At 44.1% G+C, this 265,758-nt stretch overlaps 21 protein-coding genes across 29 annotated transcripts; 15 read left to right on the forward strand and 6 right to left on the reverse strand.

The window, feature by feature from the left end:
- Nucleotides 1–7,201: 7,201 nt before the first annotated feature.
- LOC128310820 (26S proteasome complex subunit SEM1) lies at nucleotides 7,202–7,650 on the forward strand. Its single transcript, XM_053047542.1, has 2 exons — nucleotides 7,202–7,365; nucleotides 7,467–7,650. Exons 1-2 carry the CDS (start codon nucleotides 7,278–7,280, stop codon nucleotides 7,586–7,588), a joined length of 210 nt encoding a protein of 69 aa, XP_052903502.1. The 5' UTR covers nucleotides 7,202–7,277; the 3' UTR covers nucleotides 7,589–7,650.
- Nucleotides 7,651–7,656: 6 nt separating this feature from the next.
- Nucleotides 7,657–9,179, reverse strand: LOC128310819 (snRNA-activating protein complex subunit 3). The gene is made up of 3 exons (XM_053047541.1): nucleotides 9,040–9,179; nucleotides 8,061–8,900; nucleotides 7,657–8,000 (listed from the first exon to the last, which is right to left on the reverse strand). Exons 2-3 carry the CDS (start codon nucleotides 8,883–8,885, stop codon nucleotides 7,665–7,667), a joined length of 1,161 nt encoding a protein of 386 aa, XP_052903501.1. The 5' UTR covers nucleotides 8,886–8,900; nucleotides 9,040–9,179; the 3' UTR covers nucleotides 7,657–7,664.
- A 656-nt stretch (nucleotides 9,180–9,835) lies between these two features.
- LOC128307015 (ubiquitin thioesterase trabid) lies at nucleotides 9,836–14,480 on the forward strand. The gene is made up of 5 exons (XM_053044723.1): nucleotides 9,836–10,270; nucleotides 10,386–11,861; nucleotides 11,927–12,383; nucleotides 12,452–12,600; nucleotides 12,683–14,480. The coding sequence occupies exons 1-5, from the start codon at nucleotides 10,038–10,040 to the stop codon at nucleotides 12,699–12,701; spliced, it is 2,334 nt and encodes a 777-aa protein (XP_052900683.1). The 5' UTR covers nucleotides 9,836–10,037; the 3' UTR covers nucleotides 12,702–14,480.
- A 4,567-nt stretch (nucleotides 14,481–19,047) lies between these two features.
- LOC128304851 (uncharacterized) lies at nucleotides 19,048–46,469 on the reverse strand. The gene is made up of 17 exons (XM_053042126.1): nucleotides 46,399–46,469; nucleotides 45,643–45,953; nucleotides 41,293–44,171; nucleotides 38,570–40,962; nucleotides 37,848–38,493; nucleotides 27,547–27,624; nucleotides 27,284–27,466; nucleotides 26,987–27,177; nucleotides 26,547–26,897; nucleotides 26,395–26,486; nucleotides 22,943–23,165; nucleotides 22,511–22,858; nucleotides 21,909–22,441; nucleotides 21,701–21,840; nucleotides 21,497–21,618; nucleotides 21,208–21,422; nucleotides 19,048–21,126 (listed from the first exon to the last, which is right to left on the reverse strand). Exons 1-17 carry the CDS (start codon nucleotides 46,467–46,469, stop codon nucleotides 20,855–20,857), a joined length of 9,048 nt encoding a protein of 3,015 aa, XP_052898086.1. The 3' UTR covers nucleotides 19,048–20,854.
- Nucleotides 24,190–26,297, forward strand: LOC128304950 (uncharacterized). The gene is made up of 4 exons (XM_053042239.1): nucleotides 24,190–24,454; nucleotides 24,528–24,719; nucleotides 25,319–25,778; nucleotides 25,845–26,297. Exons 1-4 carry the CDS (start codon nucleotides 24,285–24,287, stop codon nucleotides 26,295–26,297), a joined length of 1,275 nt encoding a protein of 424 aa, XP_052898199.1. The 5' UTR covers nucleotides 24,190–24,284.
- On the forward strand, nucleotides 33,089–33,547 carry LOC128305042 (uncharacterized). The gene has a single exon (XM_053042360.1). It carries the CDS (start codon nucleotides 33,089–33,091, stop codon nucleotides 33,545–33,547), a length of 459 nt encoding a protein of 152 aa, XP_052898320.1.
- Nucleotides 46,470–94,822: 48,353 nt separating the features above from the next.
- On the forward strand, nucleotides 94,823–96,245 carry LOC128297995 (uncharacterized). Its single transcript, XM_053033718.1, has 5 exons — nucleotides 94,823–94,965; nucleotides 95,102–95,228; nucleotides 95,303–95,563; nucleotides 95,636–95,686; nucleotides 95,758–96,245. Exons 2-5 carry the CDS (start codon nucleotides 95,115–95,117, stop codon nucleotides 95,839–95,841), a joined length of 510 nt encoding a protein of 169 aa, XP_052889678.1. The 5' UTR covers nucleotides 94,823–94,965; nucleotides 95,102–95,114; the 3' UTR covers nucleotides 95,842–96,245.
- A 410-nt stretch (nucleotides 96,246–96,655) lies between these two features.
- Nucleotides 96,656–102,133, forward strand: LOC128297554 (ubiquitin-conjugating enzyme E2-17 kDa). The gene is made up of 3 exons (XM_053033223.1): nucleotides 96,656–97,612; nucleotides 99,533–99,818; nucleotides 99,900–102,133. The coding sequence occupies exons 1-3, from the start codon at nucleotides 97,569–97,571 to the stop codon at nucleotides 100,023–100,025; spliced, it is 456 nt and encodes a 151-aa protein (XP_052889183.1). The 5' UTR covers nucleotides 96,656–97,568; the 3' UTR covers nucleotides 100,026–102,133.
- A 451-nt stretch (nucleotides 102,134–102,584) lies between these two features.
- LOC128299374 (beclin-1-like protein) lies at nucleotides 102,585–104,192 on the forward strand. Its single transcript, XM_053035321.1, has 2 exons — nucleotides 102,585–103,844; nucleotides 103,915–104,192. Exons 1-2 carry the CDS (start codon nucleotides 102,685–102,687, stop codon nucleotides 104,024–104,026), a joined length of 1,272 nt encoding a protein of 423 aa, XP_052891281.1. The 5' UTR covers nucleotides 102,585–102,684; the 3' UTR covers nucleotides 104,027–104,192.
- A 798-nt stretch (nucleotides 104,193–104,990) lies between these two features.
- On the forward strand, nucleotides 104,991–120,025 carry LOC128299373 (proline dehydrogenase 1, mitochondrial). 2 transcript variants are annotated; one of them, XM_053035319.1, is made up of 12 exons: nucleotides 104,991–105,106; nucleotides 105,954–107,039; nucleotides 113,112–113,233; nucleotides 114,842–114,928; nucleotides 115,001–115,191; nucleotides 117,162–117,226; nucleotides 117,311–117,489; nucleotides 117,571–117,745; nucleotides 117,816–117,977; nucleotides 118,054–118,245; nucleotides 118,314–118,491; nucleotides 118,581–120,025. In XM_053035319.1, exons 2-12 carry the CDS (start codon nucleotides 106,596–106,598, stop codon nucleotides 118,784–118,786), a joined length of 2,001 nt encoding a protein of 666 aa, XP_052891279.1. In that variant the 5' UTR covers nucleotides 104,991–105,106; nucleotides 105,954–106,595; the 3' UTR covers nucleotides 118,787–120,025. The 2 variants fall into 2 exon arrangements, with proteins under 2 accessions (XP_052891279.1, XP_052891280.1); XM_053035320.1 differs by lacking the exon at nucleotides 113,112–113,233 and adding an exon at nucleotides 113,753–113,874.
- Nucleotides 120,026–122,032: 2,007 nt separating this feature from the next.
- LOC128297884 (peptide deformylase, mitochondrial-like) lies at nucleotides 122,033–122,984 on the forward strand. The gene is made up of 2 exons (XM_053033598.1): nucleotides 122,033–122,577; nucleotides 122,646–122,984. The coding sequence occupies exons 1-2, from the start codon at nucleotides 122,185–122,187 to the stop codon at nucleotides 122,958–122,960; spliced, it is 708 nt and encodes a 235-aa protein (XP_052889558.1). The 5' UTR covers nucleotides 122,033–122,184; the 3' UTR covers nucleotides 122,961–122,984.
- A 117-nt stretch (nucleotides 122,985–123,101) lies between these two features.
- On the reverse strand, nucleotides 123,102–133,626 carry LOC128297140 (SH2B adapter protein 2). The gene is made up of 5 exons (XM_053032710.1): nucleotides 132,421–133,626; nucleotides 126,701–126,832; nucleotides 126,395–126,628; nucleotides 125,066–126,289; nucleotides 123,102–123,656 (listed from the first exon to the last, which is right to left on the reverse strand). The coding sequence occupies exons 1-5, from the start codon at nucleotides 132,922–132,924 to the stop codon at nucleotides 123,384–123,386; spliced, it is 2,367 nt and encodes a 788-aa protein (XP_052888670.1). The 5' UTR covers nucleotides 132,925–133,626; the 3' UTR covers nucleotides 123,102–123,383.
- Nucleotides 133,627–134,421: 795 nt separating this feature from the next.
- On the reverse strand, nucleotides 134,422–134,886 carry LOC128298028 (uncharacterized). Of its 2 annotated transcripts, none has more exons than XM_053033756.1 (2): nucleotides 134,819–134,886; nucleotides 134,422–134,737 (listed from the first exon to the last, which is right to left on the reverse strand). In XM_053033756.1, the coding sequence occupies exon 2, from the start codon at nucleotides 134,708–134,710 to the stop codon at nucleotides 134,480–134,482; it is 231 nt and encodes a 76-aa protein (XP_052889716.1). In that variant the 5' UTR covers nucleotides 134,711–134,737; nucleotides 134,819–134,886; the 3' UTR covers nucleotides 134,422–134,479. The 2 variants fall into 2 exon arrangements, with proteins under 2 accessions (XP_052889716.1, XP_052889717.1); XM_053033757.1 differs by having other exon boundaries at nucleotides 134,422–134,765; nucleotides 134,819–134,880.
- Nucleotides 134,887–143,124: 8,238 nt separating this feature from the next.
- LOC128298719 (gamma-tubulin complex component 3) lies at nucleotides 143,125–146,380 on the reverse strand. The gene is made up of 3 exons (XM_053034491.1): nucleotides 146,252–146,380; nucleotides 145,905–146,089; nucleotides 143,125–145,843 (listed from the first exon to the last, which is right to left on the reverse strand). Exons 1-3 carry the CDS (start codon nucleotides 146,334–146,336, stop codon nucleotides 143,552–143,554), a joined length of 2,562 nt encoding a protein of 853 aa, XP_052890451.1. The 5' UTR covers nucleotides 146,337–146,380; the 3' UTR covers nucleotides 143,125–143,551.
- Nucleotides 146,381–146,673: 293 nt separating this feature from the next.
- On the forward strand, nucleotides 146,674–147,613 carry LOC128298723 (alpha-ketoglutarate-dependent dioxygenase alkB homolog 6). Its single transcript, XM_053034497.1, has 2 exons — nucleotides 146,674–146,811; nucleotides 146,881–147,613. The coding sequence occupies exons 1-2, from the start codon at nucleotides 146,782–146,784 to the stop codon at nucleotides 147,529–147,531; spliced, it is 681 nt and encodes a 226-aa protein (XP_052890457.1). The 5' UTR covers nucleotides 146,674–146,781; the 3' UTR covers nucleotides 147,532–147,613.
- Nucleotides 147,614–148,178: 565 nt separating this feature from the next.
- On the forward strand, nucleotides 148,179–158,306 carry LOC128298721 (cytosol aminopeptidase-like). 4 transcript variants are annotated; one of them, XM_053034496.1, is made up of 6 exons: nucleotides 148,222–148,241; nucleotides 148,365–148,423; nucleotides 148,714–148,826; nucleotides 156,452–156,835; nucleotides 156,909–157,433; nucleotides 157,507–158,306. In XM_053034496.1, exons 2-6 carry the CDS (start codon nucleotides 148,412–148,414, stop codon nucleotides 157,925–157,927), a joined length of 1,455 nt encoding a protein of 484 aa, XP_052890456.1. In that variant the 5' UTR covers nucleotides 148,222–148,241; nucleotides 148,365–148,411; the 3' UTR covers nucleotides 157,928–158,306. The 4 variants fall into 4 exon arrangements, with proteins under 4 accessions (XP_052890453.1, XP_052890454.1, XP_052890456.1 ...); XM_053034495.1 differs by having other exon boundaries at nucleotides 148,230–148,241; nucleotides 148,711–148,826; XM_053034493.1 differs by having other exon boundaries at nucleotides 148,179–148,423; nucleotides 148,711–148,826.
- LOC128298720 (E3 ubiquitin-protein ligase COP1-like) lies at nucleotides 152,292–156,440 on the forward strand. Its single transcript, XM_053034492.1, has one exon. It carries the CDS (start codon nucleotides 152,718–152,720, stop codon nucleotides 155,118–155,120), a length of 2,403 nt encoding a protein of 800 aa, XP_052890452.1. The 5' UTR covers nucleotides 152,292–152,717; the 3' UTR covers nucleotides 155,121–156,440.
- Nucleotides 158,307–158,613: 307 nt separating the features above from the next.
- LOC128297865 (uncharacterized) lies at nucleotides 158,614–160,629 on the forward strand. Of its 2 annotated transcripts, XM_053033579.1 has the most exons (3): nucleotides 158,614–158,731; nucleotides 158,800–158,941; nucleotides 159,017–160,629. In XM_053033579.1, exons 1-3 carry the CDS (start codon nucleotides 158,672–158,674, stop codon nucleotides 160,585–160,587), a joined length of 1,773 nt encoding a protein of 590 aa, XP_052889539.1. In that variant the 5' UTR covers nucleotides 158,614–158,671; the 3' UTR covers nucleotides 160,588–160,629. The 2 variants fall into 2 exon arrangements, with proteins under 2 accessions (XP_052889539.1, XP_052889538.1); XM_053033578.1 differs by having other exon boundaries at nucleotides 158,800–160,629.
- Nucleotides 160,630–160,963: 334 nt separating this feature from the next.
- On the reverse strand, nucleotides 160,964–163,063 carry LOC128310454 (mediator of RNA polymerase II transcription subunit 28). Of its 2 annotated transcripts, none has more exons than XM_053047100.1 (4): nucleotides 162,964–163,063; nucleotides 162,496–162,894; nucleotides 162,190–162,421; nucleotides 160,964–162,088 (listed from the first exon to the last, which is right to left on the reverse strand). In XM_053047100.1, the coding sequence occupies exons 1-4, from the start codon at nucleotides 163,021–163,023 to the stop codon at nucleotides 162,057–162,059; spliced, it is 723 nt and encodes a 240-aa protein (XP_052903060.1). In that variant the 5' UTR covers nucleotides 163,024–163,063; the 3' UTR covers nucleotides 160,964–162,056. The 2 variants fall into 2 exon arrangements, with proteins under 2 accessions (XP_052903060.1, XP_052903059.1); XM_053047099.1 differs by having other exon boundaries at nucleotides 162,484–162,894.
- Nucleotides 163,064–163,476: 413 nt separating this feature from the next.
- LOC128307606 (THO complex subunit 7 homolog) lies at nucleotides 163,477–164,490 on the forward strand. The gene is made up of 3 exons (XM_053045413.1): nucleotides 163,477–163,558; nucleotides 163,625–163,745; nucleotides 163,811–164,490. Exons 1-3 carry the CDS (start codon nucleotides 163,549–163,551, stop codon nucleotides 164,397–164,399), a joined length of 720 nt encoding a protein of 239 aa, XP_052901373.1. The 5' UTR covers nucleotides 163,477–163,548; the 3' UTR covers nucleotides 164,400–164,490.
- Nucleotides 164,294–224,999, forward strand: LOC128307581 (protein Optix). Of its 2 annotated transcripts, none has more exons than XM_053045412.1 (5): nucleotides 164,294–164,423; nucleotides 173,296–173,414; nucleotides 174,369–174,618; nucleotides 222,605–222,888; nucleotides 223,027–224,999. In XM_053045412.1, the coding sequence occupies exons 2-5, from the start codon at nucleotides 173,360–173,362 to the stop codon at nucleotides 223,884–223,886; spliced, it is 1,449 nt and encodes a 482-aa protein (XP_052901372.1). In that variant the 5' UTR covers nucleotides 164,294–164,423; nucleotides 173,296–173,359; the 3' UTR covers nucleotides 223,887–224,999. The 2 variants fall into 2 exon arrangements, with proteins under 2 accessions (XP_052901372.1, XP_052901371.1); XM_053045411.1 differs by lacking the exon at nucleotides 164,294–164,423 and adding an exon at nucleotides 170,394–170,686.
- The last annotated feature ends 40,759 nt before the right edge of the window (nucleotides 225,000–265,758 follow it).

The following is a 265,758-nucleotide window of genomic DNA, read 5'->3' on the forward strand; positions in this document are numbered from 1 at the left end:
TCCTATTTTGCAGTTATCCTATTGAGCTCAAACACATTTTGATTTCGTTACCTGAACTGGTAACGTACAGTAGGCTCTGGAAACAGAGAGATGAAATGTTGCAAAAGATGCTTCATGTCCGTATATAAGCCATTTAGCATGTACACTATCTGAGAGCTTAGAGCTCTTGAGTTTAAAAAACGATTTATTGACGATTTTCCTAAACTTATAAACAAATATCCTGTAGCTCGATCGTGGCCAGCAATTGATTTTTTTATCGTAACCAAGTTTTTCAGGCTGTAGGAATACATTATTTTGACCAAATGTTCTCCTTTCATATTTATTTTACATTAAAAATTAGCCCGGTAATTAGCACACATGAGAACCACAATTTCATAATTGTAATAGGCCGCCCACGGTGGGATGCTTTCGTGGATAATAAATATCTGCCGGTGGTTTCCGAGAGAACCTGTCCCATTTATAGTGCAATTTCCAGTGCAGTCGACTTAACCCGGGCGGGCCATAAATCTATTTTACCCAGCCATAATTTGTCAACCGGCGAAGCGTGAAAAACAATCGCCCAGACCTCGCCTTAAACGGAATGTGATATTAAAGCTATCACATTAAAACCGGGTGTTCAAGTTAGCCGAGCTTAAGTGCTCCTTTCTTTATGTAGAACCCAAGCGAACCCAAGTCCACACGAGCGTTTGTAGTTCCCACCGATGCAGTAAAACATTCGGCCAAGTTATGCTCAATGAACAACATTAGCCTTCACAAGCGGTAGACAAAGAAGCAACTCAGAAAGGAGGAATAATAAAAAAAAACCTCCACAAGCCATGCGGTGCATATATGGTGGGGAAAATATGTTTTCTCTCCCCATCTTTCTCCTCCCGCTATAAACAAACATATTATTTTTCCCGATGGACACATTTACCGTTGCGCAGCAGAGAACGGCCCGGACGTATCGTGTGCCGTACGGAACGGAAAGTGTGAGAACTTTACAATCCGGTTCCATCTTGGCGCTTCAACCATCGACCTTTTGCTAGTTTTTTTTTTTTCGTTTTAGGAAAATATGTTTACCAAACGATCACAATGTGTGAATTTATTTGCAATGCAAAATTAGTTCCACCTCCCGTTCGTTTGTTTTAGTCGAACGATCATAAACTTACGTTGCCAAAGTGGGACGAACAGGGCAGCTTTAATTTATTGACCGTAATAAGTGACGTTGCTTCTGCTTTGGTTACGGACCGAACGCAAACACACGAAATAAAACTCTAATGTTGGACCATATATAAAGCCAAGAACAAAAACATTTCTCCTCTACTTAACCGCAATTTAGTGCCAATAAAATCTGTTCAAATAGCTCAATTGCTGCTTAGCGGACGGGAATCCGACACTTAAGCTGTGCCACCAGTGCTGTAATCGAACGGTGAACGGTAACCATCCTTTTTTTATTTCTGCCAGTTGACAGATCTACCCTGCAGTGGTCATTCATCAACAAGCGGCATGGAGATGGGCGTATAAAAGTCGAAAAAAACACCGACCGGACACACAGAACCATGCATGGTGAAGAGAAACAAAAGTGTGTTCAAAATAAAAATCCTACAAAGTACAATCACCGCCCGAGCTCTCGATGCGTTCGCATGGATCTCCTGTAAAAAGTGTCCGGACGAACCGGTTGAACGTTCACAATCAAACATGGTACGCTCGTTGCCCAGTTCCTTTAGGTCGGTTCAGCTACCGCCTTTTGAATAATCTGTCAACAGACAGGCACTACGGATCTACGGATCCGAATGTCTAATCTACCCGCATCGCACAACCCGAAGAATGTGTTTGTTTAAATGCGAAAGGGATGCATTCTGTACGGGGAATCGGATCGTCCGCACACGAAATCGATTGATTACAGTAGCAAAATGTTTACGTTTGTATTCAGCACTCGGATCACGTGAACGTTCACAGCAACGAGATGCATGAAGAGTGCAAAAAAAGGTGAAGATTAAATAGGAGTTGCTGTTTTTTTTATCTATTCTCACATCAGTTTCCAACGATTTCGGAACCTAATCTGCTAGTTCCATGAGTTTCTAATTCTGATTTTATTCATTGTGATACATTTCTAATCAAAGTGGTACGTAGTAGAAGTTTTTTTCATAGCTTTTGTTTATAATGTATTGTAATATGAATAATCAATTAGTAGACTTAATCCACAATTAATAACGCTCCATTCTACACAAATATGGCCTCAGACCGTGGGTTTGAATGTCAACAAAACAAAGATCGCTCTAATCAAGTAATTGTATTAACCATCAATTAACCAATCAATTAAGTTATTTATCGTGATCTAACCATCAATCAACTGCATCAAATGTCGTAAAAGTGAAGCTTTTTTAGCTGGCCTTCATTTCTGGAAATGGATTAAAAAAAATGGTTCGATAAATAACGATATGGTGGAGACGCATGGTCTTTCTGGGAAGTACACTCAGAGGATCGAGAGAAAGAAAAAAGAAACAATGTGTCAACGAGTTGCTAAAAATTCAGGGTTTTAAAACAAATTAAAAAATATTTTCTTTTTTTGTACACAAACGGCTACGTTTTTGATTATCAGACATAAAGATTCAGCCATAACGATATGGTGGAGACGCATGGTATTTCTTGGAAGTATACTAAGGGGATCGATAGAAAGAAAAAAGAAACAATGTGTCAACGAGTTGCTAAAAATTATACGGCTACGTTTTTTCATAACAGACATAAAGAAACAATTATAATATACCAAAAATCCTTTATATTTAAATTAATTAATTAATTAATCAATAAACGGCAAACAAATGAACAAAAACTTTAATGAATGAAAATAAAATAATAATTAAGCATTAATTACTGACTACATCATCGTCAGAATGATGAATACTTCGGACAACCACAATGCACAAAGAACTAACATAACATATGGAAGTATTTTCTGAAAGTGAACAAGTATTAAAAATTTCACACAAAAACACCATGTGCTATGTGCATCCATTTAGCTTATCCTCCAAGCTCTATATGGAACAGTGTAGGGCCTTGACCTTTCTAGTCGCAACGTGGTGAACAAGCATAACGAACAGAAAAAGCTCACCCTCGCACACATTTTCAATCAGTGTAAATAGAGCTTCCGTTGAGTTTTTTGCCAGCCGACCATCGATGCCGCTCGTGGGGCACTGTGCAAATTTGCACTCCATTTGTCGTACCGTACAGAAGGACGCGAAAAATTCCAATACAACTACGCCAAACGATCCGTTTTGGAGGAGCTTCTCCTCGGACAGTGCGCACTCCCGAAGCCATTTGGTTAATTAAGTCCTTCTGCTTTTTCCGTTTCCGAATTCACTCTAATCTACTTTTTTATGGGGGCGAGAGTGGGGTGGTATATTGTGTACTTTCTCTCCTTCATTCTAGTACCTTTTCGGTGTTCACCCACTCACCTCCGCACGTACCACACTCAATTCTTATCGGTTGATGATCACACGTGGGCGCGATCGGTATCTCGACGATAAGGAGCACATGCTTCCCGGCCATTCCTTCGTGAACCCAATCCAAACAGTGTTGAGCTTTCAACTGTCCGATTGTGTTTGACCAACATTCGAGTTGCTTTTTTCCACGGTCTCGGTCTTCCTGTACACAGTGCAGATTTATGTTTTCTTTTATTTTTCCACCGTTGCACACGTTTTGTACGTTGCCGTTGCGATTTTTCTAGCGGATCTTCCGCCCCAGCTTATGCACCGGCACGTCCAGCTGCAGGCGTCGACTAATGCACACCTTGCATACGCTATACGCTGGCGAGCACCTGCCAACCGCACCGAGCGCCGGCTGACCGAAAGACTCGTCACCCGGTTTTATAGGGCGACCGAGGTTTTAAGTGCGCCAGCGTGCTCGCCCCGGGGACGCCAGCCGGAATAGCAATTTTCATTTCCGCTCCAGAACAAACAAATCCATTAAAATCCGACACCATATTTTGCATTGCCGAGGATTTTGCCACCTTCCGTCGTTGGGTTTTGGGGGTATTTTCTGCTTCTGTGGATTGTGTGCACTGCTTGCTACCCGCGTTCCCTGTGTGCTGATATTGTCCGGCACCCTTTAAAGGGAGCTTATCCATGGTCTCTTTCATTCCCTCCCTGCCATGCTACCTTTTCCAACTACTTTTCCACTAACAACAGCTCACCATTTCTTTCAATCGAGAAAATGCTTTAGCCGTTTTTTACTTGACCAAGAAAAAAAACGCGAGATTTCGAATATTGCTCGATTGAAGAAAGACGCTCGCGGTTTACACTTGGCCGCGAAAACTTACGCCTTGCAGGTGGAACCAAACCTTACTATTTCCCACTACACCGCGGATTAGGAACGAAGATGAAAGTGCACCGAGTGGAGTGTAGAAACTGTTACGAATCAACTTTTCCCAACCAGCCCGGAAGCCCGGAAGCGAGCCAGTTGTGCGATCGGTGTGACGGTACGAAAGGAACTCAAGGAAGTTTCAAGTCGAAACGTGCACGGCAGAGTTCGCTACTTCTGCTCGGCAAGCGACGGAACCAGACGGTCCTCAAGCATACAAACAAGCAGGTAGCGCTGGTAGTCGATGGGCAGAAACCCTCAACCCGCTTGGAAAAGAGCAAAGCCAGCGCCAACGATGCGGATATGAAAGGTAGTAAAGATGTCCGAAGTCACACAATCTCGGGACGGTGGTGAAAAGTAATGGTAAGTGGGTTTCATAAATTTGACCAAAAATATTGTTTCTCAGATCTTTAAGCAGGGCACTGGTTGCAGCCACGGAAATCGGATGTGATCGTACTCATAGAAGTAAAAACTGTCATCTGAAAGGTGAGGATATGTAAGAGAAAGGGATTTGTAAGACTTTGAATATCTCTAGAATATCTCTTTCATACATTATTTAACAATTCTATAATAGAAACTTCAAAAACGCTTCTTTTCTTTTTATCTTTTTTTCTTTTTTTCTCTCTTCTTTAAGCTTTTTCTTTCTAAAAACCATTTTTTTTTAAACCATGAGATTTTACAGAATATCTTGATATAATCTTTTAATAACACCTTTATAAAGGCGCAGACCGAGGCAAAATCCGACCTGGACAAAACCCCCGTAGCAACGATTGACTATCCGGCTAAGTGGTAAAAATAAGTCGATACGCTCAGGCCGTTCTAACGAAACAAAAATCTTTTAAAAATAGTAGTCTGAAAAGATCTATACAGTACTAAGTACTTAACCACCCCCAAGACAGCATTTTGCATCCTTTTCAACAATAATTTGAAAAAGGATGTGTTGTTAGATAAGATGACAAGTTTTATTTCACTTCTTCCAATATGACGGCTTTTGCAAGCTGACAAGTTTTACTATAACAATTTTTCGTATCTTTTATATTATTGTTTAAAAGACAATCTCTGGACATGATTTGAATTCGCATTTAGTTTCCATTGAAAGAAGATTTTTCAGCTACGTAATTGGATCATTGTCCATCATTGAGTTTTTGTACTCTGAATGCGTTCTAATTATTCTTTACAGCAGCCAGCAGCAGCAGATACAACTATAGAAAAGGACCTTAAAACTGGAACAAAATAATGCTACTAAATCTACCGATGATACTATCTACATAGAGATGCTAAAACACGTATTGTCATGTGGGATCGTTTTTCCAGTTTCTATCAGTCGATACATTTTTTGTGTCTTTTGCTGTTTGTTTCACTCTTCGGATATGACAAGAACGGATCGTTGAGTCCCTTTTTTGTTTTGCTTTTGCCTCTGTCTAGTCGACAGCATAGTTGTCCACTGTTTGGAAGATAATTGATTAATGTTCGGTGAACCGTTCGAACCTTTTTCTTGGTTGTCACCTTCGCTTGTACACACATACACAGATACTTTCTTTCATCCCCTCTCCCTCCCCCTCTCCATCTTCTCTCTCCTCCACCACTATCTTCGTACATATGCACCAAACTTGCTATCCAATCAGGGAAAAGCGTTAGTGCCCATGAGCGTCTACAACTTCATCTTCGGACGCGTAATGTTGCGGATCATTGCGGATCAGCTCCATAAAACTAATTAATTGCTATGGGTGGACAATGTGAGCGGTGTCAGCAACTGGCGTTCACCGCCGCTTACCAACCAATTAGGTTGTAGTAGTAGGATAGAAGCGCTTAACGTGCAAGGCTGTTCAATTCGCTAAATTCGATTAGTTCGGTATACATGTTAGTGCAACACCCACAAATAGTCGATTTGGTTATACATTTGCTATGGTATATTAACGCAGAAAATGGCCTAAGTTTATCAAACTTGCTATTTATGTACAGAAAAGTGTAACGTGCATTTGGATAAAAGCCAATGAAAACAAATTTGAGATAATTCTAATGTTAACATTGCATAAAATTACTCATGCATTTTCATTTCCTTCATCATTTTGGGAATCGCTACAACAACAGTCATGTATGAAGATTACGGCAAAATTTCCATGTGTAGTTTTCATCATTTTGAGAATCGTTTCAACAGCAGCCTTTCCAAGGACACAGGATAATTTTGCACTCTGAATGCGTATGAGCCTTTTCCAACTAATGCTATAAAGGCAAGGATATTAAGTTTGCTATAATGAAAAATAATACCTAATAACCTATCAAATTCAAAGGAAGAAAAAGGATATTAAACCATAAGGACTTTTAAAGATTATTGTAGATTATACCACGAAAGTAAACCATAAAATTTACGAGGATATTTTAGTATAATTTAGTTTGCTTCAATTAACGGATACCATAAAATTTTCAAAACACGACCAACGATAATCTTGTAATAATGAAATTGATGAGTTATGAGTTGATGAATAAAACAATTAAAAATTAAAATGTTAGCTTGTCCGGACAATTTATGAACAGAAAAACATTACATGTTCAAAAAGCACCCCAAAAATGAGTTCAAATTTTCGGTGCGTATTTATATTTTTTCTTTTTTTTTCGTTCATGATTCGTGTGTGAGTCATGGTCGTTCTTACAATAAATTTTTTCAAGAGTTGAAAACCAAACGTAAAAAGAGTGAATTTAAAAATATAAAACCTTCATGACCGGAAAATTAGCATGGATCACCACATTGCACATTTCAACGAACGGCATTTGCTTCGTTCAAATCAAGATATAGAGAAAATATATTCGAAGTGATTCCTTAACAACCTTGGCGAGTGGAATGTCATTGTTTGTCAAAATTGTGTACGCCGAAATCAGCAACTTCATCGCGCTGCGAGACTCATTTTCTTATTTTCATAAAATATCCACGAACTAGAATCATGTCGGACAAGGAAAACAAGGAAAAGCCCAAGCTTGATCTAGGTCTTCTGGAGGAAGATGATGAATTTGAAGAGTTTCCCGCCGAAGGTATGATATAGTAATGTGTTCGATATAGACAAAGGCTAAAGCTGCATCCTTTGCCTGGTGCTTGATTAACTAATGTTTCTTCTCCATGTTCTCTTCCACAGACTGGACCGGAAACAAGGAGGATGAGGAAGAACTGAGCGTTTGGGAAGACAATTGGGACGATGATAATGTGGAAGATGATTTCAATCAGCAGCTGCGTGCACAGCTCGAGAAGCACAAGTGATTGTCGTACATTTATTTCTCAAGGGAACAAACAGGTTAAATAAATGTTAAACTAAACGTCCAGTGCGCTGCTTGGTTTATTGTGAGGTGGATGCTTCCTCATCCTCATTGGCACGAATCATCATGAGGGAAAATTTGAACAGATCAAACTCCCCTATCTTTTGCCCGTCCTTGTAATGGTACGTATCTAGACAATTCTCACAGATGTAGGCAGGATCGAATATGTGCCGATTACTGTTTTGTACTATGTATTGTGCCTGACAATGGCCACATATATTGCATGGAACATCACGAGCCAAACCGTACGAATTAAGCCACGGGTAGCGTGCCCTCGTTAGAATATCCGAAGTTGCCAACAGTCGGCAATCACTTACCACGAATAAATGTTCGCAGTTTCCCTGATGTTGGTACAGCTGAAACGAAAGATTCTTCATAAGCACGCACTACATCATGTGCCAGCGGGATCGCCTTACCTGAGGGTACCCTAGACGAAATTTTAAATCTCCAAAGCGCGTTTCTTCCATTCGTTTCGTTTTCAGCTCTCCGATTAGGGATTGCCGCTCGGCCCATTTCCGAATTTCCGCCGAATAGTCATGATTCGCCTCATCCCTGAAGTCATTGTAGAACGTATCGTGGATGAAAAAGAACCCTGGTTTCGGGAGCGATTCAGTTGATTCCGTCGTTCTGTTTTCACTAATTTCGTAATACGGTCCCGAATCGCAATGGCAAAAGATTGCATCCTTCAGTTCGGTTAGGTACTGTGAGCTGAGTACGTAATACTCTTGACTAAACTTTGGGTGCCCTAACCGTCGCCCTGCTTTGTACTTGAAGGGCTCATAAAAGCGCACCACCAGTAGCATTTCGTGAAACGGGACCAAATCCTTCACGAGTTCCAGATCCTGCTTCCTTTCCATGTATTTGTGACGATTGTACCGTAGCTTTACGTCTATATTTCGTTGATCCTTGGCATTCCGACGTTCGAATACCCGTTGCACACAGTTGAATCGTGCTGCCTTGCTGGGCATCTCTCCCATCTTTGGTCTGACGGTGGTCGGACGATGTGGTTGAAACGGTCGCACCGGTATATCCTTTGCGCTGGACAGATGGCCAACATCGACCGTCTCAAGCAACTTATCGAATTCGGCATTGTTGCCCCCGAGACCCATCGCTTCCATGATATCGTGATCGGAATCAATGATCTTATTCAATCGGTCCGGAACCAGTTCCTGCTGAAACTCGGCCAACGCATCCCACACGGACACAATTTTCTCCGTCCTTGGGTAGTATATGTTTTCCATCGTTGATTATTGTTTCTGTAAAATGATAAATTTATCACAATGTGCCACCAAGCGCCCAACGAACTGAAGCAGCTTTTGTCTTTTGCTTTTCACTTTTTTTAACCAACACAACAATCACGAACAGCTGTCAAAATCAAAACATTTGATTGTTTACCTTCCATTGCACTGCATCTTCACATGCATTTAGAACCAATAGGAATATTAAATACACGCTCTGCAAACTCTGTTTCAACACCAGTTCCCGTAACAAGTGCGAACTTCTGATTTCATCCAGGAAATTCATCTAAAACTGCATCACACAATAAAGCTTTGACCGAAGTAGTGAACACATTTTGAACGCAATGCAACCCGCGAGCTGTTCAACGGAGTAACGCAGTGTTTTCACCGGGCAAAATTACGTAAACTGTCAGGCCAAAACTTCAACATACAGGAAAAAGTCCCAAATCAAGATGAGAATACGATGATTTCGTAAATAAATCATCGGAATCGAAATACTACATGGATTGGAAGCGTTCGTAAAGTTTCCTTCCTGCCGTACCGTAGTTCTAGTAAGCGCAGAACGTGTGCTGGATGGTTTGTTTTCTTTTCTGTAGCTGTGAATCCGCGAAATTGTGGTTGGCGCAAGTTGGTGTGGATGGGCACAATAGTTGGAAAAAGTGTTGGCTAATATCGCTCGATATTTAAGGGGGCAGCAGTGCTTTTGCTGCATACGTGCTGGTGCTATTTTTGTTCGCTGCGAGAAGGTCAGTTTGGCTTTAACGAACGATAAATCCGTGGCTAGCTAAATTTCGCAGTTATTACAATTAGCTGCCTGCTGTCTCGTTTAGTCGTACTGTTTACTTGACGAGCTAGTAGTATGTTTTGCGATTACGCGTTGTCAAGCCTCAGCGCCTGTGTTCTTTCATCATAAACAAGCACACAAACTACACAAATGCACACCTAAACACACAGCAGCCACTCGTTCTTCTCAAGCAGCTGATTGACCCAAATCGTCTCAGTAAACAAATTGTGTGTGAAAACTTTGCAATAACATCTTATCCGTGGGGTTTCTCGTTGCAGCAGCATCATCTGACGATACACGAACGAGACCATCTAATACTAAACAATCGTCCATTCGATTTGGGTGTTTGGAGTGGTGTGCTGACCGCTAGTATGTCGGGTTCGTCGTCTACGAACAAGCCAGACCAGCAACAGCATCAAGAACGGGAAACTGAACCGCAGCAACAACCACAACAACCGCTGGATGAAACAGCTCAGGAACAGCATTGCTCCCAGCAGCAACCGAAATGGGTGTGCGAATATTGTACATACGAAAACTATCCATTGTCTCTTAAATGTATCATGTGCAAAGGGTCGAAGCCACTTCTTAAGGAGGATATCTTTCGGTAAGTATCGTTCAATGCCGTGCTGAGTACGTAAAGTGCGTGATCATAGTGAATAACAAACTTTCACTCTCTGTTTCTTCCGTTCGCTTTCGCTTCGATTGTGCGTGATGTGCAGCCTAAGTCCAACGCAGCAGCTCAGTGCGACGAATAGATCGAACCCAAATCTGGCGAGTGGTGCTGTAAAATCGACAACAGTCGCAGAGCTTGATACCAATCAGCGATGGCCATGCACGGCATGTACCTATCTGAATCTTCCCCACACCAGACGGTGTCTGCAGTGCGACACCGTGCGCAAGGAGGACGTGATCCCGATGCAGCAACAGCTCCAACAACAAAAACCATCTCCCCCAAAAGTGATAAGCGAGTACGATAGCATTAGCGATCAGTTGAATGCAATGAACATTTGCCGTAGTGCCAGCCCCGGGGACGATGGAACTGTGTGCACAAGCGATACTGGAAGTGGTAAGCGGAATCGCAACAATTCACCAGCATCGGGTGCATCGTACGGTACCAGCTCACGATTAGCAACGTCCGCACCCGACAGTGAACCGGTCGGAAAGGGCTGTGCGAGCGACTCCAAACACTCACCGTCTCCCGTGTCCTCTTCGCCCGTCAGTACGATGGGCCGGGCCGTGGCCAGCTCACCGGTCAACACAGGAAAATGGTTCTGTTCTGTTTGTACGTACGAAAATTGGCCGAAATCGCTCAAGTGTTCAATGTGCTTGCATCCGCGTGACTCCCCGAGCAGTAACGTAGGAAACAAAAGTACTCAAGCGACCGCTAAAGCGTCCCCGGAACACGACGAGAACAGTATCAACGTGGCGAGCAACATCATGGTAAACAACAAGCGTAATCAACAGTTTGTCGGCCACGCCGACTCCATAAACAATATGGATGCCTGCAAGCAGGAACGTTACCTGCAGCTGTTGCGTCGACAACCGGACTGGGACTGGTTGAATGCATGCGTCGGTATAGCGGAAAATAATATTGGCGCTGTGGAAGCGTACCTGGAGTGTGGTGGCGATCCAAGCCGGGCCCTTACATCGGCCGAAGCGTTTCTAATTAGCCGGAACAATTGTGCATTTGATGTGGGCCACACGCTGATTCATTTAGCGATACGGTTTCATCGCGACGAGATGTTGCCGCTGCTGTTGGCACAAATTTCCGGCTCGGGCCCAGGTATCAAGCGAGTGCCAGCGTACGTAGCGCCGGATCTTGCCAGCGACATACGCCGCCACTTTGCCCAATCGCTACGTATACGCAAAGCTTCGTTCAACTGCCAGTTCGTGAATGAACATGCCACCTTTTCGCTGCCGGCCGACATCGAGGAGCTTCCGCTGGTGCTGCAGGAGCAGCTGTACGAGGAGTTGCTGGACAAGGATGCGCAAAAGCAGCTGGAAATGCCACCGCCCGCACTAAACTGGTCGCTGGAAATTACGGAACGGCTCGGTTCCCGGCTGATGGTGCTTTGGAATCGTAGCGCTGGCGACTGTTTGCTCGATTCCGTCTTACAGGCTACGTGGGGCGTATTTGATCGTGACAATACGCTCCGACGAGCGTTGGCTGACAGCTTGCACCAGTGCAGCCATATGTAAGTAGCCAAAAACTGGGCTTGAAAGTAATTCTTTACTCTCTAACCGTTGCGATTTTCTGCAGCTTTTACCCACGCTGGAAGGAGAACGAACTATTCCAGGCGGCGTTGCTTCAGTACACCGTCGGTGAGATGCAGCTAGAGAAAGACTGGAACACGCTACTCTCGTTGGCTAGTCATCCCGGTTCGTCCCTAGAGCAACTACACATCTTTGCCCTGGCACACATCATGCGCCGACCGATCATTGTGTACGGTGTGAAGTACGTGAAAAGTTTTCGCGGCGAAGACATTGGATTGGCCCGGTTCGAGGGTGTCTATCTACCGCTACTGTGGGAACAGAGCTTCTGTATCACATCGCCGATCGCGCTTGGCTACACACGTGGTCACTTTAGTGCACTTGTACCGACCGATCCGTACTCCCGAATCGATGCAACTCGGGACGACCGGGAAGACATAACCTTTTTGCCTCTAATGGACTGTGAGATGAAGCTGTTGCCGATTCATTTTCTGACCAAAAATGAGGTAATGTCACTGCTGTCGATACAATTATGTGTAATTTGTTTAAACTATTTATCTCCGTCTCTCCCAAGATTGGTCGCGAAGAAATGCTGATTCGCCAATGGCTAGAAGTATGCGAAACCGAAGGAGGATTGCTTGTCGCACAGCAGAAGCTTCACAAACGTCCATTATTAGTCGCTCAACTGCTTGAGGAATGGCTTAACCACTATCGTAGGATAGCGTACGTACAGCATTATTTGATTTGATGGTTACAAAGTACCTTCCTAACCCGTTTCCCTTTTTTATTTTACCTCTCTTTGCAGGATCTCGAGGCTGTTTTAAAATAGAAATCGTTCTACTTCGTGCTAGCGTGTAGTACAGTATTGCGGAAGATCCTGTACATGTCCGGCTGGTGCAGACAGATCAGCCAGGCTTTAAATTTACAACGCTTCCAAGCTAATCGTTCCCCTAGTCCTGTTGCACGGGTCATTACGGAAATGCTTAAAATTCGTGATTTTGTCCACTACGGTAGGTTACGTAGCCTGGTTTAGATAGTAGCGCATCGTTTCCTTTCTACGAGCACACACACAGACACGTGCGTGTCAACCGATGGCATAATTTTCTCCTTGGCGAAATATATCGCATTTTTTTTAAGCATTATCCCATTGTGCCGTGGATGTTGACGCATATGGGATGGCGCAAACAGCCAGCGTACAACCAGTTTTTACCTTTTGCTGCGAATGTGAAAAATCAACCTAAAGCTGTGAAAAATTAAATGCAAAACAATTCTAAGCCGTTCCTCTTCCTTCGCGGGAGGTTCGCGATATCATTTTAACTAAAAAGAAGGCATTACGGTATGGGTGCTACTTACTCTATTTGTATCGAAATCTTATCAAGAGAGTATATTTTTGTATCCGTTTTTCTCCACCCAATAGTATATTCCTTCCTATTGTGTATCATGGCGAGACATAGCCGGAGTTTGTTTTATGAAATAGAAAACCAGTGTTTAATGTCCCTGTTAACAAGTTTATTCCAAGTAAGATTCAAACTATCCTCCCCATTGAATGCGTCCGGCCGTTTGATGAAACGGGGGACATTTTAATCCTTTCATCTACTAGCACACCTATATATGCTTTTCATGAATATATTCCTCCAAATTGCTTACCTATCAAACAGCACTTACTCTCGTTAGGCGCGCATTGTGCCTTTTTGTAAAAGTAACGCGAATTAAACGAATTAATATCTCAAATCCATAGGCATGCAATGGTTTGCAGAGCATTTGCAAAGATGAATTTAATAGTGCCCGTTCTCGCATGAAAGTCAATTTCAATCCAGATTGAATCAAAAGTTGTTTGTTTGTTTTTTCTAAACAAAACTATACGAAATAGTTTGCGTGATAGCGTTGGAGGTTGAACTGGGAAAGGGATTGCACTTAGTGAAGAAAAGGTGTTACGTTGGAAATTGTGGATAAAATTACACCACTCATGTACGCACTATGGTAGGCAAGCGTGAGAAAAGCAGCGCCATCGTTTGGCGGCCTTTGCGATAAGACAAGGAATCTAGTAGAAAGCAGTAACATGGATTGCAGCTTGAAGGATACAGTTGGGAACAGATATGAAACTACCATAGTTATTTTCCGTACGTGTGTGTGTGTATCTGTGCGTGTGCGTGTGTGTGTGTGTCAAACACAGCATAACAATAGTAGATAAGCTAAAACGCAGTGCGCTCAGAGGCCGAACAATAATATAATGAACCTTATTCTAACAGTCATGCGCAATGGTGAATATAAAGATTGCGTGGAAGGCGCATAGTTTCGCTTAGCAATGAGTTTCAATTACAAGCAGTTGCGAATGTAGTGCAAGGAGAAAATAGATCTAATCTATGTTGAGGCGGCAGTTTCTTTCGTACTACTACTATTAATACTACCTTACCGATACCACAAAAACACATTGTTGAATATTGTTAAGTTTCAAAGTGAAGTTCGTTTACTTTTTCTGGGTTCAAAACTGGTAGCATGTATATAGTTACGTTCAGCATAACCACACGCGAAAGCTGTATGAAGCATTATGCATATATATATGTTTTAAAATAAATTATTTTTTTGCTCACAATGTAAACAATACCGTACGCAGCAAAGACCAATTGTAGTTGGAAATAGCGTGAAAGAAAAACAAATCTAATGAACAATCAATATGCGAAACTTGCGTGTCATTTAGACGGAGCCTACTAAATTCACTACGAAGTGGCATTATTTACTACCATCGCAACCGTATCATCACTGCTCGCCACGGATTTGCACATTTTGCTGCTGGGATTTAAACCGAACCGGTCGTACCGTTAAGAAAACAACAAGTTCAAACTTTCATGCGATCATGCCCTAAACGAGAAAAGTGGTTCCATGGTCGATCCGTGTCTAGCTCTCTCATCAGCGAACTCCATTAGTGCACGGTCGACCTTGGCCGACAAAATCAGCGTCGAACACGTTGTACGCCCACACATCAAGAGCAAATTTTAAAGAAACCCGTTACGGTGAACCCTCGCTATATGGGTAAACGCTTCGATTGAAAAGAGATTAGCAGAAGTTTGGTTTTGAACGGTAGTTTATTTCAATTCGGGTGAGAAATTCAAACAAGCTACGGTAAAAGAACGGAGTTTATCACATTTTAAACGCAAACGAAATTAACACTAGACAGATTTAGCATCTAACTGGTACCCTACGAGCCAGGATCGTCTATCGGTAGTATGGTCTGAACCCTCCGTAGCCCCCATAGCCGCTACCGTACCCGCCGTACCCTCCATACCCGCCATAGCCTCCGTATCCTCCATAACCTCCGTATCCACCATAACCACCGTAGCCACCATATTTGCCAGGATATCCTGCAAGGAGTTTGAAAGTCATTGATTAAATCAAACAAAGCTTAACTGCTGCTGCTCCTCTGTAATTTACCATATCCACCGTAGCCATATGGTTGATATCCTCCTCCGTAACCGCCATAGTTTCCGTACCCATTGTATCCGCTCCAGCCTCCACCATAGCCGCCATTATATCCTTGTAATAGCAAAGGAAATATTTAAAAGTTAATGCTGCCTTTCAATCCAACGGAGTAATTTAACACGTAAAGTCTGTATTGCTGGTTGTTTGGTTAAAGGTATTTTTGAAATGGTCGTTAAATTAACATCTTTTTAAATTTCAAAACATACTAGTTTTGGTTTAAATTAGTTAATAAAAATAACTCACGCAACGGTAATCATCCTGCGGAAAAGAAATCGTCGGAAAAAACTACTTTTAGCCTATTTTTTATGGTTTATAGATATTTTGAGCACACTATGTAAAATACTACAACAGAATAACGTGCACGTGTAACCAAAAAAAACATTCACCAGTATAGCAAACACAGCGTGGGAAATTGGCTTTCCGGCAAGCGTCACAAAAACGTCAGCAATCCGGACAGAGCAATACGAATTCAGCATTTCGAATCAATAAAACCTTACCTGTCCCTCCTAGCAAACCGTATCCAAAGGTCGCTGCCGCACCGGACACAATCGCAATCAAAACGAACAACGCAACCTGCAACACAATCAAGAGCGAAAATTGAACAAATAAGCAACACACATGCTCTGCTCTATAATGTAGCCTCTGTTTGGTGAAGATCGAGTCTCGGGACAGGGAAAAACATTCCCCCTTGATGCAGTTAATAGTCCATTGTTGTATTCTGGTGTAATGTTTCTTCTTTTTTTGGGATTTACTTGTTTAGTAATACACAAACATTCATTTTCCTTTTACAGTCGAGTTTTAAAAGAAAGTTTTGCAAAAATTTTAATTTCGTTTAAACAATGTATGTTTGAGTTGTATATTTTTAATTATTTATTTGTTCAGGCCTTCGCTCATTTATAAGCATGCTTCAACGAGATTTACACTTAATCTTTATGTAATTAAATCTTAGATATTAATTAACTATTTTTAAAACAAGTTTACACATCTCCTGTTGATCTTCGACTGTTTATTCTGTTCTTTTGTTAGTTATCGGAAAATATTGAAGAAAATGCTGGCAAAAACGGAGCGATGCAATGCAAAACTAGTGCAAAATTTTTCATTCGGTATGACAATTTACAAAAAAAAAAACGTTTAACGAAATCACCATAACTAATAGTACACTTACGGAACCGCGCAGCATTTTAGTCGTTTAAATTATTTCTTCACACTTTTCGCTAACTACTAGGAGACACTAGCAGGCAAAGTAGGCACACTGATTCGCACACTCGCGCCGTTCCAACGATTCTTTCACAGATCACAGCCGGACACTCGATCTCGACTAAGCACCGTCTGCTTGGATGCTTTCGCTTTTTATACACCACCCATCGAAAGCTCCCCACATCGCTTGTGCAGAACGCCGGCTACCGAGGAGAGCTGTTTCAGAGCCCTTCCATGGTTGTAGTGGGATGGTAGTGAAAGACGGTACAGCGCGGTACGGTAACGCGGCGACAGTTCCGCCGCATGGAACGCATGGAACCGCAAACATCTCACACATTCTCCCAAGAAGCAAAACGAACAGTCCACTTCCACCTAAATTGACACCACATGGACAGCGTTCGTGTGGCTTTGGTGCCACTCCGTTCGGTCCACTGTGCCTTTGAATGGTACCGATTCAAACCATTCCACACACGGTGTGTTGCGTATACGCATCAAGAAGCAGCGCTTCCTGCAGCTATGAATCATGCGCATGGTCATTGTTTTCGGGGGGTGGTGGCGTTGTTCGGCCAGGTGCGCGATACCTGCGCTACGCGAATGTACATGCGTTGTCTACAGGGCTACGGTCATCTCATCATCGGATGGGTCGGGTTTGGCGGAACAATGATCGGCACGGAAAAAAAGAGCACCACAGAAAAACAAATTGGTGCCCAGGGTCAGTTTTTAACCTTCGCCAGATGCCCGTACCATAAACAAGCATGGTCCGATGATTTGTCGCGGCTCCCTGTATTCGGTTTGCCTGTAGATAAAAAAAGCAGGGTGGAGTGCACATAAGGCTTCTTATTTTTGGGGAAGAACCTGGAACGTTTACAGCGATATAATGCCACACCAGCGACGCTAATCACACCTCTGCTCTGTGTACACATTCCGTAAAGGATGGTTTCTTTACTAATTGAAGGATTTTATGCAAATGTGATACCCGCTAGCACGTGAGAAGGCTGCATAATATCACCCATCGGTACGAAATTTCCTAGCAAAGAAATACTGCTTTACCATTAAGGCAAGATGTATTTAAATTTTCTATGAGTTGAGGCGGTAAGCGCACGTGTAAATTATTTTACAGGGTTCTGGAGTTTAAGTGACAAAATCGGAATAATATGTCTGAATTCTGTTTAAATTGAATAGGTCCAGGGCCACGAGAGTTGACCAAATGCTGACAAATTTGTCGAGTGACAAAATCAGCTTGTCAACTGCGAAAAACCACTGTTCTCCTAGTATCGGAAATCTGAAAAGAATTTTGTCAGCTCTCGTGGCCCTGCACCTAATTAGTTCACTACTTACCGATCAAAAGTTTCGTTCACAAATTTAGAAAGCTTTCGATTAGTAATTCATGAAAGCTTTGATCGATTTCCATTTCGAAGATCATCTTGAACGGAATCCAGAAATGGCTCCGATTTTGCCAGTTGAACTCGGAAACCCTGTACTCTGACGTGCCCTCCAAATGAATCTCTGTACGCAACTCATGCCTGATCGTTTGGGTCATAAGCATTACAATGCCCAAAAACGATCTCTTCATCTTCATCAACGTCACTTAATTAAAAACAAATTATCGATTGAATTCAATTGAAAATCCCTTTCACATGCGCATAGAACTCGACGCAAATGAATTTCGAATTAGCACGCTTCAATCTGCTTGTGACCCAGTTCTTTCACCGTACGCCTTTGGAACTTTAGCAAAGTACGACAGACGCCCACGGCTCACGTCCATATCGGAAGCCCCGCCAGCTGCTGGTTGATGTCGCATTGGCAGAGTTGGAACGTTAGAAATGATGTAACAGAATCCGCTTTCGGTTGCGGTTCTTCGTTACGGGCAAGGTCAGGCTAGGTGAATGACACCACATTCCAAATCCACACTCGAACGGAATACATATTTTAGACTTCGGAATGACTTCAAAACTATTCTTTTATGACTGTACTGTAAACATTTTAATTGCATCGCATACCGCATTGCGGATGGAAAGTGTAGCTCCAATCGCAATTGCACATATGCACGAAACCCTCTCATCTGGGGTGACAAATTAGTTGGCTACACGATCGGTAGAACAATTACCATCAAGCTGCATTTTCACACGCTTAAATCTTCACGCCAAGATGAGACCCCGCGGGGGGGAGGGTTTGGGATATATTTATGACAACCTGCGCTCCTTTTTCTAGTTCTAGTAGCGTTTTGACCTCTCGCATGTTCCGAATGATGTCACGGTAAACATGGGCACCGCACCGTGCTAGCTGCATACACTGCGTACCGCTTTGTTGCGCAGCTTGACCGCTAGCTTTAGATGAACTTTATCGTCTGTAAAACAAAGAAAAACAAAGCTGGTTTTATAATACATCACAAAGAGATGCAGATGTTGCCTTTCAACTTAGATAACTCGGGATCAGCGGTTCATTGGTTTGTCATCAAATGGCACTAAATAAATGTCCGCTAGCCCCGAACAGGGATCAATTTCGACAAAAAATGTATTTCGCCGTCCATTTTCTCTTGCTTCCACCGTGCTTCTACTGCTGTTTCGGGGGATAGTTACAGTATTATAAATCGTACTATGGTGCTGCATATTTCACGGTCTATAGTAAGTTTTCCACGCTAGCTTTTGCCTAACCTTGGCGTGTGGAAAAACACAAAGGAAAACTATGTTTCGTATCGTACAGTAAAAACGTAAGACTTTAAGTAAGTACGTTGGCTAATTACTCGGTAACGTCGTGTGTGGGAGTGTTTTTTTTTTCCTTCTTTTTGTCCACGGATCCTATACACTGCCGGCATTTTGTTGTTGTCGAGAAACAAAAAAAAAATGTTTTTCATCAAAACGGATCGGACCAGTTCGCCCACAACCCCCTCCCAATCGCATAAATCCTCTATTGTTGCATTCGGTTTGTGGCGTAGTTTTTTAGAGGGGGTTTTAATATAATATGCCTATATAAATATATGTTTACACAACGCATCTTGTATATACGCGCGCTACACACACACACACACACTGTTTGCTCGGCCGCAATTGCATGAGCACGGCTGTTTATCTGGATGGTTGTGTTTGCACAATGGTGTGATGGGTATGGCTCACGAAATGAATCATTCTGGAATACTTGCGCCTAATTCGTCTGCAGAAGACACCGCGCGAAAGACACCCTGGTGACAAATGCAGCCATGCTGCTGCCCTGATGCGGCCTGGGCTCGTAGCTTCAAAATGTAAGTACGAATGTTCTCTACCTATATTTACCTTTTACTTCGGTTTTGCGAATGTATATAAACTCACCACCGCCAGGCTCAGTGTTTTGTTGTGGTTTCGACTAGCATGCATATTTACACTACTGAGGGTCCGGGCGTTGGTGGCGTTCTGTGCTGTGCGGTCGGAAGGCCGGAAGTACCTGTGCACACCAAACACTTCGAATTTGTTAACTGATTCAATTGGGTTCCATCATGGTTGTTGGGCGGCGGGTCAACAACACTGTTGGGGTAAGTACTCTTCGACGTCATCGTGCTAATACCGCGCCACTTGATCGCGCCAATTTACAATACTACAAACAGTCAAGTTAGGGGGGTTAGGCTAGTAGTTTGATAGTCTTACACACTGCACAGTTGTTAGTATCCGTAGTCGTACTCAGTAAGTTCGATACACATACGATAAAGGAAAGCTTTCAAATTGCTAAGCGGAATCTGCGTGACAGTCAAAGACATTGGCTGCCGGTAACCTTATTATCATTTGTAGTTGACGATAGACATGTGTGTTCTCTTCTTCTCTTTACGGTGCTGAAACGTCACGATTGTGCGTACAGTATTTGTAAGTACCTTGGAATAGTGGCCAAACACGGATTGGCTAACAAACAAACAAACAAAAACAAAACTAAACCACTCGGTCCATCCCATCCCACACTGTTGGGTGGAAAGAGTGAGCGGGTGTTATAAATCTGTCTGCATAACTTGCACAGGTTGCAACTCTTATTGTCTTATCGTGTTAACAGCTTGCTGTATGCACTTCCATACGCATTCAAATAAACTTTCGAACCAAATGTTACCCGCGCACTACAGAGGCAGACAAAACAGAGGCAAAAAATATAGCTTCTTTACTAAAGTTTGCAAGACCAGCTTGCACCTATAACACATCGTACAATTGATGCCAACGCGAGATGCTTTAAGCTTCCGGCGGGTTTTCGTTTTCCAAACAAATACAACAAACGAAAGGGAAAGATGGTCCGTTCTCCTGCCGCGAGTGCAATAAAACATTCGCAGACCCACAAGATGTCCGCAAGAGTTTCACACCTTCCACAGCAGCAGATGGTTGGTGCTGTCCTCGCGACCAGCCACCTCACTCATGGTGTTATTGCCCGCACTGCGGAAATCCTCGTAACCATCGCCACCGGAAATTACCAGCAGATCTTGGAGCGATGGTTTACTCGATTTTCCACCCGGGGGGTTTTGTGCGCCAGCGGACGATACGCCACCATCCTGCACCAGATCCGTTTCGCCGTCCGGTGATTCCACGTATGTTAAAAACCGTACATGCCCCGTATGGCCGTGAGGAAGACCTGTGGTGTAAAGAGAAATTAACGACGGCGAATGTTCAGTGAGTTCAATACCATTTGGCGCTGGACGAATTACGAACATACCCGTTACGGCCGGCAACGATGATCCTTTGGCAACGTTGTGGGCGGCTATTGTTAGCAACACACCGGCACTTGTTCCAACCCAGATCAGATCCTTGCACGCCAGCAAGGATGTGACACGTAGGCAGGCGGCTTTGTGCTGTCGTATGATATCATCACAGTTCGAAAGCATCTTATTTACGGATGGTGCTAAATTTACCTCAAATATTATCTCAAAGCTGGAATGGAAGCGTATAACCATGGGTTAGCGCACACAATCACATCCTCAAACGCTCCGCCGTGCGATCCTTACCTTTCATGATGGCAACACTTGATGTGCGCAGAGTTCTGCACCGAAATCCACACGTAGTCGTTTAATACTGTCATATTAGTGATTGGTTTTGAGTCGTTCGAAATTTGAATTTGGCTGTCGATCTGTGAAGCAAAGTTTATGCCGTCAATAACCTTCTAATCCAAGACATTTGATGGGATTGTTGTTTTCTTTTCTTCGACTTACTTGCAAAGTTTTCGTGTTTAATACTTTTATAGTTCCCTGTATTGCGCACCACAGCTTCCCGTGTACGTTCAGCAGCTTCACTACGGGATTCGTAACGGTGCCAACAGTCACTGTCAGCGGAGAGGATACGTTCCACCCATCTGTGAAGGAGGAAAGAGTTTGTACTTCCCGGGCCCGGTAACTCCTCACAACTGCTCGCCATACTTACTGCGATCCCTGGAGTACACACAAATATCACCATTCGCCAGGGATACGAACACACGATTATCCAAGTACAGTATGGAGTATACCGCACTGACGTGCGGTATCTTGATCTTGTTCTTCTTGATCCTAATGTTATCCGTGCAGTTGTACACGTGTATGCAGCCGTCCTCCGTGCCGAGCCACATGGTCGATTGCTGATTTTCCGACTCGTCTGCCGCGTTCGTACTGGCCGTCGAATCTTGCTGCCGATGATTGGGCGTCAGGGAGGTGGCGCACGGCTGGCCCGTCCCGGCTACCCGGTCCGGTTGGCTTTCGGCGTCGGAATCTTCACTTGAGCTGCCCGAATCAAGCTGAATGTTCGATTCGTTGTTCGACACCGTTCGTTGCGTACTGCCATCGGTTGATTTGAACGATCCCTTACGTTCGGCCGATTTGGAAGGTGAGTGTACCACGGAATTGTTCGCTCTGCTCGGTGCACTGTTCATAGACGCATCCACGATTGATATATTCACACTCATCAGTGACGAGTTTGAAGCTCTGGAGTATGTTACAAAAAATGTATAAACTTATATGTTGCGACTCGCAAACACCTCAAGCTACACTTACCGTTCTTCGTTTGCCGGAACGGAGGAAACGCACAGTATCCGCGCATTGCACACCCCGTTGCAGCTCGTCACGGACGGTTCCGGCACTAGGCTGAGCACACAAACCTGCCCCACGTACCCATCGCTATTGCACACCCATACGTCCTTCTGCACACCGAGCGTCGGCGAGGCACACGTGAATTGAAGACCGGCCCGAGTCTTCCGTATCGGTACGGATACGAAGAAATCCGGTATCTGGCATCGCTCCAAGCTGTTGGCCAGCTTCTGCTTTGCGTCCGCAAATATTTCCTCCCACTGGGTGCGCTTTTCCGGCTTCGAAAACACCACTGTCATATTTTGGATGCCGTTGCTGCAACAAATAAATCACGGAAGAGTTATTACAGTTTCAGCGGGTTCCTAAATGCACCGGGCACCGTTTGGTAGCTGCACTTACGAGGTGTTCCACGTTAACTCCAGCACGTTCAGCTGCGCATCGTTGGTTTGCCGTTCCGCGAGCTGTCGCTGTACTTCGCGCTGTAATTCACGAATTGCTTCCTCCAAGGCTCCGTGCGGACAACGTAAGCTGGCGGCTTTGTCGGATATCTCTATTAGCTTACTGCTATCTTCCGAAAGGTGTTCAATCTCCTTCATGATGCGTCGAACATTTTCGTCTTTAGCTGAAACGATTAAATGAATATAAAAAACGGTGCAAAGTGAGTACAAGTTTGCAGGCAGCTGATGCTATTTAATTGGCAAGGGATTTCTTTGCAGAACATGGTAGAAAGACACATTGATCATCTTTCATAGAGCAATCCAAATCTAGACATTCGCATGTCTATGTACTAAATATTATGTCATGTCTATTTATCAGATGTTGAGGAGTCCTCACAAGATCAGATCTTATGATCAGATGTCCTATTAACAAATGCCAATTTACGATCAAAGATGGCCACACCCCAGGTTTTGGTCCTGGCCAAAAATCAGCAGATACATTAAGAACATTGCTCTTGAGATACCAACTAGTGTCTCAATGAACCTGAGATTTATTTTAGGACATTCCCAAACATCCAGAAAAAATAATGATCCGTGGTCATTAATTTTTGCAACATTCATGGCTTGCTATAACCAAAATCGGTGAGTTATTGTAATGTCTGATAAGTGATCTTCCGTTATATTGAGATTTCAAACCGGCTGTTGGTTTTGCAGCGATCTTTACCCACCAAATATCTCCGGTAACCTCTGCGTTACATACAAGACATGTGAAAACGCACGTCCCTCAAGTTACCACTCACATTGCCCGACCAAAGATAATAAAACACTAAAATAGCCAATAACCAATTTAACCATGCCATACCGAGGCCATAAATCAAGTCTAAGAACATGCGTTTGTGTACGTACATTCGAAACTGCACTTCTATCTGTACAAATACGAATTAACTCATATCGGGATGTGACGATACAGCAGCACTATGCATGCAACGCGTCATGAAACGGGCGCCACGAGCACCGCGAAAATCCGTTATCAAGATCATTGATATGACCACGGTCGGTACGCGTTCGGCCACGCACTGAAGGGGCAGGTTGCGCTCCATCATTGCTTTATCTAAGTTGTTCGATAGTGTGGCTCGATTTGCTCCATTCGGACTCCATTGCAGCTGTAAGCAGTACCGATCCAGCGGCAGTCCGTCTACAGCGCTTCGACCGTTCACCACAGTTGGACCATTCTCATCGTCTGCTGTTTCTGGGAGTTGGGAGAACATTTTCGTTGGGAGCTACGAAAAGTGTAGTGCTGCAAAATGCCGAAAACTGCCGAAACCAAGTTTGTGAATTCGCTCTTCCTGACCAACCTCATCCAATCGCAGTACGGTGAGTCGGAGGTGAAAATTAAGGCGTACGATGTCGAGCCAGCCTCTGCCGATATCAACGATCCCTACGCACGATCGTCGATGAACCGGATCCTTATCAAGTGCGTATACTGTCTTCATCTCTTTAACATTCTCAAAAAAAAACACTGACACACAACACGTTTGTTCCGCCAGATACACCTCGAAGGAACATTCCGATGCCGTCATTACGTTCGTGGCGAAAATCAAACCCACCGAAGGACTGCTGGTGGAACAGTTCAGAAAGGCGGATGTGTTCGATAAGGAGATCCTCATGTACAAGTCCGTACTGCCCAGCATGGTGACCATGATTTCTAAGCTCGGAAGCGTCATTGAGCTGGCGCCGCAGTAAGTATCCGTTCAGTTCCACCAATGTGATCGAGCGGAATGCCTACACGGGTCAGCTGACTCGCGTTCGGGGCAGAAGCCATTATATAACTGGGAAGATTGAATTGAACTGTTAACGATTAGACGAAAGATACGGTCGCGTGAACGCTTGAAATCGTTTAAGCACGACAAACGGTAGGTCATAAACCGTATCGATGTGTCTAGGAAGAAAAGGGCATAAGGGGGTTCTTGCCTTTTTGTTTTGTTTCCGAACCTCACGTATGAAGTGTATCGTTATCTGCAGTAACAGATAGACGACAATTCAAAACTACCTCACCGTGATAATGGCCCAACACCATATCGGGAATCAAAATGAATTGGCGCGTTTTGGGCACACATAATTGACAGCCGATGACTAACACATATTAGGTAGCTAGGATTGATCGTGGATGTATTGATTCCCACTGCATAGAGAAGAGAGGACGCCGCTTGTTTTAAATGATTCATTATGCTAGTCGCCGCACATAATCAATTTGTCTCAATAGGCGTTTGAATTAGCCGCATTAAATGATTCTCAACATTTTGGCGTTACTTTATCTCTTTTCACATTAAATTTACAGGCTAATCTACTCCTCGGAGACACCGTCGGATCTTGTCGTGCTGGAGGATCTCACTGCGCGCGGTTACAGCGTGGAAAATCAAACGCTAGGGCTATCCTACGACCAAAGCAAAATGGCCGTAGAGAAGTTAGCCTTCTTCCATGCTGCCAGCGCTGCCATGCTGGCCGAAAATGGGCAAGTGTTTGACAAGTTCTCCAAGGGTACGTTCCATAACGAATACAAGGATAAGCTTAACTATTTCCCCGATACGATACGCACCGTTGGTGAGATTGCTACCGAGCTGGGCATTAGTCAGCCCGTGACGGAGAAGCTCCAGAAGCTGCCGGCTAAAACACTGCAAAAAGCCATCGAAGCGTACGGGAGCGACTTCAAGGGTTTGAAGGTGCTCAACCATGGTGACTTCTGGACTAACAACATTATGTTCAAGTATCAGGGAACCGAACTGGTGGATGCTATTTTTGTAAGTGCATTTTTGTCAGAAACATTCGTACATGTTGCATTGACAATGTTACGATTTTCCCCCCAGGTTGACTTCCAAAACTGTGTCGTCGGATCACCGATCATCGATCTCGTGTACTTCCTGGCTTCGTCACCCGCACTCGATGTGCTCGATAAGCACCGCGACGAGTTGGTGTACATCTACCACGAAACGCTTGTGCTGCTGTTACAGAAAATGGGCTACATTAAATCTGTTCCTTCCCTGCTCGAGCTGCAGGTGGAGCTGCTGAAGTACGGACCACTGCAGGTCATCTACGCCCTAACCGTGTCACCGTTTATGCGCACCAAGGACGCAAATAATACACCCCCGATGCAGCCGACGCTCCACAATCCCAACCAATCTGCCAACGTTAAGCAAGTTCTTGGGGCTCACGCTCCCAGCATCGTAGCACAGCTTAAGGCATACGAGATGGTGGGATTGCTCGACTGGGGTGCGAATGAGAGCAAAATTAAGGGTCTGATGTCGCGCTTCCAGCGTTAACATCCGAGCGAGTCCGGATGGAATATTGTGAAGTTATTCGCGCGAATAAAGAGGTAACCCTACTACACCATGGGGCATCAGATTGCTGTGTACTTACATTTGACTATTTCCAAATCGTCCAGCGATATCTTCGTGAGATACTTGTACTTGTTCGTATCCAACGTAGACGCAACGCTTCCCGGGCAGGTCCTGCGAATACAGTAGGGAGTATTAGTGTTTCACCTCAACCTCAACGTTAGCAACACCTACATGTTGGTCTTTCGAATGGTTCCGCTCCTTCGCTTAATGCTCGTTATCACCAGAAGGTCGTTGAAGAGGAAAAAGCCTCGCTCCTTGCGCGTCACCTGTCCCGACGGCATCGACACCAGATCGAACAGCAGGAAGGCACGCTCCGGCGTTACCAGATCGTTCATACCCTCGATCACACCCTCCAGCTCGCGCAGTGCCGTCTCGCGTTGTCCATTTTCCAGCGCCTCCTTTTCTTTGCAGTTCAGAAATATCAGTATATCGTGCACTAACTTTAAAGCTTCCTGTAACGGTTTCTGGTCCGGGTGCGTCACGTCCGTGTGCTTAATCAGTCTTGTGAAGATAAGTTCGTAGCTGCGAATGGACAACATCATCAACCAAAGTGTTACCAACCTTTTACCCCAAAATGGTACGCGAAACCCTGCCCCTGGCACGATACATACTTTGGAAACTTTTGTACGGGTTTGATCAGCAGGTTGTCCAGCGATAATTTTCCCTTGTGTTCCCGGGCCATGGCTTCGAGAAACCTTGCAAAAGCGGGACACTTCTGTCTCGCACTCCGGATTGCGTCCTTCGCCCTGTTCCAGTTGTTCACAAACGCTGTGTACGTGTCGAGTATGACCGGTCGGGAGAACTATCGGGAGTTACGCACGATGAAAAGAAACGATAATCAGACGAATTTCATTCGAATTTACACCTTCCATCGACACTGTAGCACTGCTCGCCATCGATGTACTTACAACGTCCACAAACGCATCGCCAATCATCTGCATCTTGTCCCAGGAATCCAATCGACGTCGTAGCTCCTCCAGGAATCGCTCGTGGATGTTCAGTATGGCTGGAACCATGAAGAATATTTCATCCACCGTCTGGACATCTACCAGGCCCGAATTTTCTGGTGACTTTAGCTGATTTAGGTATTTCTACAACGGAAAACAAAGATAAATTAATAACATCTGCATGGAACACCTTCAAACAAATGAGCCGGCCGTGATGCACCTACCAGCACTATCGTTTGCAGTGACTCCACGTATGATTTTTCCGTGTTGAAGAGCTCCACGACCACGTGAGTTCGCGTATCCTGCAAAAAAAGAAACGATAACCATAGCGCAACATATTAGGTCAGACTGTTTTGCTCTTCTTCACAACCTTAGAAGCGATCGTTTATGGTTTGGTGAAAAAGTTCACCGCTCGCTACCATGCACGAGCTACTGATCCCGGTGCCTACGGCTACGCCCGACACGGCACAGCAACGTGTCACCCTGGCCCCAATATGCGGAACGGTAAAATCGGTAACTGAATTAAAATCTCATTCCTGTTAAAAGCTTTTCATGTTGCAGTAATTGAATTTCCTTCACAACTTTTCGCAACGGTTCCACACCGGCCGACCGACCAGCACCGGTTGGAAGCGGACGGACAGATTGTGGTACACCCCGTGTCACGCCGGGTGTGGGAAAACATGGGAGAAGGAAAAAAAACTTCCCCGCCCGGATAACGGAAGCGAACAGAAGTGGTTGAGTGAATTGTTGTACAGATCGATCGATGGATGATGCATTAAAGAATGGATGCATGATTTGGTTTAAAGAAGCACATTCAGCGTATACCATCGACATCATTATGAACGGTGGTGCTGTGTTCCATTATGCAGCGGACACGGTGGAAAAGCAAAAAAAAAACAGAAGGTAGTTCCGCAAAATGGCAACAACAAAGAATGGGAGGGAGATTGTTTTGGGTTGGGTTACGATATTAACACAGTGCTGTATCAACACGGAACGCGGATCGTGCAGTGGCGGATAATGTTTTAATTAATTTATTGATCGGAAACAAAAACACAGACACACACCTGACCGAGGGATAGAATTACATTTATAAAGCTACCATTAATAGAAGTGGAAAATTTTAAAAATCCATTTACTAAACGTTGTATTTTGGGTGGGTTTAAATACATCAGCAATGTTTAATACGGAACGGAAAGTACATTTCTCAGAACACGATCATACTTTGTGTGCAAAACTCGCCCGGATTTTCAAATTAGGTCGTTTTTAGGAACCAAAATACTATGATGACATTTGAAGAGAGTTAGATGAATAATCTTCTAATTGTTTTGAGCACTATAACCTCAACCAAAATGGTGGGCTTTACTTAACAACCTTAAGTAATCTTAAGTCACCATTTTGTTTACTTTTTTCCTATAGTTGTATAGTCTGCCTTGAATGCGGTTAAACGATTCAGGCAGGATGTAGTACTGGTCCTACCGTGTGAAGAATGGATCTTCTTCTCCCAATGGAGTCGCCTGGTGGATTTTGGCGAGTAAAACGAATAACAATCAATCAACCAATTAATTGATCACAAGGACACGAAATGAAGAAAAATGGAATATTCGCATGCCATTTTAGAATTTGTACATTCTAACGCTTGTTTTTAATAATGTTTATCAAATTTAATCACTATTAATTAATATAACGTTTTAATTTTAATTTCTTCGTGTGTTCCTGGCACTGTGTTCCATGTAGAAGATTCAAAGATGATTTAATTGGAATAAAAACGATAATGAGCTCAAAAACCAAAAAAAAAATCAACCAAAATAAAATAAAAACAAGCAAAAATCTGATAAAACACCAACACACTCAAACAACAAAACAAAAGCGGTACCGAAAAAGGAATAAGAGAAACAACTCCCCCCCCCCCCCCCCCCCCCCCCCAGCGTCGGCGTCTCAGCACAACGATGCAAAACAATCCGCTGTCCGTACGACCGATTGCACCTCAACGCATATTCCCATCAGGTACAAGCGTAAACACTTGTTGATAACCGCCATGTGTTACTGCAGCGTTGATAAATCAACGATATCAACGGCGTGTACGCAAGCACGCGTGTTAAGCCCAACCCCCCTCACCCCAATCAGGGTGGCTTTGGCGGAAAATCACAACCTGTTACGGTTTCCTATGGCGACAAAACATTGGCAGGCTGTGCGTTTGTTGTTGTGGTTGTATAAATAGCGCAAATTATGTCAACCCCTTTCGGACGACCTTCACCTGTCGCTTGTCAGGCATTCGACGGCATAAAGTGTACACGCATTCGAGAATGCAATCTTTCGCAAAAGCTGTGCATTATATGTGACGGCGAAAGGCCAGACCATGGATGTCTGATTACTGGAATTCTATAATGGTTCACAGGAATGTGCGCATAAAGTTTTATATCGCGATGTAATGCAAGGGTTCGTAAGAACATCCTTCAACCTTACAGGCAAATTACGAATAATCTCTCTTTTCAACAGTTTCATCATATGCACGGGTCTTCACTTACATTGTAGCAACTGATAACGTTGTGCCACATGGTATTTTCCGACGTAGATTTGGGCGTCCGCTCTGGATCATCCTCCGAATCAGAGCAGAAGTTAAGTGGCATCATTGTAGCTGTTGTTTTAGCGTAAGGTTACAGAACAAAGTAGGTCCTCCAGAGTAGTAGGAAAGCAGGAAGTAGCTAAGACAAAACGCACAGCATCCACTACAACGCACACTTTTCCTTAAAAGGACCTGCACTCATTGAAATCTCATAAGCCCGCACAAAACATTCCACACACACACACACACACGCACATACGAACACGAAGGGATGGATTTGCTGGGCCTGCTGCCGAGTGGTCCCAAACCTCACAACAAAACCGTCATCTTGAATAAACAAAACACCAGCAACATGATGGCGTTAAGTGGAGCACGTTTTGCAGACGTCGTCTGGACGGATGCTGGAAGCACTGGCACAACAACGCACGCACGAGTGTCTAACACCGCTAATGCTTCGGTGTCGGGTTTTGTTTAGTTCCGTCGTCTACAGGTGTATTCTGTCTCGGGCCCACTTCACCCGTAATGCTACGCTAAAACGCTCACCTATGCCTGAACACACTCAATATTCTAATAACAGCTTGAAACCTTGAGCATTCCCGAGTGGCGTGTTTCGCGGCGCTGGGTCCAGTTTCCTTTTTAAGCCAACCACCATCACGGCACGCTTCCGACGCACTTGAAAGGAAAGCAACACGCAGCAGCACGGATTTGCATGAAAATGGTTGTTCCGTGCCAGGTCCATGGGATCTTTCCATCGCACAAAGGGCTAGGCATGCCCGGGTGAAGTGTCATTAAAGCTTCACTATAGCGGCACCAGCAGCTTACGATGGAAGCGTCTGGGCGAGTTGGCGTTTTTTTTCCCACCCGCGTCAAGATGCTCTTGCTACTTCTCAACTCCACACCTATTGCAATTGCTATGGTAACGAATCAATCAGAACAACAAATAAAAGCCACGAACGGAGTGTCTTCCAGACAGTGCGCACTGCATCAGCAGCCGTCCATTTGTGATCGGAGCTATATCCAACGATGGGATGGCCTTGGCCACCCACCCTCTCGGTCTCGTGTTATCGTCGAGTCGATGCGATACGTGGACAGCCAACAGAAGCAACAACAACAACAACGAAAAGGCAAACCGGAGAGATGAACCCCCAGACCGTCCCTGAAATGTGTGGTTATGGAGCAACTGGCTCATCAGTTCACCAATGTCCTAATTCCGGGTTTCTGGGTTCTGGTAGGTTTTTTTTGGGAACGAATTGTTTCACGCCATTTTTTTTTTCTTTTTGCACTACACTACTACTTCCGCCTGGTTACAACCGCAAGGGTAAACACACACGTTCGATCGAAGCAACTCGTGAAAACTGCGTTGTACGGCATACCACCGTACACTCGAAGCCGAGGACTGGTTGGTATGCTGCCGATTTTTTGTTTCTTCTCATCTCTTCCCTTTCCCAGCTTCCTTCATCATTCCGGATGGTTTGCTCTGCTCTGTTCGATCATTTATAATGCTTGTTTTTTCCTCTCCCTCTCTCTTTCTCTCTCTTAGTCTCTCTCTTTCTCTATCTCTCTCTCTCTCTCTCTCTCTCTCTCTCTCTGTCTTACTATGAAACTCGCTGTATCTTGTTTCTCTTTTTTGCGGACCGTCTCGTTTGTTCCTACTGCTGCCATTCATCCATTTTCTCCAACAACTCACTCACACTAGCTCACGCACAACTTCATCCCAACAAGTGCGCGACCTCGCGCGACTATTTTTCTTCAATTTTCCATACCATTTTCCTCTGTGCTAGAAAATCAAACAAAATACAGTCGCAGCGTAGTGTAACCCACGTCCACCCCCGCCCTTCACGCCCTTCCGTCAGCGTCGATATCGAACGGGGGTTGCAACATTCGCTTGTTCAATATTCAACTCCATCCATCAACCGCTTGGCCACACCAAAACCCGCCTGCCACCGAGGCGGCTGTCCGATTGTTTGTAAGAGCATTGCATCCATCGCCCACCCGATATCATTGTGCACTCCCCGCCGTATGGTGTACGGTAAGGATAATTAGGTGAAGCGAAGCGAGTTGGTGAGTTTTTCACAATTATTGAAAATCATCCAACCGATGGCCTCTAGCGGTTGTTTGCCGTAACTGACAGTTGATATTTCTCATGCCCGTGCAGCTGGTGGGGAGCTCTCTGTCTGCTTGTCTGCGTTAAAAAAACCAATACCATTACCCGGTGGGGAACGTTTGGCGTGTGCGTTTGCTTAATATACTCGTTAATGGACCGTCACGTTTCGGAACTGCGAAATATACCGAGCGCGCTCGAAAACTTGTGCACGCAGGACAAGTCCTGCGGTGTGCCCGTTGCTCTCTAGGGGCAGGCCAAAAACCGCCGAAAAAATTCCAACTCCTTCCTTACGTTTCATGCAATTGTTACTTCTGTTCCCACACCGTTGAAAAACACGTTGCAGGTGGCGCAAAAAGGTCCACTAATCAACATTCTTTGCAGATAAAAATATGTTACAACAAACAACCAGCACCAGAAGGAAAATACGCGTACACCAACGCGCGGTGTAGCGAAAGTAGCGTTAAAAATGTAGAGTTAAGAAATTAGTTCATAAGTATAAACTAGGTTAAGATTGTAATTAGTATGTAAGTATTGGTAACGCAGCACACGCATCATACGGTCATCCGCAATGTGCGTACGGGCAGTTGAATAAATGCCACGAACGAGTACACAACAGATTGGCGACGAGGATAAAGTCAAAGAGTACAAAAGTCAAATGGCGAAACAAGTGATCGGAACAGTGCAGCCGTATGTGTTTGGAGAGGAAATAGAAAATTACCTGGAAAGAGTGGATCTTTTTCTGGAAGTGAACGACGTTGAAGACAACAAGAAAACGGGGTTCTTACTAACGATTGGTGGCGCCGAATTGTTCGATGTGGCAAGGAAAGTGTGCTCGCCAAAAAACCCTAAGGAGATAAAGTACGATGTGCTTACAAAAACATTAACATCGCACCTAAAGCGCAGCACAAATGAAGTGGCGGAACGTTACAAATTCCGCTTGGTGTTTCAAAAGGAGCTATCGATAAACGAATACATTATCGAATTGAAGGCGGCCGCACAGTTGTGCAATTTTGAGTCATTCCTTGAAAAGGCGCTACGTGACCAACTAGTAGCCGGGGTCACCGACCAGGAGCTGAGAAAGAGACTTCTCTCAAAAAGCATGCTCACATACGAAAGTGCGTGCAATGTGGCATTGTCCTGGGAAGCAGCAAAGCGACAGAATGATGAGATGAACCCAAATGAAGCACAAAAAGAGATAGCAACAGTGCGAACCAAGGCGACCAGCACACCAGCTAGATCAGCGTCGGAAGAGCAGGACGAATGTAGGCAAGCGGAGATGGCGGCGTTACGACGTACAAAATGGAATAATTATTCGCCTGCCGCACGTGGTGAGCGAAATCGAGTAAGCAGAAATACCAGAAGTGTATTGTGTTATCGGTGCGGTAGACAGCATGATCCAAATCAGTGTCCAGTTAAAGCGTGGAATTGTTATGCGTGTGGTAAAACGGGACACGTCGCATCGTGCTGCAGGAGCAATCGAAAAGGCATGAGAGCCTTCGAGAAGGAACAAGGGGAAGAAGAGGAAGAAGGCGTAGAACATATGGAGATGTACGACTAGAATTTGAGATCGATTGTGGGGCCTGTACCAGTGTGATACCAGAAGAAATTTTTCGTAAAAAATTTCAAAAACACGTTTTAAAAGAAACGTACGTTACGTATGTATCTGCGACCGGACAAATAATACGACCACTAGGGAAGTTTAATGTAAAAGTACGAACGAAAGACGGAAAAATAGGCGTATTGCAAATTACAGTAATTCCAGCACAAAGAAAAGTAAATTGTTTGTTAGGAAGGGACGCCTTGGATTGGATGTTTCCCACCTGGCGAAGAGTATTTCAAATCAATGCGCTAGAATCAAATCAAGAGTACAATATACTAAACGAAATAAGAAAACAATTCCCGAATACGGTGAATAATAATGAAAATAGCATGATAACCGGTTTTGTAGCCAATTTGATTCTTAAACCAGATGCAACACCAATTTTCCATAAGGCTTACACCGTACCGTATTCCTTAATCGATGAAGTTGAAAATGATTTGAATCAGTTAGTTAAAGACGGAATATTAGTTCCTACCAAAACGTCACAATGGGCAAGTCCAGCTGTTATAGTTAAAAAGAAAAATGGTAAAGTTAGAGTTTGCCTCGATGGCAAGGTTACCGTGAATAGAATGTTATCCACAACACACTACCCTTTACCACATGTAGATGACATACTATCCAAAATTTCCAAGTGGAAATATTTTTGCAAATTAGATTTGACTGCCGCGTATTTGCAAGTACCATTATCAAAAGCCTCACAAGAAATATGTACAATCAATACCCACAAGGGATTATATCGTTACACACGCATGCCATTTGGCATCAGTTCGGCTCCAGCTATCTTTCAAGGAATAATAGATCAAATACTGTTGGGGTCACCAGGAATGGCCTACATAGACGACATAGTAGTAGGAGGAGCGACGACAAAAGAATGTAAACGGAATCTTTTTCTGGTGCTAGATAGGCTAAACAAGCACAGAGTAAAGTTGAATTTAGAAAAATCGGAATTTTTTAAATCTAGTATTGATTACCTCGGATACAATATCTCGGCAAGCGGCATAAAACCAAATCAAGATAAGGTTAAGGCGATCGCGGAAGTGGCAAGCCCGAGAAACGTAAATGAACTACAAGCATTTTTGGGATTATTAAATTTCTACCGTAGATTCCTACCCAACTTGTCAGCTCAACTTTATCCGTTACATGCGTTACTAAAAAAGAATACAAAATTTAATTGGGATAATAAATGTGAGGAAGTTTTTCAAGAAACAAAACAAATGTTAATAAATCATAAAGTCTTAGAACCTTATGACCCCAGTAAACCAATAGTTTTAGCTGTGGACGCTAGTCCATATGGAGTGGGAGCGGTGTTGTCTCACGTCATAAACAAAATAGAAAAGCCTATCGCATTTGCCTCAGCTACACTTACCGAAGCGCAAAAAAACTATGCTCACGTACATAAGGAAGCGTTAGCCGTAATGTTCGGGGTAAACAAATTTCATAAATATATATTTGGGTTCAAGTTTAAGTTAGTAACCGATAATAGCGGAGTTAAAGAAATTTTCAACCCAACCAGAGGAACTTCTTCGATCGCAATGGCTCGTTTACAAAGATGGGCCTTGACCCTTTCAAATTACGATTATATTATTGAACAAAGACCAGGTACAATGATGAGCAACGCAGATGCTATGTCAAGGCTTCCGTTAGTGGAAGCACCAAGTGTTGAAAATATTCAGTTAGGAATAAAGGCGGTTCAAGAAAATGGGCTATTAAATGATGTTAGAATACGTTTCAATCAGCAGGAAGACCCTTTGATTAAAACATTATATGAAAGAGTAAAAGGCGGCTGGACGCATGAACCGGACTATAGTTTAAAACCATTCTTTAAACTCAAAACGCATTTTGGATTAGAAGACGGCATTTTATGTTTTAACGATAGGATAGTAGTACCGGAAAGCCTAAAAAGTCTGACGCTAACAAACTTACACCAAAATCATGAGGGTATAGTAAAAATGAAAATGAACGCACGGCAGCACGTGTGGTGGAAAACTATGGACAAGGATTTAACAGAATTTGTAAAATCGTGCAAAGTATGCCAGTTACGTCAAATAGTGCCAAAAGAAGTGGTAGTAACTAAATGGCCAAGCGTAAAAGAGCCTTTCCAAAGGGTACATTTGGATCTCTTTTATATAGAAAGCCGTACCTTACTCATAATAGTAGATGCTTTTTCAAAATATATAGACGTAAAACTATTAAATCTTTCGCGGGCGTCCGATATCATCGAAAACCTAGAAAACTTTTTTGCATGTTTTGGATTGCCTCAGGAAATCGTGACCGATAATGGTCCACCCTTTAATTCGGTTGCTTTTGAAAATTTTCTAAACGTGAGAGGTATAAAGGTATCGAAATCACCCCCATACCATCCACAATCAAATGGGTTAGCTGAAAGAGCTGTTAGAACAGTAAAGGAAGTTATCAAAAAATTTATGATTGATGATAAAGTAAAACATCTATCCCTAACTAGGAAAATCAATAGATTTTTAACAAATTATAGGAACACACCGTGTACTGTAACAAAAGTCACGCCAGCCTCACGAATATTTAGTTATGTACCCATCACTATAATGAATTCAATGAAACCTAAAACGGGAGCGACATCTCTTAAAAAACCACCAATGAAAAGGCAATTTAGTAAACCTAACGTATTTAATACGTCGTATATGACAAAGACGGTAGAATTTAAAGAAGGAGAAAAAGCCCTATATAGAAATCATTTTAAGGAATTATTTAGATGGATTCCGGTTACTATTTACAAAAAACTTAGTATTTTACGATATTTGGTAAACATTAATGGAAATATTAGAATGGTACACATCAACCAATTGAAAAAGAATTCTAATTACGACCCAATAATCTTGGCCCAACCGCAAACAACAAAATATGAAGAAGAAAAGGAAATATCAGATAAAGTAAAAATAGAACCAAAACCGAGTAGAAAGCGAGCCAGAAGCGAATCTTCCTCACCGCCCATTCGAAGATCTGAGCGACTAAAGGGACAACCTAGGAAAAAATATTTCAACAAAAGAACAATAGTTTAGCGGGGAGAATGTAGAGTTAAGAAATTAGTTCATAAGTATAAACTAGGTTAAGATTGTAATTAGTATGTAAGTATTGGTAACGCAGCACACGCATCATACGGTCATCCGCAATGTGCGTACGGGCAGTTGAATAAATGCCACGAACGAGTACACAACAAAAAATACCACCGTACACGCAACGTTCGAAACCATCAATGAAATTTCGACTTCTTTTTTTTCCATTCCTAATGCAGGTGCTTTACCGCATACACTAACGCCATCCTACGCACTTCCAAGGGCGAGAAACCGAGTGCCGGTGAGAAAATCGTCCACAGACAACTTCCTTCACACATTCGGCTAGTTGATGTGTTCGAGCTCATATAGTTTACTCAACGGCACAACCAAAGTCCCGCGCACAAGTACTTGAACGTCCACAGCGGCACAGTGATGCATTAACAAAAAAAGCCTTAACGTACTTGTTGATTGGTGTCTCGGGGTGTTCTTCCATCAACTACGGAACATGAAAACATTGCCTTTGCGCATGTCCCCCCAACATATCTCACACACACACCCCAGCTCCGATGGGTGATGATGATGGTGTGTGCGAAAGTTCCCTCGTCCCATTCACTCACGCGCAGCCAGTGTTTCAGGTGGTTCGAAGTATGCAATGGTAGTTGTGCTATGCAAAGCAATCACATTAACGAACTTGCGCATGAAATACTAACGCGTTGTGGCTTAAAATCCATCATGCACAGCGTTCCATCGCACCACAAGCGAATGGTGCAAGCAATTCGCAACCACTGTTTTACAAACGACCAAGCGTCTCCATCGGTAACGACCGGTCGGTTGTGTGAATGATAGGACCGTGTTGGTAAAATGGGTGGCGATAATGATGATGAGTAAGGGTTCTTCTTGGGTTGCTGGCATTTATTTTTGCGGGTGCGAATATACCGACCAATATTCTGAGATTTCCAGTGGCAATATCCAGTTCTTAGGGAAGGAGAAGATGTTTAAACCATTTGCTTGAGTAGCTGCTAATTATGCAACTACCAACCGAAAACATACAATGTAGTTTAGTCCTTTTCTTAGTATTTTATTACTAAGTAAAAGACAATTATTAAAAATAAACCATTCTTCACAGTCGATTTCAATACTTCCAAACAACCTGCAAGACCCGTTTAAGCTTGCTTTCATTGTTCTCCACGAGTAAATTAACAAAATGTTACTTGCAATCGGTTACTTACCAAACAGTTCAGCACAGCCGACGGTAAGGCATTGCTAGCATTCCCTCCACTGTTACCACCGCTACCCGTCAGCTGTTCCGTGATCAGCTTTTCGCTCGATCCTTTCAACAATTCGGCCAACAGCTCGGGCGAAGCGGCCAAACCCTTCGGCGTTTCCGGCGTGTTCAACAGTGTGAAGCTACGCTCGGACGGCGTACGACTGTTCTGGGACAGCCGCACCTCATCCAAGCTGCGCTTCTGCTGCTTCTCGCTGGCGCTCGATCCGCTGCGCTGCTTGTTCGGCTTCTCGTGAACGTCGGAGCCACCGCGCCGCAAACACTTATCCGTAAGATGGCTGTCGAGCGAAAACTTTTTGCTCTCCAGCTTACCACCACCGCTGGCCATGGATTTTTCCGACTTATCCGAATCCGTGCTGCGCTGCTCAATGTTGCAGAGGTAGCGCTTCGATGGGCTGGCGGAATGTGAACTGGACGAATCGGACAGCTTCGACGGGCTAGAAGCGGTCCGTACGTGCGTCGGGACGGGAAGGTTGGCGCTTGTTTTTCGCGGTTTTGAGCCCGCCTTCGCCGCATGTCGATCGTTCGTTTCGTCCATCGATTGGCTTCCAGCGCCACGGTTTCTCGCTGCACTCGGATTAGTGTTGTGGCTGTTGTGAAGAGCATTAGAGAACGTTTCATTAGACATTGCTTGCCCAACTTTACTACGCAATCAATCTTACTTACCCTTCGTTTCGTGTTAATTCCTCCAAGATTTCGTTGTACTGCACCTTGCTGGTGGGTTTCTTCATTTCCGCTTCCAGCATCTGTCCGTACGGTCCTCGGAGGGGTCGTTTTGAGTAGCGCCGTAGATCCGAATCACCGCCGCCCGGTGCGGGCGAGGCACTGGTGCGATCACGCGACGATGCGCGATCACTTTCGTTGTCCGACACGGAGTCCGACCGTAGCAGCAGTGTTTTCAGCGTCCGAACGGGCAATGCCGGTACGGGCAGTGTGTCATCCTTCTCGTCGGAGCTCTGGTAGGTGAGACTCTGTCGACGGTTACCCTTGGGCCAGATTGGTTTGCCCGGATCGGAGTCCGGCGTGGTCGGATCGAGCAGATACCGGTCGGGCGAGTGTACCGCGTTCTCGCGCTCCTTTCCATACTCCAGCGCATCCTTTCCACTGAGATCGGTAAAGCTATCGCCGCTAAGATCCAGACTGGAATCTTTTTCGTTCACCTGTCCCAGCTGCTGCGGGTTCCAACCCACAGTGCCATCCTCGCCCGCCGTTCCACCGTTCTCGTTGTGGTCCGATTCCAGCTCATTGTTCCCATCAATTGCGGGCCACTGGATGTAGATTCCTTTCCGGCGCGATTTCCGCGACTCCAAGCGCCGCTTTTCGTCCACATCGTTCGACAGCCGACAGTTCTGCGGATCGCCCATATCTTCGTTGTTGCTGTGGCGTTTCCGCACCTCCACTACCTCCACCTCGTTACCGTCACCCAGCACTACGGACACCTTGTGTGTTGCTGCGCTGCCGTCTACGATTGTGGTGTACTCATTGCTTTCCGGCTCGGTGCAAATTATCGAAACGGGCGGTGTGCAGACCATCATACCTTCGTCGGACCCATTGCTACCTTCGTTCGTATCGGCGGCACCATCCGACCCCACACCATCCTCGGAAAGTTCAACGCTTTCCTGCGGTTCAATGATTTGCGGCGGGATTTCCACGGTGATCTTGTCCGATTCTTCTGCAGAAAGCTCGGTGGAAAATACATCAGAACCTGGTCCGGCTGGGTCGCCGATCGCGTTCTCATTAACCTCCTTTATGCTACCCAAACAATCGGTAAATTTGCCATACTCCGTCGTCGAAGCGTCTATCCACTGCTCTGACGGACGGGCCGTACTCCATTCGCTCACGACACAATCGTACACCGGCACCGGAATCAAGCAGGTTGTGGCCTGCTGCAAACATTCATCGTCCTTGGAAAGCGATGTCGGCGTTATTGGAATGCCTTCCTCCACCAACGACTCCAGCACCATTTCCGATGCCTGGATCACACTGATGTTTGCCTGTTGCGACACACACCCTTCGTATTCCACATTCTCGTTGTGCTCCGCCACCGGATCTTCGACGATCGTTTCAATGTCGGAATTGCGGTTCGAGGCAAGATCCTTCCCATCCAGCCGCTCCTCATGATACCGCCCATAATCATCCAACGGTGCCAAATTGATGTTCAGTTCCGTCTTCTTGATCGTCAGCTTCGCCACATCCGTATCGTCCGGCTGTGGCGCCTGCGACTCTTGCGCCGGCTGACTCCCACACAACTCTGTCGGACTGCAGCTACGGGCAGATTCGACCACCTTACAGTACTGCCTGGGTATCGTGTTGCTGTCCACGCTCGACTGTTGCTGATCCTTACTCTTCAAGATACTGTTCTTCAGCGCACCGAGCGCGGACCGGATGTACTTGCCCGACGAGTAGTCCACCTGCGAAAAGGAAGCACTCCGAAATGGAATCGTTTTCTGCGTGTACGAGCCCACTATCGTGCGGGATTCGGGTCGCGCCAGTTTGGTAAACAGCTCGTCGTCATCCTTCAGTGTGCCGGCGTCCGTTTTGCATTCATCCGCCGCAACCGAACTCACCTGCGGTAGCTCATGCAATGCTTCCAAATTGGACGTGCTTACGTTCGCGCGCAGATTGACCGGTCTGTGCTCGGTGAGTGGTGAGCTCGGCGTTGACATCCGCTGTCCGCTACCATCCGCAAATCGGTACGGTATGTCAACCGAGCGTGATTCCTTCGCCTTCCGCAGTTGTGAGTCGGGCAGGGTCGATTCCGCACCGTGCAGGAAGCTGGTATCGATAAGACTAGACGTGGACAGGGCCGTATTGCGTCGATCGAGCGTCCGCTCGACGCTGTGGGCATGTTTGGAACGTCGCGGCGGTGGCACCGGTGGCGCTCTGTTCCCCTTCAACAGTTCCGTCAGTTCGCGCAGTCGTTCCGTTTTGGTTGCAGCTGGCCCAGCCGGGGCACTGTTTGCCGCAGCGCTGGCGTTTTGCTTGTCGGACGAACTGGATGTGGTCTTTTTCACTAATCTTTGCAAGCGATCTAACGTGTTGTTGCGTTTTTCCATTATCTGCAATGAGGTAACATGGCAAATCAATAACACACTCAAGGATAATCCAAATTAAGCTCTTTCTCACAGGAAGGAGCTGCGAATATAGTGAATATTAATATTTGTTTTTAACACACCACCACAAACACTAGCGCGTGTCCCTGAAATCATGTGTGTTCTTACATAATGCCGAGAACATTTCACGCGTCAACACAAACTATCACCATTTTCAAACCGCCCCGTGATCACTAAACGATCTGAAGCACTGCATCGAACACCTAGCCACGTTCATTAATTTAATCGCCACCAGCGGCACTGTGATAGTTACGCGTAAACGCTAAACAAACTTACCGATCGGTCGTTTGTACCGCTACACGCAGCATGGAATTGAGTGGTGCTCCTTCCGAAGCAGTTTAACCCTGCGTGATGGGCGGGAGAGGAGCTGTCCGGCGACGAGCAGGCAGAACCGTAACCCAGCGTTTTGGCTGTAGCATAAGGCGACGATGGTGGCGGGTAGATGTCATCCGTCGCCGCACCGCCCAACGGTGTCTGCTCGCCGATACCACCTGGCCGTCCGGGTTCGCCACCAACACTACCGACACTGACACTTTTCTCAGCGCTATTATTAGACGACACTGTAGTATATTTCTGCTGCTGCTGATGCTGCTTCTGCTGCTGTTGATGCTGTTGATGCTGTTGATGCTGTTGCTGTTCACTGTCACCGATACTACTATTCCGGTGGTAATTGTTATTGCTATCACTGCGTCTACTGTTCGCTACTTCCTGCGGTGCAGCCGCACTATCACTGTGTCCAATGTCACTACTACCCACGCAAAGCGCACTCCCGTTCGCCAACGAAGTAATGAGCGTGCTGATGGTGGATGCCGACTGCCAAGCACCGCCAAAGCGCAACTCAGCACCGTACCGTCCCACCGGATAGTCGTCGTTGGCGTTACTGTCGTTACGGTTGCACTGCGTACGACACTTGACTGCCGACGGTCGCTGTGCTGGTCGCCACCGTTCCTCACTATTGCGTCGGTGCGATTCGGCACCGACACCACTACACACACCGTTCGCGTCGTCCGAGGACGAGTCGATGTAATTGTTTCGATGATTCGCGACACTGGCGGCCGTGCTTGAGGCTAGTGTTTTACCACCGTCCACGGCTGGCAGCGTGCCATCACCCTCCGATCCCCCGGCGATGAGCGATGGGCACTGTTGGCGTGGCGTCCTACACCCGTAATCTTCGCGCTCGATGCCAACGAGCGGGGTGTTGATGTTGATGTCGTCCCCGGCCGACGACAGATCGGACGAGTCAATGAAACTAAGATCCTCCAGTTCATCGATCGGACGCTGTTGCGTTCGACCGTGGGTGCCGCCAACGATCGTCGTCAGGTTGGCGTCGGTACTGGCGGTCGTCCCCGGTCCACCACGGTACGGGGCGTTGATGGCGGTGGCCGTGTGCGTGATCCCGCCCAGCAGCTTGTTGCAGTACTTGTTCAGCGATTGCAGCCGGATTTCGTTGATCGCATCGCTGCACTTGTGATTGCGGCCGTTGCCAGCCGTTGGGCTGTAGTTCGTGCTGCCGCTGCTCAACACCGGCAGGGATGATTTGCGCGTTACGTTAGGACGAAAGTACAACGCTTCACCGCCTATCTCATCCCGAATACATCCATTCTGTTTCTCCGCGCGGAAGGAATCATCCGCATACCCGTACTGCAACCGTCTGGCGTGGTTTGCACTGCGAAACGATCTATTCCTGCCGGCGCTGTTTAGCAAGGGACCATCGAACAGCTGATTGCAGTCACCGTTACCACCGACCGGGGATCTGGAGGATAGCGTCGGCGAGCAGTACCCGATGGCGTCGGATGGAACACGATGGAAGCTGTACGATTTCACCACCGGCAACGATGACGGAGGCTGCAATACTCGGCGACGCTGCGCAAACGGTGTCGCAATCGGGGGTGGATGTGCTTGCAGCGGGTATGGAGACACTGCACCCGGATCGTCTGGCGCGGGATGCGTCAGGATGCAACCGACTGCCGTTTGCGGTAGCGTGGGTGATGTAGGCCGCGGAGACAGAGAGGACGTAGAGGATAGCTCGTCAGCGGCCGGATCCGTGCCTCCCGCACCCGAATGAGGTTTCCTTATATTATTTCTCCCACAACCACCAACACCATCACCGGACCGGGAACCAACAGGCCGGGCGGAGTTCGGTCCACTACCACCGTGCAGTTCAGATGATATTTTCTTTTTCTCGAAATTATTTATGTTCACATCGTTTCTTCCGCCTTGTCCGCCCTGCACCGGCCAACCTTGCTGCGGCCCAAGATGCGGCTGTCGTAGTGCGTTTTTCGAATTTAAATTTAAATCATCACCCCCGTTCCGATAGTCACCGCCACTTGATATTACGCCGCCGCACCCTCTGGCATCGTCCGCAGCGTCGAGTTCACCGTTCGCACCAACAATAACCAGTGCCGAAAGATCATCATCAACATCGGCATCATTCGCATCATCGAACTCGCTGCTTATGGCCGTTCCGCTCGCGGTGCTGTGCTGCCCATTGCTGCCGAGATATTCCGTTCCATCAGGCCGATCTAGCGCGGTGGCGGAATATCCAATCGATCGTGCATGCCGCTGCTGTTTGCGTCTTGCGTTATGGTAATCTGCACTCGGGACGGAAGATGCTGAATGTTCCTGCTTCAGTGGATGGTGGTGCTTTTCCTGCAACCGTGGTTCACTGTTGGCCTGCTGCTTCTTGCTGTTACTGCTTCCCGAGCCGAAGCTGTTGCTGTAGCAGCACACCACCGTCGAACATCTTGGGGAGGATTCTTGTTGCTGCTGCTGCTGCTGAAGCTGCCGTACCGTCTCGTCGAACAGTTGTTGATGGTCCTGACTGTCGCTTCGTTCTGGCCTATTATGGCGACCGTTGGCGTTGTTGATGTTGCTGTAGTTGCTGTGATCACTATCAGCTCTGCTGCTGTTGCTGCTGTTAGTGACGCCGTTCCTGTAGCTCGAGTCGACCAACAGTTCGGCCCCGCAAGTGTAACCGTCACTTCCGCGGTCGTGCGATTGCGCTAACTGACTGAAGCTGGTCCCGTTGTTGTTGCTTCGACCAGGCGCCAACATTGGATACCTCGGCAGCTGCTGCTGCTGCTGCTGCTGATGGCCCTCCACCCCGGACGAACCAACCGATGTCGATGCGAACGGAGATGATTTTCTATTCTTAGCTGGAGTAACAAACCCAAAATGTAGGGAGAGAACGAGAGAGAGAAAGAAAGAGAAAGAGAAAGTATAATGAAAAGTGGAGAAAATTTTACATTTCCAACGTGATTTTCCACTTCTTCCACATCAATACCAGGACAAGTGGGTGGGTGTGGGTGTGTGTGTGTGTACACCGTGCGTTGGATGCGATCGATCGGTACGACTGCTTTGCGCATTAACATGATTGACCGACTGCACTACTGCTGCGAAAGAATGTGCCCATTCTTGGCATAGAGCATCCCAGCGCCGCAGTGCAACTCCAAACTTCACGCTGGAAGAAAAGGTCGTGCATCATTATGGGGACGGTTGCGCCTGGCACTGCATGTGCTATATTTACATCTCAATGCCACCGAATGTGCAGTCGAGGCACGCGGACCCGGGGACCAGACATTGAAACACGGTACGACACGGTGCAGCTGTTTCGCCTGCAATTCACCTGCATTTGAAACAATGTCGCACGCAAATGGACCAACGAGCGGTCCACTTTAACGCGCCATTTCATTCACATTTGATTAGCCAGTTCGGGAGAACGGATGAAGGAAAATGAAGGACGACCAATGTTTCGCGGGAAAAGCACACAATTATAGAACTCTTCAGTGTGGCTTTTACTGAGTTTAAGTTTAACTAGCAAAATTCAAAGTAGACGAAACCGAAATGAAATAATAAACTGTTCAAATACTCCACTAATTTATGTGCTCCTCCAGACTCAGCCATAGTGCGTTTGAACCGTAACCTTTGTCTGGCAACGAGTACAAATTTGAGATTAAAAAAAATTAATAGCCCACCCGGGAACATCAGCACGCTGTTCGCTCTTCAAATTAAAAATAAAGTTAACCCACCCACTGGAATCATCAACATGCGTGAGAATACCTACGGCAATATCCTCCACACACACACACACAAATACTCCCGGTATACTCCCTGCTAGTAGCCAACGTCAACGATCGATGCTGTGGTGTAGTATTTCCCGGGGCTTTAGACGTTTTTTACACTCGCGCTAAGACAATCATTACTGGTTTCCCTCCCTTGATCGAACAAGATAAACATCCTACCGCTTCGGAAAACTCGGATGGAAAAATAAATATAAAAATCAAAACCCACAGGAATGGGTTTGCTGGCAATATTGACGGTGGCGACGGGGGTCGTTGGGGGTCGTAAAATTTAATTTTAGTTTTCCTTCCATCTACTGTGATATGGATTTTCCGTTCGCACCGGCAGAAGCGTGCGAGCGTTTCGCGCCATCAACGGGCGCATCGTTGTTGATGGGCGATTCCTCCATCGCCAGTGGGAATGGTGGGATGAAAACAACTTAAAATACCGTTTCGTTTGATCCGCACACGATCCTACCACCGAATGACTACCTACGCCTCGCGCTAATCAGCGGCTAGCAGTCTGGCAGTGCAGAAGAAATAGAAGGCTTCGATTGCAATATCTTACTTAAGCTACTAGGAACTGGCAGTTTGGTACGGGCGTAGCTGCTATTAGTCCAGGGCATTTCCACACCGCTTGATCCGATGCAGCAGCAATTCGGTTTCTCCCCATTGCTGCTAATGCTGCTCGTGCCCCCGACGCTGTGTACGCTGTTGTCACCGTTCGCGATCTCGTAGGAATTGACAGAAGCGCGGGAGTTTGCCTCGTTCAAATCGGTCACGTGGCCCGGTTTCCCGCCATCCAGCAGTCCAGTATTTGATAGACGCACACCGTAGCGTAGAGTGCCGAGCTGAATGTAGTCATTTTCCGGTATTGCTCTGCCGTGAGAGAGAGAGAGAGAGAGAGAGAGAGTGGGAAAAATAAATGGGAGAGAGATAGAGAGAAATCGATTAGAGCATAACGTACGCAGCCCATTTTCAACGAAGCACCATTTGCCCCGTAAAGTATGCAATACGCATACACATTGCGGGTTCGAGCAGATTTTCATTTCGAGCTCGCTGGTAAAAGTTGTTTTAAAAAATTGTTTTAAAGTACAATATACGTATTTTGTGGAGTGATCAATTTAGAAACTTATTTAAATTTTGTTTAAAGTTTGCTATAAACGTTACTACACAACGTCTATCATCAAAATAGGAAAGTGTTATATTACAGAAACAAAAAGATACATTTTTTATGCGTATGGACTCATTTTAATGTGTGTTTTTAATAAAAAACTTGCAAAAGTTGCAACTACGAGGCTTCCGTCGGGCTGTAAACACTCACCTGTTCCACATAGCCGATGGCAGCGCCTTCATGTTCCTTCCCAATTTGTCTGGTTGCGGTTTGCTGGTCATATTTTAGGCGATGTTGCATTTTGTGTCATTACGGTACGCGGGCCCTCGGTACGATCTCAAGTTCGGCACACTCACTGTTCGATGACTGTTCGGCCTGAACAAGGGAGGAAGAATAATAACAGAGTGTTACAATCGTACCAGGAAACCGGGATTTTCAAATTTATCACCACCCCTTGAGGTGAATTGCAATTAATGTGTCAGTATTCTCTAAAATATGTTAATTACAATGGTGTAACAGAAAAGTGTGACTTTTTAAAAAGCATTTCATTCACTTGAAGAAAAAAAAATAAATGGAAGTGGCAAAACAGTTTCAATCCCAAATGAAATCTTGGACACAGCATAATAACTAAAGAAGCAAACGCTCTCTCTGTGCGTTGAATTCCGATCATAAATTTAAATTTTCGGTAACAAAACGTCAACCCCATCGGTTCGAAATAAAGCAACAAAATAGACACGAATGGACACAGACACAACAAATGAGCCACCACGCACCAAACAACACAAAAACCGACAAATCATCACAATTTTTCTTCAAATTTCAAAACCCTTCGGGCGGTAATTTAACACCACGTGTCCCGTACACGATCACCGCCGCGGAACTGCGTCACACCTATGGCCGGTTGGATATGCTGTGGGCAATGGGAATCCAACTGCTGGCAAGACAAGAAACCTGAATCCGACAGAAACCACCGAACCGCATCCAAAGTGTAGCTGAAACACTGGTCAATATCCTCGCAAACGCAAACATTTGCAAACCGGACCCCGTTGGATTCGGATTTACGCCACCGACCGGACCCGGAGGAGCGTGTTGGTCCTGCAGGTCAGAAGCACTCATTACAATTATTAATTTCATCCCAACCCACCCGCCGTGTCCGGGGTGCGCACAGGGTGTCTACGAAATTGCTCACATTTCGCCGTGCGTACCATTTCCCCCGAGTGAAAGAAATTGCTCCATTTACCGAACGGTGCACGGTTCGGTACTGATGTCCATATTTATATGTCGATCGTGGCCCGTTGCGGACTTCACTCACCATCGCGGCCGGTGGATTACGGCCGGTGGTAAAAAGATGTCCGCCTGTCATGTTGATAATCACACGGTGCGCACATGCATAATGTGGGATGCAAATTTTATGAATTATTGCCTCCCTGCCTATTGCGCGCGCGCGCGCGCTCACCCCGTCATCATCGTTGGCGTCGCCGATCGGTGCGCAAAACCGCGCGGTGCGTGTAGCACCCGCACTCCACGTGCGCCGGGTAGAAATGCTGAGGCTCCGCTCTAGGTACTTGTGCGCGATCGCTCGCTCGCTAGAGGATCACCACCCGGCCCAACGCTACTACTATCCTCAGCCCCGTTCGACAAATATTGAATGTTTGATTTAATTGAAATTAATGGCTACACTAAGCGCCCCTGCTACGATGATGGAATGGTGTTGACTGCTCAATAAAAATGACCTGCCGAGAGTAACGACGACCACGGCGATGTTGTCGGAAATAATCGGTTCATTATGGTGGAGCATTTCTTTCGCACCACCACCACCACAGCTGAGAAGGCCCCACAATTTCTGTGTGTCCCTTTGCCCACTCGGCGCGTAAATGGGAACGTGAAGCAAATCTAGCATCTTTATGCCAGGTGAATCATGAACCACTCTGTTCGACTGCTCTTTTTTGCTCCGCTTTTTTTTTGCTGCAGCGGTCAAACTTCCACATTCAGGATCGGTTTTTTTTTTGTTTGCGTACCGGATTCCGGAACGGAGCACCCAAAGGTGGGACGTCGGTCAGGCCGTCGGTGTGCACGATCAAATCGACCATTAACGGCCACCATTTCCAATCAGTTGCGCTTTCTTCTCAAATGAAGTGCACTGCTTAATGTCCCATTCTGGTTGTGATTTCCATCATATTTTATTCTGTTTTGCTGCTTGGGAAGGAAGTTTGACTTGAACAAGCCGCTTACAGTGGTATTGCACGTTGCACGGGCATGTGTAATTTTTAATGCCAACCTGCCGATCAAACATTCCGCCGAACGTAATTGATAATGTTAATAATAATTGATGGTGGAAATCAAATAAATGTACCATTCTTATTGTGTTCAGGTGTAATGTCTTCAATTTGTTTAAGCGGGAAATATTTTTTAAAAGCATAATCATTTATTATTAAAACTCCCAACAATTTCCAGCAAAGCAGATGAATTATTATTGGGTCTACGCGTGTATTTCAGGAATGTAAGTTCCCAAGCGCAATATTTGTAGGATAGACAACCTTTACCAATAGGATGCCCGAACCAGTCATTCTGGCTGAAACATCATGTACTTCATCAAATAAATTTTTGGGACTAAACAATACTACCATAGTTGATGTATGATTTTACTTATCCATTCTATAGAAACAACTATAAAAAAATACTTAACTACATCCTAGGGCTTTTTTTACAAAGAAAAAGGCTTCACTGAAATTCATTTATAACGCTTGGTCAATCTAGCGTAATTAACAATACATCATAATATCTTTGGGAGTAAGTTCTCAGCCACAGAGCGCAATTTGTAAGAAATTTTTTCGAAAATATCTGGCCCGATTTATTCTTGATCTCAATAGACTTTTCTTGATAGACCATGACTCCTTATATATGGCTCATTTATATATGCCATGAACATGGCTCGTAAATTTATAATTCATGATGAAATTGGGAAGAGTTGTGGACCTGACCAAAAATTATTTAATTTAAAAACTATGTAACAATTGTACTTTAAAATTGGGCCCAATATGTTAAGGAAATTTATGTTATACCCAATATTCAGTAATATAAACATCTTTCTGATTTGATTATCCTCTTTTCATAAAACAAAATTTCTTTAATTATTCTTTCAACATTATTTTTCATATTTGACGCAGGCTCGCCTTTTAATTTTCTTTTTGTATTACAATCTGACATTACATAAAGGATGCTTGAACAGCAATTTGAAATACGTTTAACCGTTTGTAAAGCTTCACAGCCACCTTTATCATGAGACGCGGTCAGCTTGGTTTGTAAGAAAAATCGTTCCAATTTTGGGAAAGATTCACCATTATTTTCAAACAATGCTCTGCATGATTGAGCCATTCGGTTACGCTCTTTTTACCGCAACAGGTTACAATGTGACGGACGCCCTCAGGCTTAACCATCATAACCGATCGTTCGATCGACAAACCTGCCCCGAGAACATTAGCGTAGATGACACCTATCGCCGACGAGTGCGACGAGCGAACTGAATCACATTTTATCCGGATTTTATCGTTCGATCGAGTGCTTCGATCGCTTCCCTCTCGCATGACCTCACGCGATCGAGCGCAACGCAATTGCGCAACGCTTAAGTAACAATGTAGTGAACATTTGGCACTAAGTCGCCGATAAAATTAATCAATCTTGCCCATAAACTATAAATCACCTATCCTGCCCTAGACGCCACTTTTCCGCCACATAAATAATGGGAACGCTGGGAACTGCGGGCCCGGGAAGGCCTCAAGCCCATACTGCTCCCATCCCGCCACACGAGCCCACCGCCGTCGGTTTAAGCGTTGCGAAACTTTAAATCCCCCCAATGTGCCCAACAAAAGGTATGTGTGCATCAATGCACACACACGCTGCTGGTGGAGCATAGGTTTGACCACCTCTAAGTTTTCATGTTGAACCGTCACTAAGCTGCCACCACCGATCGCCGCCAACGAGTCGTCAGCGATAGCTTTTTGTTTACCGTTTCCTTGTGAGATGGTTGTTGCTGTTGTTGTTGCCGTTGTTTGTTGTTATTGTTATTGGTGTGCCTTCGTCCACCCTGCCCGCCGCCGCCGCCGGGCCGACACTTGGCTGCACATGCATGTGCGCCCGGCGCGAAAGGAACGGATTTGTTCGAGCCAACGTTTACAAGTTGTTCGTAAGTTGTTTTATGCTGGCACGAACCTTTTGTTATTGCGTTTTTTTTTCTCCTTTTAGTTTGTTTCTTCGTCGGTCCCTACTGCTTCTGCGTCCCACGTACCGAGTGGGTTATAAAAGTTGCAAAAAAATGCATCTCACGACGAAAAAATAAACCAAAAAGGTAGAGCAGTTCAAGCAATTGGAGTTTTTTTCAGTTGTGGGGAAATATTGGAATTATGGAAACATTATGCGTAGGAGATTGCAAGTGCTACCCAAATATCAAGAAAAACACTTAGAACTATTTGAATTTGAAATCAATTTACCATAACCAATCAATTCTAAATAAAGCAGACTATTGTCTGAGAATTTTACAGAAGCTTCCAAAAATTCCTTTAAGAAACATAGTGTTATTATACTAATTTTTTTACGTATTGACTGGCTCTATTACTTATTAAAAAGAAATCACAACTAATATGAGTTGGGAAAAATTAGTATGAGAATTCAGCTTCATAATCCTTCTCTTACTGATCTTACAATATTGGAGTTGCAACCGTCAAAGACTTCCTAACAGTTTGATTTACTTATTACACACAATGAAGGAAGCACGCACAATAAAACCGAAGGGCACACGTTCGTGCAAAACTGTCTCAGTTTTTGTTTGGTAACCGGTCCGTCCGGCACGGGCGTCCCATCTTGGAAGCAACATCTGACACGAATCTGTCAGCGCAATTGTTGCACTTCAATTAGTTTACGTGCGGTGCAACACACCCACCCATTCTCATCATTGTAACCTTCACCCGGGGCGGTCACTGCACGGACTGCACATACAAACCGTGTCCGCATCAAACATCAAAATTCCGCCTGTGCGTGCACCCAAAGGGACGCGTTGCAACTTTGTCCAATCCAATTGCCGCAAACGCATCCAAGCTGCATCCGATGTTTCATACCAGTTCCATGGCATTTCATCAGTGTTAAAATATTGCTTCTCCTGCTTTGCTGACAACATTCCTCCCATGTAACATATCCGCAGTGACATAGCACGTAACGTTACCGCCCGCTGTTACAAAATGTATTCTTGAGCCCGGGGAACTCCGAGCGGATGTGTGGTCGTGCGGGGAATGTGCGTGTGTTACAGATCTCCAGCATGGGATAGGAATTTTGACAATTACACACCACAAACTATCTCACCTGAAAAGGTGTACATTCTTTCGCTTGAGGGTGCCCGAGCAATGCCAGCTCCAGTACTGGGCCGGATCAAGTTACAACACAACGAACCCATCGCTGCTAAACGGCATTTGGAGAGCATTTCCATTCCATCCATTAGGGCTACATACTGTGATGACGGATGCAGTCCGGGGCTCTCGTGCTTAAAGAGAAGAACTTTTCCGACCTGCGGGTAACTCTTTCTTGGTCCCCGCAAGCGAATGGTGTTGGTGACGGATGGGTTTCGTGGAGTTCGAGCTGGAGTAGGAGTTTCGCAACGCTTTGATTTTGTTCACCGCTGTTTTTTTGTATTTGCATCTCAGTATGTAAGCGACACCACACCGCAAAGTTCGTTCGTGCTGCGAGGGCGTCCGATAGGACCTGAGTGATAAGAATACGCTACCAAGTGTGTGATTCTTCAGCTGTTCATTAGCTGCCGTCGAGCAGGGAAACTCCGTCCGTGGAAATAGGGTGATTCCCTTTCGGTTGACGGCCGGAGGGCTTGGTCACGATTTGGTACGAGCAATTCTGCATGCCAACGTGAGAAAAGCTCTAATGAGCATTAATGAGTTGGAGTTGGGTAAAAAATGGAACTATTACACGAAGCATTCGTGGCTCGATTGAGTGTGCAAGAGTAATGAGAACAATTAAACCCCAAATGTTGTGCCAGCAGTATCGTTTTCATGTGTTTTTTGTTTCTTTACTTCATAGAAGGTACATTTAAATTTGTATTGAATGTACAGTTTATCTAATTTCTTCAAACAAAAAAGTTGCATTTATTACTTAATCCCTCACTATTGAACACTTCACAATACAATCCGCGGAACTACTTCATGGGAGGCACATACTTTACTGAAGAGGTGTGCTAATATCAAACACTTGAACGGTTCTTTTTTTGTTTAAGAAAATGTTCTTTCTTTCGTTATCGCTTCACTGCTAAGTGGCGCCAATGGAGGAAGTTCAATTATTGGCTTTAACTGGAGGGTTTACAAACGAGCTCGACGAACGTTCCTAACGTATGATAACGTCTTGTGCATTACGCACCTCTTGAAAAAAAACGAAGCAAACTAAACAAATCATAAAACGCTTGAATCAATCAACGCAAAAGAATTGATTGCACGATCTTTCTATGGAGGTCTAGGAGAAGGTAGCTGGGCGGACATGATACATAGATTAGTCTCACCTTTAATGTAACCTTGCACATCATTTAAATTCTGAATTATTTAAGTTCATCTTTATTGATGAATTTGGTCGCAATCTAAACTATTAATTGAGTAGTAAACCTTATAATATTATTATTTATCTTAAATAGGTATTTATACATATTTGGTGTTTACTGTACCAATTTAGACTTTCGTCTATTTAAGAACTACCACACCTGAAAACAATATTTTTGAAATTGAGATTGAATTTTTGAAGAGTTTTACAAAAAATTAAGAGTTTTGATAAATTTTGGACATTTTTATAATTGATTAATACGGCAACGTTTCGCCTTATTATCGTTTCTATGAGCTGAAATGATAACAATGTGTTCTAAAGGTCCTTATCCCGGTCATACTCGGTTTAAATATATTAACACTAACTTCAAAACCAATCCTAACTACTGTTTCATTACTCATTACTATATAAACCTTGGGAATAATAGCATGTAAAAGTACACTGCTATCTATATGACACAAAGCATCTGTACAAAACATAACGGCGCCACCAAAAAAAAAATGGCACAAATCGGAATCGATATGAAATCAATTCGAGCCGCGATCGAACGAGCACGAGCCTCCAGCATGGTGTGATGATTTTTATTTTCCCCTCCGGATGTTTTTTTTTCTGTTTCTTCTTCTTCCTTTCTTCTTTCTTTTTCACCGAATAGGAAGAGGAAAAACAACAACACAAACAGACGATTTTCGTTTGGGCACGTCGTCGCTCGTCGTCTTGCTATGCACCAATAAATTACTAAAACTAGCCCGGCGTGCAAAACAACCTTCACACAGCCAGAAGATCGGCCGGTTGAAGCCGATCCGTCAAGCGTGATTCGCTAAACCGGAAAAGCTTTTTACCGAGCTTTAGCATGTTTGATGTTGTTGTGTTTTTTTTCCCTCGCTTCACCATCGCTTATTTTCGTTCGATCGGTCCCCATCCACGCCTTGCCGACGCCATTCTGCGTAAATTCATCGTATCGTGTGGCATCCTTCTCTTTCGCAGCTCCCTTTTCACACAGCCCCGAGATGAAGGGACTTGAGACTTGCGCCTTAACCAGTTTGTCTAGTCTGTTTAGGAGCAATAATAAAAAAAGCGCTACAACCATCCAAACCATCGACCACTAGGCAAAGTGGCGGAAAAGTGCGGCAAACTAACTGGGCGATAAGGGGGAAAAGGTAATAACCACCAGAAGAGCGGTGGAGTCGTTAAAAATTTGCCAAATGAGTTATGTCGAACATCTATATGGGGGGATATTAATTTTTGAACCGTTTCTTTTCACCTGTGGGATCCGCACAGTTCATCATCCGCTGGCCGTCCGAAAGGGTCTGAAGGGCACGGGAAGCAAAGAAGAAACAGCTCCGCGCGTTCCGGCTAAGCCAGACGGCATGGCTGTGCATGGCACTGCTTCGATTTTGGCCATTACGTGAAGCATCCCGATCACTTGTGCAAAGTGCAAACAAACTGTTGCTTACGATTTCACTACTCGCTTCCCGAGACTTTAAAATTCCGAGCCGTGTTGTTGTTGTTGATCTCTCGTCGAGTTCGTCTTTCATTGCCAGAGCTTGTGTGTTTGCCGGTCGAGTTTTATTATCATAACTGACCTCTTCCAGTACTCTTCGTACCAAATTCGTCGCCAATCTCGCCCGACCCGTCCCGGCGCTGATATTCCCCGATTGCCTATAGTACTTCGGCTTGATTGGTTTCCATCTTGTCTGGTAATGAAGATAAAAACGTTGCCCGTATCGAACGGGACCGAATCGTGGAACATCAATTTCGCCATGGTACACAACCGTAATAAAGATGTTCGCTGTTGCGCCAGCACCCTGAACGTTTGCCCTCACGCTCTGCGGTGGATCACCGCGGTCAAAGGGGATCTGCTCAGCTCAGCTCGGCAAAAAGGGACGAATTTCGATTGATTTACTCTCCCAAACCCAAGACCCCAGGTCAGTTGCTTCGCTGCTTTGTGACTAGTTTTCCCAGCTGTGTTTGAGTGTTTTCTTTTAATCGCCAAATACGCGAATCTTAATGAATGGCAAAACGATAAACTCGCCCCAGAACGGATCATGCTCGTAAAATCGCTTGAAATCATGGTAAAGGATCACAAAGATTTAACGACATGTGTGTACCCACCGAGCAAGCTTCAAAGCTTGAAGCGATTCGAGCTTTACAGATTATTAGTCCCCTGTATCTAGTCCCCACATTCTAACCAGTTTTGGGTCTTAAATCATAGCATTTTGATGCCAAGACATTCCCGACCACCTATGAAATGGGTCAATCAGTAAGGTTCCGATTGCGAGAGGACAACAACTACAGCAACAACAAATCCTTCAGTTTTTGCCATATCGCCTACGCTGTGCACGTGATTGATCGCACTCAATGCGGATCGTATTGAGCTATTAAACCGTGGCTGATGGATTCGTCCAAAAGTCGTAAATGTCGGTACGTGATCAAACGAAGGAGAAGCGCTTGGAAGCATAATAATAAAAAAAGCAGCACACACACTTTGGCGGTTGTGTTGGAGTAAATTTCGCCAAGCTTGAAGCTACGATGAATAAAACATCAAAGGCAAAGCTTTATGTGAAATGTTCAGGTAAATTGTATAATTTTGTCCCATTCCAACAGAAAGCAATTTTATTGGTTAGTTTTATTTGATTTGTGCGATTTTTGGATTCATGATTGCAGCCACATAAGAACTGTTTACTGTTGCAATCAAGCTTTATTAGAAAAAAATACAAACAATCGCAAAATAAATATATAATTTTGCGTATTCAAGGAGATGTTTTTGAAGAATTATTATATGTTATTGAAGAAATACAAAATTTTTCATTGCGGTTTTTTTTCCTTCTTCAAATTAAATCACTTTCCAAGCCACTCACAGCGATTGTGCTTCCACCCGCTTAGTTGAGAGCCAAACTGACGTTTAATATATAGTTCAACCTTTCAACGGCATCGGCAAAAATGATCACTTAATCTCGTGCTCGTGCTTTCCGCTACCAGAACGGGAAGAATGGGGATGCATAATAAAAAAAAAGTGTAAGCCAGATATCGGCACTACATTTAACAGTTGTGTAAAGTAGCTTCCAGCAAAACGGTCGCTCCACAAAACACACCAATAGGCACAGAGTCGATTGATTCGACGAAGCGCTTTGAAAATCCACCAACCGTACCGGCATGCTGGCGTGGCGCGCAGCATCCAGCGACACCGCACGGTCGCAATAATAAATCGTTCCATTTACCCGCCAACATTGCCTTAACACCGATAAAAATCGTAAAAAACATGGTACATAAATAAAACCGAAAAATGAATCGCACCCGTCGAGCGCTGTTCGCTCCGGTAGCACATTGGCATATTTACGGCAAAAGTGAAGGCAAAGTGGCGAGCGGTTTCAAGTGCTTCGTACACTTCCAGTATCGTAGGAAGCGCCCTACTACCCCGTCCCTTGACCCCCCCCCCCCCCCCTGCCGACCAACCAACACCCCTTCCCTGTACGAACAATGTCGGGCTACGAATATTTCGGTAACAATGCGTTTCTTTTCGCCACAAACGCCTCCCGACTCGTGCGCAGACAAAATGCGTGCAAAAGGCCAAAGCCAGAAGCCATTAATGATCAAATTCAGGTCTTGTCGGTGAAGGTTGGTTTGGTCTCCCGTCCTGTCCCGGAGTATACACCGATGGACAGGGAACCGCGGTCAATGAATTCGTTGCTTGACTTTACGATCAATCTCCAGGAAAAGACGTATCAGCATGGGTGTGTGTGTGTATGTATATGGAAGAGATTAAAAAAGAGAGCAAATAAATAATAAAAAATGCCACCCAAGACTGGTCACCAACGGTCACTGACAACTCGAAGTGGCCAAGTACTCCGTTCTGAATTATCAACCCCTCCCCGGTGGCACGGCCGCTCTCTGCGTGTGCTTGGCGATTCATTTCGCCAATTCATCCTGCTACCGGCGGGACCAAACTAGACCAATTTCCTTTGGCTTTATTTCCATACCTCCCAGTGCGCCGATGCGAAAGCTTATTGCGCAGCATCCAGCGGCCGATGATTGGCGAGCTTGCGAATGACAAGAAGCGTAATTTTGCGCTCAATTGCCACCGTCGACTACCGAAGATTTTTTAGCTCTCTTGGGGCATTTGGAAAGCAACGATGATGGCTTGTTTTTATCAATGATTTAGTAGAAAAAATATTCCAGTTCCACTTGACAGTAAACAACAGCTCATATTATAAAAAATAGATATTACATTACTGAAATTTCAAAAACTCAAAACACATTAATATGAGTCATTTTATTAGAAAATAGATTATTTAATAATTTAACTTTACAAAGTTGGTTTGAAATTATTTAACAAAAATGCAAATCTCGCAGACCAGGAACGTTTTTGACGCATGTTAATTAATTTTATGTTTGAGGTTAAATAATTCTTCCATAGTGCATGCATGTTTTTTATATGTCTGTTCTGTAAAACGAACCCAAAAAGATATTAAAACGTTCACATCTACATCTACAGTTTTGAATTTTTTTATAAAGTGGGTCTCAATAAAAAATAAAACGCTTAAAACGCGCCCTAGTGTTAAATAATGAGAAGCCTTTAAATTGTGTAACAAGTGAGAAGCCGTTTTAAAAATGTGAATAAACATTTTAAATCAAATTACAAAAGTTCAGCTTATTTTTTTTCCTAAAATATATTTACAAAATGCATGACTATGGTACATGAATTTTATATAATTATCTAGGATACTTTCATATTCATCCTTTACCTACTGGATAATGACAAATCTTTACATTAATAAATTATTAAGGAAAACAAAAGGATCAGATCGCCCTTTTTCTCTCACAAGGAACTTCCTCACTCAACAACAAGGCCCGAACAATCTATAGGTTAAACAAAATATCGCACGGCTCACCCCTTCGGCAGTGTAACGATCGCGACTTCATTGCTTCATTTGAAGCTGCGATCCGGTACTACACTTCCGGTGACCACACGCCGCGCCCAATCGGCAGTGCCATTCTCGGCCACACTATTATTAAAATTAGCATATGTTGCGCGTACCCATTTAGCGTTTCAAGCCGTAATCAAACAAGCATAAAACATAAACATAAACTTCGATAGCATTTTTGCTGTCGTCGCTAGGGACATACACACACACACACACACGCAGGCACATCATCACGGTCCAAAGGGCGGACGTTGGTAAAACCCCGGGAAAATCAGGAATCGAGATGCAGCCACGCTGCGACACGGCGACCAAGCGAGGGCTTACAAGGGCACAGTTCTAAAATGGCACTGCACCGGAGTGAGAAAATCATGGAAAGGGTCAGAAAGGGACCATCATCATCATCACCGTGTACGGGACAGGAACAAGGGGATACCGGTCACATACTTTATGCATTTATAACAATTAATACGCGCGCGGTTTGGTATCGGCCATCCAGCTGCACAGCCAATCACACCACAATTTACTGTCGAACGACGGTGTTCCCAGGTGACGCCGGAGAGATACCGGGGCGGTGGTTCTGGGAGGCGACGGTGCATGTTTCTGCATTTGCAACACGGGGACAGTTTACGAGTTCCGTTCCGTGGTGGAGTCCCGACCAAACCAAACCAACCACCCGTGGATAGCCAAAATTATGTATTCGTTTAAGATTCATATTCATTTCCCTTTGCGCTCCTAACCTCTCCTTTTGCAATTGCACCATGGCAGGCCGCAGAATATGGTCGAGAGATATATACGACTCAACAAACAGCGAAAAGAAGGGAAGAATATAAGTAAATTCCATCCTTTTTACCAACTGCCGCCCGTCCGTCCGTCGGTGCGTTCTTCCCCAATTGTACCACTCATTACACGACTGTGCAATGCACCGCACAACGAGATCATCAATACTGGAGCGAATACACCGTACGCAGTCGTATGTATGCGTGTCAAATCCAGTATTGCAGTTCGGTGCAATAACTCACCGAAACAAACTTGCGCCAAGCAACAGGCCGGAGCTGCAAGCTCCGAAGAACGCTGCAAGCTCAACAACCGAAAACACATCGTGATTACATTTACCGGCCACCCTCTGGACCACCGGACGGACCCGGACGTGCCGTTGATGTATGTGTTGTTCGGGGCCGTTGGATTTCGCCCGTGCGGCGAGATGGCAATGCCCAAAAATAAACACCGAACACCGTCCGAAAGAGGGAACAAGATACGGAGGCCGGTTCGCTTCCACCGATACCCGTGGCATTGTGGCAAAGGACATAAATTATCGTACACCCCAAAATGTCTTACTTTGCGCTTTTCGGTGAAAGACGAACGAGCACTCGTTTTCGCCCGTTCGTCGTCCTTGTTTTGTATTCGTCTGCTTCACATTTTAAGTGGTCCCAGATATTTCATGTACTGTTTTGGGCAATTTTCTGGTGTCGTGTATTTTTTCGTTTTGTTATCATTTTTTTTATTTATTTTGGTTCATTTTTCAGATTGCATTCGATTGTTTTAAAAAACCAACAAAAGAGAACGCAATATAAGTAACGCATTAAATATACAAAGCAAAAGCGCAGACTGAACAAATCAATTTACTATTTTAATCTATTGTACAAGCTAAAAAAATAAAATAAAGTTAAAATAAAAAAATTAAAATAAAATAAAGTTTTCATAAAATTCATAAAGTTTGGGCACCATTCATAAAGTTTGGGCAAATTGCTGCTCAAAACGTGTCAAAAGAAGTAGAAACTGGAATGAATTTGAAGAAAAATTATAAAAAAGTCGTCAAAATACTGGTGGAGAATGAAAATAGAATAGACGAGTATTTAATTGATAGTATAATATCTTAATTTGCATACTAAAAATAAGTATAACGTTGTCAGCAAATAAACCTTTAGTGATAAAATTTTACCGGAACCTTGCGCTGCATGCATCATGGGAAACAAGAATTTCAATTCCAGCTCGACCCTTGCGCTAACGGCTCACATCCAACGTTTAACGATCGTCGTGAATTATCGGTAACATTTATCACCTAAAAAATGCCAGACGAGTCGGTATCAATGAAGGATGGCAAATTGTTTCACCATTCCCACCAAGTGACTGCATAATCGCAGCGCAAACATCGCAAACAACGCATGCAGTCATACCCTTCGAAGACCCATTCACCAAACAGACCACAACCGGGCTATCCCACGACGGCTCATCTTCCCAGTAGAAAGCTTCTCAATGGTCACCATGGCGGCAAAGCGAAGCGAACACCAGCCAACAAAGGGATGATGGCACATTTTTACGCGCACGCAACACATCGATTCATGCCAAACCCCGGTGAGATCGCACCGATAAACCGATACCAAAGTCGCTGGCCCTCGAAGGTCGCGATTGCCACCTTCCCACGCACACCCCCCCCCCCCCCCCTCCCCCTCGTTATTCTCTCACGCTCACGCTTCGAACCCATATTTCGGAAGGCGTCACCGGCAACTAATAGGTTTATGGGATGTTTACACTAAATCCTCTCGCAATCTTTCGTGCGGTTGGTTTTCAAAGCAAGCGTGAGCGAGAAGAACGCCCTTTTGCCACGATCACAATCACGATCGCAATGTAAGCAGAACCGATCCGCACCATAATGTGCGCTCGCGCGATGGATGCGTTCGGTTACACACGAATGTGCTCGAAACATGCACATCGCGAGCAGATGCGCGCATATAGGATTTATGCCATCGGCTCGGCGGAGGGCGGAGGGCCCCACTGCGAAAAGGGGGTAGTTTTATGCGTGTATGCATAACCGTTTTATTGGAGGATTAACCATGACCAAAGTGCGAAACCTGTAATAAAGTAAAATAAAATAAATTAACACAATCGATTTGTCAGGCGACCAGCAAACGGTACGGTGAAGAGGAGATTCCAGAAGTGATAGAAACGCACTACGGTTGCTTCGGATTACTTGCATTCTGCACCACCACCCCCTCCTGAACACTTCATCTCGCGCAACTAACCCAACGCAAGGGGGGTGCAATAATCCGTGAATCTGACGGGGACTTGCCAAGAACGGCAAACCGTTAGTGTGTCAGGTACGGCCAAACACTGCATTAGATTTCATGGGCAACGCGCGATCAACCGCAGGGAAACGGAAGGTGAAGTTGAACCCTTGTTACCCTTCGCTGTGAGAAACACAACCCCCTCCGTTCCGAAAGGGTTTTCCCCACACGATCGAAAAGGTAACTGACATTCAGAAGGATCATAATTTATTAGAATCTCCACCTCCATCTCAATCGTCCATCCACGGTGAAGCGTTTGCATGATCGCTTATAACGAGAGTCCCCTCGCGAGCCCCGGGAAAGATGCTGCAAGATGAAAGTCAGGTGAATTCATTCACCCACTCATAACTCAATCGAGCGCATTCAGTCAAACGGGGAAACCGTTCACCACAGGGCCAAGCGGAAAGAGCAATCCTCAGCAATGTGCCGATCACGTGGGTGCATTTGCAGGTGAAAAACAACCATCACATCGGAATAATCAATTATGATGCTGCATGCGGCACGGTGCATCCGTGGCCAACCATTGCATGTTTTCTTCTGCGCTACTCTGTTCGATGATGCTTGGGCTAAGGTGAAAGATGCGCTAGTGCGATTTCGATCGTATTAAACCGACCGAGAATAGGCCGTCCGACTGCTCTATGGTTGCTGCGATCGTCCCAATGGAAACCCATCGCGATGGAGACAGCAGATTCAACATCCAAGTGGCCCTTTTGTGCTGAGTATTCCTCTTCATTTTTATCAGTAAATGGCACAAAAATAGACTTAAAACACAGCAAAATTATTAACAATAACTTGGCATACTATTCCGGACATGAATCGATTTAAAATTAAAAATAATCTGTTTTATCAATGTGCTGCTAAGAAAAGTTGTATAAAAAAATGTCTATGTAGTTTCTCCAAAATTTGATTGTGGGCTATAGTTATGGTAGTAACGATCCGGTAGAGAACGATTTTTGTTTAATTAATTTTTAATTTGAATATTCATATTTGTTTGTTGCATTTTTATTTGAAGGACTCCCAAACCACCAATCCCCCGTACGCAGGACTAACTATCCAGCATCGGTTAAGTAATGGACAATGGCATGTCGGAAATGGCAGGGCTAGATTTCTTGTGATTGTAGTGAAAATAAAAGAAGGACACAAGAACAGAACTCTGGAACATTTGCAACTACTGGCCAGGAAGCCTACACCCGGATGTAAAGGGATCATTGGGAAGGAATCCACCCGTTGGTGCACTGTTTAATAAAAACAAAAATTTCCTATGGCTCTATCTTAACACAGGTATGTGAACATGCAAACTCCTGCCGTGATGCTTCAATCGAACCCATCGATCCATCAATCAATCAATGCGGCTCTGATTTAATCGTAATCTACGATCTACAACAGCACCCCCGGTCGACAAAACGATCGATCGGTGGAAATGATACGATTTTTCTACCTCATTAAATTCAATTCCACCTGTCCATCGAAACGGTGGCTACCATCGGACGCGAACCCGCTCCCCTTTCGCCGTGCTGCTTCCCAGCTTTGTCCAACGTAGCAGCTACACGATCGGGTTGATTTGAGTTGCAATAAAATTTCAACACTTCCCCGTATGGAAGCACGGGAAGCCTTAAATTGAGATGTAGTTTTAAGGTGCATCCAATCCTGTCAATAAATTTCTCCGAGACCGATTAGGTGGTACTGATGATGATGGTGTGTGTGTGCGTGTTTTTTATTTCCTTCTCAGGTCTTTTTTTATCTTCCGTTGCTTTGTTGTTTTGTGTTGGGTTATAGCTTCTCCGGTTCGTTCTCTTGCGCGATACAAGATAAGCCGTGTTAACCGAAAGTAGCGTTAAATTTATGTGTTAAACATCGGCCACATTCACGGTGGTGACGCACTTTGGGGGCGCGTGGATCCGCTTCTACCGAATCGTTTCCCCGCCTTTACCGCGCAGCTGAAGGTTGCTGAAAGGTGTGCGTACACGCAACAGTATGCGGCCTGTAGCATTTCTTCAACAGATCTCTGGTTGGTTTGTGTTAATTGGATAGGCTTAAATAATTTCTTGCTTTATAGGGTGCTGAAAACGGAACCGCGCTAGTTTTCTTACCCATTTTCAGTGCTTGCGAATGCCACCAGACCAGACCCATAAATAGGCGCATTAGTACCGATCGCATGGAGACGGTTCCAAATATTACGACGGACACGCACACGTTCATACACACACACGCACGTATGGGCCCGTTGTAAATGTAAACAAAAACACGAGAAAGTGCGTTTATGTTTTGTAATTTAATGATTTTTTTATGACCCACCCTATGCGAAGTAGAATACGTCACACGAATAAATAAATACAACCCAGCGGATGATCTTGTAATTGTGTAATTGAGCTCTCTTAGTGCTGTGCTAAAAATTTGCTGGTTGTAAGGATGCAGCTATGTGTTTCTTATCAAGTATAGTGGGTGAATTTCAGATATCTAAAGATAACTTTAATATTGTAGTCTGTTTTGCAGTAAACATAAAATTTGCAAACATTTAGGGCTGTCCATTAATGTAGTTGGTAACGGCACCGATCTTCACACAACACAACAGGCCGTATCTCCGAATACAGCGCCTATATTATTTTGCTATTTATTTAGTGAAAAAAGTTAAAGACTCTCAGAAATTACATACCAAAGAAGACTAAAAAGGTTATGAAGATGTCGCCAACAATAGTTTATCGAGTGTTCAATATACAAAAATAATCTACGAAAAACTGAAATCAGAGATCAACTGCTGCACAGCAAGGTGTTGTGTGGTGCGTTAAAGTCACCTCCAGGCTTTCAAATCGAGATGTGTCCAACTTCCAAGTGCGCGAAGAAGATCGTTAATTTGGCAAGCGATTTGAAGTTGTGACCTGAAAACGAAACCACTCGGAGCGCAACTCCCTAAGACATCTCGTTAACATAGAGAAAGGTCATCTTTTGGTCCGATTTGGCCAGCTGCAATTACTCAAGGTGAATAATTTACTGCTCGATTTTACCCAGTGGTTAATGGCAGTACTAAAACTAAATTAGTATATTTCTAGTATATTGAATTGGTATTTTTTTAGTAAATTACATACTAAATTAGAATAAGTCTAGAATACTTAATTAATTAAGCTAATTTAAATAATTAATAAATGTGGGAAAATAGAAAATTTATGAATAGATGTCATTCGAACTGGCGAGTAGCAACTATTTCATGCTGCAACATTGAAGTTTTAATAAAATTACTGCAAACAAACACTTTGCACTTAATGGTCAATTTAAGTTATAGAATTTGAACAGACCTTTTTGTTGTTATCTACTTCCTTCTTGTCAGAATTTTTCCTATGTTTACATTTACCGTTCAATTAATTGATCAATTGCAATAAAACCAATCAGCATGCATGTAGGATAGGACTACACACACGAATTCGTATGCATGCAATAAAATAAAAACTATCGCAAATTCTCAAACACCATGATTTGTTTCGTTAGGGTGTGAATCAATAAGGATGCATTTGTTACGCGCCGGCAATTATGACCGTGCGCCATTTCCACACCCAGCCCAGCCCAGCTCAGCATTTTCCTCATTGGAACGTCGTCACATGTCCAACGGGCGCATGGCGCCTCCACCAACCCATTCACTTAACCAGTGCCTGATTAATGGAAACGGTGCACACCCCGTGCGCGCCAATTGCGGTCGACAATAAATAGCGTGTTTACTCTGCAATTCATCCACACCGGTACGCGCGCACGCATGCCCAACAACGCGACACAAAGCCGCCAACTCCCGGACACATAAGTCACCCTCTTTCCCCTCTCGAACCAAAAAGGTAACCGCGCCGAGAGTGGGTGGTCAGCTGTGGACCGGAGACAAATGCAACGTGGCCGCATAATGGATTGTCAAGCCCCGTAGCAAATGGTGATTTCACTTTCGGCCAAGCGGGGCGCACGGGGTTCGATTCCACCCGTTGGGTGATGGTTGATTAGGACAACCCTCATCTCGGTGGGTAGGTTCGGGCTGTCGCCGCCGCCGCCGCTGCCGCTCGGCACCAATCAGCACCAAACACCTTCGACGAAATGATGCAGTTTATGCAAATAGTGCCTGACCACCGGAACGATCGCCGCCGAAGTCGTGGCTAATTATTATTAATTCAGTGACAATTATTTAGATCACTGCCAATGGAAATAGAAAGTACATGTATCGACGATCATTTTTCTTCCAAGCCGGCACTACTCTGCATACTTCACATACAACGCTTTCGCTTGTTAGGTCTCTCCATGTCTCTCTCTCTTTCTCTTCGCACTGCGTCTTTTATTTATTTACCTACGTTATCGAAATGCATCCATCTTCGACTCGAGGTTGAACAGTCGATTTACCATGCCAATATAGTGCATATACCTCATCCAACAAACATTGGGCATTCTTCATTGATCTTGTTTTTGCGCGCCGGCGATTGCCTAGAAAGTGGCCGATGCTGTGATCGTGGCGGTTTTTTTTTTTCCACACACACACACACATCTGCATCCCGCCATCCCGACAGTCGTCCCACATCCGTCATCAGCAGACAACGAACAGGGGGAACCCTCTTTCGGCTGATGGTCGCATGCAAAATGGCACGGTAAACGAAAAAGAACGACCACGATGCCACGGATACATGTCAATGGGGGAAGTCGCATAAGTCGCACATGTACGCAAATGATTGAATTATGATTTTATTGGCATGAACGGATCGGAACGCCTCGCCGGGATTGCGGGTGGATTGGTGTCCTGCATTCCATCTGGCTGGCACGGCTCTCCATGGCAGTTCGTTACTGACAGCCCCCGATGGGACCACCTAAACCCCTGTTTGGCCCTATTGAACAACCAACGCCATGCAACGATGGATGTGGATTCTTTCCCCCATCACGAAGTGGTACGGCAACAGCATATCCCGAGATCCGTAACGTCTGCTCTGCACGTTAGTGCCGTACCTTACAGAAAACCCCATAAATTAAATACCCTCAGCGGACCACGGTTCGGCATTGACGCTTTTTGCTACGACTGTGTGCATTCCGTGTGTGGTAAGGGCTAGAGCTCGCAACATATAAACAATCAGATCAACCTGACACTGCGAATGGGACTACAAATCAGGTCAATATGTTGTGCAAGTGCTCGTCAAGTGTTCCCGGTCTGCAGTGAAAACAAAAGTTTGGACGTTACACATTTTTAACATTATGTTACGAACTAGCTGTAATGAACGGAATATTATTTAAAAATACTATTTAACATTTGTCTAAAAGTCATACATTTCATCGAGAGTAGCGTTCTGATTAATGAATCTTTTGAGAAGAGAGATTCATGTGAATCTTCTGTCAATACTTCTTCAAATCATGAGTTGACTCACGAAATACTCATAAAACCTCATAGGTTCTTAAATCCCTAAACGATTTTCATGAATTCACAATGATTCATAAATCCTCAATGATGAAATGATTCATAAATTCTCAATGAGCAAATAAATCAGGATATTTTGAATATTAATCGTGGTTAATTTTACAAAATTCTTGATATCTGAGCGATTCTTCATTTCGCTTCGAAGAATCGTTTTTTTGGGGATTTATGAATCTTCTGAGATTCATGATCCTTTGAGGAATCACGAGTCTTTAGAATAAAGACTCAGGGGCATTTATTCAGTTTAAAGATTCATTCAGATTCATGAATCCGAATCAGATTCATCTATTATTGATCGAGAGTACTTTTATATCCTACTTTTTACACTCAACCTGCAGAAGGAAAAAAAAACTGTGAGAACCTTTAATTGCCCGCGATAGAAATATCCTTTGTTCGATCAATCGTGGTGAAATTGATTACACCACAAACACCACAATATTTATGCTCATCTAAGCCACTAATCTCACTCTGCTCGACTCTATGTCGCACGAACCAACCTGCACCCCGGCCTGGTGATGTTTCGTCAGGAGTGAGCAATTCGTTGTGGTGATTTCCCGTGTGCCGCCTTCACGTACGCCGTAACAGAGTGTTAGAAATCTGAGGAAATAAATTCCCCCCCCCCCCCCCCCCCCCCAGATACGTCCCCCTGTCCGCCACACTTCGATGAAATTCGAGTTCAATGCGAGTGATGGACCCGGACGACGGTCGATGGTGCACTCCGATGCACCAGGCTGCTAGCGTGCAACGGAGTGCTACGAAAGCGAACCGCCGTCCAATGCAGCATCCACCATTTTTAAGCCACCCGGTTCCGGTGCATACATCTCAGCGCGGGGGCTAAACTTATCGAGTGATGATGTCAGTGCACTCTTTCAGTACCGTATTCCTGTTCTATCCGGCTCCCGGTTCCACGTTTTCATTTTTCTTTTCCGTTCCCCCTTTTTTCGTTGGCCACATGCACCCCTGCGCGAAAGAGCGCACGCCACACTACGAAAACCGTATGTTTTCTCAATTTGTAGTAAAATTTATTTTTCACTTTCTTCCGTAATTATTTTCCATTTATTTTATCTTAATAGAGCTATTAATTTTATGGACAGATAAGCAGCACCGGCGAAGCGGGCTGCCAGTCACTCAGCGCAACCCCTGGCTGCGCACTCACGAACGCATGGAGATTGCCCATTCCTTCGTTTCCTGTGTGTTTGTTTTTTAGTTGTTTTGCACATCAACTAACCGGAGTGCAATCGTGCAGGAGAAGCCGATTCGCAAGTGCTGAAATGCTATTGGCAGTCGAATCGAGGTGGTTGGCTAAAAACAACGCGAAAGAGGGCACGATAAACAGGGCGAAACGGGCGAGGCATTGCGATGGAAAAATCAGTACATTTCAATTTTCGAAAACAATCATGGTGGGAGGATCTGCAGCACGTTCGTACTGTGCGATCCTCGATGCGGATATCAAAAGATCACTTGCGAGGCTGCATATAGGCGCAGTATATTAACAATTCTTAAACATAATAGTGGAATTTAGTTGAGATATTTCACAATTTTACTCATTCCTTTAATTCACTTTAATTCCATCACTGTGCTCGGTGCCAGTACATTCTTACAACTGCTCAATTGTGGGATCCTCTCGATCTTGTAAGCTCAATCTTATCAGCCACCTAATAAAATCGCCTCCAACAGCTGTCACCTCAATGCGAAAATCTACATCAAACTTAATCCCCTGCAAGTTGATTCTAATTGAATGTGTCAATCTTAACCAGTGGCCCTCCTTCAACCAGTTAATTCAAGGCAGACTCGGGCTGTCGTGTAGTTGCGGTTTGGGTGTATTTTGCGCTTCTAGACCTTTCCTTCCAGGGTCTGCTTCTTCCTTCCGCCCAAACTGCAGCTGAAATCAATCCATCCCTACAGTGGCGCTGGTGGTAAATGTACCCAACCGACACACCACCCGTACAGTGCAACTTTACGGATGCAGTTGTAAATCATCGCATCGGACATGACGAGACAGTAGAGGAATCCCTCCGGCTGCATCGTGTTCAGCTGCTTCTTCGCCTTACTTTTCCCCCGCACATTGCAGATCATAAAGCAATGCTTAAGGCTGGAAACATGTACAGCATCATGATTTGATTGGATTGGGTGTGAAATTTTACACATTAAGTGCTTGGTGATATTGGGTCGGCTGGCTGGGGTACAGTGGAGGGACCGAACAGATCACCAGATAGCCGGAGCTTATTTTCCCTTTTCCCTAGACGAGTCCTTGAGCGCTTAGATAACATACAGGCACTTTGATTGATTCACAATGGAGCACAGTTAATGAAAAAGCATTCTATTTCCCCGAGGAAATGCCATCAACATTTCCTGTTCGAATATTCTGGACAAAAGTCTCCAAGATGCCACGATAATCCGACAGCCTTATCGCCTACTGGGGGATCTTGGCACACGACTGCACCCGGCTACCTCCCGCCTTTAGTAAAATACCATAAAAGCTTACTAAAAATAGCATAAAACATACCAAAATCGAACTCAGTACTAACCACCAAAAGTGATTAAATTAAATGCTTTGAAAGACGTAAAATTACTGGAATGTTTTTAGTATTATTTGCATCTCTTTGCCAACCCACTGTGCATTGATTTCTTTATCATGTTTTAACCTCCAATACAAACCGCAGGCTGTTATTCCGTCGAGAAGATATGGTTTCATCTAAATATATTCATGTGCAGTATACACGCTTTAACCATCACCACCATCACTGTGGATCGCCCCCTAGCATCGGGTGGTAAAAACTGCATGAAAATAATACCTTTTGTCAGGGTCGTTGCATCGCATGCACGTGTAATAAATACACCTTCCACCGTGCGCGTGTACCCACCAAACCGAGCTAAAAAGGTTAATTCAAATTAAAATCACATCCCATCTACTGGTGGACCTGGGTCGCCCCATCTAGGGCAAGTGCCGTTCATACGCGTTCGTACCGTTTGGTGTTACCGGTTTTTGAGCGAAATAAAACGCGTTGTTCCCGGTCCGATTCGTAACGCATTTGTGTCACTACAGTATGCATTGTCAATCCTACTCGTTCCTCATTTTAGTGAACCATGAAACAAATATGGCCTGTACGGTCTGACTCGAAGCCATTAAACAACATCACTTAAGGTGATAAATGCTGTGTAAAATGTAGTGAATAAGTGTTTTTATTGTCGTATTATGTGGGCATTTAACGTTTATTGCAATCGGATCAAGCAGTTTGTATTTTAACTGCAGCTAAATGTTTAGTTTGTTTTTGTTATTCTTTTAAGTTATTATATTAAAGAATTTTTTATAGAACGGACTATGCTCTATAGTAGACATATTTCATAAACATTGCACTATTGTAAACATTTGCACGTACATTTTATTTAAATCTCATTCAAACGTGTACACAATAACGTCAACTTTTTTGTCCCAGAAAGTGTCTCCCATTGCAAAAGTGACACTTGAGTGTTGTATTCTCAATGCCGCAATGGGAAAGACACGGATGCACGGCACGATGTACGATACTTGTATCACATCACTTTACTTTTACATAACATCTCGCATTATACGCGCAAAGGCACTTGCTTGAAGAAAAAGGAAAGGCTACAAAACCGCGTACGCATCTCGACGCATCTGACGCAGGTACATTAAGATGCGAACATGTCTCTCGTTCCATTACAGCAGAACCGTCGGCATAATGGCACTCAGTCTCAGAGTTTCGGTGCAAAAAGGTTCGAAAAATATACACTAAATAAGAATTACAAAATAAACTAAACGTCATGATTATTTTCTGTACAATGATTAATTTTAAAGTGATTTATGTCAAATATTTCGTCCACCAAACAAGCTCATATTAGCTCACAAAATGAGATACTAGTTTATTTATACTTATACAAATACTTATAGGAAGAACTCAAATAACGTAAACTTAACCTAAACGATATATCATACAATATAACTTCATAGTCGTAGGATAAGGTGACAAACACACTGTTACGCCGGTACTAAAATTACATTACATCTTCATATTACCAACATGCATATCAAAGAGACGGGCAATGAGCAGCATTAATGCATACGAACACAACCGCTCCACTGTCCGCTTCTCATGTTCTCACGGCGAAGCTAACCCGGATTGTTGCTGGCGGATAGGAAGGGGCCGGCGAACTCCGTAACTGTAACTTTAGGCATCGATGGGCTTTGAAGCAAGCTGTCAGTACCATCCGCAAAACGGACGGCGGGAAGTGGCAACTTGGAGGATGCACTGAAATTCACCCAGTACCCAGGCTCTATACCCTTGTACAAGTGTCATTTGGTCGCTGTCACTTATTTCCCTTGGTACGCACCAAGAATTCCTTCCCCCAAGCGAACGAATGATGGTGGAGTTGGGCCAACCAAGCAACCGAACCATCATGTCGTTGTTCCTTGCCTTCGTTCCTTCACCACTTACCACCTTTACCTTTTCCTTTCCACCTTGCTTACGGGATGCAGATTGAGCGGTTTGTAGCTGAAAGCCATTTTGCACTAATTAAAACATTTTAGTACTTTTGCTGATTTATTTCAAACCACGGCCGGAAACGAGGGCGAACACCGGAGGTACGCTGTAAAAGTGTCCGCTTCGGAGGATGTTCGATGATTAAAAACTCTATCGATGTTACCGTTAGTCCAAATGGTGGACTGTCTGGCTGGTGGACCGGCCATGATCGTAAATTCATAACGAAACGAATATTACTTCACTGGTCGTGAACGCACATTTTACTCACATTTTATTTTAAATGGAGTACCAACACTTGCATCTCGTTATTCTCCATTGATCTCTGTTTGGGTGGGTGTAGTTGTTTGGCGTAGCCTGACTCTTACGCAATTTCCCAACCAATGTTCATATTAGATAATCTTTAATAGGACCCTCGCATAAACTGCGAAACATCTAAAACACCGTCATTAATTCTTCAACGATTTTGTCGTGAAATGGAGCACCAAAATGCACGCACTTCCGTATCGTTTCCTCGCGCCAGAGCGCACCCCGGCAAACACGCGGTAATTGAATGCAATAAATAGTAGCAGTATCATGTTTCCGGGCATTAAAAAAAATCGTCCGGCTGGCAGCAAACGGTCAGCATAAATCAATCCGTACCTCGAGTACCTAATGATTACGATGTTACTTCAGCCTGTGAGAAGGCAGAAAGCACGGAAGGGCAGCTGCTCAAATGTTTTTTGCACAGTTTATTGCTACACAACCACCAGCTGAGCTGGGTCAATGCATCTTCTGGTTCATTTGCATGTGCATAGCTTAATTTCACAATCATAATAAGAATACTGCAAAAGTATTTTAATATGATTCAGCTCCATAGTGCGGAAATTCATCACAAGTAAACTATTCTCAAAACGATGACTTATCTGAATAGTAGAAAAAAGGACAGGCAGTCGCCGAGATACGCTATTATAGCAGACCGCTATAACCCGGGAAAAATCCACTTAAGTCGAATCCTGGTGCAATTTCGTTTATACTTCAAAGTCACAGAGTCGACTTCCTTCTCTGCATTTAATTTATTCACCAAATCATTCGATTTTTAGAAACATTACATTAAAATAAGTTAGAATCAAATATATTATATGACAATAATAGAAATTGTGAGTTATTTTAGCAAATTTTTCACCTTTTTGCTTAGATTTTGTACTATAAATTAGCTCATTAATTAAATTTCCAAAAACCGCGTATCTCGGGGACTGTCTGTATATGCACACACCATATATCTTGAGCAAGTAAATGGATTAATGAATCGTTTGGGTAACATTGCATGCTTCTTGGAATTGATACACTTTGACATTTGTTTAATTAGCTGCATTTTTTAAACATTTTAATCACTTCTTCCTGCCATCTCAAGCTTCATATTAAACTCCCATTACCCTTTTTGACAAGCGGTCCACTACCGCCTTGCCCGTTAAGCCACATAACACTTTCTTCCACATGAGTGATTAGAACGATCATGAAACCGGACAGATGGCATTCAATGGCCCACCACACTAATGGCGTACCATTTCACCGGTACAGTTCACCGAACCAGGGAGCATCATGATGCGATGGTCACAAATTCTGCACCCCAAACCTCCACAGCTCAGAGAAGGGGCATTTTTCCGGTGGCTGGTGGCGCACCGCCAGGCACCCAACTACCCAAATCGCCGTAGCGAATTGAATTGGTTTCGCGAATCTTTGCGCACACACTTGTACCCACGGGGACCGGCAAACGGGCCGGTTCATTACGACCGGCACCTTGGGCGGCCCCCGGGACGTGCGGTCAATCAAGAAAGCAACACCGAAACACGCTAGCAGCTCAACATGCGCAATGCACCGCACGAGCGTGTGGATGCACCTTAGATCACCGAGGATTAGGCACACGGCAATAATCCCTCGCCGCCAGATGGAGAGTCAAACGCGCCAGTGCGGTCGAAGGGCGCAGACTGTTTAATCGGATTGGGTCTTCATTCTGCCTACGGGGCACGAGGTCCCGGCGTTGCGGTTTTACAATCGGTGTACCTCCGGGTTCTCCGGATTACCTAGCATCCTCGTGCGGCATGCCACGGCCCAAAACCGGGACCGAGACGGCGAGAGAAAACGGCATCTTCCCTTAATGTCGCAAAGTATCCTCGGGCTTCTACAGACTCGGCCAGATCCTGTACCGGCTCCGGCTTCTCACTCTAATTGGCAAGGAAAGAAGATTAGAGAAAATTGCTTTTGACACGCCATCGAAAACAGCAACGCACGAACGAAACCATTCGGCCGGACATCTTGGGAATGTGGCGGGCGATGTTGCGAAAATTGTTTCGCTTGTTTTTCGGTTGTTCTGCAGTTTTTTTTTCTTTTGGAAAAGGTTATAAAAACCGCCTTACAGTGAGTGCTACACGAATACACACGCGCGCACGCGGGTTTTGCGTAGTTGTGCGTATGTTATGCGACGCGCACGAAATTTTTCGCGTATTTTTAGCATACCTCAGACTGATCGCACACGACATGTTTCGGTGGAGGGTTTTGGATGTGTTTATGTTGTTTTTTCGTTTTGTTTAAATACATTTCCAACCAACATCCGGATATGCTATTGTTGAGTGGTTTATTGGAACTTATTTTTGATTTCTGTCTTTGGTGTTGGTGTTGGAAAAGGCGATGCAGCAAGAGCTTTGATCTATCATCACCTGGTATCACGTGTTGTTCATTTGCCACAACCGCCGTGATCGTGTGCAGTGTTGCTTTTAATCTATAAATACCATAATTTATGCGACGAACGGAAGGTGCTGCTTCTGAACAGCATCCATTTCTCATGCTACTTTTGCTGATGAAATGGTGCGCATTTCTCATTCCGGAGTGCATTAAATTAACCACTAAAAGCCCGAAACACGAGCCCTACAGTTGTTGCCTACTGTTTGCAAAAAATGCATTGGCATTCGGTGCAAATGTCACGATCAATGCATACCACAAACGGACGCGCTGCTGGGCAGTTAATTATGACTCTTGTCGTGGCCATTTTCGGTGTCGAACAAAACTCTCCCTTTTGGCAGTGCATTATCTCGCACATTGGTCCACCTCTGCCCAACGCCAACTGTGTAAGTTGCAATTTGCACCGAAAACAAGGTAAGTCCACTGGGACTCAATTCTGCATCAGGTACGATCATGATCTATGCTTTGCGTTGATTTCCTTATGGAACGTGGTAACAAAACCAACCACAAAACCCATCTCCAACAGGCATTGACATCATCGGCCAAAAAGCAAAACAGGCACCGAGCGTACACCGACGAGGGAGAACGCGGGTCGTGAAGATGAATGTCCCGCGCAATGTCCTACAACTGCACCGAAGGAGACATTCCGGCGCGTACACAACTGGGAGCGCGTTTGTGTGAGGCAGTGGTGAGTTTTCGGTACGACGGACGACGAATACAGCAACCGGATACCAGGGCCCAAAATAGTCATCAGCCGGTTACGTTGTCTCGAATCGCTCGCTCTCCCTCCCTATTGCCGATTATCTACCTGTCAACTCGACGACCGACGTGTAGTCACTCAAGGCCCGCGATAGCGTGGTGAAGTAGGATTTGCCGTGCTCCAAATTAGCATAAAAATATGTCAACTCGCCAACATTACAACCTTCCAATTTGGTACCGGAGTGCCCCGAGTGTTGCAGCGAAATGATAAACAACGAATTGCAGAGGTGGCGCCGTGCCACCAATACGCGAGGTCACTGCTGGCCTCGTAAAGCATTCGGCACATTCGTCAAGGTCTTGCAGAATGCTTCAATGGGAATACTTCACTAAAATTAGCGCCCGATCGTGTTCTTCTTCCCACATACCAGGCCCCGAAGGACGTTTGCGAGATCGTTTCTACTACTGAGCACATGAAGATCAAATTCGCCCCATGCTCTAGACGTGCCGAACTCCTGTGGGCACAATTTGTCAGCGTCTGCAATCGCTCAGTACCTGAGAGCGTACCGGCTGCGGTTATTAAACGATGTCTCAGATGTGTGGTTTGGACACCATGACAGACGCTTCTAAAAATATCCCAACGGCATGTTTTATTTAGCACTCAAATTTATTCCAACCCTCCCCGACCATCATCATCCATCTCACGCAAAGTGCAGTAAACATGCTCTAAATTAACCTCTTAAAGAATGCGTGTGAGCGAGCATGCGATCCGGACGCACCCATCCTTCACATAATGCATCCTAAACCTCGATAACCCTGTCCCAAGTGGGCAGGAATTCTGACGTTAATGAAGAAAGCCAGGCTTACACCAGGCTTGCAATATGGGACCGATCCGTGTGGCACCTTCTTTTTTCCGCGTGCTCGCTCATTTGCCAACTAGCCAACGGACAGCTCACATCCGGAGAAGCCATATAGCGCGCTACGTCGACGTCGACGTGCCCAACCGTCGGTGACGCGTTTTGGGTGCGCTTGCGTGAGCAATTATCATTTTCATCGCCCATCAACCCATTTGCTGCCGTTCCATTTGACCGGGTGTCATAAAAAAAGAGCTGATCGTCAAATGGGACGAAACGATGTCTTAATGACCGAAATGGTTTTTCTTCGCAGGCGTCCTCTCGACACCACCCCCTTGGCACCCTTGGGGGGAGGGAAAAACACTTGATCAACCGGTGGGACAGATGGACAACTGTGGAATCGCTGCTGCTGCTGCAAAAGAGCTGTTCACCGGGCACGGTGCAGGTCTCCCTAGATGTGATCTGGTTGTGAGCATGCAAATAAGCGACACGGGCGGAAGAAGAAAAAAAAACGACAGTCGACAAACGAAAGGCATCTTAAAAGCAGGGCGCCAGAATCCGCCGTGGCTGCGGTGCGGCCGTGTTTCGAGCAGGTTGTCCTCATAAATCATTCGCGTGTTCATCGGTGCTGTCAGATTTGAACATAACTTACACCCCGTTTTAGGTCGCACAACACGGCTGGAATACGGTGAAGCATGCAGCCCGCTGGTCTGGACGCGTTCGGTGGCTGGCGGAATGTAGCCATAAAGTCACCACCTTACCCATGGCTGCGCGCAACCCAGCAGCTTATTAGCTCCCCACGGCGGGTCGACTTCCAGGCCTCGGTCGTTCATCCAGTCGGCCGTTAATTCAATTGCGACGCTCATTCATCAATCAAACGGTCGCTGCGGTTCACCGGTCCTGGACAAAGTATAGCCGTCCACGGCCCATGCGGATGGAAAGGCAAAACCATCGGATTCCGGCCGCTTTGCCAGCCTCGGAAGCGCAACTCCACCCTGGTGTGCACTCCACTATTTCGCGCGAGCTCGTCGAACGGAATTTGAGGACTGCAACGAAATTCTTGTCCCAAATATCACGCCCCTCGCGCGTCAGGTTCTACAATTTATGTGCATGATGCAGACCCTGCCCGGGGTCTCTGTTAGACTGAGATCTGCAACTGAGTCACCACCTAGGGCTAAACCCGTTTGAGACAAATTGCACAAATATTTTGTAGATCTTTCAGACCCGCACCTTTCTCGCTCGCGCTGGTCACGATGCCAGCGAGGCACGTGCGTATGGGAGAATATTAACGTTTGGTCGAGTTATGATCCTCCACCTCAACAACATCATCATCACCATCATCATCATCATCTCGAAAACACAACAAACACACAACCGAACCCGGCCGGGACAAAAACCAACACTGCGAGCGAATTGATTGAACGCATGTTTTGAACATTTCTCTTTCGGATGATTAATAACCAAATACGAGGGTATTGAAGTCATCCGGACAGGATGCTGCTGGCGGGCACCCCAAATGCCGATATGTTGTGATTTGCCGTGTCATTAAAATATTCTTACCGGCCAAAGCATTTTCGGACACGCTCGGTGTCGTTTGGTGGTGTGATTGGGCGCGCGATCTCGAATTGAAAGCTTTGCCTGGTCATCGACACGAACCGATACCTTCGATATCGATAGCGAGTGCAATAAATCATACCCAGCGGTTCGATTAACCTACACCCGAATCGTTGGCTATTGTGTTCGATCGATTACTGCACTAGGCGCTGAATAGAACAAGCCGTAAGCACCCATTGGGCAGGATCGATTTCTTCTATCCCGTTAAATGGTCATTAATGTGCAACTTTCATTAGGTATCAGTCATCCGATCATGATGAACAGCGGGAATCTGTGTCTATACGGTGATAGCATTGCAAGATCGAGCATGAGTCGCCCAAAACCTACCACCTTTCGGTGCCTTTCGTTCCACACGTCGAGAAATTAGAATGAAAAGAACGAAATTGTGATCAAAAAAGGAAGAATTCATGAAGCCCTCCACAACACTTCAATTTATCGCCTTTAACTACACATTCTAACGCAGCTTATCTCGCTACATTGCGCAACTCGCCAACAGAAACACATGATCGAAGTATTCCAAGGCTATATTCCAAGGGTGTAACGTCAACGTCTCCGCAATAGTTTGCCCGCATGATTAGCGTAACAGAAACAAAGAAAGCCACCGAGCAAACAGCGATAAAATGGACAGGACAATGCAGTGCATATCGCACTACCCTTCGGGGTTCGCATGTGTGAAGTAGTTTATTCCTTCAGGTAAACTAGCTTATCAGTTATCACCGTACCGGCAGAGATACCAACTGACACTGAAACACCACTAATCGCCTGTCCGGAGCGAACTTGTGGGTTGCAAATATCCGCAACCTCAATACGATCGGCCAATGGCAAAACAAACACACACCAACGAGATGCGGCAAATCCGTCCGGAGAATAATCACTCTTTTCAATCAGAGTCAAAGAATGAGTTTAAAGATTTTAAACCTTTACTCACTCTTTTGAGATTCATTAGAAAGTATTGCAGTACATTAATGGTTTTACCGTTTGCGTGTATACTCACTCTCAATCTTTGTGCCGACTACAAAACTCACTCAGGAGTGAGTAAAACTGTTTTATCTCTCTTTGGATTATAATCACTCTGTAAGAGTGAGTAAAAGAGTATTATCACTCTTTTGAGATTATAAACACTAATGATGAGTGAGCAGTGAGTGGTTTGTGAATGAAAACACAGTTTTACTCACTCCTGAGTGAGTTTCTAGTCGGCACTGAGAGTGAGAGTAAGTGACGAGTGAGTCGCAAAAGAGTCGTGCTGATTTATATTCGTTCACTATCTCGAAGGTTTCAACCCACTCACTCACTTTTACTCAGCGCGCACATCTCTAGTCCGGATATGCTACCGTCGGCCTTCGATGAACTTCTAGAATTTCTGCCCAGGTTTATGCCGGTGGCTGGCAGAACACACAACGCTGATAAAGAAATGCATTAAGACGTTAAGGTACGAATCAACAACCGGACCGTGGTGTACACCGACTCGCGCTGACAATGCGTCTTATATGGCCCTCTTCTGGAATGCGGCCGGATAGTGTTCCCTTCCCTTACCTTCGGACAAACATTTGCCGCATTCCAAAAACGGCTGTGCGGCCCTTGTCAACGCTTTGAAGGTTTCACGTGCAGATATAAATATGTTTACCGGTGCGAAACAAAGCGTGGCGCACACAACAAGCATAGCAGTCAAGAACTCCTCCATCTGACCATCTGATAGTGTGTGGTAAACGAGCTGTGCCGGAGCTGTCTCTAGAGCAACGCCCGCGCTCAGACTATACTCATGACCGAGGGACAAGATAGTCGAACACCAACACCCAAGTGTGCACGCGAATCTTCCGAATCACGCTAGGGATGCCAGCCTGCGCCTCTATGCTGGAGTCCATATCATTTCAAAGCGTGAATTGCCCAAAGATCAACCGTAACCGACGATCGCCGTTCAAGCAAACTAAAAAAAAAGGGGGAAAAACGATGACAACGGCTACGACTATGTGATGCATTTTCGCTATCAACGGTCACACTTCGCACTCGTTAGCGGTTACATTTTTACCGGGTGCCGTCACCCGTCTCCTAATGCCCATTAAAACGAAAATCCCTGCGCCGAGCTTCGAACCGAGGTGGAATTATTTGCATTAAAATGACCGTCTCCGGGGAATTTGCCAGTGTACCCCGAAACCGCGGACTCATGCGCAGTTCATCGCACAGCCGCTGCCGTCACGTGTTGACGTGCAATTGCACACAGATTTGTTGCGGCACCGTTGACTTTCGGGTAACCGGGCAGTACCCTGGCAAAACCCACGCCAGAACGTGCAGTGGAACGTGTTGTGAATCGTTGTGGCTGTCGCTTTAAAGTGTGCGGTTCGCTGCTAAACGATCGAGGTAAGCGGTAAGACTGAGGACAAGTGCCTTGCAGGCTCGTTCCATTCTTCGGTGGCCTTCACAAAACGATGCCATCGATGGCGTACGGCAGAAATCCGAAGAACTGAGGCCCTTGCGGGAAGGATCCTGCAGCGACACTCGAGCCGTAGCCGACGTTGTTTCCTGGTGTCAAGCTATTCGGCGCGCAAACGTATTCGTCCAAATGTACTAACGAAGTCAAACCCGCGCACGTAGTGCGCAACATCAAAGCTCTGTCACGCGCGATATCGAGGAAAGGTGAGTGTGTACGTTTTTAATGTATTCCTCACAAGATCACTGAGGACCACTTGAAGAACCCTCTATCCGCCCAAAGAAACTCTATCCTCCTACGGGGCCGGCTGCTGGGGCACACGGCCTGGCTGATTAATACATAAAACCCTCCACCACCGATCCGTTTCCCACATACGGCCAGGGGTTCGCATCGGTACTCCACCCCCGATATGGCACACTTTGCATTGGCGCAGTCGTGTGAAAGGCGCCCATCGAGCCCGTTCAATGGCAAACCGAGCTCGGTGTCAATTACTGTTCATTTAAAATGCAATTATTGCCAAACTGCGATGACATCCGGCAGAGGTGCGAAAACCATCCACCCGTCCGGTGTCTCCACACTCTGCTGCCAGCACAACGCATGCCGGAACGGTTCGCTTCGTCAGGGACAGCACACACTCTTACACACTTACGATCCCAAGACAACTGTGGACATCAAGGAGACATGTAAACGGAATTAAACGATCCATGTTATTTAGGTGCAACAAAACGCACCGCCAGCTCAAGTGGTCCGGTGATGCAGCAAACGCGCGTTGCTTTGACCATTTCCGGCACACGAGAGATGGGCGCGACAGACCAGAGCGGTGGTCCTTGGATCTCTCGGAGCGTAAACTTTCGTTTTCACCGAAGAAGGATGCACTTTTGCGCCGCTTTTTTTTCGTCTGATCGTCTCGAAAGTTTGCAAAACCGTTTTGCGGTCAACATTGTCTGCAAGAGCTTCGTCTGGCAGGGACGTTGAAGAAGGCTCTCCAGATTTCCTCCCAGTGCCTTGCGCATTCCAACTCTTCCGTGCGCAACCCTGTCTTTGAAGAACCTTGCATGTAAAAATAAATCTTTCCCATTTTGCCGCGGCAACAATCCGTTCCGATCTACAATCAGTGTGTGTGTTTTTTTTTTCCCACCCAAAACCCACGGGAGATGATCATTGTTAGATTGTTTAATAAACAAATATCAATACTAAATAGACGTGCTTCGGTGCCAGCAGATTTATATGCAATCCCAGGTTGTGGGCCAGAATCGCCCGGCAAGATGCATCTTGACTGTGGCAAGAATCAGCACAGTCGCACAGATAAAAATAATAATGATAGCATACACGGCCACGTCCCACCGCTGCATCGTGATCATATTTCATTCTGGTTGGAGTTTTATTATTATTACTGTTTCCTTCTTCTCGTGTTTTTTTTAAAGCTTCGCTTTCCATTTGCCCTTTTCCTAGCTGCTACGAAAGTGGCCTAAAAGATCGTAACGACAAACATTTACACACGGACTCACCTTCATGTTGGCGTCTTGCTTGCTTGCTTGCAATAGGCTTCTTTGCTCACCCCTTCCCGGATGGCATCCTGGCCATCGCAAAGATTGCCCGAAGGCTACGCTTTGTTTTACCATTCGCTCGCTTCTCGCCTTTTGACTTGCACTTTATTTACTGCGACCATTCCTGCTGTTCCTTCTGTTTTCAATGGGTTTTAGATGGCCTATTACTTACTTGCAGTTATGCTGCTTCATCCTACCGTTACCAGCACCGCCGACACGGGGCATCGAGCCCGCGAAAAGCCGGGTATCTAGTGCGCATCTCCCATGCACAGTGTCGGCCTGTATGCAGATGAATGCGCACAGGACCTGTAGTTGGTATGTATTCAAAATTAATGAAACTCACGCATTTACTGATGCTTCAATGCCAAATACAGCTCTAAAGTAAAAACACAATAGTCATAAAATTGTGCTTGGAAACAGTACAACAACTTCAACCCTTGAAGGTGCTAGAATACCCAGAACCCAAGCAATGTCTAAAGATATTGTCTTTTAATAATTATAACTCTCAAATCTAAATCCACAATACAATTTGTCGCCATATATTCTGACAACTGCAGGTAGAGTGCGTCTGAGTACTGAGCTGTGAAGTATAAAACATGAACTGCACTGTTCACCGAATGCCGATATGGAATCTCTTGCCGCAGCCATCGAAGCCTCCTTACCCAACACTCACTTTTCCTTCCGCGCTCCAGGACAGCAGGTAGCATGAAAGCTGCATGTAAGCAGAGATTACTTCATGGTGGAGTCAAAAGGGGTTGGAGAATAATTTATTTATTTATTTATTCAAATTTACTATTTATGACTTCGTAATGATTGCATCCGATCTAGTGCTGCCGGTGCAACGTTGCAGGCCATTGCAAAGAGCGCACTTTGTCTCATCGAACCTATCGTGTTTGGTTGGTTCGGGGCACCACCGTCGCCGGAACGGTGTGAGGGATTTTCCCGCAGGCTCTTGCGCTTTGTGGGAATACATGTTCGGGTTACATCCTTTTCCGTTTCCCTCCTGCTCCACCGCTTCCCTGTGGCACCGTGGCTCAAACAGCTTCTGCACCATTCCCGGTAAGTGCCCATTGTTGCACCGTGTATTCCCCCGAAAGCTTTTGGTTCCATCTTCCCGAACGATTCTCTAGTCGAACCAGCCGATGCGGTCGGTGTTGGCGCAATATGCAATTTTATGCAACAGGCATATTCACCCTCACATCCCCTCCCCCATTACGGATGAACCCTTTCCTTCCCTTCTGCTAGACCCAACCTGTGCGCCCTACGCTGACCTGATGCTGACAAGCACCGCAGAATGCGCAATGGGCATCGTGCAACGGCATCTGCGTGGGCCACAGAAGGCAAGAAAAACATATACCCGAAGCGGACACCTGAATGTCGCTGACTGTTTGCTCCTGGAAGCCTTACGGGGGCCCGTAAAAGGGCGTTCGTGTAGGCGTGGTACATACACACACTAATGTGGCAAGTGTGGTCCGGTCCCAGGCCGATCTCGTGTTGCATTCGCCCGGCTGCGCAATTGATAGTCGCCGCGAGCAGCAAGATTGCATTCGGTGTGGATCAACAAAAGCCGCGATTAAAATATACAATCACACACGGGTAAGATTGCATGCATCTTCGATGCCCAGTGTGGGCCTTTTTTTTCCGGCATAGCTGCATGGCTTAATAATTTTGTTTATTTTCTTTCAGCTGGCGCCCGCTGTTAGTGAATATGTGTGTTGAGAAAATAGCAGTTCCCGTCCCGCTAGTTCCTGTTTGCAAATTGCTAAAGTTTTGCTTAAGAAAATAATAATATCTTTTTACACTACAATGTAGCCGACGGTGCGGGATGCCTTTTTTTATAACATGAAGCTGGATTTCTGGAACAAACGCTTGCAGCAAGAGGAGACACAACTCGAAGCTGGAATCAGAAGCATATTTATAGAGAAAATAGTTGGTAGTCCGAGTTGGGTTTTATAGAGGAATCCTCCTGTAATGCTTCATTTCCAAGAGTTCTTCATGGAAAGACTAAATAAACTAACAAGTTGATGTTTTCATGGTCAATTCTTGGGACATTGTTGAAAAAACTGGAATAATATCACCGTACTCACTGACTAATTTTTATTAAAGAAGATACTATGATCTTTTATTAGTATGACAGAGACTTGGAAAACTTAGTTCCAGAGAAAGGTCTAAAGAATCCTTCAAAACAATTCAAGACAATCATATCTCAGATATCTCAAAAAATTCTGAGTACAACATTGTTGGATCCATGCAGGAGCATGGATTTATGTTAATGTTCTCCTTTAAAATTTAATGTTCATTTTACTTTAAAGCTTCACTTCCAAGAGTTCTTCATAGAAAGACTAATAAGTTGATGTTTTCATGGTCAATTCTTGGGACATTTTTGAAAAAACTTTAAATACAGCACCGGAACACCGTACTCACTGACTCATTTTTATTAAAGAAGATAATATGATCTTAAATTATAACAACAAAGACTTGGAAAACTTAGACCTTAGACCTTGGAAAGAAAGGTCTAAAGAATACATCAAAATAATTGAAGTCAATCATATTTCATACATCTCAAGAAATTTTGAGTACATTATTGATTCTGCATGTAAAGTATTTGGTGTATTAATTCATCAATTTTACTGGATATTCCTGAGATCTCTTTGCTTAGTAAAATTCCATACATCTCCACCTAAAGAAACAGCGGCACTAGGTCAACTCGTCATCAGGGTTAAGATTTTGATTGTATTCAAACCTCAAAAAAAAGCTGGGAAAATAAACTATACTCAAAGTATTAGGAACATTTCCTCCCCGGGGTACGTGGTTTGGAAATTTCCTACAACAAGTTTACGGTCACACGGATCGGGCTGGGATCGCCACATGGTTGCCCGTATGCTCCCGTGTGCCCCCGTGCTGAACTGCACACAAATCGTCCAGATGACACTGACCGCAATAAATAAGGATATTTACCACATGTCTCAATGCCACCCGCCAATTGCCGCGATCTGGTCGCCCACCCACATGGCTCAACTCACATGGCTCACAAAACCATCCATCGCATTCCACACAAACATACAAACACACACACACTTAGCGCCTCGGAACACGCCTGTTCCCGTGCCGGCAATGCCGGTAGCCGACAGTTCCTTTCTGCTTCCTTCACGAAGCCACACAACAGGGGAGGTCTGTAAATAACGTTCTTAGTTAAAGATTTGTCAGCATTACCACGGTGGAACATGCCGCGCGCGGCAAACATTGCATTCGAACCACGGTCCGTGCAATCAGTGCGCGGCCGCTTCTGGCTTCTGGCTTTGGACGAAATGTTGACGAATGGTGTTCCGGTGCTGCGGACGGCTGCACCCCGAAAAGGTGCAATAATCAACTGATTAAAGTAAGTTTAATGTTCTGCCCCTCTGTCCCAACTCCCAACACCCGGGACCCTTTTCACGTCCTGTCCGATGATGGTGAGTATCGTATACCCGTTCCCTCTGAGACAGATCCTACCAGCAAAGGTTCACACACATTAATTTCATGTAGAAAATTCACCGTTAAACGTACAGCCAAATGGCAAAAAGACCGGACCCTGGTGTTTCGCCAAAGGAACTAAACTGCATTGGTGGAAGCGAATTAAAACCGTTCAACCTCCCGCGACGAGCGCGAACATCTTGTTTTGATCGATATCCATCGGTTTTATTTGCTTACAAGATCTACGCCCGTGCCCTGGGCGAGCTTTCCTTTGATCTGCGTCGGGTGTGACGTTGTTTGATCAACCGGTTATTAATTTCTTTTATGCTTCGGTTGAGTGTGCGCGCACCGTGCGCCTGATGCCCCCTTCGCTGCTTAGCTTAGCCATGCTTTCGAATGTCATTCAAATGGAAATTTCTGTCACTGGATCTGGAGCGCTGAACCCCATCCCCACGTCATGCCGGCTCGCGGCGCGTAAACAAACATCCTGCACGAGGGAGGATGTTTTGGGACAGATCGGTAGAGAAGCGGAACGGAATTAGAAGCATAATCCCTTAAATCATTTCGTTCCGTAGACCACACGAACTAACAAGAGCGTCTCGAATAGACTTAAACGATGTCGCTAAGAGGAAAACAAATGCAACCGAAGGATGTATGAGACAAATTTGAAAACATTCGTTAAAAACCCCTCTTCGTCATGAGGGTCAGTTGGAAGTACTTGAAAATAAAATAAGTTAATTGCAGTATAAGTATATTGTTTATATACATAAGAATACTTTAAAAATCATAAAAGCTTTGATGATGTTGTATTCCTTTCCCGACGGAAGTTTCAATTCATTGTTATCCATTTATGTATTCAGCTTCACGCATTTCTCACCAATTGAAGAACCCTGTTATATAGCTTTATAATCTCATTTAGATATGGTTAAACCCCCCATTAAAAGCCACTTTTCAGCCACATAACAGGTCGGGGCACGGATACAAACATCGAAAGCTACTCAATCAGAGCAGATCAATACTGGAGCCCCGTTCGTCCGCGACACCGCCGTCCGGGTAATCGTCAATCGTAATCTCCCTTCCATTTTGAGTGCATAATGAACTTCCCAAGATGCGATTTAGTACCGCATGCCTGCGCTCCCGGGATCTAACACCGTGAGACGGTTCCGATTGATGGCAAACGTGAATGGGGAACGGAACAACAACAACAAAAATAAGGGTCCCCCTTCAACGCCTGCCGGAGCACACACATGCACACAAAGCCGCGGCCAAGTTGTTTACTTGCCGCCGAAAGAGCGGGGGATTAAGGGACACTGCCTTTTTTTTCCTCTTCGTCTGGCCAAAGCCAAAGTTGGATAAATAATTCAATGAGGGAAGAAAAAATGAATAGTCCACACGGATATCGTCCACACGTGAATGTGAATCTCGCCGATACCTCATCCAAGCCCAGCGAGGTCGTTCGTCCGTTGCGGGCTCAGTCAATTCGAACTCAATCACCAGACCACCGGTCCATTTGTGGACGGGTTCTACACACTCCATGCCAGACAAGCGTGCAGCCCTATGATGCAACTCATCATCATCATCACCATGATCATGATCATCGGCATCATCAACCTAGACGTCGATCCACCCGTAGACGATGCTCATGAAAGTCATCTCGGTCGGGTTTGAATAGCATCGTATGGGGCTTTGGACGCGTTCGCCCAGTGCGTCGCCCAACGGAATACCCGGTACGCAGACACTAAAGTGGTCGGTGCCCGCCAAGAAATGGATCACATAAGCTCACGACGCTCCACGACCACGGACTAAGGTCAGGATTTTTGTGCTGTCTCACGATTAAGCCATTTCGACGGCCGAACGGCAGTAAAGTTTTCGCTCCCTCCCCTCCGCTCACCGTCCGTGCCAGAGCTTAAAGGGTCCGTGGTCCCTGGCCGGCCAGGCCAGACTTTACCCGCTTCGAAACCGTGTTGGACAGATCCGGACGGGCCGATAGTAACGTATCAATTAATATGAATTTTCAATCGTTCCGCCCATAATTGAATATTAAAATTAATTATCCACTTACCGGACACTCTCACCCGTACCAAAGAGGGTGGTGGTAATGGTGAGGTTCCCGTTGCTCTTTCCAATCGCCAGGCTGGTACGTTGCAGAAGATCAAACCGTGGTAAAGGAGCAACGGCAACAAAAAAGCACCAAAACACGCCACCACGTATTCCAGACGGTCGAAGCAGTTGGCATGCACGCGTGCCAGTGCGCCGTTACGTTAAAGATCGCGGCAATGATTCCGATTGCTCCCACAACAATCCGTATATGTCGAACACCACTGACGCACTTCCGCCTTCATAAGGGGACACCCCGAACCGCTCCACGAATCGCGCTTCGTCGCTGACGTGACTTTTGGAGTGCGGTTTTTGCGCCTACTTTGTTTCACCTTTGCACTGGACACACGGCGATTCACGGTGATCGCTCACTTAGTCGCGGCTCACAGGGTGAAAAATTTCATCATTTCTCACGTACATAGACACACTTGGACGATGCTTATGCTCACTTTGCATGCCGCTCAATCATAAAATCATCACCAGAACGGCCCACACACTTCACTGACTTATTACTTGGGTGCTTGGAATTCTTCACTATGCCTCCGGGATGATCCGGGGCCACATTCCAAGGGTCACTACCATTTTGAGGTCACTATTTTTTCCTGCACTCTGCCGATGGCGATTGTAGCGTATCCTGTATGGAACAAACTGTACCACGCAAAGGTTTAACCACATAAAATTGTACAATAATTCTTCAAAAACGTCAAAATATTATGACAAACACACGACCATATTCGTAGTCAATGTGCTAAGAATTGAACTAAACAGTGTCAACAGCATATTCGCACAGTGTCAACAGCACATATCCTTGTTAACAATTTCTTTTCACAAAGTACAATATTTTCAACCATTGATGTGAAGAATATTTCTCTTTCCATTTCTTTGTTATTATGTATAATAAAACCATCATCTCCTGTCTCATTACGCATTCCACAAAAATCCATTCAACTTCCTTACCCCCGGTTTTATTCACGTTTTGCTTCGCATGGAAGCTTTAAACACGTTGGCGAATATTGTCGAAATCGCGCCCTTTCTTACTTAACCCGGATTAAGCACACACTCTTTACATTTCAGCGCCACATTCGGCTCACAATTGGGTGGAAACGATACGTCGTGGACAACAAGTAAGATGGCAGTGCGAAAATCGTCGACCAAAACATGCTGAAGGACACACAACGATGGCTTGCAAGCAGCCTGCAAGGAGTTTAAAGTAATCCCAACACATTGGGCCCGGTCGAACAGGGTCTTTGTGGGTTATACAAATAAAAGCAGCCTATTAATAATGTATGCATTCGTCAGTCAAAAACAGGGTCCCTCGGGTTGCGCGAAACGAAAACCGGAACGTGAGTTCGATGGGCTTCAGTTAAGTGTATTCTGTATCCTTCATCCAACACGGCATGATCCGATCCGGCGATGGGACCAAACTGTAAGGCAAACAGTGTGAGAAATTGGTATAAAGTCGAAGCCGCACCGATGGCACGACTTTCGAACGAGCTGTCCGAACTTCTAGAACCCCCCGATTCGTTGGACAGACAAGTCGGTCTCGGGATATGCGCGGACAGTGGCGGTGAGGACACTTCAGTGGCGAAATTAAATCCGGATCGAACGGGCTAGAGCACTGTCAGGATCCCGGTACACCGTTTTGCCATCAATCGTGCCAATGAGTTTCGCAATCCATCTTTGATCTTGTCGATCGGGTTTCGCCCAGAGTCTCGTTTTTTTTTTTGCTATTTTTGGTAAACTCTTTTCGCACGTCTTTTATCATCCTGCTGCTCGTGAACATACCTCCGCCGTCCATCCCGCTTCATCTGGACGACAAATTCTGGCTGCAGCTTCCGATGGACGTTTGGGGCTTTTGAGATTGGCGATTGAAATTTATATCGCGATCAAGATATCAAACTCCCGCTCCCGTCATTCTTCATCAGCGGAGGGTGTTTGGGTTTGCTGTTTCGCTGGTCAGCAGAATGTCATGAATGTACTTAATCGCTTTAACGCGCACCTTGCTCCCTCTGTCCGACCGCCCCACCCGTCGCTGGTCGATTGATTGGCAGCCGTTAGGTTTCACTGAGCTATTTTTTTTTCTCGCGTTCCCTTCAACTGGTGCTTCTCGTAGATTTTCTCCGTTACTTCGTCTGGTTTTGTCTTCCACAGCGACGTTCGCACCGTGGCTGGGTGCGCTAATGAGTGTGCGGGTGATTATTTGCACCCAATGGGAAAATTAACCACCTCCCGCCCCAAAAAAAAAGTCGGACGGAAGGGCAGGTGACAGAGGCTGAGAAATCGCGCACCCAAGCGCCAGCGCGCCAATTACTTCCGGCTTCCCGAACGCTGAAACGGCTTTGTTGCGGCGTTTGAGGCTAAATTTAGGTTGCAATTGCTCCACATGATGATGGTGGTAATGAGAAGAATTAATGCGCCCAGCGAATGAAGGTACTTACACTAAACGGTTTCACAGTGATTGATTTTTCACAGAGAGCTCAAACCTTTTGCTTTCATCTCGAGTTCATGAACTATCGCCCAGGATGAGTAACGGGGGAAACGATCCAAAAAAACCTTTAAATGTTGCAAAATGTACTTGTACTACGCTCGTACCTTGAAGGTCTTCGCTCGTCATTCCTGGGTTTTCATGAATTTTTATTAAGTTGGTAGCACATTTTGCAAGTTTAGAAAAATTGTTTCAAGGTTTAACCTGTACTTTCATGATTTTTCTTTAGGAGGTAGTGCATTCCTCAACTTTGGACACAAATCGTTGAAGTGTCTACTTTTTTGTAGACTTCACTCGGGGTACATGAGACAATCCAATTGTTCCTAAGTTTAAACTCGATCATCTCAAAACCATAATGGCAAACAAGACTTAGTTGCTTGTTTTTGCCTGAAATAATATGATTCTTAATATAATCAAAGGAATTCTACATACAACATCTATTCTTCTATTTCAACAACAGAATAATCATATGTACTACAATTTTGACAGACATGTAGTATTTTCTTAAAGAAATCTAAACAAACACTATTGTTAGGACAGGAGTTAGGAGTTACGCTCGATACTGCCAAATTACACATCACCTTAGAATTACAAGGTAATAAGTTAAGCGTACCATCTTCCACATCGATAACCATAACGATGGGATCGATTTTAATTAAACTAACTCTCCGGTTCACGAGTCACGGAGTTCACGGATAAGTCTTGTAAAGCATTCGATATTTCTGAGTCGCTTGTTGTGGGAAATCAGTGACGTATGTAGCGCATACCTGTTGGCTTCGCGAACCACCCTAAACGAGATCTTTTCTGTGCGTCAATAAATAAATCTAGACCAAACGCCGTCGAAAGGAAAAACACACTCCCAAATCTTCCATACCACTCGCAACGCATCGTAATTGCGCAAGCACGTGATCTTTCGGTTCTGCTCCGTGGTTCGCATACCACTTGCTTCGTACGAATTTTCACAACTCCACCCAATTTTCCACTAACCACAACCAGCATCCTCCTGGAACCCTCCCTGGTACTCTCTGGGCGCCGTACCTTGGGTATTCACATAATTACCAGGTCCAAGGTTCCACATCCAGGTGGTCAGTAATTACGAGCAATAATCAACCCTGTTTTGTGCCAGAGATTCCTGACCATCCCACAAAACGAACAACCGCACCAAGGCCCTGTCCTAACAGACAGGGAAGAAAAGTTTGAAGTTCGGAAATATTAATTCCACTTCCTTCGCCGATCGCGGGATCTTCGTGCGAACGGTGCGCTCGGAAAGGGTTCCGACCCAGGTGCACCAACGGTAGTACGTCGCTACCGAAAAAAAAAATAACCACAATTGCAAACTCTGAAAGAAAGAAAAAAACCCTCTAGCACCAAAGATATCCGACGTGGAAGATGCTGGAACTGCGGTGCGCCGTTTGGAAGGTGTTTTTTGTGGTATAGGTCTGCTCTTGCTTGCAGAGCGTACAAGATGCGACTAGACGGTGGCAATGGTGGAGGTGGTGATTTGCTTCTGTGTTTCGTCGCTTTTTTTGGTACATTTCACGTAGTTACCCATCAATTCCAAACCGCAACAGCACTGACGGTCACATTGTGCTGACGAATGAGATCAACCCAGATTCGGTTTCGTCTACGTGGAAATTTTCATTCTTTTTTTTTCACTGGTCCGTTTCTCTTTTAGATGTTTGCGTTTTTATGGCTTCTAGCCGCGGAGACCCTGTACAGCTTATGTTTCATACTGATATTATGTTTGAAGTACTTTCGGTACGTATGCACCAAGACGGTCCAGAGAACATTTAAACTCGATTGAATGATAATGAGCAGCACAATAGTAGCAACAGTTTCAAGCTGCTTTAAATTAATAAACGAAATTGATTCTCGCACTTTAAAACGATCCTGTTCTACCTACACGTTGCGCCCAACTCTAGTAAATCCTTGGTGACACCCAACGCTGGTGTCTAAAATGCGCAACACCTCAACACAGTATTTAGCTCGCGTGTGAATCATGCGCAAACTGGTTCATTTGCCTTCACGCAACCACACCGCAAATTGGACGGGCAACAGAATGGATAAGAATGCCCCATCAGTATGGTAACCACGGTAACGATCAGCTTGCAGCCGCAGCCGCAGCAGCATCACCATCAAAGTCACCAGCTTTTCAGCTTCATTTTGCTTCTCAAAGCACGTTTTTGGTCGTGTCGTTTTCCACCCCGGTCTTGCTGTACACCATGGCGGGAATAAATTCGGTACAACACGAAAAACGGCAAGAACTTCCAACCCCGGGCAGCATCATTGGGCTCCCGGGAAGAAACAACATCAACAAACGGGCCCCAAACTGATGCAGTTACCTTTACCCGCGCGGCACACTCGATGTAAACTCTGCGAGAGCAACCTGAGCCAGAGCGCGTACCGGCATCGCGGTGCACTACATAAATCTTAACCGACGGCGAAAGATGCTGCCCGTTGCCGTTTTTTCCCCCGCTCGATTTGCTTCGCGACACGGGCCTCTCGCACTGTAACTCGGTGCAGATTGCCACGGGAAACCACAATAGTGGCAGATGCGACAGTACGGGGGACCTATGGGAGGACCTGGTCGATTGTTTCACTTTTATTTTACGGCACGGGAATCGTTTGAGCTCGTTTTAAACATTTTTTTTTTTTGTTTTGCTTTTTCACTCTGATTTTGACTCGTTTTTTTGTGTGTGCGCTTTGTTTCGTTCGGTTTCGGTTGCTTCATCAGATCTATCCGATTCTTGTCCTCGTTTCTGTCGCGTTTTTTCTCTGTTTCCTTTCCCGGTGTGAAGGAAAAGCGTGGTGGTTTCTCTTTTCCGGCTTGTTTCTGTTGTTTTTTTTTTCGCGTTCGCGATAGTAGATTGCCATGCAGTTTATAATACGCCTTCGAATCGCGAAGAGAGAGGAATGATTTTCCCAGAATTAAATAATGTTACATTTATGCTGTGTGGCTTCAAGCTTGGTTAAAGTATGTTCTCACTCTGCGTGGAGCAACGAACAAGAACACCCCTTTAAAAACACGAATCGTCGTCCACTTCACTATCACTAATCCGACGATAAGATCCTTTTGTCAAAACGGGATACGTTTTATTGCCGCTTCACACCTTCACGCACCGTGAACCCAAAACATTTATATCCACCGCTTGGGACACTTTGCAAATCACCGCACTGCGATCGTACCAAGCACGAAAATAAGTACACGCAAGCATACACACGTGGATAACCGCACTGTACGCACCACATAATTTACAATTAACGATCAACGTGCACATTCCTGCCGATGAGTACACCGCACAGTACGGTGACCCATACAACAGGGAGGGTTGGTTTTTCGTGAAGACGCCCTCATACGTTAACGCTCCCAACCCCCGGTACGACGGTGTCGATCGAAGCCGATTTTAACGTACCTTCACAGCGAAGGCGATATTTTTATTTGTTATGTTTCGATGTTGGTACGCCGCGCGTAAAACCGTGAACCGGGAAACCACAGTGCCAGAACTCAAACCATCCCGGCGAGCTGGGTCGAGGCACAACACTGAACCGATCGATGGAGGTAAAGGTTTCTGAAGAGGGGGCGAAAGAGATGTCCCGGCATCTGACCGGAGACCCGCAACGCGTTTAACCAACCGCGACCAAACGTTCGATAAAACTGAACCACGGTGAGGACGGTTTGATCGTTCGACCGAGCTCGCTGCGCAGCGTTCGTTTGCTCGCGAGTTCACTTTTGTACCGTCGCGAGGTTCGTCGTCTCTCGCGAAGTTGCGTGCGGCAGGGCTCGCTGTGAACTTCATAAGAAACATTAACATGATTTTAAGTTTTAAGTTAACACTTTTTGAATTACTTTTAAACGCATCCTCTTATTCATCACCCTTCTAATAAAATAAATCTCACCCCCTTTCAAGTATCTCTTATCCAGGATTGATCATTTGCGATCAAGATCTTTTGTACTTCAATTCCACCGAAAAACCCTGTCGCGATGCGTGCCAAGAGAGTGAGAAACCGTCCAATTTTGCGATCGGTTTATTTTCCAACCTGCTTAACAAACGCGTTTCAGTTCACACTCTCTTCAGTTCAACCTCCAGCGGAGAATAAAACATAAAATGCATCTCCAAGTGCAGCTGCATCCATCTGCAGCCGCGCGAGTATGCTTAGATTCGTTCTCCAAGATTCTCGTTCTGCTTCGTATGCTCATTTGGCAATGTTTATGGTGGCATTGAAAGTTCTTTAAGATACTGTTTAGAGTAGCATAAATATGTATGCTGCTGAACAAATACTTCTACAGAATAGATCAACTTAAAAACAGAAGTTAATTACCTTACCTGAAAGATTCATTTAACATCACAGTGACGCTACTCGCACACATGTTTGAGCAAGATCTAAACAGTAAATGGATTCATCCCCAGCGTTATCAACGATTCCCTCTATCAGAGTCGTGGGCAGCATGCACTCATCGGCTTAGGATGGTTTAATTTAATCAAATGGATGATATATTCATGTGATTTACTGAGCTGCGATCATTAATATGAAAATGAGATGGATCAAACAAAAACCGATGATGACTTTAACAGTTCCAAAACGAAATAACTGAGTTGGACTGAGTTATAAGTTGGGCAATATAAGATAGCCTGAATAAATGTATCTAGTTCAGAATTTATACCTTTACGTTACTTGGGGTTCGTTATCCACCATTACATCCTAAAAAAACCCACAGAATTAATAGAGATGCTGATGTGTTCTCGTGAGAGTGTACCTCGTTACAACGTAGGAAAACATTCTTTAGTGTTCTTATCTAATGTTAATACAATTTTAAACTATGTTCAAAACAACGCCCTCATGTTCTATTTTTCCTTTCCGACTGTCCCGTGGAAAGATTTGTGCCAAAATCATGCTCAACCCCTAGCATCAGTTAATCTCACCGAATGTTTTCCTACATTGGTGTCCCAGCCTAACCAGAACCCCATGAATGGCAAGTGGACAGAAAGAAATGTGCAAAAAACCCATACTCCAACAACCATATCATTATGAGTTCCATTTTTGGGTTCGAACCCACGGTGAAGATGGAGCCCGCTGGTCATACGCTGCCGTACACACCGTGTGGCTCTCTAAATGGAGGACGGAATTTCGTTTACGATAATGACCGTGCGCTAACCAGTGCTTAAGATCTGTTCGCGCAGACTTCCAATATTTAAATTACTTCCCACTCCGGTCGTCACGTGGATGTCGGGCCGAGGCGACACATGGGACATGCACACCGATTAGTCCGATGGGATGGGTCGAGGTTTCACCTCGAGCGCTTCGGATCGCTTCTAAAATCTATCCCAAATTGATTGTTCAAATCCACTCGCGGTGATGTGTGATAGTTGCCGTTTGTTTTCGTGTACCGTGTGGCTAGCTTTCGGGGGACTCGATGGCGCGTGACTTCGTAGCCGCACATAAGATGTTAATAAAAACAAACCTAGACAGATAAATGTGTTCCATCACACCTTCAAACAGTAGCACGGTATGCAAGCGATGGCATTGGATCGAAACTGAAGTTTTATCTAGTATGAAAGGGGTTCGTTGGGAATGTTGCATCCGCCTACATCCAATACTTGGGACTCCAAAATGCGTTCGAATTAAATATAGCTCACCGTTGGCAGAACTGCAACGGTGCCAGTTTAGAAATAAATGTGACGACATCGTCTTAGTTTCTAAGAACCGAGGAAAGTCATGATGATTTTGAAAATTGAGTTATGCGGTCATTGTGTTATTTCTGCGGCTTAACTCTTTCAGTGGATTACTGATTGGGCGTAAAGATCATATTCTAATGATCACATAAACAAACCATTTTGTTTAGATAATATTACATCATTAGTAGAGTCAATCATAAATTGGTAGAATGAATAATTCTTAATATAATTCGTTCTTTCTATCACCGCGATCACTCAAAATATACATAATAAATTTAAGAAATATACAAAACCTTTGTGTGCTTTGGTAATGACGACATCCAGCGAATAAATCCTTCTTACGAAAATTGCAATTCGTAAATTATTGCTTTCTATGATCCTCTGAGAGAAGAAATAATATAGAAATATGTTTTACATATTTTAAAATTCTGAAGAGTTCATACAAACCGCAGTTTTGAAAAATAAACTTCATATTGTGAAGGCAGTGGGACTCTATTTACGATTTCCTACCCCTTGGGCGTCGATATGCTGAGCTGTCAAATTTCTGACAGCATCGATGCAGTTTGATTGTTTGTTTGCGTCGTGCTTTCTGTTTCTGCAATTACAGTTCGTTTAGTTGCAAAATATCAATTTACAGCACACAATTATCATTTCTGTGCTGAAACAAAACTTTCCCGGTTGACGAGAACGGCACATTATACGGCTTAATAATCCATTCATCGCCTTTTGGTAAGTGTAGTGCATCACCAGTGCGTGCCATGGGCGTGCCTCTTGATTCCCATTATGCGTAATGACGTCTAGCGCTTGTAGAGGGGCGATTATTTTCAAACAAAACGTATAATGCAGTATTTACCGCTTTTTGTAGCCCCAGCAACATCATGGTTTGGCTAGAATCTTGTTGGTCTCCATTTATTTGGACAAACTCCGTCAAATCCGGAAGCTATGCAGTAGCCGCGTACACCGTTGCCATTTCGATCGTGTTGATAACGATGGTAAGCATAACTCAGCGTGTTCCCTTCCTCCCGGTTCATGCCGAAATGCAATCAATTGATTTTAAATTTGGTAGGTAACATACAACCTGCTGGGAGGAGATTCATCTCAGCTATATTCACCGCTGTTTGAGACCGACATTCGAGACTCAATGCAGGTTGTCGGAGGACTATTCATCTTGTACTTTATTCTGCTCATATTATCTGCTGGTGGAATTTGCTATTCGTTAAAAACCACAACCCGTGGTTGGATGTTACCGTGGCTGTCACTGTTCGGAATAGCGATTTTATTCCAGCTGGTGTTCGGCTTGTGGTTAATTGGTGGCTATTACATTTATGTGAGTATTGTTTATCTTTTCTTAAGCATATTTCAATGATACATTTATCCACATGTCGTCTCTTGTTAACAGTTGCAGCAAACTCTATCGAGTCTAATCCTTTGGGTGTGGATGGCCTACAATGTAAGTAAAACAATACGGCTATATGCGTGAATTCGTTGGTATAACAGCTTCTATCCCACTTTTCATTGCAGATCTACTGCTGGATGTGCGTGTACTCGCAGTACCAAATATTTGAAAATCTTCAATCACCAAACATTGAGCTTTTAATGCCTTGAGGAAATCACGCAACTGGTCGTGAATAGAATCTATAGAATGACCTCACTTTTTTACCTTGACTATTATCACTTCAGTAAGAACACGATAGTATTTTGCATGCCGTGTCTTAACATTTACATTCTTTCTAGTTGTAGGTGATTTTCATGAATCTTTCCATATTTTTATGACGTTTTTTATTATTATTCCATTTACGAAGGTACAAACGTATTAGGGAATATTTTTTCCAATGTTAAGCACTTGACACATTATAATATACAACGTAGTTTAGAGCTAGGAGGAAGACTGAGAGAAACACGAACCGTCCGAGCAGCGAAACATACAGAATCTTGCGAAATAAAGAAATTTTTTAGACAGAAGCAGTTTGGTGAACTTAGTTGTTGCGATCATTAATACATTACATAGTTGTGCAATGGGTTTTGTGGTTAACCTATTTCGTTGAATTCTCGTTACAGATTATTTTATTGTAACTTAAACTTAAAACGATGTAATTACACGTTAAAAAATTGTAGAAAATTGTCGACGGAACTTTGAACTACTGATTGATTTGCAGATGATTTTATATGTAGATGGGTAGTATAATATAATCACTCAAATTAATCGCCTAGTTACTTAATAGGTCCACCAAATAAACTATAAATTCGGAAACGCTTTTACGTGAAACAAATTGTTGATCGCATACGTCAAACCTCGCAATGTCAGATTCGATGCCCTCGTGGGGCAGCAAGCTGTCACTCCGTGTTACCCGAGCTTGTCAAAAATGATTGCAATATGGCGTCGCATGAAAAGCGACCAGTGCATCACCTTTCCGCCCCAGCACATTGAGGCTGCAAAAAAACACATCTCACTTGGCAAACAATTTACGCGTTTGGGTTTTACGCGAGAATTGGGTGGCTTGATTGATTATCAGCTCGCATCACCCTTGTGGCGAATGCGTGTACACATTGTGATATTTAGCGTTTAGAAAAGCATCAAGCGTGTAGTTAAATTCGGCACAGCGCAGCTGAGAGCTAAACGAGTTGTGCGTGCAAGTGTGGCATATATGACGACGGGTCAAAAAAATACAAGCTGGTAAGCGCTGCGACTGGGCCTCCCCCTTCTTCAATCGGTTGAACATTTACTCCTGAATGCGTGATTTCGTCTTGTCCGTGTGATCTTTCCCTATTCATAATAGCGTTCATTACGGTAGAAGAAAATCCTCTTCCTTTTTCGTTGCTTTGTGTCGTGCGCGAAAGCCCTTTCCGCGAGTGTCTGTGTTTTTTTCTGCGCTAGTTTTGGTCCGAACACAAAAGCCCCCCAGTGCTTACATAAAACCGTGAAACTCGTGTGTTTCGTCAGCAAGCTAAGCTGCACACAAAAATAAGATTCGCAGGTACACACGGTAGCGGAAGGAACAAAAAAAAGGAACCTGTGGTCCACCTGACTTTTCTCCGACTTTCTCGGCCGTCCACCGACCTGCCTGAAGAAGGTATTCGAACGGAGGCGCCTCACCTAAATAGGAAGAAAACTTCCGAACAGCACAGAGCGATACGGTCAGGCACGTGAGCGAAAGAGACGGGAAGAGACTGTTCGAGAAGCAGCAGCAGAGTAGCGCCGAACCGGAAAAGAAACACCACCATCTAAGCAACAGTTCGATTCGAAGGAGGGTTTCTCCGCCTAAAACAAAGATATATCCAGCTGGATAATCGCTAGGTTGCCCTAGACCCATAGGCCAACCCCGTCCAGGAAAATGTCCACTCCAGCTCGCAGACGTTTGATGAGAGATTTCAAAAGGTAATTAGGCTGCACTGTATGACTCGATTTTCTTTATTTTCTTCTCTCAGCGCTACTGGTTGACGCAATGAACCAGCTCATCAAATGGGGGACACGAAAAAAGGCAGAAATAGGACAAACGTTTAAATAGTGTCAAAAGGAGCTTCGTCGGTGCGTGCACTAAAAGCAAATGTTGTTGCCTTTTCCATCCTTCGATTGGGCGGGGGTGAGAATCGTTGTGCCTCACGAAACAAACTCGGTTTCACCGTTGTCATAGCAGTGTGTCAACGATTAATACCAGACCTTCTGTGATCGCAAAACTTAATCGCGCCTCGCGGATCGAAATGTGCACGGGGAAAATCCTTACCGCCTTAGGAGAGACCACTGGTTTCCAAAGGAAGAAGGATTCGATCCAACACCCGTGTACTTTAGGCGTGATAAAAATATCTACACACACCACTGTCAAGCAGACGCAAACTAGCAACGAATGGTGCGACCTTGTAGTAACAGTTGTGTTTTTTCACCATTGTATGCAATACTAAAAGGATGCCCTTGAGTTGGGCATATGAACGACCGGTAGTGGGACATCGACTGAAAACGGATAAAACAATGCGCTGGTGTGTGTCGATGGTCTCCACACAGTAGCAGCTGTTCGATCACCCCAATGAAGGGATTTTCATTCCATCGTAGCAAAGTATCAAGCTGTAACTGTTTTTGTTTTTTGTCATTTACAACATTTGTTCCATTCCTACGCATGGGACAATGTTCACAGCACTCCCTCACTTCATCAATGAAAGGATCGCTGCTCAAAGTTCCCTTTTCTTTCTAGATACAATTAGCGAAAATGTCTTTGTGAATTCATATGATATTTTCTTTTTCCTCACACAAATATCGTACTCTCGAGGGCTAAACGAGCGGGTGTAATCCATTTTGGCAAAGACACACTGACACCAAAAAAAAGACGAACTTTATTTCGGCACGCTTTGGTGTGATCTTGGCGTGAGACACCACCCTAGAAAGGAGGAGAAGGGGTGCATGGTTTGAGTCAAGGAAATACGATGACGCGGTATACCAACCGTCCGTAGATAAATGACCAAAGCCGAAGGACCGAACATCTTGGCAGATTCACTCTCACCCATGCAAGTGAAGTGAGCTATACTGCTCACTCGGGGACGCTTCGAAAAAGTTTATTTTTGTAGTTTCAACACACAACAGACCCGAGTGAGAACAAAGCGTATGACCAGAAGTAAGAAATTATATGAGGGAAATTTGCATGACGCTAGATGAAAATGCTCTGTACACATGATGTTGATTTTAAAGATCGGTAGACAAATACTAGCGGATGACTTCGCGATGCGTAATTTTTAATGCGTGCTACAACATAGAGTTTTTTTTTCTGACGAATAGTTCGATCCGTTTACGATAACGCTATTTAATCTTATCCGAGGGTGTGAAAAGATTGGAATATTTTTCCTGATTGTTTCATTACGCAATGTATCCTTTGCATTGCTATTTCCACCAGATAATCAAACGACCCTGATTGCGCAGGCACGAGTTGTTTTGTTTACATTCTTGTATACTGTTGATACAATTAGACAGTCTACGTTGCTTATCGGTTCGAGCGCTTGCAACTGAGTTGCTGCTAGTCTAGCCCGCCACGCTGTATTTCCACAGAATTCAAGTTCAATCTCTATCAATGGACCGTGAGCTTGCCTTGATTGTTGTATTGGCTGGAAATGGGTGGCTTCATTGATATTGTGTCAAGGAATAGCTTCATTGACTGACTGACGCCTTCTCTTCTCGTAGGTCTGTATATTCTTGCCTATTACACTATATTCACTTTTACTCCTTTGAGGCAGTTACTTGTATCACCCGCACCGGGAAGAGGAAATATAGTGAAATTTGGTCACAATACATTGAATCTCGTTGTTTTATTTGCAGGCTTCAGGAAGATCCACCAACCGGTGTGTCCGGCGCACCGACCGATAATAATATTATGATCTGGAATGCTGTGATTTTCGGACCGCACGACACACCTTTCGAGGATGGTACGTTTAAGCTCACGATAGAATTCACCGAGGAGTATCCCAACAAACCGCCCACGGTGAGGTTCGTGTCGAAGATGTTTCATCCGAACGTATACGCCGACGGTGGAATTTGTTTGGATATATTGCAAAACAGATGGAGTCCCACATACGATGTGTCAGCTATTTTAACATCAATTCAGGTAAGCGTATCTGTTTTCCTGCCTTCAAGAATGCGTGACACTAACGGCATCCGTGGTTTCTTGTTCCTTTTGTCGTTGCAGTCGTTATTGAGCGATCCAAATCCAAATTCGCCAGCCAATTCGATGGCGGCGCAGCTCTACAAAGAAAACCGCCGCGAATACGAGAAACGAGTGAAAGCCTGCGTCGAGCAGAGTTTTATCGACTAGCCCCGTTCCCGTTGCTGTCTTTGTCCTAACCGTCTTCGCTCTCGCTGTTGTCGCCATCACCAACGCCCTCATCGTGTCACCTTTCGCTTTGAACCGGAAGACAGCGATCATCGCCGTTCTTTGTTCGATGTCACCGTACATGGTACGGTGGCTCCATCACGGGATATCCTTACGCTTCACAATTCCCAGCATTACGGACAGATGATACTGCGGTAACTTTTCTTCCGGCCATGTTCCCTGCTGCTTATCACATAGCGCGCGCCCTCAGCAGCGTTCCAATCTGATCGATGTTTTCAAGTGAGTGTCAATCGTAGTGTCGAACGACCCTCGGGGTAATATCGATCGTGTGACACTTGCGGTACAGTTCACATAAGCGGACAATGTGTAAGTAATGATTGTTCTGCTTACGTACTTTATCTTTAGGTTCTGTTGCGTTTGATTTATTAGGCAAACATTTTTTTGTTCACAATTTTCAATGAAGTAAAAATTTATACCATATACAGTTTATCAAGTCAGCAAATCTGCTAAGGGGACAGGCAAATATAATACTGTCCAGTCAAACAATCTCGGATCGATGTTACTACAATCTAGAACGTTTCCTTCCCTCTACTATTTCGGTTTCTGATTTCACGCCGGCTATAAGCTATGTCCTTTGAAGTGTGATTAACCATAATATTGTGCATCTATTGAATACATGTTAGCGCAATTCTTAAACCATTTAACATACAACAGTAAGAAGTGTAAGTGAAAAAGTGGATAAGCATAAGGAAAAACGGGGAAAAATGTAATTTTTGAACTGTTGTAATAGAAGAATACATTGCATTAAAACAAAGTTGATGTGAAAACAAATTGTTCTATAACGAATCTTGGAATGGAATAAATGGTGTTTACAATGGCTGGTAACACTACCATAGGCTTCTACGAAATTAAAATACTGTACACTTTTATACCATTTGCCAAAAAACAGGTTGCCAACGGCGATGGCGTTAATAGCCATCCGATGGTGTTAGCATGATCCCCTAACTCCCTTCACATTCTTCATTGCTTACACTTATCCGGTCTGCTTCTATCTATCCCATTGGCCGGCTATCGGCGGCTACAATTGACAATGACTTGACCAGTCAACCGATTTCGTATAGAAGGCATGATCCTGTCGATAATTTACCACACCCAGACGTGCGGATGAGTCTGAAGAGGATCACACACACAGCCATCTGCACTACTTCATTACTAGGTCGTTCTTCTTCTTGGCGTAATGGCCTACTACTAGGTACATATACCTGCCATTTCTGGCTTACTAGACTTATTCAACCACGTAGCCGGATAGCCAATCCTTGATAAGGGCGATAGATCAGAATGAAATTTTGGATCGGTAATGTCGAATGAAGATCGACGCCACTACCACTACTTCTTTTTATTTGCCGATTAAATTACCCTCTAAAATACACAATGATGAATCACGGGGAAAAACCAGGTCCCGCAAAGCTGCATAAAATTATTGCACAGATTACACTAACTGGGCTGGGTGTACTACCGCTTCGATGATAGTAGATACGACGTAGCAGAGGTGTGGAGAAGTAAAAGGATTCGCGCAAAATGGGCTGCTGGGAATGGATACGTTATGGTGAAATATTATGGTAATATGTAAGCATATTATATACTGTCGCGAATACACTCGACGAACAAACCAGGGAAAGATAGCAATGAAAGCTCCGAGTGGGTTGATATAAAATTTAATTATTACATTAAAAGAATACACACAAACACACACACACACACAAATGCATAAAAGAACGCGACTCCACAAACTATTGGAACTCACAACATGAACTCGACCTGATAATGTCTAATAATAAATAATAATAATTAATCAAACGAAATTTAAGCAAACAAAAACTCTACTGAGCTAGGGAAACGAGGAGAAAACATGAAGCGCAACGTGTGAATTGCATACAATTAGCTGGTGATGAAATGCGTACAAGAGCACCGTCATGTGAAAATGTGAAGCAAACATAATTCTTAATAGCAATTGTATGAGAAAGCAGTCGCTGGATACCAGAAGCCAGGAAATTATAACGAAACTAAACAAAGAAAAATAAAGCGTATAAAACCTTACAAACTAGTGTGTTTTTTTGTTTTATTGCAATGCTGTTTCATCGAATGGTTAAAGGAGTGGCGGATAAACGTACCTAAAGTGTTCGAGTAGATATTTACTAATAAAAAAGTATTTTAAAAGATAGTATACCGTAGCTGCAGTTCAAATCGGATTCGATGCACGACTATGGAACCGCTTTTTCATTGGTAAATTTATTATCATTATCGTTACTTTTTAACCAAGTTTGCTAAATAACTGGCTTCAATGTTTACCATGGAGGTGCACGAGGCTCGCCTGAGCCCAATAATTATTCCCAGCATTTTGTTTTTCGTGGAAAAATGTGTAGTCCCAAGAAATCAACCGCAAGTTGTAACCGCAGCTTGTCTTTGTTTTGATCTGATGGTGGACGTCAATACGACGCATCCAAAACATTGTCATTTGCAGCACAAATTGCAAGAGAAAATCGTAACATAAAGGCAGAACTGCAAAACAACAAACGAGTGTACAGTTTTAATTAATTTCCCACTTTTAATCAGCACAACAAAGGCAGAGTAACGTTCTAGAATGAACGACGCAAAGGTAAGCGTTAGCTTTTCCTGCCAGCGCTGCCTGCAGCCCATCCATGTCGATGATACGTTTGCCAGCCTTGGGGAGCATACGCTGGCGGAGCTTGCACTACCGATAAATTCCCACCTGGAAGTTGACCTGGAATCGCAATCGGCCAGCTTCGATCACTTTGTGCCCCCATTCCGGGTGACAGAATCGACCAACGATACGAATGGATTCATGCTACTTTCCGACGGTCCGGACAAAGAATCGCTCGGTCACAGTTTGCGCGTTAAGGCGGAACTGTTTGATGCCCTGTCGAACAATTCGGAAATAGATCATCCGCTTTGCGACGAGTGCACCGATACGCTGTTGGAGCTGATGGACAAACAGCTCAAAATTGCCGAAGACGAATGGAACGATTATAACAATTATTTGAAGAAGCTGGAAATGACGGACGATGTGCCAAACATTGAAGAATTGGAGCAGGAATTGGCCGGACTGAAGCTGGACGAGACGCGTCTGCTCGAGGAGTTAAGCAATCTGTCACGCGAAGAGCAATCAATACGGCAAGCGGTGGAGGAACAGGAAAAGGAAAAGCAAAGACTAGAACGTGAAGAGAACAAGTACTGGCGTGAGTATACGAAGCATCGCCGGGACGTAATCACCACGGAGGACGAGTTCCGTTCGCTCGAATGTCAGATGGCGTACGCACAGAGCCAGCTGGAGAAGTTGAAGAAAACGAACGTATTCAACGCCACCTTCCACATTTGGCACTCGGGCCACTTCGGTACGATAAACAACTTTCGCCTCGGACGGCTTCCTTCAGCGCCGGTCGATTGGTCGGAAATAAATGCTGCCTGGGGTCAAACCTGTCTGCTGCTGTCAGCGTTGGCACGCAAGTTGAATTTCAACTTCAAGCAGTATCGTCTGGTTCCGTACGGCAATCATTCCTACGTCGAGGTACTCGGCGAAGGAAAAGAGTTACCACTGTACGGTAACGGAGGTTTCCGTTTTCTGTGGGACTCAAAGTACGATGCGGCAATGGTCGCATTTCTGGACTGCTTACAACAATTTAAGGAAGAAATTGTGCGAAGAGATCCAGACTTCTGTTTACCGTACTTGATGGAGAAAGGGAAAATTGAAGATGCGTCGACAGGCAGCAGCTTTTCGATCAAGTAAGGAAATTTAAAAAAAAATGATTCTATTGTTATTTCTAATTCCCACTGAACGAACTTTTGCTTCTAGGATTCAATTCAATTCGGAGGAGCAATGGACCAAAGCGTTAAAATATTTGTTGACGAATCTGAAATGGGTACTCACGTGGGTATCGTCCCAGTTCACCGAGGACAAGCGGTAGAATTTAAACACAGCTGGACTTGAGCAAATGCTGAGCAAATTGCAGAACTGTCGTGATATTAATGCGTTCGTAAGAAGGTTTAGTGCGCATTGTTAAAGCAGAATACATCCACTATGTATTTTATACCTCTCTGTTGTGGTTGGCATTGAATAAAACAATACTAAAATCACGGTCTTTTTGAAATACTGCTGTGAAACACAATCGACTGTGCATCACAGTTGCTGCACAGTGGACCTCCTTCGTTCGATCATTTGTCACATAAAAATACCGGTATTTTCGGAACAAATCAGTCGTAAAATTACCCCTGTAGGTTGATTTCGTTCGTTAAATTTTCCCATTTTCTTTTCGTACCCGCGTAGGGTTTGAAGCTACCCTAGACACAATTTTGACTAGACAGTATGGGCTGAGCGTAGTCATGGAAGGAAACAAATTTAAAATAAAAACATTTCATAAAACATACACATAATTTAAAAACATAAAAACATTGCTTACTCCTGTGAAGCATAGAGTTTTCTTCAAAATTTCAATATGTACTTTTCATTTATACTAGGATATACTCATCATAAATACGTTAAAAATCATCAAAATATATATTGTTATACATTTTTTCATGCAAGATTTCTATTTAAATATTTAAAACTATTTTATGTTCCTATTTGCATAGTAATCATCATGATGTCACTAATAGTGTAGTAGTTCATCGCTTAAAAATATGTTTTCAAAATAAATTTGCTTCATTTAACACAATTTTCATTTACATAATTGTTTTCAGCTACAAGATCAATGGAAACAAAACTACAATGAAAGCCCTTAAAATTTAAATTGTTCACATTCCTTAACCAATTCGAGCCCATAGTGTAACAAATGTGTCCAGGGCTGCTTTAAACCCTATGAGGAGAGTGGTGGTGGGGGGAACTACAAAAATCTTTTGCCCGGCAAATAAGAAGCGGTGGATAGTATTGTACTTCGTTAAGTCGTAGCGGAAAGAACGCAAGCATACGATCAGTCTGCCGTGTGTAGGAGCGCCCAGCACCGAGTCTGCCCAATCTGGACGGTTTTGTTCTGCTTCCTCAGTGCGTGGTAAATTATCTGCTACTTAGTTAAAAACAAACCAACAGTTATCAGAAATTTCGAACAAACGAGCACGCCGAAATATCGACGGAACCAAGCAACTGGAACAGGTGGCAGTGAATATATATTTAGAACACCCTAAAAATTGCTGTCCTTCTTGCAAATCGGTGTACCGGTTCGTTGGGCTGCATTTGTTGGTCGATAATCGGCGATGGAGATTTGCTTAGTCGTCGATACATTTCTTTTCTAAAGAAACCAATTACTAGATTAGCACGGCGAAAAGTGGACAGTGACATCTTTTGCGAAAATGTCTTTAGCGCGCAAGTAGTGATGCCTTTTCGCTCCTATTTTTACTTAGCATGTTTTACGTACCGAACTCGCTGCCCTTTTGCCGTTCGTAGCATTATGCGACGCAGCAAACGGCTGATGGATTTCCATCGACGGGCCAGAAATGTTGGAAAATTTGTTTCCTTTACGTAATTCGGACGCTCTGTAGTGTGCGTTGTGTATAATTGCGCATGTGTGCACGTGTATCTACCCGTGTGCATGCATGCGAGCGAGTGAATTTGCACGCGATTGTGTAATCCCGGCGGCCTGTGAGAATATTCTTGACCACTCCATTTGCCAATTGAGAGCACATTTTGCTTCCCCATTTTCTGCCGTTGCACATTCCTGCTCGAATTGTTCTTAAAATCATAAACATATCGTAAAATGGCTTCGCCCCCTCCCCACTCAATCGGATTTTTCTCTCGTCGCTACGGCTGGGCACGTGCTTGTTTTCGCAGTTGTGTTGTTTAGCCGTTATTGATTCAGCAAGATTTGTTCAATGCGTCTCTTTTTTTTTCGTCCTGTGCAGAATTCCGCTAACGTCATCAGAAGCAGATTCGGGGCTTGCGAGATCGCTTGCGAAAAGTAGGCGAAGAAAAAACGGGAAGAAAACTCACCCTCTCACCGTGTATGTCCCCCCTCTTCAACTCACCACGGCCAGTATCCTGTTTGCTGCTGAGTGACAGAACAGTGTCAGTGTGGTAGTGTGTATTGTGGAAAAGTGTATTGTGTGTGTACGAGAAGGATTCGTCGCCTACTTCGCCGGTGAAACGCTGTGCGTGTGTGTGCGTGTTTGTGCATATTTGTTGGAGCAAAAGCGTTGTGCTCCGTTTGTGCTCTTGTAGTCGCGAGGTGCCAGTTGTGGCGTGGTTCGTCTTCGACTTCCGTCCTGCTAAACAGGATAATCGGTGTGGAAGTTTGTATTTGTGTGCAAGTGGAGGCACCTGCCTGTTGTGTGAGCGTTTACTGTGAGCCGTGTATCCTTGCATTGTCCCGGGGGCGAAAATAAGCGTGTTAACTGCTAAGAAGCGTGTGCAGTGTTTGTGAGCGCCTACATTCGGAGGATAAAATCTTCCCCAACGTCTGGCAACGCGTGTTCTCCTTGCAAGAAAAACACCGCCAGGCCCTCTTCACTTTTTAACCCGTTCATCCAGTGTCCGCTCCGCTCGGCATGGCCTTCCTGCGTACCGTTTCGCGCTGCAATAGCCTGGTGCCACGCAAGGTAACCTCCCCGGCTGGGTCCGGCAATGGATGTCTGACGTACTCGAAATCCGAACAGTTCCTGCGACAGTATGGTATGCACGCCGGTGGCAACCGGGGCCCACTGCCCAGTGCTATTCTTGCGGCACTCAACCATCGGCTCGCTCTCGAAGGATACTCGCTCGACGGTGCCCGCCGCTGGCGATCGACTACGGTGGCGGCCGCCTCACCGGTGGCCACCGGCGCACGCCAACAGCAGGACAACAATCCTTCCACCCCGCAACGGGATCCGCTTGACGTCAGCTTCAACGATCCGCACGCTGCCTTCAAGAGCAAAACGACGTTCGAGTTGATACGGGCGTACTTTGTGTACGTGCTGTGCTCCTCGGAATTTCTTGTGGAAAACAACATGAAGGTAAGGACGCTCTGGGGACGGTTTTGTGGAGTCCAGTGTTTAGCGTGCCTATTCGGAAGGCTCTCGAGATGGCGAGCAATCGAGCAAGCCTCGTGCAAATAGTGGCCGGCGAAGAGAGTGTTTGCAAGAGGCGACCAGCTGTCTTTCGATTATTCTTCCTCATTTCTATTACCGTTGGCCGTACTAAATAACATCCCCATGAAGTCCACCTTCCCACACATGACACATTCCAAAGCATGCACACGAATTCCATCTATCCTGCCCTGTAAGCTAACAATCGATCAAACAGAAGTTAAAAGTCGTTACGTCAAACACAAAAAAGGATCGTTCGTCGTCTTTATGAAGATTTTTTTTTCCTATTTGTCCTTGTCCTTTACAATGTTTTAGGTGAGTTCGCTTTGAAGGCATTGTCAAACACCCATTTCAAACCCACAGAAACGTGTTTGGCGGATGGTAATTTTACAATTCATCTTCTCGTTGTAGAACGTTGTAGAACAACAGATCAATAGCAGTGACTAATGTTTCCACTGCGCAAAGTGTTCTGGCCTGGCGATAGGATGTCATAACATCCTTAAAATCCGGTTCCGCGCCCACGGTTGTTGTTATGCATGTGATCATCGGTAGCGAAAGGATATTTATGAACTAGCCCTGCCCTCGACGACACATTTAGAACAAGAAGTGCATCGGTTTGGGGCGGCTTTACTGTGTGGTTAGGCAACTGTAGCGATCGTTGCCTACGTTGCCCAGGGCAACAGAAACTGCACAACGCGTATTGCATAATCATCACCGCGATCGTTTACAAAGACGCTATTTTGTGCAGTTATGCAGATACGTTAGAACGTGGCAATGCGTGGAGAAACGTTGCAGTCAAGCAAATTGGATTGAAAAACGTTATACTCGGTAGAGTTACAACTTCCAACAATTTCTTGCAGGAGTAGAAAGAATGTATTATTTTCTCTACTGTAGTACCTGATCGTTACAGCAGTTGAGTTGAGCAGTTGAATGCGTAGGACGAAAACCACCTCCTAATGGTGGTACCATAGCTTAAAAGTGTGTGCTAAATTTATACAACACTGGTTAGATTTTTTCTTAGTTTGAGGTATTTTGCGAACATTCATAACACGCCTCCTTGCCGTGGCCTGTATTCCTTCATTATTCTTTGCAGAAGATGATCTATCTCTCAATTCTATTGCTCACGGGCCCCCACACACGTAACGTGAAAGAGAAAACAGCAATCAATAGGAAGAACAAACCACTCACAAAACATTGCCCCGTGCACAGCTGCGATCTAGGAAAAGTTGGCAACAAGATGATCACCGCCGTGCTCGCGTTTTTCGAAGTCTCGTGCTCATGTTGGGTGATTCGTATAAACAGGTTGACCTTTTTTTTGTATTTGGTGCTTCATTCTAACATTCGTGAAAGAAATCACCCAACACAGTGTGTATTTTTGGCAACACCCGTGGGTTGTTTCCCTGCCCAGAATCGTTGGTATACACACACTTAGGCTTGGTGGGCAGAAACGGCTTGAGATGCTGTGACTAGACGACGTCACGCGATTGCCGAAAGTCACCGAATCATGTGAGACAGTTGGGAAGCTGCAGTAAGTGAGTGCTTGTGACTGAGTCTTTGGTGTAGAACATGTTTTTTTGCAATCGTGAATTAATTTCGCCCATTAGTCGTTGTAAATGTACAATGGTTTACCGCTCTGGTATATGCAATTTATTCTCCGTTGTACCTTCCACAAATTGATCAATTTTCATTCCCATTCATGTGTGCTCCTTCCTTTCGCACACTGCGTCGCGCACGATAAATGGATGGAAAATTGCTAAATGAGCAGTCTCACATGATGAAGTTGCGAATGGTGTACGGTTCTGACGCATGAAGCACCGAACGATGGTCAAACACACCTGTCCCCGAATGCGGCACACCTATCAATGTGCGGCGATGGGACGATTGATAAAAGCTGACGTAGAATTATGTTAAAATTATCCTTTCATACACGCACACACACACACACACATTCCGGGTTTTCTGCCTTCAAAAAGGCGCAGGATGTCTGGCGCCCACTGCTAACGAACGCGCACCGTTACAAAACTGGGACAGACTTCATTTGCATGTGTGTAGATCCCATCCCCAGGAATCATTGGACTGTGTAGCATGTACGCACACTTGGTAAATGCTTTTCCCTAGGGCATAAGCTTGTTGTCAAGTCATACATGCGAACCGGAGGGCACATTTTTGGCAAAAGGATAACGAACCACTGATAAACAACCATCCCCCCCAGAGGGGAATGGGATTGGACCACCAAAGCATCTATTTTTGGGCAACCCAGAGGAGTCAACCATATGGACGAAATGTTTCCCTCGGTGATCACGAGATTCGCGCGTGTTCCGGAAGCCGTACAGTTTACGCACAACTGACTTAATTACTTTTGATAGCAGGATCAATTAAGGATATTCAAGCCTTTATCGCAAACTCTTTCGCTGTACAGCGTGGATCCGCTAACACGACGTGGTCAATATCTTGTATTACATTGAGTTCTCGTCTAGCGTACCTGTGCCAAGAAGGCCAATCCCCTGCTCTGGCACGTTTGCAATAGGGAAATGCAATCAAGTTTTCAAGTGGTTGTGATCTATATTTAAACCGATGCATTGATGAACTGCTGCTCCGAGCAGATCAATTTCGAGCCCTGCCAACAGCTGAGAAGGTTCAGAAGGTTTTGACAGTTTGATCTTACCCTAGGGGACCTTTTAAAGGAAACCGAGATTAAGATTGATCCTATTTTAACATGTTGTTTAACTGCAATTGTTTTAAATGCTCTGCTCGCTACAGAGTTCCGATAGTGTAATGAACCAGAACCACCTGAAACCGGTGGAAATTCGTGTCATTTGGCACCTTCAACCGTCATTTTATCGGTTAGATCTGACACATGATCACCTGATCAGTGGTGATCTGTGTGGTGCAATGATAATTGAGGGTTTAGCTTTCTGCTCATGTGTTTTTTTAACAAACGGCACAAAAAGCTGATAATCAATTCGGCAAACAGAGGTGGAAACGTATTAAGCTGTCGACCGGTTCTGCTGTTTCTCCACCCGAATAACCTCGATCGTTTTTTTTTTGTGTCGCGATCTTGCGACATGTCTTGGCGTTATCATCGTGCTTCTGCCGTGCTCTGTGCCGTGCCCAGCCTGCGGCAGATATATTCCATGACGTCGGATGTGGATAAGGACACAGTGTCCACTCCCGTCCCCTGCGACGTGCACGAACGCATTAATGGCGCTAATTAAACGCGTTTAACGTGTCTAACGTGGTGACGATAAAGGGCAAAGCTTAGCCTGTGCACATCTCACACCTTCACGGTGTGCAGTGGCAAACTTTTGCGAGCAAATCTTGGCAACGTGCAGCGTTTACTTTGTATCGTAACTATTTGCCAAATCTTACCACAAATCCGGCTACGGAAAATCGTATCGGAGATTGTCTAGCAGCGGGTGCACAACGAGAGAGCATGCGTTCAGATCATGATGGTTCAGCTGATAAAGTCGCAACCATAACAACACGATCGTTTGCCGCGCGCAGGTAATGCATGGCGATGTATCATTCATTTCGTGGAGCTGGATTTAGTGGACCATGTGCAGCGCGCAATACAGCAGTGCCCTGACCTTGGCAATGCAGGCGTTCCGGTTAGCGTCAACGATGCGGAACCTTCTGCTAAGACGCTTGCGGTCTCGTACGATTGGGTCGCCCCGGCGCCGATCTACTACTGAGTGCGATGACAGTATTTGTCGAGGGGGTCTGTATTTGTGCGCACACTTCCCTTCGATGCTTCACAACTTGCCGGGCACTACCGCCGCTCTCAATGCGCCGTCCGATGGGTTTAATCCCATCTAGTGTACAACTTAGTTGCATAATGCATCACTGCACGTTGCACATTGCGATATGCGGGTGTGTGATGTGGGAGTTGTTTTTTTGCTGCTGCTGTTTGTTGATTTATCCGCCATCAGCTGGCTCAGCTGACGAGCGGTACGGACACTTACGCACACGTCTCGTTGATATTGATCGCCGGTTGGAAACGTTACTGCCACGCGTGTGGATGTTGCAAAGTGCTTCATAAATTTCGTTTTGCCCAGTTCAACGATTCGTCCACTTGTAGCTGTAACAAGTTGTCCCTTCTTTCCACTGGGGATACAGTTCTAATATTAGTCACAGTGATACAACAAATATCGATATTTAAAAAAAACATTACTTGGCACTTGGATTTGTTTTTGCTAATGGAAAACGGATCGGCTTAGCCAAATTATCATGCAATGTGCTGTGTGCGATCTATCGCTGACAACAATCGCGTGATCGCGAGTTGTTGGCGTTTTAGTTTTCGTTACCGCAACGTACCCAACCAGAGCTGTTCGTTTATTTTACGAGTCTCCAGAATTTGCTTTTACGATCCGCGAATGCGGTGGCAGCCAAATGTCAGCGCGGAAACAGGCCGAATTCACCAAGATGGAATACAAATTGCCCTGAACTTGAGATGACATTGAGCGGCGGCTGCGGTTTGATGAAACGAGACTAGGCGGAATGGGTCAACGAATGGCACATGGAAGGAATTGGAGCATTAATTTTATGTCCTAATGAGCAAGATTGCTCAGATTTCCGTTGCGATGGCACGAGTTGGCCAAAGAGGACTAGTTTTTTTGTTTGTTTAAGAGGATACAGTACACGCTGCAAGTTTCCAAATTTTGGCTTAGTTTTGGATTAGAAAAAATCTTTGGAGTGTCTTCATGAGACCTTCATGAGCAGGAGACACTCCATTCCCATGATGCATGGTGAATAGTGAACCAGTATCCAGCTTATAGCGAGAACTTGCGGATTTGAATCTCGATTGAATGTTCGAACTCTATATAATCTGCTGTCACCGTACGTAGATGTCTGGTTATCTTTAAAAACCATTCTCTAGTGTAGGTTTTAAAGCCTTTTATATAGATTTAAAAAGAACTCGGTCTCCGCCACTCAGGACATTACCAAAGATGGATAAGTCAGAGATGTTGTACTGCACCTGATGTAGTCCAATGATTAAGACCTTGTCCAACATTGGACATCTGTTGGTAAGATCTTTAGATTAGACGTAAAACGACAGAATAAACCTACGTATTCCAAGTTAGTCACGAATCGCCAGAGTGTACTACACCTTCAAGTTTTCTTGGTCGATTGTTTGGTTGCATGCGCATACCTACCTCCATCCTTCAACCCTATACACTCATGCAATAACACGGACAATGTATATATCACACCTTCTGTCTAACAAACCATGCTCAGCTATATATTGTGTAACTAACATCTGACCAATGTATTCTCCTCTCTTTTTCTGTCTCTTTCTCGTTACGTTTCACTGTTGCCGGCTTTTGCCTCCCTTACACTTCATCCTGCTGCACGAAATTGGAACACTACTACCTTTCGGAAACAAAATTGCACCCAATTGGAACATTACGGAAATGTTGCCGAAACAAACACTATTGGCTGGTAATGATTCTGGCTGCATGTCATGGCGACCATCGCGACATGCGGTTACTTATTACCAACTAAACTGATCCGATGTCAAACTGTCCGCATGTCACTATCCACCGTCTTGGATCCTGGAACAAAAAACAAACAAAACAAACAAAACATTGGCTTTCGAACCATATCGAACACCTATGCCATCATAACGCCAAACGTACCTACGTCCTCATGCTGAACGATGATGATATTCAATGAAAATTGGAAAACTCCAAACATTCCACATTCCAAACACATGCATGGATGGGCGTTCCTTATATACGCAACGGAAATTGGAATTGAAAATATCACGCAAATGCGCAAAATTGGCACACGAAACATGACAAAACATCAATGCAACAAAACACAAACATCATCATCACCGTTTGCGTGATGGCAATCGGTTTTCCCATCCTTTTGTGCATGTAATAAATACAAATAAATATCATGATCACCAACTTTGCCTGTGCCTGTACCACAAAACATATCCCGCGGTACATCACCATCATCCGCCTGTGCGCATCATTCGTCCAACCGCGATTGCAGCTGATGAAAGTCGCGCAAACCATACTCGGCGAAAAGCTCTTTACGCTGGCAATGAAGTATACCTTCTACGGCCATTTCGTGGCTGGTGAAGATCAGCTCAAAATAGTCCCAACACTGGAAAGGTACATGTAACCGCTAGCGATTAGTAGTATTTCTAATGGTATTTGTTTTTCTTTTCTTTTCCTCTTTTTTTGTATCTTTTGTATCGTTGTTTCGTTTTCTTTTTCTCTTTCTTTTTTTCCCCTTTCCCATTCCTCATACACATTATATAAATCTTTTTTTTTTGTTTGGTTTTGGAAATAATAAATTGCATAACCTTGTTACATTTTTCGTCCCACCGGTTGGTGGTCGGTGGGTTCGCTTCCTTTTAAATTACCCAAATGTTTCAACTGCGAAAAAACGAACAAAAACATGATAAATGTAACATGTTGGTATAAAAAAAAACAACATCAAATCAAAACCACCCGTGGATCAAATACGTAAATGTAATTCCCAAAATGGCACTGTCGACCATATTGACGCGAAAATTGGATCCGGCGACCGACCTGGCCTGTCTCGGTCATATCGCGGGCTACTGCGTGGATGCGTGGTTCGGACATCTGCGGGATCTCTTCCTTTGCCGACGGTCTTCGATCCGATAGCTAATGAAACTGATGCGTGCCATACTCGGCGACAGGCTGTTTATCTATCTGATGAAGCAGACGTTCTATGGGCATTTTGTGGCTGGCGAGGATCGTATCCGGATCGTGCCAACATTAGAAAGGTGTCTGTTCCTTCTATTCTATACGTTATCCCTGTTTGTGCAAGTCAAGACATACAAACCCAATGCATCCATGCGAAATTCGACCGGGCTGTGGATGTGTTCATTTACACTCACGGCTAACTCTACTGCACGCCTCCGTTCGTGATTTCACACTTCCCCGGGCCCTGGTTACCTTTGGTCCGGAAGAGTACCTATCCCAATGTGTCTAAACTATCCATCCTGTCCGCGTCCGTTCCGTCTTTTCTGTATATCTTGCATACCTTCATCTGGGCCACGGGATGCAAGGTTAATTCCATCGAAGCGATACAGTGTTTGACCAGCACCAGTCATTTCCCTGTGTTTGTTTTTGTCCTTTTGCACCTCTCATCTCTACAATAATCTGTACAGAACATGATCATACATACAAGATCTTAGTCGTAGGAGTGCAGGCACGTCGATATCCTGCGGAGACTAAATATGATCTTACAATACTGGGTCTAATAAACACATTGGCATCAGCGCATTCAAACTGAGCTGTAATGTACAATTAAGTTTGTGAATCATCAAGATAACCAGTTTAAGTGCATGAGCTTTGTTGCAGTTCACTGATTAGCAACGAACAAGTGCAAATATTGTGATTAATACCATTCTTAGGGTATTGGCACTGTGGAGTGGATCAAAACATAAAGAATTGTATTTTTTGTTTATAAATATGTGAAGTTTTGGATTCTTTGGATTCCGCTGCAGCACAGGTCCTGAAACGCAGTTTATTCGACTGTAGACAGAAAGAATCGCAATACGCATTTAGTTTTGGATCACTCATCTTGTGTTAATTGTAAACATTGTTTTTGATTTCCTAAAAGTAGTGTAGTAGTGCAAACTATAATTTTGAAACATTTTTTTTTAACTAACAAACTATTAGAAGCGTTTTTTTTGTTTCCAAATTTTGGACAGAAATTAAATGTTTCATTCTCGGCACACGTTTTAGATTGCGTTCGTTCGGTGTTAAACCAATTCTTGACTACTCGGTAGAGGAAGATCTATCCCAAGAGGAGGCTGAAAAGCGTGAAGTTGAGTAAGTGCAACGAATGTCCAAGTAAATCCAGCAATTGAAATGATAATATTGTTCCATTTTGTGTTTTTTTAGAGCTTCTGTATCTTCGGCGGGCACCAACCTATCGGAAGACAGTGCTGACTCGCTGCCACAGTACAGCGTAGATAAAACGTTCGCCGATCGGCGGTACAAGGTGCAGAGCGCTAGGACTTACTTCTACCTTAATGAGGCAACCTGCGAACGCAACATGGAAACTTTCCTCGAGTGTCTCGACGCGGTCAAAGGTTCGTATGATGGACTGATATGTTGATGTTTGTAATTTTTGTAGAGACTTTAAGCTAGGCATCTTTATGGACTGAAATGCGGTTAGATTGGGGGAATATATGCCCCTTTTAGAAATTTCGTCGCAAAGGAGAGAGGGCGAGCATATGATCGAACAAAGCAATTTGGCTAAAAATAATACTCTTCCCAAGACGGAACGCTAACCTATTAAAGGCAATTGTCCATCAGCGTGCATATCGTACGGTTTTGGCAAAACGTGCTCATGCTAAAAATGAGTTCATGCCAGGTTGAAATGTTTGCTGAACGGCGCAGAATTTGCTACGGTTGCATAATGACCGTGTCTTCTTGAACGATGCACTCGAAACCTCGTACCTGACATATGTACAGCCGCAGTGAGAATTTTCTGGTGCGATTACGTATGGTGACTCGTTCCTCGTGCCATGTTCAGACGTCGCGCGAGGAGGTAACAACAAAAAATATGGCGCATGCAATAAGAGACACCACCCGACATCTACGAATCTACCGCAAACTCTACCACCGGGTTTAAAACCGCAACTTGCACACACTCTAAAAGATGACCACGTTGCAATCGGCAGACCCGCAACCGAGTTTGGAATTTTAGTTTATTGCTGCTCTTCCTGACGGCGATAGAGCGAATCAAGCTGGCGAATGGAGTATAGTTACTTTCAAGTCTTCTCTCGCCATTCTCGTACGCTTGACTTCCTTCCGGTGACTCTGTGGTCTCGATTCCAACAAAGGGAACCAAAAAGCGGAGAGGGTTTGTGATCATGATGTTTAAAAAAAAATGTTATGTATTTTACCACCACTTCGCTCGCTTCACATTCCTGTCCATGGCTCTCCCTTGCTGAGCTTTTGTGCTTGGCCAAGTTTTTATTCGGCACGAAGAAATTGCTAGGTTTGCGTGCGGTAGCCATTTGATCGCAAAATTCAGACGATGCCCTTGGGCGTTGATGGGGCAAACGTATTATTGGCTTGGAGTAGGACAACAGAAGGGTCACAATTTTCTTGTTACATTTTTACACTCTTCCTTCGAAAACAGAAACACGCGTTTTTGTTCGTCTGGGGCTGTGGAGACGTCCGGCCGGTGCACAAAACCTGATTGCCAGATAGTGTTTCTGCCATTGACCTTCTGTCGGCTACCTATGCAATTCCCTTGCTCACGCGTGTTGCTCAAATTATCTTCTCTGGGGAAGTTGTGTAAAGCCCGCAATTTTTGAGGATATATTAAACAACTTTTTTATAAAAACTGTGAACTTTCGGTAATTTCGTGATTTGGTAACATTTAGACACCTTTTAAATAAGGTTTTTACATTGGTACTCTAGAGGGATAAAAGGCTACAATAATCTGTATCCTTAGAAGTTGAAATAATATCCCGTAATGTAATTATCATTCAAAAAGCAACTCTATGTCTATTCAACGTAAGTGGTTACTTGAAGTAGATCACGCGGATCAAACCATAGTTGACCATCCGTACAGAATGGTTTGTGTTTTTCCCCCCAGCAATGCCCTATTTAAAGTTGTAAGAGAGAGATTAGGCAGACCAGCAGCGTGGGAAGTGTGAGAACAGTTAGCGAATAGAAATGCGAACTGGTGCAGGAGGGCAACACTGGGTGGAAAATCGGCGGGAAATTTCTCATCCTGTTTGAGTGTGTTGGTGTGTGGCAAAAAAAATGCGGCCACACTCGAGAGAACCGCTCATTTTCCAAGTTCCAATCCCCGTGAGTTTCATGAGAACTAACAGCTGTAGCTGTACTAAAACCCGTCTATTTAGAACATCTGTGAAGAATGCCCAGAGAGATAAACAAAAGATGTTTCTCTGTGGTGTGCTTGCTGTATTGGGACTATTTTAAATTGCTTTTAATTGTGTAGCAATGTGTATTTAAAAAGTTTATTACAAATAACCTTTAAAAGCGATGTAAACTAACTTGTTGTCCTTCCTTCTCTTCCCAGGTGCAACATTCGGTACAGGTATCACTGCTATTAAACTGACTGCTCTTGGTCGACCACAGCTGCTAGTACGTATTTTGATGTATTTCATTGGTACATTTTATTCGTTAGCCACTTTTAACGATCAATAATGTTTCTGCATGTTTCTGTAGCTTCAAGTGTCGGAAGTAATTATGCAAGCTCGCCGGTACATGATGGATTTGGCCGGTAGTACCGGGAACATTTTAACGCATCACAAAACCATACAAGATCTCGAACGTTATCTCGGCAACGTGTCCGATAAGGCGGAGGTGAAGGAGTTTCTTAAAAAGGTGACTTCGGACAAAGATGGGTATGTATCCAGTAGATCCACCATATGTGTTAATGCAAATGATCACCTAATTAATGTATCCGTTTCTGTTTTATTCTTCAGCATTCTTCATCTTTTCCCATGGACCGGTATCATTAACGAGGACTGTCAGCTGAGCGAAACTTTCCGTGTTCCGGATCCGGTTACCGGCCAAATGCGTCGCTTGATCTCAAAGATTCCACCCAAAGAAGAGGAAATGTTCCGTAACATGATTAGACGATTGAATACTATTGTTAAGGTGAGTTGAACGACGCCAATGTTTGTGGTGCAGTAAGTGGTGTAATTAAATTTCCTATGTTTGTTTATAGACTGCCCAAGACCTTGACGTACGTATTATGATTGACGCCGAGCAGACCTACTTCCAACCTGCCATCTCGCGTATTACTCTCGAAATGATGCGCAAATACAACACCGAAAAGGCAATTGTGTTCAACACCTATCAGTGTTATCTGAAGGACACATACAAAGAGGTAAGCTCGACCCCCACGGACTGCTCTTTTCGTGATGAGCCTAATAGCAATTCGTTACTGACCATGCGTTTTGCAGGTGTGCACGGATCTGGAGCAAGCCAAGCGTCAGAACTTCTATTTCGGTGCGAAGCTTGTGCGCGGAGCGTACATCGAGCAGGAGCGTGCACGTGCGGCCGCCCTCGGCTATGAAGATCCAACCAATCCCTCCTTTGAAGCAACAACCGAAATGTACCACAAAACCTTAACCGAGTGTTTGAGACGCATCAGGGTAAGGCTCGAATCCCCGAAGCGTGCTGCTAGTGCATCTTTTTGATTTCAAACTAATTTTGTTTACAGATTCTCAAGGATGCGAATATTGATCCGAAAAAGATTGCCATCATGGTTGCATCGCACAACGAGGATACAGTCCGGTTTGCTATTAAGAAGATGGAGGAGATTGGTATCCATCCGGAAGATAAAGTGATTTGCTTTGGTCAATTATTGGGCATGTGTGATTACATCACGTTCCCGCTAGGTAAGCACAAATGCCACTCCAGGAGCTGGAGGTGTTGCATTGCACCTTGCAGGCATCCTTATAATCCGTTTCCGTTAATCCCCACGCAGGTCAAGCAGGCTATTCCGCCTACAAATACATCCCGTACGGTCCAGTCAACGAAGTCCTGCCATACCTGTCGCGACGAGCGCAGGAAAATAAGGGTGTGCTGCAAAAGATCAAGAAGGAAAAGCGTCTCCTCCTAACCGAGATCACCAAGCGGCTAGCAAAGGGACAACTGTTTTACAAACCGAAGGGCAAATACGTTCCTATCTAAACATCTGTCGGCATGTTTGTCCTCGATGGACGAGGTGACAACAACCGCAAAAACGGCATACACACAGCTAAACGACCAGGCGATTAGCAGCGACACAGAATTTAACAACCCTCTGAACCTCCTCCACTCATCTTGTCCACGTTTGACGCTTGATTCAACCTGCACAGCTCCTATTGCGGATAACGGAAGCATTGGACCATTGGACAATTTTTATACATTACGGTAGGGTACTAGTTGGCGAACGAATCGTATCCACACATCATCCCCGCCGACAATGTGATTGTAAAACCCCGTTTGATACGGAATACAGAGCGGTGTGTTAGATGGGTTACGTTTGCGTTACATCCCGCGTTACACCTTTCATCCTCAACATGTGACTGCTCGATGGTACGATGGTTGAGGAAATGTTGACCTTTCCGAAGCCCATGTGGCTCTCGACTAACGAAGGGGGGCCTCACCGTGCGGCTAAATGTGTATATAGTTTTGTTGTGTTTGTTTGAACCACGACTCAACACAATGTTTTGCTCTGGGTCAATCTAGCTTTTTCGTGTATCGTTTTCTGCCTAGCCGAAAAAAAGATACTTAAACTTAAACTCGATATATTTATGCGTTCCTTCCTCACTGAAGCAGCAGTTATGTGATGTTTCGCCAATACGATATTGTGTGGTACGGTCCTTGGGTTTGATCCAGTTTTGAGTTACAAGTGACATTAACTAATTGCGTACAGCGCATTTTAATACAAACGATAGCCTCAGTGGGCATTGCTACACGGTGCGCCCTTTCGTGTTGGAGTGGGCGTAATATTAGCTTTATCTGATTTGCATAAATGTTATTGATAGCGTTATAGCTTGCTTGTTTTACCGAATTCAAACATTGCTCATATCCAGGACTGCAAAAATATTGCTTGCGCGTGTGCGTGTGTGTTCCGTTGTTGCGGCAAGACAGACCTCTTCGTAGGTGCAGAGAGTCAAGGCGAGCTTACCTCGCTCACCTGGCCCTGTATTTTGCAAAACATCATCATTGAATGTTAGTATTATATGCTTATTACGAGAAGGAAAGACAAACGCGCAAGGTAGGCAAATTTTAGATACTATTAAGCCACTGATGGGCTACCGAAAGAACGCAGACTCACATTTACAAACACACAAACTACACACTTGCTGAAAAGTGCTGACAATAAAAATAAATATGAAGATTCAACTAAATGTGAACCAAAACCAGTTGCTGCTAGCGGAACGAAACGAAACGAAACGAACGCGCGAATGTATCAGCTGGCAACTCTGTGTATTTACCAGTGAATATCAGGCCCGTTTCGTCGTAAAACCTTCACACTCTCCCGGGCACGGTTTTGCAGTTGGGAGTGAATTAGAAGACAACATGATGTGTTAGGGTGAAAATTTAATCTCATATATTTAAATGTGTGACTCCAACAACCTATTACAACAACAAAAAACAAACATACCAAACACAAACACGAAAAATGCGATACAAATATTTCACAAACAAAAAAGTTCTAAGTAAATGTTTACATGTTCCAATATGTTCCGTCGATGCAGCATACGGAGGGAACTGAAGCCGATTAACAAAAAATATATGATAATTACCGAAGCTAGTGATGAATATGATTAAAAAACAATAAACAAAAACACCGCTGTTCTGGATAACGGATAAGACACTCGCATATTATCACAGGAACGTGCGAAGAAACAGGAAACAACAAACCAAGAGCGAAAATCTAAAGTTAATGTTCTCACAACGTATTGCATATGGGTGTACTTGCGGTGGTGTTTGGAAACATGCAGGAAAAGGATATTGTGCTGCGTTAGTCCAGAGAATGGTGAACTCCATGGAACGCATCATCCCGAAACGTTGATACTCAATTAACATCGATGGAAGCCTTCCTGGGCATGTGTGTAACTGGCAATGTCTGTTAATTAATTGAAAAACTCTGATCGTAAGATGTGTAAAAATTCTGAGACAAACAATAAATATACTGAATCAGAACGCACCGTGTGTTCGCGAATCGAAATATCACAGGAAAAGATCAATATTCAACAAAAGTACCACACCCAATGCAAACGAATAGATCGACAAAAGAACGGTCTTTTTGAATCCTCATAGAACCTTACATCAGTCGCAGTGTGGTTAGATTTGTACTGTTCTGTTTCCATGGCAATGCTTTCAATAGTTTTCTGACGAATCGTTTAAAATTGAATCTGAAACATATGTTTCGTGCACTTCATTCGCTGATTTTGACGAATAAAGGTTGTCCGCTCGATGCAATCTTTGGGAATTACAGGATATCATTTTATGTTGAAAAATAATACGACTAAAACTTTCATTACAGCACTGCCCATAGTGCGTGAAAGAATCAACATTCGTTTGCCGAAACGCCCATACCAGATGAATGATTCCTTTTGTGGTACTGGGGAAGCCTTCATTGAATTGATAATAGAACTTAATCCTAAAGAATACACTTTTATCACGGCTTTAACATTACCAGCAATTAGCGTTGGCGTGTATTTAACGAACATGCGAGCCGTTCGCAGTCTGTTTACAATGGAACGCCTCCATTTGACGTTTGGTTGTATCGATGCAACCACGTGTTTAGGATGGTGTGCGCGTTGAAGGTCGGTTTGAACATCGCTAGCGCAGCACGCACGTGGCATAGACAAAAGGGGGCCGGAAAACCGTGGTCAGGTTGCACATCATCAGTAGGCCGTAAGCTGACGGTTCTACTAAAAAAAGCCAAGTGATGAGCTGTGGGTTATTAGAGAGAGCCATGTGCCCTCTCTCTGATTATGATCCGCTCGTCTTCTCTTACCCAGCCAAGGGAAAAGGGAAGATCCGATTTTCTGATGGCTTTCCAGAGACACCCTTTAAATAACTATACAAATTCAAGACACATCGTAATAGACTGCGTAGTTTCGGTTCCGTCTAGGATTAGTTTCCTCGGCTATAATCCATGCTTATACTATAATACATGTTGGATTAAGGGCTAAGGACTATAACTCATATTGTTTAATATTGTAATGAGTATTATCAGTTACATAGGCGTATTCAATTCCACTTGCCTGGATTACGTACGGTGTACTGTGGCAGTGCGTTTTGATACGTACTGCTCATCGGTTTACTGCAGCCCGTTTTGCTTGTTTCATGCTTGATGCTTTATCCCTTAATTATCTGATGTGTACTTCATTGTTTTATAACTCCACAAATGTGGTACAATAGAGGGAAGAAAGGTAATTCCCGTGCGTGTGCGTTGTATTGTTCGGATGTCAACAAACCAATCGACTGCGCAGAGCGAACAGCTGATTGTGACAGCCGCTGTCAACATTACATAAACAATCGCTTCCTCGCAGTCGCCGGTTGAGCATTGTGCCGTGTGTTATTCAGTGATGCGGTGTAAAATGACCTCAGTGCACATAAAAGCATGCATTCGAACGTTCTGCACCAGCAGCCGGGTGAACAAATCATTCGCCAAGTGGTACCAAAGCCTGTGGCAACCGAAAAGCAACGAACCACCATACGATCATATCGTGCAATTGGGCGATCCCGTACTGCGTATCCCGGCGAACCAAATTCCTGCCAAAGAGCTGAAATCACCCGAAGTACAGTATCTAGTCAAACATCTCGTCAAAGTGATGCGATCCTACAAGTGTGTAGGCCTGGCGGCACCACAGCTCGGGCTTCCTTTAAGAGCATTCGTGATGGAGTTTAAGGACGATCTCCGGGACCAGTACACCAAGGCGGACTATAAACTGCGCGAAATGGAACCCCTACCACTGACAGTAATTTCATCGCTGGTCCTAATGCTTTCATATCATATCATTTGAAAGGATGCTTACATTTATTTTAGGTTTTCATAAACCCCGAGCTGAAAGTGGTCAACTACGAGAAGGTAACACACACGGAAGCGTGCGAAAGTGTTCGCGGCTATCGGGCAGATGTGGCCCGGTATCGCGAGGTGCTGGTAAAAGGTTTCGATGCCAACGGGGAACCGAAGGAACTGCAGCTAAAAGGTTGGAATGCTCGCATAGCCCAGCATGAGCTGGATCACCTGAACGGGATCGTATACACCGACCTGATGAATAGGAAAAGTTTTACCTGCACCTGTTGGCAGGCGGTCAATGCGAACAATGGACGCATAAAGTTAACGTTTGCAAATAAATAATCAGCACTATGCAATAGGAAACATTCGCAGTCGGTCTGTGTGTTTGACCCTTTTTCCAGCATGGCGATGAGATTTTATTAATTTTATTGCACTAACAAAACTGAAACAGTATGTAATATGGTAAATGATCTTAGTGGCGTAGATAGCCGACATTGCCAAACGAGATACACCCTCTTAACAAGCGCGCATTTAATCAATTCCAAAGGATGCGAACCGTTTGGCTGCGAAGTGTGGTTGCGTTTAGCGCGGATAAGAATGCAACGCAAGGCCACGTATATTTTAAGGCTGTAGTTAAACGAAAAACGCACACGTAACTTAAAGTATAGCGTAGCGTTCAAAGAAGGAATTACCTTAAATTAAAATTTGCACAATGAATTGATAGTTCACACTACAGCCTTAAAACTGCACGTGGTCATATTACGTTCAAACGTAGCTGTACTGATTATCAACCGCCCGTTGCACTTCTTCCGCCGTGCCGGTTTGTCCGGAACCGGATGCAGATCCCTGATTTAGGCCACTTGTTCCTGGCTGTTGCTGCTGCTGTGACGAATGTAGATGAATGTGCTGCTGCTGTTGCTGATGATGGGAATGGTGAAGATGCGAACTCATCTGCTCAACCGGGACCGTTTGTAGCGACAGTTCCAGGTCACACGTTTTGATACGCACACTTCCGTTCAGCGTGATCGCTTGCGTTGGCTTGCGTTACGAACGGATATCCGTTATGTTTTCGGTTTATTCCCCAAACGAATATGCGGAATCGTACACACACACACAACATCGTATGGAAAAGACAAAAAGAGAGAGAAAGAGAGAAAAATATATGATCAGATACGATCGCGCGATCGATGTGCCGGCAAATGTAAATCCGGAACGGTTTTTAAAATTCCTGCACGTTTGTATCTGTGCGTGTGTATGTCACGTGTTTGGCCATGTGGAGGCCGCATACATCAATAAGATACAATCATGCATTTTATGTTCAAAATAGAAAACTACGCGAATAGAATTGTACTAAGAAACTACGCGTGAGTGAAAAGTGATGTGACGTATACAAATCAAAACAGTATAAGTTCGAACTATTATTACGATAATAAAAGAACATTACAGCATCACACACAGAAAACATAAACAACGATTCAACTGGATGAAGTACAATAAAACACAAATCCCATTTTCTTCCCACTAACGAATGTTTACAGCGCTATGTCGGATATTTTAAAAAAATCCCGGAACCGAACGGTCGTATAGTAAAACACCGGAGAAAAAATCAAGCACACAAGCACAGCGATGCAAGATGAACGGAAGATGGCGAATCGAACACGGGAAACGAAACTCAACGGGCAAAACGACAACAACGAAGTTGATGAGAAACGTTTGACAAACTATAACAAGATTCGAACAACGAAACGGAAAGACAATAAAACATAGACCAGCAGTTGATGTGTTTGACAAACTTAGACATTTCGAGAGAGACAGAAGAGGAAAAATTAAACGTTTCTTGGCTGATTTGGCCACCGATGTCATCGTGTAGTGTATATGTGGCCAATGCAGAAGATGGTTAAATGAAGGTTTAAAAACAGCGCGCGCGCGCGAGGACAGAACTTTACATTCGCGTAATTTGGAAAATGTAAGAAAACAATAGAGCGCTAAAAAATAACACATGGAAACATACAAACACTAATGAGAACAAGGTAAATGACGACAGCACAAAACAAAAACTAGATAGAAGTTTCGAAATAGAGTGACACTGTTGTTATTTTTTTTTCTTTTCTTCTAGCATTTGTTTTTTCGTTTTGTTTATGTTTTGTTGGATTTTGGCTTCAGTTCTTCAGTTTCGCCTCACTATTCTTAGAAATGTATTTCTGCTGTTTCTCGTGTGTATGCATTCATTCAAGTCTATCTGGGATGTGGTTTTCTTTGTGAATGTATGTGTGTTTGTGTGTCTGTTTTGCTTCTTCATCTTCTTCTTCGTTTCCCTCTTCTGTTTGTTGTGTGTTTTATTCTTTCGATCGACACTCTGTTTCCGTCGGTATCTGCCTATTTTAGTAGTAGTGTCCCTGTTCCGCGTTCTGGCAGGGTTTTCGTTATTCGTAAATTTAATATCTCACATGTCTTGGGCTGGTTTGAGGATTGCTGCCAGCGGCCGAACCACCGCCACTGGCCGCTCCCGTCGTTCCGGTTGCATTGGGTGTGTTTTGGGAGGAGTTGGATACGGCCGTGGTAGCACCAGCACCGCCACCGGTCGCATTACTACTGCTCGTGCTGCTGCTACCGATTAGGGTGGTGGAGTAGTTATTACTGGTTGCCGTTTGCTGACCCGCCTGCAAGCCAGACACCGACTGCTGGTGTTGCTGCTGGTGCTGCTGCTGCTGCTGCTGGGCCTGCTGGTGCGTGAACACGTGCTGGTGCTGTGGGGTAAGCACGTACCCGGTTAGCGTAACGTCGGCAGTGCCACCCGATTCCAGCGGTATCGGATGCTGCCGGAAATGTTCGAGCATCTCGGTGATCGAGGGAAACCACAGATGCTGCACCCGGCACTGGCCGAGATCGTTCAGCGTCATGCGCAGATGCTTCGCCTTGCCCTGGAAGTTGAACGTGAGCACAAACTCGCCCTTGCGCGTTTCGCTTTGCCGTACCAGGAACACGCCGTGACTAGAGATGCCCTCGCGCAGTACCAGCTGGGCGGCTTCGAACCGTGGCAACGTGCCATGAAACCACGGGTACTCGCGCATCATTGCCGTCAGGTCGGTGTCGTGCTCGTGCGACAGATCCAGATCATTTTCCGTCAGCTCGAAATTGCTCGATGACGATATCCGGTCGTCCGGCCGACGGGGAGGCAATTCCGGTGCGTTGGCAGTCGTTGCGGTGGCGGTTGCGTTCGCATTCGCGGCCGTACCGGTACCAGCAGGTATCACCGTGCCACCGAGCGCGTTCGATACCGCACCAATGGTGGACGTGCCGGTTCCACCGGTTGTTCCGGTTAGCGATTGATTGAGGCTAAGGTTGTTCACGTCCGTGGCAAGCCCACTGGATGCCACCAGCGTCGACGGTATACCGCCCGCTCCTCCGCCACCGTGCGACATCGAGGTACTGAGGCTGGTGATCAAATCCGTGGCAACCGAATCGGATGGTTCGGAAGTCGTTTGCGTACTACGCATACAGTAGCGTATCGTGGCAAGCCAGCTGCGCATGTCGTCCGTGTCGCGGGCCTCTATGACGTACTCCATATTATTGCCAGCCTTCAGCACGAACGTATTCTCGTGATCCGGCATTTCCAGTGCCGTCGTTTCACGAGCTTCCGTTATAAGAAAACAAAACACGCCACTCCGAGGCTAAAAGGAGAAGTGGAGAGAAAACAAACAACATTATATAGATACACTCCATTGCAACGCTTAGGTTAAAATTGCCGTAAACCATTCCAGCCCTACACCGCGTACCTTCTGTGACTTTGGTGGTGAGTAAAATTCCAGCATATATCCTGAGACCGTTTTCACTAGCACCAGCTTACACTTTTCCCACTTCTGGGAACCGGGCTGGTCGAGGTTTTCCGGCGAAAGGTAGTTGACGGTGCCCTCCTTCCGACATTCGACCACTATTTTTGCGAGTTTAGTTTTACTGGCGCGCCGCTCGGATAGTTCCACCTCGTCCGAGTGTTGTTTGTGGAAAAATGCCTAAAAAACAAAGCACTCATTTTAGTCGCGATGGCCAATGGAACTGGACAACAAATTGCGTGGGTTACTTACATGAATTACCTTGCCCTTACGGAGCCCTTTGAACGATAGTCGTCGGAAGAACGGTTTGTGATTGGTTTTTGGCGAATCTGTATCCTCGGAATAATCGCTTTCCTCCGGCACCGTAGCGGATCCATTTCCAGTCTGTTGGGCGCAATGGGGAAAGAGAGAAGATGTTTTATTGATATGAAAAAGCATGGTTTTCACTTCGAAATGCATTACTGTAATTATTCATGGTTTTTTATGCTGTATTTTACACTGAACTACATTGTTCATTCGTTATTTTACAGATAGGCGATGGTGTAGTCCTCCTGACACGATCGTCACACGATATCCCACGGCGGCACTCGGCTAACGTAACCGAAACGTGCAACGCGGACCATCGGCCACACAAGCAAACCAATAAAATCATCAGCTTCAATTTATTTCATCTATCGCACAGTGGCGCAACGTCCCAACCTATCACCCATGGCCAACGGTGGCAAATTAAACCAGCAAAACAACAACAGTGGCGGGCATGTTTAAGACTTCCTTTTTTCTCTCTCACCCATATCGTACATCTGTTTTTGAAGGATTTTTGATGAGTTGGAAACATAATTGAGATTTGTTAGTTCAAGGCCAATCCTTGCCAATTCTGACAAACGTTTGTTAACGATCAATCAGGTTTGTCTACTGAAACTAAAATCATTGAACCAAAGGGAGTTCTGAAATGGGTGATCGTTGTATGATCCTGTGGTTCTTAAGCATACCCTGCTCTTTACGTAACTGATCTTAATATTAATTGTATGTAAACACTATAATCACCAAAGCAAAACAGTGACCAATATGGATTTGCTCTGCAAACAAACTCAGGACAACGGGTTCCAGGTTGATGTCATCGTACATCAACACCTAAGACCACCTTCGATATTTCTAAAAAGCTTCAATTTCAAGATCTTTAAGGTCCTGAATTTGATCAATTTCTCTCTCTCTCTCTCTGGTCGATCATATCGCATTAAGAATGACTTAGGGTGACTTCACGTTTTCTCCAGTAATTCCAACGAATAATAATGGGGCAATTGTGATATCGGTCCGATGACGATCATTACACATCATTCATTCAGTTTAATAACTGTCCACAAATATAACATTGAGCATGCATGCACAGAAGATACTTATTTGTATGAAATAGAATAATTCTGTTTCTTTTAGTACTGTAGTTCGAAGTCTTTTTCTAACATCTCTCTTTATTCTCTTAACTCTCCACCTACAACGGCTGTGTCAGAGACTTTAGAGAACTCATGGACAAGTCATTCAGCTTCAAATCCGAATCATTAAACACCTTATTAATCGCGGAAATCACATGCTAGCACAGACATCTCAAGAACCTATCAAACTTCTCTCCTCGAGAAGAAGCCGCGTGCATGCATTGATTAAGTCACACGATTTATTCAACTGGAACTCATCAAAACACAAGACGGCAGAGCTCAGTTCCTGCTTGTGGCTGGTTTGATCAAGCTGTGAAATTGATGCACCAGCTCTGCTTAAGAGAACCGGCCTGTATTTTTTACCTAATTGTTGATCATTGAACTTGACATTACAGAAGTGCCGGAGAGATACCCACAGGATCAATTTCAATTGGCCAAGGATTCATAAACACATCTTCTAGTACATATCACACTTTAACTTGAAAAGAATTTAGAAAAAGTAATAACTATCTACCTTAAACTCGACACATCATGTCACAGAATCACGACACATTGTCAGCAGAAATGTTGGACGTCAGTTCAGTTCGCATTGTCGTCTAAACGTTTCTGTATGCGGCACTTATAGGCCAATACGCCACGTTAGGTGCTTTGTAATTTTTTGACTTTTTAACAATCTATTTCTGTTGCAAGCATACGTATGTCCGATAAACCTTTTTTGAATAAACAAACAAACAAACCAAATAAAGCCACAAAATCCTATGCAACGTGTGATCACACACTCATCAGTTTCGTTATCATACAAGTGGGGAGGAAAGAAAGCAAATGCAAAATAAATATCCTCCCATACACCAAAACAGTGATCCGGTGATCATGTGTCGGACGATCATCTCACCCGCTTTGCGATGAGATCGGATTTCGATCGGTGTGTCCGAGTGATGATAACATTCCGCTAACATTGACAACAATCGACTTGAACGATGGGGAATGATTAATATTGTGTAAACACACACTCGAAGTTCATTACCACCAACGGTGTGTCGCCCGGGCTACTAATCTCCGAAAGACGACCCACAGAGTTCGAGTGCTCTCCCCAAAAGAGATTGCTACTCCCTCCTCCCGCTATTACCTATGAGCATTTGGTGGTAGGAAGGTGCTACGGTCCATCAAAAACCACAAACACGCGCAACAACACACACTGGACAAACACAATCCGCGGTACAAGGAAAGCGAACCACACCAAATCAAACCACAACAACTCCCATTCATTCATGCCAGAAGCGAAGAAAGGCAGTGGAAACGAGGAGGGGACACAGGGAGGCCACAACAAGCGTGTCCGTGTTCGGGGTGGTGGCGATTTGAAATTTATGAATGAATACGGTTCCATTCGGTCGGGCACCTATGGTACACCTCCCGCCCGGTCGGACCGCCCGGTTGTGTTGGCGGCATTAAACACAACAAGGGTTTGTTGCGCGAAACCATGCATACGTAAAACCTGCCAAGGCCAATGGCAAACCGACGGGGAAAAAAAGCAAACAAACAAACAAACAAGCAAACAGGCGGCACACGAATGGCAGCCCGAATGGGTCGAAGCGACTGCAGACAAACGACAGGTGGGGGCACTCCGGTTGCATACCGACACGCATTCGCGTCTTATATGGGGAGGTCCACGCACGCGAATGGCTGGTCTCGGTGCTGCCCGGTCGATACAAAGGTTGATCCGCTTGGCAATATTGGCAAATCCGGGCTGAATAATTCCTGCCACATATTACGGTGTGAGTGATGTATTCTAATGGACACATTTTTTCATTAGAATTCGATCGTGGCCAATATGTGTGCGAAGGAACGGTTGTTTGTACTGACATTATGGACATTCCTGTACTTGGTAAATTTTTCATAGCTGTAACAACAACGCTTCATAGCTGTAATAATAAATAAACCTTAACCCCTTAAAAACGTGTAGAAACAATTAAAAGTATTAATACCGCCCAACAGATGGCGCTAGTCGACGAAACTCTCAGCGGGTTGTTTGATTTATTCATTTTTATTACATTAAATTGCGAAATTATAATCGGGATTGAGTGAATAAACAGAGTAGAATATAAATTGTCACATATTATAAGGGAAAATACAAACAAATCCGTCAACGAACTATTTGTTTGCACATAAAAATCAACGTATTAGTCACATCAGGCAGTGAAGTGACTAACAATCTACATGCTCGCGAACGATAACAAAATAACTCATAAAACAAATATCTCAACCACATTCGAACAATAATATCAATATTAACCATGGGAAAACAACGGAAATATGTATAATTTCTTATTTAATTCAAACTGGGTAAGAATAATACACACAAACTTTTATCCGATTCACCCACCCTTACTCCCGGATATGATTGCATTCTTAGAAATAAATGCGCTCCGGATGATAAGTAGACCAAAAAACAACACCTTTGAAATTGACTGGTTCCATTCGTGCCCTTTGATGGCTTTGCTCGCCATCGAACCAGCTGATCCCGTGTGAGTAAGTCTTGTGTTACTTTTTTGATAACTGGCCAACCAATCAGTGCAACATTCGGGCAATTTGTGGCGAGAAGACGTTTGCCTTCTAGTATTTTTTTTTACGTATCGTCTGCACACACAACAAAACAAAGCAATAAAGTCTAGGGGTTTTCCAATTGCTTGATTCATATTAATAAATAGCATTGCAATAAAATCATTATCGCAAGAATTGTAGTAAGGCATTACAAACATAGTCCGGAAGTTTTATAATTCACGCTGATCCGTATAGAACTTATTTACCTAAGCGATCATGGAATGAGTAGGTGCGCTTAGAATATATTTTTACTATTTACTATATCTGCCTGAAATCTAATTTCTACTCGATAGTAATTCGTTGAACTTCGTGTTCTACTTCATGTACTGGAATTATTCATCAACTCGAATACTATTTCGTGCTTAGTCTGCCATGCCCCGGTTAAGCTTGAATCGACGGATGATTGGATTACTTATTAGACGATTGACTAAAATTAATTAATTAAGAGTACAGCAACAGCAACAGTGAGCTGAATATCACGATTGATGTTAATACTTCGACAAAAACGACCTACATTTTGTTTCGTATAATCAATTATATTCAATCAATGTTCAATCGTTTACGGAACTTTAATCGAATAAAGCTTTAACGTAACACACCAAAGGAAAATGCTATGGGTGTGGCTCACAGAACGGTTGTAATTGTTGCATGTACCGGCAACTAAACTTTTGTCTAATATTTGTTCAATGATGTCACCTTTTGTGCTCTCGCATTCTATTATCCAAAAATCGCTTCCAAAGCCCCCGATTTGGATTGCACTTTGTGTTTTGTAAGAACATGTACGATAAGCATAACAAAGTGATGGATACACTCTCCCCACGGGAATCTACCCACACTTCCTTCGACTTTGCTCCCTCTGTTATGATATGATAAGAAAACAAGATTTGTAATCCATTTACACGGTCACCTGTTTGTTTCACCTCCTCGGATGCACGTTCAATGCGCGCATGAGGGAAAATTTTATTCTGTGCACAAATTTGCGTAGGATGCGTAGGAGAAAGCTTTTCGGTACGGTGGATGTAGGTTCTGAAAATGAAACCACCCACCAATACACACCCCGTCATTCATAACAATGAAAGTGGTGCGCCCGGAGGATTAGCAGTCGGGGTGGGTGATGGTAACTAAAATCCTTACGCAAATGGAAGGCCTTGCTTTGAATAGTAGGTAACCAAGGGTGGCAAGGAAGAATGTTGAGGTGGTGCGCGTTTCCAGGGAAATGGACGAATAAGCACACGCAAAGCTTTGTTACAAAGCGATAGCGAGAGAAGAAGAGAAAGATTAGGTACGAAAATATTATGAATGAACCCGGGCTACTATGAAAAAAAGAAACATTCGACCGGGTAGGTTCATTGGATGCTGCTGACATCGCCTCAGGTCAGGTTGCAAATGTATGCGTCAGCTGCCTGCTTTGATTACACAGTTCGTCTGATCAATGACGTTGCCGGTTCGCGAGCAGTGGTGCAGAGTGGTTTGTTTTGAAGCTGAATGTACGCTCTAGTTTAATGTCTGCCACTTTTTAAAGTTAGTTAAATATTTAAGCGTACTTCACGGCACTATCGTGAACCCATTCTCGGTGACGCATTCCGACAACCGTACATGGTTGTTGAGCGATAATCGAGCGATTGTATCTTGTTGTAGCCGAGCAAGATCCTGCAGTGGGATTAATTACGGCTCCAGCGAGCATTTCACGCTGCGACGTTATACGGATGGACAGTATGTCCTGTTTACGATTTTTCTTCCATTCTAATTCGTCTCTCGTAGCATGTTGTGTCCCACACTGTCCCACAACCCATATCGAACGCGACAAAACCCGCTAGATGTGGTTCAATGTTTCTTCCAATTCTTCGCTAATTGTTTGTCACGTAATGCTGGTGTTTGGCTGCGGCCAACAAGAAACCTAAAAAACAATCGAGCATACTATGGATAAATAACAAAAAAGGGCCTTACCTTAGGTTGTGCTCGTCGGCGCTGAAACTCGTCCTCGAAGCGAGACTCGAAGCAGTGGACAAACCGGCGCATAAAATCCCGATGGGAGATCGTATGGCGGGCCACTTCCGGCAGATTGTTGGTGACGTAATTTACGCACGCTCGGGCAAAGTCCGCTGCGGCCGCCCGTGCGTGACGCTCGCAAAATTCCGTCCACGTTCCAACGGTTGGCGTTGCCGACAGTGTCGTCGTGGATGCGGTCGGCGTCGGCGTCATCGATCCCATCATCGCCGCGGACGATGCCGTTCCAACGGTAACCGTACTGCCCAAGCCGCTCTCACCATCTTCACCGCCACCACCGGCACCGGCGACGCCTACGTGCAAGGCGTTGCCGGTATGCGCCACATTCCCACTGGCACCGCCACCGCCCACTCCCCCGACACTGCTGGCTAGTTGATGCTGTTGCTGCTGCGGAACTGTCACACTGCAAAAACTTTGATCACCATCTGTCAAATTGGCCATCATTTTTGTTTATTTTTCTCCCACGCTTTCTCCCACTGGTAGCACTGCCGCACAGGCCACCTACTCCGGAAACACCTTACCAACCGCACACCTATCACAATACCACCCCCCCAGAATTCACTTGCCACTCTGCCTTTCCCTTCGTTCCGGATGACACTCCGACTAACCACCACACGACCTCACACTGTCTGCGCTAGGGCACCTGGTGTTCCGACATGGGATGCGCTAATCGTAACAGATTGCTCACTTTTCACTACCAACCGTACGCGGTTTGGCACTCACACACAACCAATCGCTCCGCCCGATTGCCATCTCGGGGTACCGTGGAACATTCTTCCGGCTGCAACTATCGGCAGACGCGCGTTTGCGGGTTACCGCGGGGAAGAGATAATACGGCACGCTGGCCTACTGCGATAGGACGTGCAGCATTGCTGATGTAAACGAAATATGCAGGAATATGCTACCAAACAGGGGGGCGGCAGTCGGCTAGATTCTTGCACCTAGCACCGAGGCAACACAACACTTTGCTTCACATTCACCTGAAAGCAGACCCAGCGGACTTGTATACGCCCTTACTGTAACTAGTCGCACCACGCACTACACTGCATGCATTGAACTCGTGATAGAAATTTTAATTCAATGTAGATTTTTTTTATTATTCTGTCTATTCCCGTGATGTTGTAAACTTTTTTCTATGCCCGTGGCTACACATGCACTGTGGGATAGTGTCCCGACCATTCCGGTTGACTATTTACCACCGAGCCGTGTTAAACCCTTGTGCTTGCGTCCAATATTCATCTCATCGTTTTGGGATTGTGGCAATCATTTTATTTGAAGTTCTTTTGAGATTTATTTAAGGCGTATTATATACTCTTTCCTCAACATTACAAAATTACGATTTTACTCAAATTACTCAAAACAATCGAAAAGCTTAAATTGTAACAATGACATTATTTTTGTGTCGACAATTTTAACACTAGAATTCCTAGCAGCATGTTCTGCATTTTGAAAAATGCTGTAAAAAATTGAAATTCACCGCAAATCGTGCTATTGAATAATAAAATGCAACATGTCAGTGCATTTTCCTGGCGGTTGCATTCGAGACTTCTGTGCGCCTGCTGTCATGAGCAATTGTTTTCGTGCTGGTTGTGTTGCATTTAGCATACATAAAAATGTCCTATCCGGCTGGAACCGCACTCCGTTTTCCCATCGTGTTTGGGAGCATTTTAGTCGGGTTTGGAGTTGCATTCTATAATCGGTAAGATTCACTGAGTTCACCTAGACCGCAACACTTTATAAAAGACTTCACTTCGCCTATCACCAGGGATAAGTTTATGACCGGGCTAGAGGAGGAACGTGACCGCTTGAACAAGGAAGACTTGGAGGGAAAACAAATACTGCTGGATAAAATTGAAGCCGTTCGGAAAGCGCGCATGCAATGAGTACCGCATAGGGAGCTAGTCATTTTCCACCCACATAATATAATAAATGTACAGAGCTTTTACATGAGTAAACACAGTTTATTTAGATCTAACCGAACAGCAGAGTATGGCGTAGACTAATCCTGGCGAATGTGCGCCGCTCGGGGATCGTCCGGACGCATCACAACGTACGTTAGCTTGTAACGGCGGTTATCGGAGCCTTTGCGATAGTAGTTGGTCAATCCGACCACACTCAGACCGATTCCAATTAGTGCTATCACTGACGAACCGACCACTTCTGGGATTTCGTTCCACCCGCGTTTGAAAAGGGCCGTAAGACCACGGCTCGCCTGAGATGACGCTGCCATCTTTGCCACACGGAGTCGGTCGGTTTGCTACGGAGAAGGACGATGAAAACAAAAGCTAAAATTGGAATATTTCTTGTAAAATTCTTCCTAAACACATTTGCTACTCACTCTATTCACGTAATCGTGTTTTGCTCTTTTTTGCGATATTTCACATCTTTCGCTGCTGTCACTATGACACCTGGTTAGCAACCCAGGCTGCAACCCAGGCTGCAAAGAACCCACGAAAAGACCGATGTTTTGTGTTTATACTACTAGTTGGCGAGTTCATTTATTTCAAAATCGTTTTTACGGCATATTAAGTGAAAACTCAACGTTAAATTGTACCTACAGTGTATTGCATAATTTATCGTACAAGTTTTATGCACAATCAGACGATTTTTCAACAATTTTTTTATTAAAGCCAACGACTGTGTGTATTGCCATTGTTGATGTTGGTACCTTGTGTGTTGTTTTGGCTATCATCCCAAGCTCCAAAACGGCACATGAAAAAACGTCTTTCCGCGATCTTTTCGGGGATGAAAAGACCGCGGAAAGACGTCTTAATAACACCTCATAGGACCAACTGTCATGGCGGCACAAAACATCAACCGCTGTACAAAAAGTTGTGCCGCAGCAAAAAATATTTTGTGCCACTTTTTTCTGAGCTGTTTTTGCGATTGGATGAGACCAATAGGGACAAGGGGAACAATATTATAAAAGAATGTTTGCAATCCTGCAGACCCGGTTGAAGAGATACGCATCATGATTATATCTGCCTGTGTAATAGGGCAGTGCACTCCTTTCTTTCAAATAAAAGCTTGCCTCGTGCAACCGCAGTGCTAAAACACGCTACCTGCAAAACGTACATGTATTTCATTTCATTTCTATTTTAATCCAACACCTGTGTGCATTGATATAGCTGATGTTGGTAACTTGTGCGTTGTTTTGGCTGTTATGCCACATATATTATATATTACATATATACATATATATAACCCAAGTAGCCAGATTTGCTTAAGCAGCCAATTTGGCAACGCTAAAGATCGATCTTTAAATAGGTTGTTTGCAGTAGATAACCAGCCTCGAAGTTCCGCGAACTTTTAAGCAACCTTTAAGCAGCCCTCGGCCAAAACGTCAAAAAATGTGAATGCCTGACTACACGGTGGAGCTGTTCATATCTATGGCTTTATGTTGCTTTTTTCTTATTTATTAAGTATCGTTTTCTGAGATTCGAACCTAGGGGTTTTCAGAGACAGCAGAACAACTACTTTACTAATTCGGCTATTTAGTTTTATTACGTCACATCCTAGAAAATACATATATAAATGATACCAATCTAAATGGAAAAAGTTAACATTTTCGTGTACATTCTTTTTCATGTTTTGTCTATTTAGGTATCAATTGTTATTTCGGATTTTATTTTTTTGGAAACTATTGCAAAATAATTGTATATATATATTTATGTATCGTTGACTTTTTATTACACAATAACACAAAACAAACGAATGCCACTTATTATCACTTTCAATCGGCGGGTGCTACGAACTTTGCCGTAGTTTGTGAGCCTTAATCACAGAAGAGTATGCGCTACGAACTATGTTGCAGGAGCAGATAACCTCGCGATCGCAAGGATATGATGACTGGAGTACATAAGGAGGACCCTCATCCTTAATCGTACGCATAAATCAGATGCGAATTGGAATCCAGCACGTTGATTTAATACACCTTTACGTGGATTAAAACCATTTTATTTTCACTTACAACTTCCCGAAACGGATGGCGTCGTTTGCGGAGCCGTCATTTGACAGTAGAGCTATCATATTGTAAACAAAGTTCCAACGAGTACCGTGTGCTTCCAAAAGAACCGCATAGTTCCGTCGGGAACTTTTAACCGACTACTTTGGAACTCACGAGTTCCATCGTGCGCTGCGTGCGGTTTAAGCAACCCCAAGGTTCACACATGGTTCGCTTTTTCACTAAGCAGCCCTCTAGCAGCGTTATGGTTCGATTTCAAACGTTTCAGGCTATTTGGGAATATATTACACAAATAGTCATTTCGTCAAGAATAAGACCAATAGGGACAAAGGGAACAATATTATAAAAGAATGTTTGCAATCCTGCAGACCCGGTGGAAGAGATACGCATCATGATTATACCTGCCTGTGTAATAGGGCAGTGCACTCCTTTCTTTCAAATAAAAGCTTGCCTCTTGCAACCGCAGTGCTAAAACACGCTACCTGCAAAACGTGCATGTATTTCATTTCATTTCTATTTTAATCCAACACCTGTGTGCATTGATATAGCTGATGTTGGTAACTTATGCGTTGTTTTGGCTGTTATGCCATATGAATATATTACACAAATAGTCATTTCGTCAAGAATAAGACCAATAGGGACAAAGGGAACAATGTTATAAAAGAATGTTTGCAATCCTGCAGACCCAGGTGGAAGAGATACAGCCTCATGAGTACACCTGCCTGTGTAATAGGGCAGTGCACTCCTTTCTTTCAAATAAAAGCTTGCCTCGTGCAATCGCATTGCTAAAACACGCTACCTGCAAAACGTACATGTATGTTTCATTCATTCTATTTCATTTCATTTCTATTTTAATCCAACACCTGTGTGCATTGATATAGCTGTTGTTGGGAACTTGTGCGTTGTTTTGGCTGTTATGCCATATGAATATATTACACAAATAGTCATTTCGTCAAGAATAAGACCAATAGGGACAAAGGGAACAATATTATAAAAGAATGTTTGCAATCCTGCAGATCCGCTGGAAGAGATACAGCCTCATGAGTACACCTGCCTGTGTAATAGGGCAGTGCACTCCTTTCTTTCAAATAAAAGCTTGCCTCGTGCAACCGCAGTGCTAAAACACGCTACCTGCAAAACGTACATGTATTTCATTTCATTTCTATTTTAATCCAACACCTGTGTGCATTGATATAGCTGTTGTTGGGAACTTGTGCGTTGTTTTGGCTGTTATGCCGTATGAATATATTACACAAATAGTCATTTCGTCAAGAATAAGACCAATAGGGACAATGGGAACAATATTATAAAAGAATGTTTGCAATCCTGCAGACCCGGTGGAAGAGATACAGCCTCATGAGTACACCTGCGCCTGTGTAATAGGGCAGTGCACTCCTTTCTTTCAAATAAAAGCTTGCCTCGTGCAACCGCATTGCTAAAACACGCTACCTGTAAAACGTACATGTATTTCATTTCATTTCTATTTTAATCCAACACCTGTGTGCATTGATATAGCTGATGTTGGTAACTTGTGCGTTGTTTTGGCTGTTATGCCATATGAATATATTACACAAATAGTCATTTCGTCAAGAATAAGACCAATAGGGACAAAGGGAACAATATTATAAAAGAATGTTTGCAATCCTGCAGACCCGGTGGAAGAGATACAGCCTCATGAGTACACCTGCCTGTGTAATAGGGCAGTGCACTCCTTTCTTTCAAATAAAAGCTTGCCTCGTGCAACCGCATTGCTAAAACACGCTACCTGTAAAACGTACATGTATTTCATTTCATTTCTATTTTAATCCAACACCTGTGTGCATTGATATAGCTGATGTTGGTAACTTGTGCGTTGTTTTGGCTGTTATGCCATATGAATATATTACACAAATAGTCATTTCGTCAAGAATAAGACCAATAGGGACAAAGGGAACAATATTATAAAAGAATGTTTGCAATCCTGCAGACCCGGTGAAGGAGATACAGCCTCATGATTATACCTGCCTGTGTAATAGGGCAGTGCACTCGTTTCTTTCAAATAAAAGCTTGCCTCTTGCAACCGCAGTGCTAAAACACGCTACCTGCAAAACGTACATGTATTTCATTTCATTTCTATTTTAATCCAACACCTGTGTGCATTGATATAGCTGTTGTTGGGAACTTGTGCGTTGTTTTGGCTGTTATGCCGTATGAATATATTACACAAATAGTCATTTCGTCAAGAATAAGACCAATAGGGACAATGGGAACAATATTATAAAAGAATGTTTGCAATCCTGCAGACCCGGTGGAAGAGATACAGCCTCATGAGTACACCTGCGCCTGTGTAATAGGGCAGTGCACTCGTTTCTTTCAAATAAAAGCTTGCCTCTTGCAACCGCAGTGCTAAAACACGCTACCTGCAAAACGTACATGTATTTCATTTCATTTCTATTTTAATCCAACAACTGTGTGCATTGATATAGCTGATGTTGGTAACTTGTGCGTTGTTTTGGCTGTTATGCCATATGAATATATTACACAAATAGTCATTTCGTCAAGAATAAGACCAATAGGGACAAAGGGAACAATATTATAAAAGAATGTTTGCAATCCTGCAGACCCGGTGAAGGAGATACAGCCTCATGATTATACCTGCCTGTGTAATAGGGCAGTGCACTCCTTTCTTTCAAATAAAAGCTTGCCTCTTGCAACCGCAGTGCTAAAACACGCTACCTGCAAAACGTACATGTATTTCATTTCATTTCTATTTTAATCCAACACCTGTGTGCATTGATATAGCTGTTGTTGGGAACTTGTGCGTTGTTTTGGCTGTTATGCCGTATGAATATATTACACAAATAGTCATTTCGTCAAGAATAAGACCAATAGGGACAATGGGAACAATATTATAAAAGAATGTTTGCAATCCTGCAGACCCGGTGGAAGAGATACAGCCTCATGAGTACACCTGCCTGTGTAATAGGGCAGTGCACTCGTTTCTTTCAAATAAAAGCTTGCCTCTTGCAACCGCAGTGCTAAAACACGCTACCTGCAAAACGTACATGTATTTCATTTCATTTCTATTTTAATCCAACACCTGTGTGCATTGATATAGCTGTTGTTGGGAACTTGTGCGTTGTTTTGGCTGTTATGCCGTATGAATATATTACACAAATAGTCATTTCGTCAAGAATAAGACCAATAGGGACAAAGGGAACAATATTATAAAAGAATGTTTGCAATCCTGCAGACCCGGTGGAAGAGATACAGCCTCATGAGTACACCTGCGCCTGTGTAATAGGGCAGTGCACTCGTTTCTTTCAAATAAAAGCTTGCCTCTTGCAACCGCAGTGCTAAAACACGCTACCTGCAAAACGTACATGTATTTCATTTCATTTCTATTTTAATCCAACAACTGTGTGCATTGATATAGCTGATGTTGGTAACTTGTGCGTTGTTTTGGCTGTTATGCCATATGAATATATTACACAAATAGTCATTTCGTCAAGAATAAGACCAATAGGGACAAAGGGAACAATATTATAAAAGAATGTTTGCAATCCTGCAGACCCGGTGAAGGAGATACAGCCTCATGATTATACCTGCCTGTGTAATAGGGCAGTGCACTCCTTTCTTTCAAATAAAAGCTTGCCTCTTGCAACCGCAGTGCTAAAACACGCTACCTGCAAAACGTACATGTATTTCATTTCATTTCTATTTTAATCCAACACCTGTGTGCATTGATATAGCTGTTGTTGGGAACTTGTGCGTTGTTTTGGCTGTTATGCCATATGAATATATTACACAAATAGTCATTTCGTCAAGAATAAGACCAATAGGGACAAAGGGAACAATATTATAAAAGAATGTTTGCAATCCTACAGACCCGGTGAAGGAGATACAGCCTCATGATTATACCTGCCTGTGTAATAGGGCAGTGCACTCGTTTCTTTCAAATAAAAGCTTGCCTCTTGCAACCGCAGTGCTAAAACACGCTACCTGCAAAACGTACATGTATTTCATTTCATTTCTATTTTAATCCAACAACTGTGTGCATTGATATAGCTGATGTTGGTAACTTGTGCGTTGTTTTGGCTGTTATGCCATATGAATATATTACACAAATAGTCATTTCGTCAAGAATAAGACCAATAGGGACAAAGGGAACAATATTATAAAAGAATGTTTGCAATCCTGCAGACCCGGTGAAGGAGATACAGCCTCATGATTATACCTGCCTGTGTAATAGGGCAGTGCACTCCTTTCTTTCAAATAAAAGCTTGCCTCGTGCAACCGCAGTGCTAAAACACGCTACCTGCAAAACGTACATGTATTTCATTTCATTTCTATTTTAATCCAACACCTGTGTGCATTGATATAGCTGTTGTTGGGAACTTGTGCGTTGTTTTGGCTGTTATGCCATATGAATATATTACACAAATAGTCATTTCGTCAAGAATAAGACCAATAGGGACAAAGGGAACAATATTATAAAAGAATGTTTGCAATCCTACAGACCCGGTGAAGGAGATACAGCCTCATGATTATACCTGCCTGTGTAATAGGGCAGTGCACTCCTTTCTTTCAAATAAAAGCTTGCCTCTTGCAACCGCAGTGCTAAAACACGCTACCTGCAAAACGTACATGTATTTCATTTCATTTCTATTTTAATCCAACAACTGTGTGCATTGATATAGCTGATGTTGGTAACTTGTGCGTTGTTTTGGCTGTTATGCCATATGAATATATTACACAAATAGTCATTTCGTCAAGAATAAGACCAATAGGGACAAAGGGAACAATATTATAAAAGAATGTTTGCAATCCTGCAGACCCGGTGAAGGAGATACAGCCTCATGATTATACCTGCCTGTGTAATAGGGCAGTGCACTCCTTTCTTTCAAATAAAAGCTTGCCTCTTGCAACCGCATTGCTAAAACACGCTACCTGTAAAACGTACATGTATTTCATTTCATTTCTATTTTAATCCAACACCTGTGTGCATTGATATAGCTGATGTTGGTAACTTGTGCGTTGTTTTGGCTGTTATGCCATATGAATATATTACACAAATAGTCATTTCGTCAAGAATAAGACCAATAGGGACAAAGGGAACAATATTATAAAAGAATGTTTGCAATCCTGCAGACCCGGTGAAGGAGATACAGCCTCATGATTATACCTGCCTGTGTAATAGGGCAGTGCACTCCTTTCTTTCAAATAAAAGCTTGCCTCTTGCAACCGCAGTGCTAAAACACGCTACCTGCAAAACGTACATGTATTTCATTTCATTTCTATTTTAATCCAACACCTGTGTGCATTGATATAGCTGTTGTTGGGAACTTGTGCGTTGTTTTGGCTGTTATGCCATATGAATATATTACACAAATAGTCATTTCGTCAAGAATAAGACCAATAGGGACAAAGGGAACAATATTATAAAAGAATGTTTGCAATCCTACAGACCCGGTGAAGGAGATACAGCCTCATGATTATACCTGCCTGTGTAATAGGGCAGTGCACTCCTTTCTTTCAAATAAAAGCTTGCCTCTTGCAACCGCAGTGCTAAAACACGCTACCTGCAAAACGTACATGTATTTCATTTCATTTCTATTTTAATCCAACAACTGTGTGCATTGATATAGCTGATGTTGGTAACTTGTGCGTTGTTTTGGCTGTTATGCCATATGAATATATTACACAAATAGTCATTTCGTCAAGAATAAGACCAATAGGGACAAAGGGAACAATATTATAAAAGAATGTTTGCAATCCTGCAGACCCGGTGAAGGAGATACAGCCTCATGATTATACCTGCCTGTGTAATAGGGCAGTGCACTCCTTTCTTTCAAATAAAAGCTTGCCTCTTGCAACCGCAGTGCTAAAACACGCTACCTGCAAAACGTACATGTATTTCATTTCATTTCTATTTTAATCCAACACCTGTGTGCATTGATATAGCTGTTGTTGGGAACTTGTGCGTTGTTTTGGCTGTTATGCCATATGAATATATTACACAAATAGTCATTTCGTCAAGAATAAGACCAATAGGGACAAAGGGAACAATATTATAAAAGAATGTTTGCAATCCTGCAGACCCGGTGAAGGAGATACAGCCTCATGATTATACCTGCCTGTGTAATAGGGCAGTGCACTCCTTTCTTTCAAATAAAAGCTTGCCTCTTGCAACCGCAGTGCTAAAACACGCTACCTGCAAAACGTACATGTATTTCATTTCATTTCTATTTTAATCCAACACCTGTGTGCATTGATATAGCTGTTGTTGGGAACTTGTGCGTTGTTTTGGCTGTTATGCCGTATGAATATATTACACAAATAGTCATTTCGTCAAGAATAAGACCAATAGGGACAATGGGAACAATATTATAAAAGAATGTTTGCAATCCTGCAGACCCGGTGGAAGAGATACAGCCTCATGAGTACACCTGCGCCTGTGTAATAGGGCAGTGCACTCGTTTCTTTCAAATAAAAGCTTGCCTCTTGCAACCGCAGTGCTAAAACACGCTACCTGCAAAACGTACATGTATTTCATTTCATTTCTATTTTAATCCAACAACTGTGTGCATTGATATAGCTGATGTTGGTAACTTGTGCGTTGTTTTGGCTGTTATGCCATATGAATATATTACACAAATAGTCATTTCGTCAAGAATAAGACCAATAGGGACAAAGGGAACAATATTATAAAAGAATGTTTGCAATCCTGCAGACCCGGTGAAGGAGATACAGCATCATCAAATCGTTTACTTTTGTGGTGATATTTTTCTACTATACAACTAATGCACGTATATAAAATTCTCCAGAACTCCTTCATTTATTAGGTTTTAACCTTTCAACTACAAACAGACAAGAAACAAACAGATTGGCACAGCAGCAATGCATTTTTACACAAAACAAAGACCAAAGTACCATTGCTCACAAACACAAAACCTACATAACGTCGCAGCAATTATAACTCGTTAACCATGTTGAACGATTATGGATAAGAAAATCCATTGCCTGCTTTCGATTCGGTTTCACAACCTGCAGCTCGGATTGGACCAGCTGTTCAGCTCTGGATGGGATTTCCTGCTGTGAACATTCCTGGCGCATTTCCTCGCTGGATCATTTGCGGCCAAAGTTATTTGCCATGCTCTTGCGCATATGCTGAAACGTGAGCGGAACGCTTAACCGTTCGTCGCGATGCTTGTAATACTCGTTGTAATCCAGTCGCATACACAACTGCGGTAACGATTCCATGGGCGATGTAGCGAGCTGATACAGGAAATGGCCCACTGAATTTTCATACTCCACGCCAATCGCATTAAGCGCTTTTTGACACTGCAGCAGCTTCGCCTCGAAGTCCTGCAACTCTTCGTCGCGCTCAAGCGCTCGTTCGGCATTCACGCCGTACGTTCCCTTCGCTTCGCTCGATTTGATATAATCCTCGAACGCTTTCCTTGCGTCCATTTCCCGATTGCACAGCTTGTAAAAATTCATCTGCCATTCATCCAGCTTGCGCACGGAGGTGAATATTTGCTCTAGGCAGCTGCTGAACAAATGGGTCGACTGGTCCAGGAAGATGCCGGTGCGAATACGTTCCAGAAATTTATCGTGCGCCTCCAGCACATCGTCAAGCGCCTTGACCTGTTTAACGCGCGCACTGAACTGTTCCCAGGAACATTCAATTACCTCGTACAGTATATAGTACTGCATCTGCGAGATGATGTTGATCATCTTCGAGCAATACGTTTGGAGATGTTGTTTTATCACGCTGATATCGTTTGCTATAGGCTTGTAGCATCGCGTGCTTAACATATGGTTGCGCCAGATGCCGTACAGGATGAACTCGAAACGCTTCATGTTCCACAGCTGCTTGAACAGCGCCCGATAGGTGCACTGCACTGGCTGGAAAATTGTTACTAACGGTCCTTGCACTTTGTACGTTAGGCAGAATACGTCCCAACCGGTGTCACCCTCACACGGGCTGAGAAAGTGAACGTCTAAGTAGTTCAGCACAGTGGGTTCCTCTTGCTCGTCGGCCGATTTGCGGACGGCGGCTGCCACAATCGAGAACAGTTCCTGTTGGTAAATGTCCTTGGCCGGGCGATCCAATTCTTCCTTTAAATTTTCCATCAACACATCAGCAAAGTTCCCCTGCCCTAATAGCAGATAGTCACGCATTGCCTTCAAATGGGTGAACAACTGATGTGGCCCGAGCACGATGTCAAGCACACGTTTTGAGGTCTTCAGATACACACTGTCGATTAGCACGTGCAGTTCCGTATTATTGTGCGGACTGTACAGATAATCCAGATGCTCGTCCAAACATTTCTTCAGATCTGTTCGTTCCGGTACCGTGGTTCGGTCTTTGCATATTTCGCGCAGGAAATTTATGCTTTTCCCTATGACCAATATTTGTTTCGCCAACGAATCCGGAATAAACGAAGGTACCATTGAGGATCGCAAGCGAAACTCATCATGCCACAACCGATTGTATCCGACGTCCGTCAGTTCTTCGATGAAGAACTCGCAATGCGGATCAACGATCTTACCATCCGTTAGCCACTGCGTAAGCATCTGTTGCAACGGAATGCACGCGGATTGCAACAGTTCTCGCGAGATGGTTCGTACCATTGGATCGCCGTGCCAGATAAATTTGTGAATAGCCGATGCGAGGGCGCCACCTTTTACCTCCCGGCATGCTTCCGAGATAACTGCTAGCCACTGCAGACGTTCCATCGGTTCTACAAGCCACACCATCGTACGAATTAGTGTCATACGTTCGGCACTATCCCCTGTCTGTCGCTGACGGTCCAAATTCTCCTGCAGATTCGCAATCAATCCATAATAGTTGGTTAGCTCTTTTTGCAGCGCAGTTATGTATCCCTGTCCGAAGTTGCCCATCAAATAGGAATCGCTTTTGGGGTTAGTGAACCTGCACACTTTGTTGTAGAAATAGCCGACCTCGGCCAAACGTAGCAGCATGCCTGCGTCACAAGCGTTCAAATTACGGCCATGAATGTGGTCCAACTTAAATTCGCCCGTAACGAAGTTCTTTCGGAGATACTTTCCCTCGATGCCCGTGCACGCATATATGACGTCCTGAATCAGCAGATCTTCCAGCTCGTTCCGATCGGCAATCTGAAGTTGCGCATCATCCGCCACCAGTGCTTTTGTGTCACAGAGACTACCAGTCGAACCGGATACGGTACCACCGGACCTTGATTTCACCAACCGTTGGCTTCCGCTAATGCCAGAGTCTACGCTAAGCTTCGAAAACACACTATCCAGTGTGCCGGCACAACCTAAGTCGTTCCGCAGATCCACCTGCAGTCCGCTTGCACTTGCACTCTTGTCCGAATCGGCCAGATGGAAAAGGAATTCCAAAATGGGAGTCCGTTGTTTGCTCTCGGTCTAAAATCATTAACATGTATGAACGTTTCAGTTATTCCGCCATGCAACAAATGGGCCTTACCATTGATACCAGCTCCTCGTAAAAACCATTGAAGACGTTCACGCTGGCTTGGCTTCTAGAGGCAAGCAGTCTGTTGATACGCGCCACTATCGTTGATTCGTTCGCTGCTACCGATGTGGTGCCATGGTACGCGATAGAATTCGGTTTGTTCGCAATGAGCCGGGTCACTTCTTTCAGCACATCGTCTGTGGAATCAACAATATGATGGAAAACACAATTAGCATCGGCAAATGATACCCAAACAAAACAAAGCATCTGCCAACAAGACGCTCTGCGGAGGAGTTGATATTTTGTTCTAGTGTACAGAATCACCGGTATTTGCTTGGGAAAGAAGGAAAATAACTTACTCGATCGGTCTCCAGCAAGATTCTGGCAAAGCTGTTTCAGTAGTTCGTAAATGACCGGAAAGTTGGGCTGTGGATTTCGGCTCATTTTCGTATTGATCGCTCGCAAATGAAGCGACTCGCACTACGCCGTTTTTCAACAATGGTTCGTTTTCATCAGTAGTGCGATACCCGCGATGACAAATCTTGAAATAGATTTTGGGGAATTAATACTTATTCATCATGTAAAAAATGGCCAACACCTTAAAAATCAGTTTCTTTGTGTTTGTATTAAGTTTGAGGTGATATTACAATACTGAGAAAATTAGGAAACTTATTTCAAATGATGAAACTGAAATCCCACTGTGGATGAAATTGCTCTACTTGACTAAAAGCGATGCGATTTAAAAAATGACATTGCATTGTTTTGAATTTGCACAAAAATAATCATTCTCTGCAGCGCCGGAAGATTAACAAGAGTTTCAAGCGTTTTGCCACGAAAAACCTGATTATCTCAACTAGAGTTTATCGATAAAGTAAATTATTCCAGTGCTATGAATTGGGATAACTTTGTTGTGCAGAATGTAAGTCGGATTTGGTTTAGAAACATCCACGAGTCTCTACCAGGAAAGTACATTTTCATCTCATTGCAGTGTCCACCGAGTATCTACTATGTGCCCGAATTCATCACAAAGGAGGAAGAATGTTCCATTATGCAAGCAATTGCCAAAACGCCCAAACCCCGGTGGACACAGCTGTCCAATCGCAGGTTGATAAACTACGGTGGTGTGCCCCATCCGAAGGGCATGATAGCCGAAGACATTCCGGCCTGGTTGAACCATTACGTCGATCGTATCAACCAGCTGAATGTGTACGAAGAAGGAATCAAAGCTAACCACGTCCTGATCAACGAATATCTTCCGGGACAGGGTATAATGCCCCATCTGGATGGGCCCCTATTCTATCCTACCATCACTACTATTTCGTGTGGGTCGCATACGGTGCTAGAGTATTACGACCAAATCGATGGAAGCGTTTCCGATAGTAGCGGCTCGATAGTTCGCCATCATACGGCAAGCATTTTGCTAGAACCGCGAAGTTTACTAGTGGTTAAAGACGATATGTATCACAAATATCTTCACTCGATAGCAGCGCTGGAGCAGGATGTGATTGATGATATGGTAGTGAATATGTCGAAGATGAGCAATTTGAGTGTAGGAGCCGTATTGCAACGAGCGAAAAGGATATCGTTAACAATTCGTCACGTGCCAAAAACTAGTAAAATGAAAATAAAAATATTCTAGCAATGCTTCAAAGTAATTTTACCAAAAGCCATCCACACTGATGGAACTTTGGAAAAGAAGAAAAATTGTTTGGAAAAGTAGTTCTAAATCGAATTTGGGTAATTCTAGGAATTTGCGGAAGAAAAAACTTAATTCATATGATTATGAAAAGAAACTTGTAATTTGATTTGATGTGACGAATCGAAACATTTTGAATACTTGTCCGTTGTACCCAAAGTTCATAGAGAGCTCAGATGGAGCATACTAAAGTACAGTTCAGAAACACTTTGGTAAATTCATTTTCAGTCCACAAAACCGTACTAGACTGGTGAACCAATTTGCTACAAATATAAAGCATAAATTATTGAACATAATCCGAAGCAAACACCAAAGCAATGCATCGAAATGTGACCACGAATCTCGACCTTTTGAGCAACCATGCTGCCAGGCGAAGCTGTCATTTTTTCGTAACATCAATTGTCAATTTCAGCGCACATGAGACAGCCTGCGATGGGAAAAAGAGACCTCCTGTTTTGTCATCGTGATTCCGATTACGCCATCCCTTTCGTGGGAACGTTTCAGGTAGGTTGCAATAACTTGTAAAACGTGTAGTAGTTAAGGAAAAACACTGGAAACGCCGAAATTGAGTAAAGTTCTTATAATTCCAGGATTCAAAATACAATCTGTTGCAGTGTGTATTTGCGCAGAAAGACGAACATACGAACTTAAAAGTGAGATTGCCATAGCGGTATCCGTAGCGATATATAACCTATTCGCTTAGAAGAAGAAGAAGAATAACCATTGGATGAGTCTGTTGTGCTGTTATCTAAAATTTTGTTAAATGGCATTTTTAGTTCGAGGCAGCATCTGTTCGGTACGGTTTAGTCGCAGCTACGCATCAATGTCGAGGAAAGTACGTATCGTGCGTTAAAATAGTGAAGCAATCTGCAAAGTTGCAGTTGCGGTCGCGTTGTTTTCTAACCTTTCCACTCTCCATTCACACTTTCCGGTGTTACGGGACGTCGCGCACCGTACGCTTTACTACGCAACCCACTACCTTCCCAACACTGTGTATCGGCATTTCGGAATGCTTCCGAACGTACGTCACCTGCTGGGTTTTTGTGCGCTCGTTGCCACGGTCACGCAACCGGTCCGGACCAATGTACGGTGAACGCTGGCGCTTCTCGTGTGCTCTTGCAGCAGGGTCTAGTTTTGGGTGTTTACTCCTCGGATGGGAAGGATGAGGTGAAGTTTACGCCGTACGCCCAGAAGTACAACGAATCAACAGCTGGCAAGTTACTGGAGCAAATTAACATGTAAGTATAGAAGCGTACGTCCTGTTGGCGTTCTATTCTTTCGACACATCCTAACCTCTATACTGTCCTATCGTTCTGTGTTCCCCCATTCGATCACTCTATCTGTAGTAGGTAGTATATTTTGTGGATCGCGTTCCTTTTTTTCAAATGAATACCTTCGCTCAATCTGTTCTAAACCATCGCAGTTCGCTTTTTCCATCCTCATTCATCATTAGCTGTTTAGGAATTTTCATTCACACAACTCCTTTGAAGGTATCATACTGGTGTGTCATCCCAATTCCCTGTCGAGCAATTCATTCAAAGGAAAAACAAAAGGATTGATAGAACCGCAATCCGGAGAGTCTCCAGAGTAAAGTGGACCGGAAAATTTATATCTTCGATCGCGATTTCGTTGCACCATTGCGGGATATTCCAATGGTTGCTAGAGTGTGAGCAGAAAGAGCAACATTGCATTAAGAATGTGTGGAAGATTCCATTTCATTCCGGACTGCTAGATGCGAGTTTTCCACTGTTCAAATGTGCCGCACTACAGGATGCTGTTTGAACACCGTTATCCGCTGTGCCATATCTAATCTTGGCAACTTCACTAGCGCGCTACGTGACGAGTGAAATGATAAGAATGGCTTTTAAAGGAAGATACACTAGCGATTAACTTGAATGCCGTGCTATACATTGCAGCACCGTGTTGCATTTCGCACGCGTATTGGATGATGGTTAGCAACAAACAGCGTAATTCAACAACAGCAACGGATTATATTCTTGCAAGTGGTTTAGTTAAACACGATGCAATAGCATTTGTCTTAGCCGACGATATTTTAATTTTTGTGTGGCGAAGATTTGCGAAACCGAGCGAAAATCGTCGTTGCACATCGATCGATCCCTGCAAAAGCCGCTATATGCCGGGTCCGGGGTCAAACCCTAAAAATAGTTTGCTCACCCCGAGTAGCAGAACACACTCGTCATTGTCATCCGGTACTCCATCCATATTATTCCGTTTGTGTGTTCGTTATCATCATATGCACCATCGCCGCATTTGCGACACACAAGCGGCGGAAAAACCCCCGTTGTCGTGTCTGCTACGTTTTTCATGGGTTGCTTTGTTTCTTTTTCTTGCTTTGTTTGCAACATAATCAGCTGGTGTGTTAGTAATAGTAGGACCGAGCGCCGAGCAGCGCCATTTTCGTCCTTACGTGCCTAATGTCGTCCATTCCGGTGCTTGTTAATATCGATAAGCCCGCGTTGGCAATTTTCCGCTTCCCGCGAAAAAGAAGCTTTTCCCATTTTACCCATCCGGTTGCTTTTGCCTTCCCACCTTCCCGCGGTTGCTATCGTACCTCAAACGCCGCTGCCTACTAAAGATAGCCTGTGCCGCGAGCCTTAAGGGGAAAAGTCACAGTTGAAGGACAGTTCGTGACTTGCTGGAAATTCGCAAACAGTAGCAACAACAAAGTGGCTTTTTCAATTTTAAATCGAGGACAACAGCGTGCTTTGCTTGTCCGTTTGTTTTTTTCCCGCTCTATATGACATAGAACCACTGGAACGCGCTGGCATTAAAATCAGCCTCGTAAACGTGACAATGGAAAGAGAATCTTTCGCATCCCCGTACACCGTCACAGGTCAGAGTCACACAAACCAATTGCTGTGCGCCTATAGGCCGGGTACATAGCGCTGTTTTGCATTATTAAGCCATTTGTACATTATAAAGTACAATAAATACATATCCCACTTGTGCTGAAAGGTGGTCCGCACCGATTTCCATTCGAAATCGATTTTTTATCTGCATATGAAAACCCTATAAAATCCCCGATGCGGAGAGACAGTGTGTGTGTGTGTCGCATTTGTAATGTGGTTGTTTGAGCGAAAGAAGGATTTGAATTTTTGGATGCAATTCAAACCAATGCACCTTCTTCCAGCGCGAATCACACTCGCACACCACAACCCAAGGATCAGATTGAGGTCGACAAACATATGATGTGCGCAAAAGTAGCTTTACGGTGGATAAAAGGGTAAATTTATGTGTTTTCTATTTGACCTCTTTCAAATACACATTACAGACACACACACTTTGGGGTTGGATGTTTCAAAAAAGATAAAAATTCAAGCACGACAGAATCATTTGGGGTTGGTGATAGGCGATCATTTGGTACGTTGCCATCCATATTTACTCCTTGGCATTAGGGTATCTCATCTTTGCATTGTGTTGTTTCATTATTCTCTCAGCTATAAGCATGTGGCTTGTGTATGATGAACTTGGTACTGTTCCGTTTCTATCTGTTCTGTCTTTCTTTCGATTGTCCTATTTCCACTGTAATGATGCTGCTACCTATGTATATCACTGTTTTCCCATACATTTCCTCTATCTTGATCGTGTGTGATGAGGGATGAACTCTCGTGTCACTTGCTTTGCTTTTCTAAACAGTTTCAAATCTACGTACGCAAACGATGAATACATGGTATAGGCACTATGATTGTATAATATACACGAAAACGAATTTGATTTATTCACAGAGGAAAAAAAAAACGTTATCATAAGCGCCAAGTCGCTGGCCTATTGTTATCAATTTATACAGATACGCACTGCACCGCATGATCATGCGACTTATCTCGCCGTTGGTAACCTCTTGAAACGATCTTTTTCATTGTATCGTTTCGCTGCAGGTGTTTCCAAGTGATGTTTCTCGATTAAACGAAACAATACTCCAACAAGGGAGAACACATGCAGAACCGCATGTTACTTAATATATAAAATTAAAACAGTAAGATCTACGAAAACAGCGAAAATATTACCTTTTTTGAGCTTTTGCACTGCTATCTAATTTCTATCTGTAAAAATAAAACCCGAAAATGCTCTTTCCTTTACTCTTTTCTATCATCCTAATTTCTAACTCAAGATCGACTTGAGCCGGGAGTATTTATTGTGTCTGGAATAAAAGATGTTTTCCCCCTTCCCGACTCCCTTATCCCCGGTCACAACGCTTATCTCGACAACCAAAACAATTAATGCTGCTATCAAATCAAAATGCACATTAGCTGTCCTGTTTTCTGAACCCCAGGTTCATACAGTGAACCATTTAGAGATGTTTCAAAACCTTCTCCCCTATAATCATTATGAAATGTATTTAAAACTTGTAGTAGAGTCACCCGAGATCATCCATCTCACTTGCCATGTGTCGCTGTTCCCTCCTACCCCAACGTCCCCCGCTCCCTACACCTCAGTTGGTCACACCGGAAAAAATACCGCCAAAGAGAAATCAGACGTGCAAAGCAATAGCTCAATAGTGTCCTTATTTTCGCATTGTGTTTTCGTTTCAGATCCACTGTTAACATGCTCTAAGCCCACCGGACCACTTTGTTGCACACATTTGTCAAGAAAAAAAAACCGGTAGTTGCTAATAGCGGGCTATCCGGAAAAGGCGAACAACTTATTAGAGAAACACTACTCCCGCAGTTGTGAAATACGATGAAGTGAAAGTGTCCGCATAACACGGGGACGATGATCAATTGCCTTGGATCCTGGGCGTTTATGAAGAATGTTTTGTGGGAAAAGACTATTTAATCTCACGATGGTCGTGTGTCCCGGAATGCAACACGTATGATGTGATGTACAGGCTGAAGAGATCAATACACCAGCCTTTTGCTACCGCTTCGGGAGAATTTTAGAAGCGGTTAAGTTTAGTTTAGTGGGTGCGATCCAGTTATCCTTTCTGTGGTTGAATTCCATGCGGATCATTTTGATTTGGTCTCTTTCGTACAGCACTGTTAGCTACGACGCGAACAACGAAAAGTGTTTCCGTGTGTGCTGTGTGGAAAGCCGATTAGGATTTAATTTGTGGCGTGTTTTGGTACCCGCCTGACTACCTCAATAAATAAACAGCGGCGAACGGTACGAAGATGTCCTCAGGAACGGGTGGTGGTGCCAGCAGCAGTAGTGCCGGTGGTGGAGGACCCGGCATCGGAGCTGGCAGCAGTAGCAGCGGTAGCAGTAGCGGCAAGAAAAGACTCGCCACCCTGAACGGCATCCCGACGAGCGTCGACGATAAGACGAACGATTTTCTCTGCCCGATCTGCTTCGACATCATCAACGAGGCGTACATCACGCGCTGCGGCCACACGTTTTGCCATCAGTGCATTGCGCGGTCGATCGACGTCGCGAAAAAGTGCCCCAAGTGCAACTATCCGCTCGCGTCCCACGAGCACATTGTGCCGAACTTCCTGCTAAACGAGCTCATCACCAAGCACCGGTTGAAAGGAGGGGGTGGGGGTGGTGGTGGTGGTCTCCTGCATCGGCACAAATCCCTGCCCGGTGAACACTCACCCCAGCTGCATGGGGGAACCGGCGGCGGTGTGTGTGGTGGTGGTGACGCGACTGCTGGCGGTGAAGGCGACACATTGAAGCACTTTCTGGCGACGGAATCGAAAAAGCTGTCCCTCTCGGACGTGAACGTGATGCTGGAGATACTGACGCAGCGCAAAACGTTGCTGGAGGCGGAATCCTGTGCCGCCCAGAACCGGCTGTTGCACGAATTTCTGAAACATCTGCTCAAGCAAAAGGAGCAACAGCAGCTGCAGATCGCGAACGAGATTGCGCTGATCCGGAACGATCTGTTGGACGTGGAGAAGGTGCTGAAGGACGTCCAGAGCAGTTGCCCGACGGTGGCGGAGGTGGAACAGAGTGTGCGTGACGAGAAGGACGAAAATGTGGTTGCGATCAAGCGGGAAATTATACAAATCATAGACACGATCGATAATATTGCGGTGCCGTCAAATCGATCGCTCATCGACGATACGTGCTCGAATGTGACCGAATCGTATGAGGGTTTTAACCTGCACGGTGCCCGCCGTGGCCAGGGTGGATCGCTTTCCGGCGGTTCACTATCATCCACACCGTCTTCCTTTCTGGCGCGAAAGCAGCGAATGTATCAACATTTCGATGATTTCGTCCAGTGCTACTTTGCGGCCCGGAGTGAAGATCTCTACTTCGGGAAGGATCGTTCCTGTAGCTCCGATTCGCTCGGGGTTGGAGAGCGATCTACCTCGAGCGGTGCTAGCATCGGTACGGGAATCGGTGGTGGTGGAAGCTTAAACAGTGACCGATTAATGGGTGGCATACAACCGGCGGCAGCAACCTCGAACGCCTCCAGTCAGTCCAATCTCGATACTACGCGATCCAGTGGCCGCTCATCGCTCGACACATTCCGGGAAAGTTTGATAAAGTTTTCCAAATATAGCGCACTGCGACCACTGGCCACACTCAACTATTCGAACGATTCGAACTACGTCTCGACGATCGTGTCGAGCATCGAGTTTGATAAGGACAGTGAATACTTTGCGATCGCGGGCGTTACGAAACGGATAAAAATTTTCGACTACTACACGGCCATTCGTGACGCGGCAGTAGACATCAACTATCCGATCAACGAGATGACCTGCAACAGCAAAATATCGTGCGTCATCTGGAACAGCTACTTTAAGCAGGTGCTGGCGTCGAGTGATTACGAAGGTATCGTCACGATCTGGGACGTACTGACGCGCACGCGTACGAAAACGTTCGAGGAGCACGATAAGCGATGCTGGTGCGTGGATTTTAACGAAGTCGATACGCGCCTGCTAGCGTCCGGATCGGACGATGCGCGGGTTAAGCTGTGGTCGCTAAATGTGGACCATTCCGTGGCGACCATCGAAGCGCGGGCCAACGTGTGCTGCGTGAAGTTCAATCCAAAGAGCTCCTGCCATTTGGCGTTCGGCACGGCGGACCATTGCGTGAACTATTACGATCTGCGCAACCTAAAGCAACCGCTCTGCCTGTTCAAGGGCCACCGGAAGGCGGTGTCGTACGTGAAGTTTCTCAACACGGACGAAATCGTTTCGGCCAGCACGGACGGTCAGCTAAAGCTGTGGAACATCAACTCACCGCCGTTCTGTTTGCGCTCCTTTACGGGACACATTAACGAGAAGAACTTTGCGGGGTTAGCGACGAACAATGATTATCTGGCGTGCGGTAGCGAGGACAATTCGCTATGCGTGTACTACAAAGGTCTTTCGAAGCAGCTGTTTAATTTAAAGTTCTCGAGCGGCAGCAGTGGTAATGGTGGGTCGACCAGTGCGGCCGGAACCGGTAGCAGTAGTGGCATCGGTAACAGTAGTTCGCGCACAAGCGGTCTCCAGTCGACGGATATGGAGCGTAGCAACTCGGAGGGGAATGAGTTTGTGTCGGCGGTTTGTTGGCGAAAGCAGAGCAATATTATTATTGCTGGCAACAGTGAGGGTGTAATTAAGATACTGGAAATAGTGTAGAACGTACGTACCGTAATGCAAGCGAAGGTTCTTGCTACACTTTGGTAGGTGTTACGGAAATATCGATAATTGAGGTACGCAATAAGGGTAGGTTACAAAACAAAACGATGAAACTACTAGCTGCAATATGCAATAAAGGGAGGGAAACGTTGTTTAGTGAATGTTTCAATCCAACACAGTGGGTTGTTATTTTGTGGGGGTAAGGGACAAGCAATAAAACTTGATCGTGTTCCGGGATTTCATTCGATCGCGCACAAGTCGTCTAAAGGAAAACCCCGTATGCTTTTTTTTAAAGGTAAAACATCAAACAAGCAAGCATGTATTTACCCAGTGACACATGTACATTACATTTAGAACATGATCATCAATCACTGTAATCCCCGAGGCAACGCGATTATGAAACTGAAATCGTTCCGTTTACAGTTTAGTGTTAGTTTAGTGCATTAGAAGTTACGAAAATCATACGATGATGATGCATATTGCATCTGACATGTAGCATGTACATTTCGTTTGCTAGACAGATAGGCAGAGCGTCAGCAGAGCGCATTCCTTTGCATTCATTTTAGTTAGAGAGTTCGTGTTGTTCGTGTAGTCGGTTGTTTTAGTTAGATACAGATTGTTGACTGTAAGATTTGTTGATAATTTTCCAAATGTCCTTTTTAAAACCTTAACAGCTGCTGCTCGTTTCTAGTTTTAACTTTAACCATTACGCAAATCACGTTTAAAATTGTATGACACTTGTTTGTAAACGGGGGGAAGACCAACCATGTCTTTTGTTAATGAAAAGACTAGTGTGTATATGAAATGTGAGTGAGGCAAAACATTAAGGAAAATGAATTCTTGCCTCTTGGCCGTATTTATTGTTGCAAAACCAACCTGAAAAGGGATTCAGAGAGATAGAGGATGGATAGAGGGTGATATGAATATAGAGAAGAGAGCTTTGCTATTTTTGTACAGTAGATAATAATTGTAGACAGATGTGTGTAACCCATGTGGCTTTTAAAGGGTAATCAGTGTGGAGAGGTAAATAAGAACGAATTGTAACTAATATAATTTCAGTTGAAAATGAATGTTCTCGAACCTTTAAACGGTACTGCTGCAGTTCGTTACAATCGTTTCGTCCACTTAATTATTTTCATATTGCGCGCAGTTCGAGTGTGAGCGCATTTCCTTGAATTACTACACGAAATAAAGAATCCGTTCAAATCTCTTTCATACGTTTTCAAGCCGTTCTTGAATGTTTCCTTTATCATTTAAGTGGAGCAATTTTAAACGGGAACCGCAGAATCGTTTCTTAATATGTTTTCATGCACTTGCTTTCTAACCCATAGTTGTGGCCCGGTAAAAGCTGGACAAACGCGAATTTTCTGGGATCTCGGTAAGTTTCCGGCCGTTGCAGTTGCCGGTTTAGGTGACGCATCGAAATGGGACGACCTGGACGAGATCGATGGTGCGAAGGAGAATGTGCGCATTGCGGCCGCGGCCGGTGTTCGTGCGCTGTCGGCGAACAAGATGGCCGAAATCGTGGTGGAAGACATGGAACACGCTCAACAGGCTGCCGAGGGAGCTACACTGGCCAATTACAAGTTTCAGGTATTTAAGAGCAAGGACAAACAGACGCCACTACCAGCGGTTGGGTTTGCCGACGATGCAAGCGGGAAAGCCGACTGGGATCGGGGTGTGATCATTGCGGAGGCACAAAACTTTGCCCGGGTGTAAGTATTCGACTCGCTATCAGTTGAAAAGAGGGATAGATTTTTGATGTTCACTTTTTTCTGTTACGATTAGCTTGATGGAAACACCGGCCAATCATATGACGCCCAGTATTTTTGCCGAGACCGTGAAGCAGCGGCTGAGTGCGGCGAACGTTGAGGTGCTGGTGCACGACGAAGCCTGGGCCAGAGAGAAAAAGATGGGTTCCTTCCTGTCGGTTACGAACGGTTCCGTAGAGCCGGCCCGTTTTCTCGAGCTAACGTACCGCGGTTCTCAGGATGAAAAGTGCGTCGCGCTGGTCGGCAAGGGTATTACGTTCGATTCTGGCGGTATCAGTCTGAAGCCATCGGCTAACATGGACCAGATGCGGGCCGATATGGGCGGTGCGGCCAACGTAGTATCAACGATATTGGCCTTAGCACAGCTGAAGGCACCGGTGCACGTGAAAGGGTTCGTACCGTTGTGCGAAAATATGCCCAGCGGAACCGCAACCAAACCGGGCGATGTGGTGTACGCGATGAACGGCAAGAGTATCTGCGTGGATAATACGGATGCTGAGGGTCGACTCATTCTGTGCGATGCGCTGTGTTATGCCTCGACGTAAGTGGAACGCGCTCGTCTTAATTGAGACAAACAAGATTTAACGAATTGCCTGCTGGTTGTTTCGTTGTAGGTTCAATCCGAAGTTCATCCTTGACATCGCGACGCTTACCGGTGCAATTAAGGTGGCGCTTGGGGATTGTGTATCGGGTGTGTTCTCCAGCAACAATAAGCTGTGGGAAGCGATCCACGAGGCGGGTTCGCAAACTGGCGATCGTGTGTGGCGTATGCCGCTTTTTAAGCACTACAGTGACCAGATGTGCGATCACAACGGGTACGATCTAAACAATCTGGGCAAGGGAAAGGGTGGCGGATCCTGTACGGCTGCAGCGTTCTTGCGCGAATTCGTACCGAAGGATACACCGTGGCTGCACGTGGATATTGCCGGTGTGATGGGCGACTGTAGCGATCAAAGCTATACGGGATCGAAGGGAATGACTGGACGTCCGATGCGCACACTCGTCGAATTCGTTACCAAGGCCGGAAGTGCCTGAAATGGTGGAGCAACGCACCTTCGCTATTATGCATTAGTAAGCGATTATAGTGTAGAATGCGTCCACTTCCACAAACCAGTGCCAGTGTTTACGGATAGCATTCAGATATACTTTCGTACAGTATGCATTTTTCTTTATCTAAACACTGTAATAGCAGGATTGGTTTTGTTCCCTCTGATCAGTCAGATTCGTTTTGCCATTGATAATGATACTAGCATCACTTTACAGCATTAAACATTGTTCAAATGAAACTGTTGTTTTCTCCTTTTTTGAGTGCACTATTACCCATTAATTAAGTTTGCGTGCTAAAGGCACAGTATTTTTTTGTTAAACTTGCGGAATCTGTGGTTGTTGGTTAATAAATAGTCAATACATACGATTTTTACAGTGTTCTATTTATTTCATTGTATTTCATCGTGTTTAAAATAGTTGGCATATTCTAGAGGGTTTTATTTTGTAGTTAATTTTCGTTTACTTATTTCACAAATATTCCCTCTATTGGCGCCTTGCCTCTTGGTGTTTCGTTGCGTCTACCGCATCAACCTCCTGTCATCTGTCGTCCGTTTCGCGCCAATTATGTTGTTGATCGTTGCCGCTACAGTGAAACGGTTGTTTATGTTGTTTACACACCGTTGTCTTGGAAACGTGTCGCCACTGGAGAAACTTTTGTTGAGCGTGGAAAAGTTTTCAGGATTATTTCCTTTGCCGTTGCTTCCCCATCGGTTCGGAGTAGTTTTTGTCAGCATGGAGAGTAATTTCGTGTCGGTCTTTAAGCTGGATGGTGTTCCCATACTACCGCCGTTGGTAAGCGTTCGTTGTGGTGTAAAGTTTAAACAGCAGTTTTTGATGAGTTCCGCGGTTTTCATTCACAGGTTAATGAGGAGGTGCGTGCAGCCGTAGCCATTTACCGGCAGAAGGCAATCGAAATCGAAAAGCGACTGCAAGAAAGAAGAAGCACCATGGCCGTGGATTGCGAATTGATCGATACGAATAGTTCGATCGTTAATTGGGGAAGTTTAACATTGCCTGTGGTAGATGATGCAGAATGTGATGTATCGGATCATCAGATCATTGGATCATTGGCTGTAGTAGATGATGCGGAATGTGATGTATCGGATCATCAGATAGAACTGGAAGCTACAGTAAACGTATCAACAATTGCAACAGCGAATGTAGTGAAAGATTCTTCCAATCAAAGTGAAGAATCGACAATTACGGTTCCCTCGGAAGTTTTATGCGAATCCTCACAACAAAAAATTGTGACTGTCATCGAGACTACGGAAAAGGTACAAACTGACCAATCCGATTGCAGTCTCATCTATCAAGACCAAGCACCAAGGTTCGCAGGCCAAGCACAATCCGACGCCGGTAAACAACCGTGTTGGCAATCACCCACCAGAACGGTGACTCCAACGTCAGAAGAATCAATGGGATGGTTCCCATTGGTTAGATCCAACACTTATAATCTAGAAAAACCGAGCATCGATCTAATGAACCTGCAAAGAGTCGATCATTCTACACCGATCGATCGTGCAAAATTAGATCCTTCTTTAGAAGACGTAAAAGACTGTTGCAAGCCTAACGTTCCTACCGTCGACAGCAAACCAAATACACCAAAACCGAAAGTAGCAGCACAAAAGGACACTCCATCGGTTAAAGTTCAACCAATCCCATTTGGTAAATTTAAAACGGATCGTCTGAACAAATCTCCCAAACAGCCGACTTTGGATCCTGCCAAATGTCGAACGAAACGAAAACCGGCTTCGCGCAAGATCAGCCACTCTACTGCCGGTTCGGGAGTTGCATCTGATCGTGCACTTGACAGTGTCGCGCAAGCACTAACTTTACACGAACGGCGCATGATGGAACTCTTAAAAAGGCAAGAAGAAGAACGATTAATGTTGGAGAAAAGTTTTCGCGAAAAAACACAAGAGTTGGTAGCACTTTGTGGGAAATCTCTAACCATAGAGGAAGATGTGATGGACAATGAGAAGAGTAGTATGATGATGATGCCGGATTGCAATCGAACAAAGACACCGGACATTCATGTTGCTTCGAGCGTTAGCCAACTGTCGCTGTGCGATGTGTCGTATGATTCGTGTACCGATACGGACGATGCCGCCTACCAAACATGCCATGCGAACGGAACTTCGGAAGAGAATGTCAACAACAATGAGCATACGCTGACGGAAGATCAACCCCTGGTAGATGGGAAGCATCTTTACGCTATGATGAATTCGTCAGTTCATACAACGACCAAAATCCAAGACAGCAACGGAAATGATGTGATTAGTCTGTTGCCACAGCGAATGATTGAACTGCAGCAACAGAAAGCGGCCACCGTTATTAATGCTTACACACGGGGCTATCTAACCAGGCGTCTGCTTAAGACGGATGAAGTTCAGAGCATTAAACGCACGATCGCCGATATCATTTGCTTTATCATCAGCTCACAAACGCAAGCGAAGGGAATGAAAGAGGATAATGCGAATCAGGCCACTATTCGACGTAATGCCGGTAAACACATTGCATTTTGCTTGGACCGATTGCATGATATTTTTGTCACCTGTACGCCACAGGAACGTTTGCAAATGATCCGTCGTGATCGATGTTTGAAAAGCAAATCTACACTGCCAAAGGTACACAAACAGATCGTTTAGCCTTGTGCGCTGCCAATTTTGCCTTAGCTCGATTAGCTTAGCTACCGATTTATGCTCTACATTTAAATTTGTTTGTGCGATGAAATAAATATATTTTAAGAAAAACGAACTTCATTCTTTCTTTCTAAGCATCTATGAACAGGAGTAATGACCGGAGGAATGGATGCTGGGTAGCATACATTCAGTGAGTCGAACAAGATCGGGCAAGCTAATAGCCTGACGGCGGAAAAGGTTGAAAAGATACGATGACTAGTGGACGTGATGATAACGCCGGACGACTGCTTACCTGTGAGGGGACCAAGAAGATAAAAAACTACGTTTGTTCGAGCCAGCATGTTTAGAAAAGAGAAATGATTGCCTAACGATTCGCTTCGATTAATTCCGATTCTTTATTATTATTGGCTTGTTCCATGTTCTTCGTACCTAGGTTTGGAAGCAGTGAAACGGTGGTTCTATTTCCATTCGCAGCGCAATTTGACCGCATCTCTGGAGCAGGTTCGTCCTAAAGACTTCGAACTCTGGTGAATCACAACGGGAATTACTACGTTGGAATAATTGGAAAAATGTTACTGAAGCTAAACACGGAATATCTCGTGGTCTTCAAACACTAACCCGACAAAGTGAAACCCGTCCGGTGTCCGACGGGGTTTAAGGGGTAGGGTGGGAAAAAAGGGAGAGTTTTAATGAGAAAGCGAGCACACATTTTACACACGATCGCCAATGCCAAGGCATCGTTTGCATTTGTAGCGTTGATAGTAGACAATTTTTCTATACATGATTTATATTTAAAAAAGGAGAAGAAAATAATGTGCTGTCCTCAGTGGCGCCTAAACAGCACCGGGGGACGACGCACGGTGTATTTGGTATGTGTGTGTGTGTATAGTTTTTGTTTGTACACCATAATTACACTCTCAAAAAGGGACTGGGGAGCGATGGAGATAACAAATAGGGACGATTTTGGCGTCAAGTGGTCAAAGAGAAATTTCTAGCTGTGTGTGTGCCAAAACGTGCTTGGTAATTTTTGAGGGTTGGTGGTCCACGTGGTTTTTAACTAACCAATGAAACGGTACCTGCTGAAAACCGGTTAGCTGATTTTGGTTTTGTCGCCGAGTCGCAGACTAAGGCTTGGGTATTTTTTTGTTTGTTTTGTTTTCTTTTTTTAGGGGAACCATTTTTCGCTGCTATTTGCTGTACTTTGTGCCTTTCTTTTTGCCGAAACTTCTTTCCTAACAGTGTTATCGCCAATGGTTGATCTGTGCCGAGGGCCCTAACCAAACAACAACGGTAGACGAAGAAACGCACGTGCTGGTGCTCGGATGGATGGATCCGAACGGGAGCAACGCCGTCCGAGATGCCACCGCCCAATGCCAGCCTCAGGTTAATGGGCCGCTGTGGAATTCGGCCACACTGCCTCGTCCACGGCCTCTGCCTCGACCTCGACCTCTACCGCGTCCCCTGCCCCGCCCGCGTCACCTTCGACCATCTCCAAGGCCCACTAGATCTGCAACAAAAACAGGTGACAACAAACCACGTGTAAATAACTTCGATCGATTAGCCTCAACCGTGCAGTGGCAGTAGGACCGATCCGGACAGTTGGCTCACCTATATTGCTGGCTGTTTTCTCTAAATATGCTAACGGTCCTTGCAGGTTTGGGCCGGCACCCTGCGGAAATCCTGCGCCCGAACCCGACTGTCCCACACCGCGAGGCATGCCACCTTGCTGAAAGAGCTGAGCATTTGCTGCGCCCATCGGCATGGACTGTTGCATTTGCTGCTGCATCTGTTGTTGCTGTACTTGCATTTGTTGCATTTGCTGCTGGTGCTGATTTTGCATCTGGAAGACAAATATTGAATTACACTACTAATTCGGCGCCATAATGTGTTGGGCAGACGTACTGTTTTGCTCACCTGCATTGGCAGATTCATGCCACCGCTAGCCATTAGTCCGGCCGGAGCGCCCGGTGCTCCACCCGCAAGATTGCCACGCATATCCGGAGGCATCGATTGAATCGGTTTGTTGAAGTTCTGTTGATCCGACAGCAACTGTTTCCACGACTCAATCTTTTCATAGTGCTTACGTATGAGTTCATCTTTGCGGCCTATTTCTTGCTTCAGATCAAAGTTTTCCTCCTTCAGCAGCAGATCCGGCTTGAGTGCGGACAGCAGAAAACGTTTCTGGAGGAAAAACGCTTCCATCTGCCGTGCCAGATCGATGAACTTTAGTGTCGTTTGATCAACCTCCACCTTAATTTCGTCCTTATCGATTCCGGTAGCCGATTCCTCCTTCGTCAGGGCATGTATGCATGACTGCGGGTAAAGAGCGAAACGCTTTTAGAAGATGTTTGTTTCGGGTGCGTCTTGCAACATATTTCCTACCTGAAACGCTTCCTCGAGCTCATCCACTAAATTACCGCTAACGTTCGACGAGGATGCCATTTCAGCGACCTGACTACCGGGCCGGGTCAGAACGAAAGAAAAAAACTAGCTAAATTATCTATTTATCGATTGTGGACAGCGCCGAGAAACGTCGACTGAAAAACAATAGGAGAAACGTCCACGGATTGTTTGTGTTTCGTGACGTTTGTCGTGGCCGAGGTTTCGCTGGATTGCAAAGTTGTTCAAGGTTACTCGAATAGGGATGTGACGAACAAAACGGAGTATTGAAAATGTCGTTGATATTTTCGACTCAAGAAACTAAAAACAGGCTTTTTCATACTTTACCATTCCGAACTACTGCATTTTTGTACTGTAGAAGTTCATTATTTTACCAGTAGCGTGCCTTTTTCAGCCAATTAACCTCGTAAATTTCCCTGTTGAATCCCCGTAGCTAACGTTTCTGAAGGGAATCATCATGTAAACAAAGCTTGACAAGCTTGACATCAAACAAATCAAGCGCGTCGAGTTGTTCGTTCTCATTAGAAATCTGAAAAATTCTTTTAATTCCCACACAAAACTAGCACCATGTCGGACGGTAAACGACTCTATTTGCTATATATTCTGTTGATTGAATAAAGAGTTTCTATTGTTCGCTTTCCAGAGGAGGTCATCAAACGCCGGCTACAAATCGATGGCGACGGAACCGGCGACGATAGACGCTTGAACGATTTGTTGAAAACGTTCATTAAATGGTGCAACTCAAGCGATCCAGCGGATAACAGGTAATATAAGCCTTACATCGATTAACCTCAACCGAATATACAATTGCTGGATTGCACTGTTACAGCCAACCGATTTACGATCGCTTACTAGCTCAACTTGCACAGTGCGAGTTTGATATGAAAAAGTCCGATTTCTACGCGGACGTTATGCAGCAAGAGCTTAAAAACTATGGCACTATCTCGGACGCGATTGAGTCGGGAATTGAAACGGCAAAGGCACAGATCGTACAAAGCAAACAAAACTTAGTGCTGGCGAAGAAGATCCGCAAGAATCGGATGGAGTACGATATGCTGGCGAAAACGATAAACCAGCAGCCGGATCGCAAAAATACCGTCCAGGAGCTGGAATCGTTGAAACAGAATCTAGACCAGCTGAAGGAAAGTAGGGCCGATCTGGAGCGGAAGCTGGAAACGAAGAAGAAGGACTTCAGTGTGCTGATGCGTTCGATCGCGGAGTTGCAGAACAAGCTGGATCCGATGATGTCGGTAACGGGCACGAGCGCATGTGATGAGGAAGCGATGGACATAGCCCCAGCACCGGTTGTCGATGAGAAGATGTCATGTGACGACCCGCTGGCACTCGAGGAGGAAGACGATGCTGCCAGTTCAGATAATGATGAGGTAATACTCTCGTCACCTGAGAAACTTACCTAATCGGAGACGCTGCCGTATTTGCAGGTAATGAATGTGTGTTCATATTGTAAGTAAAACAACATGTTTACACTTTTGTAAGTAATATATATAGTTAAGGTACACGAGAAGTATCCTGCTTCAGTATGTTACCCGAAATTAAATTTATAATATTGTCATAATTATATAAAAAAAACATTATTAACATTAAGTTAAAAAGCAGAGAAAAAGAGCTGTGAAAACACACGCGCTACAATCCGATTCAATCTTTCTACAAGTTGGTTTGTGCCTTCGAATCGAGCAAACAGTAGTTAAAAAGGATTATTACATCTGAAGATATCTCTTCAGAAAACCAGTTCTCTGGTTCGGCGGGCACAGCCGGATATGTGTATGCGAAGAGGTGGTAGCATGAGCAACTTCAACCATATATAGCGCTGTTCGGGATTTTTACCGTGTTTCCATCGCAATGAGCCGTACCGTGTCCACCACTCGTGGAACTTTGTAGCAAGTTGTTGATTTGAAGTGGCCAATGCGTCGTTTGCGCCAGGGTCTCTGTAGCGCTTTGACTTATCCGAATCCGACTGCTTGATTGTTTGTGGTTCAGAGCGATGCGCGCTGTAATGCGATTTAATGCCAACTCTCCGTTTGTCGGTGTGTGCCCGTTGCCCGAAGAACTTTTCAAGAAGTTTGTTGAGCACTTTCTATGGCGAAGTGATTTCGGACGGGTTCTTGGTTGGCTTATGGTGGTGTACTGTCGGCACCACAAGATGGAGTAGTTTTTCAGCGTAAAACAGCTCGATAACTGCAGAAGCGAAATCGATTGGCTACGGGGCGGCGTCGGGTTCGCTCTTTGAACGTCCCACTTGGCGCTATGATGCTGTCGGGTAGCCGTCTTTCTTCCATATTAATATGCGACGGGGTGGTTGTAGCACAGGCAATGGTTATGCCGTCGGGTAAGAGGGTACTTCAATCGGCCCGAGGAGAATCTGTTGCGTTGGGTTATCGTGCTGGTGGCTGGGTTCGTGGAAAATGGTAGCAGACAGCACTGTATGTTGCTCAAGTGCGCTGCAAGTTCCTGGAAGTCGTGGTATAAAGTTTACTCGCCACATCTGAAAAGTAATTGGTCATCGATAGTAGAGGCTACGTACTTTCAATAGGTGAAATTAATTTGTTGTAAAGCGCTCATTGTACATAATTATTCACTATTATTTCAACAGTTAGAATTCCAACTAAATTTATTGATTATCTTGTACAGTGCGCTTATAGCAAACACATGGCACAACCTGAAAAAGAGCAGAAAAATGTAGAAAATGCTCTTTTGAAAGATTTAAGTAATTGGATCAAGTAGTTAAATTCTCATTATTGGTGCATTGGAATGCTTTACGCCAACTTTGATAAATTTCCCCCTCGGTTGCTTGGTTCCGCAGTACAGATGGTTCTTGTCGTCGTGACAAAAAAGATGCTTTTTGGGATACAGCGAACTACACACGCTGACGTGCCCGACATCTTTTGACCTATCCACTTACTTACTCATCCACCCCCATTGCGTTCGGTGTCAAATTGGTATAGGAAATGACGTGACAAAACCAAACAAGCGTTTCTCACTGTCGCCTACCACCTTTCCATCTGACTGACCCGATCATCACTTAGGTGCCCCCGGTTCTCGCGCCTGAGGTTCAACGAAAACTGGGAAATTCGTCGTCGCTCGATCTCCGAAATGCTTCGGCCTCAGTCTCTACCCACCCGCCGATGCAGCACAGTTACAGTTGGCTCTTGACTTGAAGGAAAACACTTTGAAATTCGATACAAAAGTGAGAAACGGTCCCCCCTCTCTACCAATACGGCTGCCACGGCTCACCGACTGCTGATGATGCAGAGATTGTGAAGAGCAAAGGCTAAAAATAAGTGTCCCAACTGTGCGCGTCGGCAAGGGTTATGACACATTTTAGAATGATTGGTCGCTTGATTTGGCGGATGTCGAACAATCCCTCCCAGGCATGGAATGTTGGACGGGATGCGGGGGGGGTGAACGATGGCGCCTGTGAAAGGGTACGGGGTTGAAGGCGAAGGATATGAAGGATGACAATTTTCTGCCCATTCTCGTTTACAGTTTGGGGTCATCGAGATACCTAAGTCGCAGTGGAGGTCTAAATGGGGAAATTAGTTTGTTTCAAATTTGGGTTCATGATAGTAGCGTTAGCGTGAAAGTAAGTATTGTAAAGGGGTTTTTTCATTGCAAAGTTAATACAACTTTCATCAACGAAATTCGTCAGGTGTGTTTAAATTCCAAAAATACGTAAAAAATAGGTAAACCTATGCTTTAAATGTATTTGAATTAAAGTGCCATTATCTATATATTAATAATATTAGCGAGCAAATTAATTCAATTTCCTCACCAACATAGGACGAAGAAAGCAATATCAGTTCCAGGAATGGGAAAAGTAAAGGTAAAATGGAATGCTCTTCCCGTACAGCCTGATGTGATAAGCTCAGTCGTACAACTACAACCCTCACTGCAAGAAAATACTGAAGAAATACATACAGCCGACACACTAACACATTTGGAACGAAAACATCTAACAGGACCAGGTGTAAAGGGCGAAAAGTTCTTATAAAGGATGGAAGACTTTTTCGGAAGTACCAAGAAAACATTGAGTTCAATTTAGGACAGATTGGAAATGAATTGCTCACACATCCATAGAGATGCAAAGTAAAGTATGTGAATATTACAGAGAATGAATTTTTGGAATATAAGTTTAAACTTGTGAGCAATAGCTTTCATCTCTCGAACATCATGAGCGTAATAAACGAAATGCCATGCTTCAGGAATGTTAAATGATATTCTAAACTATGTAAGATATTGTACACCAATGCCGAAAAAAAACCATTTATCTTTCTTCTTTTTACTTAAATTTTGATCTTTTTTTTATTGACCCAACATCATCACAACCCTTAAAATAAGAATTAGTATATCACGGTATATATACTACGCTGTGGATCACTTTCCAAGTACCTACCCTGGTGTCGTTGTCCCCGTTTCATTCTTCCCTCCTGCTGGAACATCCATGTTCCCTTTATTATTGTTGCTATTCTGACTCTTCAAAGGGCATGGAAAGATGGAAAGCTTTAGCCTATGTATCCGCTTCATCGATCTGCTCACTTGTACATGATCCTTCGACGGTTGTGACGACCCATTCGTTCGCTTTCTGCCACACGAAGTATATGTTGAAGAGTCTAGCAAACATGAGCCGTTTTTTATGCGGAACAAGAAAAAAACGCAGCCCCCATTGGCAACATGATACATGGTGGTAGTGCTACTACTACTACCACTCTTCGATTGGAGTTTTAACACAAACGAACGAACGAACGAACGAACGAGCTACCTAATGCTGCATATACGAAGGGCCCGAGGGTTTTTGTAGGAGTTCATGAACAGGAATTCACCAGGACGCGTTGGGCGGTGTAGCGTTTGCGACTTGCGCCACTGTTTGCCAGAATGCCGTCGCTTGTCCCTTCACTCCGGACGAGCATACACATTGTTTCTTTTCTCGTTTCGGTTGGTGGCTTGAGTTAATGTGCAATTGGTAGTGTATGGTCGGTGGCGTACCTATACGTTCCGATCGGAAGGGATTTTAATGGTGCTAACTAAATAATGAAGGTACTTTGCAAAAGATCATGTAATTCAGAGTTGTTCTCCGTACCGAATTCTGCTAAGGTGGGCAGTAAGTTTTGGGAAATCCTATTATTTACTGTCGGATTTACTGAACAAACTATAGCAATGCTTGATTGGGAAATTGTAAGAAATTAAATTGAAAAGTATACATAAATGTTCATGCCATAAATGCTATAAATAGTGCTTTGTTTTTTATGGTACTAAAAAAAGCCACACCCTTGCCTTGATGGAAGGGTGGAATGCAGTACGTATCGTATTTCCTAGTTTCTCCGGGAGGTGTATTATGACCACAATTGTCCTTTCTCGACTGTTGCCTTCCGCTCCGACCGTCACTTCCGCGTTTATGCCCCTGTGTAGGCTAATTTCAACCAGGTTCCAACTATCCCCGCCGGACGACGATGTGTGTCCTTTTGGTTCGTTGGCTCGCTGGCCCGTTGATATTGATCCGAACTGGGCACGCTTTAAGGGATGGTAGGGCGAAAGGGGGCACAAAAAACACGCCAGGACACACTGTCAATGGCAACTATCGGTTCGTGCTGTAAGCGATCCCTTTACCGTTCCGATCCCGATACGAATGCAGTCGTTTTTTCTATGCGATTTTTTCCTTCGTTTGCCTCGCTTAGTTACACATGCGGTACATAAGAACACAAACACACTCAAACGATTTTCCATAGTTTTCATTTACGACACTGCAAACCACGCCCACATGCTAGCATTCCACGGAAACTTCAACGCGAGGGGTTGCGAAATGTTTCAACGCGGCGTGAAACATTTCAAGCGAAACATTTCCCACCACCCCGTTTGGTGATTGGGTTATTCTTTGAGCTAATCAGCGCTCGGCAGCACCATTTTTCCCGTTTTCGCTTTGTTTTGTGCGAAGCTATGTGGGAGGGGTGTGAAGGAGGGTGAAATCATCCCCTCGACACAAGGGGTGGTGCGCGCTTAAACCGGGGGGAGGGTTGAGCGCTCTGCGTTTATGTACATGGAAATCAAATAAGATATCAGTAGCTTTACAAGGTTCGGTCGGGGTAGATTGATAGCGCGCCGTGGCACACCGGGTGAATCCGAGAACCGGAGCCAAAACGCACGCAGATTGAGTGTGTCAAAATAAATACACCCTATTAGAGCGCAGCTCGCAGCGAAACCAACAATGGAAGAATAGAGTGAAAGATGCGAGATGTGTATCGCTGTTTCGCGCGCGTTGCCACGCTTCCAACCAACAGCATCCTGCATCGCACGTACACTCTCGCACCATCGTAGCACACGTCGACGTCGTCGTCCTCGTCGTCGAATCATCTCACGCCGCGTGAGCCCTTTTCGGGGTGGTGTAGTTTCATTCTCATTCGCTCACTGCACGGAAGGTGATTGCGTTGCACGTTTACTGTTCAGTGTTTTGTGCGGCGTGCGTGGTCCGTTCGTTCGTTTCGGGAAAGTAGTGAAGCGAGCTGTAATATCCATTCGCACGTGCTGAAACGATTTTTGTTGTTGTTGTTGCGTACGGTGTTTTGTTTGTTTCTCATCGCGTGAGTTGGGCACTCGATCGCTGTCCACTGTTGTGGACAGAGTGTTAGAAAATAGTTGCAGCTGTTGGCAGGATTAAACGATAATATTCTCAGTTACAAGCAGAACATTCTTTTGTTGCCGGCGGTATCGCAAACCCAATTGTCTATTTGGCAGCATAAAACTAATGCTGGCAAGTGACAAACGCAGCCATCAGTGAATGTGAAGCTTGCCGCATCCGTACCACTAGGGCATGGCGGATGAAACGCGGAACGGAAAGAAACATGCCCTGGTCGTTTGTTGTAAATGAAATCTTCGGCAAACAAACAGTCGGTGTTTGTAAACAAAACAAAACCTCAAATGCAACAGCGAGTGTCTTACCGCACGGTGCGGGCACCAAGTGAAAGCAAGTGTTACAAGTGTGCGTGTAAAGTGCTCAGTGATTAACCGTGCCGTTTGTGATCAACGTTTAGAATTGTAAATGTCATCACGCCGAAATGGGTTGGATGTAACCTTCTCAACCGATTCCACCCATAAGAGCATGTGTAACGTTTAGTGTTGTGTGAGGAAACGAGAAAGTGAACGAAGGTTCCCCATACTGTTCGATGCGATGTCGGCTGTTTAGATATCATCCGAAAGCACACAAGACAAAGCGGCGCTGCAGCAGCGCATCGAAAACGTGGGAACCGTTGGGTGAGGAGGGAACCGGGTGAGGAGTGTGTTTAGCCTCGGCCCGGGAATTAGAGGCAACCCAGCAGCAAGCACCACAAGCACCGGCGGTCGCGGAATAACGCGCCAAAATTGCGCCAAACACAAACAATCTGGCGGTGGTCAGACAACCATCCATGGCCGTCGGGCCACCGACGGGAGGATCTGGTAATCCTCCGCATCCGGCACCACCGGTACAACCGCATCCTATTCTCGCGCCCAGTCCGCTCTTTGCCTTACCGACGCTTAACTTTACCGCGTCGCAAGTTGCGACCGTTTGCGAAACGCTGGAAGAATCCGGTGACATTGAGCGGCTGGCCCGGTTCCTATGGAGCCTGCCGGTCGCCCATCCGAACGTGACCGAGCTCGATCGGTCCGAGGCGGTGCTGCGGGCACGGGCGATCGTGGCGTATCACACGGGACATTTTCGGTAGGTAGAACGCGGGGAACGTTGGGGTGTTGGGCAGAATTGGCAGAAATATGTGTCAGAGAAAAGACAGAGTCGTAGATGTAGAACATATTTGTAATTAATTTGTGAAAAAAAGTATTAGACATAAAAAAAAATGTCGTGGAGTTTACTGATAAAGTTTTAAAGATTGTGTGTGGAAGTTTGAAGCTTTGTTTTAAAAACGCTCCTTGTACAGGATGCTATAACAGTAAGCTAACTAAACACCTCCTTGGGGGCTTTGAGTTCACAAGTGTATAAGATCAACGTAAATTTTATGTTCCATATATTTGTGAATTCTGTAAAATAGTATTTTAAAAAGGTTGAGTTCGAGCTTTATTTACACTAGAACTACCGTACCAATTATGGCGACTGGCGATCCTTGTCTTCCAATTAAGTTAATCAAAGTTGGAAGGTTAACATTGGAAAGTCCAAGCGTTTTAAGCGTTTTTAATACATGTTTACTTTTTTAAACAATGTACAAATGGAATTTATTTTTCAAATTTTTTTGAGTAGATATGTAAAAGTCATGCATCATCTACGATAGAATTATTTATACTATAAAAATGATGAATATGAAGCGTAAATGACTGGCAATCTAGTGCTAAACAACAGCAGACGTTAATGCAATTTTTTTACGTATCTAACCTACACTATAAGCCTTCAAATAACATTAGATATTCAAGTTAGAATTAGTATTCAGATTTGCGAAATTGTTCTCAGTCCCGATAGCATAGTCCCCGAGATAAACTATTATTTCAGACCAGATTTTTTTGCTTATGTCATATCCTGATATACTTACCGTTGCAGAATACCAGAATATACAGTATACAGTATACTGTTACAGTATTATATGTTATGGGGTTTTTTTTCTATGCTCTATGCGGGGTATTATTTTCTAATTTATGTAGCACTTTAGGTGACTTTTTTAAAACAGGTGGCTAACAAAAATTCAAGCAAATGTAGAAAGCATAATCAGGTTGTTGTAGTAGTAAATAAATTAATCATTATAATGCTACTTAAACAATTGGCAGTAATTGTATCAGATTTAAATTTACTGTCACAAACATATATGAGACAAAGTGTCATACAAAAGTTGCAAAATTTTGAAACTTGATATCAATGAACAGAATAGGAGTTGTATTAAAAGTAGGATAATAGATCAATAACGCGACAAACAAATTGACTCTTGAACAAGCAAATAAATGCAACGGGGTGTTGATTACTTCAACATGACACCCATACTGATGGACTCTAAAAACAAATTTTGATTATTGTAAAATAAAAAGAAAACCCGACCTTACCCCAGATTAAATTTCTGCCCAAAACTCCATAATGGTTACATAAAACCTTATGCGTAGTTTCAGGCAAACGCCTGCCAGGCATTCAGAAATCTCACACATTAAATACTTTACACCACAAACGCTTCAACCCTAGCCACCAGGCGCTGGAGGCAAATTAAATCATTTCACCCACGCCTGGCAAACGTGTTTCGGTCAGCTCATCAATGTTCGATAGCGAGGTATCATATTCGAAACGTGGCTAAAACGAAATTAAATCCCCTCTGATAAACCATGCAGACTCCGTTTGTTTCGGGGTTTCCACCAGCAAAATGTGTTCCTATCCCCCGGCGATCCGGAGGACAACGCACGAGAGCCGTTGGATAATTTGCAACGGAAAAACTAAGGAAAATGGGTGAGCTGGGTGCATAGAAGTGAGGAGTTGCACAGCAAAAAAACAAACACCCAGTGGTCTCGATAATCGATCAATTTCGTGCACCAATCATTTCGTTTCGATGGATCGATCGGATAGATCGGTTAGAATAGTGCTGCACGCTGGAATGTTGGCAGGAGGAAGGGAAGCCGAGGAAGGGTGGGGAAGGGGAACAGTCCGAATCGAAGGATGAAATTTGTAATAATGATCTCCAAATCGGAAGATTACCATTTCCTTCCCCGTGCTACCGAGACCGTACCGGGGTTGACTTTTCGCCGATTTGTTTGGGTGCAGAACCCGGGCAGAAGGCCGTACGGTGGTTGGGCAGCCCGAATCATACAGGCTCCACCGTACAGACGGCCACGGTTGCGATTTGACGAGCGAAAGGTGGCTCGAAGCTGCTCAATTTTCGATAAATAATTTAATTAGCCAGTTACCCCCGGCGTAGCTCAAATGCGTGTGGTACGCGATTGTGCAGATGTTTGTTTGTTTTGTGGTTTCTTTTCTCGGTGGATGAAGCAGGGTAGTGCGTAGATTTTCCACACCAGGGCGAGGAAAAGAATTTTTTTTATGCACAAGCGTAGTAAGCGAGAGAGGGAGAAGAAATGAAAACGATACACATCAACGAACTATAACGAATGATTTGGAAGTCTTGTAATCGCTGAGAATAATTGTAATTTATAGCTACTTATAAGCACACACGCTTTAGAGCTTTGTGGTGGTTGTGCTATTGAATCGCAATTGAAACGCGAACAAATCGTACTTGAATGTGGGCAAAAATCAATCGCACCAATCAGCAGCTTTGTCATGGAGGATAGACTTTCCTAAAGATGAAGGGATCGTTTAAATCTTTAATAATTTTTCACTATTTTCGCTTGCAGGGAACTCTACACGATACTGGAACGACACAAGTTTACGAAAACATCCCATGGTAAACTGCAGGCAATGTGGCTGGAGGCGCACTATCACGAGGCGGAAAAGCTGCGTGGACGACCGTTGGGTAAGCATGATCGTGTGTATTCCTGTTAAAAGTGGACCAAAATACGTGTGTCTGTGGGTCGAAAGTTGAACTGTGCGAACGCAAGGTTAGGGTGTCAGAGATACAAAACTTTTTTTTCTAACAATTTAACGATTCTTCGAACATCAAAAGATTAGCGAGATAACAAAATACAAGTATTGGAAGTAGTGATATAAACGCGATCAGTAAATGACTCATGGCTTACTACGTGACAGTTACTGTCAATTTTTGTTCTTAACGCAGTTTTCGTTTAAAAAAAAGAACTTTTTAAATGCCTTTACAATCTTTAATTTCTGATATGACTTTAAAATTTTTCATTATGATATAAATGACCGATTCTGTGTACTACGACATTTTCAACTTTACCACGTTAGCCACCAGGCACGTCGTGTGTGTTGTTGTATGAAGAAGTAACTCACAACAGGAAATAGACGAATGCAAGATAGATGGCCGAAGGATAATTGCTTAAAAAGAAGGATAAAAAATTCTGTCCCAATGAACCATTTGCATAGTACACAACGAGGTGTACCAGAGCTCTCATTCATGGAATGTCTCTTTTTTTTGTTGTAGTGCACAGTTGACATCCGATACCGTCACACACGTCTTGAGCTTGAGGTAGAAAAAAGTAATAATTTGTCCTTTCTCTTCTCTTTCCCGGTCGGTGATGCTTTTCCATTAACCTCGACGGTAATCGATGGCGTGTTTTATACTGTCGACAACGTCGCGAACGTACCATCGTGGCGGGATTTGATTGCTGCTGGCAAATGTGGACTCTACCCATCATCATCATCGTCATCGTCACCCGGTCGCGACATCGTCCTTTCGCGTGAACTCAATATCCGTTCAAACCGGATGTGGCTATCCTTGTTGGTGTAACAAAAAAAAAATAACGGAACGAATGTGTCTATATTCGGTGCGCGCCATCGACGTCCGCAGGGCCGGTCGATAAGTATCGCGTCCGGAAGAAATTTCCGCTTCCGCGTACGATCTGGGACGGTGAGCAGAAGACGCATTGCTTCAAGGAGCGAACGCGCAGTTTGTTGCGCGAATGGTACCTTCAGGATCCGTATCCGAACCCGACGAAGAAACGCGAGCTGGCCCAGGCAACCGGGCTCACCCCGACACAGGTGGGAAATTGGTTTAAAAACCGACGCCAGCGGGACCGTGCGGCAGCAGCGAAAAATAGGTAAGTCGTCATCGGCACAGTGTCCATTGCTTCGAATTCTAGGGGATTTCTTTTTTTTTTTTTTGCGCCGTATCTTTCACTTTGATATGCCTTTCGTTCGCTTCCCACAATGTACATCCGTTTGGCAAATGTGTGGATGGGTAGAAATCCACTTTCGGTGATGGAATTTCCTTTTCTGGAACGGGTTTGTGTGACGTGCTGTGTCCGAAGAGTTGCGCGAACGTTAGAAGACGGACATTGAACGGATACGCAGATGAAGTCTATCATAGCCTTGGTGTTTGATAAGGATATTGATGGTTTGTCTGTTTTTTGCTGTTGTTGCAAATTGCTTCTTTAGACCAAATAATGGAAAAGAGATCCTGAATGAAGTACGGTTCTGAGTTTCGTTGCGTTCTAGCTGCCGTACAATCGTGTACCAATTTTATGCTTTATTACTATCATCATTCCGTGTCTCGCAAATGAGACTACAGCAAATTGATTCTTCGCCCTTTCGTTGAGATTATTTTAATTGTTAAAAGACATCACCCAAAAAAAAAGCGACAATTGGTAAAAAGGTTTTTAACATAAAGCCTTATTATCATTCCGAGTTCTATTGTTTGTACAGCAGTCAAAAAAAACCAAGCGAAACGGAGTGGTATTAACCAAAAAATAGAAGCCCCAGTTCACTGTTCTCCTGTGCTAGTGACTCGACAGAGCGCGACCCATTTCTGAACGGTCCGGCAAGTGGACAAAATGTGCAAATGTGTATAATTGAATTTCATTTCCATGTCGTCCATCGTTTAATCTTCCATTGCATCGTCGAAAGACAGTACAAGCAAAGCAATCTTCTGCTAGTATTATCTCATTCCGGTAGATGATTGTTTAAATGAAGTTGTGTGTTGGCTTTGAGTTTACTAAAACAACTGCATTGTTTTTTCATAATTTTATAGTTGAAACAAAACTATCACACACTGTATTTAACCATTTTCATAACACTCTCACAGTTTTGTAAAGGCAAAATCGTGACGATTTGTGTGAAACTTAGCAACATCACCAATAAATTTGCATAATTGTACAACAAAAAAAAAGTGTCAAAACTGTTGACAGTAGCACACAAAACAATCACTCGAAGTAGAAGTAGTAGTGACCGCTTGCTACTACTAGTGGGATTCCATGTTAAATGTCCAGAAGATGACCATCGCCTGCCGTTGGGCTTTGTAAACAAATCATCGAGGCGTTCAAACAACGCTCGGATGAGTGAAATCTTCATTATCAACTTAGGGGTGTGTGAGTCTGAAACGTATTTCCTTTTTTCTCGTTGTGCGCCATTGTGTTGCGATTGCGAAGATGTCTTTGTGTTCGTTGGTGTAGACAATATAAGGCTGCGCTGCTAATGAACGGAAAGGAAACGCAAAACATGAACCTATTTTAATCACATTTTGCATAATTAACAGCTTCATGAGAAATAATTTATTTAGTACGGCGTTTTTTTTTTTGGCATCGTACACATTAACGACAATGGTTGGTTTAACGATTCTGCCTCAAATAATAATGTTTTTTAATGGAAGAACTCATCACAAAAATTGAAATTTAATTTTTTAGAAGATGTTACATTATTTCCCAGTTGAAATTGCACCGACCGAGATCTGAAAATAAATCCACAGAAGCTACGTGATTTTTATGATCTTCTGGTGTGGGTCAAAACATCCAAACGACCACATCCGGAGTTGACCCGGATCCCGGTCGCACCACGGTAGGGGTTGTTTATTTATGACTTGGGTCAGACACCACTGGTGGACCGGTGGAAAACCGCAAATCATTCACACCCCCGTTTTGCCCGTAGCGGGAAGTCGAGTTTTCGTCCACCACCAGTTGTTGTTGACTTGTGTGCCATTTGCTAATCTAGACGATTATGCTATCTCTACCGCTACCTCTGCTCGGTAGCGATTCTGGTGCCGTACCCAAGCAATGGGTTCTCGGGCAGTGATCCCAAAAACGGGGCCCCTTAAAATCCACAATCCTCAGGTCAGATTCGGATGGCGACAGTCGCATGGGTGGAATGTTTTGGGAAAGTCCGGGGATTAAGGTTAGTTTCGTGCTGTAAATATTGTGACTATTAAGGCAGCTTTACGGCTAATTACCAGGCTGCTCTCGCTGCTCAAGTTGTGTCTCGACGCACGGCAGTAACTTGACGATCGATCGTTCGAATCCTGTACCCTGCAAAGGTATGTTTGTGAATGAAAGCCATCGTATACGGACTACTCGTGGTCTACCTGGTCCGGACGATTTTCACGAAGAAAGCTAACGATGGTGAGCAAAGCCGTTGACGGTGTTTTGATTGTGCATTATTATGACGATTTGTGGTTTTACCGTAAAACCGAAACCGAGGCTAATGTGTGTTGGTGGCTGGACAGTGGGTGCAGCGGATTATCGCATTCTTCGCCAATCGCTCCGTTTCGATCTTTCGTTATCGGTCACGGTTTTTGGAAAGCGAAAACGTCACAATGTGTGCCATCATCTACAGGACTAGACAGCTCCGTAGGATTGATTTGGAAAGAGTTTAAAATGAAGGCATCTTTTAGACTTCCTGTAACTCCATTGAACGGCTCAGACAAACTGGTTGGATGCCTTGTTGGGTTGGAAATAGTGCTTTCACTGCTATCTCCATCAACGGTGATCAACTCAACCTCACATAATCAATGCTATCATGCAGTGAAAAAGGATCATCTAAATACGTTTCGCTAAGTGGATCGACCTGGTCAATACTTTGGGATGGGCTTGTGGTATCGACCACATCGAGTACTTAATAGTGCAGATCTCCCTGTGCGAATGTCAGGCAGTCAGGCATTTCTTTCACTTTTGCCCGTGCTTTGTATCGCTTGCAAAGCAGTCTACGCACATGACTGTTTCCTTTGCTTTCCTTTCCATTTCAATCACGTTTGCACAACTGCACAGTGACGACCGGGAAACTATTTTTCTCCCCCCAACGATCTGATAGTTATGATATTATCAGAATGATAGATATTGATGTGTTTCTCCATCGGAGTAGCAGCCCCGGAGATACGTGTGCTGTTCGTGCGAATGTTTTGCCACTTCACGATGCGTCTCGCTCAACTGTTGCGATCTCACCCGAATAGACGTACCCGAAAATGGGATGGCTTCAGGAATGACAGACACACGCGCTGCACGAGGTGTAGCGCGCAAGCCCAGTGAGCGACTGTGTGGCAGCTTATGCCAAATAGGGGTTGGGGAAGAGAGCAAAAACGAAAGCATCCCGGGATCCCCATCTCGAAACGGCAGGCATCACGAGCTTAATTCACCTTTTGTTTGCTTATTTGTACTCTTCAACAGCTCAATTTTGTGTAACATAATTGATTGGAAATAGCTTCTGAATTACTGGCAGGGAATTCCTCCGTTACGCTCCCCTCGTAACAGCATCATCAGGTTCCACGTTCCATGTTCCATCTTACCGACTAGATGGGTTTGATCGTGATGATGCCATTGTGGCACACCGGTGGCCAACTCCTGCCGATGGTGGGTAGAGGCTGATGTCCATGAATGCTTGCCTTTTGGGCCGGGTGATGGGGTTTGGCAATTTGGCAGCCATCCATTCGTCTGTGGGGTAGCGTTACGTTTTTGGGGATGTTAAAATCTTGAAACTCATCCCTTGGGACTTTGGGAACCTTTGTTGCTGGACGTGAGGCAGAAGAATGGGTGGGAGAGCACAAAAAAAAAACGGTGTGACGGGTTTCAGAATGGGAGAGATTTCCGATATCACAACATATCGGTGTTATGTTGTAGCGGAGAGCAAAACGATTCGAAAATTGAATGAACCATAAAGACGGAATGGACAGGCATTAAGCGGATGTGGATGCTAGAGGGACGTGAAAGAAATCGCATCGTCTTGCGCTGGAGCAACCGTAAATGTGTGTTAGAATTCCAGAAGGTTAAAGTTGAAAGGCAGGAAGAGCTGTGGATTGAAACCTTCTTCTCCTCCTCGAGTTGAGGCGTAATCGGTTTGAATCATTCACGATTGCGCTAGAACTGGACGAGAGCTGATTAGGCAAGAGTCTGAGTCTAATCTGATGTTGGGAAACCAGAAACCATCCCGGTAGGCTGCGCAAACTGATCATTCCCTCCCGCCTCAGCGCAGAATGAGTTGATTGTTTTGTTTTGTTTGGCGTATTGTTTTTATTTGTAGCGATGCGATATCAATCTTCTACCTTTACGGTAAATATATTTGTCTGCGAGACAGTGATCTCCGGCACTGGTTGCTTTTGTTATTATTTACTACAAAATCAGATGGGGGTAAGCAAAGGAATAAAAAGATCGTACACGATCAGCAATATCAGCAACGATCAGCGCAGGTTTTAAACGGAAAGCTCACACTCCGCTCTAATGCCCGGCCTGGGAACGGGCTTTCCGAGGCCAAGCATTAGTGGAAAGCAACGAAAAATGGTTCATTCAATTGGATAGCATGGGTTGGATGCTGGATGCCACACGACGACGACGACGCGGTGCCGGTGGAGCCCGGGCAAAGTCGATGACGCGATAATAACGCGATCGACGATGACTGTGGATGTTTGCGCTTGCGTTGAAAACTCGCGCTCATTAAATGCTATAATCTAAACAAGCTATCGTTTTAAGAGATTTTTTCCCCCCGCCTTTCTGTTGAACCCTCTTCAGTGCGGTGGATAGGAGTTACCTTGCTACCGTTGCTCCGGGCATGCTCTCAGGCCCACAGACGGGACGCTCTTTTTTTCGGGGTTGAGATTCTTGCCCATAGGCTGTGCTACTGCGCTGCTACTTACCTGCGATCGCTAACTTTCCTTCCGGCCATTCAGAAAAAATAAAATGGAAGAAGAGGGGGTTCGGTAGGATAGCGAATGACCTGTGGCAATTTTCTCATGAAATTATTAGTATTCAAATTTATGAAGATTGACCATTAACTGTATTTCGGAGGCACTGCTTTCCTTCGCGCGTAGAAAGCGTTCTCTTCGTTTTAGTAAAAGAGAACGAATCGATAAAAGATGGTGGAACCTAAAAAAAAAACGGAACACGTTTGTGCGAGGTGCGATCATTTGATAAATCTTTGCGTGTGTAAGTGCAGGATATACGCACTTGTACGATCGGTCTCGAGCATCATTAATCATCGAGCAATGGCGAGCTACGGAAGCGCAGTCGATCGATAGACATTCGACGAGATGGGATTAATTTTTCCCATGAAACGCGTCAGTCAGTGCCATTGGTAGAGAATGGGAAGCGACGGTCAAATTAAATCTATATCGTTATTTCCACCAAGCTTTAGAAGAATGTTCTCCCCGCTCGGGTACAGTGCGCGCCGGTTTCGGTACGTTCTGCTTGAAGTAGGTCGTCTCAGCAATTGGGTGATTGGAATCGCAGCAAGCCTTGCAAGCAATTGTGCACTCAAAATAAGGGCAAGTATTCAAACGTTGGATGATAAGTTAATTAAAACGGCACAACTCCCACAATGGGACGGGAGTTTCGTCGGTCAGTGATTGAATCGGGACCGGGGTGAAGTCAGGGTGGTCTTTCCTTTTTTTTTTTCGAGCGTAAATTCTACTCCCGTTCCCATTGGTGGCTGCTCCACTGGGGTGATCTTCATTTAATCGAGCTCAATTGGTAATTTAGGAGTTTAAAATGACGGATTGCTGCGCGGTCAACGCAGATGGGATCAATTTGATCTGGTTGTGTAAACTATTGGTCGCTATTGCGCGCTTGTGGAGATCAAGTACTGAAAAGCCAAAGGCATTTCTGTCAGTTTAAGGATATCAGTTTGCTGTACAGGCTTCACATGATATGGGATCGCGTTTAAAGTTTGCCGCCCGGCAGGACATGCAGGCGATTGCAATGTGCGCCACAGTACACACAGTAATCAGTGCCACCGGTAGTTCCCTATTAGGGCCACCGAGATACCACCGAGTGTCTTGGGTGGCATTCTTTGGGCGGCAGAAACGGCACGCCCAATTACAAGACTCCTGTACCGGTTTTTTGGTTGCTGCTTACAAATGAATGAAACTGCCACTACTAATTATGCGCTCCGGCGCAAGGATATATGTGACTGCAGCAGGTTTTTTTTTCCCGTACTCGCGGCAATAATGATGAAGCGTTTCTGCTGCAACAGGGCATATGGCCACGGCAACAAGTACACGCATTCCCGTGTGCCGAAAGTGTCGCAAAACATCCTTTCCTCCTGTGCTTCACCAGCATCCTGCCCATCGGTTCGGCACCACCGTCGTGCAAATACTCCTAATGAGGTAAAACTATAATTGCTCAACATCTATAATTGACAGCGTTTATGGTCAAGCGTGTGCGGCGCTGCTTTAGGGGTTGCCCTGGAAATATGGTGCCCCACTGTTACGGTTCGAATAATGATAATAATAATAATCGCACTCATAATTCCCGGTCGTTCCCGGTCCGGTTTGGTTGCAACAGCCTGCTGGAGGAGCCTTTCCGCCTGAATTGGTGGCAGTCTCTCCGGGCGGGATGTGCGCGCTCCCGGTTTGTTGTAAGGGCGACCAAATATCAACACATCATGCATTATGCATGATGGTCATTTGGTCACAGGTTCGCGCCAGTTTTGTATCTTTTCTCAATTATTTTCCATTGTGGCGCGGCTCTAATCGGTCTGCGTATGGCGCCCCGGGAATCGGATTGCCCGAGAGCGACCAGGTAAGTTTCTTACCGTGTGAGTGGTTCCAAAGTGCGAAAAGTGGACTGCAGGGGTATTCGGTTTACTGTTGTTGACAGTTTTGAAGCTTATAGCCCAAAGTACCCCCCCGGGGCGCAGGCGATGAGCTCACGGGCGAGGAAACGAGGTTCGGGTTTTCTCGGTGTTTGTTTCTTGAGCGATCCTAAAAGCGGGAAGTTACCGGCGCATAATAAGCAAAAGTATCGTTAATTAAGCGTACTAATTAATTCCACTACCTTTGGAGTCCTCCTGCGTTTGGTGCGTAGATTGCTGACGAGGAAGTTTTGTTCCTCTAGATGTTCCAGCAACTTAATTGACTCTTGTGACAACTTACTTTGCAACGGGCAAGAAATCCTGCCGTAATGTTGCTCTGCTGTTGGTACAGTGTGTCGCACGAATTCCAGTGATGCAACGGTTGCGCATGCAACCTTAAAAGGCGTACACACATGTGTTGCATTTTGACGCATTCGGCAGTTTGCATTGCTTGCGATGGGCGTAAAATTTTGCCCAACAAACCCAACGAAAAAACTCATTAGAACAGCCGCCGAGGTTCTCGTACGGAGCTGACAAATGGTCAGTCGTAACGGAAATAAAAAAAAACTGGCTTTCACAACCGACGGCCACGCTCAAACGATCGGTTCAGTTTGTTTCACTTTCATTCGTCTCGGATATCCTTGTGTGTTTTTTTTTGTGTGGTGGTAAATGCTTCCACACCCTTCTGCCCAGCTGCCGGCGTTCGCCCGTTTGCTGAGCATTGGAGCGAGAGGGTTTGATATTTTAATATTTTTAGAGCATGAAACCTTTTCATTAGCTGCCGCAAATGAAGCTTTAACGATTTGTAACGCATCCCAGCCGGGGCAAAACAGGGAGATTGCATTCGAGGGATGTGTTTGAAATATTTACGAAGGTGTTTGGATACGTGCGAAGCAGGAGGGACCCTCATAAAACGATCAACGAACTCGCAGTGTTTCGGTATGTGTGAAAAGCGAACAATCAGACAATGTAATTTTACTTTTGTTAGTTCATTCATTAAGTGGCGATCATTAGGCGTTATGTTCGGTGTAAAAAAGGAGTGTTTACTGTTACTGATAGATATTGGCGAAATATTATCATTTGTTGCACTACTTATGTATTTATTTTAAAACATTAACATTTTATGTTAACTTTTAGTGAAGTGTTTTTCGCACACACGGTACTTCCATATTCCGCTCCTTAGCAAGAATTGGGGGTAAACGCACAGTTTGTGCTAATGATAATGATTCTAACACGTAACTGCCCGTAGGCTACAATGCACGGGGCATCATTTGTAACCAACACGATCGTGTATGTGGCAAAAGTTTGTACAGCGTATTTTTTTGTTGTTGCTTTCTTTCGTTGTGCTTTTAATTTTCCCCATTTTGGTGATGGTTTTTTTCGCCCTTTCTCGCATCTCATTTGCCATTTTTTATTCACCTCTTTCCCCGACGCAAAGCAGAATACAAAGCATTACCATTAAGCAACATTAAACTTCTTCACATTTGCTGCTAGCAAATGGTGATGCAAGTAGTATTAGGCGTTATTATCGCTGTTTGTTGTTTGCGTAGAATTATTTGATTATGGGTGTAATGCGCGATCAACACCACCGCTAGCACCACTCGGTGCTTTGGACCAGTTTTGCGGTGCGCAAATTGAAACTAAACAACACAAAAACCGTGGGTTTAACAATTTTGTTTCGAAATGGCAAAAAAAAAAAAATAGTACATAATGACCGACAGAAGGGCTATAGTTGCTGACCATTAGTTGCATGAGGAAAGCAAACCAAGCCCGTTTTGCGTTAGAATAATGGACCCAAAAGGCCACACCATCGACAGGCGATGATAATGAATGGGAGTTGCTTGCATATCGGTGACAAAAGCTTAAAATTATAATAAGCGGTTTGACGGCCGGTCCGAGGTGTGGTATCATAACGCATCAGCATTAGGTGTAATTTGTGCATTTGCACATTTGCCACGTTGCGTTTGATGAGTGTTTAATTTGTCGCAGGCGGAATGATATAAAAATTGAGCTAACTATATTTAAAACATGCTTGGTGGCTACATTCTTTTAATCGGTTTGAGTGCTGCAATAGGTGTCACATTAAAGTGAGAATTTCCAATCGTCCCGAGCGGCTTTGTAGAATGCATGCATCTCAATGCAACAAAATGGTTGAGCGTGAAACACGCTTTTATCTCTGCGTGTGTCACACATGTATCCCTGACAACTGCCATTACATGAGCCCGAATATACGTGACAGATTAGGATGGTCTGCGGCTCGATCAGACCCGAAAACCAGGTTGCCCGGTGAGATGGGTTTGATTGTTGCTTTTGCTGATGTCGATGTCACACTATGGGATTTGTTTTCCCCCATTTGCGGAGAATCGCCCCGTTAGCCGTAAACCACAGATTGGGAAGGGATTTTCAATTTTCCTCAGCACAGCACACACAGCACAGCATAGATGGATTTCACACTAATCACCTTCCGATGAAGACATTACCGTTTTTATTTCCCTTTCTCGCTTTCGCTTCCCGGCGTGATGTTTTGTTGGGTGACAGGCGGTTGCAAACCACGCGATCACGCAGTCATCCGAACCGAACGCATCATAATGGCTGGGTGTCAAAGCTTCCAGGGCCCCGGGATGTGGTTGGGCGGTTCGATGATGTTCCGCTCAAACCATCAGCTGAAGCGTTCCCAAAAACACGAAACCTCAGCGCTGACTCGTTTCAATAGAGCAATCTGCGCTACGCGCTACTGAAAAGCCGCTCATTACCCAATACCCAAAACAGCGAAGGGGGATGAAAGCACACACGGTGGCAATGTCGACGAGAGCATATTGTTGTTATTTTGGGTTTTGATGTTACTTTAATTGCTAGGATAAAGTGAACGGTACGCCACGGCAGTACTTTTGCGAGGGCTTAACGCGCCTGCTTAACAACGTGGTCGAACGTGGTTGTCTTACTTAAAGGCTTTTTGGGCGGGAACATAGAAGCTGGATGGAGGCAAACATAGAAAAAGCGTTGCTTTTTGCACGATCCGATCAGCTCGGCTACGCAAAAAATAAAGAGACCTCAAATGTAGACAAACCTGATAGCGAGCCTCCTGCATCTGGAGCGAACGGAAGATATAATCTCGTAAAACGCATCGGTAAAAGTATCCATCCCGCAACGAAGCGCACTGTACGGGAGCCCAATCGTTGACTTTGGGCTGGCGGGTTTTACAGTGTGGCAATCCTTGTTGCTTCACGGTATCTTGATGCGCCAAGTTGGCGTACTGGTCGAGTGTTTCTTTCCACATTTATCCGTGGCTTAAAACCTTACACAACAACGTCCGTTGTAAAACACGAGCGCCGGTAGGGGTCCCACACAAGGGGTTTCGCGTTTCGCCGGAATGTGTATGTGTGTGTAGCTCTTGTGTGTTTTTTTGTGTAGCTCATACTTGTCTATCATAGGCTCAAGTACACCGGCACCTCTTTTATCTGGCTGGTAGTGTGCACCGCTTATGAGAGGTACAGAAGCGAAGTAAACATGGTTTTGATGGTTGAAGGATAGGAGAGAAAAAATGAAGCACCAAGCGACGAACCTCAATCGGCTACTGAAACGATTTACGCTAAATAATTTAACTATTGGATGGAAATAAAATAATATCGCCAAAGAGAAAAAATAAATTATTAGATAAACTTGGGCTACTGCTACTAGTAACCTCGGGTTTACTAGATTCAACTGCTAACGAATAACAAAAGGGAACGCTATTGGTACATTATGGACCTGAATGTCAGATCTCACATGATTATTTTATTGGTCGTACAACATTGGATTGGATGTTTGGGCATTTTAATCGGGTTTATATACTTTTTTATGCTAAATGTAAAAAAAGCTCTACTTCTATTGTATAATATGAGGTTTGAGGTTCTATAGCTTGAGGTTTTATCGAAGAATCTTAAGCGATTACCCTAAATACACAAAAAAAAACATACAGAGAAATCCGGTGAGCATACTTCAAAACGACTCACAAGGGGAAAATTCACTCGCAGCATGCCATGTGTCTCGTTGTATATGATGGGATCAGCTTTATATTACGAGCTACTTCTGACTGGTTAAATCTTCAAACCGGAATGGCATTCAACGCAGCAAATTCATTTGAAATAATCATTGTTGGTCACAGTATGAGAATAGGCATTAGTAAGTAGTTTTGCCTCAAGACAACGCTTAGTCATCATCACTTGTTTCGATTGATGAACAACGTTCCTAGTGGAATAAGTTTCTTGTAGTCCTGAGTATCAAAACGTGGTTCAAAAGACGACAATTTCGGAAAGAAAAGTTGGGAAGAAGTTATAGTTTTTAAAGGACAATTCTTTCAATAACAGCTATAAAACTGCTTAAACTACAATAAACCTTAAAATGTTAGAAACAAAAAGCTGAAAACTTACTAATACACCCAATATTTTTGCCATCAGTTAATCGAAACGCTTGATGCAATTGTGCTCGAAGGTGTAAAATTGTTGCTGATTATATCGTACCGCTCGATATATCCTGTGCGGTGATTGATTATCCTCCGTTCGCAAGATTTGCATCGTTAATGCACATCGGCTCGGCTTCGGTTAAAACGGCGGCAGAATAGAGTAATTAAACACTCCCGTCAAAGTGTTGCGATCATGCCGCAATGACAGCACAACGTCGGAGGTGGTGGTGGTGGTGGTGTGAAATGTTTTTAAAAGCGCCCTTTTTTTTGTTTCACTTGTTTCACCATTCACTCGGTTGTTGCATTTATTGGCGACTAATTTGATACGATCACTTTTCAACGCTCGCGGTGCGCGGTAATAATTCTTGTGCCTTGTTTTGGTGCCGCACGTAAATGCAACGAGGTTTAGGCGAGCGATCGGTTTCCGTGCCGGGGTGATGTACCTAATTTGTAGATACTTTGTTGCGAACGAACGAACGGCGGTGCGAATCTGTGTAGCAACTTCCATTAATCATTGATCTATCGCGAGGCAGTGTTTTAGTGACAGCGGATGAAGTAAGCACAACGCTGATGGATCGTAACGTTCTGGTCCGGTGGAGGAGCGTATTAGAGAGGGAGTGAGAGTGTTGCGCAAAAAGAACCTTCTGTGAATTATGTGAAGCACTTCATGTGACGACTTTTTGATGTCTCAATAATGCGTGCATTAGAAAAGATGCCCTCTAGATGACTAGAACTTGATGCTACCGCTCACTGTTACTTACCTCAGCGATTCCGTAGTTTCACTGTCAAGACCAATTTCGTAAAGGTGAAATGATTTGATAAAGGACAAAAATGGGGACCTCCCGAAAAAGGGAACGTTCAGAAAAAATAAACGGATCGGTAACAGGCTGTCGGGCTACTATTGTGCGCAGTAGCTGCTTGGGGTATCATTTAGTACGATGTTGTTGGGTATGAGCAGCAAAAGAAGCGAAACATCAGCAGCGCATTGGAACGTAGAAACAAAGTCTTGGCCCTCTCTCCAACTGTTGAGGGGGAAACGGTGCTCCAACGGAATGTTGACCGTGATGCTGAGTGGGCATTTGCAAAAGAGATAGAATATCACGTCACTACCGATAAGCCATACGGCATGATTTCACCTTCTCGGAATTAATCGGATCCGAGGCCATCCGATACCCGGGAGGGCTCGATCGCGTACGATCAATTTGCGGTGGAATGTTTAGTTCACTGCTTAAGCGTTCTGATGCTTAAGAGTAATTGGTATTGCTAGGACGTTGTCATACAATGATAGCTGCACTAGAGTTCCCAAAATCAAATCCTAAAGCACACAATCAGAACATACGTTTATTTACTAAGATTTATTTACTAACATGATTTATGATGCTAATAATGGTACAAAGCTAGTCCATATTGTATTGAGCACATACGGTATTAATGTAGGGACTGTTTTTTTTTAAGTCATCGATACTATACCACCGATTCTACGGAGCATTCCCTGCTGGTTGGGCTTCTATTGGGAAGGTTTCGCCCCAAGTCCAAAAAATACAAAAAACCACCCCTAATGCCGTGTGGCGTGCCGTGGTGAAACCTTCCCCGCAGGGATACGCCAATGGTAATACAATATCGGTCGTGTGCGGTAAATTTTCGTTTGGCCCAGTCAAGCGTAAAATATTCATTTAGTTTGATCGCCTTCGCCGACCGGCAGCCGTTGCGTTTGCGGCGCATACAACCGTGTTGCTGGGCACGGCAAGTCGCGCAAGTGGGTTAGTGACGAGTGTGTGGTTTAAAAAAAAAAATAAAAGAAAAACACCTTAAAACGCTTCATCTGCGTTTCAAAGCACTCGACCACAGTACGGCGTGGGTAAGATATCTGCTCTGGTGTGTTTGTGGTCGGTCAGTGGTTTTGCAGTTTTTTTTTTGCGTCTTCCTTAAACCGATCGGTCCGATTTCTAATAAGGTTCTCGCATATCGTGTATCACACTCCCGACCGCTTTGCAGGCGAATCAATGTCTCGTTCAAAGGGGGGTTTTTGTTATGCTGGTAGCAATGTTTTGCGGCTGGCTGCGGATAGTCTCCGCCAGCCGCACAAGGCTCCCGGTTTGGGTATGGTGTCGCCTTAATTGGTTGAAAATGACTTGATGGTGGCAGAACGGATCAGTTACAAAGCCATGCGGGCCTCAGTTATGCACACACACACACGCAACCTGTTGAGGACATCGGTTGAAGGACGCTAGGCTCTGTGTCGTTTACTGTGCAGGGTCACCGTCAGGAAGTTTGGTGTGTGTGGCGCCGTTAATCATCTCAGGAGTGTACTGTACCGTGTTCGGTCGTACATGACATGGTATGCATCCCGCACAAAAGCAGCAAATCAACAGATGCTACCGTCTGTGGCTATTCGCGGAGGTCTTCCCATTTCCAGTTGAGAGTTTGACAGATTTCGAGAGTCTTCGGTAGAGCAATTTGATATGACTGTAGGCCATTCTGTTTTTGTATTAGATTATAACTCCGAATTTGTTCACTGGGAGATAACATTAATGTGTAATTACTTGTAAAGAGCACTAAAACTCATTAGACTCCCTGCCCATTGGGCTTGGAGGGAGTTGCCGTATTGGATGAAGCACAGTTTGAATCAAAAAACAATAATAAGATGCTCACTGAATCGGTTCATAAGAGCGATACAATCTGTTTTCAATCATTATCCACCCTGCATATCGATGAATACTTGATTTGAAGTGTCGAATTCATTTTGTGGAAGCATGGCGCCAAACTTTCGTGATGTGATGACAATGCAGTTCCATCGAGGAACCTTCCCAATCACTTCCCAGCACTGTTGAATGGAAATAGTTCAAACACAATAAAATGAAAACCATCGACTGTTCTGCCACGGTTAGGACATCATAATGTCGTGCTCGTCTGTTTGTCACGCTGGTTTCTTAACCACTCGTGGTACGCAATGGAAGCATTATTCGAAGGATTCTGAACAATAGCCAGCAGTAACAATATCAACAAGATTGGCGGCATCGGCGTACGGTGCAGAAGTGTAGCCAAGAACAAATAAGGATGGGTCGTTGAAATGAATACAAATATGTGCTTACCGAGAGACAAGAGCACAACAGACAACTGGTTCAATGTGCAGAACCAGGCATCGTCAAGCGTCGTGCCGCATCGTGCGGTGGTCTGGTGGTGGCCAACGTATCGAATGAGCCTATAAGTGCTGCGAGAAGTACCAGAAGCAACAACAGTGACTAAGCAGCTTCAAACGCATCGACCCCTGCGATCGATTCCTTTTCCACATCCTTCGATCGAACGACGGCGGTGGCAGAATTAAGGGAATATGAAGAGCAGGGAACGCGCGTGTCTAGTATCGGTTTGGTTATTGGGAACGTCCGTGAGAGGTTTTTGGGATTTGTTAATCTGCTTTCGATGCGAGAACACCGCAGAAGCTAAAGCAAACGTTTTGAATTCATGCACAATGCACACTGAAATCAAACGAGTGAACAAGCGACGAACCTCCGTGAGGTTGACAGTGATCGCTTAGTCTCATAAAAGTTCAGTTTATTCAAATGCAGAGTGGAATTGAACATGAAGAAAAAGCTTAAGTTATTATAACTCGTTTTTAGTAATTTTTAAAATTCAAAAAATTATATTATAAATATAACTATATTTATTATAAAATTATGAAAAAAATATATTTGACTAATTATTACTTTGTAACCATTACATCCTCGAGAGGCGAGAAATACATAATATCCCTCTATGAGAAGAGGCAAGTTGTATCGGAGTTGACTAGCTCCGAGATCTTAGACGATCGTAACCAATCTTGTGGAAGACAACAAATGGGTGGTCTCATTAAACTGCTCATTAATTTTGCAATTTTATCCTGTACAGGTGTTTGAAGATCTGTTGATTATTGCATGTGGAGTTATATAAATAACTTTAATAAACTAGATGGCGTTTTGGATAATTCTAAAAAGAAAGCTGACAATGGCAAGCCTATTGATTCATCTCAATTTAATTTAATTTCTTTTATCAAGAATACTCTTCAAAGTTTCTTGTAGAATTCTCAATGACATGATACCAGACCAGAATTTACACGCTTCTCATACACTGGATTCTACTGTCATATCAATCGTCCATCGAACGCATGGCAGCGCGTGACAAGATCGTATCGATCTCCAAATTAAACAGCATCGCTGTCTACTTGGGTAGAGCAGCATCCCTGACAGCGTGGTGCTGGAGCAGCAGGAGCAACGGGGCCAGGATGTGTCAAAATTTCAACAGGCATTTATAAATCATTAACGATACTTAACAAACACATTGGTGTAGATGGATAGTGGTACCGTCGTCATCTCGTCCGGCTGAGAACACGGTGCGGTAACGGGGGAGATTCCTTCATCCGTTCTGTACCGTTTTTTTTGAGTACGTTTTGACAGTCAGAATATAACACACGGACACAAAAAAAAACGAAACCCGCGCACGTAGCTCAACGGCAGAAACTGGTTTGTCCGGACCAGTGTCCGGGGTGACGTGTGGAGTCAGTTGTTTGCCCACGACCATTGTTGTGTACTATCCATGCGCTGTGCGACGTACACAATGTCATGAGAGAATCCCCACCGATCGCCATGGCCGCCAGAGCCTTGTCCGGTCGGTAGACAGAGGGAAGATAACCGATTACGTGCTGCATATTAAGAGTATTCAAATTTGTTACTCGTGTCATCCAATTGTTGATGAGGTGGATGATGATGATGAATAATAAAGATATATCTCATTTCTATCCTTCCTCCTGGCTAGCGCACCAACATTCGGTGGTGATCCGAATGATCTTGACAGCCAATCAATTATTGGCGCGAGCTACAACAAGTGAGAGCTGTGAATCTGGAATATTTGGCGCCTCGATCGTTTGTATTTGGAGTCCAACGGGGCCTATCTCTTCTGTGTGTCGCTTGTCAAAAAAGAAAACCACAAACGTGTGTGAAAAGAACACGAGTAAAACAAAGTCGAAAAGACAGATCGATATGTTTCCCAAGGCGTGTGGCGATCGGGAACGATCGCGCAGGAAATTTCCGAAGGATTTTGAGCTAATCCTCTAAGGAGTATTTCTGCGCCTCTAGATTATTGGGTCGCTTCACCGTATGGAGCGAACGGAAATCTTGTTAATCAAATCTCGCATATGCGGCGTGTCTAGGCGAAGAGGAGAATGAGCGCGGGCTCAATCATGTTGCCTTTCCGTTCGGACGTCTCGACAAATTGAGCGATCGTTCTTGGCACGACGAATACGTTGTCAAGCTCGATGTCCTGCTCGATTGGAGATGGTACCGGGAGGCACTTTCCAGTACGGGGCCAGTTTTGTTCTGACATTTCTTCTAGCACTCTCGGGTGCCTCGCTTTCTACGGAAATCCAACCAACCAGGAAAACCGGGGGGCGAGGGCACGAGGGAAGAAAATCATTCATCAATCATTGACTTATGATACATCTTTATGATAATGCTGCAAACGAAGCTAGGGCTCTGGGTACTGGTACGGCTGGGAGCCCGTCGTCATATTATCTGGACTTTGAGAGTGCTTCGGAATGGGTTGGTTTTGCGTCAGTTAAGCGTGTTTCCTCCCGGGGCACCCGGGGCAGATGGAAACATTTACCCAGGCGTACCGTTGGGCTGTCCTCATACGCTCGCCCACCGTCATGGACGCGGTCATGTGGAGAGATGGTTGTGAAGATGGAAATTAACAAACAACTTTATTATTATGAAGAAACGATTAAATAGAATGAGGTGTACTTTTTTCCATCTTCTTCACTCTCGATTCAATCACAACACTGACGCCCCATAGTCCATTCATTCTCGGTGTAGACCTCGGCAGGAACGAAGGATAGGCGATCGTGGATGAGAAAAGGGGGTTGGATTTTGATGGTGTGTGTGTGGAACTATTGTGAAGCAGGAATGTGGGAGAAAGAAGAAAAGTAGAGTTTTAGAGTGCTGTAGTCAAAAGGAACGGTAGCCCTGTTGGCTATTTTCCCTAAATGCTCGCCGTGTCCATGATTCTCTTGTTGTTGTACCATACTCAGACGCAACTGCGTTCAGCGATCTTTCTCCTGTTCAGCTCCGGGACGAGAATTGTGCTGCTTTTGCTGGTGCAGTTTTGTGCACGATAATAATGATGAATTCTCGAACGAACGGCAGACCTAGGTGTCGAGAGCGTTGCTGGCCAAGAACAAAATAATAAAACAAACCCAGCGAACCAATCCGGCAGACGAAAGTGGAACCGTACAAACAGATGCAAACACAAATATCAAACAAACAGCAGCGTCCACTTCAGCGCGCGAGCGATGATGGAAGTTCTGGAAATGATCCATGACGAGGACGTCGACGACGGCGACAACGACGACGTCTCTCGCGAGCGTGAAGTCGTTGAAGTCATCAGCATTCGTTGCTTGAAAGTCAGGGAAGGCTGCTGGCTGGCCCCATTATTACAGTAATTTGTCTCTAAGCTTCGGGGCAACATTGGGTCGTAGGTGCCTACTGTTCTGTCTTCCCGCCGCTTGGTGGTAGTCCGGATGTCGAGCTCTCGGGGCTCGGGCTAGAGTCATGGACGACGAACTTCGAGCTCCGCGTTTCCGTTGTCCGTCCACGGTCGCACATTCTCATATCGTTCCTCCCCGTGCGGTGGCCGCGGGCGTATGCGTGGATATGTGTCTATAATTACATTAATGTGACGGGTAGATTACGATCTTGACAAATGAAGATTTTTACACCGCTGATGGACCGCAAATGGCTAGCAACAAGGGGCAGGAATTTCTGGGAGATTCACGTACCGGTATACCTGTCATTTTCGAGCACTTGAAGCATAAAGATGGTGCTACCGCGACTGGGCCGAGGTGTGTGTCACGCGGTCGGGAATATACTGATGATACTGGCCGGGCAGTGCAAACATGCTTAGGGCTGATCTTGGGGTCATGTTGTGGCGTCGGTTCATTGAGTTTGTCCAGATTTGGTGTAGAGCGTTAACAGATCTTCAGGGGGGTTTGAGTTGATTTGTATTAAACGTATTGCTGGAAGTCATTTTTCTTTGTATTGAGTTCAGCACACGTTAGACTTAGACATTCCTGTATGTGTAACGATTTTTGTTTTAAATTCGTATTTAAATTTAGATTGAACGATTTCAAGTCTTATCAGCACAGTATCATTTAATGCTTTTACTTTTTCAAACCCATAAAGATCGAAATTAAATTCCCACGATTGCATGATTACAACCTCTCTGGCTCAGGGCATTGCAACCGTAGCACCGTTCTTCTGCAAGCAACATTTCAAGTGATGGTCCTAAATGGCCACTAAAGGCAATGGAAAAGTATCCAAACAGATTTTCCACCACGGATCGCGTCAGGTCTGCAGCTTCTTGCCGCGGACATTGAAGCCGCACGAAGCAAAACTTAACTCTAATTGATTGGGGCACTCGAGCAACATTTGTCAAGCAGGCCGCCGTTAAAGCGTACTTGACGCTCGCTGGTGCGGGGTTCCTTTAATTTCGGTGCTTATCCAACCGCAAAGGGTTATGCCAAAATCGGTAGCGCTGGTGTCGATGCTGGTGGCGTTTGAAACGACGAGGAAGCGAAATTAAGCATTTGCTGGGTCTTAACAGCGTTAAAAAATAAGGAGGGAAAGACAAAGAGTTGTGGAAAATATTTTACCTTCTTCAGCTGGTATAAATGGTGCATTCAAGTGCGCTAGGTTTGAAGGATATGGTCAAGATGTTGACGTCTCCACCCTTTTCATTGCGTTCATTTGCATTCGAATGCAATAATGATGGGAGGGTTGATGCGCTGTGAGAAATCCAGGTTGGGAATATTCGTCATAAATGTCCCGACTCGCGTTCTTTGCACTGTGGACTGCGGAGTTCTACGGTTAGTTCCCAGGACTTCGGTATGTGTGGCTTTTGTTTTGGTTGTCGTTGGTATGTTGGCAGTGAAGAGGCACTTTTGGAGTGTAAGCAATCGAGTATAGTAACAATTTCATTTTGCAATACTCTTTCCAAGGAAATGACTGTTTGTGCAAACAGGGTGAAAAGTTGAAGAATTGATTGGGAAGGTTTGTGGATAAAAATATGTGTTACGACCATGAGAAAATATAAACCGTCTTACCGTATTTGTGGCTCAAGTGTCACTTAACATATTCGTAGCTTCTTTTGTAAGTCTAATAGTATCAGATGTTAGGTACGGTATAATTGTTGGGGGAAAACGACGGCGTTGACTTTAGCATTTTGCTCGAAATATCAAGAACGTTTTAACAGTTGCAGGTAAACATCGATGAACTGCGTCGTCATTGATCGGAAGCAAGCACACTCGAGCCCCTATCAGTCGTTGCCGTTCCGGAACAGTGTAGTGGAATGAATTGTTTTCACAACGCGTATTTTTATTTGAGCACACCATTTCAACGACTCCTCAAGGCGCCCTCTTGCAAGACGCCAAAACTGTCGAACAGTGCCCTTTCCGTTTCCGTTCCGTTTTGGGAAGGTTTTTTGTTTTGTTCCACGCTTTCCCGGTTTTGGGTGTTTTCTGCTGATCAATTTTGTTGAACGATGCAAACTGTTTACTTTGCATCAGCAACACCAACAGAATGGGTACGGTTTGGTACGGTTTGACTACCGGTTGGTACGGTGATGCACTCACTGTCTAAGTTTTTTTTTGTTGGCCACTTTATTACATTGCCGTTCCGTCGGTTACATTTTTCCACACACCACTGCACTGTTTTTTCGTTCCTTCCCTCCTAACCCAGCCGTACTTTCTTTGGAAACGGTTTGTTTTTTATTGTATTTGCTCCTTGTTCTAGCAGCGCTGTTTGTTCGTCCAGCACTCTTGGGTGGGCATTTATAAGCGAAAAAATAAATAAACAAATGAACTCACAAATTCGTCACAATTGAATTAGGCGAGTTTTTCTTGCCTGTCCCATTCACGCTGCCCTGCCAAGAAAAGCGGGTCCAACCTCGGTCACGGCTCGGAAGCGTTGATCGTTGATAAGGGATCGACGACGAAGAAGTTGTCGACGCTTATTGCAGTCGATGACGTTGAATGTTGGGACGCGTGAAGAAAGAAACGGCACAGAGCATTTCCTCGTCGGGGCACGCGGCGCGGAATGTTTGCTGTGCAAGAAAGGAAGGTTTACGGCGTGATGACGTTTTAGATTTTCCACTGGTTGGTTTCGCTTTCCTCGCCCTGAAGGGGAGTTGTCCGCAACCCAATCGAGGGCAAAAACTCCCCGGCGACAGCTGATCGATAGCTGGTTGGTTTGTTATTAGTGTTTTGTTATTTTATCTCCGGCCCACCTAACCGAACGGGCTCGGTGCAATAATGTGCGCCGTGTATCTTCGGATCGACAGATGCACATCACAGCGCCCTTGCCCTAGCGAAGATTGCCCTTGACGGTGTACGTCATCTTTTTTGCCTTCAATATTGTTTTACGCCTTGGTTGCATGCGTGTGGTACGCGTGCGGTAGGTAGACACTGTTCCGTAAGACGTTTGACAACCGATGTTTGTCTCTGCGACATATGTGGAGCACATGGTGGTGGCGTTTGGTGAAAATGGATCTAATGGCTCCATCTCTGGTAAGCACCGTTAGGCTCGTTCGATGTTGGGCGAAGAAGTTTCCAATTCTTGGAAAGAATCGACAGCAGTTGTTTTAAATATGGCAACACTTGGCACTCTGCCCGTTGCGTCGTTGTTTCAAACGATAACGTACTACCCATAACTGGTTGAAAAACGATCGCTCTGTACCGTCCACTTGACGGAAATTAATACAGCATAAATCACAGGGTTTTCAAACGGTTATTGCAGCTCGCTTCGTTCATCAGCCGCTAGCTTCTCCCGGAATTGAAGAAGCATACTTCAAGGTGGCTCGATTATTGAGTGTTTTACTTTTTGCTCACGTTCAGGTTTAAATGACACGTTACACACTGTCGGTCGGTAACATGATACATTAGATAAATGACACGTTCTCAGCCAGCCATCGGACAATTTGTGGCCACCGGTAATTTATGGTTAATAACGCGTGCATTTCATCCCGTCCACGGTACATCATCCGAAGTGGGGAACCTCCAACCGGGGAAGGATTGAAGTCCGCCACCCAACTGGTACCGAAACCTTCAGTAGCCAACCCACATCACTCGTCAAGCTCATCAGGTTATCGTTGATAAATATGCTCCATAACGCTGGGACGAGGAATGATCTCTGCGAATGTTCGCGTTTGGGAAAGCTCAATTTACTTCGTTTCGATGCACACCGATGCGGGGTTTTGTTTAGAGCAGGGACTGTTTAATTTTCGTCTCATTTACCACGTCGAATTACGCCTAATTAAACGACACAATGGGCGGCGGTAGGGATGTCTTTGAAAACCATACCCTAGAAGTTCTTTGTGCAGTTGAACGATCAGAATGAGCGCTCGTTATCGCGTAATTGGAGCGAAAGGAGCAGGAATTGTGAGTTTTGTTTGCATGTGATAATTAATGTGGTTTGAGAGAGTTATTGAAAGTATCGTTTTGATGAGTTATTATAAATTATAAAAATATTGTTGATCAAACATTGTCCGCTTGTTTATGCATTTTGCATGTTGGCATAGATATTAATCAGAATTCGCAAGCAAACCCAAACACACATCATGTACACAATCGTACATTTGTCAGATAATTGTGCACGTAATTAGTTGTAATTTGTAAACGTTCGGCAAAAAGGCGAGTGATTAATGTTAGCCATTTATGGACGCAACGATTGCGCCACGAAAGAAAGCGGACGATGGGGTTTCACTTCATTACCGTGTTTTGATACCCATTGATTGACGAGAGTTGATGGGAAAAGATGAATTTTACAAATGATATCATTTACCAGTTTTGCAGGATGTAATTCGTAATTGTCCTTTTGTCTAATGCAACATTTGTTTCCCCAATGCAACATCGGGGGCTGTACGTTGCTCACGTGTTCCTTTTTCTCAGCAAGCAGCCAAACAACAATCAACACTTCCACCGTTGCAATGATGATGGAACGGCACGAGGTGTCCAAGATGACGGACGAACAAAACGGCAACACATTAAGGTGCCTCGTCCAAACAAAACTCCGTGCGCACCAGGTTCCAGGTTCTGGAAGGGAAGCCCGGAAAATGGAATTAATATACAAAATAATAAACTTACATTGATTGTGGACAGATCGCGTGAAAACGCAACACATGGTAACGCAAAACCGTACTCGTTCTTGCCGCCCTTGTGCCGGTCAGTGGCGGTGGTGAACAAAACGCGCCAATGTTCGGTGTCGGCACTCGTCTGTTGTGTTGTCTGTGGTGTAACCGCAGGTTTAATTCGATTCATTCGGGCACACGCTATTGCTTCATTAATCATTCGTGCCATGGACCACCGATGTCCCGGTGTAATCGGGCAGCAGTACCGGGATGGCATTTCAATGGCATTACCACGATTGATACCTAGCTTTAGACCAGTACCAGGGGGTTGTCCTTCAAACTGACGCAGGCAAAGCGAAGTTCGCATACCATTGTCGGACAACGTTTACAGTGGAAGTAGTCCTGTATGTTTAGAAAACAGAAAGCGGACACTGGCTGGAGACAAAACATGGGCAGAATGATTTTTCCAGATTTCCAGGGATTCTCAGATTTCTGAGATTTCTTGAGATTCTCTTCTTACTTATATCTGAAATAAAAAGGATGAATAATGTCGCATACAACTAGTGTCTAATATTGAGTTTACAGTAAATGTCGTTAATTAATTTACTAGTTTCTTACCAAATCATATCACCAAGGTTCACGAAAGTACTGGATTTTCCATTTCATGTACTGGACTTTATAAACCAGAATTTTCGAATTCAAATTCGAAGAAGTTACAGTGGACATAGTGGTCTGTGTCCTGTTCTAGGTTCATTTATTTTGAAGATATGAACCTTGCTCGGGCTCTGGAAAGGAATTTCGTTTAAATCATTCTAAATTTACACAACTTTAATGCTTTAAGTGTGTCAGACCAAAAACATCAAACAAGATCACTGAAAGGCTTTCAGACATTTCTCGGGACTTCCTGGTTCCAAGTATACTCGTAAACTCCGCATTATGGTTTGCCGTAAGTCACATGCTTATAAATCATTGTGTTTTCTAACTCGTCACGCAGACGTTAGCGTGCCGATGTTAGTGCCAGTTTTATGTTGAAATGAGCGTTCCATTGTCTACGGCGATCATTACCACCAGATATTTGTTGTAGGTTAGTGAGCCGTGGCTTAATTCTTTTAAGCCAAGAAATATCTGCAACCATTCCGTAGGATCCCCGTCCCAGGCCGGTTGGTGCTACGGTTGGTGTAATTGAATGATGCAGCAACTTCAACCACAGCTCCTCAATGCACCGGCCGCATCAGCTTGGTGCGATTTGCTGTGTATGTGAGCGCACTGGAGCCTGGTGTCGGAATGGAGGTTTCGCGCTTGGAAGTAGCACAATCGGGTCGTTAAATACCCGCGATGGGATCAGGAGTGGGGATTTTTGAAACCTGCCATCCACACCCCAAGCCATCACACGGATGGGGTTTCGCCGCGATGCAGACGGTGTGTCCCCCTTACACAAACCCCCCGTCGGGTATCTGGCGGAAACACGTTGATTCATTAATTGCTAATGGGAATGCATTTTGATAATGCATCACATGACAAAGAGCGTTGTAAGCGAATAATCATGGCCCGGTGCGGGAGGTTCGTTGAATGTGTGGATCAATACGTCCATATGCGCTCGTGGTGTGGTGAGTTATATTTTATCGACTTCGGTTGGGTAGGATTGGACGAGTGAAATGGACACGGAACGACAGTAACAGTAACAGTAAAAAAAAAGAAAGGCAATGTGTGGTGCACCGGAGCTGCACGAAGTGAGACCACGTCCCGGATATGGATCTTTGCTCCAGCTGAAGCTCAGCAGGAGTGTGCTGTGAAGGTTCAGCGAAAAAAAAGGGGAAGCAAAACTGTCAGTCAGACACAGCGTGCGAGCGATCACGGCAAGTTTCCACGGCTGAGTCTCTTCTCCCTGCCGTGTTGGGTAGGCTGCACGCGCATTCGACGAACGAAGTGCAGTACAATTTGCTCACTGAAGTTGCGCCTGCGTTGAGTGGTCCGTTGAGTGTGGAGAGTGCGGTCCCAAAATGTAGGAAGTGCTGCATTAGTATGATTATGTGATAATTGAAGGCAGTATTATAGGATTTATCATTTATAAATTCGCATTGAAACGAGCTGTTCGTTGGTTTTACACTGCCATCATGATGATGATGATGATGGTGATGGTGATGAGCACGCTGTACATGGGCTGATGATGTACAAGGTTTGGTCTCTTTAGCCACCATCGTCAGGTGTGGTGTGCGATCCTTTAGGTTTGTGTGAAGAAGGAGCATACCGGAGGAGGGTTTTATTTCTTGCGGTTTATGACAATGAATTGGCAGTTTGTTTTCCAATACCAACACACTGGCACAGTTTTTGTGAGTGAGTGAGAATAGTTCTCGACGGGAATCGTATCCTCCGAAGGGTGGAGGTTTTACTTTCTTTGAATTATTTCGTTGATCCAGAAGTAAAGAGTTGGAGCTCATTTTGTGCGATATTTGGCATAATTAATTTTACATCTTGCCCCTAACGAGACGGTCCGTGAATTCATGTGCGTGAGCAGTTCTTCTGAGCACAGCAGATATTGCATAGACTTCATGTAATTTCAAAAACACATTAGTATTCATTTCAGCCTCCTGTAAGCAGTCGATCTTTTACGTTAATGACAGCATTGGGTTATATGACCCAAGGGAAAGAGAGAGAGAGAGAGAGTACAGAATTGCACGTGCCAAGGCAACACAGTTACACGGTGTATGTATGTGTAGCTACAAGGCACCATTTGCACATTTGGTTATGGTTTTGCTAGAAGTATGGCGCAAACAGCCTGCCTGACGATCGTGTGCCTGTGGTTTCCACTGCCAGTGCCGGTCGTTGCTGTAATGGAGGGAAAAGAAACTGCTAATGGGTTTTTATCTTTTCGTTACCGGATCAACATGACTGCACTGCAAAGTGCACCATTTTTTTTGTCGGAGTGTTTATCGCTTGTGACAACTCCCGAAGGGGTGACAATTATTGCAAGTTGTTCGGAATTGTTGTGGGTAATGGAAATGTGGTAATGGTTGGCTTTTGCATGGTAGAACGTGCACAACAGACAGGTGGCGTTGCAGTCATTGGCTACAAAATGGTGCCCTTTGGTGCCGAATACTGTTCATTCGCAAAAGGCTACTCGCCGGCAATGTAGTGTCTTGGGCAATAAGATGCCTCACGCTGGTTAGATTTTGATGATTTTTCTATCGATGTTTGGTTATGATTGAAACTTAATTTTTTTTTCTGTTCTTTGCAGGTACGTAAAACGTGATTTTATGGAGAAACGGAAGCATCAAGCACATCGAATGCGTTACCGCAAGGTATCGATTTTAAGGATACCCCGTGTCGGGGGTACGATATCACGGACGTGACATCCTGTTACTTCAAAACCGGCAAGTTTTATGACGATTATAGAGACGTAGTTTTATTGAAAGTGATCGTTCTAAAGAAGGCCGAACGCAAAGGCATTCTTCACCGTAGGGGAACTCATGATTGAGATATGATGGCGGTCTAGGACAAAGTTTAAAAATTATTGCACAGTATTGAGTGATGTAAAACTTTTATTACAGTTTCCATAGCCCAATTTCATAATGCCCCGATTGTCATTGGGATGATGCTATTGATTTGGGCCGGAAACTTCTGTGGCAATATGTGATTAAGCTATCGGAAAGTTTAAAGAAGTGGTCGGTGATATACCGTTGTGTATTGCAATTTAGGTTGGGTATAATTGTTTGTCACGTTCTGAAGAAATGTGTCAACTACTTAATGTCAGAAGCATTGGGAATATATTTTTTATGATCCAGCACGAACATTCTGTACGTATTCAGCAAATTGAATTGCAACCAATGTTCTCTTAGATGATCCAGAATAATGTGCTTGTTAGTAGTACATTTCAATTCTGGAACTATTGAAATTATCATTAAATGATGCATTTGAATGAAATTAGCTTTATTCTAATACTGAAAGGCATATAAATCTAAATCTTGTACATCAACTGTTCAATTCGTGATGATGAGATTATATTGGGCTGGGTTGAGCAATGCATTAATCCTTTTCAAATATCGGTGTGGTCCTGTGTCCTACACAAAACCGGTTAGAATGATTGGAAATATCTTCACAAGGGGGGGAATTGTCATTTCAGGTATGAAAGTTCTTAAAAAAGCTATATGAAAACTGTATCGATTAATGCGTTGAAATATATTGTTGCTCGACACCGATAACAACATCAATCGGCACGGCGCATTAAGCCCGGCCTTTCCTTTCACAGACATTAATTTAATACCTGTCAACTTATGATCAACGATCATCGGGCAGGGATTTTCTGGAAAGGGTTTCAAATTCGGGCTGATTTTCGAATTAATACACTCTTTATCGCGTCGAAGGTGTAGAGACGTGTGAGACAACATTTGGTTGGTGCGAAAAGATCTAGCGCCGCGAAGTGCGAAGGTGTTGATTCGTAATCTCATGGCCCGATGTTAAGTTTCGGTGTGTGAAAAGTATGATTCGCTTATCACTGTTTAAAAGCTATTGGACCACCAACTGTGGTCCTAAGCAGGACTGTGTATTGGATCTAAAACCTCGCGGACTTAGTGTAAAAGCGTCTAGCTTGGTTGTGCAGTAATCTGTGTATTAAGACGTTGGTTTAAAAATTAAAATCAATCCTCCGCACATCGGACACGGAACCATGAGGTGAGGATGAAGGAGGTCGTGGTTACGGCTTAGAGTATTACTAGGGAGGTACTTGCACGGCACAAACTATGAACGTTGTTGGCCGCACATTGGTGTGTTCTCGCATCATGTCGGTGACCAGAAGCACGGGTAGCCAAATGCCCGCAGGATATTAGCGCCAGATTAAGAAGGGGGAAAAAAAGTAGCGAACGTTAACTTTGGTTGATGGGATTTAGCTTTTTCCCAAACCCGATGATGCGTGTGTCTCAAGAGAAAAACCCCGTAAAAGCAAAGGTAAGACACGGTGAAGTACGTATCAGCGAGCCATAGATTCAACGGTGGTCTATAATGTTGGGGAGTTTAAAATTCATCCGACTCGAGGTCCGCCCCGAGACGGCATGTTCGGCGCGTTGAAATATGAACCTTTCGAAGGCATCAAGTTGGACTTAATTTTCGGCTGAAACCAGAACCGGTCGAAAAGGGCAAAATATATCCAGGGCGTGTAGTGTAGTGCTTCTAGCTGAGCTGCTGTTTTGCTGCTACCGTTAGCTGTTGGCGAATGATGATGCTTTTAGTCAGCCCATCGATGAGCGATGATGGCTTGAATGGGAGCTCGCAGGGTATCTAGTGTGGTGGCAAATTGTTGCTCGATGCGATTACAGTGCGTACGATGGGTAGGACACACTCGCAATCCGCGGTAGGCCAGGAAATGTACACCGCGGCAAAAGGTTATTCAGGTAATTTAGAGCGTGCAGGGTGTGTGGTGGTAGGATCATGTTTCAAGTATTCGCCAGATTTAGCTAGAGTTATCGGTTGGATGGTTCTGTTGGTTACTTGATCTTAGTGCAGGCTGGTTCCGACCCCTAGCGGATGCGGGCTGGGAGTTGATTATTCTCCTATCTACTGCCGACATGCCTGAAACCCTCGTTTTTCGCTTCTCACGTCGGGGAGTGATAGGGAGATATTACACAATAATCTGCTAATGTCGTTACATTGTGGCCGGGTTGTGTGTTAGACAGACCAGTAAAACACATCAGACGGTGGTAGGGATGTGGATGTGTGAAGATGTATTATACTGATGAACCTTTTAATATAAATGTTGTGCTGATCATTAATGGAAACATCAACAATGCAGCTCCGAGCAATGTTCCGAGGCAATTCTCACGGGTTTTTGGAATTGCATGTGGCAGAGTAAGTGATGATTTGAATTTAGCAAACGTTATAGTGGCCCTAAAGTTGTGCCACGTTAGTCGAAGATCATGTACAGCAGCGTAAACATAATGAGTGCGGATAATGGGCAGTGGTATTTGAACAATGCGTCAAGTGTAGCATGACACCCTCGTATCATTTGCGTTTCGGGCTCAGACTTCCCTAATCACTGAGTATCTCATGGGCCGTGCACGTTTGGTTAAAGCTCAACCTTGTCATTAGCAAATCGTAATCAACTCCAGCCTAATCAGCAATACCTTCCCGCCTTACCTAGGACGCTTGCTAATGTCATGCCGATTGACATTCGACCTGCGCGCCGTTTGGGATCTCTTACACCGGCCAGGGCGGAACAAATTGCGTTCAAATTACACGTAAATGGTTCTGTCTTTCAAAGCTGCCTTTGTAGACGAAACGGCTTACGTTACCCCTTTTTTCGAACCAAATCCACTGCTTGCTGCCACTGCCGAGGAGTTTACTCGTTTGCTCGGAATTTTACAATTCTTCCGCCGTTGCTTGATTGGATGTTTTGGCGTATGAATATCTTTGTCCGCTCGTTGCCCAAACCAGCAGCAACGGTACGTAAACGGTGCGATTGGAAGTATTTCTTTTAAAGCGAATAATTTTAAATTGGTCCGAACCGAACGCCTGGTCCTTGAGCCATCCCTAACCACCCTGGCCCACGGCAACACGTGCCTTACATGTAGATCAGCTTCCTGTCCCGGGGACGCCCCAGGACGCACGCAAACGCCAAGACGTTGTAGTACTTTTATCAATCAATCGCTAATCCTGCATCTCAAAACCCTCGCTTCCAACCCGAGCTGGATCACTAGCCTGACTTCCGGGAAAAGTCTGGGTCTGGGAAGTCTTTTGCCGGAACACAAAAAAAAAATAACTCACACACAAACAGAACTCAACTCGACATCGAGCAAGAAGGTGTAATGTTTACTTTGCCATTTAAATCAGCAACTCAACACAATCTGCTTCACGCCTCTCGCAGGCCGCTCCGCACGCTTCGCTGAGATCAATTCGTACCGTTTTATCAAGTATCTTACGCTTCTTACGCTTAAATCCTTCCCTTCACATCCGCGTGACGCGTAACGTAACGCCGTTCCATTTGTTTTCGCTTTGCTTACCGGGATCGGATTTTTTTCCCCCATTCAGCAGCACCAGAACATGAAACAGGACGAACGCGCTGCCGGGTAAAGAGTAATGATTAGGCGATCCGGTGTGATAAGAACCGTCGGTGCAGGAGAAAGGGATCCAGCCGTTCGACAAAGAACCATCCTTAGCGGGACTCGTCCGGGCTGGAGATGATGTTTGAAAAACACTTTTCACAGCATAACTGGGTTATGATCTGGGGCCGGAAAAGGGCAAGACGAATTGAATATACGGGCGTGTATGCGTTCGCTCGTGATGGATTCCCTCGGGACAGTGGCCTTTCGGTACCGGGGCCGGGGCTGGGTAAACACATCGTTGCTCAATTCGGAGTCACCCTCCCGAAGGGATGGTACGAACTCGTCCAAATGTCCCGCGAGATCGCAGAGGGGCAGAAGCAGCACACACCAAAAAGGCATGTAATTTGAATTGCTACAATGTCAACAATTTAAATTCGATAGTCGAACGATGGGGTGTGGTGCGTTTCGAATAGGTCGCACCGGTGCAAGGGCGTCGGGTGGCCGTAATTTGTCTAAATCATTATCCCTTTTTCCTTGGTCGGTTGGACCGACGGCATGTTTTGGGGCGGACGGTGTACGTTGATGAACCGGAATTTTTAAGCGATTCCACCGAATGTTGTGTGGCGCAAGTGGAATTTTCGTCAAAATCGAGAGTTGCAATGTTTCTGCAACTGTTTGTGGTACGTTTACGATTTATATGTATTTTCGCAGTTTGTGAATTTTGTCACAATCTAATGGGATATTGGGAAAAACATAACCTTTGAGGTGGGGATTAGAATCCAAAATAAAGAAAGAAATTTAATACAAGATCAGGAACTCTTTAACAAATTGTGAGAATAATATAAAAACTATATATTTGTTGTATACAATTTTTTATGGATGCAAACATTTAAATAGTACAAGAGTTGTTCAACTCCAAAGCATTTCTAACTTTCTTTGATTGCTGCAAATCAATCCGGCTGTATGTATACCGCCCATTCGAATGACACTAGCAGCTGTTTTCCCGCTGCGATCTCACGCCGCAGTAATGCCGACGACAAGTTCAGAACTGGGTGCCACAACTAGGAAGGCACAGCGCTTTTAGCGTCTTTATTAAATTGTTGGGAAACAACCGCACTCACACACACACACACACACACACACACACACCCAATTCCACCATAGCCGCGCGAAGAACAAAGCGAAAATCACCGGAGGTGACAAAACGCGCGAACTCAGCATGGTGTTTGGGCCGTGTTCGCGGAGTGCCCCGGGAAAGTCGATGAAAAATTCCAGTAGGCGCATCCACAGTGTGGTGTGAACATGTTTTGCTTTTTTTCCCCCTCTTCGCCCAATATCCGGGAAGGGGTTTGCCGTGAACCTAAAGAGACACCTTTTCTAAAGGAGGCCACCAGAAGCACGTTACAGTGATGGTGCGAACGTGGTGCAATAAAACAATATGCCCCCCGTTGGGCTGCGCCGTTGTTGCCTTTGCCTTTGATGCTTCACCTTCAGCCCGAGTTTTTGCCGCAGGTGGACAAAGTAGCTACAAATTGGCTCGCTAGCTGTTACCGGTCTTACCGGAACTAGAACGCGAATGGAAGGGATGACGGAGTGACGAGGGGAACACAGCGCCACGGGGGGTTTAGGAAAGAGATCAATGAAGAAACTGTCAGCCTCATAATAGCCTAAGCACGGTGGTGGAATGTCTCTGTGTGTCGAAGATTGAGTTACTGCTGGGAAGTGGAAAAAAGGTCGGAAGAAATGATTAGTCTTTCTAATAAAGCACTGCAATGTCTTGGGTGAGATTTGCTGTCATAATAAATTCCTCGCAAGATATTCGCACCAGAGGTTGTAATGACACGGGTAGAAATTGCCAGCAGATGTAATGGAGGTTAACGGTAGCAATTATCGCGTCTGCAGTATTAGAAACGAAATTAAAAGGTGGAGAAATATTATCAATGCTGTTGTTTCCAATAGCCAGCAGAGCAAACAATTCTTGGGGTTGTTTGGTGTCACAGCGAAAGAACGGCTCTCAAACAATCTTCAAATTCTTCAAACAGGGTTCATAAACTGGACCCCCAAAGCCTTCACATCGTTTCGAAAACGGGAGATGTTTGAGCTACTAGATTGCTACCGTCATTTGCCTCAAGTGAATGGCAGAAACCGATGGCACATAAATCATTTCATAAAATGTGTCCAACTCGGCACCATAGTTTGTCAGAACCCGACAAGGTAGGCAACCGCCGATCGTTCCTATCGGTTATGCATAAATCACTCGCTTTTTTTGTTGTTGCTCATGTCCAAGCAGCAACTCTGCAGATTCCAGGATGGCGTTCAACGCCGAAAGAATGTCACAGCATATTGGCATGAAAAGCGAGAATGCACCCAGAACGCCTCGGGAAAGGTCGTTACAGCGTTCGCGTGCGACCCCAAACGCGCCACGGAAACACAAAATTGATGACCTCTGCGGGAACTCCGTCCGCGAACGGTACGGCATCGCATCTCCAGTGTTTCCCCCGTCAAAATGCATTTACCTCTCTGGGCGTTTTTCAGCTCGCGTGAATCCGCTCGGCATACATTGTCAACCCGGTCGATGTCGACCCGGTACGATGTCAAGCGTCACGCGCAGAATCCATCAGGGCGGCGGCGGCGGTGTAGCAAGAAAACTAATAAACGTCCACCTTCAGCTAAATGTGCAGCATCGATGCAGGCATCACGGTTGTTCGTCGGGGAGTAGTAATGTGTTGAATGCGTCAGTGCACTACTCGGACCATTTTTTTCGCTCTCCCTCTCTCTGTGGGCCACTAAGGCAACATCATCAGGGAGCCCGTAATGCCCTTTTCCACCACGAACATGAAGCAGTTTGTCTTGCGTTAAAATGTTGCCACTCGGCATTGACTCCGCACGGTTTGCAACCTCAGTTCAGTTGATTGATGTTTTGTTGTCATCCGGGCGCGTATGCACTGCGGTCCAAACCGTCCGGTCTCACGCACGGTAGCTGACATTCCGCGACCACGCTTGACATATTTCTAATCACACCGACAAACTGGGCACTGGGCCGGTTCTCGATCGTTATCGGGTTTGATCGGATGTATGCGCTGGCCAGAACCTTGCGGCTGGAAGTTGAATACCTTTTTTTGTGTGTTGTTCTGGAGATTCGTCTGTTTTTGCGCACGTCGAATCGCGCTAGTGTGCGATGCTGGCATACATGTTGCGCTCCATTAAGATGTCAATCGTTTATCGAGTACGCAGTCATATGCAGCACTATCTCCATGGTGGTGATTATTACAATGTAAGAGTATGTGATTGTGAATTTCATTTTGAATGTTAAAAAGTATTGATAAGCCATCGAAATTAATTACTTTTTAGACTTTAGTAAGTAAACTAGAAATTATTAATCAATATCTGTTATAGAATCATTTTATTTTGAATAATTCTAATTTTACTCTTCAATATTTGAAGCTGTATTTTGAAGAATATCTCATTATAATTTCAATGGTTCTAGGATGTACACATTGCAAGATTGTGGTAAACATTTAAAGTCTCACTAAGCTACACCACATCCAACAACCGCAAACGCATAAGAGAGTAAATAATCAAGTATTTTAAACCTACGGTTCGTTTGATAGTGCTTATTGGATCACTAAGCGAGCGTTCTTTTGATGGAAACGGTAGGGTTTATCTAAGGTTTGAATCAGTAATCGCTTAGAACAATATCATTTTTAGCAAGGAAAAAGGGATTTGTGAACTGGCTAGAATGCATGGCTCCTTAGCAGAAATGGGAAATTAAATTCAAGGGGATCAACACTCGAAAAGGATCTTCCCTGATCCGGCGAGCAAATTGTTTGTATGCACCGGATTATGTTACAGACGCTCTCACCGGGAGTACCATTTTGACTAACAGCGAAGGAAAGTGGAATTGCAGACTCGTTGCGTGCAGTGTGTGGCTAACGTTACACCCTAAAAGATTAGGCGTTGAGGGCAAGTTTACTGGAAGAGGAAATTTTCAACTTTTTCAGAGAAACAAAAAGCAAAACAATCGTATGGAAAATTTCACCGAAACAAATCAAACGAACGTTTGCGTGGTTGTAAACATGTGTTCCGATGTGGTGTCGAATCTTTGCCACACCGAAACCAATGTGCACCGTCCAGAAGGGAAGAGTTTTGGATCGGTGTGGTATCAGGCATTTTAGTATACGAAAGACCGATAAGATTGTGCCGATATTCGTGTAAAAGAAAGCACACAAATCCGACTGTCAAGATTACGGCATACTCAATACCGAATTGTAGGTTGTGGATGGTCCAACCGGGCATTGGATGTAGAGGGGGATGGGAGATGATGTTGTTATGGAAATTGAAGTCACAGTGCAGAATCGACTTTTAACGCTAACGAATTTACAGCGCAGGGAAGTTCCAGCCCCGGTTTCCATGCTCACAAGGAAAATCCGAATCAAGAAATGTTATTTGATAAAAATGTTTCCCATTTCGGATTCGGATTGTAATTGTGGTGCCGGCTAAGGGAAAACAGAGCGACTGCTTCAATGTACAGCGAAGCCCTTATGCTGTGCGACCGTCTATGCACATAAGAAAAAAACAAAAATCCACAGTCCCTTCGCTAGTCAGTCAGCGTGGGTACACAAACCATTTGATGCTGAGTTTGTTTACATAGGGGGAAGAAGTGATCGATGCTGTTTTGCTCTTGTCGGTTGGGGGAAAAGCGTAGGAAAAGTGATTTGGTACAAGATTTGATGAACAATGAAACAATTATTGTCCAGTTGGTTTGAGTGTTTCCGAGCTCCGAGGAAGAAGTAGACTATTATCCCGCTAGAGTGTGGATAGTAATCTTAGAGGTGTGATGATACTTTGAGACGGTTGTTGCTGATTTATGATAAACAGGTAAGAGGCATGGCATTATGAAGTGATTTAATTTGTCTTGGTGAAAGTATGGAAATAGGAAAAAAAAAACATTAGATTAATGTTGAATCGAATCTTTGGATAATGACACTTTAGGTTTTAATGTGATTGATAGTAATAAGGAAAACAATTATTATTTCTGAAGGTATTAGTAATAATTGTAACTATTTCACACATATTAAATGAATTTCTGTTTTGTTCTTTCGAACACTGTTACAGAGCAACGGTAAAATTTAATTTAAATCATTCAGCAAATACAGCTCATATTATAATGTTTAATGATACAGAAGTTTCCTCAACAGAGTTTAAAATCTACTGCGACTGTAGCTGTGACCGGTGCAAAGTTCGCTTAATAATTATGTTGAAAAGCATTTGGAAGAATTTGTACACTGCCAGCAGGAATGATTTTATATGACTTTATTATTGTTTTCTGAATGTTGGCGTGAGTTGGAACGTTGCGGCCCCCGGTTGTGACGCTGCAGCTTGACGTACATCCGACGTATGAAAGCGAAGCTGAAACGAAGCCAAAACCACAGCAAAAACCATTTGTTTGGATGTTTTTTGCTGTTGTTGTTCCCGGTCGCAAATGAGGCATACCAAAACGAAAGATGGCACTCCATCCGTGGTGTCCGTTTGTGGGTAGGGTATAATTATTACAAATAATCTTCCATCCATCGGCCAGTCAAATTCTTTCAAGACAGTACACACCACCACTCTGCTGACCACAAGCGAAAAACAAGTCCACCGCAAAAAAAAAGAACCAATATCGCGAGCGCGAAATACATTCCGGTTGCAGAATATTTGTCATTCGTGTTGTGCCGCGTACCGAGTTTGGCCGGTGCTTTGGTGGCAGTGCACCCGATTATTGCGGGAATTTGTGAGCCGCTGAAAGCTCGCGTCGCTACGAGGCAGGCTTAAAATATTTTTATCACTTTATAATTTTAACCTTTAAAAAATACGCAACGTCAAAGCATCGGGTTCGGGCCCGTTCGGTTTTTGATGGCATCATTTTCAGTGCGAACCGCTCGAGCGCGCGGCAGAATTGGTTCCGAGCATAACCATTCGACGCATTTCGGCAGCGGCTGCACCGAAATTCCTGCACCACGATGCAAACAACCGGTCAACACAAGGGTTTTATAGCAAGCAAATGAAATGTTGGCAGTTCGCGGCCGACGACACTCGCATCCTTGGCGAATGCGCGAACAAGGAATGAATTTCCGTTTTAATTACTTTGCCGTTCCAGTTGCCATGTTGGGATGGTTGCGAGCTTGAAATTTTGATGCTTTCTGTGTCCGGCACCACGGTCGCCCTGGGACCGGTGTCCGGGTGCGGTACTGCGCGGCGAAAACCCTTGCGCCACGGTGAAGGAATCGTTAGTTGATGAATTCGCAATGAATAAAATTTTATGTTATAGTTATTAGTTTACGCGAACATGCCGGTACGACGAGCTCGCCGCTGAGACGTTTAGGTCCCGTTTAGGAAACTGAAACGATCGATCGGACGGTCGCTTCTCCGTCCAGGGCTGGTCGGGAATGGGTTGACGCGGCTTGAAGCTGAGAACGGGTGGTGGTTTATAGAGCAGGTTGGTCCAAGTGCAGTTACCTTGGGTGACAGGTTTTCCCGCGTAGCATGCAGGCAAATGTGCGATTGTCGCCATCGTTTAGATTGATGATGTTGTTTTCCCGGCCGTAAATTAGGTCGTTCTGAAGCTACGTGTGTCCTTTTTGGAAGGGTTTGCGAGATCAGGCGCGTACGACGTTGAGTTTGGTTGCGAAACGTTAATGAGTTTGTTTGTGGTTAGGAACGAATCGGTGATTCCAGTGCGCCACTTGTAACAAGCAGCTTGCGTTGAGTGAGACACAACAAAAAAACAAACTCATATTTCGCATCATTTTCATTTGCGAACATATTAGAGAGGTATTATGAAGGCTTTCTATTAAATTAAGCTTAACGTCTTAAGAGCAACTGTGCACTCAGAGGTTTGTAGAAAGAAGAATAGTTGAAAGACATGGCATAGACAGTGAAGAGCACGTGAAGACAATAATTATTCATGAAATACAAAAATTAATGCTTGTACAGATCTTTTTCTGAGGTATTATTCTGAGGGCATTTCAATAAAAATCATGAGAATCCCAAAACTTAAGAGAATTAAGAAGAAAGACACTAGGGTCTAATACCCAATTAACATACTGTCATCACTGTTTGACAGATTGGCAAATGTTTAAAATAAAAATAATCGAGTAACTGTCAACTCAGTCCGTATAAACTTCATTTCTTCGTTCAGTCTGAGAGTCACTCATTGCTACAATATTTTGATTACACAATTAATAGAAATTTAAAAGATATAAGGATTTATCTTAAATTAAAACCAGTAGTGCTCATTAGGTATGAGAAAATTTTCAATAGTAGAACCAGAATCTCGTTTTTTTGGGTTGCTATGATTTTACTTGTTCTAATATTGATTTACATTCTGGAATCCATTTCTATCTTATTATTAGATTTGACGGCTTATGCCGAATCTATTTCTATAAATTTCTGAAACATTACAATCTAAGAAAATACAATAAACAAATATTACATTTCTATAAACATGCTGACTGTATACAACAGCATCAATGCTCACCGGTAAGGTAACCTTGTACATCAAGCCCGCTCCAGCGTGGTTTTTTGACTCGAGCTGAAGCGAGAATTTATTTCAATTATCACGATAAACTGTTACTGTTTCATCACGCAAACACGCACAACGCACTTTTTATCACTCCGCGGGGCACGGCGCATTGTCAGACCATGAATGAGAGTCAAGCTGCAAACGGTGGAATTTGGGGAATTTTTCGCATCATGTTCTACGGTGGTTATCGACCGCGGTAACATTTGAGCTGCTGCAATAAGGCGATAATAACCAGCCAACGGTGGTTTTTTTTTGTACTATTGCGAAAGAAGTAAAAAAAAAACACCAGCAAACAAACGTACATACATTCAAACAAACAGGAAGAAGGGTTTTACGCATTGCACAGCAGAGCAAGAAAATTGATACAAGAAATTAAATACTTTCGCGCCGTGGCTGTGTACTTTTTTTGTTGTTTGCTTCACACAAAATCGAGTAACATCTTTATCGAGCTTTTACAACGCGCCCGTAATCATAAAGAAGGAGGAATTTGTGTAAAAAAATTGATCGATACTATGTGTAACCCTTCACAGGGTATTACCGAGTGTTGTGAAGCTGCCAAAAGTACTTTAACTTATATTGATAAGATGAAATGAAATTAGATTTGGGAAAGGTAATTAAAACGATTCGATTCAGTGTTAAATGTTTAATTGCACTTTCGCACTTTCTCCAACGAAAGGAAACATCGGCGAAAGACAATTGTTCCACCAGTTTACCAATTAACAGCTGGAAAACTTGATGGAAACGATCGCAGAAAAGGTGTGATCGAATTTCGAAGCAATTCGTACGAAACACCTTCGGTCGGTGGCAGTCGGCGGCACCGAAGGGTTAATTAGCCGCACATTAGAGCACCATGCAACTTGACCGCGGGAACCGGCGCAGATCGCGGTATCGGCGTGGTATCGTTTTCAAATTCACTCCTTTATACTCGCCGTGCCGCCGTGTGAAGTTGTTTTAGGTGCGTGTGTGTTTTGTTTTATTTCACGTTTTTTTTGCGCCAGCAGCAACCAACCGTTTGTGTTGCGCCGCCGTTCGACACAAAGTATGCCCCCCGTCGGTGCGGAGCGGAGCGGTTGTTGTGCGGCCGATCGCGGCCGTTGCGATCGTTTTTCTTTCCTCTGCGCGCGCGCATACCTTGGAGGCGCATCGGGCGCGATACAATACGCGATACGCGGTACGAATTCTCTTCGCCGAAGGGCAGGCAAGCAGGCAGGCAGGCGTGCGTTTTGATGCGCCACAATGTTGGATGCGCGGATGGTTCGCGGAAGGTGTCGGGGAGACGTGTGTTATGTTGCCGAAGGAGTAATAACTTTATGAAGCTGGATTGTAGCAGGGCTATGCGCGGAAACGTGTTTTGTGATAGGTATGATCGTTTCTTCTCGCTCCGTGGTCGTGGTCTCACTAGCTAACAGATACACACACATCAAAGTGGAGTGTCGGTATGGTTGGCCCTTTTTGGTGTGTAAGGGAGGGAGGTTAGGGGTCCGACTACGATCGGGTTCAATTTCCCGGCCCCCAGTTTGCCGGTACTCCCGAGGGCGCCAAATCCCACCGTGGATTGCTCGTTCCCATCCCCTACTCGGTTCCACAATGCCCAATGCCGCAATGCGATAATGATCCTTCGAGCGCGAACACACGCGGCAGGTATCAGTCCGCGGCTTCGGGACGGCTCCGTAGCTAATTATCTTATTAAGTGTAACAATAACTTAATTAATTATTTATATACGTTTCGATACAGCAATTGCCCGACCGCAAACGGTCCGCAGCTCGCGCGTTTTAGACCAGCGCCGAACGAGAAAAGTGATCCATTGGTGTATGGTGTCTTGTGTCGATGATACCGCTGGCGGTTGGTCAATTTCCAATATCCCCGGGAGAGCATGAAGAGTAAACACGGCCGTAATGATGTCGGACGGTTTTATGATGGATGTACACGGTGCTGCTGCTGCTGCTGCTCAGGGCTGGTCAAAGATCGGCTTCTATCGCTGAAAAGATCGTCCTCGCCGCACGGTTTGGGGCCGGTTAATGACTGCACCGGAGAGCGGAGAGTCGCGCGAGACCGCGAACGCGAATGATTGATCCGATGTGGTTGCACACCACCCGTGGTCGAGTGCGAGGGAATGGGTCGGAGGCAATTCCCCACCGGGCAACTAACACCTTTGTTACCGGTTACCCGCGACCAAAGCGAGTTAAGATGTTAAGAGGTGGCGAATAGCGTAAAGAACAAAAACACGTGAAAAAAACACCCCTGTAGTAACAAAAACCCATCCAAAGGCACGGAAAGTAATACCCTGGCCCCAGCGTCAGTGACGGTGAATTAACCGTGACCGGGCCGGGGTCGAACCGCAGCTTGCGCCGGGTTCGAGATTTTGTACATACATTGTGGTGCCGTTGGGCCCGGTTTCGCTGTGGCCACAGTTGGAAGTTTGAAGTAACCCCTTTTGGCCCCGGCTTTCGTTGGCCTTACGGTGCTCGAAGATAATAAAGTCATTAGTGTGACGTTTTGGCGATGCCTCGATGCGCACCAAGATCCTGTAAGTAGCCGTTTGTGGAGCAGCACATCCGCACCGGGCGGCAAACGGCGGTAGAGTATGCGGTGACCGTGGATGTGTGGAAAATTCGTTGTGCCATGTTTGTTGTTGGGGAATTACTAGACACACTCAACAAATATGAGCATATAATATGCAATAAGGTGGAGTTTAGTGTTGGAAATACCTTTTATGAATTATCTGAATCTGAATGAATCGGGTTATCGCGAAAGAATGGCTGTGATTTATTTTATGAAGATTCATCTTAACTCTTTGAAGATTCAATAACCTTTAAAGATTTTTAAATTTCTGAAGATTCCAATTAATGAGTTCGTGAATACCTTTTAAGAATCCCTTTTTAAAGACTCCTGAATCTTTGGACTCGCGAAAGAATGGCTTTGGTTTTTCATGAAGATTCATCATAATTCTCCGAATAATCAAGAATCTTTAAGGTTACATCGCTCTGTAGACTCAATCACCTTCAAGGATTTTTAATTCTCCATAGATTCAAATTAATTAAATCTTGAATCCCGAAAGTCTCTCAATGCCCATTTGAAGACTCCTGAATCTTTGAACTCGCGAAAAAATGGCTTTGGTTTTTTTATGAAGAATCATCATAGTTCTCCGAAGAATCAAGAATTTTTAAGGATACATGACACAGTAGATTTATTCACATTCAAGGATTTTTAATTCTCCGAAGATTCAAACTAATTACTTCTTGAATCTCGAAGAATCTTTTCAAGACTCCTGAATCTTTGGGCTCCCGAAGGAATGGTTTGATTTTTTATAAAGATTCATCATAATTCTCCGAAGAATCAAGAATTTTGAAGGATACATTACTCTGTAAATTTAATCACCTTCAAGGATTTTTAATTCTCCGAAGATTCAAATTAATTTAATCTTGAATCTCGAAGGTCTCTCAATGCCCATTTTAAGACTTCTGAATCTTTGGACTCGCGAGATCGGCTAATCGCGAAAGGATGGCTTTTATTTTTTTTTGAAGAATCATCATAATTCTCTAAAGAATCAAGAATCTTTAAGGATTCAAAATTCAGTAAATTCAATCTCCTTCAAGGATTTTTAAATCTCTGAAGATTCGAATTAATAAGTTCTTGAATCTCGAAAGTCTCTCAATGCCCATTTGAAGACTCCTAAATCTTTAGACTCGCGAAATCGGGTAATCGCGAAAGAATGCTCCTGATTTTTTATAAAGATTCATCATAATTCTCTGAAGAATCAAGAATCTTTAAGGATACATGACTCTGTAGATTCAATCACCTTCAAGGATTTTTAATTCTCCAAAGATTTAAATTAATTTAATCTTGAATCTCAAAAGTATCGCAATATCCATTTTAAAACTTCTGAATCTTTGGATTTGGATCGTTATGGATGTCTGTATCTAGTCATAGTCGTTTCAAGATTCGCATCTTGTGTGAATCGTATAGTGATTAATATCGAAAGATTCACAAAACATAGAACAACTACACTTGTAACAGAACAAGTAGATGGGACGTTTCTAAACCTTAAACCTTTTGATTTGAGGTATGAATCCTTTCCTGATTCCGCCTGAAGGTTGATCATAACGTTATTGGACCAAAACAGGATGATTGTCTTTCACTATATTGCTTTCGAAAAAAGCAATTATGCGTCTATCGAGACTGTTGTTCAACATGGTTGGTTACATGGTTGTGTTCCACCTCGGGTATCAGGAATCACGACCAGCAGATGGTGTGCGACGGTTGAAAAACTGTACCACCGAACCACCACTGGTGGCCACATTTTCCATCAACTGATACGGTGTGCCCAGCTGCAGGGGAAGTAACTCATCTAGCTCATCCTTTCGGAACAACTTCGTTATTCATTATTCCTGTGTAATGCAGTGAAACGGTTAGATTTCCCCGAAGCATCGCTCCACACTGGCAACGAGCCGGTTTCGACTTCGTTTGTGGCTTAATTCGATAACGGTTAAATTTGTCTCCAAGCGTCTGCGTGCGGGTACAACGGTTCTAGCACCGGAACCGCAGCACATACCCACGGATCCATGTCTGGCAGAGGACGGTCCTGCCCGAGGGCATCCTGGCCCGCTTAGCTCTCGATTCAAGGACTACGTGGTGTGGTGTGTCGACTTTTCTCGAGAACGAAACCCGGCCCGAGATGGAACTTCTCGAAAGAACTTCCGGGGAGACGATTATCGGCGCGACCGGAACGGGTACAGGCCCCGGAGCAAGCAAAGTGATGACTTCCGTCAACCCGCTGCACCAACCATACCCTTGATTCCGATCTAACCGTCGTCGAAATGAACAAGCTGGGATTTTAATTTTTCACGCTAATTTATATTCATTATTCGGTAATGCTTTAACGATTCGATTCCATTACGCTCGTGTTGCACTCGAGCCGCGGCAGAATGATAAGCAGCGAACGGGCGTGCGCGAGCGATTTGTGTAGGCTGGTTTGATGCTGCAGGTGCTGCCGATTGCTGCCACCACCCAGACTGCCACCGCGTCGTCACATCTCGGTGCCCTCGGCCGCCGGCACGCTGAGGGCGTGAAATAATGGCTCTATTGTTGTACAAATTAAGTTTAGCTGTAAATATATTCAAATATTTGGCTAACCGGATGGTAACCGCCGAGAAGGCAGCGTCGTCAGTCGTTCGGGAGTTGTCAAGACATCACCACCCGGTTGATGATGATGAGGCCGTTTTGGCCTGACGAAAAAAAAAACCCGACGAGGGTGCGCGCCAGCTTTTGATGCAACGCAACTCCAAAATCGACAGGGGTTGGAAAAACCGGAACAATTGAGTATTATAAAATGAAGGGAAAACGGGGAATCAACAATATTATGATTATTGAATCAAATCTGGCCCGAAATGTGGCCCGGGATGGATGGTATTGTATGGCAGTATGTTAGGGGGCCTCACTGAATTGAGTTCCATATACGTTTTTTTGTAGCTCTCTTTCGTTTCTGGTACGCATACCATGTCACACAGGATGTGGAGCAAACCCTTGGTTTAGTTTTTTATTCTTCTTTGGACAATGGTGATGAGTCGATGTTGTGCGATTGTTTCATTTTGAGTTTCAACTTGTGTGTTTTTAAAGACTTTTCCCCAATAAAGACATCATTCAAATGAAGCCCCATTTGAACATTACACACCCATCACACGTGTCGCAAAGATGGATGAAATTTCATAACAGTTTCAGCGTCAGGAGATCAGTTCTAGTACCACGTGACTGTTGCACCCCTCACGATGAAGGGCTTCGTGGTATTTTTTTTTTCGTAACTTAAAGACTATCGTACTTTCGATATTCAATTACCCTTTTTCCCATCGCAGCCAGCAACGAAGGACTCGAAGGGCCGGCAAAAGATTTCCTTAACTTTGTTACGTGCGAAATAACTGGCCGGGATAGCATGGGTTATACATGACCCATACATGGGGTTCTTGCAGTGTATTGTAAAGAAAATGTTGTTATTCGATATCTGACCTGTTGGATGATGTGGTTTGAAGGGGGAGTGTAAGAGAATAACAAAGGGAAAAGAGGTGAAAATGATAGGAAAACTATCCTGAATTGTTACGGAGGAGGAAGGTTTGAAATCGTTAAACGATATTAGATATTTGCTTTTGAAAACAATACAATATTAATTATTGTATTAATGATTAAAATATTAATCATTAATAACGGTTTTGATTACAGAAAAAAAATTATAAACATAGAAATTGATTTTCAATTTTTAGAATTCTTAAATCCCTACTGTCTAATAATACTCAAACTACCTTAAAGCTCGCACAATTGACCACATGCCAATCAACTGCTTGGATGAAGACTAGGGTAGCCTTCCCGAAATGTTGCACCAATGGTAAACACTCATTTTGCAAGCAACGAGACTTTTGCATCGTCCTTGATGGCCGCCGACATAATCGGTACAACAAGGACCGCACACACACACACACGCCGAACCACTCTCGAGCCACCTAATCGTTCGTCCGGATTGTAAAGACCCATTACTGGATGGGCTGTGTTGTTGATTGATTCGAGAATGGTTTGCAATCAATCGACCACTCCAGTTGGTTCGGGGACAAGTCGGCAGCAAGTCGTTGTTTGTCCCGACGGTAGTAATGATGATTGCAAGCACAGATCCTACCCGATAGGCAATAAACCATCGCTTGGATATGTGAATGCAATTGTGTAAGCATCGTAAGCGATTCCCAACCGCTGCAATATCCGTCCAATGTTGGGACAAGGTACAAAAGGTTCATTTATTTATTTATTTACTTTTTTTTCGCCACCATATAACGTCCGATGGGTGGTAACGAAGTTCCTGTCCCTGTTGGCAAACATTTTCGCTCGCTCCATTTTGCAACGATTTGCAACGAAATGGGAAACCCCTGGGCCGGAAGCAATCGGGGCTTACGGTGAGCAAATATTTGGTGGTATGTTTTGTTAGCATAACCTGTCCATTCCGTGCATCCGTTGCCCCGGATTGTCTGGGACCGGTTAATGCGAGATGCCTTACGGGGAATCAGTATTGCTTGAAATCTCGTACATTGCTTGACAATATTTGCGTCCCCAAGGCGATCATTTGGGGGGTGATCGAAAGAGAAGGTGGGGGGTTGTAATATTACCACCAATCAAGTGATTATTACTTCCTGGTCTGTTATCGTGGCCAGTTTTAGAAACATTCCAGTGTGTCCAACCGCAAGACAGGTTTTTATTCGCAAAGGACCACATGAGCGAGTGGAGGAACTATCATAAAGTACGTTTCGATCGATGGCGTGTAACATGTGTTGCCCATTAGCAGACGACATGGCGCAGGAGACAATTGCGCACTGAAAGTGCCGGTTAAAAGCAAATGGGGTTCGTTTACGTCCGTGTGGCCGTAGCAGACGAGCCTTGAACCTCGACAGCGAACAGTATCGTTCCACGCTGGTTTTGGGTGGCTTATGTTTGTTTTTGTTTTCGTCGACTTGAGTCGACACCGCATCCACATTTGCGCCGCAACAATTCCTTGCCAGCCGTGGATTGCTTTCAAGGATGTGCTGCTGCTGCTGTTTTGCCGTTGCCGTGTACGTGTTTGTGCTGTTCACTTGCAATTTTATGCGTCACTGCTCGGTGCTCGGGGCTTTGTTTGCTTCAACTCGCTCCCATTGTGCAAAAGTCCTTGTGGTGTGTTTAAATAAGCATTCAACCCCTTTTTGTGCGTTTGGATGTCCGGTTTTTGTCCCGGTGTTTCACCGGCTTCAATTCAATTATCATTAAATGTAGGCGCTATGGGTATGGGTACTGGTACACACGCGTAAAGAGTGGTAATAATACACGGCATATCACGATATGTTCATCCCTTTTCATGAGGGATAGAGTTTCTTCCGAATAAGGGTTGCACGGTGTGGTAAAACCACGTGTTGGAAAATACGAATATGCGAGCAACACCCCACAAAGGTATTAGCTGGGATCCGCTCAACATCAAACACTCGGTGACAGGAAGCTAAACACAAGTTCACACTCACCACAACGCAGCTATCGTGGTTTAGTACACGTTACGTACACCGAGCACCGTAAGGGTAAAAGATCAACACCCACCCCTTGGTGGTGGGGTAAGATCTCCGATGGCCTTGGATGCAGCTGCCAAAAGGGTTATTACTGGAAGGGAACCAATATTTACAAAACGCCACCGAGAGTCTGAGGCCGATCGGCGTGAAAAATCATATCCCACAAACTCAAGCCTCAATTTGTCATAATTGCCATAACCCCCGGGGGGGCGCCCTTCCTTCCCTATCAAATCGTTTCCCGCTGAGGTTCATTTGTCTTTTCGTGGCCAATGTTGGTGGATTGAAATTAGCATACCTTATTGAATTTGTGACGGTTGGTGTTTATTTTGATTCCACCATTAATTGTATCGAGTAGGCCGCGACTGTCCGCGGTGTGTCGGGCGTTTAGGATTGCTTAGCATCATTATCATAGAGCAGCGCTCGTCTGCTGTACCGAGATGAGTGGTGTGTCTATTTTTTTTTTGTTTGTTTGAACGGACGGCAAAATTAAACTGAAGGAAGAAGTTGACGCTTGTTCTTTGCATATTTGAACGTTAATGCAGCTATATTTAAATAGCCGCCCTATGGGTACGGGTGGAGTGCGCGCATCGTACAACCGCTATCGATTTCCCGCATGCTATGACACTCTTCAACCTCCTACGAAACATTCGCCCAACTCACACACAGAAGCGTGGGATAATGCAGTTTTGTGCCATTTAGAGCTGGAAACCATTCCCGCCATTCGATGGTCAGGATCAAGAACGTCCATGGGTGGGTAGGAGTATCCGATTCGTAAGTAATTCGATCCGAGAGTGAACCGTATCAAAACTGCGTCAGAACTGCGATCTGCCATCTCCATACGACACGAACGCGCATTGGGTTTTTGTCTGCTTATATATGCTTATCATCTCGCTTTTGTCTGTCCCGGGGTTCGTCGGATAAGTGTGTTTGTTGATGTTTTCTTCGCGTCGAGCGGTGAGTGGAAACAGTTTGTTTAGGATTAAGACTTTGTGTTGTTTTTTGTGTGTTGTATATCTTCTAAGTATGTTTTGCCTCTTTTTTCCCCCTTTTGCTCTTCTTGCGTGTCCCTGTCACGGGACGAAGTCTTTGCTTGGGGAGAATGGAAGATGCTGGAGGGTTTAAAACTTTTCCCTTGTCTTCCCCGATCCGATGTAAAATGGAAGAATGCATTAAGCGCCAGCGCATCATCACACATGGGCCCGTCTTCTGGGTCTTGGCGTCTTAATGACGGGTTGAGTTTCGTTTGGATATTTCCGAACCCGAAGCTGACAGCTGCCAAACAACTGGGACATCGCATTGATACAGTGACAGCTTACTTCCTCGTTTTGTTCGGCATTAAGATGTCGGTGCTGCTGGTACTGCTGCTTTTGTCCTAGTTGGTTTCACTAATTTCAGCCCCATGCAGGAAGAAGTAGTGAATATTCTTATTAAAACATCTTTAATTGGGAGTTTTGTTATTCTCAGAACAAACTTCGCTGAGCACTTCTTGAGTTTTCCAAACATGCTTCAAAATTCCACATGAAAGTCCAACGCAAAGTATTGAATTTCTCTGGCACATTCCAAGAAAATATGAACCACGTCCTGAGCAAATAACGCGACGTCAACCAAACCACACGAAACCACAAAACTACGGTTCTCAATAGCATATTTGCGTTTTTCCGTTGCTCAAGGACCTTCATCCTGGTGCGAGTGTCGCTCGCGTACGATGACCATGTGTAATGATGCTACCTCCACTTCTCCATGGAGTCGGAGCACCCCAAATGTTGTCCTGCTTCGTATCTCCTGCCAGACACGCCGCACAAAGGACGAAAGTGTCTGGCAGCATTGAACGGGCCAGTTGGGATTTTGGGATGGTTCGGAGTGGGAAGCAAAGAAAGGACACCTATTAAATCCAAGTGTGTAAATATAAACGTACAGTATTTTCATTTCCGGCGCCATCCGTCCCACCGTCCTGGGTTGTACCGGTCAGGTTAAGAGATGTCGAACCGAGGAACACTTCGTGATGGATGGCGGCTTGACGTTCTGAGTCAGGGGAATCATACACGATATATAGCTGATGTTCATGCACGTTTCTTGGTCTTCGTTTCTCGAGATTTTTCTCGAGTTGAGTCGATTTATCTGTTCTCCTTCTTGCCTTAGTGCCTGATGTCGTATGTTGAAACACATTAAACCGTTGCAATTGTTAAGAATTGAATTATATTTTCCGTTTTGCTGGAGTTTTGCCTTTAATAATTTTTAAAGTTCGTATCAATTATATCGAGAAATATCTTAAAAATACATCTTTCCTTAATGTTTCTGTTTGACATTTTGCTAATTTACCTGTAGTTATGATTTCGTGTCCAATGACCACTACATATCTTCAAAATGGTGTACCGTGCCATGGTGTAACATGCCTTATATTAAAGAACTGCACCCAAAAAGACCCAACGGATGAAGTCGACGAATGCGTACGGAACTCCTGCAGCATGGCGTCAGTAAGAGGGAGTCTCGTATTAAAGTCTATGACACTGCAAGTTCCCTGTGCGTTGTAGGTCGAAATAACCTGACCCATTCTAAATGAGGCCTTAGCCTCCCGTCAACTTCCTGCCTTGTGGTCTTCGCTCCGGTACTCGGTGCTGGCACCTCGCACCTTGTTTGTCTCGTCTCGAGAGGAAGATTATTGTCTTTGGCGTTTTAGGAGCGTCAGGGATATTGCTATTAAGCAGCAGTAACAAAAAAAAGTACAGACACACACCCTCACAAACACCGAGAGAAAAGGCAGAAAAGCCACCGGTGGTGGTCGTGGTAAAGGGGTGGCAGCCCAAATGCCAGTGACCATCAAAAGTGAAGATTAACCGATTTCGAGCAGCCAAAATTATGGGCCAAAGCGAGTGCTCCCAAGCCACATTGATCCGGCATTGGCAGGGTTGTGTGTGTGTGAGACGATTATTAAATGACATGAAATTTTCTTTTCCACACTCTATTCACCACTTTTCTTTGCATTCTTTCCCGTCTGTGCGTCTGCACAATTGCAGACACAACCAGCCACCACTGTCGGGATCGGGATCATCATCGCTGACGCCCAGACGGGGCGATGGGCCACTGTCACCGACGGACACGGACTCCGATTCGGACATTTCGCTCGGTACCCACTCACCAGTTCCTAGTATGTCGATGCAGCACAGTCCCAGCTCACTGCCCGGCTCTAGTGAGGACCGGCTGCATGATGAGCGCGATCGGGAGAAGGACTTCCGGAACAGTTTCGCCTCGCTGCATTCCTTCCGCTTTGGCGATCATCTCACTGGCGGTTTGTTACCTGGTAAGTAGAACGACGATCATGCGCTCTTTCACCGTTTTAGTCACGCTTTGTGAAGTCGATCGATTACAAGCGAGCGTGGATTGGGATTTGCCATTGATTTATGTTTCGCCCTCGGGTTCTCTTATCTCCATTCGGTAGGTTCGTTCAACAGTAGATTCATGCCTTATCGTCTGGGCGATCATTCGCCACCGATCAACACCCACTCACCCCCGATCGGTTTGACACACCTGCCTCTCACTCCTACCGTGCTCCGACCACAGCCTCACCTGCCCCACTCGCTGGCCGTCAGTGCGGCGTCCCTGAGCGCATCCGGCGTGGCGAGTGCCGGCGTCCTCACGACGGTCGTCAGCATGAGCGATTCGCCCGGTAGCAATAGCAGTGCCACGACCGCGTCCCTCACGAACATCCCTGCCCCGGCGAGCGCCACTACCCCTACCCTGTCCGGTGGTACGGCGAGCAGTTCCCTGAAGGATCTGCAGCATCCCAGCGATTTATCGTCGAGCGATCACCGTCCCGGGACGCCCAGCTCGGTCGGTAGCAACAACAATAACAACAGTGCCAGTGGTGGTACCCCGACCACTACCGCCCCGAACGGAAACGGGAACGCAACAGCCTCCTTAATGCAGCCAATGTCTCCGCTGAGAATACGGGTCAGTTCGCCGTCGCGGTTGAATGCGGAACTGCTGCATCACACGGCGGCGGCGGCTGCGGCAGCCGCAGCGGCAGCAGCTGCGGCTGCCTCCAACCAACCCCCACAGCACCATTCGTTGCCCCTGCTGCATCCGCACCACCCGCTGCACGTGCATCATCCCCACGCGCACCTTCCACACCATGCGCATCAGACGCATGCTCATCACCATGCGGCCGCACTGACGGCGGCCAGCATGATGAACGGACTGAATGCCAGCGGCATCGTCCGGATCGTACCGGGCACCACCACAACCTCGCTGATCCATCGGCCCTTCTCACCGTCCCCCAAGCCGAAGGAAGCGTCGTGATAAATGTCGGCACTGTGGTACGCAGAACCGCCAAAGCAGGACCGACCACTGACGCGTGACGGGGCGTTGACAGGAGATGAAAGGGTTTAAAAAGTGTCACCTTGACGTAGCTAATGGAGGGGCACACCAGTAGCAGCAATACTAACAGCAACGCTGACAAACGCGCGTCTAGCAGCTAGAGGAATGTATGTAACTATGGTAACGCAAGACACGCAAGGTTTCCGCAACGGACACTTCCGAAAACAGACGCGAGTGGGGCGTTGGGTGCAAATGACACAGCAGGCCAAAAATTGTGCAGTACGAACAGCGTGTGAGCTTCTAGGTTTCCGCTTACAGCAAGCTGATGCGAGCGCGATGCATGATGGAGCCGTTTTTGTCGTTTTTGACGGGAAATTAGAATCTCTTTTCAGTGGCTTCCTAAATCAATCACTTTCCTCGACGGTACAGACAGGGCAAATACGCTTATAAATATGTTTGGCTTGGTAGTAAAGTAAACGCTGTAAGGGTTTTAGTTAAACTTTTCATCATTTCACCGATCGTTTCGTGCAGGACGCATAATAAAGTGAAGTTTTTAGAACATTGCAAGATTGGATATCCATTTTTAATACTGAACAAGGCAGTCAATTCAAAAAGGGATGATTTTCAGCGATTGCCAACATTTTACCATCGAAGCAGCACAGATACTTTTTCCTCCTCTGCGTTTCCTCGCATACGAAATATATGTGGTCGGGGAGTGGGGAGAGTATATAGAGCTTTAGTATATACACCTTTCGGCTCCGGTAGCCGCATACTACAACACGCTCAGTACGATAACTTCAGATTTAGCACATGCGCGGTAGCGCACACGAATGGCGCTGTATCCGCTTCTTTTCCATGTTGGTTGGCACAGTTTCCATGTTCGCCCAGTATGTGTTTGTGATGCGTTCGGTTCGGCAAACGTTGAGGAAATGAAGAAAATTTCATTTCAACGACCAAATTCTGTGAAACATCCACACGTTAGGACATATTAGGAGGTGTATTAGTACATTGAATAAAACAAATGTTTAGAAAGCGCAATAATACAAATTCTTGTTATTATAAATGGTTTACTCTTGATCATTTTAATTATTTACTCCTCGTGATATCAATTTGTTCATGGAAACATTTTTCGTTACTCATAAACTAATACAATGAAATATTTCAATACTGATATAACCTGGCAATTGTATGGCAGATATTCATGAAGAAATAAGTATCAAAAGTCACATCATCCATTCAAAGCAGACATTGGGTTAATAATTCTACTTGTTCGTTAAACACTTCAGTACTCAACCTGGATGAAAGTGAAGGATGGAGGAAGCCTTGGAATGAAGAACTTGTAGTGCGTAATGTTAAAGAAAAGTATACCAGTAGCACTATATATTAACGACAAGGGAATACAATCAATGCTTCGCAGAAAAAAAACGATGTAGCTGCTTGTTGCAATAGTGTGGAAACAAAACCCACAGTGGAAACTGTAAAGAGACACCCGCGCCTGCAGACAGATAAAGAGAACACTAGAATATTAGTGGAAATTGAACAAAATATATATAATTGGGGTAAAAGTAAGACATAAATAAATTAAACTAAATATTGTAAAGTATGTCATTAACAGTACTGCTAGCAGCATGAACTATAGCACAACACTAGCGGAAAAATTAGTGGAACGCAACGTACATCGATCGATTGTTGTAGTGGAAAATGGGATTGGAAAAGCAGCACAATAAAACTGCAGATGGCAAAAGGAGAATTCAAGCTTCGTTTCATTGCTTCAATCTCACTGCAGGATGATGAAAAATGTGTGTATTCCTTAACTTTTTATTATTGCCGAAAATTAGAAGCAAGCAAAATGTATTGCTGGTTAAGCAATAATTAACTAAAAATTTTGGCAATTTAGAATTGATTAAGGCACAATCTTTTTTCTTTCCTTTAAAGTTCTCTCGAAACAGGTTAAATATCAGAAAAACTCACTCATCATCGGTAATTGTTGGTAAGAAAAACGAATATGGCAATATTTTAGTAAATCAGTGCGTAACGAAACGAGATACGATAACTCATCTTCGCCTGCGCTGAAAATAAAAACTAGAAAAATGAAACCAAAATATGAATGTGCAAGCAATATGCTGCTTTGAAAGCGCTAGAAACACAGCTAAACGGCATTAGAAAGCATTCGCAAAGCTGAAACAAACCTGGCAACAAACATGTAAAGAGGGAGATTGCACGCCGCTGGATTGGGGAAACAAAATTGCGAAAAGCTGTAATCTAGGGGCAGGACAGAGGCAGGGTGGAAAATTGATGTGAAGTGGGGTGCGAACGGATGGAGATGAAGTTCTAAAATAAACAAGCTAACAAAACCTTTGTACATACATTGCTGCAATCAAATTATATTAATTATGACAAAAATAAATTTAATAATTAAATTGAAACAATTCCCAACGTGTTTTTCATTGACGGTCGAAAGGTTGTTTGAGTTATGAATCATGAATACCACAGAGTAGATATTGTAAGTATGCAACCAATTGTGCTGGAAAATTGGGTGAAGTATCTTCGCTGATGACACCATAGTTGCGAAACAACCAATAATTGATAAGGTATTAAAATGTACAATAAACATTAAGACAGGGGTGGACATAATTAAGGAACAGTTCGAAATTTTCATAGTAGGTTTGATTGAATTACAAGTGCTCAGATTTCTAGTTCAAACATCTTGTACAAATCAATTCAGTTTTCGATAAATTGATGTACGATAAACAGTCAATTAACAAAAAGTTTATGCGTATTCAAAATGCCGTCGGCAATTTACTACGGTACAACACATCAGTAGGCTTTGAACTGACGGTATCCGGATTTGACAGCTGTCATTCTTTTTTAAGTTGAAGTATTACAGATTTACTACTAAAATACTATTAACGTTACAGTTTTCGTACTATACTTTTAAAAACGAACGAACGAATTTTTGAGTTAAAACACATGTCGGCCATTCTTTTGACATGATGTGACTTGCCCAAAGTTCTGATTATCGATACACATATTGCATTACAAAAAGCCAGATTCAAGGACACTTGGTTTTCGTATGCGTTGCTCGGTATCTATAACATATTGTTAATGATTAACAGTACGACAAACGTATGTAACGATTCTCTCCTTCCCATCCAGTTTTACACTGCTGAAAGCACTTCCAATCCTGTCAGTCCTTTTTGAAATGAACGACAGCATGTAAAAATATCGCCCTGCCTAAGTGTGCACACTTTGATCGGGTCGTTTTGTTTCGATCTTTTTTGACGTTGTAACAGTAGCGGATATGTACTACCGCCGTAACAGCCAGCTGTAAATACATACGATGCAATATACATAGTAAATGCACGCCGGTGTTACTGGGCGGAGCTAGATTAGGCCAATAAAGCTGTACGCGGGATTGCGTAGGTTTCGCTGGATAGAAAACGAACCGTAACGAAGCTGGCTTGAATGATGCTGCTGCTTGTTCCAGCGAGACACGTCGAGGCGGACACGTCGTCGTGGTTTGTTGTGTGACGAGGTGATGGTGCTGATGATACACACACTCACTGGTAGGAAGGTAAAGCTTATGGTTTGTTCCATCGCAGGCAGCATACCGTGTGGTAGAGATCATGCAATGGGACGAGAGCAAAAAGTAAATAAAACGAAAGAATAACACAGACGGACGGAGCGAAGGTGCATACGAATTGAGATAATGAGCAAGGGTTGATGGGTTTGGCATGAACATGAACATGGCCGCTGTAGAAAAAAAAAACAGGCACACCGAGGGGAGCCTTTTTTCGGTTCAGCGAGAAGTTTGTTTGCAAACGCTTGGCATCCGATGGGGTATGGTTTATTTCGTGTAATATCACACATCTCATCGCCCAAGGAGTGCAAATGTTAAACAGTTTCGTATTGCTTGGTTACGTTACATGCGGTTTTTTAGTGAATAAGTTGCATTTAGACGTACTTTAGCTGTCCCAGGTGAATTCAGGGGTTTTGAATTAAAGTAGTGCCGTTGGAGTCATTTCTGGATTCTGTTTTGGACGAATTGGAATATTCTAAGTGTAAATCAATTCTGTCCAAAGCCTGCTAGATTGGCTCAACGAAAGTTTTGCATAGTTGTGCCCAAAGCTTTCAGTGTGTCACAGGAGAAAGCTTCGTAATAATTCCATTACACCTGAAGGATTCCAGATCTACCTCGATTATTTCAAAACCCTGTTTGATGCTGAGAACCCTGTTGAGATATAATATTTTTTAAATATTTTTCTACATAAAGTTAATAAAATGTTACAAAACCAACCAAGCATTTCAAACCCGCCAGTCATAAATCCATCTATCGGATCCATCCATCTAAAACCACCAAACCCGTAGCGTATAATCTTAATTGCTAGAAATCTAATGGTTCTTGTTGGAAATATATTTACAACAACGGTGTGGAAAAATGAAGCCAGAAAGGGAGTGCACTTGTGGTGCTTTCCAGAGCAAAACTTTTCCATCATCATCTTCGCCTACCAAGCGAAAATGGGGAAAACCCACCATCATTCATCCATTTTAGCACACGGCGTACCTGAACCGAGAAGTACACCTGTGGTGCCCCCGAGGTCCCCATTTGTGAGCGCTATTGTGTGCCAACAGAAAGGAAGCCAGTTGGAGCACACATACACATATACAGAGGCGGAAAAGCGAAAAACAATCGAATACCCAAACTGAACGTGCAGCTACGACTACCGATCCATTTTGTTACCGGTGACATGGAGCGTGACAAAAATCTCCACCATCATCACTCACTCAAGTGCCGTGCCGGGAGCTTTTTGTTCCCGGGAACTGCTGAGGGGGTGGGTGTTCCATACCCGAGCCGGAATGGGAGAAATTATGAAACAAGCGGTGCCGGGGTACGAGAAGGAAAAAGGCAGGGCGTCAGTAGCAAAACAGAGATATTTTCCCGTCATCACTTAGATTACAAATCGTCCTTCCGCGAGAGCGTAATCGCACCGGTAGCAATCTAAATTAGCCCATCCGTGGGTAACGTTTCGGATTTTGTCGGTTACTCGTGGGGCCGTGGAGTGATTTTCACCATTTATTTTATTCGTTCGTGTGTGCGTCTGTTTTTTTTATTTGCGGAATGTTTCAGATTGATATCGTTGGTTTGGTAGCAAAACGGGAACGCAACCGAAGCGCGAAAACTAAAACGCAATGGTTGGACCCACGGCTAGATAGAGGGGGAATACAAAGTGGGACCCAAACAGCTCGGAAACATGTCAACAAAATGTTCACTCATCCCTTTTGTAGCGCGAGTCACGCTCACGACAATCGTAATGACAAATGGTTTTGTGTCAAAGATTCTACGTTCGAAGCGTTTCCACGCAGTGCTGTGTAGCAGCAAATGCGTCCAGTTTTCCGAGCCCGTGTCCGAGCTGATAATTCCATTCATGTTGAATGGAATAATTCAAACGAAAGCAAACTGGTCCCATTGTTTGATTTGCTCGGTGTTTCCTTTTGTAGCAAGTAGTTTAATGTAATATGCAGATAATTTCATATTTTCAAGACCCCTAAAAGCTTTAAATAAAATAAGAAAGTTATCTGATATGGATTGCTACATAATAATACGAAATAAACAAAATTCGCTTATTGTGAGTTATGCTTCAAATGTGGCAGGAACTATCAGTAACCCTATTTTTAAGATGAGCCACTGCTTTATTTAACTCTAAAACGTTTAAATTTGTTCTAAAACACTAGAAACTTTATTACTCACTGTATCTTATTGAACCAAATATCACCATGGCGTGTGACTTATTTAGCAATATACAAACTATCTTTTATATTAACAATATAACAGCACGATACTAACAAAGACTACAACATCTTATTATTCAAGATCAATTTAAGTACTAATAAAATAACTGATGAATTTGGAGAATGCATAACCCCAGAATGTCTAGTTTTGCTTTCTATAAACCAGTGTGAGGTTTTAAAATAACCCAACAATGGTAAGCAACAGCATATCGAATGAAAGTGTCATCATGATAAGGAAACAACACTTTCAATTCAACCACAGTCGAAACCAAACCGGTTGAACAATGCTTAACAATATGAATTTAAAAAGAAACCTTCCCTAATGGCAAAGAATGGAACCCAGAAGGATGAACACGAGAGGGACAGAGTCAAGGATAAATAGACGGAAATATTAAACTAATACCTCTATCCTGCCACACGATCCAATCGTACGGAGCGATTCGAAGGTGTCAAATTCTGGACATATTTTCCCAAAATGGCTGATAACGATCAGCAGTACCGGAATCTACTGTTCAGCAATTCGCGGCGAGAAAGGCACGGAGGACTCTGGAGGTGTCGAGCGTAGATGAAAATGAAACGCACACAAAGCAAAAGGGATGGTGCGCAAGATAAAAAAGGAACCGATTTGGAACCAGCGTTCGAGCAAATAGTGCACCCCAATAATCTTCGGGGACACTTTCGGGAATTTGAGGACAGTGGTACGATACGATCGAGCTGAAACTATTGATATCCTAGTGAATCAGTGCGTGCCTACAACGTTCTCTCCGCAGCTACACGTTACACATGTATCAGATGTCTTTCCAACCGCCGTTCATTGGCAGTGGAAAATCTGGTTAAAGCATTCAGGCAGGATGCATGAAAAGTGTGATGAAAAAAAGCGTCTCGGTAAGTGTGAGTTATTGTACTTTTTCAAAACAATTATTGAATATTATATATTATAATGCTATTCAAATATATCTACAAAATTATCGACTTGAGCGAGGGAGTTAATTATTCAAATATGATACAAACAAAATGGACCAGCTTAGTGTGCGTTCGTCCAGATGAGATTGCAGTTGGCAGAGGTCCATCTTCAAATGACCAGCAATATCATGGCCGTAAACCATCCACGGTAACAGGTACGGGCACGGTAAATGATGTCAAATATCCACTTCAAACAAAACGCTGGTGACCGAGAATGTTCGGCAAAATTGATGCTTTTTTTTTGGCGTCAATGCTTTATTCTACCGTTGTGCCTAATTTTTGTGTGGCAGCTGTGCCTTGTCACTGAGCCATCGTCACAATAGCAGAGGGCAGAGGTGGCATTTTAGTACAATTTGTCTACCGCTGATCGATATCGTGCGAACCAGAAGAGCATAGCTTTCCTGATGAACCCGGCCCGGTTGGCCATTTTGTTGGCGATACGTTCGGCAGTTGAGCCGTTCCCAAACCAATCCGAGCCAATCCGACCCAGGTGACAAATGCCAAACGGAAACGTATCGTACAGTCGTATCGTACACGGTGGGTCGGTCTTTGGCCGGGGTGAAGGTGCCAGAACCGGTCGTAAATAATGAGACACCTATGTAGTTGTCCGTAGATGCCCTTGGTACAACACCATCCGGGGGTTCAGCTTTTCGCCGAACCGTTGATGAATTTGAGACACGGAAGGAACTCGCACAAACGAACCACAGCAAACGCCACCACCAGCGTCACTGATTGAAAGATAAATAAAGAACGCAGGCAGTGCGCGCACGGTAGACGAGCCGCAGGGCAGTAGGGTGTGAACGAGGAGAAAAAAAGGACACTCCGCAAACCGCAGACTCCGCCATCATCATCATCATCATCATCATCTGTGACACCATCTGCAGTCCGGTCCGGTTCGAATGCGTTGCGTTCGAATGCGTTTGCGTTCAGCCGAACCGGGCTGCCAATGCCCGACCGTCGCTGTAGGTTTTTATTAAATTAGATCGAAAGATATCCGTAAAATCTGTTTATTGCAAGCATACCAAGGGGCACCCGTGCTCGGATGCCCTCCTGCAGAAAGGGTTTTGCTGTGTGAGGGTATCCTGGTACCTTCCGGGCATAAATAGGTGCAGTCGGGTTCGGTTAGACTGCTACCGGGGCTCAGCTGCATGCTGATTAGTGTGCTACAACAGCAGGAAAACGGATTAATATGGAAAGTGTGTAGATTTGTTGTTCCACACAATGCTACCAACGTTCAAATGAAGAAAAAAACATAAAAAATGATCGAATAATTCGACATTACTGAAGTTCTATAAATGGTATACAAATATGTTTAAATAAGGTAGAGGTAACATTTTTTTAAATCCTCATTGTGATATTTGTGTTAACTATAATGTAATATATAATAGTTTCGTTATCCGTTAACTATATTACTGGATACAAGAGTTTCGAAACTTGAAAACCCCATAACTGTCAGACCTAATACGTATGGAATATTTTCATGATAGGTTAATTTAACTATGTTAATCCTGGCTGGACTTGGTGATATATCCGTACAGCAAGGTAATTGCCTGCAGTCCTTTAACGTCCCTTCATTTATTTGACCTCAGTTTGCTTGTTTTTCTGTACCTTTTCCGAATGTCTACTACTTTAAACCAATCGCAAGCTTTCGACTAAACTTGGGACCTATGAGTTGTACCAAAAATCAACCATTGTACTGCACTTTGTGTCTTTTCTACAATATTCTAGGATTTCTAGAGAAGCTAGAGTCTTTTGAGAGAAAGCTCGATTCCGGAAGACTGACCGTTTCAAACGTTCGAAGATGTCAACAGTAGCTCAAAAGGAACTCGGAAGTCAAGGTGAGCACTTGTGTAGAAATCAGTGCATCGGGTCATACGGCCAAAAGGAATTTGGACAAAACTGATATCCACATGGGGAAACATCGGTCCATAGCTCTGCTTTGTCGTGGAACCAGGAACAACGGTAAAAGTTTTTGATCAAAAGAAAATCAAATTAAAGATTCTGCTTGATGTTCAAAACATAACATCCCTTTAAGCCCCTGGAACGGGTATCGTGTTTATTGCACGTATCGAATTTTACATTAAATAGGACATATATAATAAGTCTTTCATATTTTTTGTAATATTTTTAAATACTTTTTCCTAAAGCGAAGTGAAGCTTAGTTGAATAGACATTATAATGTTGCATTATATTCAAAGTAATAAATTATTCTCTTGACAATTAAACATCAGTTATTTAAAAGAAAAAAATGATCCAAAAATTGTGTAGTTTCGAATAAAATACGAGTTTGCAAACCACATTAAAAAAAAAACATTCATTGTACACAAGTAAACACAAGTACACAAGGAAAATTTACAATGGCCAAACATCACAATGGCGGTGGAAGATTAGGCTTACATATCACTCCATTGAATCTGCGTAATGTGATCGAGTGGTTTGTGAACAAAACGAGGATAGCGTTTTAAGTTTAATGCACTTTTGTTTCCCATTCCCCCACACGCGAACCCGTCCGTTTGCGTTCATCATAAGCCCACAACACATGGCGTCGAAAGTGATGGCGTCATGAAGCATCCAGACCATGGTCGCCCTGGATCACATTCGCCAGCGTCCCGTACTTGGAGCGTCGCGCTCGGTCGTGATCGGTCAAAACCACGGTTTACCCAACGATCGGTCGGACGATGCGTGGAGGAGACAACGAAAAGAAGCAAGGAAGAAAAAAAAACCTCACAGTCTAAACACATTTCGAACGAAACCCCTAACGAGCCTTCGAACCGTGCTAGCGCACAAAATAGATGTTTAATAATTCTGCTCAATGGAATAATTGATATGTTATTTATACTCGGTAATTTCCAGTGGAAGAAGCAATGTAAATAATAATTGCACCCGGGCCTCCCAATTCCGGGCAGCAAAGTGTGTTGCGGGTTGGACGTCCATGTCGGACGTACGACGAGCGTAATGGAAGCTGAACGCTGGGATGATCGGCTGGTTTGCTGGTTGTTCTTCTTGTGCTGTGGCCGTACCATTCCGCCCAGGAAGAGAGGTGCTGGAAGACGATTTAGGATGCAGGAGAATTGATTTTTCCCTGCCCCGGTTGGAACTCATGCGCCCTCAGCAAAACTTCAGCACAGCACTCACACACACACACACAGGCCAATCGATTCTACGTCGAGTGATATCGCGCGAGATCGATCGTGGCGCCATCTCTACGCTCGGCGTATCCAGAGGTGTCGCGACCCGCTTACGTCCCCTTTCCCCACCCTTTCCACCTCACCCGATTCCGATCGGTGCCGGATAATCACCCGGGGTCGTGATTTCGAACATTTCATTCCAATTCAGATCGATCATCTTCAGCATCTAAGAATAGGAGAATGGTCAATCAAGGGCAGCAGTTGGATTAGGGTGGAGCAGGGTGGACCCGTCGGTTGGGGGGGTAAGAAATTAATTTCCCAAACACACCACAGTTTTAAGCTTTCTGCTTCCCGAACCGTACACGTTCACGCATGCAACACACAAACACAGCAAAATGACAGTACGGGACAGTGATTTGTATATTTTTTCTCCGACGCTCACCGTGCAGGAAACGGACAATCGTCGCGCCACGGACCGGCCAGCGTGGGGTTCGGTAAAACAATCACGAATCCCCGGCCCGGAATCGGTCGCAATTTCGACCGAAGATTATCGGCCGAGAGGCGTCCTTCACGCAGCGTCACAGCCCAGCCGAAGGGTGGGTTTTTGAGGGAGTTTGTTTTGTGGAGATTTGTTTTACTGATTATGCGGTCCATTTTGGATATTGAGTTGTAGCGAGCTGTCGAGAGGGAACGAACGAGTCCTTCCCTTTCCCCCCAGGCCTGCCCGTTCAGGATGATCGTGATGTGGCAGAAAGCGTACCGTGGGTTTGGTGGGTCCGAAATTTTGAATTTTGACCAGCTCATGGTGTTTGCTCCTTTCGATCAATAAGTACCAGCTGTAAGAATTGAAACATCATTCACCTCGCCCACCACGCTTCCCACTACTCCCCTCCCTTTTAACGTCTCGTCAAGAAGGTTCTTGCCACCGGGAAAGCAGGGCTTCGACTCCTCCAAATCGCCATGCATCGCGTTCACCTCGCGCATATCGGTAACATGATCAATCAATCAACATAATGTCTGTTTTATTTTGTTTTGCCTTTCGAGCTGCTGCCTTGGCTGATAATTTCATTTATGATATGTTTGGGAAGGAGCATTCCGGGCGCATTAAAATGATCCAGTGGAGACGCAAGCGATGAGCAATGAGCGAAATCGGAATGGTGTGATCGGGTTGGTTGCGGAACAGAACCCGCGACTGTGTGGGACGTACCGGGTGACACGATGGGGCAGTGGAGTTTATAATTTGATGAGCAAGCGATTTCGTGAGCACGGAAAACGGGCAGACAATGTCAAACCATTATAAGAGAATTTCTAGTACGAGCACGAACAAGTGTAATAACTTTGAAATTTTTCCAACAACACGACAAACTATTTTGGTAGAAAATGATGGAAGCATAAAGAATTTGGAAGAATCTCAACTTATAAGCTATAAACCTTAATTTAATAAGCTCTTGAATATAGCTCGATGCCACCGCTTCTTACGTTCCTACATCTCAACACACTTCGGTATAAAACCACGGCAAGAAACAGACGAAAAAGTAATTCTAAAAAAGCACTCAGAGTGCATTATCCTTAATCCAGCCACGCCACAAATCCTCCACCCAAAAGAAGAGCCGGGCAGGAAGATGGAAAAAAAGTGTTCGATGTACCAAACGGCGCTCGATTTGAGGTGTTGTTTTTTTTTGGTTCTTACCCTGGATCAGGATATCGAGCATGCGGTATTGAAAGAGTTTTATCTAAGCACAAATCATCGCCACACCGCACTTCAATCGCATTTACATAGCAAATTTTGTTTCAGCAAATCGCTCACGAAAAGGAAAGAACGGTTGGCAAGGGAACGATGGCGTGAGGGAGTCGCAGGAAAAATCCAACCAACGGACGTGTGGACTCGACGATCGAGTAACCCAGCGGCAGGATGGGAAACGGACATTCGCGCGAATATCCTTGGTGTGCGGTGCGGTCTGTGAAGATGGAAAACAACTCCTGCTGCTGCTCTTTCATCGTTCGATGTTGCCGCTCTCGAGCTCTCGAGCCAACGGTAAAGGATTGAACGTGTTCCGATTGGTGCCGGGATGGTTGAGAGAACGAGCCAGCTGTTAAGTACACAACCGTCCGCAGGCGACAAAGTCCTGCCGGTGGTGGAACAACCCCAGGCACGGTGACGAGCTCGGAGAACGTGGTAGACTTTCAATATGTTTGTTGATTTTAAGATTTGGTCGCGTTTAATATTCATCAAGCTGTGTCACCGCCGATTTCGCGCACCGAAACAAACCGTCCAAGCCAAGCCAAACAAAACTTCCAACTTCCCCCGAGGGGTTGGTCGCCCGGTAGCGATAAACAAACCACCGAGAAATCCTTGATGAAGTCAGCCAAAACCAGGTCCTGGTGCCTCCGTGCTGATCATCGATCGTATCGCGAAGAAGGAGGAATATATTGTATCCCGTGCGGGAAGCATCCGAGAGAGAGAGAGAGAGAGCGCGTGGGTTCCTCTGACGGAACGAACGAGGGTGAAAGAACTAAACCGGATCAGCATTCGACTCTGATTCGGTCGATTTACGTTTGTGGTTAAACTGCCGGAACTCTAGAGCCAGCTTCTTATCCCCTAACCCTGTGTTGATGGACCGTGTGCTGAATTTGTCGGGGTGCATACATTTGAATGTAAAGTGTGTGTTTATTTTATGAGACACTGTGTACAGTGAGTGCAGTAGCACTGTGTACGATATGCGCTCAATTGACAATTGTTCAATGTTTAAAGATATATTTGTTAATAATAGAAATTACGTTGAAGAGATGTTACTCTTAATTACTAGCTTTAAAAACTTAGATTTCCGTTTGGAATGAATCTTTGATAAACTCAATGTTCCTTCTTCCCAAACATCGTGTCCCAGACCGTGTTACAATTCGATGAATTACCGTGTTACAGGGAGTTAACAACTGTCATGCTTCCTCGCCAACCGTCCTCGCGGGAGTATCAAGCGTTATGCCACGCGGGACTATAAAGATGTAACAAAAGATTAGAAGTACCGCTTAGTGTATGCAATGTTCTATCAATCCTTTTACAAGCATTTGTCCCACACGTGGGTTAGGGGGTAGAGTTGGATGGAGTTTTCAAACATTTCCCGAGTCGATGGTTGATTGTTTACATAGCGAATTACAATAATGATGTTTGGCGAGTGCTAACTGTACAGAATACATTACCATCCCAAATGATCCGTAAACCACAAGCCGATGGATTTAAATGGAAGGGGGTAGTACTAACGGATAGGATGTGGATGGAGAATGTTGCACGTTGGCATAATCTTTCTTTGTAATAGTTCGATATTTGTCAGAAAAAATTGGTGAATATTGGTAGAAAAGTTGTATAAGTTTTTCTCCTCTAGGATATAATTGTTGATTCTGGAATTTGGGCAAGAAAAGTCTAGGATGATGTTTATTATTTTAACATATTTTAACACGAATTTCACAATTACAAACTCTCCTTCCCAAAGCTCACTGTTTGATCACAATCTCTGACAATTTTGTCAATTTAAAAGATTCGTAAGATGATTCAATTGGTTAACATGTTCAGATCTACCCATGGATGGTGGACAGCAAAGCGATCACAGTTATGACGAAATTCAAAATTTTACATATTGAAGGTCAAAACTGGTCAAAGACATGGTTTTTGAACACCCAATAATCTTAGATGTCTTCGAGATATTAACCTCATTTTTAATCATTATAATCACTTTCACTCTTGGTGAATACTTTAAACGATTTTTGGTAAGATTATGTGAGAAAAAGACTTAGAGGGGTCGTTGGAATGGCGAATTCTATAAGTCTAAGACTTGCTAAGCTCCGGAGAGATGAACGACCCTGCCCGTTAAGTCGTCTTACACTAAGATAGATAGTTAGAGGACACGTGATAGGTCCAATTGAGGAGGAGCAAAGCAGGTGTCTGTCTGAAAGATCGGAATAAGGAAATTACGAATCTGGAATGAATTTTTGTATAGGACCTGTATCAAGCTTGGCTCTTTACGAGGATTACGAAAAGAAATATGCGTGTGACATTTAGCTAGCTATTTCCCCTATGAGTTAGTCTTGCTCTAATTTGGTGGTAACATGAAAGTGCACAATGCAATTCCTTTTTACGTACGCTAATGTGTTTCGCGCCAGAAATTTAGTTAGTTTTAGCATGATCGCCAAATTAGCTGGCGCGCAAGTTACTCTTATACGTTCACTACTGCATGGGAAATTGTTCGACCCATTCTGGACGTTCCAACAAAACCCTTCGACATTTTGGACTTGATTCGATGCTGCAAACGTGCCCACATTCCACGGCCCGTTTGCGTGTGCATCCACGGTAACGAAGGATCCTCTCCGAATAAACGAAGCCCAATTGGGGCTAAACGTTGTTTCGACCTCCATCTTTCTGTGCAGTATAATTACACCCGAGGAGCCAATAATTCACTACTAACTATTTCTGCTAGCTACACCCGTTGGTTTTGTACCGCCTGCGCCTGCATGCGCCTTGCCACCGTACACGCTGGACAGAGTGCCTTCGCAATCCCAGCTGCCCACCAGCCAGCCAGCCCATGTACCAGCTGCCCACCAGCCGTTCGACCTAATCGCGCGAGATGATTATGATATTTTAGGCATCGAGGCTCGATGTTCGATCACTTCGATTCGCTTTAGTGCAAACAAGGTTCGCGTTGTTTGGGTAGGAAGAAACATGCAATAAACTACTGCTCCTCCTCGTGGCTCACTTGCTAACACCGGTGGCACCAGTTTGCCGAGTTCCTCACCGTAAAGAAAAAGAAAATAAAATAAACCAGAAATATATCGCGCTCATCCCACTCCAGCAATTCCCGTGCTGGTGAAACGTGAAGAGATGCCACATGGAATCAAATGCTTACGAAGCTAGCAAGCTGCGTAAAGCGATGCAGGGAAAGCAAAAAGCAAGGATGGATAATGTTGGCGATCGTTGGTGAAGCAGCGGCACTAGGGGCGAAACGGCAGAGGAAAACGAAACGAGTCAAAACATCACAACAGACAAATTATTAGTTAAAAATCATTTAGCTCTCAATTTAGCTGATTCGGTTTTTTGTTGGCTACTGGAATTTAAATCGAACGATGAATTTCTTCTCCCGCACAGCTGGTGGTGCGCGGGACCGATGCGACCTGAACTGACCGAGCGAGCTGACCATCGCTGACGGACCACATCGCCCCGTAACGTCTCATTACTGCAATCGATGAGGTTTTGTGAGTTTGTGAGTCGTTGATTGCCTCCAGTTGTCCAGCAAATCCGTTTCCAATCCCATGGCTAACGGACCCCGGCGGAGTCCGATCCTATATTGCTGGTGGCTGTAAGCAGAAGCCTTCCCAATACGATCTCAACCCGATCTCCCCGTACCGTGTATATGCGAGGAGGTCGAGTTTTCTCCTCGTTGATCTGCCACGAAGTGCTTGGGACGGTGAACTTGGGCCCTTAGAGGATCGTAACGTATGGGGATCTCCGTGCGGGCAGGACAACCATCGTCGGGTCCGGTCGATCCTCACCTATCCTCAGCAGCGTGCGTAGAGGGTGAAGTTTTATGTTGGGTGTGCTTATTAGAAAGTATTACCAATGGAATTTTAATTTATAAAAGCGCTAGAAAATTGACTCTAATTTCTCAATCGACGTCGACCCGGGACCTTCCTGTCCTGTTGGTTTGTTTGTTTCTGTTTTCACGCTTATCCCACACGCTTATGACGGACTGGCGGAGGGCTGACCATACCGAAGCGGGAGCAGTAGCAATTTATGAAATGTTTTCTTGTTGTCGTTATTGATTTCCCTACATCAGCCACCTTCCCTGCTCCTGGGCGAATGATTGCGATGGGAATCAATTTCTTTCGCGATCTCCATTGAGCGTCGGTGGTGGCCTCTTACACTGCTGGACATTCCCGCGTTGGAGACTTGGAGTTGTTTTTTCCTTCCTGCTTTTCTATAGTTGCAAACCATTTTGTAGATCTGCAATTGGATTTGTTTTTCTTTCTTGCAGCTCGATTATCTCGTCCAGCTTCACCCAGGTGGTGGTGGAAAATGGATAGAGAGGCTCGGTTGCCAATGTGGCTAACGGTAGTAACGGTTCGGTTCGGGACGATGGTGATCGATGTCTAGATTTGGATTATCATACTTTCTGATTTACGCTCCATTTTTGCTCGATTCAATTTACGCAGCGTGTCGATGTACGCCAGCACGCCAGCCAATTACCGGACCCAATTACCGGAGAGCTTTGTTTGTGCATTTTGTGCTAATAGCTTAATAGGGTTTAGAGAGATTGCAACACAAACATTACAAATTGATTTTACTCGTGCTCCGCTGCTCATGATTCATCCTTGAGTAAGTCACGTCTGTTTTTTATTTATTTGTGTATGCCATTTAATGTGCCTAAAAGGGGCCTCAAAAGTTTGGTTGGTAAATGTATAAATGGAATGTTAATTGTTCATCTTGATCGCAGTTTCATGCCTTTTTATCTGTTTTTTGGAAGGAGACTCTGCGTGATAGAACTCCTTAAAATGCAGGGTTTGGATGACATGCACAGCAGGATCATAGGTTATGTGAGTAGAACAAATTTGAAATTTTGTTAAGGTTAACTCCACGAACCTCACTTTGATATTGACTTGAATGAAGCTATGCAATACTATTTAATAAAGAATAAGAACACAATTTTAAGGAAAGGGAAGGAAATTAAATACTATTGGGTACATAACTCTTAATTCTTGATTATCCTAGCTCATAATCATTGCACAGATAGCAACGCCGTCTGAGGAAATAATTTTTCACTGGTTAAACGGTAAGTGCCTTAATTAAGTCAACAGATGAGGGCAGCGAAACACTGGTACAGACATTGTAGGCGATTGTGGCAACCGTAATCGCTTCAAATTAAGCAAACAATTCCCAGAAACTCTCAAATAACGCACCAACTTTTCCACATAGACAAGCGCATTGCGCATGAATCGTGGGATTTCATCGTTGCCCAAGCCCAAGGAAATGAATGACAGTCACTTCTAATTGAGTAGAATTAACAAATCCTTTGTTCAGTCAAATTAATTCATTAAATCCAAATGCTTACGATCAACACGGTACAAAACAAAACCCCGAAAAAAAACTGCTCAAACAACCCTTAATGGAAACAAAACATACGCTGGATGGAAAACGCATCGGAGGATCAGATCAAATATCAACGGTACGAGGCTAGGCACGGAAGCTTAAATTTCATTCATTCATCCGGGCAGGCGATAACTAACCGGCATGCGACTTCCATACAGCATTCCGGAACTACGAAACATATTTGGCATACGGCATGGTACGGCAGATCGTATGAGCGATAAATTTGCCTAATGGGAAAATAATGCCGAGAATGTTGTTCGTGCGCACGCATCCTACGTCGGGCAGCGTATTAGCGCAAAACGCACACGATCGTTCACAAAAGGCCGGTGGCTGTGTGCTTATTTCCGTCCCGTCCGATGGTGATTCCGCGTTCTGGTCGAAGTCGCTTTTGCGCGGGCAGCACGCCGACCACAGAGGAAGCTTGTTTTGTGGAAGTACATGAGAGCAAACTTTGGACCAGAGTGAGAGAGAGAGAAAGAAAAATCCTGAAAATCGCCCAGAAAGTCTATCGCACATTTTCGGACGTATTATACAGTGACATTGAATCCTTTTGTGATCGCTTTACATATGCCAACCCCTTCATCATCACCACGATCATCATCTGCATCATCGCCGTTGGGGCTCATCCGGTAGAAGGAAAGATGTAGAAGAACTGAGCAGGAACTAAGATGGAGACGAACGGGAAGGTGCGCAAAAACAGGGGGTTTTGTTTTGTGTTCTCGAAAGATTTACACCATCCATTGTCTTGGTAATATCATACTCAATTGGGCCAACGCTTTTTGTGGTTCTCTAATTCCCGGCACACTTGGAGTGCAAACAATGGTTATGTGAAGTAATTGGTCGTGAAGAGCCTTTCGCAGGGGATGAAAATGGGTAATTTTGTGGCCAAAAAGTGAGAATATATTTTTACAATACTTGTTTTGGCACATAGAGCATATTTAAGGCTGGTGTTATTGACTCTTAACAATATTCAAGTCCTTCTACATATTTGTTTAACGTATCACGTAACCCAAAAAAGAAAAAAAAGAAGAAAATAGAAAAAGTTCTGTTATTAAATTTGAAAACAAAATCATTAATAACATAATAAATAATAATAAATTACGAACAAAGTTGTCCAAATGCACCAACCACTATTTCCACTTCCAACCGTGCAAAGGGATGCAATTATATCTGAACGTTCTATCGGACGGATATTCACATAAAGCAAGGCATCGGAAAGTGCAGCATAGCTGCTAGATTTTGCACACAAAAAAACAGGGGTAGAAAAAACACTCACGAACGCTAACACGCCACATTAGCTCATTTATGGTAACCATACCGTAAATGAATTAGGCACCGTTGAAGTGCTCTCAAGTGTCATTTCAATTTAAATGAGGCTAACACACACAAAGCCTCAAATGAGATTTTTTTTCGTGGCGGTTAATCGAAGCAACATATGCTTTTTGACAATTGTGCGAACCCACACTCGCACACATAGAAAAAGGAAAAAGAAAATCACATTCATTTCTGCACGTTTCCTCGCTGAGGCCTTCCTTCGCGGCCCAAACCGGGAACGTTGTCAGGTTACGTTCCGGGCGGATATGTTTTGCAATGTGCGACAGGGAACGCACAATGCGAACGGCTTTTTGGTAAAACAAAAGCATTCAACACACACACACACCCGCGGGTTAATCCGCAATCAACAGGACTTTATTAACCCTTATTAATTTCCGCTCCATTGTGCTATGCGATATGTTTTTGTGACGTGTTGTGCTGTGCGAATATTCCGTTTTGTGGGTTGACGATTCGATGCCATCCGTTTGGTAGCTCGCTGGTGTTTTATCGTTCTGTCTTCATTCTTCATCAGGCGGTTGATTACGGTAGATGGGGATAAAATTGAAGGTTGGTTGTGCATTTCCTTGGCTGTGGTGCGGAAGTGATTATTATTTTAGTCGCGTTTGCGATTGTTTTTTTGCTATTTGTTTGGTAAAATTTGAAAAGTTTTATAAATTAATTTTAATAATTTTATTATTTAAAGCTCAATAACGAATTTATGACGGACAACTATTCGATTTATTAAAGATTATATATTTTCTTTAGATTGCAGTCTATTCTTTAATTTAGTTCTGATTCAAATCTGAATTAGTTTGAAAACTATCCCTGAAAGAAGATCGTAACATATTTTTGTCGTAAAAAAGGATATAAAAGGCTCGCTAAAAAGAGTACCTGAACCTGTAGCAGACAGTAACAGTCGTTGATTAATTACGACATTGATACGCTTTCAGTGCCCTCTTATTGCGCAAATCACATACAATTCGCATCAAACTGAAAGCCTACAGTACAATACCACCGCAAACAAAACACACCGTCCGAAAGTTCGGCACGAATCGGTTTGATAAATGAAATGTTCCATCATTTTATCCATGTTTGGTTAAATTGCGCTGTTGAACCGTCACCAATTATCTGGGCACAAAATTTTGCCAGATCTGCGAGAAAAAAAAGTGCGAATTAAGTGCGTGTAAAGATAACCGCGCTCGTCGGCCCCTTGTCGGTGGCCCACACGACCCCGACAACCGGTTAACCTCATAAACATCTCAAGGGCCGGTACCATTTCACTTGTACCAACACCACCGGGGGGGGGCAGGTCCAGTCCGATGGCATAATTGAGATATTCCACCATTAATTATCGAAACAAATGATTTCACGCAGTTCGATCGGGTTTAGCCACTGTTACCTACTTATTAGCCGGCAGGTACCGTGAAATACCCACCGATCGACGATCAGCGTGTTGCTGCATGCTGTTATGTTAAGCAAATCGGCGTACTTTCACGGTAAAATCCTTTTTTCTCTGTTATATTCTCTTTCGCGCAGGAATCGATACTTGGGTATCCACAGCCACAGGTTCAGTTGCGGTTCAGGATCAGGATCGGGGTTTGTTTTTTCTTTTGCCACCGGGAAATATTTATTTGAGTGCATTCGTTCACCTTAATTTGCCCCCAATTCGGACACTCGCTTTATGTGCGTTAAGATTATTTATGCGTTGTGGAGTGGCACCGTCTGGGCCGTGGGGGTTCCTGAGCCGGCGCCGGCGGTGGCAACGTGGGCGGACATGTTTCCAGAGTTGGGGAGGGGTAACATCATAATCGATGGCGATCGTGCCACCAGCCATCCAGCACAGCACACCGATCGCACACAAAACATTGCACCGCGGCGATATTACACTCCAGTTTGGGGAATTGGCGATGGAGATGGAGATCTTACAAAATGTTGTTCACAAACCTCGGATACCCAACTGGGTGTGAAACGATGGCAAAGGATCTAGGTCGTGATATCCATACCGATATACAGCAGCAGAGCCGTACCGAATGATTAACGACATTTCGTTCCCGGGCAGACCTGACAGCATTCGAACTTCAAAGGAATTTGCAAAATCTTTGTCTTAGAAATGCCACACCGCTTTGTGGAAACGGTTCATGGCCCCTGTTCCGGGGCCCCTTACCGCGTCGCTAGGTGCCCGCCTTTACAAAATATGACCACACCGCCATACGCTAACTTTGTGGTTGGGTTGTAGCCTTTAATTATCTGCAGCAAGATGCAACAGCCTACCGCCTCGGATATCGCCGAGGCTTAGCCAAATCCGCACCGGAACGCGAATGGGTGTTAATAAGGGCTATAAAAGTGCAGTAAATTATACGGTTTGCCGTAAAACGAGAAGTTATTCTTGAGTATTATACTTTTGCGGCTGCCGGTATTTTCTTTACCCTTTTGTTTTTTTGTGGTTGTTGTTTGACTCGCGATGTTCTTTGCGAATCCTGTCGCGGTGTGGCTTTTGTGGAATCGTTTGCCAAGGTTTTTTCCTCTCTCTCCTCCCCCTCTGTGTTGGCGACTCGTTTAGTACCATTTAAACGGGACGCTCAGCCAGCAAAGGTGTACTAACATCAGACACTTTGGGCATTTCATTTGGGGTTTTGTACGGAGTTCGGGATTCTGCCGGAATGTGGTGCCAGGCCAGACGAACGAAAATTTGTTATTCGTTTAAGTATCATATTTAACATGACATTTTTACGACGTTTGCCACCTGGTAAATGAATCCGCCGGAGGCTTCTGTGAAGGGTTTTTTTTTGGTCAAGAAATATACGAGCAACATTCTTTAGTCCGCGGTTGTTTTTTGTGGTAAATTTAATTGGGAATTCTTCCGGGAGTTCATGATGATGGTTAAACTGTACGGCAATTAATGTTTTTATTTTATTTCACTTTCACATTTGATGCTTCAGAAACGGTGTCTTGCTGTGAGATGGTGGCGGTTACAAATTGAAGATATGTTTAAATATTTGTGTTGCTTTATTGTAACTATTTCAGCGGTTCTGAGGGTGTGAAATTTAAAACAGAACCTTCAAAAGACAAAAAGAAAAAAAAACTCAATCCCAGTCATGTCACCAGGTTATTTGGACCGGAAACATTTGACAGATAATCTCGGCAACACTCCGGGTGTACTTTAACCCTCCGGTTCGTTCGGTACGGCCATTCAATCCAGCGCAACGCTAGCCCGATGAGCCTAAAAGCGTGTTAACGTGTTAAGGCGAAACCAAAACAATCCTCCGTCTACGTGTGTGTGTGTGCATGGCCCTATTGGAAGGCTGCATTCATCGGAAAGCCTGCATTACCATAAGACGGGTGAGGCTGTCTGAACGAAAGAAAACATTTTCCCTGACCAGTGCAGAGTGTACGGTGCCTCTGCTAGTGGATGGAAAAAGTTCCTCTTCCGTATGCATCGCTCTGTATCCATTACCGGAGCGCATACCGGACGTAGCGTGCATTTCGGCCCTAGAGGCTGATCCAGATTCCGAAACCTACCCATTGGAAACCCGGGAAACCCGGGGGGTGGGGGGTTCAGATCCTAAGCCACAAAAATCACTCTATTAAAAACATATATGACAAAGCAAAGGTGCTACCTTGAGCCGGATTATCTCTTAAGCAGTAAAATATCCCAATGGTTTGTTATTTTGGTTCTGAGGTTGTTTTTTTTTGTTGGTTGGTCTCCGTCCTAACCAGCCTTCAATGCACGCAGTCGCGCCGGGTACGCATTGACAATATTCTCGGTCCGTAAAGTTCATCCAGAAGTTTATAAATCTGTTAAAATATTTCAAACATCCAGGCAAAGGCAAAGCGAAAGCTACACTGCTTCACCCTCATCACCACAGTCAATATGGGCTTCTGGTCGTCTGTTCGTTGCGGTACATCTCAGTTCCGTCTGCAGCATTAGAACCATATCTGACACTGTTGACCAATCAGGCGAAAAGCATACGCACTTCCCGATCTGTACCGAAAATACCGAAAAAAACATTTCGCTCTTCGGCTGTTTTGCTATTTCTGGATCATTATCCGACTAATAGCCGATGGCATCAATAGCCAGACGAAGGTTTTCCACAATGGAAGTGCTAGCTGCAGATGCATTGCGGCAAGTAACGGCAGCCAGGACGTTCGCTTTTGAACAGGTCAATCATTTCGGCTCCGGAGATCCATTTTGGAAAAAGGATCGTTGCGAGCAGGGTGCGTTGTGATCGGGTGTCCCTGTTGGTGTTGTTATGCTTCCTGGCAAACCGTAACGGCAAATGGGATAAACTCGGACTAAACCAAACAAACAATGGTGGCAGGAAGGTTAGGGGAAAAAACGTTTGCGATCGTTTGATATGAATAGTTTGCAACGAGAGCGTGAGTTATGAAATACTTTTCGCGGTAACGTTACTCAATTAATTTACGCGTTGTGAGCGTGTTGTTTAATCGTAAAATTGCAGAAGCAGTGATTTAACGATTATTGCGTTAATTTTCCAAACTACACAACGCATTAATCATTTGCTTTTCCTGAGAACATTGAATCAAGATTTCTTTTAATACGTTTGGTCGATTTAGATTATCCGTTCAACACTTTAACTTCGGCAGTTAAACATTTCTAGCTTTAGTTTCTAATTTTTTTTTTCTTTCTTCTGATTTCCAATAATAAAAATATTGTTGGTATTGTTGTTAATATTGTGTTAAATATTGGATAAAGAAATTATATGTTCTTCATCCCTTTATTAATTTTATATTTCTGGAGTTTTCTCATTATATAAATATTTTCAGAAATATATTACATCTGATTTTATTTTTGAAAACATTATTAACTTAATTGATGTAATTTTAACATTAAGTAAGATATATTTAACTTAATTAATCTGCAAAATTCTTTCACTTACAAAAAAAACCATCAAATAAATTTATATTTGTTCATCCTCCTGAAGCGTTCCCAATGTTTCCGAAACCATCGATCGACTGTGTCTAGCAACCATTGTCCTGAAATCTGTTCTGTGCTGATGGCGTGTGCTCTGCGCGGTGAGTGGTGCAAAAATCCCGTGCACCGAACCGGACGCATGAGTTACGGTGCGAAAGAAAAGCACCTAAAATCCTATGGCGATAACACCACCGGTAACCGATTCCATACGTCATCCTAATGATGGCCATCAATATCAGTTTATCATTCTGTCAAATTAACCTTCCGGAGTGCCGCCTCGAAGTGGCCGCGTACAAGCATCTGTTACGCCGCACGGTAAAACTTCCACCAACGGAACGCCGCTCCATGCGTTCGGGGGAAGCGATTGTTTCGGTACATTGTGGGGCGCATGTGTCTAGGGGCGCCGGGGCCCGAAAAAGCGTTCGGGGAGCGTTTCATTTCGTGCTGGAACCTGTGAAACTGACCGCGGGTGTAAACGGTGTGTGTGTGTGTCGGTAAAACTTTAAAGAAATTATACGTAGGAGCTTGGTTGAACTTTTACGTGCGAAAGGCGCTCGGAGCCGGCTCGGTCAGAATGACCGGCACACCGGGGGAAGGCACTGGGAACAAAAACTAATTACCATTGGCCACCGGGGTCAAATAATCATCATAAGTTATGCATTAGCTGTAGCGTGTATGTGCAGAGATCGGGCTAGCATCGCCAATGCCAAAGCAAGAACAAGGGACCGAAATGGAACGTGTATACGTGGCTCATTTTCATCCTATTCGGTAGTTGGGCGAATCACTCACAGCTCCCGCCTTAACAACTGCATCCAACGGCGTTTGGAAGGCAACGAATCCGACTGAGGAACAAGAGCATACGCCGGGGATTCCAATGCTTCTTTTCCTTTGAATTTTTTTGCTACCCCGGAACGGATCCTTAGATCTCACTCAAGGCTCGCCCATGCAGCATTGCGGTTCGAAATGAAGTTGTTCAGAATTCAAAACCGTAGCGCAATTAACCAAAGCGAGTGCGCAGCCGGATAAGCTTACGTGCGGTTGACTGTCGTATAGTCCCTCGCCTCTGCCTTCCAGTGTTTATTATTTTAAAACTACCCACCAGAAACATCTTGACGGATGCCCGGCCCGGTCTCGATGATTCATTATTTATTAATACATCACAGTTCCCGGGATGCTTTTTGTCTTTTTGAACACTAAACTACCCTTTTTCTGTGGAGGTTTTTTTTCTGTCATTTCAAACTACATTCATCGCCCTGCAGCATTACACCTTTAATACTCCGTTTCACGTACAGCCAGCTTCTTATGCTGCCGAGCGCGATCGCGTGGTTTATGTGTTGTGTTATGTCATTTGCGAGCTAATATTGTGCTTTTGTCTTAATCAAACTCATTGTGGTAGGATTAGCCGTTCGCTGTGCATCGAGAGTACGGTTGAGGTTCATTGAGGAATTGGAATGATTTTATTAAACTTCGCTGGCCCTCACCAAGGCTGTGTACAGGAAGGAATGGAAGGCGTTTACGACGAAAGGTGGCTGGTAAAAGGACCCTCGTACCGGTAGTGGCCGAAATGATTAATGGACGGTCGTCAGTGGGATGAATGAATGTGGAAGTGGAAATATTTATCGTTATTTGTCAAACGGACGGACGGTTTGGTTTGCGGGAGCGCACAGAAAAAAAAACGAAAATGTATCATACAACCTGTTTCCTGCACAAAAACAAAACAAAAACCATTTTTTTCCTTTATTAATGTTTTACGGTATATGCGGTCGTTTCTTTTATGTCGCCACTTTTGCACCGACATTTAGTGCTAAGCGCGAGCTCGCCATAATTAAGCTTTGTGTGAAGAAGCTAGGAAAAGTGTCGCATTAACACAGGATGGTTTTAAGTGAACCCATGTGTGAAGCGTTCCTCATTGCTTTCTTCTCATTCGGTCATATCTCGGTCGTGCCGCATAACCTGCAGCAATTAGTTTCGACGCGATGGGTTTCCCGATCTGGTGCAACTTTTATGAACTACACAATCGTTCATTCGATTAGCTACGCCTTTCTTCTCACAAATTCCATGACGAATTGGGCAGTCAAAATGTATACCCGAGCGCATCCTTGCCGCGATCGTTTGCACGATCATGAGTTACCTGTGGAGTTCGACTTCCGCTTAAAGGTCTATGAATTGGTGGGAAATATAGACGATCATGCGCAATGCCTTGTGCTGGATTGTTTAGATACAATTTCACCTGTACCCTAACGCATTGAGGGACAGTTTTGTTAGTTCTATTCTTCTGTATAACGACAGGTGTTGTTTATGTTACCTAATGATCGTACTTCGTACACACGTCAATCATTATTGTTTATGTGCTTTTTTAAACAGACTAAGTCAGCGGTCTCGGTTCGATACATTCAAGGGTGTTTATACGAACAAACCAAAATATCATTGTTAGTGGGCAATTTCCCGATCGCTTTTCTTCTTGAAAAAATATAACAACGATTATTGCAAGCCTCTGTTGATTGCTACTCTATTGTTTGTTTTTATTTGGTTCTTTGAAGTTAATATGAATAGGAAGTAACATGATTTCCGAAGAGGCTGTGTTTTATGATGACAGGAAGAAAGATATATCCTTATATTATCCCCAAAAGGATGAGAAAAGCGCGTAATTCAGCCTTATGCTCTACGTCATCTATTCTTATCATCATCATTACCAGCACCAAAAGAATGTATCAAAAAATTCAAATTAAACTGATCTTCGCATCATTTAGAAACAACGTTGCATTACAATTTCGAATAATGGTCAAAAGTTACTTCAAAAGATAGATTTTCATTGCATTATGCTGCAGAACATTTTTATGCTGCGAACTCTTTCACCCTTGCTCAGCGCCATCTAGAGCAACATTGAACGCAACATTCTCTCTGTCAGTAAACGCGCGCTCTGCTGGCAAATGTTGGTACTAGTTGCATGCTCACGAAAAATCGATGCGTAAAGGAGAAACCACGCCTATTTAATGTCATGTCGCCATTTTCGTTACTCTGCGTTTCCTCAACATATTCTCACCCCATTTTTCATTTTCCACGCATCGTTCTGTAATGGCCGACGTTTTTATTCGTTTCCACAATGTGACCTTCACACCTAGATATCAGTTGTATTATTGACACATGGTATTGTAATATTGTAATATGATATAGACAATTTGATACCGTTGTATAGCGAAACGAGCTAAACCCAGCGTGGTTTTTTCCTGCGCAGGCGAGAGTGCGAAGTTGTTATGGTGATGCTTCGTATCCATAATGTTTGGTCCTATTTGATTTTTACTGTGTGGAATGAAGCATGTTAGATTTATCAAAACGTCTCACCATTACCTGGTTCTACCTAGATAGAAGCAACGAAAACGCGAGCATTTCTTCTGCACGTTCTCACGTAAATTAACGGCTCGTTAGCATGGCAGCAAACCGAGATGAAGAGCATCTCAGCGTGTGTCTTAACGACAATTAAAAATGATTGATTTAGTGTCACTCCAGCCGTAGCATTACAGTCACGAGCTCATCGTTAGGTGAATGCCAACGATGGCACTTCATCGTCACAATCGTGGCTCTAATTATCGTCTTCTTTCGCAAGTCCCGAGGGATATGCAGACGATGCCATTGCGAGAAGAAATTATTAGTTAAATTAAGCCAACGCTGGAGAGGTTACTGGAACTAATTTAAAACCGATTTAAGAGTTCTTTGAAAATTAAAAAAAAAACATAGCCTGTGTGGGGTTTGGTAAGGTTTAATTTTAGTGCATTTTCTCGTTTTTTCATCAATAATGGAATTGAGGTTTTATGTGTTTTTTTTAGGTTTTCCCACATTTAATATTTAAATAGTGGATACTCTCTGATATGATTTTAGTAAAATTCGAAGTTTATTTTAAATTTGCTATTTACCACATTGCACAGTGTACATTTTCATTTCATCTGGGTTTATGTATAACGTTGAAGAATAATTAAACCGAATAATAAAGAAAAGTCAAGTGCAAGTCAACAGTACAGCAAAACTTCACTCGTCCGTCGGGCCACCAGCAGTAATTGAGCATCCATATCGTTCTGAAGTAGGTTTTCCAATTCCCTTCGGCACCCATCCTTTTTCCTTCCAGTGCGTTAAGCTACTCGTCCGTATGCCAGACATGTTCAAGGACCCTACTAACGCTCCTTCAGGCGGTACAGTATGTGTAAGGACATGGACGAGAGTCCTCCAGAGTCGTGCAGTCGGGCTAAATTAAAACGTCAGCAGCCTACGCTGGCTGGGAGTCAAAGAGTATTTCTTACTTCGCTGGAATGGAATCCTTACATGTCTTGTTGGTGCAGAAGCAACGAGCGGATATTACGTTATGGTTGCCGTGATGTTAAAATGTAACCTCAGCTGGAGTGTATTGATTCAGATGGAAGATGTAAAACTCAACTCGGGCATCAATGCATCAATATGGCGTAGTTTTGTCGTTTTTAAAGAAGGAAAGTATGTATTAAATTCAACACAACAATTAGGTGTTGTATAGTAATGAAGAATACATAAATATATATATTAGTGAGTAAGTAGAAACACATTATAAGAAAATAGAACTAGTACGTATGTAAATTGTGAATAACTAAATTAGAAACTAATTTAGGAGTGAATGACAAAAATAAATCTTTATATCTAGGTCATTCTAACGGTCGATAGAACAAATTACAATATCAGATTAGTTTTATTAGGTCCTTTTCATTGCTTTTTGATTTATTTTGGTGATCATTTTATGATATCAAACAACATTACTATTACAATGGTATGTTATCCTTCGAATATAGTATAAGACTGTATTCCAAATGAAATAAAAATGCTTTAAAGATGAGATCGGAAGCTTATGCAAAAATCTTTCAGCAACACACCATATTTTTCCTCTTTAAAAACATTAATTAAAAATTAAATCTAAAAGAATGAATTTCAAATATTGACGTTATACATAAAAGCAAAATAAGCCAAAACAAACATAAAAATTAAACTAAAACTATTTTTAATTTTAGTTCAAAAAATGCTTAGAAATTTCATACTTGGAGAGAAATTGATTAGAACTCAAATTTCTAATGAAAAAATTAGATCATTCACTAATCAATTTCAGCATCAAGGAGCTAGAATTCAAAGATTCATAATTTCAGCTGTGAAAAATACTTCCATAACATTTTTATCTTAACAGCAACACAAATTATTGTTACCGTTGTTGCAGTCCGGAAGTGTTTTAAATAGCAATCGTTGAGGAGTTCCGCATCCGTGCCTGAAACATGTGTCACGCGATTGTAAAATATCACTCAACCTCTTCGAGGCCTACGCAACGCACGAGCCGGTTATGGGAGTGTCAAAAAAATAGTCTAATTATACTAGGATGCTTAACGAACCCTTAGTGCCCGTAAAACAGCTCGCCTGCCGCCTGTTTGAACTGTCCCGCGGGGAATTCCACATCGTTCCGGGGCGTTGATCGGAACACAAAAACCGAACGCTCGCAAAAACGAACGATTGCGAAGGATAATTTCGTTATCTAAACCATAACGATTCCCATTCCTGGAAATGGGTTGAAGGATATGTATGGTGCTGTAGCACCATCCCCGGCATGGCGCCCGGACGACATTACGGGTTTTGCGTCGGTAGAAGTAGCACCACCATCGCCACTCGGCAGGAAACCATTTCCATCCAGCAGCCACGACCGCCATCATCCCGTGTCGGGGTTGTGGCACGACCCCGAAAATAAAAACGCGCTACCAGACGCTGCGTAACGATTACCAAACCCCACAATGCAGGGTAGCAACCCTCCATCGTTCGTGGCGTCATCGCACGTCCCAGGGAGCTGGGAAAGAAAATGGATCAAATTTATGTAATAGGAAACGCTACCGGAAAACGAATGTCAATTATCCAAGTCGTTTCTGCGCAACATGCGTCCCGTACCGTCCCGATAACACCGCGTCGGGCCGCGTCTCGTCCGCCGGCCATTCAAGCCGGCAGGGAATCGGGCTTTTGTTGGACCATAAATTGAATTACCGAATTCATACACCGAAATCAGTCTACCGGTGCTTATGGGACGCTTATCCGAGGGAGTTGGCCGCTGCTGTCAGTAAATCGGGGTGGAGGAGGTCAGGGTTTAGATAAAGAGGACCGGCCCCGGATTGTCCCTCGAATGGATAATGCACGTCGAAACCTGCCCGCACTCCCGCACTGTTATCGGCCCACTCGCTATCACTGTTGCTGTGTGCTGCCATTGATATTTTCGTCCTGCCATCGATGGCTTCGTGTACACCCTGCCGATTTACACCCCTACATTGGAAAGTCGAGGTGGAGGCAATACGATTAAAGGCAAATGGTAGGAAACTTCCTGACATTGTTCGGCCAGGGGACGTAGCAATATAGCAATATTACCGGAGTGAATCCGGTGCATTGGATATCACGCGTTCTTTATTTCTTCAGTCGGAAATGGTTTCCATTTACAAAATGAAGTCAGAGTGCCCTCATTCAAATGTCGTGCACGCCAGGCGGATAGAAATGGCATTGTTCGATAACCCAGCATTACGCACGTGTGTGAGTGGATTGAATTGATTCCAAGGATTCGTAGAAACACTTCCCAGCATGAAACCCGATCGAAACCCGGTCTAACGTGACAAATGAAGTGCGAGCAAATGGTCAACGATGGCTTCTTTCTACCAAATACCCGGAATCGAATCATACCTTGCACCACTGCAAACTACGGGAGCTTTTATTCTGCCGTCCAACCGCTCCATCTTGGGAAGGACCTGGACACGGAAACAACAAAAGATCTCGCTAGCTGTTCACGCTTCGTTTATCAACTCAATCTTTCCCTTGCGGGATAATCCTCTTCGGTGGTGTCTTATCGTTCGGTTTTGCACCCACAGGCGCTCGCAGTGGAACAAACATTGCAGAAGGCAAGGTAAGGAAAACCACAATACCGGCACCTGAATCGGCGTGAAACGACACTCTAAAATATGAAAACAGAAACGCTTCGCTACCGAAACCCAACAACGTCGCCAACAGTTTCACAGCGACCGGAACGCGTCCTTTATTCCCCATGTTGCCATTGTTCCCAGTCGGACCGCAAAACGCATTCGCTGCCTAGCCCTGAGGCAGTTCTGTGGCTGAGGCAGTAGAGAACTTTAGACTTCAAAACCATTTGCCTGCTTTTTTTTTTGGGTGTGTGTCACCCGTACCGATATAATCATGTTACAACGTGCGCATTGTGCGTATGAAGAAAAGCTTCAATTTCTTCCACTACCTTTCGAACTGCTGAGGGCAATTCGTCTGATTGAATTAAGCCAAACACTCCGTAAAGGTGTGGTTCAGTGTGCGCGTTTGGTTGGTTCGCACGGGTAGTGACTTCGGGTAGGCCTACAAATTAACGCTAATGTCCTTACGTTTGCATGAAAGCATCAGCATAATGAGATAATGTTGCTAGCAGCCTAAGTGTGACCCGGTACGAAACTGTTCTTTTTAAATTTATGTTTATCGAAACGTAAAGTAAGATCTTTTTTTGTAATTACGTTTTAATAATTCTTGAAATATGCTGGATTATTTAACAAACTGGATATTTGCAAATACTTTTTAAGAACCTTAACATAGGCGTCTAGATTTGTTTATTTCCCAACTGATTCTGTTTGATTTAAATTCTGCTTTTGATTTTGGGAATTTTCCTGAATTTATATTGCAAAATTGATTACCATTTCTTGGGAAATTCTAGAGAAACTCAGTCTCTACAACGATTTGATTTTCGTTAAGCCTTGGATTTTTTTAGTGTATGTGACGAACAAAATTGAAGAGAATAATTAACTTGCAAACGTTTGCCTAGTTTAAACTGGACAGGACTCAAGAAAGACACAAACTGTGTCACTTGAACTTGGCTGTTGAAAGCCTACAAAAGGAGTAAACGAAATTGATAACAAATATCTCGGAGAAAACCTTTAAGTGAACTACTCAGATTGTAACATTTTAGAAATTTTCAATTGATTGTGGTCTCCAAAGTGATCTTACAAGTCATAGATACTTTTTTACATAAATTATAATTATTAATTACAATTATAATTAAATGAAAACTCAACAAATTCAACTTTTTAGTACATTATCGAGTAACTCATCTTATACCAATTGTACTTTAAAGTGATGTTTCATCGTAGAATACAATAGATATTACTACAATTACCTAACTAAAGGCCTCCTTAAGCAACGTCGAGCTGAAATTGCAATCAGTGATAACTATTAACAACAGACCACGCTGCAACAAACGCTGAATTCCGTACCATTAATGCTAAATTACTCAAAAAGGACCGCGTTGCAGGTTTTCAGTATGGCAAATATTAATTAGTTAAAGATTGATCTTGATTAATTATGCATTAAATAATAATAATTGATTGGAGATCGAATAAATACCGTGTTGTAATTATTCATTATTCTCTTCACAAAAATACGGTTTATAAAATATGTTCATTAGTTTGTGGAAATATTTCACTATTAGTTTACTGATAAGCTTCACGAAAAGATGTTTTGCTACCGAATGGAAATCTTTGCACAATATCTTTCATTCCCTCGAGCCCTACAATGTATTCGCTCGCTCTCCAATTTCGATATTACGTCAATCAATCAATCAACCATCGCGAAAACCATCGCGGGCTACACGTTCCGGCGCAAAACGGCCACGTCCTTCATTAGTATTCTACTTCAAACGTATCCATGCATGGTGTACTGATGCTCTTCCGTACAGCGTGTTCGTGACATGAAAGCATCCGCAACGGAGGATGGCTCCCGGAAAGAGATACACAGCCCAAGATAGTGCACGGTGGCGAATCGAGTCTCGATAGACTCGCAAAGTGGCCCCCAGTGGCCAAACGGTGATTGCCATCCGCCGAAGGGAATCGATTGTCCTATCAAGGATCAACGGTTCGCGTCGGTTGAACGATGGACGCAGCCCATCGTACAGTGCCACACCGGCGTGATTGCGATCCGGCTCCGGTGTGGACGGTTGGGCTCGTGGGTCAATATCGTGTATCGTGGTGGCTCAAGTGCGATAAAGTGTTTCCGTGCGATGAATAAAATATGTGTTCCCATCACTTCGGTTTTGTTTTTGTTGCTGTACGGAGGGAGGGTGGACACACCAGTAAGGCAACATATTGACAAGGAAGGCGTGGTAAAGACTTATTGAAGAATCACTTTTGTAACAAATGATGAGTTCGTTTTCAAACTACTTATTTTAGTTTTAAGTTACTAATATTACTCAGTTGAATATGTTGCAAACAAGTTGCTTTAAGCAATCCACTGAACGAGTGCAACGAAACCAGCTGAAATCACGTCTGGGTAATGATTTTTTAAATAAAATATCCTCCCACCAAGCAAAAGTATATGTTTTATAATGAATAACAACGCTAACGCTCGCATAACAGACCGTTTTCAGCTCCTGCGTTTGGCATCCCTTGCCCTTCATCCGTTTGCAGCGCGGAAAAGATGTGACCGGGATTGATATTAATGCTTTATTCGCTCTCTAAAGCGACGACAACAATGAGCACAATAACACACAAAAAAAAAATAACCCCGGGAAAGAAATGGGAAGATCCTTCGGCCCGCAGAAGGGAAGGTTTTTGCTAGATTAAAAATACATTTTCAATTTGTATCCGCTTTCATTGGTGTCAGCATCGTTGTCACTTTAGCCACATTGATCATCAGTTTTCAGTTGATTCGTGTTTCCCTCAGCCCAAGATTAAAATGGTGGTGTGTTGGTTTTGCAACCAAACTTATGAAACATTTTCTACACTACAGAAGGGAGCGGAATGTAACAGTTGAATGTTTAAAGTTTTTCCTGTGAAGATAAATAACACCGAGTTGAGCAGATTTTTTGCTAGAAATGAGAGGGATGCCTTTAAAAAATGTTTGAAATTATACATCTGATAACATTAACGCTATTTAAAGAGCGATCCGAAACAGTCTAGCTTTTCGCATATATTTTATTGAACAGCCAGAAAAGAACGGTAACCACCCTCATGTTTCGTGTAAAACAAGCGCTAGAAATCGAAACTCAACTACGTTGAAAAAAGGGACGTTCGTTACTGTCAGGGGGAAAAAAACCCGATTCGCATCGGACGCCATTTTCGTTACCACCCCGTATTGCGTTAACTAAAGTGCGCGCATACCCGTGTTGCGTTACGATAGGGCGAGAAGAATGAAGTCAACAACAAAAGCGCGAACGCGGACGCCTGGTGCAGAATATTGATATTGTAACAGCCTGAAGTGTGTTGTTCGTGGGGTATTCAATTCTTGCCACGCTATGAGACAACATGGTGTTTGTGTGTGTGTGTGTGTGTCCCTCCAGCATACGAACCGTGCTGGAGACTGAAGGGAATTGAATTCCGTGGATCGAAGTTGCGTTAAGCTTGAACAAGAAAAAAAAATCCGGGTTGTCACGCAAATACTTTTTTTCTTTTGTATTGGAAAAAATTCTAAAGTATTGTATCAGTTTGTTTGTATACATATTTAATAGCAATGCATAAGTGTTGACATATTTTAAAAGCACAATTTTCTTATATCACAATAAGTACACAATTTCATTAGACATAAATGTTTAATATACATGCTTTGAAAAGACATTAAATGCACTCACAAAGCTTGAATGTGAATAAGAGTTAATATCTTTAATATGTACTCATTAATCATTGAAACTTTTGCTCACATCCTGTATTTGTATCCAATACACTTCGATAAATCATAGTCAGAACTTAAATAAGATTAAGATAAGAATAAGAATAAGATTTATTAATAAAAAGAGTATATAGGCAGGTAATATATTGGTGGAAAAATTATCTTGTTAGACAAAGTTAACCGAAAATAAATGTTAAGCCGTATTCTTGTAGTCTTCTTAGTTTTAAAGAAATTGAACAACCAATGTCGGCTTGAACTTCTCTAAAATTAAATTTCCCGTAGTTTGACCTAAGGATAGCATAATTCCTCAAGCAAATGTGTGACTAAACTCCAGTCTAGATTGCCAGCAAAACGAACTGTCATAGAATGACAAAAATGCTTCCACAAATAGATTAGAATATAAATTTTCAACAAACTTTAAAATAAAGTTAAGTCTTTTAAAACCTGATTATTTGCTGTTGTTATTATGTTACATGAATAATTCCAATTGATAAGAAATGTCTGCTTCTTCCTTAATTATCACAACAACCTCAAGAGGTCTGGCATTTTTGGATTTTTTTACCTAATTTATTTATTATTTAAGGATACACAAATTCAAGAATTTGGCAAATGTTTCATAGGTTTCGTAATTCCATATATTTTAAAAATTATCAACCTAAAATCATCAAATAAATACTCGCTCCATAACGATTGATGTAGCAAACAAAACCTTTCGTATGCATTTTAGTTATTTTGTTGCTTTATTAGCATCCATAATAGATAAACAAAAATTGCAAAATGCGAAGAAACTACAAGGAAAGTTTTATTTTTCAGCAATATATTATAATCTGATACTGCTAAAACACTATGAAATGAACTAATGAAACCTCCAAGTTTACCTGTTCCGCTCACCAGTTGATCAAAACATTACCCAGTAGCCTTAATCAGCCCGTATTCATATCAAACGGTCAGTCCCGCTGGCACCGGCTCCAGCAACGCACAGGCCATGATGATTGGCAGGTACTTGACTATAATTTTTGACACTTTCGATGCCCCCGGTGCTCGTACTAAATGGCAATTGGCAGCCGAAAACCTCGAAACCGGAACCGAAACGGAATCGGAAGCGAATGGCCAACTGTCAAATAGGCGACATACTAGGCCGCAGTGCGCAATGTTTTAGATCACCCAACATCGTTAGAGCCGGACTGTGGCGAAAGGGAGCACCACGGTAAGCCACGGTAAGCATCGATGCAATAAGAAAGCAATGCGAAGCCAGAACGGAACCGAGCCTGCCAACGTGAGTAGGATGCCGAAATCGTTGGACCATTCGGCGTTGGAGCAATTTTTCTAGCATTTCTCTAGCACGTCGGTGGGCCATCATTTGGTTCGTTCACCAATTACTCCTGCTGGCACTGGTGCTACCCCTACCCCTGCAACTACAAACACACACACACATAGGTATGCAACAGCCTGGAACGCTGGACAACATGGACTGCCGATGCTCCGACGGTGGCTGCAAATGTGCAAACGTATAATTTTCTGTTTCGCACGAAGAACCAATTTATTATCAACTATAATTGACCTCGTTAACAACAATGACGGTGCATAAATTCGCTACGGCCACGGATTGCCTTTTCTTTTCCATCCCAAAACCACCACCCGAAGCGAACCACCGCCCTCGTCGGAAGCGGACGAGCTATCGATCCGTGCTGCTGATCGTATTTCTATATGCACTAAGCGTGGCTAAAGTGGTGGCTCGGAAATTTATTTGCATACACCGAGCACATGACGATTGGTCTCGGCGATGGCAGAGCCAAAGGGAAAAGAAACAAAAAAAAGAATAACATCTCTTTCCCAGACAAGTTAATTAGTTTGCTTACTAAACATATAACATATAAACCTGTATATAGTGTTTGGGGAAAGTATCTTGCATTCTGTAGATTAAGCTGTTTAATACATATATCATATAACATAACAAATACATGTACATAACATTCCACAAATATTGATTGCAATAAAATTTTAAGGTGTGAAGAATACAAATAAATAGAAGAAAAACCAATTAATGCATAAGGAAGCAAATATACACAAATGAAACAAAGCATAACATAAAGCTTGATGATGTATCAAAACAAAGCTGCAAACGTAACCAAACAAACACAATGAAACAACACAAAACAACAAACAAACAAAACGTACAAAGCAGAAAATATTCACCATATAACAACTTAATTGGCATCAGGCCGGTGATAAAATCAAATTTTCTAAGAATACGTATCAACGTGCACGTGCACTTTCAATTTCAGCTTCCACATCCATTTACTATTGTGTTCTGCCTTTGTTTATCAGCCCCATTTTGGCTGTTTCGTGGCTGTAATTTTTGTTCGCTTTTCACGTCTTTCTTTCACCTCTTTCACTTTAACAGTTTTTTTTTCTCTTTAACACGCTTCAACCGTATGGTTAGTGCGTGTTTTCTCTATTAGCTCTGCTGACCATGACCATTGTTATTATGGCTATTATTATTTTTTTCTGTTATTTGTCTCCTGATCCGATGGCCACCTCGACACACACCGAAATTGTGGCCAACTGGTTGGATCGGCGCCTGGTTCGCGTTAAACAGCGCTTGGCGTTGAGGCCGAACGGTGGAAGGGAGCCAGTGTTGAGGGGGAAGGTGTGGGGATATTGAGGTAGCCGACAGTTTTCCGGTCATCTCATTCTTCAACTCATCTGGTACGTAACGTCAGCCCGGCTTGTGCTGTGTCATGTCCGATGACGATGGCCGTAGAATTAAACACTTTAAACAAGCGCTCGCCACCCGGAGCATCCGGAGTTCGGAACGGAGGCCAGGGTCCTCCGGTCCGTGACGGGTAGGTGGGGTTTAGCATGTAGGTGGTTATCCGAGGCGTTTCGAGTGGACAAACCTGACGATGAGGATGAGGATACGGGGAAGCGAGGATGAGCTCGTCCCGGGCGTTCCGAGGGCGAACTCGTGTTAAGTGGCTCGTGTTTTTGCTGTGGCATTGAGAAGCCGTCCGCACCTTCTCTCGGGCCAGCTGTCTGTGTTCCAGTGTCTGGTGGTGCTGCTGCATTAATCCGGTGCTCATCAACACTGGAACCGGTTGTTGGGTTTTCCTTATCCGTGTCTCTCACTCTCTCCATCCTTTTCTTTCTCTCCCAAGAATCAGAAAAGGAAAGAATGGACCGGCACCGTCAAGTGGAGTAGTGGTTGATGGTGATGAAAATGTTTCATGAGATGTAATTTAGCTGACTGCCTGCAAATGTCAAAAAGCGACCCTACGCCAAGCGAGTGCGCAGGGATGTGGGGCGTGCTCGGACCGAGGACATTGCATGGAAGAAGCCGGAGAAAGGAGAAGGAGCGGGAGAATTTATTTCGTCAGTAAAACGGACGACTTGTCTGTCAAAACATTCAATTTGAGCATTTGAATGCATTGTGCCTATCTGGTGTGGATCGAAGCCAGAAGCGTGTACATGGATGGGTGGCCCATCAGACGAACTGTTTGTTAAATCGGATTGATGTTTACGGAGCGTATGTGTGCATGCGGTGGAAGGACTTTGTGTGTAGTGTTTGTTTCGCATCGATAATTCATCGGCAAGAAAATTGCTTTCTTGAAGACATTTATGCCATCGCATGATTCGCGGACGGAGCTTTTTTGTTGTGATTAGTTGTAACAAGCACAAGGTACGTTTAATTTTATTGAATTTTAATATAAAAATCTTGTAATGGAAACATTAGTTTACTATTGTTTAGATTTAGACATTTTAACTGTTTGTGTAGTATGTGCGAAAACTACCAATTTCCGAATGTATAGTACTAGGAGAGCATCCACGGAAGAGGTAGCTCCTAGTACTGCAATTTTATCGAAAACCGCCGAAAGATATGCAAATTTTTAACACTAACTTTTCCCGTTGGTGGAGGAAAATTTCTTCAGTTTCCGAATATATGGTACCAGGAGAGCATCCACGGAACAGGTAGCTCATAGTACTGCGCCGTAAGGTATGCAATGTTTATACACTATATAAGGTAGCTCCTGGTACTGCGCCGTAAGGTATGCAATGTAATATATTGCAATACAAACTTTCCATACAAACCAGCTGTTTTCAGATTGCTGATACCAGGAGAGCATGTTTTTTAAGAGGTGACACCTGGTACCAGCCAATGCAATGCAATAAGTGATGGGTAAATTTATCTCAAGCTGAAGATGTCACCTCTAGAAAAACATGCTCTCCTGGTATCGGAAATCTGAAAACAATTGTGTTGTTCATCGCCTAAAACATCGACATGAGCGAAACAGGTTTCTAAGAAATTTCACTGATTGTTACCATAAAGTAAACCGATTAAAAACTGTACCTTGGGCGAAAAAATCGTGAAGGCGTTGGACTAATCAGGAATGTACGTAAATCGTAGAAAATGTGATCCAAGTAGTGGCGTTATGGTTCTCCTTAGCGCATATAAACGTTTATATGCATTACACGTTTAGATGCAACAGTTGAAAGAGACAAATAAACTAAAATACATCGGATAGCTAAACCAATCTTCGTCGTAACTGTGTACAGCCCCATCGTTTTGCCATCGGAGATGGAAATAGAGTAGCCAGCAACCCGTAAATGCCAACCCGTAGACCCATCCATTTTGGTAATTCTTTCAAATTATCCATTCATAGGCTCCACTCACTTCACATTCGAATCTCTCCTAATCGAAGATGGCACGTACAGACAAGGTACAAGCAAAAACGAGAAGCGTGTACCTCCGTAATTTTACAATTAAGCCAAACAGCAATCATACGAAACCGTTAATCGTGGCAAAAAGGGAGGAGAAAAAGACAAACAAAATAGACTGTAATGTGAGACTAGATGAGGTGAGGTGAAAACGTGGTACGAAGAAATATCACTCCCCAGCACATGGCCGTCGTTGGTTGTTTTTTGTTTTGCTGTTGCTTGCTTTGTTTTATCCGTATATCCTGAAGATTATTCTGATTTCATCTAGCCCGTTCAAAACGGGCGAGTTAAACGATCGTGTGCAATCGGTCCTGCCTGCCTGATCGTGGATCGAGATCATTCGGGGACGCCAATGGGCGCATGCAAACATGTCGAGTCATCCAAGTGCTACCTTTCAAGTTCATTTCACATCCTTCCGAGCGATTCGCGTAATGGAGAAGAATGTGTTTTTGTTTCACTCCCTAGTCGCTGGTCTCGAAGCGATCTAACCGAACCGACGGCGGGACGGAAAATCGTACGCGCAGAAGAAAAAGGTTTCCCGGGGCCGTTTTGGTTTGAAAATTGCTTAAAACCAATGCCATGTATGGGTAAAGCACCGTTTAGTTGGTTAGCAATTTGGACCAGAAATTCTTTTGTTTATGTTTGTTGGCGTTGTCGTTGTTGCCTGGGCTTCTAATGGGCATCGATGGTAACGGCACGAATGGTATGGCGTCGTCATTCGTCTGGTTGTGACGGGAATGGTTTTGCGTTTGATTCGAACAATTATCCAACGCCACATGGTCAGTGCTGCTAGATTGCGCATGTTAACTATCCATTTTCATAAAACATTTTTATAGATGAATGGAAGATCAACTGCCGTACTTGGTAGTGTGTAAAGTTGTTTATATAAAATACACAGTTTAAGCTGTGATTTAAATGTTGTATACATGAGTAAACTAATTGATTAAAAATGGGTTGATTTACTATAACTGTAAGTTCTTCTTCATCAACACAACAACCTAAGAGGTCCAAGACTGCCACTTCTGGCTTACTTTGACTTTATTTATCCGTTGCGAGACGTTCGAGGGAAAACAACTTTAATAGTCTTTGTTAATATCATTTACGCTGTAAATAATTTATTTTTAATTTAACAAGCTTTGAAAGTTCTTAGCAAACTCCTTCTTGGAGTTGTAAAGGTTTGCATGAAGCTCAAACTAAGTACCCTCAAACTGGTGGACCGGACCAAAATCCCATTACAGAAAGTCCCAGAAAGACAAAAATTGCAGGCCAACACCTCTTGAAGTTGTTTGGCCGATAAACTAGGTTAGTTTGTTAACCGATTTTCTGACTGTCTTGATAAGATAATTGGAATATGGCTATTACTTTCTACATATTATCCTCTGTAGAAAATCTGTCTACATACTTACGGATTTCTCCTTTATTTATTTTGTGTCGTGTTAATCAATAATACGAAGAATAAATTGTTTTAAATGTATTAATGTAATGGCTCTCACAGCGATTCTCTCACAGCGATTCTCTCTCAGCTTTTCTAATTAAAGTATTATTTAAAGAATGAAGCTAAAAACATGAAAGTAATAATTACCAATAGTAATAGAAAGTTGACTTACGCTTCTTCTAATGTCAGACAGCACCGAATGTTCATTAAAGTTCTGAAAATCCATTCAATGTTGATTCCCACCGCAAATGGTGGTACGCATGGTAACATTTGTCACAAAATGGAGGTAAAACGGCATGGAATCGTGCTGGCCGTACGTAAAACTCTGCACGTCATCGTGTTTCGTTATCGTGTTACAATTTATCGGAAAGCAAGCAGGATGAAAAAAATACTCAACGCTCTCGCCCTGCGGCCACCAGCCGCGCGGACATGTTTCGCTTGTACATAGCATCCATCGCCTATGTGTATCGCTGAATGTGTGTGCTAACGATGCGTATCACATTTTGCCGTATTCAATCGGAACCTCAATGGGATGAAATGTATGAATATTAATAATCCCCTTGACTCGCTTCGTGTTCACATTATGGTTCCATGCTGTGCAATAGGGGTGAGAAACAATACGCCAGCGTCGGTTGTACATGAAGCCCGGGGTTGTAAAGCGGCAGCCAAGTAATAGAATTTCGACCCTTGTTCGCTCGATAATGATACACCATTCTACTCTTTTATAAAACGATGGATACTGGCTGGGAGGAAGCGAAAAGGATAGCGGATCGTAATGGCGTCAGAATGTGGATAATATAGCATGCGGAATGTGTTTTTTGGCTTCCCAAAAGTCAACAAAAAAATGCAGTAAGGATCATGCGCAAATCGATGGACCGAATTGAGCGGAATAATGAATTGAACATTTGCTTTCAGAAAACGTGAAACAGTTTTTTCTATTGCTTTTATTATTAAGCAGTATTTAAAAAAACTTTATTAAGTTTTTCTACTTTACTTTTCTCAATCAGTAAGATTTTATTTCTTTCCTTCTTCCAATTGTAACAGACATAGCAATTTGTACGATTTCCGCAAGAGTAAGCATAAAATATATGATATCTCTCAAGTTATGCTAGCGCCACCTATGAGCAAACGCTAGTCGAGTAAAGTAAAGTTGGTTCTGTCTGTCGCTACATTAGCACGAATAGTTTTCCAGACAGCATTCGAGCAGATTTTTCCACCGGAAAATGCTTTGCAAATAATCTTCGGTGTAAATGTGCCATTAAAAGTGTCCTCGACAAACATTATGGAGGCCTTAAGCGGAGAGGTAGTAGGGTAGTCCAATAGTGATGGTGGTTGTCGCACTGGTCAGCCACGGAATGCTGCCATTAGATCAGCTCAATTTCTTAGAGAACCTGGGTACTCGGAGTCCCCCGTGTTTGCCTAGCTCTACGTATAATACACTCTTGAGTCAGAAAATGAAACTTTTTTAGGAGATGAAAGGTTTACTAATTTCTTATCACATTTCTGGTTAAGAGGCTCGAATCATAAAACGTTTCATTTTAAAATTTTCACCATTCGAAACGAAATTTACCACTTCTGAATTCAAGTTGAGGAACACTCTGAGGTGGAACAATCAACCGGTAGGAGAAATCATTTCAAAGCGGATTGTACCTCGGCTGTCTTATCCACAAATGTGTTGGTTTGAGTAATATTTCCATACAATTCGTTTAAACAAATTAAAGTCAGAAATAGGGAACGAAATGCAACATCTTTCTCTATAGTATTTTCAT

Source organism: Anopheles moucheti, chromosome 2 (assembly GCF_943734755.1).
Source record: "Anopheles moucheti chromosome 2, idAnoMoucSN_F20_07, whole genome shotgun sequence".
Classification (NCBI taxonomy): domain Eukaryota; kingdom Metazoa; phylum Arthropoda; class Insecta; order Diptera; family Culicidae; genus Anopheles; species Anopheles moucheti.

Bases quoted from the DNA above. Each gene is read 5' to 3' on its own strand.
- LOC128310820 (XM_053047542.1), top strand. From the start codon at position 7,278: ATGTCGGACAAGGAAAACAAGGAAAAGCCCAAGCTTGATCTAGGTCTT. The intron at 7,366-7,466 runs GTATGATATAGT...TCTCTTCCACAG, and splicing joins TGAAGAGTTTCCCGCCGAAG to ACTGGACCGGAAACAAGGAG.
- LOC128310819 (XM_053047541.1), bottom strand. From the start codon at position 8,885: ATGGAAAACATATACTACCCAAGGACGGAGAAAATTGTGTCCGTGTGG. The intron at 8,001-8,060 runs GTAAGGCGATCC...CTTTCGTTTCAG, and splicing joins TTCGTCTAGGGTACCCTCAG to CTGTACCAACATCAGGGAAA.
- LOC128307015 (XM_053044723.1), top strand. From the start codon at position 10,038: ATGTCGGGTTCGTCGTCTACGAACAAGCCAGACCAGCAACAGCATCAA. The intron at 11,862-11,926 runs GTAAGTAGCCAA...GATTTTCTGCAG, and splicing joins TTGCACCAGTGCAGCCATAT to CTTTTACCCACGCTGGAAGG. The intron at 12,384-12,451 runs GTAATGTCACTG...GTCTCTCCCAAG, and splicing joins ATTTTCTGACCAAAAATGAG to ATTGGTCGCGAAGAAATGCT.
- LOC128304950 (XM_053042239.1), top strand. From the start codon at position 24,285: ATGCCGAAAACTGCCGAAACCAAGTTTGTGAATTCGCTCTTCCTGACC. The intron at 24,455-24,527 runs GTGCGTATACTG...TTGTTCCGCCAG, and splicing joins ATGAACCGGATCCTTATCAA to ATACACCTCGAAGGAACATT. The intron at 25,779-25,844 runs GTAAGTGCATTT...TTTTCCCCCCAG, and splicing joins AACTGGTGGATGCTATTTTT to GTTGACTTCCAAAACTGTGT.
- LOC128305042 (XM_053042360.1), top strand. From the start codon at position 33,089: ATGCTCACATACGAAAGTGCGTGCAATGTGGCATTGTCCTGGGAAGCA.
- LOC128304851 (XM_053042126.1), bottom strand. From the start codon at position 46,469: ATGACCAGCAAACCGCAACCAGACAAATTGGGAAGGAACATGAAGGCG. The intron at 27,625-37,847 runs GTAAGTAACCGA...CTTTTTTTGCAG, and splicing joins CGGCTGTGCTGAACTGTTTG to GATACGCGAACTCACGTGGT. The intron at 22,859-22,942 runs GTAAGTGCAGCT...TATTTGTTGCAG, and splicing joins GAGTTAACGTGGAACACCTC to CAACGGCATCCAAAATATGA.
- LOC128297995 (XM_053033718.1), top strand. From the start codon at position 95,115: ATGGTTTGGCTAGAATCTTGTTGGTCTCCATTTATTTGGACAAACTCC. The intron at 95,564-95,635 runs GTGAGTATTGTT...TCTTGTTAACAG, and splicing joins TTGGTGGCTATTACATTTAT to TTGCAGCAAACTCTATCGAG. The intron at 95,687-95,757 runs GTAAGTAAAACA...TTTTCATTGCAG, and splicing joins GGGTGTGGATGGCCTACAAT to ATCTACTGCTGGATGTGCGT.
- LOC128297554 (XM_053033223.1), top strand. From the start codon at position 97,569: ATGTCCACTCCAGCTCGCAGACGTTTGATGAGAGATTTCAAAAG. The intron at 97,613-99,532 runs GTAATTAGGCTG...TTTTATTTGCAG, and splicing joins TTGATGAGAGATTTCAAAAG to GCTTCAGGAAGATCCACCAA. The intron at 99,819-99,899 runs GTAAGCGTATCT...TTGTCGTTGCAG, and splicing joins CTATTTTAACATCAATTCAG to TCGTTATTGAGCGATCCAAA.
- LOC128299374 (XM_053035321.1), top strand. From the start codon at position 102,685: ATGAACGACGCAAAGGTAAGCGTTAGCTTTTCCTGCCAGCGCTGCCTG. The intron at 103,845-103,914 runs GTAAGGAAATTT...TTTTGCTTCTAG, and splicing joins GGCAGCAGCTTTTCGATCAA to GATTCAATTCAATTCGGAGG.
- LOC128299373 (XM_053035319.1), top strand. From the start codon at position 106,596: ATGGCCTTCCTGCGTACCGTTTCGCGCTGCAATAGCCTGGTGCCACGC. The intron at 114,929-115,000 runs GTAAGTGCAACG...GTGTTTTTTTAG, and splicing joins GCTGAAAAGCGTGAAGTTGA to AGCTTCTGTATCTTCGGCGG. The intron at 118,492-118,580 runs GTAAGCACAAAT...ATCCCCACGCAG, and splicing joins TTACATCACGTTCCCGCTAG to GTCAAGCAGGCTATTCCGCC.
- LOC128297884 (XM_053033598.1), top strand. From the start codon at position 122,185: ATGCGGTGTAAAATGACCTCAGTGCACATAAAAGCATGCATTCGAACG. The intron at 122,578-122,645 runs GTAATTTCATCG...CATTTATTTTAG, and splicing joins TGGAACCCCTACCACTGACA to GTTTTCATAAACCCCGAGCT.
- LOC128297140 (XM_053032710.1), bottom strand. From the start codon at position 132,924: ATGATGGCCAATTTGACAGATGGTGATCAAAGTTTTTGCAGTGTGACA. The intron at 126,629-126,700 runs GTAAGTAACCCA...TTTGTTTTTTAG, and splicing joins GTAAGGGCAAGGTAATTCAT to GCATTTTTCCACAAACAACA. The intron at 126,290-126,394 runs GTACGCGGTGTA...TTCTCCTTTTAG, and splicing joins CACCACCAAAGTCACAGAAG to CCTCGGAGTGGCGTGTTTTG.
- LOC128298028 (XM_053033756.1), bottom strand. From the start codon at position 134,710: ATGGCAGCGTCATCTCAGGCGAGCCGTGGTCTTACGGCCCTTTTCAAA.
- LOC128298719 (XM_053034491.1), bottom strand. From the start codon at position 146,336: ATGAGCCGAAATCCACAGCCCAACTTTCCGGTCATTTACGAACTACTG. The intron at 146,090-146,251 runs GTAAGTTATTTT...TTGATTCCACAG, and splicing joins TCTTGCTGGAGACCGATCGA to ACGATGTGCTGAAAGAAGTG. The intron at 145,844-145,904 runs GTAAGGCCCATT...TAATGATTTTAG, and splicing joins ACGAGGAGCTGGTATCAATG to ACCGAGAGCAAACAACGGAC.
- LOC128298723 (XM_053034497.1), top strand. From the start codon at position 146,782: ATGAATTGGGATAACTTTGTTGTGCAGAAT. The intron at 146,812-146,880 runs GTAAGTCGGATT...ATCTCATTGCAG, and splicing joins ATAACTTTGTTGTGCAGAAT to TGTCCACCGAGTATCTACTA.
- LOC128298721 (XM_053034493.1), top strand. From the start codon at position 148,352: ATGGCATTTTTAGTTCGAGGCAGCATCTGTTCGGTACGGTTTAGTCGC. The intron at 148,827-156,451 runs GTAAGTATAGAA...TCTAACCCATAG, and splicing joins TTACTGGAGCAAATTAACAT to TTGTGGCCCGGTAAAAGCTG. The intron at 156,836-156,908 runs GTAAGTATTCGA...TGTTACGATTAG, and splicing joins GCACAAAACTTTGCCCGGGT to CTTGATGGAAACACCGGCCA.
- LOC128298720 (XM_053034492.1), top strand. From the start codon at position 152,718: ATGTCCTCAGGAACGGGTGGTGGTGCCAGCAGCAGTAGTGCCGGTGGT.
- LOC128297865 (XM_053033578.1), top strand. From the start codon at position 158,672: ATGGAGAGTAATTTCGTGTCGGTCTTTAAGCTGGATGGTGTTCCCATA. The intron at 158,732-158,799 runs GTAAGCGTTCGT...TTTCATTCACAG, and splicing joins TTCCCATACTACCGCCGTTG to GTTAATGAGGAGGTGCGTGC.
- LOC128310454 (XM_053047099.1), bottom strand. From the start codon at position 163,023: ATGGCATCCTCGTCGAACGTTAGCGGTAATTTAGTGGATGAGCTCGAG. The intron at 162,895-162,963 runs GTAGGAAATATG...CTTTACCCGCAG, and splicing joins AGCTCGAGGAAGCGTTTCAG to TCATGCATACATGCCCTGAC. The intron at 162,422-162,483 runs GTACGTCTGCCC...TTTGTCTTCCAG, and splicing joins CAATGCAGGTGAGCAAAACA to ATGCAAAATCAGCACCAGCA.
- LOC128307606 (XM_053045413.1), top strand. The intron at 163,746-163,810 runs GTAATATAAGCC...GCACTGTTACAG, and splicing joins AGCGATCCAGCGGATAACAG to CCAACCGATTTACGATCGCT.
- LOC128307581 (XM_053045411.1), top strand. From the start codon at position 170,394: ATGGCCGTCGGGCCACCGACGGGAGGATCTGGTAATCCTCCGCATCCG. The intron at 170,687-173,295 runs GTAGGTAGAACG...TTTCGCTTGCAG, and splicing joins TATCACACGGGACATTTTCG to GGAACTCTACACGATACTGG. The intron at 222,889-223,026 runs GTAAGTAGAACG...TCCATTCGGTAG, and splicing joins CACTGGCGGTTTGTTACCTG to GTTCGTTCAACAGTAGATTC.